Source organism: Pipra filicauda, unplaced genomic scaffold (assembly GCF_003945595.2).
Source record: "Pipra filicauda isolate LSUMZ 115617 unplaced genomic scaffold, ASM394559v2 scaffold83_size3615187_pilon, whole genome shotgun sequence".
NCBI classification, from domain to species: Eukaryota; Metazoa; Chordata; class Aves; order Passeriformes; family Pipridae; genus Pipra; species Pipra filicauda.
The window spans coordinates 1,827,198-2,115,555 of record NW_024105020.1 but is presented as its reverse complement, the minus strand read 5'-3'; the positions used below and the strand labels follow the sequence as shown (position 1 = coordinate 2,115,555).

General features: G+C 41.3%; 7 protein-coding genes, 2 long non-coding RNA genes and 1 other non-coding gene across 18 annotated transcripts; 4 read left to right on the top strand and 6 right to left on the bottom strand.

Annotated features, from left to right (window-relative positions):
* The first annotated feature begins 39,480 nt into the window (after positions 1-39,480).
* NPAS2 (neuronal PAS domain protein 2) lies at positions 39,481-91,636 on the top strand. 4 transcript variants are annotated; one of them, XM_039390545.1, is made up of 21 exons: positions 39,481-39,537; positions 41,685-41,806; positions 44,345-44,493; positions 47,746-47,837; positions 51,158-51,247; positions 54,780-54,900; positions 55,917-56,030; positions 65,030-65,148; positions 67,477-67,559; positions 68,463-68,569; positions 69,711-69,858; positions 70,397-70,478; positions 71,173-71,314; positions 72,039-72,145; positions 72,317-72,409; positions 78,300-78,446; positions 84,326-84,520; positions 85,835-86,001; positions 86,697-86,789; positions 88,772-88,958; positions 90,137-91,636. In XM_039390545.1, exons 3-21 carry the CDS (start codon positions 44,415-44,417, stop codon positions 90,320-90,322), a joined length of 2,352 nt encoding a protein of 783 aa, XP_039246479.1. In that variant the 5' UTR covers positions 39,481-39,537; positions 41,685-41,806; positions 44,345-44,414; the 3' UTR covers positions 90,323-91,636. The 4 variants fall into 4 exon arrangements, with proteins under 4 accessions (XP_039246479.1, XP_039246477.1, XP_027573858.1 ...); XM_039390543.1 differs by lacking the exon at positions 41,685-41,806 and having other exon boundaries at positions 39,487-39,537; positions 72,335-72,409; XM_027718057.2 differs by lacking the exon at positions 41,685-41,806 and having other exon boundaries at positions 39,487-39,537.
* A 2,145-nt stretch (positions 91,637-93,781) lies between these two features.
* RPL31 (ribosomal protein L31) lies at positions 93,782-98,937 on the top strand. Its single transcript, XM_027718059.2, has 5 exons — positions 93,782-93,871; positions 94,521-94,637; positions 96,171-96,296; positions 98,218-98,330; positions 98,856-98,937. Exons 2-5 carry the CDS (start codon positions 94,531-94,533, stop codon positions 98,885-98,887), a joined length of 378 nt encoding a protein of 125 aa, XP_027573860.1. The 5' UTR covers positions 93,782-93,871; positions 94,521-94,530; the 3' UTR covers positions 98,888-98,937.
* Positions 98,938-99,495: 558 nt separating this feature from the next.
* Positions 99,496-150,220, bottom strand: TBC1D8 (TBC1 domain family member 8). 3 transcript variants are annotated; one of them, XM_027718053.2, is made up of 20 exons: positions 149,976-150,220; positions 136,264-136,419; positions 130,452-130,570; positions 128,459-128,687; positions 124,497-124,737; positions 117,022-117,229; positions 115,671-115,865; positions 114,247-114,429; positions 113,708-113,858; positions 112,455-112,669; positions 111,514-111,631; positions 107,031-107,316; positions 106,445-106,574; positions 106,049-106,147; positions 105,422-105,490; positions 103,850-104,090; positions 102,560-102,625; positions 101,876-101,965; positions 101,618-101,718; positions 99,496-100,455 (listed from the first exon to the last, which is right to left on the bottom strand). In XM_027718053.2, exons 1-20 carry the CDS (start codon positions 150,100-150,102, stop codon positions 99,997-99,999), a joined length of 3,483 nt encoding a protein of 1,160 aa, XP_027573854.1. In that variant the 5' UTR covers positions 150,103-150,220; the 3' UTR covers positions 99,496-99,996. The 3 variants fall into 3 exon arrangements, with proteins under 3 accessions (XP_027573854.1, XP_027573855.1, XP_027573857.1); XM_027718054.2 differs by having other exon boundaries at positions 136,309-136,419; XM_027718056.2 differs by lacking the exons at positions 99,496-100,455; positions 101,618-101,718 and having other exon boundaries at positions 101,892-101,965; positions 103,824-104,090.
* An 8,514-nt stretch (positions 150,221-158,734) lies between these two features.
* On the bottom strand, positions 158,735-162,871 carry LOC120325130. The gene is made up of 3 exons (XR_005566992.1): positions 162,764-162,871; positions 161,679-161,729; positions 158,735-159,563 (listed from the first exon to the last, which is right to left on the bottom strand). It is a non-coding gene; the product is annotated as an uncharacterized LOC120325130 (long non-coding RNA).
* A 9,823-nt stretch (positions 162,872-172,694) lies between these two features.
* Positions 172,695-186,697, top strand: CNOT11 (CCR4-NOT transcription complex subunit 11). The gene is made up of 7 exons (XM_027718081.2): positions 172,695-173,226; positions 174,604-174,768; positions 179,126-179,278; positions 179,816-180,018; positions 180,799-181,001; positions 183,822-183,918; positions 186,481-186,697. Exons 1-7 carry the CDS (start codon positions 172,821-172,823, stop codon positions 186,676-186,678), a joined length of 1,425 nt encoding a protein of 474 aa, XP_027573882.1. The 5' UTR covers positions 172,695-172,820; the 3' UTR covers positions 186,679-186,697.
* A 1,916-nt stretch (positions 186,698-188,613) lies between these two features.
* RNF149 (ring finger protein 149) lies at positions 188,614-213,005 on the bottom strand. 2 transcript variants are annotated; one of them, XM_027718083.2, is made up of 9 exons: positions 212,410-213,005; positions 204,726-204,976; positions 201,750-201,818; positions 198,810-198,892; positions 198,249-198,345; positions 197,716-197,745; positions 194,757-194,952; positions 192,311-194,389; positions 188,614-189,220 (listed from the first exon to the last, which is right to left on the bottom strand). In XM_027718083.2, exons 1-8 carry the CDS (start codon positions 212,873-212,875, stop codon positions 194,331-194,333), a joined length of 1,251 nt encoding a protein of 416 aa, XP_027573884.1. In that variant the 5' UTR covers positions 212,876-213,005; the 3' UTR covers positions 188,614-189,220; positions 192,311-194,330. The 2 variants fall into 2 exon arrangements, with proteins under 2 accessions (XP_027573884.1, XP_027573885.1); XM_027718084.2 differs by lacking the exon at positions 197,716-197,745 and having other exon boundaries at positions 212,410-213,002.
* On the bottom strand, positions 191,885-192,000 carry LOC113986447. Its single transcript, XR_003540197.1, has one exon. It is a non-coding gene; the product is annotated as a small nucleolar RNA SNORD89 (small nucleolar RNA).
* Positions 213,006-217,270: 4,265 nt separating the features above from the next.
* On the bottom strand, positions 217,271-235,418 carry CREG2 (cellular repressor of E1A stimulated genes 2). The gene is made up of 4 exons (XM_027718111.2): positions 235,002-235,418; positions 232,658-232,827; positions 221,072-221,185; positions 217,271-219,605 (listed from the first exon to the last, which is right to left on the bottom strand). Exons 1-4 carry the CDS (start codon positions 235,407-235,409, stop codon positions 219,458-219,460), a joined length of 840 nt encoding a protein of 279 aa, XP_027573912.1. The 5' UTR covers positions 235,410-235,418; the 3' UTR covers positions 217,271-219,457.
* Positions 235,419-239,043: 3,625 nt separating this feature from the next.
* On the bottom strand, positions 239,044-272,407 carry RFX8 (regulatory factor X8). 3 transcript variants are annotated; one of them, XM_027718107.2, is made up of 16 exons: positions 272,289-272,407; positions 269,026-269,149; positions 265,854-265,915; positions 264,299-264,385; positions 259,911-259,973; positions 258,292-258,355; positions 257,152-257,286; positions 256,995-257,072; positions 256,358-256,471; positions 255,559-255,709; positions 253,962-254,020; positions 249,705-249,861; positions 248,093-248,187; positions 246,875-246,989; positions 242,783-243,070; positions 239,044-239,387 (listed from the first exon to the last, which is right to left on the bottom strand). In XM_027718107.2, exons 1-16 carry the CDS (start codon positions 272,378-272,380, stop codon positions 239,341-239,343), a joined length of 1,731 nt encoding a protein of 576 aa, XP_027573908.1. In that variant the 5' UTR covers positions 272,381-272,407; the 3' UTR covers positions 239,044-239,340. The 3 variants fall into 3 exon arrangements, with proteins under 3 accessions (XP_027573908.1, XP_027573909.1, XP_027573911.2); XM_027718110.2 differs by lacking the exon at positions 239,044-239,387 and having other exon boundaries at positions 239,484-243,070; XM_027718108.2 differs by lacking the exons at positions 253,962-254,020; positions 255,559-255,709.
* Positions 272,408-272,412: 5 nt separating this feature from the next.
* Positions 272,413-288,124, top strand: LOC113986412. The gene is made up of 3 exons (XR_003540175.2): positions 272,413-272,603; positions 275,794-275,914; positions 287,576-288,124. It is a non-coding gene; the product is annotated as an uncharacterized LOC113986412 (long non-coding RNA).
* Positions 288,125-288,358: the final 234 nt, after the last annotated feature.

Genomic DNA, 288,358 nt, shown 5'->3' with positions numbered 1-288,358 from the left:
ATATTTAGAGGCTGAATAGGTCTCCAGTCTGACTCATGTGTAGAGTGAGGATGGGTTGGAAGGAAAGGAAGCAATCATCATGGTAGCACAGCAGCTGTGAAACTGAAAATCAACATGCTGCAAAAGGACCTTGTTCTTCTGGGAGACAGTTTTTTGTCTATATGGTCTCAAGAAGAGGAACAGGCCTAGACTTTTTACTTTCATCCACGCATTTGTCCTCCTGTTTCTCCTTATTTTGAATTACTCTGCATATGGCTTGGATGATCTGAAGTAGGTTTATAATTAAAATTAGTTTGGTTACTCTGCGGCCTCACGTTTGGCAGTTTTATGATTCACCCATCTGGCACTGCAAAAAGAGGACAGTGTTCTTTTGCAGAATACTTTTGGCTGTCTGTAAGTGAAGATGGTGCTGTATGCTAAGTTCTCTGAGGATTTCTCACATCACATTAGCCACTGAAGGTTTCTGAAATTAATAAAAGTATTTGTCAGCAGTGAACACACACCCAAACCTTTTGGCTCCTTCTAGCTACTTCATTCATGAAAAAATGTTGGTTCACGATTCTATGTGCAAAACTTATTCAGGCACTGATGTAACCTTTTTTCTTCTTTTGAGTATCTGTATTATGAATCTAGATCAATATTTTGCAACACAGAGAAGGAAAAAGAAAGGCACTGCAGAGCGAACTCACAAATGACAGGAAGGTCATTTTGGTGAGCCAGGTCTTTTCTGTGCTTAAAGGTCTTTGCTGACAAAAGCACATGTAAGGGCATGGTGGTAACTTTAACAGATGTGTGACGTGTGCAGTTACTTTACTGGCAGAACTAAACTGTTTCCCTGAAAAGAATAAGCCATCCCAGCAAAAAGACTTTTCAGGGCCATCTTGTAGAGTTGGCAGAAAGATGTTTCCAACATAGGGTTCATTGAAGGTTCTTCCACATTCCATACTGACAATGTCACCCAAAATTTGAAATACAGGCTACACCTAAATAGAATACGGATAATGGGTTCCAGAACCTCATCTGATGAATAGCCTTAATTGTTGCATTGCTTCTTGCACTTGACCAGGAGCGTGACTACTGTGGAAGTCGCGTGTTTTTCAGGTATTATAACATAGGAAGTTCTCACTTCAGGCTAGCATTTTTTCCTGCCTGTTATTCTGAAGTTAATAACTTTTTAGGTGTTTCTCCCTAGTCTTGTTTCCCAGGTAATCTACAGGTTTCTTTTGGAGAAGTTTGTTTGATGTGAAACTCCTCTCACTCTGCCAAAGCATGGCACCTCTTGCAAGACAACTGTCTTAAAGAACAAAGCAAAAACTGGGGAGTAGTGAGATGGTCCTGGCATGAGCTCAGGCAGCCCTGCCCCCACAGTGTATTCTTCCATTTAAGACTGATTCCTCATCACTTCCTCAAATCTTACCCATTTTTGCTAAAGCCATAGTTGCAAGACTGCTTTAGTGCACTGTATTGGGTTTGTCTGTCGTGGTTCTGGTAAGAGTGGGGGCTATAGAAGTGGCTTCTCTCAGAAGTTGCCAGAAGCTTCCCCCATATCTGACAGAGCCAATGCCAGCCAGCTCCAGGACAGACCCACCGCCAGCCAAGACTGAGCCCATCAGCAACAGTAGTAATGACTCTGGTATAACACATTTAAGAAGGTAAAAAAAATTATGGGCCAAAATAATTGTGGCCAGGGAAGAGAGGAGTGAAAATACATGACAGAAAAAACCGTGCAAACACCAAAGTCAGTGGAGAAGGAGGAGGAGGAAGGGCTTCAGGCACCCGAGCTAAGATTCCTCTGCAGCCTGTCGTGAAAACTGTGGTGAGGCAGCTGGGCCCCTGCAGCCCATGGAGGTCAGTAGGGGAGTAGATATTCACCTGCATCCTGTGGAGGACCCCACGCTGGAGCAGATGGATGCCTAAAGAAGGCTGTGACCCCTGTGGGAAACCTGCACTGGAGCAGGCTTCTGGCAGGACCCATGGAGAGAGGAGCCCACACTGGAGCAGGTTTGCTAGCAGGACTTGTGACCCTACAGGGGACCCACACTGGAGCAGTGTGATCCTGAGGGACTTCACTCTGTGGAAAAAGAACCTATGTTGGAGTGGTTTGTGAAGAACTGTAGCCCATGGAAAGGGCTCACATTAGAGTCCTCCACAAACTGTCTCCTGTGGAAGGAACCCATGCTGGAGCAGGGGAAGGACTCTTCTCCCTGAGGAAGAAGCAGTGGAAGAAACAACATGTGATGAACTTACCACAGCCCCCATTCCCTGTCTCCCTGCACCACTGGCGGGTAGAAGGTAGAGAATTTGGAATAAAGTTTAGCCCAGGAAGGAGGGAGGAGCATGGGGAAGGTGTTTTTAAGATTTGTTTTGCTTATTAGTATCCTACTCTGATTTGACTACCAGTGAGTTCAATTAATTTCCCCAAGTCTAATCTGTTTTGCCTGTGACAGCAAATGGGGAGTCATCTCTCCTCGCTCTTAACTCATGAGCCTTTTGTTATATTTTCTCTCCACTGTCCAGCTGAGGAAGGGAGTGATAGAGTGGCTTTTGTGGGCATCTGGCATCCAGGTCAAACCACGACATCCATGTAAGTCTTTGCTGCTGGTGCAAAGGATGATTTTGCCTTAGTCCCGACTCTGGACTTTCATCAAGATGCCAGAGCAGGAAGCCAATCGTGCTGAAATTTAACCTTTTCTTTGTGTTGATTTTCAGTTGTTGCATTTTCCTAAGCTCGGTTACTGTGCAGCCACATAGGTTTCAGGGGTGAGAGGGAGTTGAAGGAGGAAAACAGGATATCCTTTGGAACCAGTGTGAGTTTAAGCCACTTTACAGTGACTGATAAACTTTCCGTTTCTGGATGAGAAGTGGCACTGGGGGTTTTATTGAGGGGAACCGGTGAGTGAAGAAATAGAAGCAAGGCTGAGACTGACTGAAGGAAGTTGTACAGGTCAGGCAAGGAGATAGTGCGTGGGGTGAAAAATGGGGCAGCAGGAGAGTGAACACCGAGAGTGGGTGGAGTCAGAAATGATGACCAGTATATGAGGAGCAAAGGAGACAAGGAAATTTGAACTGTAATCCATGGCAATGAGAAAAAGAAGAGATGGAAAAGAAACTCCTAGTACAAGCTATGATAAGGAGGGGGTGATGTGGAGAACTGGAAAAAGAAGGTGTCATGAAGGGAGTGGGCATGAAGCTGAGCCTGGAACAGGGAGATCAGGATGACAACATGGGAGAAAGAGAATGGAGGAGAAGCCAGGCAGGTCTTCAGGCTGTAAAAAGTCTGCAAGTGGGGTTGGAAAATGGGGTGATGCTCAGAGTTTCTTGGGAAGTAGCTGCGACTTGTAAAGCCAGAAATAGAGGTGAGCACATGCTCGTCTGAAGTGTGGAACTGGAGTGAGGAGTCTGAGGTACAGAAAGAGGCACCAAGCTGGAGGTCAGGGGGGACAGGCAGGGACAGCTGGTTCATGTGAGCATCTGGGAGGGCATCCTGGTGCTTGCAAACTTGGTGCTCCTCTGCTGCCTCAAAGCCCAACAGGAGAGCATCTTATCCCTACTTCTCACTGCTGCCCATTGTCCCTGCCTACAGCAGGACCCTGTGACCACTCCAGCTGACACAGCTTGTTAGCTGAAGTGACTAGAAGGCTGCTGATATTTTGGAGATGTCACAACAATGCTAAGTAGTGAGGTTTTCAGTTTTTTGAAATATCTTGCAAAGTCACACGCTCACAGAAACTGCATTAAATGCTAACTGCTATGGATGAAAAGTTGAGCACTCAAAAATGAGGAAATGATATGATTAAATCTGCCTGTGTAATTTTGATTTACTCACTTCCTGCATATTCATTATTGTTCAGTACTTAATGGTTTAGTACTCACACTATGATCAGATGCGACCACTACTGTGCCAGCAATGCTTAGCTTATCCTGGTCCAAACTAATTCTGAAATGACAACATTACTCTCCATGTAGTAGGGTAAAAGCTTCAGTTTTATTAAAACATTGGCAAATCCAGGAAGATTTTAAATGGGGACATCCTTGTTGCAAGAAGCCCACATACCTGCAAAGCAAAGACTAACTTTTCTCAGGAATGTATCTTCTCTACTTCTTAAATCTTTTGGCTGAAAACAGGAATAATTAAAATTTCCAGGCAGACACCAGACTGCAAAATTTCAACCCAAGTGGTTTGATCATGGAAATGTTCTGTGTAACTAAGAAAGGTTCTTGAAATTGGAAAACCAAGCAAGGCTTCCTGGCAGGTGCTGTCCCCAGACCACTCCCTAGAAAAGGCAAGAGCTGAGGGAGCTCCTGATGAGGCTAGCCTTGAGTAAAATCCATATTTCCTGCAAACTTCCTTGTTTGTTTTCATGTCTTTCTGCTGATATGGCATTTGTTTTGGTATGATTAAATCAGTTTTTTGAGATTTTAAATTAAAAATTCTATTTGGTTTAAATACATTATTAAAGAATTTTTTTTACTAATAGCTATTCATTTTTATGACTATTTTAGTGATAAAATTTTCATTTTAAAGAACTATGCACCATTTTTATATCTTGGAAAATACCTGTTGTATAACTATATAAAGCTTCAACTGTTCTTTCTGATACAGATTATTTCAAAATTGTCAGTATGTAAACAAGCTCTTGAGATCAAACAGACTTTCTAACTAGTTTTTTTATCTTCTAATTACATCTTTTAGAAGCACATTGACAAGCATTAGTGAAATTTTTAATGTATATTTATAATTTACTCTCTCTACAAAACCTTGTGCAAAAGTGCTTTCATTGTCTCTTTGGGTACTCCTTAAGCTAAAGAAACACAGACTTTAAGAATCTTGCTGTAATCTTGCTTGCTGAGCTGGAATTGCATGTGCTGTTTTGTATTATACCTTTGATTCAACAAGATATTAACACTTGTGCTTAAGTTTGAAGTTATATTTATTGTTGAAGTGACTTGATTATTCTCATGCATCAATGTCTTCAGGACAGTAATAGGTCTTTTTTCTATTAAATATTTTTATGCTTCAAGCCTATAAGTATGCAAAATAGCATCCTTTAGTTGTGAGCTGTTTAAGAACAAAGCTTTACACATTTCTCTTCTGCTGTGCAAGGCTGAAAAGCTCTGAAAAGTAGAATAATATAAACAGTAAAAGTAATAATATAAACAGTAACAATAAAAGCCTTTGTGGTGTCCATACGTCACATCCTGTCAGATTGATGCATTAGCTTGCCAGATTACCGGCTTCAGTCAGCAAAAAGCAAGGCAAAGTGGTGAATAAAAGTTTGACCTGGTTTTCCGTATAATTAAAATAGTAGATTTAAACTGATGGAAGGCAGTGGCCTTGGCTGAAACAGCAGGCAGACATTGAAAGCAAATGTAAGTTACCTGTTAGGTAGCTCTTCAGAAGAGAGTCATTCTTTCATTTATCCTGGTATATGGAGACCAAAAGCTCCCCCATGGACTTCTGAGGGATCCAGTTAACATCTGAAGTCCGTCTATTACAGCTACAGTAAATACATTGTTGTCATAGTAATGCAGTGCTCAAAATCTGAGAGAAAAACTCCAGCATTTCTTTGGTTCATAGCATGAGGTGAAAGGAAGACTTGACAAGAAATAAAAGAAGATTTGACAAGAAATAAAATTGATTTTATTTTTGTTTTGATAGGTAATTAGTTTAAGTTGATTTTGCAACCTAGAATCATAGTATCACAGAACGTTTTGAGTTGAAAGGGACCTTAAAGGTCATCTAGTGTTAACCTCTTTGTCATGGGCAGAGACACCTTCCACTAGACGAGGCTGAGCAAAGCCCCATCCAGCCTGGCCTTTAACAGTTACAGGGACAGGGCAGCCACAGCTTCTCTGGACAACCTGTTCCAGGTCTGGGAGCGTTTGGGACCCCTTCTTCATCTTCATCTTCTTCACAGCATGTACAGTCCTTGGAGTTCCTCCAAAGATATGGGCTTGAAGGTCGCTGTGTCTGTGTGGTATCTTCTGATCCAGGCCTTAAGGTGTTTTTCTACAATGCTACCTTGAAAAGAAGACTAAACACGCTAATGGAATTTTGAGGGATTGATATTGAGATGGGGTAGTAAGGTTGGGTATGTGTAAACATTATGCTCCAGGGTAAGTGATATAATACAGCTGCATTAAAATGTACATTCACTACACATCTACTTCTAAAATCTATAAGAATTTAAAAATCAGAAAAAAGCTCTGAGGCATCACCTGGGAAGGGTGATGGTTTTCTTCTCGAGTTCAGTTTCTAATTTTTCATGGCAAAATTGGCACAAATTGACCCGATTGAATCATAGAATCATCAGGGTTGGAAGAGACCTTTAAGACCATCAAGTTCAACTGTCAACCCAGCATTATCACTGTAACCCCTAAACCACTAAACCATCCAGGTCAGACACCTCTCGAACACCTCCAGGGATGGTGACTCCACCATCTCCCTGGGCAACCTATTCCAATGCCTGACCACCCTAACTGCAAAAAACTTTTTTCTAATGTCTAATCTGAATCTCCCTTGTCTCAGCCTAAGGCCGTTTCCCCTGGTCCTTTCAGTAAAGGCACAGTACCAGAGACCAGCCCCTACACTACAGCCTCTTTTCAGGTCGTTGTATAGATCTCAGAGACCTCCCTGAGCGTCCTCTTCTCAAGACTAAACAAACCCAAATTGGGCCCCCTGCAAGACTATGCAGGGAAGTTCCTATGATCAACTGAGAGGATTCACTGTCAGGTCTACTGAAGCTTGAAAGATGAGGTTTCACAACAGACTGCAACTTAAATAAGTTCACCCTACCACCAAGTGCACTTTAGTGGTGGATGACCGGTCCCATTTACGAATGCCAGCTCTCCAGCCGTTGTTCCCTGCCCGTAGCTGTGCACTTCTGCCAGTTGCCTTTTGCTATCCAACCTCGTGAGGCTTCTGCTGAAGTCCTGTCAGTTCTCTACATCAGAAAATAAAAGAAAAAAAGGAAAGGATGGCTGTGTTTTTTGCCAGATTACAGAATTGAGCCAGCTCACACAAGGAGCACAGTCCAGCAGTAAGGATAAACGGCACAGGAAAAGCTGGATGATCGACCTCCTCTGTTTGGTGGCCATAAGCCACTTGCTGGCCCACTCTTCACGGCCTTGAGCATTCAAGATGCAGAGCCTGAACTGCTTGTTCACCAAGAAGGTGAAATCCACATCCCCAAGGAAGTGCAGGGTAGAAGGGAGGCTTGAAACCCTACCTTCCTCTGCTACTTTAGTGCCTTACTGTGAGCCATGCTTAAGGCCATCTCTAAGACAGGAATATAAAGTCCAAGTCCCTTGTGGATTTATGCAACAGGTCTTTTCCTCTGGGTTGTAACTTCTAGAGAAAATTACCCACCTCAGATTACTTTTCAGAGAATTGTCTCCTTTGCCAGCATGCTCGCAGTGTGTTTCTAGCCCCAGTCTCACATTCCTTGCTTACAGTGAATACCTCATTATTCCAAAGCAGTGTCCTTCACTTCAGTGGTGTAGCCTAATGGGGTATACATATGCATGGACATAAATCCTAAAAGATCAGTCTGTGGAAGATTAGTCCCAGTGAAAGGGGATGACTCACCTGATGAAGTGCTCACTAGTCAAAGCAAAAGCAGCACAAAGGAAACCTTAAGTGTTAAAATAATCTTTTGTCGACAGGGACAGATTCTGACGTCTTTAATCACAGTGATTGCATATTACAAGTAGACCCAAGGAATGAACTGAAACTATGTGCAGAGTAATAAAGTAGCTCTCCTAGGAGAAAGGGCACTGAATTCCAACTCTAGGTCATCAAACTTGTGTTAAACTCTCAGTCTATTTTGTTGATGTCTCATGGTTAATGTTCTGTGACTGCTCTTTAATACAAAAGAAAACAGCTTAATTTGAGAGTGCCCTCCTGGCATGTTATAGATTTCATCAGTATTTACAGGACCATTGAAATTACAATTAGAAAAAAAGATGTGAAATGTCACAGGGCATGGTGATGATCAAATGATGAACAGTTCCCCAGCTTATTTCCTGGACACTGGAGTAGGCCAGCAGCCCATTGCCCAAGATCCTGAGACGAAGGCATAAATATGGAGGGAAAGGCAAACACAAGGGGAAATTCAAAGGAAAAAGTGCAAAAAGGAAAATAATAAATGAAAATGTCACTTCCAAAGTGCTTGATTGTCTGAACAGAATTGATGAGAATGTGGAAACCACAAGGGTGGTCTTCATGCAGGATTGAGACTGTATTTTTTAAACACAAGCAGTACAAAAAATGGAGTGCATGCGAGCCATCATTCATAAAATCTGTAAACACTGTGACAACTAATCTGGAGCCATCCATTGATTTTTAAGAAAATCCTTGCCAGAAAAGGACTGGTGACCTTAATATTATTTTATTCAATAGTTACTGTGTCAAAAAACAATTTAACTTTGCTGACCTAAATAATGAGAAAATACTTGTCTTGAGGATCTTACTGCCTCATGCAGTTTTCAACCTAAACGAAGTAAATAGAAAAGTAGTTTTGTCTGAGTAAGGACTTTATGATACACCCCAGCGGAATTAAAACTCCTGGAAAGGAAACAGAAAAATCTAGCAAATTGAGGGAAAAAAGCACTACGGTCTAATAGCATATACTTATTTTAGAACATCGCCTCAACATCTTTCCTTACTGGGTTTTTTAAATGTACAAGTAAGTACCAGATGATGCACGTTATTAAATCACAATGCAAAAATCAATAAACATATCTGCAAAACTTTCATTTTTCCTGGACTCCAGCCTGGATATGAAAAAAAATTAGAATAGGACAAGGAAATGAAAGTATTAAATGCACTTTTTTACCTCCAGATAGACTGTAAATCACCCTACATAGTTTTCATTGGTCTTAAGGCAGCACTTAGCTGTATAGAATATCAACTCTCTAAAGAAAGACCACCACTTCTGAGATGCACTCACTGTTCTCATTTGTAGTTTATACTGTAAATACACAGCAGTAGAATGCTAAAGCTCTTTGGTTAGGTTTTTAAAATGCAAGAAAAGTCAAAGGGACATGCTCAGTCTGACAGTCTGATAATTTTTGAAGAGTGAACTCAAAGTGATTTCAGACACTTCCTTACTCCTGAGTCCCCCCCCATCTTGTGCTTTTGTAGTTCTGGTCCTGAGTGTTTAATGCATTATTTTTCTCCCTGTGTCTGATAGGGCCATCCAAGCAGAGGACAAGCTAAATGCCAGGCCATATGTCTGAAAGAATAATAAAATAATGGGTTATTGTATAAACAAATTAAGGGTTTTTTAAACAAGACAAAGTCTTCTTTTTTTTCCTTCAGATCATAGCATCATAGAGTGGTTTCAGCTGGAATGGACCTTCAGGATCATCTAGTTCCAACCCCCCCCCATGAGCAGGGACACCTTCCACTAGACCAGGCTGCTCAAAATACCATCCAAGTTGACCTTGAACACTTCCAGAAATGGGGTATCGACAGCTTCTCTGGGCAACCTGTTCCAGTGCCTCACCACCTTCATAGTAAAGAATTTCTTTTGAATATCTGATCTAAACCTGCCCTCTTTCAGTTTAAAGCCATTTCTGCTCGTACCATCACTTCATGCCCTTGTGAAAAGTCGTACCCTCTTGTCACTGGAAGGTGCTATAAGGTCTCCCTGGAGCCTTCTAGAGGCTGAACAACCCCAGCTCTCTAAACCTTCATCACTCTGATCATCTTCATGGCTTCCTCTTGACTCGCTCCAACAGGTCCATATCCTTCTTATGTTGGGGGCCCCAGGCCTTGACACAGTACTTCTCTCTGGTGGGGTTTCACTAGAGTGGAGTAGAAGGACAGACTCACCTCTCTTGAACTGCTGATCAGAGATGGTTGTCCTGGTACAGTTTTGAAGGGGAAGAGAAGACTTGCTAGCCCAGGTGAAGAGTCTGAGGCCTGAAAAAGGAAAGAAGAGAAATTTGATTTGTTTAGGAAGGCAATGAAAAGTGAATGTGAACAGGAGTAATGGGGCCTTCTGAGATCCTGGGGAACTAGAGAAAGGAAGAGGGGGGCTAGCCTGAAGCTTTACTGTCAGCCGGCACATCTCAAGCAAAAAGTATTTGTTTACTTTTGATAACTCTTAAAATGAGGTTACTTGTGTTCTAAGAGTTCCTCTTACTCTACAAAGGCAGTTCTGACAGTTCCCATGGCTGCCAGCATCGGTATGGTAAAGACTTGACATTAGGTGAGATGAATCACAATCCAGATTGTGATTAAGAAAAGTTATGAGTTAGACACTATTATCTCTACCTTACTGTTTTGTTAATCCTTACAGGATACAGTCCTTGCAACCTGGCCGGTTTGGGTATTGACATAGCAACGATTTTCTTGGGGAAATAAGGATTATTTGGTCATGTTGTCTATGTGTCTGTGTGTCTGTGTGGTGGTGTGTGCAGACCTGTCTGTCTTTTGAACCTGCTGACCAATCTGTCAAGTTTGAGAGAAAGGTAAAGATCTCAAAATTGCTGAATTTCTTCAACTTTTGTGACAATAGATACCTGTTCCTGCAGACACCAGATAACCTACACAAGAGCTTTCTTACAGAAACCAGTAGGACATCAGCTGGTATTGGTTTCACTGCTCACAAAATTTCTTTTATTATCTGCAAATGCTTCCTTTTGAATCTGGATGCAGTGGAGGATTAAATGGCTCACATCCGAAGTGAGCTGGTTTTGGTTTTAAAAAATAAACATTTTAAAAAGAAAAAGTCAGCAACCAATAAAGGAGAAAAGTAGGAACTACTCATAAATTGGGAAAGGTGGAGGGGCTAAGGGCCAAGGTTCTTGAATTCATCATGGTAGCAGTTTTGACAGGCGATATTGTAGTAGTGGTTGTTCTGGAGAGGTTTTCGTGCAGTGACTGCACACTTTGTCTCCTCTGGCCACAAAAAGAGAAATCACAAGTCAGAAGGAAATGCTGTAGTATTTTCATAGGTCTAATAGATGATGTGAAAAAGCGAATTGTCAGGGAAAACCAAAATCACTCTGAACACTGCAGCATTTAGACCAGCTCTTGGCTAATTGCTATTCTAGAGAGGTACAAAATAAAAAAGCTAGAAGGCATGGTGCTGTTGATTACATCCGTAGGATCTACTGGTCTAAGTATTCTCACACAGCCAGTTGGCTCCTCTTTGAAATTTCTGAGGCCAGCCTTGCCTGTGGCACGTGAGCTTGGTGCAACAGGAGAGAAAGGCAATCGCCATGGAAAGTGAGGGGATAAAGAAACTGCCCACTGAGCACCGAGCTTGCTGCTCACAGAGCTGCTGATAAATATCGCAGGTTTTATCTGGAAGGTCTGAGGTCCTCCTCATCGTGAATTTGTAATTTTTCTCCTCCTCCGCTCCTTAACATTTCAGAGCAAGGAGGAGCAGGCTACTCTGCTTGCCCTAGATGAGTCACTCCTCCAGATAAGCCTGACTGACTTCAAAACTCAAGTTACTCTGCATCAAGTCGAGAGAGAAAAAAGCAGACTGCAAATGTGGGAATGCTCCTGCCAAATTCCAGTCCCCGTCACATAAAGTAATGCTATTTCATGTGTGAGGTGATGTGCTGTTTTGAACTGTCTTCAGCTGATTATAAAACAAAAATGATGTTGCAATTGTCACACAAAGGCTCTTGACATAGCAGGGGAGAAGACTTCAATCTGTCACAGCCTGTTCTTTTTGAGGGAGAAAAGGTGACTGAGAAAGTGTTATTTGGCACAGTGAATCAGAAGCAGAAATATAGTCTTCCTTCATTTTTTTGGATGCGTTTACACTTGCTAATATGCCACTCAGTACTCTTAAAAATTCAAATATTCGTTCCTACCTGGCAGCAAACTGAGAATCTACTTTCCTAGGTACGTGCCAGAAAAATACAGCTTCTTCAAAACCAGAAGCTTCAGTCAAATGTGCAATACAACAGTTAGAGAATGTTTCACTGACCTGCAGACAGGCTGCTCTCTGTTTCGGATGTCTCAGCCGGGGAATTCCGGCACAGCCCCAAGGCAGGAAGATTGCCTTTGTGCTTTCCCATCTTCTGAAAGTACCCAGCTCACTTCTAGAAAACTTGTTAGTGTGGAGACAGAGCTCAAGCAAGTTATAAAAGTGGCTATTCAGACCCTCAGACTTTGGTTGGAACACCTTCTTTATCACAAAAGAGGCTGAGGGAACTGGGGGAATGTCAGTGTATGACTGACAGTGAACCTGCCTCCATATGAGCCTCCTGAAGCAGAGCAGTAGTGCTTTATGGCAGTGCAGTCGGGCAGCCACCTTGCCATAAAGAATATGAGCCAGGGCTTTTTCAAAGGAATTCTCCAATGAGTCAAAAACTATCAAAAAACATTTACTTGATATTTTTGTAGAGAAGGGAGAGAAAGGTTCTGTATAAAAGTGTTGAAAAAGTCCTTAATATTCTGATAAGCTTAGCCATGTCCAGATAACAGTCTGTCATCCTGGAACAGAACAACTTGCAGGGCATAGTAGTAAATTTAGCTCTTCAGTCTTTGCTTTTCCTAATCCTGACCATGGGCACACCTGATTGATGCACTAAATGGCCCCCATACAGCTGAGGCTGTAATACCCTCATCATGCGTGTCTTACAGAACCCATCAGTGAACATAACCCCCCGGACCCAAACAGTAATGGTAAGATAGACCCAAGTCAGTAAGAAATACCATGCTCAGAGCTACTCTCGGGCCTTTACTCAATGTAGATCAGCTGCTTCTGCTTGGCCTTGAGGTAGAGAAAATTAAGATTAACATTCAGGTTATTGCTAGCAATCACAGGGGCAGGAGAATTCAGTTTATTACTACAAGAGATCACTGGGATCACTTCAATACTAGATGATGAGGGGAAAACCTGGGTTATTGCCGGCTGAAGTCCAGCTCTCAGAGCTGTAGTTGCAGAGACTGACAACCAGCTGTGGAGGAAAGGAGGAGATATTGGGCAACTATTACACAGTGTTAGAGATAAGAGATACGGTTACATTTTAGATGTGGAAATACTGAACAAGGAGAAATAATCCTGGATTGCACAAGACCAGAAAGCTGGTATGAAGTGACAGCTGACAGGACCAAATGCTCTAAGTTAAATTTTGGCCCCATGAGGGTTCATGCAGGACAGGTAAGGGGGGTATACGTGAAGTGGGGCTTTAGGGGTGGGCTATTGAGTTTGCTGCTGGATCCTGCAACATCTGTGGGGGGAGCAGCAGGTAAGTCAAGAGTCAAACAGCTTAAATTTACTTTTTTAACTGTTAGGACCTGTCTCAAGTGATAGTTAAAAATAGAATTTGGCTTAGGGTGGTGATTACAGTCAAAATCAGGCAGGAGTGAGCTACTCAGTCTTCTGGGCTAGCAGGAACTGTTGGGCTGTAGTGAGGGTTTGGGACCTCTGCTGAGAGGCTCATGCTTTGCCAAGTTTACTGGCTTAATTTTGGTTTGGGTTAGGGGAAAGAGGATCTGAAAAGTTTAATTTTTGGATTGTCTAAGGCCCAGGGAAGTATGATGGCAGCAGGTTCTCCCAAGGAGCTTAGGGAAGATGAGTTTTCATCTTGGGTTAGGAGGGACTGCATAAACTAAAGCACCCCAGATTTAGAGCCACAATTAATCCTCAGTCATTGGCTCATTCTTCTCCAGGTCTTGTCCCAGCCCTACAGAGCCAGGGAGATATGAAACTCTCTCAGTCTCATCCCTAAACCCAACTGGCACATCAAAAGAATTTCACATGCCTTTACTCACAGAACAAATAAGTAACTGCTCTTCAGCCCCCACACCAGCTGCCCTCATCCAGACACACTAAATTTGCAGGGTCAATGCACTTAACGCTCCTGAAACCAATGCTACCCAGTACCCTATCCTTTAAACCTAGCTCTAACACTAACCCTCATTCTTTGCTATACTCGAACAGCCCATATCTGAGTTATACACAAGCCAATTGCTCTGCTGGCATTTGTGCTCAGTCCATCTCAGTGGGTCTTCGACACTGTCTAACATTGCTCAAAGTCATTCTTACTGCAACATGGAGACTTGTGCATGACCCAAGACAAGAAAGGGTTTTTCCTAGCATTGTGATGTTCCAGCCAGAGGGTTTGTTTATAGTGGAATTAAAACAATGGCAGAAGACAGGCAAGAACCCTAAAAATCTTTGCTGATGACCATGTCACATATAAACATAGCAAAGCATACAAAGCTGTAAGCTGCTTGATTCTCAAATCACTGATTGATGATCCTGCTTTCTCATTTACTCAGAAGGAACAAGTCACTGACCAGATACTTCTTCTCAGCAACAGAGACAGGGTCTCAAGAAGTGGGTCCTCTTTAAGCTTTCTTAAGGTGGGCCTGCTGCCTTTAATGGTATTATTTGCAAGCTACCTGCATGTGATTCCTCATTAGCTTCTACATGCACACAGCCGGTGCATGATAGACCTTGACAGAATGTGTATATTTGGCAAGATCGTGAAACCATACTTATGTCCAGGTCACTTTGTCCTGGTTTTATATCAAAGCTTTTCATATCAACAGCAGTTTCATTTCGGTAAGCTAATAATAGCCCTCAAAAAATTCAATGTATCAGCATAAAGGCTTCTCACGGCTGAAAATTTAATTTGGAAGTTTATGGTGCACAAAGGTGGAGCAATGAGGAAGCTGACATGTTAGCTTAGGCTAAGGCACAGCCTTGCGTTTGCATAGGGAGGCCTGTGGCAAGGTTTTGCTGTTGTCTTTAGCTGGATCATCAGTTAAGCCCTGTGAGATCCAGTAATTATAACTCGGTTCTTTGGGTCCAAACTTTAGTTCTACTCCAAGCCATTAAACCCCAGACCAACATAAACTAAAGTATATTATCCCTACCCAGCCCTACAGCTGGTCATGCTTTACTGCATTTATGCTCTTCTGAGCTTTTATTAGCTTTGGTCTTCCCAGCAATAGCACCTGTTTTTTGTCTCCGTCAGTCCTTAGCCCCAACCTCAGCTCTAGCCAGACCAGTAAGAAACTTGAGCAACTCAAATCTCCAGAATTAATAAATATCAATATAGATCAAAACACAGCCTTGCAGTCTGGAGGAGCCAGCCAGAAATACTCAGCTCCAGCTTTTCCAGAGCCAGACACCAGCTGATGCCATTCCTAAACCTGTATTAGTGGCCATGCAGAACAGCCTGTGCCGTCTTTGAGCTATTAACCCCTAAGCAGAACGATGCTCTGGAAAGCAGCTCAGCAGCAGAAACAAGCTTTGTTATGGTATCAGACTTGTCCTTTGAAAATGCCAGTGTGAAGTGCGTTTTAGTTTTCCTTTTAACTATAGCCCAAGCACAGGCCCTGAACAGTGTTATTTTCTGTTTTTCTTTACGCAGAAGTACAGCAGTAACTGCACATATGAGTGAAGAAATATTTGTAGATAAAGATTGCTTTTCTCAATGCCTCATTGTAAAATGAACACCTCAAAAAACAGTCATCTATGTCATGCTATTGTTGCTATTTTGGCACTGCTTTTGAGAAAGCCGTAGTGCAGTTAGTTTAGTCAAGGTCATGAGAGCAGTTCCACCAGGATGATGCACATTTTCCTGGATGAATAATCATAGTACTTATGATTATCTCCAAGCTATGTTTTCATAATAGAGTGGAATCGATGTATCTGATTCCAGTTCACATACATTCATTTTGCTTACCAGTGAAAACTGGTATTACCAGTCTTTGATAAGCACTTAAATTAATTCCTTCTAGACATTTCATTTAATGCCTTTCAGCCTGATGGAGTTAAATTAGCAGAACTAACTACTTAGGAGTACTGAGAAAGAAAGTAAAACATTTTTAGGATTAGATATTTGAGACAGGTTTACACATTAGCATATTAAATCCATACAGTGCAGGTGTTAAAGAGGGCTTTAATTACTCCCTAATTAGAAGCAAACCTTTGATAAAAGCAGTGTGTGTGTATCTGAAGACATGGGCTTCCCTGTGGGTGGGAGAACAGCATCGCTATGCAGCTGCGCACTACACTGCCACTATGTGTTTTAAACAGCACTGTGATATCACTTCTTTAGAGAAGGTTGCATTCTCAATGTAAGTGGTAATGTAAAGGTATTATTTTCCTCAGTTTGTTTAAGAGTAGTATTCAGATCTGCAGTGCTGCTTTCACTTGGGAGAACCAGATTCTTGCCAGAAACCTGGGGTCGAGCACTCGCAGGTCTCCAGTCGTGCCGGGGAGGTCAGGTGTGAAGCTGCACCACTATATGGCTTTATCTTGTCTCTCTTACTGGAAATTACAGATCTGTTGGCACCTTGGCATCTGCTACTACTTTGAGGGAGAAGGCCCACAAATGCTTTCTAATGGAAAGGCATGAACCACCATCCTTTGCTGGTCTGACAGAATGGGAAACCTGTGTGGGCAGTTCATGTTATGCCCACATGGTCTTGTGGATCAGAGTCTCCCGGTGATGATCACCCAGTGTGGAAGGGAGAAAGCAATAGGTCATTTCAGAGTTTTTATTGTGAAAAACACGTACACCTGTGGACGCTGCCTGCATATGAGTTAATGTGCAGATGAGACACTTCTAATAAGAAATTCTGGAATATATAAGTATCTTCCTGGTAGTTACTTTTTACTGAAAAGGTCTGAAAATCTGGATTATTACAGTAAAGAGAAGATGTATGCCAGCTTGCCATATAACCAGTGTCCCAAGTGTGGTTTATTTCATTAAAACATGCCATTTTTCAGATAGAAAGTGCTATCACTTGTTTGGCAGTCTTCTCCTTGATTCTTATTTCATAAATAACACTTTACACTCACCTTTAAATGTGTAAGGCATAGATATGTGGGGATCTGGCAATAGTTATTGAAACCTTCAATAAAAACATTCATCTCTACTCTCCATTCTCTCCTCCTCTTTCTTTCTTTTGCCCCAGTACAAAGCAGGAAAGAAAAGATTGGAAAATATGGACGAAGCTTGAATTGAATGTGTTTGAGAAATACCGCTTGTCAGAATAAGCAGAGAAATGCACTGTTTAAAATAAGTTCTGAAATGTCACCCTTCAGAATATGGATGTTTATTTTCTAAATATTTCTTCTAGGAATATGAGTTTGTGCTGTATGGCTTTGTGCGTTATAGCCTTAAGTCTGCTTACATCGCATCTCTGAGTCTTATGGAACCCTCTTGTTAATGGCTCAGTAATCGTGGAACTCTGAATTTCCATCTTTCTCGTTATTTACTTAGTCATTTTACTGCTTGAGAGATATGTCAACTGGCAAAAAATGTCAATAAGTACTTTGTGTGCATTACATCTCTGTCTGTTATATTGGGCATTTTTGGTGGCTTTCACAAGCCGGGATTTTTTTCCTTTTTCTCAGAGATAAATTTGGCAGAAGTCCATACGTGCTAACAAAATTTGGCATAATAGAGTTTTTATTCATAAACAAGTAAATAAAAATTAGTTCTCAAGTGAAACTGCAGATATTTGAGTTTTCCCCCAATGGGAAAAAAAAAAGGCAAAATCTGTTACGTTTTATATTTACAGAACATTACCAGAACATTTAAATCTCTGGTTAGGCTACACTATTAGCAGAAGTCAGTGAGATATCCTTGACTCAGGACCACAGGTGTAAAGTAAGTGTGAAATAAGGAAGGGAAGTTTGTGAACGCAGTGTTGCTTCTGTCTTTCACTTGTTTTACTCCTTGTGCCAAGAGCCAAAAAAATGAGGGTAAAAAATGAGGGTATGGAAGGTCAGAGGGAGGAGACTGAGAAAGTGAGTTTCAAGGTTTCTTTAGCTTTTTCTGTTGCTCTAGAAAAACCTTTTGCAATTCAAAGAGCACACATTCAAGCAAAGAGGCAGACCACCACTTGCCCAAGCTCATTTCTCAGCTCTAAAAGGTGCTGCCATAGGTGTGTGCCATCATGTAACTGTCCTCGTTTTAGTAATGCCAATGTGAAAGTTCCTATATGGGATCAAAGGCCAACCTCTTTGTGTGCATGTGAAGAGCTGGATGGTGACAATAAGGCTGGACGTAGCTGGTGTGGGAGCGCTCATTTGGACTGGGCAGTGGCGGACGCCATGGTGGATAGAGAAGAAGGAAATGAAGCACTTCTGGAAACATTTTGGTTTGGAAGCATTTGTTTGGTTTGGAAGCATTTTGGCCAGTTGTTCAAGATAACATTATTTCTTTTAAAAAAACCCACAAAACCAAACAGAAGACCTTTGCATTTGTGTGACTTGAGTTAGGTCTTAATACAATACTGTGTTCCCGTAAGTATGTATCTCTGCTACCCTGCAGAAACAAAATGTATGTATTTGAGCTCTTTGTTGTGTTCTCTCTTTCTTGACATGTCTGTTGAGAGTAATTCTCCCTAATCTTCTAAAGTGTGATGAATGCACGTTAGCATTGCCATAGCAGGCTAAGGGAAATTTAGGGGTAAAGGGAAAATAATTGCTTCTGTGACACCTTTGTCGTGCAGGAACCCGAAATTAAACAAATGTAAAATCCAGGGGAGGTGTGGGGAAGTGGTACAATGTCAAAGCACTTAGTTTCCTATTCCTTCTTGAGCTTTTTACTCTTCTGCTCTTTCTGTTAAGAACAAGTCATCTCTCAGATTTGTTTCTTTCTGAGAAGAGTCACATCTGCATTTATTTGTAGCTAAGGAGCATCCGTCTTGGCTTAATCAGAGGATCTTAGAGTAATTCAAGTGTTACTTGGTCTCTGGTGCACAGATCACCTGTTTCAAATAGGCTTTTACCCCAGAGACAGACATCCAGAAGGAACTCAGGCCATGCTGCTTCTACCCTGGCTTTGTTGTCTTTGTGTGCCCTTGGTGGCTGGCACAGAAGCCACAGGCTGCTCTGAAATCCAAGGGCTTCCTTGCTCACCCTGCTGTGACACAGCCTTGTGATGGCAAGCAGGAGCAACATCTCCATAAGGTCCACACCCATGAATCACAGGCCTCTGAAAGCAGGACAGGCAAAGGGGGCTCACTCTTTCTTGTTTTGCTGTTTTCCTTAAAACTTCACAGTCCTCCAAAATGGGACAAAATACCTCATAATTCCGCAGCTCTCCTGAGGTTGCATGTTCCAGTGATGGATGGCATTTGCCACCCGTGACAGAGAAGATACAGGCAAGGGATGCAGTGCTTGGATTAGCTATTGCAGCAACCAAAGTGCGGAAGTTGCTTGTGCATGCTTAAATAATGACAATGCTGAGGATAGTGGAGAAGAGTCCCCCAGGAACAGAGCATGAACATTAATTATAGGGGGGAAAATATATTATTAACATCAGACAGCACACTACAGGAGATCCCAGTGTGACTATTAAAGGAAATTAATTACCACCTCTCTTTACCTTTCAGATCACCGCTTCTTTATAATGAGAATAATTCCTTCATGTTACCACTAGTATTATCAACTGTAAGAGAATAATTTTTCCTGGTATTCCATTCACTGCTATTGTGCATCTGTATGTTTTGAAAATAAATACCTCCAATGGATGCATTGCATCCCCTTCAGGGGGAAGTTCTTCAGACTAGGCTCAGGCTCTGTAAAACAGAGAGATATGCTAAAACACTCATTCTTCTGCACTGATAAATGTGAAATAGCATTTTCTGTTTAAATTATTTTCCACGTAACCCACTCTTCTAAAATAGAGCATAAGGAGATACTCCTTTTTAGACTTCACAATCACTGTTTCCATATCCCAGCGTATTTTCCAAATATGTATTGCGTGAACTCGCATGAGAAATTTTTGCTGGTAAAGTCAGAATTGAGGTCAAAACTGGACTCAAAGAAAGCTCATTACAACTTTAACATCTGTAATCCACCCTGAGGAGAGAAATGAATGCAGCGAGCAGGCTATGGATGCATTGTTTCCATTGTACTCTTGATTAACTTATAATTCACAAGTGAGGGAGTGTGAAGGAGACTACTGACTGATGGAAGGTCACCAATTCCAAGAGGAAATAAATGATATATAGGCATCCCATTCATCACTTTATTTGTGTAACAACATTTGGGATTCTGTCTCTCTAGAGTAAAGTCTATTTAAAATCTTTTAATATTTTTGCAAAGGCAAGTCTGGGGAGTTTGTGTAATCTTAGTAACAAAAGAACCGTATATAAAATCCACGTCATCCCAGGGCAACTAGTGACTTTTTCCTTGAAGAGGGTGCTAATTCCCCAAATTCCTCATGATTGTCCTTGGATAGAGGCCAGTAATTATCATGATTCTTTCATTCCCGTATGAAGATCTGCCATCACCCTATTATTTCTAGTGTAATAACAATCCTAAGCTTTGCTGTAAGGTTCACCTTTGCATTACAAGCAATACCTGCTTCTTGGAAAATCCTTTATTACAGCTATGGATATAATTACTGTCAGGTTCCCAAATTCTGGTATACAGTGAAGATACGGCATCCATTGCTCCCTTTCTTTGTAGAAAAGCAGATAGCCAAATATCTGCAAACATGCATCAGGCTCCAGAACCACTATCTCAGTTTACCACATTGAAATGGATGCAGTGAAACAGTAGCCAGTCTAAGCCTGGAAGCAGTAGGAAGAAATCAACATACTCCCCTTGTAAAGACCGTAGAGAGTTTGATTTAAATAAGACTCAAAACTAGGAAGTGGTGGCTAATAAAGACATCAGGACTAGATGGAGAAAAGCCCTCTGCATATATCCCTATTTGTACATCAGCTAAGTAATACCGTGGCAATAAGGCAGCCAGATATGAATGAAATGGCACTTCATTTTCTTCTACAGTTTATTGCAGAAATAATAAATACTGTGTTGCCCAGAGTCAAATTGATGTGTGTGATCTTCTGTGTTTTTGGTGGCTAATAAGATTGCTTTGGAGCAGGTCAGTGCACATTCATACTTTCAATTGCTTGGGACAAAAGCAAACTAAGTGTACCATGAAAAATGTCATCATATAACATGGCATCCAAAAGATGATGTATGTCATTACTGTGATATTTTTATTATGCCTCAGAGAAAACCCATTTTAATGCACAGTTGCAAAAAGAACCACAGTTCTTAGGGCAAAAAAGACACACTAAACAGTGTGGACTAGTATTTTCTATCACATAAACTGGCAGAACTGCAAAAATGCAGGAGATGGGACATAAGCTGCATCTTTCTGAGTGTTTTGGGTTGTTTGTTTGTTTGTTTTTTAGTGGTAAATTTGAATTGAATTAAGTCCTAATGCTGGATTTTGTAATAATGCATATTTAGAAAGACTGAATTACTAGATAAGGAAACAAGAGAAAGCTATGTCATGTCTGCAGAAGGAGTGTGGAGGAATCAAGACACAATATTAAAATAAATTCTTAAACTGCAGAGATTTCCTTTGTTCATCCTACTACACAACAAATATGACGCTCAGTATGACAGAAAAATGTCTTTGGCCAAATTCTGTCCTACAGCATGCAGTGTGACTGGAGCTGTGCTGAGTGGGCAGACTCCACATTAGCAGGAAACTTTTTTATAAAAAAAGCAACTGCTGTGCTTCGTCATTACAGCTCCACTTCGTTGACTGTGTGTAGTGCTGGATCACAATTCCAGGTCAGTTTTACAGAGTTTTAGCTCCACAGATTTCTAAGATCTTACTGTCGTTTCTCACCGATGTGAGTGAGAACAGAGCCTGGCCTCATTAACCATTCCAGCTGACATACTGGAGGATACCATAGGAAAGTGGTATTTCCCCCATACCACACCTGGATGGGGCAATGCTGCTGGAGGAGGTGGAATACAGCAGGTGTCTTTGAACGCATGTTAAGAACAACGGGTCAAAGATTTGGTTTGTGGTGATTAGGTTTTGAGAGAGAAGGAGAAGCAGCCTGTCTTCTGAAACATGACACAAATCTTCAGTCTTTATTTGAACATCTCTTTGGGATGACAACCTATGATCCTGCTTTCTGTTTTTTAGGGTTGCTTTTTTTTTCCTTCCTATGGTTTCCGCATGACAGCATCTGCTTCAGTCTGTGGTTTAATTCCTCGGGAGTAGACTAGTGAAGCAAAAGTGCCTGCATCTGTGAAAAGGATAATAGAGGAGAAGGGGTCAGAGAACCTCTGTTTCCCAGGGAGCTTTCTTAATGTACCTCACCACTGACTCAAAGATACATTGCGATCCATGGCATAATCAGGGCAATTCCTAGCACCACCTGGATTTTCTTTCAAGGTTTCTTATCCAAGCTTTACCCAGTCTACTATTGCTTATCTGTACAATTGAAAATCATCCTAGCAGCCAGGGTATTTGAATGCAACACAAAATAGTTGAAAGCTAGCTATGAATTTAGAAGCTGTGCTAGCTGTTGAGAGATTTATTAACTTTTTTTTCTGGGTAATGGGCAAGTTAGAACCTTTCAATATTTCAGAAAGAGAGCAGAAAATACCCCTGAGGACAGGCTGCCTAAGCTCTGATCCTGTATCTGAAGTCCAGTATCAATGTTTCTTCTCAAGAACAAAGTAATTCATTCAGCTAAAAGAGAGTGTTTGACTTTGAAAATTAAAATCAATGCTTTAATTCAATACACATACAATTACCAGCTGTCAAATGGCATGTAATGCACTTTTACTGAAAAAAACAACAGCACAAAAGACCAGAAAGGAGGCTTTGACAAATGTTAGGATTCTCATAATGATTTTTTGTGTTTGTTTTTGAAAGCAAGACTGCAAAGTTAAGCGCTGTAGATGATAGGGCATTACACAGAGGATGTAAAAGGACCAATGGTGTTTTTCAGAACACATATCACTGCTGTCTGTAATGCTCTGTGTCACAAATATATGGTGATTAGCTATTTATCAGTATGAAAGCACATCATAAAACATTCTACATATCATTGAGTTTCTAATAGTCTGTGTCACTGTGAAGATTAATACATTAAGTCAGTCCACACAAATTCATGAAATACATTTCTTAGCCAAGATTTGTGTTGGGTTTGGCAAATGGAGGATGAAACACTGATGAAACGGGAATATCTACTTTTGTTGACTAGTCTGTGGAATAACACATTTGTTTTTCCACTCAGGGGGTAATAAGAATGCCCCTGGTACTGCTGTCAGCTTCCAAAATACCTCACCGTCCTGTTCTACTACTACAGCCCTCCTTAGTCTATATTTTGGGCCATGGCTTACCTATATTGAACCCCTCCAGATCTTTATGCCATGTGAAGGCATGCTAAAGACCAGCACTGCATATTAAGGTCAGTATTTTCAATTTTGGATGTCAAGTTAAATCTATATTTACCCATCTGACTAACTACCCTTCCAAGCATCCTTCAATTCCAGTGATTTATCACTACCTGTGTTTCTACTTGTACTTCTCCAGAGCTCCACTGTGTCTAAGGATACCCTGAAAATCCTATTTTATCTAAAAGATAACGAATGCGATTGTTTCTGAAAACAAAGAAACAAATCAACCTTAACATTACAAAAGGAGAATTGTTTGAAATCACATAAGACCTCTGAAAATCCATCCACATAATAAGACATCTTAATATACTGCCGTCGCTAGTTCAAAACCCTGTGTTTGAAAATGTTGCCCTGAACCCACTCAGAAATACATGTTTTAGAATTAGACGAATGATGAATCCAAGGGAAATATAACCTTCTCAGGATAGAAAGTGACTGATGACACCCATCCCCAGTTTAGGGGGGAAGGTGGAAGTTCATTTAGATTGATTTATTAATGTTTTGTCCGGAATCAGTAAGATACTTGATAATTAATGGCACAGAAATATGAGTTCAGCTGAAATCCTTCATAAATTAAAAGTATTTAATTTAATAGTAATTTAGAGGATTTTGCAAAGTGCCGGAGCAAGACAACTGCATTTGCAGAGGAAGCAAGATTGAGAGAACTGTCTCCTGGACTGATGCAAGTAATGTATCTTTATAGCCATGCGGATCAGAATTCAGTACAAGTATTACTATCCTTCACACCAATATTTCCATGAACAGAGAGAAAAAAAATATATCAGGAAAACTGTTCTCTCACACTTTACTCCTCGCTCTTTAGCTGCCTAAAAATTTACTGCGTGCTTCAGATTATAGTTTAAGACTTCTCATTTTTTCAGGAAAATGTCCATTTTAAAATAGCTTAGAACAAGACAGTGGACCGACTGAAGCACAGCTGCAACGGTGTTGCAGTTAATTCCTGTAAAATATTTCTGAGTGATAAAGAGATAAGAGCAAATCTAAGGAACGCCAGCTTTTTATGGCTTTCAGTTCCAGCTTACCGCGACTGACAGTAGCTTAAACCCTTTTGGATACCCAAGCAGTGGCAGTCAGATGCCAATTCCTCATGGCCAACGCGTACATCAGGCTTTAGCTCTTGTAGCAGCACTCACATGCTTCCAGATATCCAGCTCCAAAGCACAAGACATTATTTAAGGCAATACAGAGCCTCTGACTGAGGCACTGGATCCAGTACAACAGAGGGGAGTGGGAATGGTGTATGCTTGTGTGGGAGGAAGGCAGCAGAGTGCCATGATCCCCAGAGTGGTTTCACTTGAGAGGAGAAGGTACCGGCCGAGAGTGCCATGAACAGAGGGGGAAGCAGGACAGGGAGAGGCTATTCCTGCCCAAGGGACAGAAAACCTATAACTGGGTCCCCAAAATGTACCTCTTAGCCCTATCGCCTTCCAGATTTTGGACCAAGATAGCTTTTTTCAAAAAAAACAGGTCAGTTGGACATTAATGGAGCAACATTGAAAAGGGTGGGTGACCTAGACAGACCCCACTGTGCACTGCAAAAGTGCTTTTTGAATTTTCTGTGCAATTTTCCCAGGTAATAATTTTTTTCGGTAATATGGAGCATTTCACTTAGGAAAGGTAGATTTTATTTTTTCGTACCCCATGTCCTTGAGAGTGAGGTGGTTAGAAACAGCAAGGTGATAATTTTCAAAGAGAGAGCTAAAGGGCTGGGGCTGAGATTTGGATGAGGATCTCCCTTTTTTCTCATGCCCATTTGAAAAGTCCTTCTCTGCTTTGGGGGATTTGAGCGACTCCCTGCTGCAGAGTTTAGGACTGGAACATGTTCAGTCGTGGTCAGAGGGGATAAAGTGTACTTAACTCTCTGCTCTTTAGGTGTTTTAGATTGGCACAGGCTGAAAGGTTTAGAATTCTGAAGTTTACACATTCACAAAGTCTTGGTGTTCCAATTTAACATTATGTACTTTTTTCACTTCAAGTAGGAAACAATAGGAACAAGTAGAATAGTTTTCTCAGGATCTTGCCTTTTGAAGTATCCAGAGGGAGTAGGATGGGGGGGGAATCACCCACAGGGAACCTAATATTTTTCTGTTTAAAAGCAAAAATTTCCAGATGCGAATGTCCCCAAAATAGTGTGGCAGTAGGATAAGGTATAAATTTTTCAAAGTGAAGTGCCACGACATCAAATTTTTTACTACCTTTGGCACAGTTTCTATAAATTAATGCCTTTCTGTGGACACTAAATTTGCTACAATTTCTATAGCCACCCTTGAGACTGCTTTAAACCCACTGAACAAGGAGCAGCAATAGCATTTCTGCAACCAAACATCCCAATCCATCCAGTGACAACAGAATTTTTCCTAGGGTCCCCAAAACTGCATTTGGGATCCCTCTTTTTGTGTGGATACTAGAAATAGGGCATGAGGCTTTCCCTTTTCTCCTCGTCTCAAGCCATAGCCCTGCGATTTACCTCTCCCAGCTGCTTCACATGAGGCTGTGAGCCAGAGGACCCCGCCCGACCCCAGTCTCAGCTCCCTGCGAATTGCTTCTATTTCTTTCCTCTTTCACTTTTTCCTTTCCCCCCGCCTAAATTGAGCTGCCCTACATAAACTTTTTTTGGTGACACTGGGTAAATATGTAAACCAGCAGACCTATAGTGAGCTGCATTGATGCTTAGCTACTTCTCTACGGTCAGATTAGATAATACTTAAAGAGCTGCAGTCACAGTACTGGCTACAGAATAGATAGGATGTAAAATACCTTACTTTCTGCAGGATGGTTAATCCAAATTTTTTAGATTAACTTCAAAATTCATGGTGCATTGAGGGTTCAAGTCCTGTTTTTCCATATGTGGTGCTCCAGTAATGGCCATGGCACTGTGAAATAAAATGTGATTCAGCATGAGTTGAGGTCTAGAATTATGTCAGGTTTCTTCCTCTCCTAGGGTTTTACACTGGTAATTACGAAAGATAGGTAACAGTGCGCCACAACTGATGCCCTTTGGAACACAGACACACACTTAGTGTGCGTGTATGAATATTTGACACAGATGGCAAATAAAATAGCAAGTTAACTTGACATTCTGACAGCAAATTTTCTTTCAAGTGGAAAAGGAAAATGCACATTCAGAATGGAAAGCAGCACCCATCACAACCAAAAGGTGCTTTCCTACCAATATCATTTGGCACAGAAGAGAGATTATTTTGCAGTCCTAACTCGTGCAGTACATAACCACAGAGTGAATCAGCACATCAGTATTTCACTGTGGTTTTCAGACTGTCTCTATTCCTTTTCAAAGTTAATATCTGGCAGAGGCATAATTTCATCTTTCGCTGTGGGGCTTTTAGTGACTTCTCTGTTTCTAAAATGCCACAGTTGAGTGAATATGCTAAAATCTCAGTGCACTTTATACTCTGTGGACTGTATCCTTCATTTAGCCCGTGTTCAAGAGGACATTAGCCTGACACTTCGTAAAATCTCTGCTTCTTTTCGGTCAATAGGGAGAGTTTAATGTACAATATGAAATAGAAAGATGTTGGTGTATGAATAAAAATATAAACAAAAGCAGTTATAGTTCTCTCATTCCCCCATTTCATCAGTTTAAAGCTGTCTTTATGCTAGTCAGAGACGGATCACTGGAATGCACTATGGATTAAAAAATGGAGTTTTTCAATTTATTTCCTTGTGTATCATCCTTAGGAGGATATCTGAATTTTGGAGCAAGATCAGTTCTAATTGATTTGAAATAATCGAATTCCAGACCGACTGTGTATTGATTAATTATTTCAGACTGCATTTAAATTGAACGTACAGCTTACACTGTAAACTTGTGTTCTTCGGGATCCCACTTTTCAAGTCACAGCTACATAAAGGGATGGCTGAATTGGGGTTTATACCCAGAGGACCCAGGGAGAGCAAGGCTAGCTGCCTCGCAAGCTCGCCACGCAGCACCGCCACACACGTCATGTAAGACAGCAGTGTTTCACCACAAAAATAGAACATCTATCAATTACGGTTGAGGAGGCAAAAACCTCCCTATAAAATTCAGACAAAATCCCCTGAGAATGTTGAAGCCAATAGCAGAAAAGGGGACATGAGGTATAGTAAGAACTGACGAGTTAAAGAATTTCCCATGCAGGAAAGTGATATCGCCCCTTAAAGCTGGCCTTCTACTGGAGAACGACTATGCAGAGATTTTTCTTGCTTTGGTACTGGTTTGGGGTTTGTTGCTCCATATCTTATTTTTTAGTCATGCTGACTCATAATAGTTACCATTACCTAAAATAAAGAACAGGAAATGCTATTGGCTCGGTACAGTACATGTTTGAACTTCCATAACATTTTGTTTCTCAAATCACTGTATTCCCAGTAGCACAGCAAAAATCATTTGCTTTAATGCAATTGCTAATAATGATGATATCAACACAAACCTCTGTTTGTTCATGTGTTAAGCTCATTGAATAAAGAAGCTTATCATTTATCTGTGTAGAAGCTTTTAATTAGTTTTCTGAATTTACTCCAGAGATTAATGGGTAGATGATATTCAATATATGCTTTATTGTTTTAATTTCTTTATTGAGATATCTGAATTTGTATGCTCTTCTCTCTTTGATCCTTTCTCTCTCTCTCTCTCTCTCTCTCTCTCTCTCTGTTAGTAACTGTAAAATATTTGGCTGCAAACAGACTCATAAAAAAAATTCCACTAGGCCATTGCGTCTGGGTGGTGGTGGGTGATTTATAATTTAGGACGCAGCAGCAAAATCCACTCTATCAAGGATTATAAACTGTACTCAGAAAACACCATTTATACTGGTGTCACTTGCTGGCACTTTTCAAGATTTCCAGTAGTCATTTGGGGAGGTGCCTTTTCCTGCTCAGATGGGATTAATAGTTTGTGAACTCAGGCGTATCTTTTTTATTGAGATTTCTTTTGACCTTTTCCCCCAGCTACCACCTTTTCCCCTGGCCCTAGCCATCAACCACTGTTGGCCACCACAGCATGGCTCCTGCCACCCCTCAGTCTCCTGCTCGCCCGTGGACTGCTCTAGTATGACAGAGCCATCCTGTACAACTACCTGGTCTCCTCCATCTGACAGGTCTCTGTTTCATGTGGGTCTCATCCTCTGCCTCTTTGCAAGGTCACATGGTCTTGTTGAAGTCCACATGGGGACCTAGAATGGATAAAGCTAAGCCCTTGAGCTGTTTAGGAAAAGAACTTTAAATCTGTACTTCCAAGGGAGCAGTGGTGTCAGTGACTTCCCTGATGGCAGCCAATATCCACAGACAACTGCCATTCTGGTGCAGGGTCTGTGCCCTCTTGTTGCCAAGAAGGGAAATTGAGCCCAAGCTGCATCATTCATCTTTGCTCTTCCTAATTTCCTGTGTCTTGGGAGAAGGTGCACCTTCAAAGTGCAGTAAAAGGGAATGGAAACCCTAAGTAAACAGTGTGTCATTTTTATTAAAAATAGTGCCCTGTGTAAATATAAAGTTCAACATTATGGTTTTGTTGGCCCAGTAGGAGAAGGATTAAAAATGCTCATTAATGGGATTTAAAAGTAGGAGTTCAGTTATATTAGCTACAAAAATATAATTGTCATAATTAAGATTGCAAAGCACTAACGAAGCTCTTTAATAATTATCCTTTTTCCTTAGAGATTCATTTTGTAAAACCTGATTTGAATTTTACATTGCGCTGGAGGAACTTTGTCATTGTAAAAATGGGAACCACTGGTAGCATGGAGGGGCTGAGAACAGCAGTACTTTGCACATGGGTGGGGATGTGCCAGCACCACAGCTGGGGCATGGCTGCTCACTCTGAGACAGGAGGGACTCAAGGACATGAACATTCTAGATGGCGCAAAATACAGGTGCAGCCTTGGTCTGATGCTGTCTGAACTCTTAGCAGGTTTATGGACTCAGACACGAAACTAGGGGGCGGCAAGAGTATTCGTCCCCAAAGTGTCATGCAACCAGGCAGGTTGGGTGTCTCTAGCCTTACTATGTCTTTAGCCTTAGTGATGTCCAGGCAGACCCTGATCTGACTGCAGCCTCCTGCCTTGTTCTGGTGAGAAACAACCTTAAAACTCCATAGGCTACATTACCTGCAAGGGAGTCAGAAAGCCATACAGAGCAATAGTCTGTAGGGTTACAGGCTTGCAGGGTCCTTTCTGAGAAGAGAGAGACAGCAAGTTCTCAAAACTAAATGACAACAAATTGTCCATTTAAAAATATCTCCCCCAAACAGCTTTTCATGATTCATCTCCCCAGATGATTAAATATTTAGTTCTGCTGACAGGGGTATGGTAGTTACTATAGAACAGAAAATTTAGTGCGATGTGTGAGTTATAAGCAGATATGTTATCAAGCTGTTAACACAAAAGTGATGGGATTATTGGTGTTGATATTCTGTAATATTGTATAGGGATTTTTTTTCCTGTACAGCAGCAGATTTAGGCCACAGCTTTGTTTCTTGCACGGGGCAGGGAAGTTGTTGCTTCTTGCAGTCTCTCTGCAGGGACATTTTCTCCCACGACTCCCATCTCCAGCCCCCATTAATGGCAGAGTAGCTGAGCACGCATGGGTGTCACCATGCTGCGATGGTCATGAGGATGAGGAAGGCCAAGGAGAGCACTCACTGCCTGGCTCAAGTTGTGATCTGCTCCTTGGAGCTTGGCACTCCAGTTCTTGTTCGTTAAAGAAGCAAACAAATCCCACCCAGTCAGGGAGAAGGCAAGGACTCTGAGAGAGGACGGTCCTTCACCCTAAGTCCTGTTTAATGGAGAAGGAGATGCCACATCAGGATAGGAGCCTAAAACTAGAAGGAAATTTGGCTTCATGTTTAGTTTCTGCTTTCCTGCTGAAATCTTCCCAGAAGCATGTAGCCTCTTATTTCAGCATCTTATGTATGGAGGGGATGATCCAGCTGGTGTAAAATTATGACAGTTAATTGACTTGTATTGTCAAAAATTTAGAATTTCTTTCTGGAGCAAAATTTTCTGCTGTTAACAAAATTACTCCCAGACCCAGAGCTTTTAAAAAAAAGAGTAATTTGGTTATTTGAGAGCCGAGCATAAACACTTAACAAACAAACAAGTGGGGGGAATGAGACCAACCTATGTCAGCTCCTGGACATCTTGCTTTACATTCCAGTGCGACCACAGCCTGTTTAATTGTATGGAAAGAATTAAAACGATCTTGTCAAGACTGTTGCTGCCAGAAAACAAAGAGAACGACTGACAACAGTCCCATTGAAAAAGACTGATTTTCTGCTTGTGTTGATGATTCCCAGGTAGTTCATGCCAAACAAAATAACAATCCTGTGGTTTTGACAAATAAATCTTTATAGTATTATACTTGCATATTCTGCCAGTTTTCCTGTATCAGCTGAACATTTGACCATTAGAAGATCATAGGTCAGATGTTATGTTATTCTACTTATTTGTAGAAGCAAATTAACAGATTCTTACAGCTGAGAATACTTTATAACTGAGACCCTTTTCAAAGGAAGATTTCAGAGCTAATATTTGCAAAATAATCTGTGCAGCTCTACCTCCACATTTAGACCTGGATTTTGCAAAGATATACATACATGAGGGGCTTTTTATAGCAGCATAGAGTTAAGCACATGTTAAAGTCTTTGTAGATTCAGGACTTCTGATACTATGAGGATTAAAGTTTTATAAATACCTAAAACAGATTAAGAACATGAGAAGTAAAGAGAGAAGAAAAACAGGTTTAACAGTCAAGGGCTGTTCTGATGAGAGGCATTTTTCTTCCTTTTTTTTTTTTTTTTTTCTAATTCTATCATAAAGTGAGTATTTTTTAAAATCAATATCTATAAATGGTGTGACAAACACCTGACATCCAGACAAAGTTAAGATATGTGTCTCACATTCTTTTTTCCTAGAGAGCAAGTTTATAAAGTAGGAGGGATGTCAGTGTAGGGGAGACAGTGCACAAGCTATTTCCAGCATAGAGACGAAAAGCGTAACAAAGTAGATTTCAAGAACATATATCATTTAGGAGCTAATTCAGGGGCACTGATTTGTTTAGGATATTTCCAGTGGTAGCCAGCTCAGTAGATCTAGAATCACAGTACAATTCAGGTTGGAAAGGACTTCAGAGGTTTCTAGTCCAACCTCCTGCTCAAAGCAGGGCCAGCTTTGAGGTTAGACCAGGCTGCTCAGGGTTTTGCCAAGTCAGGTCTTGAAAGCCTGCAAGGATGGGGATGGCACAGCCCCTCCAGGCAGCCTGCTCCACTGCCTTGCTGTCCACATGGAGGAAAGTTTCTCCCTCTTCTTTAAACATATGGCCATTATTTCTGACCCTCCCATCCTGTACCACTATGAGAAGTCTGGCTCTGGTTCCTCATTGACCCCTTCTAGGCAATGAGGGGGCCATTAGGTGTCCCCAAAGCCATTTCTTGTCCAAACTAAGCCGTCCCAGCTTCACCAGCCCCTTCGCATGAGGCAAGTTCTCCAGCCTCCACCACACTGCAGAGCTTTCTTCTGTTAATCTATCTCTTCTGTCCTAGAAAACCCCAAACCAGTCACATTACTCTACATGTGGTATAACAAGTGCTGAGTGAAGGAACGTAATCCCTTCCCTTGATCAGGGTCTGTTCCTCTCCATGCAGCCAGGGTGCTGTTGGCCATCCTTGTCCCCAAGGCACACCACTGGCTCACGTACAACATGCTGCTTGCTGCCTGCCAGGACTCTCAGAGCCTTTCCTGCTCCCTGGTCAGTCCATCCTTAGCGTGTATCAGAGTGCAAGGCTCTTCATTCCCAGGTGCAGGACTGGGCAGTTGTCCCCATTGAATTTCATGAGGATTCTTGTCTGTCCTTTACTCCAGCCTCTTAGTCTCCCCCATGATGACAGCCTTGCCTTTGAGCATGAAGCCAGGGTGAATGTTATCCACTGCTCTCTCCCCATCCACAGATCCTGTCATTTCATCATAGTAGGCAGTCAGGTTACTTTTGGTAAATCCACGTTGGCTGTTTCTGATCACCTTCTCCTCCATGTGCCCAGAGATGTGCTCTAACTGGACTCGCTCCATGACTTGTTAGGGACTAAAGTGAGGCTGGCTGGCCTGTTGCTCCCCACAACACTCTTATGGCCTTTTTTGAAGGCCAGAATTTACCTTTCTCCAGGCATAAGGGACCTCCCGCATCTCCACAACCTCTCAAAGATGAGAGAGATCAGCCTAGCAAGGACACCAGCAAGTCCCCCAGCACCCAAAGAGGCAGGTAGTCAATCCCCATTGACTTATATGGGTCATCTTCCCTCAAGCTTCCTCAAGTTCCCTGAGTTGATCCTCACCTGTTGCTGCTGCTTCTGCTCCTCCCTGCCCCTGCCTCCAACACAGAGGTCTGGGAGACCTTGCTGGTGAAGACTGCTGCAAAGAAGGCATCAGTACGTCAGCCTTCTCTGTTTTTCTGTCACTAATTTACCTCCCCATGCACCCCCAGTACTGCAGCAGTCCCACAGTGTCCTTATTCAACCTTTTCCTACTGATGTAGCAGCAGAAGCTCTTCTTGTTGCCCTTGACATGCCTTGCAGGCGTCAACTTTAGGTGAGCTTTGGCTTTCCTGCCACCATCTCTACATACCCTGTAAAGTCAATACAGAAAGACAATACCTCCGCCAGGTGATCTACCATCCCTTGCCACTTTGCTTATGCATAAGCTTTGACAAATGTTTGCTGTGCACAAGCTAGTAATAACTAAGCATTTAGCTGCCCTGTGCCTCAGTTTTGTTGACAAATGTCAGGTGCTGTCATGCAGGGATGCAGGGGTCTGAGCCACCTCGTGCACTCCATGACAAGCCCAGATGCTTCGTCTCCATGGCTCATACAGAAGGCGAGAGGACTGCCAGCAGACCACTGCAGTCACATCCTCCTCTGTTCATCACACGCAGAGATGTTACCAAACTGACCTACTTTCCCCATCCGCCCACGGAAGGCTAATCCTGTTTAGCATTGCTGGAAGGGGACGGGCACGCGGAGAAGGGCTCTGAGTTATACAGATGGCAGTCTTTGCTGATTAATGTTAGTTTAATTTGTTTGCCTTTCTGTTTCCAGCCGTGCGAGGGGAGAGCAGAGCAGCGGTTGAACACGGGGATTCACTTAACCTGTTCACTGAAGTCTGAATAGCTTTAGTCATTCAGTAGTAATAGTAGCAATAAGGGGGATAATGAGCATTCATATACTGGTCTTCATCAGAGATCCCAAGCACTGCACAAACTTTACATGTTGCTCACAAGAAAGAGGCCTCTCACTTAGCCCAGTTGCTCTCCAGCATGGTGCTGCCAACGTCAGCCGTCTCGCTCCTCACTTAAACTGATGTGAACTACAGCACTTCTACACAGGGATTGCAGGCTGCACACCCCAAAATTCAGCCAGCACCAGGGGGAAGCTGAGGGGGAAAGCTGTCTAATACCACAGGCCATAGGTGCAAGGTTTCTGACATGCAGAAAATAATGCCTCTTCCCACTAAACAGAAATACTGTAAAGAATAAAACCAGAATATGCTCTGAGCCCGTACTTCTATTCATCATAATCTCGTAATACTCAGCTCCATTACCTGTGAGCGTCTTCCTGTCATCCCCAGTTCAGAAGAATGGAGCATTAATTTATGTCAAATTCCATTATTTTCATTGTCCGCATGTGGATTATTTTTAATGTCTGTTTTGCTTTAAGCCTGTTACTATCTAAAGATTCATTGTACACATGTGTACATATGTAAAACATGGAGCAGTCCATGAGGTTCATGAAGTCCAATATTTTCTCAAAAAGTTTTCTTCTTTTTTTTTTTGGGAAGCCTCTAAACAACGTCTTCCTTAGTGTAAACAAATGTAGTAACCTATTAAATGCAGGAAGACTGCACTACACACTGTCAGGCCAGAATAGGTAAGTCTAAAGGTATATAGGTAGCTCTAAAGCTGAAGACTTACGATGCTACTGGATTTTTCCTTTACTCCTAAACCCAGTAATTCCCATAACAATCTCAGCATTACATGACCCATGGTAACTTCAGACTGTCATTTCCCCACTGAAAAGTCACATAACTTTCTGAAATAACAATGTTTATCATCAGGAAAGTGATTTTTCACTATCTTTCTGAAGTTTTCTTAAGGCTACTCTGTTTACATTTTGATAAATTATTTTTATTGATATGGGTGGGGATGCGCTGTACTATGGACTCCAGCATGTTCTTGTAACAGTTGGTAGGAATCTGTTGATTCGTTCTGATTTGTGTTTATACAGATTCTTCTGCTGTGTGTTCATGCCATGGCCTTCATGGTGGGATATCCAAGTGCTTCATCCACATCACAGAAACTTGGAACAAGGCATTTAAAATGGTCAGCTAGTCACTTCTTGCCTGTCACCATATGACCTTTCCTACAGCTTCCCATTTGCTAATCTTTCTCTTTGCCTCCCAACAAGGCTTGGAAGGGAAATACTTTACTTGCTAGCATGGTTCATTTCAGAGCTCTGCTTAGCTGAGACAAAGCAGGTAGAGCTGCTGTCCACAGAGGTGCTTCCCAGCATGAACACCCATGGGACACCACCACTGACCAACCACGGTGCCTATCAGACCTTGTTCATCGTGCCAGGCTGGCAGTGGTGCCAGCACAGTGACCAAGCCACATTGTCCCCTATGCTACTGTGTGTCCAGAAACTGTGCCCCTGGCTCATGTCCAGAGACTGTACTCCCTTTTGGTGCCTTCTTACTATGTCTTGGAACCTATTCACTATACACAGGATGCCATGCATGGCTGCATCTGGCCTTTAACTCCTGAACCCCACCAAACATACCCATGTGTCTCCTTTATAATGCTGAGCTCTTCGCTGGCCTCATTCCTCGCCTTCGAAGAGGGGACAGGAGTAGTTCCCTGTTGAGGCAGCACAGAAGCAACACTGAGCAGAGATGGGCCCTGGCAGCTGAGCAATGTGTCTGGAAGGTATGGGAGCATGTCTGCCCTACACTCTGTTGCTCTTTTCCTTCAGCTTTTACAAGGGCGACAGTTGTTGCGAAGGTCAGAAGGTAATTCAAGATGTTTCATGCCAGTTTTTCATCCAATTTTCCATACAACCCTTGCCCATCCTCTGTATTTGAGAGGGTTGTTCTCCAAGAGCAATATTATCGTCTTCACTTAGGATGGTTGTATTGTACCAGCATCCTAAGTGGTCTAAGGGTGAGGCCTAAGGTCTAAAGCTCAGGTACATCTGTAGTGGGTGGGAAGCAGCAGCAGGGTATGGTGGGAACCCCCCTTCTCCCCAGGGCTGAGCATACCCTGTACAGGACAAGTGGTTGAATACCCAAGCAGGCCGATGGTGTGATGGAGGCAAACACCCCACCCTGCCAGAGAGGGAAGGGGACAAAAAGCCTATTTTTTTGTTTGGGCTGCCTGACATAAGGGCCAGAGGAGCACAAGCACTGTGATTTCTCACCAGGCTTCCCCAGGCACATCCCAGGACCTCTGAGAGAAATTTACATCTCTGATTTAATTCAGCTGAGTTGAACAACTATGATTAAAAATTCTCATTAAATATCAGGTTGATTTGTAGGAACTATTAGTTGGCCTTGTGGCAAGTTAGTGGGAAATCAACAGCTGATTACTTACATTTGAGTGTGTATAGCATATCCTTATGAGCAGTAGGACAGAAAGGAGAGAAACCAACCTCACCAGCACAGAAGAGTAGTAGTTTAGCTCACTAAAATAAATGTTTGTAGCACAGGATAAGGTGATCAGTGCTAGATGAATTTTTATAGTGCAAGCCCTGTGTCCACTGGGAATAGACTGTATCAAAATAAACATGTGCAACCTTTCTTCTGAAGCAGGCTGGTGCTCTGCCTGAACTACTTTTTTCCCAAGCAACTATTCATTGTATGAATGTGGTGGGGATGTTTGTGCTATAATTCTCCTTCTAATAACTAAGCCAGAGGTACATGGTTAACAGTTTTAGCCAGTCTTTTGTTTCCAGAATGCCACTCTTCCCCACTTGTAGGTATGCATCTTTCTGTATGTTTGTCTGAGTACCCCCCTGATGGGAGTATGTGAGCTTTCTCCTCCTTTTTCCAGGTGGTTTCCATCTTTTTGAGCTATCGTCACTCCTTGACGATAACGATGTTACAGTGAAGCTCCAATATAACTGTCACTGTTAAATACTCTGTCAGCAGGAGTTGCATCATGTGATGTTGTTACCCATAGGTTTACAAATTGTCTTTGTTAGCATGAAAGAATTATTCAAATTTTGAGAAATCCTTAGGCCACTTGTTTTTTTTATGTCACCTCTCTGAAGGGGAGCTCTGGCACAGAGCCATGGTGTTTACTGCCTGCCTCCATCATTGCCGTGAGGTGGAATTTCCTCCTAAACCAGGCACTGACAGGGATGAGACAGTAGATTTCTGGTTTGCAATTAGGGACCTTCCCAGCTGAGGGACTAGGAGGATAACATAAAGCAAGCAGGTTCCACTAAGCACATATTTAAGCTCTGTGCCATGGGTTTCTCCATCAAGGTGTAAGCCAGCTTCTGGTGGGGCTCAGGAGAAGGATGGCAATATCAGTTCACAACACTAGTATACTCTGATGTATCTATTTTATTGAGAACAGTTTTAATCTCATATGGTAAATATGTACTGGCAAACCCTGTTAGCAATGCTTATGATGCTCTTGAAATTTTGCCATGTGAGCAAACAGAAGCAAAATGACAATTAGAAATTGTCTCACACTAGCAACAGCACAGCAGGTCCAGAATTTCATGTCAGTCAGTGAGAAACCTTGTTTAATGGAAGCTGGCCATGAGTTACTTTACAGATCTAGCCATATCCTTGGCAGAACAGACCACTTAGATCTGTTGCTCTCTCTCAAGAGAAGAGGCTTCCTGGCAGTGTAATTTCTTGATGGTTTACAGGGTACAGCTGTAGGAAGACCCTTTCCATTAGGTACATTGTGCTTCTCCTAAACAGCCAGAGCTGAGCAACACTGATGCTGACTGCCTCACCCATTCCCATCCTTCCTCACAGCCACTCAGGGCTCTTGTCCCCGTATTTCTGCTTTCTGTTGGGAAACCAGAGGAGGCCGCAGCGCAGCAGAGGAAGACCTTTAAGGACTCAGGGAGAGCAACTTCTTTTGCTGGCACTGCCCATTTTGCTTGTAATACCCTAGATTCAACAGGGGTGCATGCTACAGGACATTTTGTGCTGTGCTGTGAGGGTGGTGAGGCACTGAAACAGGTTGCCCAGTGAGGTTGTGGACGCCCCAGCCCTGGCAGTGTTCAAGGCCAGATGGTAAGACCTTGAGCAACCTGGTCTAGTGCGAGGTGTACCCCCCCACCCCGTTGGAACTAGGGGATCTTTAAGGTCCCTTCCTTTAAAGAAGTGACCGTAACATTCTATGATCTTGAGCGAAGGTTTAGCAATGAAAGACTGCAAAATCCTAAATGCTAACCCTTGCCATATTAGCGATGCCTTCTGTATTCTTGAATAGTGTGTGTGAACATTTCAGTTGCAATAAACGATCAAATAACAACAAAACTGAATATTGTTGCTACATTTTAGCCTGAATTAGTTGAAAACACACTTGTTGGGATAGCAGTCATTACGGAACTGAACAAATAAGCACCTAAAGTATTTGTTAAACACTGATAAATAAAATTTAGCTGGGCCTATAATTTTTCCTGTTCCAAAATATAGATTATGACATGGCTGACTTGGCTGTTTTGCAAGTCCAAATAAATAGCTGAAAAAAAAAAAATCTAAAAACTACATGATATTTGTTATTTTGTTCTGTATAACAGAATTCAGCAACTTAAATTTGCCAGTTATTACTAAAAAAACTAGTCCTTTGGCCTTCATATTTCCTCTTTATGCTTGTCCATCAATGAGCTGAATGTCGTGAAGTAGTAGCTTTATCCTCCAATCAGTGACCCCCAGCTTTAATTCCTCATAACTCATTTGATAAAAAGTTACAGGGTAGTTTTGTTTTCTTAGCTAACTCTTGAGTAACGACCAGGCAGAATATTGCTTTAAGAGAACTAGTAGCAGAAGGAAGGAATTTATCCACTATTCTTGCTATCAATAAGTTTTCACTCCTGTTTCTTCATAAAATATTCTTTAAACAGGCAAATTTATCTGTGACTCATATGTGGAAAATAACATGGGCTTAAATAAAGCCAAGCAATTAAATTCCCTCCTCCCCCCTCCAGTTTTATTCATGTCTTATGTGTTGAGGACTCATTAAATGAGAAACATTGATTGCTGAAAAGGAGTGTTATCATTGCCTGTCATTACGCTGCTGCTTTGAAAATGACGCTTTGACAATATCCAGGGTTTGTACCAGCATTTTGCTGCTGTTACAGAAAATATTTTTGTGGGATGCAGCACCATGTGGCTTTTGTACCCAACATGGGTGCCATGAGAGGCTGCAGCAGCAGAGAGCTTCTTTCTCAACCTGAAGTGGTTACAGCTGAAGCATCACTTTTTTTATAAGGCCCTGGAGCAAAGGAGAGTGGGCAGTGTACTGGTGACAAGTGTTTCTGAGGCACTCAGCCTTTAGCAGGACCACTCTTGTATTTTTCCCTTTGCCTTGCCTACACAAATTTACTTAATTTACCATTTTTTACTCTGTGGCTTTATGGACATACCTTGTGCTCAGAGTACTTTCTCTTTACAGCTCAAACTGGTGGAGCAATTGGACTACAAAACTGACCGCAGGTCACCACATTCTGGTGGGATTTATGAGGAGACTTTGAATTTTGGGTGTAATTCAGTAGAGTTACTACCATCCCTTTTGGCTTTGGTAAAGGGCCCGCAGAGGAGGACGAAGAGCCTCCCAGTAGGAAGATCTCCCTTGACAGTCAAAGGCATCAGTGATGCTGACTCTTGCAGTGGAGATTGTTTTGGGGGGAATGTGGGAACACTGAAAATGCCTTTTCAATTTGGACAGGCCCCAGGGTTCATTCAGCCTACAGGTTTGCAGAGAGTTACCTCCATATGAAAAAATCCCAAAGAAGTGGCTGGTTTTGTACTGTGCTGATGCACTCTGTGGTGCCTGGGAGCCTTGATCCCTGACTAAAGCCCCTAAGGCAAGCGTAATGCTCAGGAATAACATTACCCACAATGGATGTTTCCTAAAATCAGGGACTGTGGCATAAAGCACTGCTGACACATTTATCTGACCTGGATATCATCACTCTGTTATTAAAATGAAATAGAGCGACTGTGAGATTAACCTGCAAGTAGAGCTAACAAAATGACAATTCATAATGATTCTCACATTCCTTCAACAGAAAAAACTGCTTAGACAATCTAATGGATGAAGATGAGAAGGACAGAGCAAAGAGGTGAGCACCTTTTCTTTTATAATTCTCTGTGATGAGCTTTATACTATTTGTTGCTGCAGAAGCTGTTTTATCCATAATCAATTAATCAAAGAGAGAGAGAGTAAAATACAGTCAAGCACAACTTGAAAAACTGCCATCTCACAGACTCCTACTCTTGGCTGCCCTGTAAGAAGAAAATAATGTAGCAGTGTTTCCTGTGGAAAATTTAAAAAAGCCAAGGCATTGATCGTTTTCTTCACATTACTGCAGAACATCAGAACTGAAGCACCAACAACGTACTCCTGCCTCTATAATACATCATCTGAGCTTTCCAAGTGTAAAAAAATGTGTTGGGTTTTTTTTAATACATTTTGCAAAAGAAAAAGAACTGAAAGAGTGGGGGTTTTTTTTCCTATTAGGATGGTCCTTTATTCATCAGTGCCTATCTCACAGTAATGAAAACACCCAGAAGTTACCTTCAGAGCAGAAAAAGACCATGAAAAGTCAGCCCTAAACTGGCACAAACCTATATTCACACACATCCTGCACTCAGTCAAGTCCTGGTTGGCGGGAATTTGTTGTAAACCCTTTGTGGGGAGAGAAAAGGGGTGTTTCAAGGCAGAAGACCTGTGGCAATAAAACTCTTAATAACTGTCAGAGCTGACTGACATCTGCAGAAAAGCGGTTTGGAAGCATTCGAGGTTATCAATGCCGCAGCCTGCAGTTTAATTACTTTAGAGAGGGCTGTGGGTTGCCCACATTTTTCCCCTTGGTTCCCTCTAATGAGAGTATTTCCAGTCCAGGCACAAGCAGTTGATCCAGTTTCATCTCTTTTGATTCCTTCTCCGCTTCTTTCCCTCCCTGCAGCTTTTTCTCACCAATATAGGTCAGCACGGGCTGCAGCCAAGCTCAGCTGTTCCCCTTTGCTCCCATTTGGAGAGGGTGCAGAAGGGAGCCCACCTTGCAGCACCGCTTCACCTGCTTAAGGCCTGATTATCTTCAAGATATTGTGTGTTAATTGTTTAATAAAAAAAAAAATGCATTAAACGAGTGAATATATGAAAAAAATAGGATAACACGTATCCTCACTATCAGTGATTGTCATCACCATCTGGTATGGTTTTCATGCTGTTTGTTTCCAGAGGGAAATTTTTGTCATACCTTGGGGCAGGCCTCTATCAGGGTGCATAAAACAAATGATAACTTTGAAAACGAAGAAAGGAAATTGCTTCTTTAAAATGTAATTTAAGTACATGTAGCTTTTTAGAAATAAAGCTAGATTTGAAATGAAATTTGAAATCATAAGAGGCTTCATGAAGGTCTAAAGTTAATACATTATATTAAAACCGTTCAGATTCATTTAAAAGCTACAGGTTTTCTTCCAAAGCTTTAAAGAAAGTCAAACTCTGGAGAAGCCATTTGATGGGCATTTTGCTGCCATGTGTTGAAAACTGAGGACTCTCACCTGTCCCATGCCATAGGAGAAATGCTTTTTTGTTTTCTTCTATTCAGTGTAAGGACTGGGTGTCTCAGTGTTGAGAAACACGAGAGAGGATAAAAAAAGCCAAGAAAATTGTTCTCTCCTTTCATTTTCTCAGTTAAAAGTAGGTGAGACTGAAAATTTTTGAATCTTATGTCTATGGGGGTGGACTCAAGCCAGGAGCTGGGTTTCTCAGGTTAGAAATACACAGACACACCATTTATATCTGCTGCAATGTATTAGGCACATACGGTTTGTATTATACAGACATGAGAAGAGGATCCATCCTCTCCTGAGAAGAGGCACTTGCACTCCCACCCTTGTGCCAACTGTTAGTATTTGGCCAAGATATATAGCTCTTCCTTTAGGACACTGGTTAAATTGAGACCTATTGTGCATCATCTGACTCCCGAAGGCAGAACTCCACTCCAAAGACTTGAGAACTAAAATGTGGATATGTGGCACCACACTTGGGAGCACTGAAGACCTATGTGAGGTCTTCTGAGCTTCTGGAGATCAGAAACCATAATTTCATTTTCAGTTCTTTGATGTTAGGTGAGGTTTATTTTATTTTATGGATTTATTAATTCTAAACAAAAAGCGTGCTTTGTGCACTTTTTTCTCTATTTGCTTTTCTTTCGGTTTGCTTTAATAGTAAATAATTTTAAATACTTTTTTTGCAATTCAGTTGAATTCCAAATTCCAACCAAAACCAGCTTGAAGTGAACCATGAGAAAGTGCTTAATCATGAAGACTACCACCTGCCATTTTCCACTGAAATAAAAAGTAAATTTAAGAATCTGAATGAAGGTATGTGGTACAGTTACTTGCATTAATGCATATATAACATACTACACTGGACAGTAAAAAGAAATACAAAATTTAATGTACAGTCACATTTCATTGTAAATCAGCAAAATGTAGTGGCTCCTAGTCAGTCATATCCGTCTCTCTTTAAGAGAACAAGTAGCAAATATGTAAGAGAACAAAAATGGCTGTTTATAACACATGTTAAATTGGTGATTTTGACCATTCTGAATTCAGGCTGTCCTGTATTGCCTTTAGCTGTATTACTGAAAGTCCTGATTTTATTCATACTGTGGCTCCTTCTTCCTCTTGAATATGCTGTAATCTTTTTGGAGTAGCAAGGAAGAAGGAAAACTGGGACAAATAGTATGGAATTAAGACAGAGGTTGTTTGAGCTTACTGTAATTGTATGCCCTAGCAGTGAAGTAAGCAAGTCTAGGAAATAATCTTCAAAGGGAAGTGATGAAAATGGTCTTATTTAATACATTTATAACTATACTAAACAAAATATTTTCAACTGTGCAGGGATAGTTTTTATCTTTTTTTTCCCCAATTTTTATTTTTTTTTTCTTTTCAAAATTTTACTGTAATCATCGATTCAGATCTTGGTAGAGTTATTTCCACTAGAGAAGTTTTTATATTTCCTTTGTGAATAAAATGTCAAGTCTTAAAAATAGATACTTTATATTTTTGTCAAGGCATTTTTTATTTTTTTTAAAGCACCACTTTCCCTATCGAGAGTTGGTGGTTTATTTTATTTTCAGGGAAATCTGGACTCTTTAAGCTTAAAATGAACTGGGGATTGAATTATGAGGAACTAAAGTGTTGATATTCTTAACGTCCTCTTGAACTGTAGAGAAATAGGATAAGACTGGAGGTTTTCACATCTTGTTCTGACAGCCTTTTGCACTGTAATAAGAACAGGCTGAAATCAGTCAGGCAGTATCCACCCAATCTCTTGTGTTCAAAGCTGTAAAATAATCAAGCGTTGGCTTCTATCCAGTGTATCTCCGAGTGTGTTCAGGGTTGAGAGCAAGACAAACAAAAATTACCCTTCTGTCAGTAGTAACATCCAGAAGCCTCTGTAGTGATTTCTCTGTAGAAAATGTTTATTGCCATTCTGGTCCTTGGAGGGGATGTAGATGCTGGGCTAAATTCTTCTCTGATTTTCAGCAGTGTGCATCCAGAGCTGCTTATGAGGCACAGCAGAGTTAGCTGGGACCGAGAAATCCAGAGAACCAGCCTCTTGGCTTTTCTTTCCTGTCTACATGTAACCAGATTTTTAGATCTTTACGTAATTGACAAGGCAAATCTTGTCTGCTTGAGGACCTTTCAGAAAAACAAACAAACCTTCTGGGTTATATTTATTTCTATTTTCACATGGTCAGAGAAGTCCAGGTGATAACCTCCAAGTCAGACTATTGTGGTATTCATGGGAACAATTCAGAAAACACTTGTTTGTGTATAGAGTGACATGTAATTAAAAAAAACCCCTAAGTGTACATGCTGAAAAGATTATCAACGGCCTTAATGATAGTATTATGATGGTGCCAAAACACCTCAAATGAAATCAGATCCTTTTTTTCCTGTGAGCTTTTCAAATGCAGCAGTAGAAACAGGCTCTCTTTGAGGAGTCTGTGAGTTAAACAGACAAGACTGGTGAAGAAAGCTGTAGAGTCTTTGTTTTACACCTAAAGACTGAGGGCACCATGGTATTAAGTGATTTTCCTAGTGGCACACAGAGATTAAGAGCAAGCACTTCTGGCACTTCTGAGACCCCAGGTCTGGGAAGACATCCTAGCCTCAGCTCTAGTCCTTGCTGGGATGAGCCATGCTGATGCTCTCTGTCCTGCTTACCCATATGACCTTGGAAAGGAGAATGAACAAGGTGGCATATGAACTAGATGGGAGCTGCAGCAACTTCTAGTCAGGTCCTTGATCTTAATGACTGGAACACAACAACCTGATTCTTCTCTGTCAGCCTGGAGGTAGGCAGACCACCTGTGACCGAAGCGGGAGGTCCCTCTAGGTGAATCCAGCTCCAGTGCAATGACTGCAGGACTGGGGTCCCTCTCTTCGGTTAAGACTGCACAGATGGCTATGATCCAGTCCCCAGTCTTCTTTATGAACAAGTTTACTGTTGTTACAGTATTCTTATTTCTTCTCATTCTGAGTGCCTCTTCAGAGGCTGCGTGAACTTTCAAGATCCTACATATATCTAGGAGATGTGCAGAGCTCCTTCAACTACAGGCTCAATGCTAATCTGACAGGCTCAACCAGAGTGTCCAGAGGCAGCACAGAAGGGTGAGCAGAGCCTCCATCTCCCCAGTGGATACCAAAGGTGGCTCAAAGGCAAGAACAGGAGGTGGGAACTTCCGTTTCCTACTTTCCTCTGCAATTTTGCTGGAATCCAGTGTCAGTCTTCACATGCTGAGGGATGCAGCAAGCTAATTTCTTTGTGTCTACATTACAAAGAGCAGGTACATGATCATTTTTCCTCTTGGTCTGCTCATCCTTTTTTTTCTTTTCCCCTGTCTACAGGGCTTCACGTAACAAGTCTGAGAAGAAGAGGCGCGATCAGTTCAATGTTCTCATCAAAGAACTCAGCTCCATGCTTCCAGGCAACACTCGCAAAATGGACAAAACTACTGTGCTGGAAAAAGTCATTGGCTTTCTGCAGAAACACAATGGTAAGGTTTACTGCAGCTCTTCATGCATTTGCTAGACAGTTACTATAATATCCTGTTTCCTTCAGTGATTATCAGAATGGCTTGAGTGACCTAAAAGTGCCAACATAAGGTGTTTGGGTTTTTTTCTGTCGCATCAAGAAAGATAATTTCTAAACACTGTGCTGCCCAAATCCATCTTCTTGTTTGCTCTTTAGTTGAAGATGATTCTCAACCTGCTAGAGAAGGGGGTGAATGGCAGGCACCGAGGGGAAGAGGGTAGCAGTGCCCTGCAGCACATATGAAGAAGAGAGATGCTTTGAGCAAGAGAGATTTGAGGTCAGAGGGAAGATTCTCTTCCTTGAAATTTGCAATATTCTGAGCAGAAGAACAAAGCATTCACCCCAGCTTCTCTGCCGACAAATGCAGGGAAGCAATCTGTTCAGCACCCCTGCTCCTCAGTGGACTGTGTAGGACTCAATTTTCCACATTGAGCAGAAAACTCAGAACAGAAAGCACCTCAGTTTTTGAAGTTGGCTTCAGCAAATTGCATCCACAGACAGCTGACGTGCTTCACCCTGTTTGCACAAGCAGAAGCTACATCACATTTGCACAGCATCCAGTTGCAGCAGTAAAGCTCAGCCTCGGAAAGCCAGGAGTTTACTTTTTAAATTGCTCCAGCATTGACAGGTCCCTTAGAAATGTACCTTCACAGAGGGCAGAGGAGATTTCTGACCTTGCTGATCTAGTCTGTTTGGTCCATTTTCTACTCAGTGAGAGGAATGTGCACTGTGGCCTTCCAGATGTATGGACATCCACCAGCAGCAGTCAGTTGAAACAGTTCTCCCTTATAAATCAGGGCACTGGTTTAAAACGGGGCTCTCTTGCTATGCCCCTGTGAGGAAGAGTCTTCAATGTGTGACTGTGAGGAATGGCCTGGGCCCCACAAAGCAGAAAGGGCTCTCACGAGCTGATGCACCACATCACCTGACTCACCTTTGCTCATGCAGCACCTCCCTCCTGCACTCCCTGGAGAACTCTGGGTGAAACAGAAAACACTATAAAAACTCCTATAATCATGACTCCCAACATAATGAAGTCACAAATGTCAATATTACTGAGGAAATAATTATAATGATTCTGTTGTTAGAGTGCAGTTTGTCCTGAAATGAATTTTTGCCACAGACAAGATAAAATTTTTTTGAGGTTGGAAAAGACCTTTAAGACCATTGAGTCCAACCATTACCCTATGGTTTTATACAGGAAGGGCCAACTAGGACAAAGTTTAATAATTGTATATAATTTTTTTTAAATGACAGTAATAATATATCTTCTCTTTTTAGCTGCCGAAGGCAGAGTAAAGGAGGATGTGCATATGTCCAAATATAAAGCCAAGCAAAGAACAATCACACAAGGTTTGAATAAGTGTAGATAGATGTAGCTGATAGCCCAAATAATTTACTCCAAAAGGCACTTCTTCTTGAAGAACAACTAGGTAAAAGAAAGCTAACAGTCACAAATCCTTCCACAGCAATTGGGTCAAAATGTGACTGTTTTTTGTGCACTTGCTAAAAAAAGCAAATGTTATCTATTTTTAAACCAGATTAGTAGTCACACAATATAATACAAAGCATCAGCATTTAAAAATGTTGATTATCTTCCATGTACTTTGGATCTGGTTTATTCAATCGTATTTCCCTTTCATTTAGTGGGCTAAACCAAGATTTTAGTCATAATGGAGGAGGAGGTCAATTTTCAGATTTTTCCCTTCATAAACAGTCTCCTTCTTCATAATCCACAGAATCTCCCAAATCTCAAGTAATTCTTCCAACAGTCGCCGTTTCATGTACATTAGCTTTTCCAAGCTACAGATCTGCTGAAAGTATCCTATATTCTGAAACTATCTAATAAAAATCTGATGGACTCTTTTTCCTTCGTCTGGTTTTCAAACCTCTGTGTAAAACCGTGGGAGCTGTGGAGAGCTGCTGTGCTACCAGTGACAGCCCCCAGCAGTGCAGAAAGTGAGTCAAACGAGCTGGTAAAAGCAGGCGTCTGCATCTCCACTAATACAGCCTGAACGGAGGTTTTGATTTCTTTCGAGGTGACAAAATGCACAGGCACTCATATAAATGTACTGTCTTTAGTATCATTTATCCATTTGCATTTCTCTGGCCAGTTTGCCTATGTGCTCTGAATATGGAGCATTGGGTGTTACATGCTCTGGAAGTGTTAATCAGTGGGATTAATTAGCAGGCAGTGCTGAAAGGAGAAGACAGTCTGTGCTCACTGTTCCCTCACTACTAGAGCTGAGTGAGGAAGCACTCTTAGAGAAGCAGAGCAAGCAGCTAACTAAACCAGCTCTAGTCCCTCTAAATTCTAAGATCTGTCCCCCATAACCCTGTCTTACTAAGGCAGAGCTAACATGAGTGACTGTTTTCCAAAGGAAACAGCTACCCCCAGTATGGTCTCCAGTTTCAGCGCTAAGTTGTGACTTGTTACCCCAGTGTGCCTGCACCCCTTCACAGAAAGCCCTCAGGGAGCGAGCCCTCTGCAGGCTGCTGTGGGGTCAGGATTGGCCAACAATGGGGCAGACCACCCTTTGGTGTCTCACGGGCTGACAGCACAGGAGACCCTGCCCTCCAGACAGGATTTGGGATGAGAGGCTGGTGCTCCGTTCCCTCTCCTGGGCTGCCCTGCACAGTGGGGCTGGAGGTAGCACAAGAGGCAGTGGTGGCAGTAGCAACAGTGTAAAGCTGCTGCAAATGCTTATGTTTCTCTCACATTTTGGAAAACAAAGTAAGAGCTCTGCTGTTTGGGGTCATCCCCCTTTGGGGCTCCTCTGAAGAAGTTTTCTTGCTGCTCCCTCTTTGTCACAGAAGCTGTAGGCTGAACCCTCTCCAGAATCCTAATTTTGAAACTGGAAAATTGTAAATAGCAATTTGACACGTGTTAATACTTGCCTTGATTTTAATTTCATGCAAAGTGGTTTTATCTTTTGATTAATACCCCAGTAATGATGCTTGAGGCCAATGGCCTTGTGAATACAGACTCCCACTGAAGTCAGTAGAAGTTGACCTGAGTAAAAAATGAGGAAAACATTTCAAGATTTGGGCCAGTTTAGATAGTCATTACTGTCTCCGTATGCAAAACCCATGCTTGAAAACTGCAATTTTTGAATGTAAAGGTGATTTCTCTCTTTTCATAGCAATTCATATTTGTTATTGCAAGATAGAAGTTAATTTAAATTTTAAAGATGTAAATGTTTTATTTGTCTAGAAGTCTCAGCACAGACGGAGATTTCTGAAATTCAGCAGGACTGGAAGCCTTCATTTCTCAGCAATGAAGAATTCACCCAGCTGATGTTGGAGGTGAACATGAATATATACCTTTCCTAATTTTGTCTAACAGTCATGGAAACACCCATGCATCTAGAATAAACTGTCATCTGCAGTTCCAAAAGAGGAGGTTTCAGGTACTGCTGTATTTGACCATCAAGCAGAGCTATCACCAGGACAAGGGATTAAAGTCCTCACTTGTTGCTCTTCACTCTCAGCGGTGCCATTGCACTGCACTGCCACAGCCTGCTAAGCTGTGTAGCAACTCTCAAGAAGTGCAATCCAGGGGAAAGATTCAAATTACAGCTTATATTTTATTTTTACAAGCAGAGGTGAGGTGAAGAGCATGTGGCAATTTTTCTCCTGTTCTTGGAAGGCATTATTATTACCTAATATTTATGCAAGGCTAGCACCTAAAAAGCAACAGTGCCACATCCCCCTAGTGCTAGATGCTATACTAGCAGATAAAGCCCAACAGCTACTCTTGGTTTGATACAGTTGATGCTTCCACTCTGATTTGCAACGCCCTTATCAAACAATTTTTATTCTAACAGTTTGCAATGATAGTTTTTAAATTATACCATAGGTCCTTTTAATGCTAGCTGGGATTTGAAGGGACATAACCGAATGGTGATTATGTAGGTTCAAAATGAAATGCAAATGAGCTGCTAAAATGTATTTTTCTCTCTCAGTAACAGCTAGAATCATCTTTAGCGAGGATCTTTTCCTGTACTAAACACCTGGAGGTTTCATGGCCCCACGGTGTCCTTTGAGAACAAGCTTTTCTTCTTCCCACAAATGATATGAATATGGGACATGATCCAGGCTCTGGCAGTGGGGAGGGAAGGATATTGGGAAGCATCTTCACCCACCCAGGGGTTGCATAAAGCTGGGGCACATTGCTGCTCCCGGGGGCTGGAAGTCCCTTGGCCATTGCAGTTTGTTGTGATGAGACTCCCCTGGTCTAGTTTTATAAGGCACTTTGCTCCCCTTGCTCTGACAACCACCCATTCCCATCTCAGTGCACAGGAACTTAACATACATTCCTTCAGTCTGCACTGAAATATGTCCCTCAGATAGCAATAAATTGGCAGTTGTTTTGACGGGCAGGGCCTTTGTTGATTCTACTTGTATGCTACGAAATTTTAGATTAAACAATCACTTTTGGTTTCCCAGCTTATAAATCACCTTCTTGCTACTGTGATTTTCCATGCCCTTCAAGATAACATTGGGTGTTGGGATGTCCTGTTGTGCCAGATGTTCATCATTCCCTGCTATTTTGTCTTTCTACTAATCTAATTTTATTAGCTTTTGGACAAGACTTCTTGAAGTTTTTCCCATCCTGTTATTAAAAGATGGGAAGGGTTTTTTCCAAGCACTAATTCAAAATAATCAGAGCATAATTGACTGCAGTAATACACCAGCTTTCCTGAAAGTGGCTTTTTCTTACCCCATTGAAAAGGCTGTCATCAAATTACAGAAGAGTGGGCACTGGGCTCTGTTTGTCCATCTAGGACTATTGCAGCAGTGAAATCTTTGAAGAGGGATATGCTCTCGTAATGTTGGAAGATCCAGTCGTGAATAAATAAAAATAGAATTATGTATGCATACACTAAGTTGATTTTACCACAAAATTCTGATATGAGTCACTGTGTATAATTTGCATTGGATATGAAATAAAGACTTGACTTTTTAAAAACTAACAACCTTCACCATAGTAACATGCACAATCCAACTGTCGTGTAAAATCATTGCTCTCTTCTACAGGTTAACACCTATCATGCTTTTTTAGAAAACAGCTTGAATGTACCACACTAAAGAAAAACATATTCTCTGTACTTAGATTAACAAAATGAAACTAACTATAGCAGCTGGAGGGTTTTCAGAGATGCTAAACACACACTCTTCTACTGGGGTATAAGTTATTGACTTGCTTTTCAAAGGATTGAAGCACCAGCAGATTCCCATTGACTTAAATAGTTGTGGGTGCTCAGCATTCTCTGGAAAAAGGAACATATGTTTGTGTGTCTATTCAAGGCTTTGTGTTTTCTTTTTTTTTTTTTTTAAACAATTAGCATTTTCCAGTGTTCTCAGAATTCTTTCCCTTATTGAAGTCAGCAGGGAGGAGGGGAGAAAGGAAGGATGTGCTGCAGCTTTACAAGATCAACTGCTAGTCTGGCTCGGGGTCAGGCCTGGATTTGCAGTATGGTTTTGTAATGCTGTGGCACCCTGATCAGGCTGTTTGCAGTACACCTGTCTCCAGAGCAGATATTGCTACTGGAGTACAGCTGAACTCTGCTCTGATTCAGTCATGCTTGCAGTGCCTTTGCTGCTCAAGTACTGTTGGCAGCACCGACTCCAGAACACCAGGGAACTGACAGAAAGGCCCCAGACTTGCTCCACTTGAACGATTGGAAGCCTCATCAGTGACTCCCTAATGACAATGGGAAGGTTTTAATATATTCTCTGAACACCTATTATGGAGTCTTAATTTTTTGGGGTGTCCTCCTCCGAGTGATCTAGAGCTCATCTTGCTTTAGTTCACTCTGAGGAGAATCCCCCTCCCAAAATTAAGTTAATCTTGCTTTAGATCTCAAAATGTACATGAATTTAACTTTGAACAACACCGAGCTCAAAACTTAGCAGCTCAGACTAAAGAAAAGCCTAATTTTGAAAGTGAAATTGCTGCTGTACAGAGGGTGGGGATAAGGCTGACATTTCCCTTCAGTCCTAGGAATGAAGGGGCTTACTGCAAGGTGGGACTGAAGTGAGGAAGAAACTCTGCAGAAGGGTGAATTTCTCTTGGAACGAGTAATCTAATACCATGACCTTTAAAATAAATCACTCAATTAAAACTCAGGCTAAGGATTATTTGATCATTTGCATTGCTTTTACTTACATGAAAGCCCAGTAATATACAACATTACATTAATACAAACCAAGATTTATGGGGTTTGCAGAGAAGTACCATTTTGAGATAGGACTGCATCCTTTCATCGTCCTTTGATATTTACACAGAGCTCAAATGTTCATTTTAATAACTTCCAAGGGATCCAGTCTTAGTCATTTTGCATTATTAAAATGTGTGATTAATTTAAAAACTGAGACATGAAATGTTCCTGTGAGCCCTTTGTTACTTCAATAGTAGGTTTTACTAGACTACAAAGAACCTTGTAAAAGTTAAATCAGACTGTAAAATCAGAGAATTACTGTTCTGCAACTTGAGATAACGTTCCTACAACTTGATAACAATATGGTGCTGAAATGAAACTGTTTTGATCAACACACGGTGAGATGTCTGTTTATACCAGTCATTCCTGTTAAAGCACTCTCCACTTGTCTGTTTTCCTTAGGCATTAGATGGCTTCATTATAGCAGTAACTACAGGTGGAAGCATCATCTATGTGTCTGACAGCATCACACCTCTTCTAGGGCATTTACCGGTGAGTAATTCTGGCATTGTTTTTTCTACTACACATCATAGAATCAGGCCCTGCATTTTTAGAAACAGATGCAAAAGGGTGCTGGGGGTGGAGTTTTCCTGGAAATGCGGTGAGGGAGTTTTTCCCTGTGGCTGCTGCTGTTGCTCAGCTCTACTCTCTGATTCATATCCTTCAGGTTTTTGTTGCTATGAGGCACTTCAGCTTGAATGGAAAAAGCTCTGCAGGAATAGTTTTGCCAGGGGAGGGACAGGGTGACCTGGCTGATCTTTTCCATCTCTGATTTCTAAACTAGGAGAGAATAGCACCAGTGGTGCTGGCAGCCCAGCAAGGAGCTTGTTAAGGGCCTTATTCTGCTCCCAGGGAGGTAAAGGACAAAAACCCCGTTGAATTCAGAGTTATCTGGAGGCTGCTGACAAGCTCTCCCTGCAGCTCAGCTGTGCTTTCCCAAGGGGAACACACCCTGCTCCCAGGAGGTGCTGGTGGAGCCAATGCTGAGTGCATGGTGCACCTATACCTTGGTTAAACTGGTGCTCAGTCCAACATGAGCAGCTTGTTTTATCCGTGGGCTGCTGGGTGCTGCTGTGGGAGACACTTGCATGCACTGGCTTGGGCTGGAGGAGCAGATGAGAGGGACTGCTCCCTGTTGCTAAGACTGCTCTAGGAGAAATGACATAATAATTATGGATTAATCTTCATGCTCATTTTTTATATCCTAGTCTCAAATAAATACATGCCCAGAAGAAAAAAAATAGCTGCCAAATTATTGTTGTACTACCCCCTGCCATGTTCTTAAGAAAATTAGAATTTTTTCTCTTGTTTATTTTTCACCAAATATGTGTTACGTTTTCCACCCAGACAAATGTATTTCACACACACTACCTTGCTGTAATATGAACAAAAATTACTTTCTTCTGAGACAAAAGGAACTTGATGAAAGGCAACAGCTCCTGGTAAATGTAAGAATATTGCTATGCAACAACATGTTGAACTGAATCTATCTATTTCAGTTTTCTTTCATCCTCAGCAGTTGAGAAGACCAGTAGTTGACTATTTTCTGACATTTGCCTTCACTTCAAAGGTGGGGAGAGCTCTGTCCTGCATACAGGCTGCGGGGTCTTCATGCACTTACTGATTTCCATGAAATGTGCTTGTCTTTCATCATTTGGTGGTTTCATTGGTATCCCTTCCAAATACTGATTCTTACAGGAGACGATAGATCTGCTGTGGGAAAGCATTCCTCTTTAGGAAGATGCATTTCCAACCCTGTGCCTAAAATCTTAAGCCCTGACTGAAAATGGATAGATTCAGGTTCATAATTCCTGAGTTGGACCATCAGAAACTATATCAATTTTCTCTCCCAAAGACATGCCTTGTGTGATAACCTTACATGGTATCCAGCCAAAAATAAGGATGAAGATGGACATTACTTTTTATTTGCCTAAAAGCAGCACATGGCAGCCCAAGTCAGGAACCAACCTGACAGACTGCAACTGAAGAAGCAAGAAAGGCTTCTGCCTGCCTCAGGTCTGCAGATCACCATGGCCATGGGCAGGTGCCCAGCTGAGGGTGCAGTTAGGTGCACACTGGATATTTGAATCCTCTGTTGCCCTTTCCATATGTTTTTTTTTTTAAGTTTTATAACTGATACGAGTGCTATCTGGAAAATCTATGTGGCTTATTTTGTTTACCTCCAGGATCTGTTTGTAAGCTAAATTCAGTCACTGTTTGAGGAACAAAATACCAATTCTTCTCTGTGACAACAGGGAAAAAAATACTCTGCAAATCTTCTACTTTAAGCAATAAAAAAAAAAAAAAAGCAAAACTGGACAGTATGCAAAGCAGGGCTCTCTGAGGGCCCCTATCAAGAAATCTGATGTATCTCCTTTCATTAAAATCATATAAGTCTCTGATGCTGACAGCAAATATATCCAATTCTCTTTAATACAGCTTCCATAAGTTCCATGGAGCATTTTCAAACACAAACTTTCCCTGTTGTAATTCTAAATAATTTGTTTCAACAAGATCTGGTATTACTCCTAGTGCTGGTTGAGGTAGAGAGATGTAGCTCACATGGTAAGGTTGACTCTAGTTGAAGTGTACTCTTGGAAATATAGTCACAACTCATAGCATTCGCCAGCCAGAGGGTACCCTGTGACTCCAAAAATACGCAGTTTCTTGAGAAGAGTCCTCCCTGTCCCTTCTTGCCTGCTTTACCAGGACATCCCTGACAGGGTTTCTTCACTAAAGGAATATTCAAGTAATGAGCACATGTAATAAATACTTAATACTGAATCATCTAAAGTGAAATACTGTCACATCAAGGTAAGTATATAAATCGTAGCACTCTAATTTTTAAAGCACACTTGATGAATTTCACTACACTAAATGGGAATTCTACCCAGAACAGCAGTTATGGATAGAAAGCAGAGGGAAACCGAAGTGCAATCTTACATAAATAAATGATGATGATTAATAACTTGCCAGTCTCATACAGAGCTTACATGTTTTCAGTATGACTATACAGTCTGATATCAACTGCTCTGATGACACACGAAGCTGTGTCAGTGTGCCAGCTCAGCCTGAGGTGGTCTCAAGTGGGATGAATTTAAGTCAATGTTATTAGAGGGTCACTTCATCTCAGGCTTCCTTTCAGATACACTTTTCTAGTGTTAGGTTAGTCACCATGTTGAGCGCAGTGAGACCCTCCTCTTGGCAGCCCTGTGACAGACTCTTTGTCTTCTCCAGCGTGGGCCTTTTGCACAAATCCATTTCCTCTTTCCATTCTCAAATCTCAGCAGCTAGGTTTTGAAGGAATTTCAGGTTCATGCCAGATGATAGTGGGGCTGGAGACACATGGACATTCAGCCCATGGCTGTCCAGAGGGCTTGTCCCAGTGGCACCGTGAATTCCCCCTCTCTGGGGACTAACTGCTGCTGCTGTAAAGTGATGTCCAGACTGGGGGGTCCCCTTCTCCCTGCTCCCACCTGCCAGGATGCAGGAAGTGGGGAGCAAGGCCTGTCACCCCAAGGGCACCTCCCAGGAGCTGAGGAGATACCCCAAGGAAGGGGCTGGATCTAGGACCGACCCAGCTCATGGAACCGGTGGCTCAGGATGACTCCCAGCCTCACTGCTTCTGCCAGTCAGGGTCTGGCAGGGAGAGAACAAGCTCCAATGATCCACAGCAGGCCTGTGCATGGAGTTGGTGAGCAGTATGGGGAGCCAGGCAGCCATTTTCCAACTCACTCTCAGGTCTCATCATTTAATGGCATGGACATACCTGACGCATCTCATGGTCTCTGAGAAACATTAAATATCGCTCAGTGCTGAGAATTAACCTGACAACCAGCCTACAGAGAAGTGGCCACTCGGTTTGCCCAGCAGTTTTCCTCATTTTAGACTTTGTCAGGAGTCCCTGGAAATCAGTGGGGAAACTCCCATTGAATGCCACAGGCGTTGTATCCACCTTGTTGCGCATCTCTGCAAGTGTTGCTTGTGATATTTCTGTTTGTCTCAAAAGTTCTTTTCCTTGCAGTGTGATGTCTTGGATCAGAATTTGTTGAATTTCCTCCCAGAACAAGAACATTCAGAAATTTATAAGATGTTATCTTCTTGTATGCTTATGACAGATTCTGCCTCACCGGATTACCTAAAAAGTAAGTTTTATTTTATCTTCTCTAGTAAATGAAAAAGCATGGGCAGGATAAAAATTTTCTCTCAGAAAGAATTTTTTATGTGATGTGCAATAAAAAAATTAGGTTCATAGCCTTTTAAAAAGATCTTGCCACCTGGAATGACCCTTTGGTTCTATTTTTAAATGAAACTCATTGCCTTTATTTTACTGGGCTAAGACTACTTGCAGTTATGTTAATTATTAAATATCATATCTTTTGAGACAGCTAAGGAAAATAGGTTAGCCCATGGAAAGTGAGAGTTCGCATGAGACAAATCACATCTTAATTGATATTTCAGCCTGTTCAAATGAGATGCTGTTCAGAGATATGCTAATGTTGCATACCTTTGTTTTGCCTTATAGTTGAAACATATTTCTAAAATAATTGTAATTCCTTTTCAATTTGAATTTTTTTTTCTTAAAAATGTTTTTACTGCCTCATCCTTATTCACTCTGGGAGGTAAGATGTAGGAAACCAAAAAACACACAATAATGTAAGATGTACAGCTGCTTAATCTACTGTATTGTACAAAACCTACAGCTGATAGCTAATACACCGAAGTTAATGTAATAGATATTTTGAGGTAATTAGGTGTAGTTTTCCAACACAAGATGTAGAACAGCTGCGAATTGTGAAAAGCCTAAGCAGAAAAAAAGCAGTAAGTGAAGGATCCAGTTCTCTCTTTTGCTACACTGATGCTATGGCTGTGTAACTCCTGTGATGAAGGTAGTGTCAGAGAAGGGCAAGTTAATCTCCAGAGCTGTCCCTGAGCTGCAGGCAGGCCCATGCACAGTGCTGAACAACCTGCATCCCTGCAAGGCGCTTCCTTGCAGAGGCTCTGATCCTGCAATGTATAGCACATTGGTGTTTAGGACTCCTGAGTGGTAACAAGCTGCTCTTGTGCTGCCAGTTGCAAGATTGGGGTTGGAAGACACCATTGGTTGTGTTTAGCTTAATTAGTATATTTATTTCTTCTTCTTCTTCTTTTAACAATCCAGCTGACAATGAACTAGAGTTTTATTGTCATCTTCTGAGAGGAAGTTTGAACCCAAAGGAATTTCCAACATATGAATACATAAAATTTGTAGGAAATTTTCGGTCTTACAGCAATGGTAAGCTTTAATTGTTGTATAAATGTTACTGTAGCTGTGTAAAATAAAATATAAGTATTGCTCCATTGAACAAGACAGGCTTTTAACTGAAAGAACTATTTTTAATATTGGGGTAAATTTTGCTTCACACGGATCTCATGGCTGAGTTGCAATAGCTGGATGAATACATGTGACGATTGAAACTGTGTTAGTTGCTTTTGTTATTGCCCTTCACTTGCAGTGATCCTGGTGTCTGGGTAAGTTTGCAAATAATGACAGGTTTAGAGAAGGATTTGTTTGTGCTCGCTAAGACTGTGTGCTAAGACCCCACCTATTAGCAAAATAATAAGCTTGCTACCTAGCATCTGCTGGTTTGCATTAAGCACAGAATCTGTGCCAGAACTGATAATCTGCCAAACCTGCCCTCTCACCCTTCTCTGCAAAACCTTGGAGAAAGGCGGTGGTGCCATGTGGCATTGGAACAGCTGAGGATACTGCCATCCATCCACTGCCCTCCCCAGCTGCCATTTTATATTCCTCTTGAGCACTGCAGAACCCAACACTCTCCACAAAAAGGAAAAAAGTACAGTCAGCATAGTTGCTAATGCACCACAGTCAGTCTAGGGAAACCATCTTTCAAGGGATGAAGAGCAGATTTCCACCTTACCATTCCCTAACAAAGAGATTGCTGCATGGCCATTAGTATCAGAAATTAAATACTCTTTTATTGCTTTCCCTTCTCTTGCCTGCCCAAGTTTGCTTTAGTTACTTGCCTGACTGAACTCCAGAGTGGCATGTCCAGCGTTGCTGGTATTGTTCCAAATAGGTCATCCTCTGCAAAAAAATTCCCCACCGTGCTTTCCAAAAACTGCACGCCACACTGCGAAAAAAATGTCCCTGTCCCCATTTAACTTTCTGCTCTTGCTCCACATGACTAGAATAGAAACCTACATGCAGGATGGAGATATGTGTTTCTTGTTTTGTGCCATCTGATTCGAGGCTCTATTTGTATAAAAAATTGTAACTGCCTGTATGCTTTCTAGTTTGAATGAAGTGAAATGCGCCTGCCTGACAGACGCACACAGCAAGCTGTTCTGTTTTCTAGAGCAGAAACCAGATTTCAGGTGCTGACTCATAAGGATACATTTTTACCAGGGGAATTTCTGATCCATTTTCTTCAAGGATTTTTAGCCTTTTATTTTGGCATGACCTTAATATTGCCCCCTTACCCATTAGGATTTCATATCCCAACATTTGTATAGTGGCTTTTTCTCAGAAGAAAGATAAAACTTGCAATATAGATATCTTCCCTAGCTTAATGCATATAAACTAAATGGGAACATAATGATTTCAGAAGGCACCAAGTCATTTTCCAAAGATCCCATCTTCTAGCTTTCAAATAAGATATGTGCTTTCTGCCTCAAATTCTTTTTTTCCCCTTTGTGCCACTTTTTCTAAAACTTCCATTTTTTTTGTCTCTTCCACTTTCTTTCCATCTTTGCTGCAGCCTGACTCTCCAGCTGACAGGGAGGGGACAGCCCTCACCCTGGCTCTGTGAGATGGTGCCTCCTGGCTCCCTTGCCATCTGACTTCAGTTTTGCCAGTTCAGTGCAGAGCCTGATGAAAATGCTTGCTTCACCAGTGTGTCCGCAGCACTGCTCCCCCTAGACTGGGAGTTGCCCCTGTGGCTGCCTCTGTGTTGTCCCCTCTTAGCTCCTAATCCAGCCACAAAACCACCCCTCAGCAAAGGTGGAAGCAAGGGCACCAGACTCATGATGTAGCAGCAGCAAACTCTCTTTGCTTGGGAGCTGATAACCCTGGGCCAAGGACAGAGTGAGCAGCCAGAGGAGGGTGCAAACCTCCGAGGCAGTTGTCAATGGATCCACTGGGCTCCTTGCATCAGCCAGATGCACCTGAGCAAGACATGGAAGACGTCAGCTCAAGCGAGCACCGTATGAACGCAGCTGTGCATTGGGCAGCTTTCCAGCCCCAGGGCTGGAGGCAAGCACCTCTTTTGATACAGGGGCTTTGGCACAGGAACCTGTGGTACAGGCACCTTTGAGCATCTGGTGGGTGCACTGGTGGGCTGGGTTCCTACCCCTGCTTGGCCCACACACACCCCAGGATGCCCCACTATCAGGCACTATCTCACCCAGCCCATGCACCTCAGGGGTGTCACCTGCTGGACCTGACAGAGATTGCCCTCTTCTTCCTCCTGTTAAATAAATACCCATTCTCCAGTCATCCCTCCTCCTGCTGTGAACCAAGTGGGTGAGAAAGACAGTGGTGGGAAGGGTGGTAGGAGAGAGACATATCACTCAGGGCAGCACTCATCCTATGTGCACAGGATCAGCTGGCCCCAAATCCTGCTTTTTGGAGGTGTTTGTGAAGGAAGGAGGCTAAGCTAAAGATAAGAAAAGAGTTAGCTGGGGGAGAATGAAGGAAATTGCAAATTAAGATTAATTAGCAGGAGACATTCCTTATGAATGTATTCAAGAATGTTTTTCCCTATAGCTTTTCAGAGCAGTGGAAGTGTGAGCATGTTTTTACACATGGGAGACTGATACAGAATGTTCTCTAAACACAAATCTCTGCTGTTCCTTTTTAGCCGCCCAATGCCAAATCCCACCTTTGTTTTCAATGGTTTGCTGAGCATGCTCTGAGTCCACCCTGCCTGCATGTTCCTGCTGCAGGGACACCAGAGACTCTGTGGCCAGGGAAGTTCTTTTATCCCTGGGCAGGCTGTATCCCATCAGGATACTTAGCTATTCCATTGTCATTAATGTAGGGTCGTGGCAGTAACAGCCCTAGCAAATCTTTCACCTTTCCTTCTCACTTAACCTTTGCTAATGTTTTTAAGAACTGTAGGTCCTCTTTTGCCCTCTTTAACAGAAATGTCACTAGCTTTATTCCACTTCCACATAACCTTTTATATAACCTCCCTTGAATTATCATCTTCTTAGGCTCATTATATTATTGTTCATTGCTCATATAGTGGTGGTGCTTGGGGGAAAGGGGTCATGCTCATGGGTTCCCAGTCACCTTTCCCCCTCCTTCCTCCCTCATACCTTCTCCTTTAATCGCATTGTGACTTATGGCTGAGAACATCATATAGGGATGGGTTTGAATGGATTAATTTGAAGGACTGCGGCTTAGAAAGCCAGTTAGGGGCTTAGCTGCTCTCACTAACTTTAATGGGAGCTCTGGGGCTTTAAAGGCCATTGTACTGAGATGCCAAAGATAATTTTTTTCATGCTGAACTAGAACAAATACCTGATATCTGCCAAGGTGACTTGTTACCAGAATTGCTGTCAGGGAGCCAGAGCACACACAGCCTAGATCGAACTCATGCTACTCCCACAGAGGAGCAGTCACTGGCATCTTCCCTGATCCTGGAAGAACCAGAGACATGCATGTAGAGACCCTAGAAATTGCCCAGGAAAGTTCACATAGTTCACAGCATGTTTTCAGTCTTTCAGAAGATCACTATTCCCAGAGCTCCAGGTCTCAGCTGTAGCTGGGAGCTAGAGGAGGTGCACAGTCCAGTGCCAGGGTTAGCAAGAAGGTCCACACTTGGCCTAGTCCTGGGGAAGCTGTACTCTGTAACCCCTGCTGCAGAACACCAGGGATGTGACATGAGCTGCCTGCACGAGTGAATCCCCCTTGAATTAGCTGTGCCCGAGCGAGAGCAGCCGACCAACGAAACAGCAATGCGAGCTGAGCAGAGTGACTGCATGAGTCACTGGCTGCGCTAAATCAAATACAAGAGATTTGATTTTCCATTTGGGAGGATTATATAACCATCATTAATTAAGCTTCAATGAGAAAAGCAGGACTGTAACCTGATGTGAAGATTCAGGAGTCCCTTGAGAAGAGAGGAGGTGGTCCATGGGCCAGTGGAGTTCCTTCTTGCTTCTGTGCTTGCTCTCAGATCATAGGGGTTGCTTTTGTTTTATTTGCAAATAGAAACTCTTTCCAATATTTTTATATATTTCAGGTACTGGTTCTGTAGCCTACATTTTAACAAGAGACATGAATGTATGCAAACATCTGAGGAGCCAAGTGCCATCACTGTACCTATTGACTAGTAGTACCTGATACGGGAGAGAGTCATATCAGCATCACCAGTGAATAATGCAGTGGCTCATATCCAGTTTTGCCTGAGGGCTGAGGGGGAAGGCAAGTAAAAAAGATAACCCTCCCCAAAAATCCAAGGAAATGCTTAGCTTCCGGTATAAGATGTCAGATTTAGTGAGAATAAATTTTACAAAGCCGCTTAATAGCTTACTCTGATAAGAAATGATAAAACGGGCTGGATTTATCCCTCCTGTGAAAATTGTTTATACGTTTGTAAACAGACAAAGATCTTTCATAATTATATATCCAAATATTGGCATTAGTATCCTATTTCTGAGGTGACATACTTGCTTCAAAATTCCTGAAAGGGACAAAGATGGAGTCCTTCCTTTCAAGGAGTTCACTAATACAAAAAAGGACCACCAGCATCTTTAAAGTGATGGATCTGTCCTTTTGTCCAAAATGCTTGAAGTTTTTCTCTTGAAGGAGGAGATAACCATTATGTAAAAAAGGTTCCTAATAAGTAATATAATTAAATATTATAGTGGAATTTAAAATTGTGCATTTTTGTTCCCAGTTACATGGAAACTCAAGACGTATCTGGTACTGAATGCTAATAATAGCAGATACTCTACTGTGAGCTGATATATTTCTCAGATATAAGAATAAACATCAAGATAATTATTATGCGGAGGAGAAAAGAAATCTTGTAAGTCCCAGAACAATTAATTCAATCTGAATTCCTTTTTAAAAGAAATAAACAGATTTATACAGGAGATACATTGATCTTGAACCCTCAAAGTATGTGCAGAAACATCTAAAACAAGAATAGCTCAATCTAAAATGAATGTTTTGATCAGAACCGACAGCTGCGTATTTGCTATTAATGATATCATAGAAGCTGCAACTAACAATATGCAGCACTCATGCTGGAGTCTCTGTGGGTATTTAAGAAAAAGACACCATTCCTGTCCTAAAGAATTTACTTGGGATTCATATCAACACACAATGGCAAGGGGAGAAACAGGAGGAGGAAAGTGGAGAGAGGAGATCAAAGTAGACAGGTGATGTATGGACACTGTCACTGTTATTCATCCAAAGCTACTGTGGGCAATCTGGCTTGCCACCAGCACTTTAGATTTCTTCATTATATATATTAATTGATGGATATTCTGTTTATATGTGGTCTGAATTTATTTATATGAAACAATCTTGATTTCTGGTCTGTTTGGCTTGAATTTTTTGAAATCGCTGTTGAGTTTGTTTGATAGTCACTAAAACTGGTTCTTTAAAGATTAACATCTACTGACAAAAATAGGAAGGAGGGATTTCTTCTTTCAAATGGCAAAAATGGGAGGCTTGCTATCTTAGGAAGAATTATGTTTTACACATTCTATGTTAAAATAAGATGACCAAGCAACTGACTGCTGCACCATTATTAACTGAATAAAGTGGCATGTGGGGTTTTCTAAACATGTTTTCATTCATTTCAGGTGGCATGATTTGTATCCCTAAGGATAAAAATCTTTTTGTCTGTGCTAGTTAAGGGTTTGGTTCCTTGTATATCTTATTTATTTTTAACATTCTGTCCTCAGTGTCCCGGTCTTTAAAAACAAAACAGCAACAATTAAAAACAAATTATATAGGCATATCAGCTTCTTTCTATCTTATGAGATATTTGTGGATATTTAATACTTCTATGAAAGATTCTGTAGTAGCTCTAGGAGCAGCGGGTGTGATAGGTAACGGCAAAAACTATTAAAATTCATGCTAAGGAGCATCAGCTAACTGATATATTTGAGACAACTGTTTCACCTTTTTGATAATGTATTTAGCTTTGTCACACTACCTACTAATTCTCTACTCAAGATATTTTCTCCAGATCATTTAATTGTGAAACACATATGCCCTCATTTACCCAAGCCAACCTGCTTATAGCCAGTTTAACATCTTCATCAGGCATCTTCTGACGGAAGCACTCCAAGCCCTATATTGGACTTAAAAATGTTAATATCATCATAGTCTCAGGCTTGATCGTGTACTTTTCACTCCACTCTTTTTCTGTGGTGCTCTCAGAAAGTTTGCTACTGAACTTCGCTACCTCAAGATGTTGTGTTTCTTTTAAAGAGACTTGGAGAATTATAAAGTATGATTTTTCAGAAGGCATGCTTAAAAGGTTTATATTTTTATTATGATATTATTTTATTATTGTTAGTTATCAATATATTATTGTTATTATAATATTCGTTACTAATATTTTATTATTATTAGGATTATAATTTTTAATTATTGCAATTATCTCTTTTTTTAACTACACTTCAAAACTTATCAACAAAAAAAAGTTGAAATTTGCTGACCAGCTGCAAAAGCAGAGCAAAACAGGCTGTGCAGATAGAGCTGAGGAAAGAACAGATACAAAAAAAAATAATCAGAAGCAAACATGAATGGGTTTTTTTCTTTCGGTTATTGTAGTTGTCATTTTCAGATGGAGATGTACTTTGCAAGGTGGTGGCTACCTGCCTGCATCATTGAGGCTTTTAATGCTCTGGGTTTTGTCAAAGGCAGCTGAGTATGGAGATGGCACAGGAGCTGTTCAAACACAGGATGACTTCCAACCAGGCCAGCTCTGTCTCATCTCCTTGGGCTTATTAATTCACTGCTGCTTAAGTTCACCATTCTCAAAAGTTGTGATGAAATCCCAAATTCACTACCTAGCTGTCCTACACAATAATTATTACCCTTTTAGTACTGCATTTACCTGTTGGAAATATAATCCTATTTTTTAAATGCCACAGTCAAGGATGTATTCTGCTTGTCTCAGGCTCCTGGCTGTTTACATCCAACAGCTGACATTAAAAATTATCTGCTCTCTTTGGTGACTTAGTTTCCACTCAGTCTCCACTTTCTCCTACAGCTGGTGTCATTTGCAAGCCCATGGTTTGCTAACTGGTTTAACTTATCATACCCGTGCTTCAGAGGCTGAATGTGCTTATCTTATTTTCATATTTAAGAGCCCAGCCTGCAAGCATTTGGTACTGAACTTGGCTGTTACAGAGAGAAACAACCCCCTTGACTTCAGATGTGACAACATCCTACATAGTAAGCTCGGAAGTAACTTTTTACAATGCCCATAGTGTGGGTTTATAGCATTCCCATTTATTATTAAAGAGGACCGACTACAGAAATGAACAGACTTGCACAAAATGATAATATCAGAGATGGACCAATAGCTCTTTACTCAGGCTTCTCCTGTTTCCTGCAGCTCCTAACTCTTCCTTTTATCCACCTCTTGTATTAATAATCCCATAGAAATCCACATATATACACATAACCCCAGGATCAAAATGGGAATACATATTCCTAGGAAGTCCCCAGAGCAAGTGTGCTTTGCTGGTGAAAAGAGGAGAATTTTGCCCATGTTTTTTATCTCAATATCCAGTCAGCCATGCCCTCCAGACTCAACTACAAGAGAGGGCTATAATCTCTGTGGATGTTCACATCTGTGCTGTCTTCTCAGATAAGGAATCTTTCTTTCCCTTTTTGGTGCACTATATGTTGTGCACACAGTGGCCTAAATCCGTTAATCATAGGTGTGAATTCGCCTTAGAGTACTTATTTTTCCATCTCCTACCCTGTTATCCTTGTTACCAGTAATGTATCAGTATTCCAAGGCTTTTAATAGGTTGAACTGGGTTCCAAAAACAAATGTGATAAATTGAGACTTCTTCCATCTCTACAGTTTATGCTCGTGAACTAAAGCCCAGTGCAGAAGCACCCCAGGATAAAAGTTGCTATTTATATCCTCCCCAGATAGCTACAGAACTCTTCAGTTTCACAGTAATGCTTTGTCCTGTGCAGAAGAGACAAACTGTAGGAAACTTCATAAAGTTGGATAAAGGGGCCTAATAGTAAGGAAAGATAATTTCATATTAGCATTAATTTCTATTAGCATTAGATTAACTTACATTGGTGAACTCTGGTTGCTAGATAGGACCTTCTCTGCCCCCATGGGAGATAGTTGGCTGAGCAGGGCAAGAGCCATTTCCCATTGCAGCTTGGCACACAGTTTTCTTTCACAGCTGTGGGAGTGGGATTACCATCTCTAAACAGCTTGAATTTGGAGGAATAATTTGCTTTATGTCATTCTAATATGGGACTGTGGGCTGGCTTAAGGCAACACGTTCTTTTGGCAGCACATCTCTGTGGCAGGAGGAGCCATGCAATCATGAAATACACAAATAAAAAAACATACACAAAGTGTGTAGCCACATCACGTCCACCTTTTCCTTCCACCCATTGTCTCAGGAGACAGCAGGCCACCTGCAGACTTGCCAAATATGCCCATCTCTGGAAGCCATGCACAGGGTCCCTTTTCGTCTTCTTTAAAACAAGTAGAACTTGAGCACTCTGGGGACAGTTCTTCTTAGATTCAGGAGGGGAAGGCACTCTTCAGCAGCCAAGAATCACAAGCAACCTCTTACTAGCTCGATGAAGCCTTGCTGGCTGTGGGCCCTAGTGTTTTGCCACTGATGACTTGATGAACTCTCTTCAGCTACCTCCCTTGCCAGCACATTTTTTCACTGCCTTGTGGAAGTTATGGTGCTAGGCATCCTGCAGCATATATTTTTTTCTTGTGAGTGGTGAAAAAGAGCAATTGGATGCATGGGGTTTCTTTCCAGAAAACTGCTTTGTGCTCTGTAATAAGGTTTGGCCTTATTTTTATCAGGATTAACCTGTAAAATTCATACTTGAAGTTAAGCTCTGATGTCTTGCTGACTAACATGACTGACTTGGATTTAAATATATGCATATCAGCTTTAAAAGCTTTTAGAACACTTCTCTGAATAAAAATAGTATTAGTAGGCTTCAAGCGTGCAAAATATTCAGGGAGAGAAAATCTTATATGAGGCATGATTCCTGGTCCCATTTTTTCCCCTACCTAGTGCCTAACTCCACTTGCAATGGCTTTGACGAGGCTGTCCCGAGGGCTTACAGAACGTCCCTGGGAAAGCAGATCTGCTTCGTTGCGACTGTTCGTTTGGCAACGCCTCAGTTTTTAAAGGTAAGTCCGTGCCCTCGGTCCCATTCGTTTCAGAACTTCTCGTAACACTTTCAGATGAGGTGACATAGAAGGTTCTTAGTTTTGCTAATTGAATGGATTACAGATATCACATTTCATGCATAAAAATCCAGTGAAGCGGATTATCAGTGCAAGCCAGGATCTGCGGAAGCAGTGTCACTTCTGCCCCTATCACATGGTAAATGGAAACCCTCCTTGCATTAGGAATTACAAAGTCACTTTGAAATTGGGTTCTTCCTTGCTGCTTTCTGTTCCTGCAGTGGGACAATGTACAGGTGGCCACCAACACTTTAATTTGTGCCCTCAGTGTCTTTGGTTGACTGCTGCTAGTTTCCCTCCTCCCAAATCCTGGTAGTAAGATACATGATTGTGGTTATAAGGATAGACAATCCAACCTTGTGCCTGACACTGCTGTTCCCTAATTAACAGCTGTGAACTACTGCATCAGATGCCCCATCCTCAGGGGTTAAGAGATTTTTTTAATGTAATTTAGACCTGGCCAATATGAAATCACTGCTTCCTTGGCCTGGCTCTGTTACTGCTCTGGGATTTGCAGGGCACTCTTGACTGATTCATGGCCCTGGCAGGCAAGTAGAGTCCTTTCTGGGTAAGTGAGGACACTTCCCATAAATCTTAACCACAGTAATCATAGTAAGAGTAGGGTTGGAGTTAAGGTACTCTGGGAAACCTAAAAGCAAATTCCCTTGTCTTTGGATAGCTAACACCTCAAAATAAACAGGGAAACTAAATGGGCTGCACATGGCAATGAGCTGCGTGGTACTAGGGAGGAAGCAGCTGCTGAAGAGCCCAGAAAAGCTTTTAACTGCCACAAAGTCCTAAACACTCATCTCTTTGGTTCTCCTTTGGGTGACTCAACCCCCAGTCTTCCTCCTCTAAAAAGAAGGTAAAAATGTTTATGTGACTAGCTAAGGAAGGCAGAATCAGCAATTTGGTTGCACACAGCAATGTTTGTATGTTGCACCTTGAATTTTAGTGTATGTTCTTGGCATCAGCATGGATTTTGGCCTAAACTGGAAAGAGGGGGAGAGAGGAATTTAAAGTGTTCATGAAGCCTTTTGCCTCTGCACAGCCAGAGACTTTAAACAACTTTGTCAGCATTGATATGTATGACAGAAATGCTTGATGACAGTGCACCTCAACTTGTCCTCTGGTCCCAGGAGTGTTTAAAACATTAGTGGTCTTGAAAGTCTTCTCTCCCCAAGAAGGACAGCAGAGAGAGAAGCAGCAATGGAGATGATGGGAGAGTGTCACTGAGCCCACAGCACAGGGGGATGTGCCATCAGGGAGCTGGAGAATAGCAGCATTGGGAACTAGTGGACAGGCTGTCCTTATCAGCGATGATGGAGACCTTCCTGCAGGAGAGACATGAAGGACACAGTAACCCTGGATGCCACCAAATCTGAAGTGCTGACACTGGCAAGACCCAGCCCAGTTGCCCCTCCTCTAGTGGGAGAGGAGAGGTTGGCAGAGAAGAGCCATGAGCAGGAGGCAAGTTGGCCGTGGGACATGCAGCCAGCCCTGGCCCATGCACAAGTGTGCACCATGGTGCCATCCTTCCCTCTGCCTCCCACCTCTCCACAACAAATAATCACTGCCTCCTGATCCTCATCCCTCTGGGGATGTCCTGCCTCACAGACAGCCCTGTACCCTGCCTCCTGTAATTCGCTCATTAGTTATCAGTCTTGTGAGCACTGAGGGCTGCTGTGAGTCTTCAGAGCCAGCTTCTTCGCTGCAGCAGTGAAGTACAATGCAAAACTGCTGCCTTTTACCTACCTGACAGGTCCCATGCATGGAAAGGCATTTACTCCTTTGCAGCTATTGAGTGAGGAGAGTATTCCCCTTTCTCAAAAAGAGCTTGGGGGGCAGATGTCCAAAAGGACCAGGCAAGCGTGGTGGGTATCTTTAGTAACATAAGGAGAGTGAAGCAAGACATGACAAACCCTAGTGGGATCAGGCATAGGCTGGATGCTGGAAAAGGGCATTGCTCCTTGGGGCTGTGGACAGCACAGCCATTACACCGCCGGCACTGCTTCAAAGCCATAAAAGTTTTGGCACCCTGAGGCAGTGTCTCAGCTCTTAAGTTCATGCGCATCACCAGTTCTTCTCCCCAGCTCCTGCAAAAATGTTGGCATTGCTAAATACAATAGATCCCTCTCTGGAATTGCCAGAAAATAGGTGAATCCTCTGTTTTCTCCCTTTATGCACCATGTATTTATAGCTAACAAAAGCTAGATGAAGCAGAGGGGTGAAGCTGCAACTCTCAGTAAGTCAGTTTTCTCCATTGGACAGGAGATGTGCATTGTGGAAGAACATCTAGAGGAATTCACATCAAGACACAGTCTGGAGTGGAAATTTTTATTCCTGGATCACAGGTTGGTGGCAAGAAAAGCTGGTTGTGTTTGGTGCTTGTGTACTGCTATTTCGTTAAGTACAATTATCTCAAATAGTGTTCCATTTCACATCTAAATCTCCTGAACAGGAGGGCTGCACTGAAATTCCTACAAAAGTTTACTATTTTACATTTATTTTTGCATTTATTTTTAATGGGCTTTTAAAACAAAAGTACTCTGTTTGTCAGGCCAAATTTCTGATTAGCTTGTTCTTCTTTCCTTTAAAATTATCAACAGACCAAAGTCGGTCACATTGCAAAATTATCTAATTATTATACAGCTGCAGAAATCCTTCTTTCCAAATCCAATCACTGATTGTGTGTGTGCAATTCCCACCGAGTTATGGAGTGAAAGTCTGTGCTGGCCTGAGGCATCTGTGCTGGCAAAGGTACAAAGCAAGTGCTTCAACACACCACAGATGAGCTCTCCAGGCACCCAGAGGGAAGCAGCACAGACAATTTCCCCTCCTATCCCCCTAGTCCCAGCAAATGATGGTTTCCTTTCACCTTGCTATGCATTTTCCCCTGCAAGGACTGCAGGAGCTGCCACAGAGCCCCTGACCAAGGAACAGCCAGGGAATGGCTCCTCACCACAGGTTCCTGTGTGAAGGTCCCTGAGAAGCTGAATTGCTTTCCATAGCCACATTTTCCCTGGAAAAAAGGGGTTGTCATAGCCTTGTCCTAGTTGGATGGTGCTGCCAGTATTGCTCTGCTCAGCTGGGCATCCCAGGCAAAAGGTGGGGGAAAGTCAGGATCCAGTCCCCTAGGATGAACAACTGTACACCGAGGAGTGAAAGCAGATCTGGGCTTTTTGCATATCCATGTCAACATGCAGAACTGCTTGTTTTATGGTTTATGAACTCTCTTATGTTGTGCCTAACCACAGAGCACCGCCAATTATAGGATACTTGCCTTTTGAAGTGCTGGGTACTTCTGGCTATGACTATTACCACATAGATGACCTGGAGCTGCTAGCAAGGTGCCATGAACACTGTAAGTATCTCATGGCCCAGGTTCCTGGGAAGTCACTGGGACACCTCTTTTCAGTGGAATGTTGTTGCAGTTAAACTTGGAAGGGGAAGTTTGACTCTTGCCTCAGCCTGTGTACCTTAGAAGAGTTGTAGCAGGTTGGAGGCCTTGCAGCTGATTGGCATCTGGGACAAACTTACCAAGCTTTGGAAAATACAGTTTTACCTTCTGTATCCCCAAAAGTAGTCAACAAGACTAACTGAATGGATAAAATGTGCTAGTGAAGACTATGCAGGAATAGTTCAAGAAATTCTTGTAGATTATTTCCCCACTGTGTATTTGGGATTACCTGTGATTATTTAAATAGTGTCTGTTAAAGTTTAATTGGAAAACTTTTTAAGTAAAGGAAATGAGGCAATGCTTTTCAAATATTTGCTTACAGAACTGTCTGTAGCATCTCAGCTTACCACTTCTGCCTGTTCTGGAAGTATGCTGTCAACAGTAGTTTTTATATGTTGACATTCAAAATATAGAAAGGCTAAAAATGGGGGTGCTTGGGAACCCCTTGAAATCACCAGGGAAAAAACGCAGAGGTGAATTTTTTTTGTGAATCTTTCAAACCTTCAATACATCCCTATTTAGTGTAGTTTGAATTCCTGTTGGTCTAAAAACTTCCTTTCAGTTCCTTTTGTTGTCTTTGCACAGTGTTATCTCTTATGCTCACTTCATTCTGAGTCCATCAGCACACAATACTCATCTTTACAAGCATTTTTATCCTGTATTTTCTGCTTTAGAACTTAAGATGATCACTCTTAGAAATTAATCCCAGATGCCTAATTAAGCAGTATGTGATCAGTACATAAAGCAGGGCAAGGTCTCTGTTTAAATTGTAGCAGACACTAATGCATTAGTGTCCAAACTTAAGGTTAATAGTACTGTGTAGGAACGTACCATTTAAAGTGTCAGAAGAAGATACCTGCTCATCTTTGTGATTTTTGCTCTATCATAAGGCTGAGGGAGCACTTACTCAAAATTGGTGCTTAGACTCCTGTCTGCCTTGGGAATCGTCGGGGAGACACAGATATTTTTGTGACTTTTATGCACATTTCATGTCATTTTCACATGGGAAATTGTGTTACAAGCTGCATGTGTTTTCTGCTGACAGTGATGCAGTTCGGCAAGGGGAAGTCGTGCTGCTATCGGTTTCTGACCAAAGGACAGCAGTGGATCTGGCTCCAGACCCATTACTATATCACCTACCACCAGTGGAACTCCAAGCCAGAGTTTATTGTGTGCACACACATGGTGGTAAGGTATGGAAAATAATATCAACCAGCAGGGACATAAAGGACAGTAAGATAAGGGCATCCTCATGTCTGCCAACATATTCTCCTAAAAACATAATGTCTTTTAAATAAGAAAAAGTTAAGCCTGAATTCTCTGAAGGAAATACATTAATTATAGAAAAATTGTCAGACTAAATCTTAGTATATAAAATAGAGAATAGACAGATCTCTTAAATGTTCACTTCCTCTAATCCTTATGTTGTTTTTAAAGAGCTGTGTGGAAGCTTTCCAGTGAAGTCATAAAGAAGTTGTAGGATGTGAACTTGACCTTTATATATTCTTCCTTAATATGCTTCTTGACTTCAAGAAGATAGGAATAGACCAAAACCTGAAAATTAAAACAGTTTCTCACGTTATTCAGTAGCATTTGACTTAAATGATTTTTCAGCTGTTCATTTAACCTGTAAAACGGTACAGTAATTTAATGTTCCTCTACTTTCTTAAAGCACATTTAATGAAACATAAGAATTCCATGTTGATACATAGAATTATATTTTCCATTCAGTTATGCAGATGTTCGGGTGGAGAGGAGACAGGAGATGGGCTTGGAAGAAGTGTCCTCAGAGGTTGTGTCCTCAGCACTTAAGGTACAACGAGAAAAGCTTTTTTTCATGAATTTATGTAGTAATCACAACTCGTTCCTATGTTAATGTCACCGGAGACCCCGGCATTGTCTTTCTGGGTGGATTCACTCAACTTCAGAATTCATTGCTCACTTGAATAATTTTAACGCAAATTGGGTTATGAGTACGAAAGGATAAACCTGGAGATCAGTAACAGCCAGAAATAAAGTAGAACATGGGCAGGGGCAGTGTGAGATATCTCCACTTTTCCTTGGCAAAATACTACAGTTTAAAGATGAATTTGGACAAGTTCTGGCAATCAGCCCTCTTGGCTATATCTCAGTGATCTGATGAGGGAACACAGCAAAGCTCCTCCTCAATGCATGGCTGAGTGTCTCACAGAGGTTGCAGTTGCTGTCACATCCAACTGAACATGAAAGGTTCAGAAAAACATCTGAAGGCACAAAATGAGTATGGCATAGCTTGCTATTTATTTCTAACTCAGTGACAGTTGTTTGTAAAATGCATTACTTAGATGCTATTTGGAAGGGACATTGACGCCTGTGTCCAGGTCTTCTGCTGGTCTACCTGGGATTAGTTCTGCTCAAGTCATTTTAGGCCTGCCAAAGAACTGGTGTGCAACCATTACTAAATGCATTTCAAAATGCTTTAACCTTGACAGATGCAATAGCTATTCCCTTTTTCTGGTTTGTTTTAGGACAATGGTGCCAGCTTGGATCCTGAACAGCACTTTAATGTACTTGATGTTGGTGCCTCAATCCTCAGCGCCAGTCGGACACCCTCAGTATCATCTAGAAGCTCACCAAAATCTTCCCACACACCCAAGTCAGACCCAGCATGTGAGTGGCATTCCTAGGTTACTGCATTATTTTTAATTTAACAAAGTTACAGAATGTGTGCCTATATACCACTGCTGATAATTTAACAGTTATTTATGAGTTATCAATGATATGCACTGACCATGAAGTGCATAATCTGAAATGGTAACATACAAGAGGGAAGGCTGTAGTGCAGCCACCTAAGTTCTGGGAAATGAGTAGTGGGATTAGCAGTGAGACCTGCTGCTTCAATCTGTTACAAAAATGAGGACTTCTGTCTTCAGATTTGAGGGCATGAGTATGAACAATATGAGACCTCTCTAGACTTACATGAGTAATAACGGCCTGTGGGTGATTCTTTTCTGACCAAGATTCAGGATGCTTCAGTGTTGACTTGGGTATACTCTTTCTGCTCCCTGGTCTGAAAGAAAAGCCAGTGAGCTAACCTAAATTTGCAGTTCTTTGGCCCATATAAAGGGAGTTCCAGCTGTTTTAGAACAGTTCCTGGGTCCTTTTGCTCTGTTCATTGGAGCACAAAATCATAATCTGTCTCATTTACTTTTATCTTTGCCGAGACCCTCCTTATCAGTTTAATTTTACTGCCATTTAAGTCAACAAGAACGGCCTTGACTCCCACTGAAATTTAGTGAGGCTGTAATAATTTCTGCCTAGGTCTTGTCGTAATAACCACTTCAAAGAGGGTTGATTTCCAGCATGTGAGAACTCACCAGTACTTTTCTTGCAGCTACACCAACAAAGCTGATTGCAGAGTCTAACACTCCCTTGCCAAGAACACCAAGCGCGCAGCAGGATCTATCTCTGCATAGACTCAGTCAACCTACTGCTCTTCAGGTAACTTCCCAAGGAATGATAGAAATAGGCAGAGGGTATACAGCATGTGCCACATATGCAGCTTAGCAATTAAAAATTACTTACACAAAAGCCATGGCATTAGAAGAAACCTAACATTTAAAGGAGCCAAACTTATAAATAAAGTTTTGGTTTGTTTTGTTTTTAATCTAGGTTTCTTTGCCTTCTCAGCCTCCATGTGAGCTTCTCCCACAGCAGTTGCTGCCTCAAGCAACTCTGCAAAATCAGCCTGCACCTCTGGCACAGGTTAGTTGGGGATTTGGAAGTGGAATAGGTCACTTGCTTATCTCCTGATATTTTCTCATTTTGGGGCTTTTCGGTTACCTCTCTAGGAACTAAAATCCCCAAATCCACCAGCTCTCAAACACGTAAAATATTGTGGGAAAGTGATCTGAGTTGTACACTTGCATGTTTAAACATATAACTGCGTGCAGGTGTTCAGAAGCCCAGGTGCACGTAGATTCAGGTGCACACATACATCTATTTCACAGGAGGACGAAAAACAGATGGAAAAAGAGTTTTCAGCTTTGCTTTTACAGAACCAGGTCCCATCAAGATCAAAACTACAGTGAGAATTAAAACTAAAAAAGACACACAATCCTCCTAAAAACACCTATTTGGCTGTGCTGATGCAGAACTAACAAGCAGTAAAGGATACGCAAGTTCAACAACACCCATTTTGTGAGTGTGCCAGTAATGGTGAGGATGGAGATAAAGTTCAAATTCCTTCAATCTATTAATCCATATCTCAAAAGTGGTTGATTGCCCAAAAAGTCACCTCAGTATTTCATTTGCAAAGGATATTGAAGCAAATTTGAGTACCATGTTCTCCACACATTGTTTTTCTCCTGTGCTGCTGCTGTGATGGTATACCCCATCATTCTCTGATTTTAGGAATGGCAGAGTATTCCTGGACCTAGACTGCTTCTACCACTGGCACCCTGTACTCCCTCACAAGATCCCAGAGTTTCTTCCTGTAGCATATAAAACATATAAAGTCCTGAGGATCCTGGCTTTAAAATAACAAATTCTCATTTATCTTCTATGTTTAGTATTCTTTTCACGACTCCATACTAGCGTGCAGCAAAGAAACAGCATATCAATTATCTGCTCTGAGCATTCATTTTCTTTTACAGATACTTCTCTCCGTTATTTATTAATGCACTTTCAAACATCAATTAGTTTATGGATTATAAACCTGTATGTGAATTGTTTGACTTTTTTCTACCCCCCTTTCTTCCTCATCAAAGCTCTTTGTGAAAAGGAGCTTTCCAGTCGTTTTACCAAGACATTCACTGACCTGTTTCTTCCCTGTAAAATGCTCTTACTGGCACACCAGCTCCATTTCTTTTCCGCCAAATTGGAGCACCATCCGGTCACTGGTTAAGTCTCTTTGAGCCAGCTAAATCTTGGTGAAAGGAAGAGGGCTGATCAAGTCTGCCTACACAGGCAGCCCTCTGGCAGCCTTCTTTTCAATTGTCAGCAAAGTCACAGCAGTGCTCCTGGCGAAGCTCAAAATGAAGCTTGATGTGGAGCAGGGAAATAACACCAGGACATTGCAGCTCGGGTTGCTAATGCTCACACACTCCATAGTGATACTCCTGCGAAGAGTACCAGATCTCCACACACTTGGGAGATTTTCATAAACTATCATGAAAATTATGAGAGTACTCTGTACTTCACACTTTAAAATAATTAACATGTCAGCCTGCAGCAAGATAATTAATTATTTAAAAGACAAGGTGCCTGCAGCACTAGACGAGTGAGGGACGAAACACCGGTACACATGCTTCTCGCCGTGAACATTTCCTCGGCTTCCTAGTTGACCATTTCACAGCAGTTTAAACGCCTCAACAGGCTCATTGCCTGTAGAAGTAGCATGGCCAGGTGCCCCACTGCCAGCCCACAAGGAGGAGCTGCGCAGGTTGCTCCCTGGTGCCTTTCTGCCTCTTGCCTTTAGCTAAGGGTGACTCATGGCAGGAGCTGAAAGGCAGCGTGCCCAGCCTGGCCACACAGGGAGCCAGGTGTCCTTGCAGCTAACATTTGACTACAGAGTGGCAGCAGCGAGGACAAACATTTTAAGTGGCCACAACTGCATCTGCAGCAAGCAGCTAGCTGCTGCCTCAGGCAACATCTGCTTGAACTTTGATTAGTTTTATTTCGAGCAAAGGCTGTGATGGTTTTGTCTCCAATGAAATGCCATTTTAGCTTCTGCCTTGCTTGTGTGAATGAACAGACAGCACAGTGCTAGATGTCACCTGAATGTGAATGGTTTACTTTAAACCAAGTGCTCCCTATTAGAATATCTGTTTGTTTGCCTTTCTCATTGTCATAAATTAAAATCCCCTACAACACAGCGGATGTTGATGACTGAATAATAATTAACACTAATAATCCATTTGGGATTGAGCAGGTGTTATTCAGATGACAGAAAGAACGAACAAGTTGTTCAGTGAGCTGCAAAACTAATGAAACCCAGTTTCCCAGGGGTTGTGCATTGCAAGGCTGGTGCATGGAGCCAGCCTTTCCAGCAGGAGGAGGGGACAAGTGGATCCCTCTCTCCCTTGCTTAGCTAAAGCTTTCATGAAGTCTAGTATTTTTGATACTATAGCAGCTCTGTTGCATGTCTCTGGCAAGAAATACGGCTCATCTCCTGGGCCAGAAGGATTGAAACAAAGTTGGAAGGTAGGCAGAAAAGAAAGATTTAAAGGAAACTGAGCTAAAAAATAAATAGGGTCTCTTTTCTTTACCCAACTACCTATTGTCATGAAACTTGTGGGAACAGAATGTCTTTGAGGTGTCCATCTTCCTGTTCATCACATCTGAAATGGGGGACCATCCTGACAGACACTGGGGCCATAGTTCCCCTTCCCTGGCTGCAGTTTCCCAGCACCTAGAGAGAGGGAGTAACCCTGGCAGCCTGGGGTGGCACTCAATGGAGAGAAACACCTCTCCTCGGGCATGGTCCAGCTGGTATCTTTCAGATGCCCATGCTGGAGGAGAGGAGTCACAGCCCAGAAGTGCCAGTCCCTTTCCCCAGCCTGTACAGCCTGTCTGGACCATCAGCAGCACGAGTGCATCAAGCCCATTCCTATCAGAACATCTGCTGATAGGATCCCAAATGCATGGCTTTATTTCTTTTTTTTTCTAAGAAATCACACTAAAATTACTGCTGTGGCTTTTGGTTGGTGGGTTTTTTGGTTTTTTTTTTCTGCATTAACAAACCTTGATTAAACTGTTGCAATTATAGACATCTCAGAGGTTTAGTCTTCCATGTTTGACTTTATCTGGAAAGATGGCACTTTTCTGTGTATTACATGCACTTTTCTGAGGATTCTGTAAACATTTGTAAATACCTAAGTGAGACGAAGAGCAACTTCATCTGATGCCAATGGCAGAGTTAAAGCTGGGCAGTGTTTTCTGTGGAACATTTTGAGTTAAGCTCTTTTAATTTATTATACAATTACAGATTCTTCCCTTAATTAGTAGAGCAGTTAATGATCTTGAGATAAATACTCTCTGGTGCAGGTCAATTGCTGTTAGTGTCTCATTGTACAAAAACAGTAGAAGCTCTGTAAGCACAAGGGGTCATGGCTAGAGTTATCAACAGTTTGGGGGTTGGAGTGGGAAAGGGAAAAAAGCAAAAGAGAAAGTTCCTTGTCTTCTTCTGTAATGGCTTTCACTCCAGTATACCAGCTAATTGTTGTTGTTAAGTGTATTAGTACAAAAAGCATGTGAAAAAGAGAACAAAAAGACCGTATAAGATGAATATGCTAAATATAAGAACCTGACCCCAAAAATGAAGGAATAATAACTTAAAATCAGCAGCAATATATTCTTGTGTGCAACTTTGCAAAGCAAATTCAAATTTAAAAGTAAGGCCTGGAAATGGATTTCGTTTCTTGTTGAAGTATAAAATGATTATAAAATTACCTGTTACAAAATTCCTTAATGTTTATCAATTGAAGAAAATCAGGTTCCTTTCCCAAAGTGTCTTCAAGGAGTTTGCACATTAATGAAAAGACTGTCATCAGCAAGCCAGGCAGTTAAAATGAAGTTTTTGGCTGCAACTGTTTTTAATTCCTTTCTGATAAGCATCCTTTTAAAAAATTGTGAGTAGTCAGTCCTCACTAAAAGAGTTCATATAGAGATAGTTAGATTATGAGACTTGTCTCTTTAAAAAATCCTTCTGTACAGACCCAGGTTAAAGCAGCAATTAGCTGCATCTCATCTAAGCAAGTCATTGCTACATAGCATCATTCCACTCCTAAAATCAGAGTACCTGGGACTTTTCAGAAACATGGGGTCGGGCTGCAAGAAGCAGCACCAGATGCCCCTTTTAGTCACTTTTCCTTATTCCCAAACATCTGAGGTTTTGCCTCAACCATTCCTTGGGTTAATAGTTTATACATAGACTAGAGAGACCCTGCTATGGCTTCTCCCCTTTAACTCCAATTAGAAGTAACGTAAACTTCCCTTTGTGAGCTTTGACTCTGTTTTTCTGCCCTGGGAGAGGACTGGGTTGCACATGATGGCACTGCTGTTTGAAGGCAAAAGCATCGTGAATCACAGCACAGGCCCAGGGCTCACGTCCCTCCTTGGGCAGACAGTGCAAGCTGCGAGTACTCACAGGTACCTCTGGCAGCAAAGTGGGCTCTGAAGGCCTCTGCCACCAGCAACTGCAGGGGCCACCATAGCAGCCCTCATTCCCCCTATACAGGGTTGGCCGTGAAACTCACCTCCACCTTGACACCTCACAGATTGTGTGGAAAAGCTACTCTCTGCCTAGTAAATAGAAGTAAACTCTCTGAAATTCTCATTCTTTCTCTCCTAAGGGCCATTTACTTGGAGATTTCAGCTTTGCTAGAGGGAATATAAAGGTACTTTCACATATTTTACTGGTTTAAGGTGAAGTAGTTAGCTAATACAAATCTGACCTGTCACATTTAGATTTCTCTCAGTAGCCAAAAATTTCGTTTAACTGTATAGTGTTGCTATCACCAAAGTACTCCTTAATTCCCATCTTGTTTCCATTTTTGTTTTCCTGTTAAAAAGCCAGAAACAGTGTAAGCCAATGCATCGTGGAGCAGAAAGGTTCCAGCAGCATGCATCAGTTCACCAACTAGCACAGAGCCAGTGGAACAACTACAGGAACAGGGCACCATTTTCAAGTCACATCAAAATTATTATATTTCTTTTGCCTGGACACTCCCAGCATCACATGCTTTCAGATAGATTTTGGATGTCTTGATTACGGAAAAGCTTACAGATTTTTTGAAGTTGTTTTTTTTTTATTTTTTTCAAAGACTGTTTTTTTTTTCTTTTGGAATTATGAGCTCATGCAAAGCAAGTATTCCAAAGCCTCTTAAGGTTATAATTAACTTTGGTGAACTTTGAGTTATACCTGAAAACACCAAATAAAATAGGAATTTATTGCTGTGTTAGTCCCCTCCACAGTTCTTGAATAATTCCAGTTTGTGCCAGGTATTGCTGCTATTGGGAGTTGCACGTCCTTCTTGACCTTGATTAGCGATCTCTATTTTATACTATTACTTAGAACAGCCTTTCTCCCACTGAGCTGAGCTATTCAGTTTACATCACATATAAAAATAACGAGTATTTCTTGTAGCTTGAGTACTACTCAGCTGTACAAATGTAGAAAATGCTTATTGTGGTCTGTTATGTGATGCCTTACTAAGTCATCAGCAGAATAAACCATTGAAGAACTACTATTTCTGTGCAGAAAAAGAAAAGCATTAGTGAAACACATCTGGAATAAACAGTTATGCCAAACTAAGGGCTCCAGACTACAAGCTAATAAAAATAATGCACTAACTTACCATCTAGTTAAGATGCTCTTGATATTTTAAAGTAGCGTAGTCTCAAAAGCAGTTCTTGTAACAGAACAGGGTCAGTTGTAAGCAGATCATTCTAACTGAGGCAATATAATATATGTGCATAAAATTGAAAATAGACAAGATTTATCTCTGCTTAGATGTTAGTATATCACAAACAGTTTTTTTATTCTGTGGCTGTGCTTTACAATCAAGAAACCAATACCTTCATAGAGAACAGTGTTCTGTTGAGGCCTGTTTGTGTTATAATGACTGATTTTTCCCCCTTTTTTTTCTTTCAGTTCTCAGCACAGTTCAGCATGTTCCAGACAATCAAGGACCAGCTAGAGCAGCGGACACGGATCCTGCAGGCCAACATCCGGTGGCAGCAGGAGGAGCTCCAGAAGATACAGGAGCAGCTCTGCCTGGTCCAAGACTCCAGCGTACAGGTGTGTAACTGCTGGAAGGGGCAGAGTCAAGCATCCTCTCTCACATGGCCATTGATACAGTTGGCAACTTATAATTGCTCCAGAGTCCAGGAAATCTGGACAAGTAGAAACCAGCTCATCTGAATGAGGATGTTGCCCTCGGAAAGCCTCTTGAATAACCTATGTCAAGAAAGATTTAAGAGCTCTCTGGAAGAAGAGAAGGAAGAAAGACCTCAACCATAAGAGGAGGAGAATAATTTGGGTCACTTACAGTAGCATTTTATTACTTTATCTATTGAGTCTTCAGATCAAGCAGCTGTAGTAGAAAAATGTTCAGTTTCAGACTTGCCAATGATCGTGTCTCTGATTCATTAGCTTCCATCCAGTCACTGCTTGCTTCATGTTGACATCACTTATGCTCAGTATCTTCCCTGTCCAGCTATTCCTCCAAATAGTGTTCATCTCTTACAGTCGCTCCCTGTTTTCCTGACCCAGCCTGGCTCAGATAGAGAGCACAAGAGATTAATTTCCTTGTCATGTTAAAACCCCTGAACCTCTGCTGATGTTCATTTGTTCACACCTGGGAGATGTCGGAGTTTGTTCTTCACTGGACCAGCTTAAGCCTTTAGGGCAAATCTGACTGAGGCTGCTCTTCTTCTGGCTTTGATACCTCCTACACAGAGCTAGAATTCTCTAGTACAGTATCTGCTTTTTACTACCCCTTATGTCTACCAAACCTCAGAAATAATAGCAAATGCAGTTTAGTACATCACAAATTTCCCTTAACAACAAATAGACCAATCATGCAATTTTATGGAAGTTTTCTGAATGTGGGGTGATTACTGCTGTGTTCCTCATAATTTAACTATAAATGCCAGATTAAATGACCCTTGTTAGAAATGTTGCATTGGGCACCCTCTGTGAGTATTATACTAGCAAGATTATTTTAGAAGACAAGCTCTGTCACAGAAACGAACATCTCAAAGAACGTTTTAAGCACAGGATGAAAACCTGGGAACTACTGAAGTCAGCAGGAATTTTGCTTGTGACTTCCACACAGAAATAGACTCTCACCCATCATCAGCATCTGTGAAATGCAGTTTCACATATTAAAACAAATTGGGATTGTATGTTTAGGCAATTAAGGGATCCGTGAAGCCAAATTAGAAACCTTGCCACCTAAGTTGCTGCATGTGCACTGTTGTAAGACGGTGCAACTGTGGGTCCCAAACCCAGGATTCCCTGTTCCTGGTGCCATATAAGCATATAGGTAGACCAGGTTTAGCTTCAGTGCATTTCTTCTATTGATTCTCTACTGACTTTGATTAATGGGAAGGGAAAGTCTCTCTGCAATTAAGTGGCCTTCAGTTCAGAATTATGTCATATGTCTGAAAGCTATTACTGCTATTATGAGTATCAAGAGATGTGATATTCTCACTTCCTCTCTTTTTAATTGGGTGACAACCATTACTGTCTCCTGGTGAAGTCTTCAATAGTCATATACACTCTTTTTTTTTTTTTTATAACTGAGGCAAAAGTAGAAGTTTAGAGCACATCCTTATATGCAGGAAACAGATTTTATTTTTAGAAAACTGTCTCCTATATGCACTAGGGGGCATTTAACAACCCAAAGACCATGGGACAGATTCTCAGATGTGCTCAGAGGAAGCTCAAGCAAAGAGAAGAGGAGGCACAGTGGGTAAATGGTGGGTAGTTCTGTCCTGCCCACCCCATACCAATTTGTTGCTCTGAGTGATACCATTTTGGTGATCCCTTCTCTCATGAAGACTGTTGGACCAAGTATTTTCAGACCATTGCAAGTTCTCTGGTGTCAGTACCAACCATTTCTCAGCTTACTGCAGATGCAGAAGTGAGAAGCAGGGAGAACAGATGGCAGCTTGGAAATGCAGGGGCTGCATATCTGCTTGAAGGGGCAGTGCTGGATGGGGAGGGTCATCCTCTGTGTTTTAGGTGCCTTTTGGTCTCCTTAGAGCAAACAAATAAGGCAATGAGATGCGAGCAGTCACACTGACTCCTGGCCAGGCCTTTTTCTTCTCCCACTTTCTCTAAGTAAAAAAACAAAAAACATACAAAGAAATTACTGTGCTGTTGCAGGGATAGATTGAGACCAGGAATTAGTTTTGTTTTACTTGCCTGTTACCTTGTGATTTCAAAGAAAGCCTTATACTTCTGCATGCAGCTCTTTTGTGACTCATAAGCAGCAAGGAGTAAACTGTTAAATCAGAAATTCAGCCATGTGCTTTGCCACAGATTTCATCATTCAGGGAGCTGGATGTCTGCAGACATTGATCTGTGTCTATTATCAGAGCTACAAAGCGTAGTAGCAAACAGGTGAGCGTTACTATCAAGCACGTTTCTGGTCTCTTTAATACTCTGTGAAGAACAGCTGTAAGCATGGGGGAGTGCCGAAGGCTGTCTGAAAAGGGGGAAGTGTTCCCTGCTTTTCCCTCATTAGCTGATTTATTAGCATATCATCCCCACCGGTTCATTCCATTCCTCACAGAAGTGTATAGGTAGCTCTGTGGAGAATTAAGCCCGATTTTCATTTCCTTCAAAGATCTTCAAAACTGCAGTACAGCAGTCCACCAGGAAATGCTTTCCCAGATGGACAGATGTTAAGCACGGTAGTCTGCATTAGAAACTATTTGCAAGAGCCTGGTGCAGTGAAAGATTAAACCATTGGGAGGGTTACAGGCCCTGAATAAAGGTGTTCAAAACCCCATTAAATCCTTGTTACTGCTTTTCCTGACTAACGGGACAAGAGCAGCAAGAGTAACCTCAGAAGTCTGAAGGATGCTGTGTCTGCTCCAGAACTGAACAGTCTAGCTAATGATTTGTAGATAGGGAGGAAGGCAGAAGGGCTGAGCCTCACCAGCTTGCAAGAACTACAGTCGAGACTATCCACAGCTACCCGTCATTTGCAAATCGGGCTCCCTTCGAAGTCAGTGAATCTCAGCTTCCCAGTGCTGTGCTTCTCATCTTTACATATTTTACATAAAGAGTCTTGATGCCTGTAATGATGAGCCCAAAAGCTATAATCCCCTGATTATTCAAACGACAGGTAGAGTCAAAGAGATGTCTTCCTCATGATTCTTGTCAGTGTGATTCACCCATTAGCTGTAGGGACCATCTGTCCTGGAATGAAGGGGCAGCAGTGTCAGAGGGTCTCTCCCTTCCCTCGCTGCTTTGCTGTGTATGTTAACAATCTGGCCAATTAAAAAATATTTGTAAGATGCTTCACTGACCTTGCAGTCTACAAAATCACCAACAAGACATGTCATTAGCAGCAGTACAGTTAGGAGGCTGCTAATTTATATACTTAGACTGGGAAAGAATTCATTTTTTATTAGGAGGTTTCTGCTGTTATTTAAAGCTGCCATATTTCAGTGTTTCAGGGGAATTCAGGCAGGACTATCATAAAAGAGGCACATTATGAAAAAACACCATTAGGTTTTGTACAAATTAAGCTTTTAGGTTTAACTAGCAGGTAGGAATTCCACGCTTTGATCCTCTCTCAGATTAACTCTTGTTTTGATAAGGCATCTTGAGTCTTCAGTTCTGCAGGGACACAGTCACCATTGCTTCCTGCTCTGAGCTTAATTTTTTCCAGGCCATTTATGTTCAGAGGGTAACAATGCTGCTTTGGCCATTATAATGGCAACAGAGAGTCCCTAGGTATGAACTACTAGGAGCCCTCTCAAGGTACGAACACGTGAACAAATGAAATGGGTTTAGTGGGATAAACTTGATTCTAAATTTATAGCGCGTTAGCTGCCAACCATTTACTGTGCACATTCCTACCCAGTGGCAAACTCTGGTAATTGCAAAGTAGGTTACTCTGCTTTCTTTCGAGGATAAGCTCCTTGGCCTTCATCTTGAAGTGAGGCATGCACACAGGGAGGCCCCTGCTAAGTAAGTAGTTTGCTGCAAGTTCACAGCCTGCCTGACATTCACCTTGATAGATGTTGACTTTATATTGGGTGAACTTAGTATTCTTCTGGTGTTGTGTGCCACGAACAGGGAAGACACTAAACTAATCCTCCTAAAGGTCTTAATTTGCAGTGATCTGTCCAGTACCACTGGGCCCACAGTCCCTCTGACATTTTTGAAATGCACTATTTGCTTCACCTGTTCTGAATTTTATGTCAAATTCTTTATATCAAATTTTGTATCAGTGGTGACCAATTTCATTGCTAGAGCTAATCAAGTGACTTCATTTACTAAACACGTCTAAAGCTTAGCTTCTATGTACAGAAAATAAACAAGAAAATGAATTTTCATAATTTCTGTCTTTGATTTATTCATAATAAGACCTGTTTACTTGGCAGAACTTGTGAGGCCATCTGTCTTTCTGATATGTAATGGCTCCAAACTCAGTGAACAGTGTTTTTTAAAATAAAACACTCAGAGGTAGTTTCAGACCTGCTTTGAGCAGCCTCAGCTCTGTCACTTGACCCATTTATTTCTATCAGACATCTTTGAGATGTGGTTAGCCTACAGCACCTGAAACAAGCTGTTGCTTTTCCTTAATTGCCCCCCCTCTCCCAGCTGATTAATGTAAGTTTGTACCTTTTTTCTGAGTAAAATCTTGGCACACAGAAATTCATTAAAAATTTATCATATTTAAATAAAAATTGTGTTCTAAAAGCTAGATAAATAAGTACAAACATGATGGGTCAAGCCACACTTCCGCAGAGAAAAGCAGTGCATTGTGCCAGGCCTTTGGAGAAAGGTATGGGCTTTTTCCAAGAAAAATTAGAGGGACGTGATAGTTTAGGGAATTGTTAATACAGCAATAAGCTGCAGAAAGGTGTACTAATTACTGTGTGTACCTCAGACATACTGCTACGCATGAGACTGATGGATGAATAATGAAGAGAGTAATTGTGATTCTCATTTCATTTAAAACCTAAGTAGCTCCACTTAAATTAATGGAGTTCCATGAATGTAACAGTTGCATGGAATCAGAGTCAGCTCCAAAAATGACTTCAACTGCATGGGAACTTCAACTGTATCTCCATACAGTCCTTGGTGGCAGGAGGCTAGGTTTAAAATACTGCAAAGAGGGCTTGTAGCATTAATAATGCGTAGTTTTAAAAGATTACTTTTTCCTCTTTGCAGTTATAATAAAAGAAGTAGCCTCTAGAAAAGCAAAAATTCCCAAGTCCTATAACTTTTAAAGAAGAAAGCCCCATCTTGCATTGCAGGAAAAAAGAGAACATCATTTACAGAAACTCTAACAGAGGAAGGGCTAGCTCTTTTGCACAAGTCAAATGCATGGCACAGTTAGGAAGAACACCAGGCGACAGTTACCTGATGGGAAATCAGATAAATGACAGCGATTGTCTGTTTACACATCCTCTCAATGATAAGGACACAGCCATTCAGCATGGAGAGCTCTGGCTTGACTGTGGCCTCATTAAAAACATTTGAAGACTCAGCTGGATGTCAGGTGTTGAATTTCCAGAGACAAATTCAAAAGCAGTCCTGTCTGAAAGGCAGGCAGATTATTGTTGAAAGGAAAAAGAAAAGGACTGAAAAGACATGGAGTTACTCTTTGGTCAGGATGCCCCAGAACACAGTGAATGTACTGGGAACTGCTCTTACGAGGGCTGTGCCTGCCCCACGGAGAGAGAACTTTTACCTTCAGGACACATTTCACTAGTAATGGGTGCACTTGCAGAAGAAGAAATGAAGAAACTAGACAGCAAAACTGCTAATGTAGGAATGAGAGGTGATTTCCAACTAACAGTAAATGCATAATGAATCCAGAAATGTGCTAACTTTATTTTATAATATATTTCTGGATTTAATTCTGTCACTTTCGTTATTCAAGACAGCTGGGATATGTAAAAAAACCCTCCCCTCTTCTTTTCCAGATGTTCTTACAGCAGCCAACGGTGTCCCTGAGCTTTAGCAATACTCAGCAGCTGGACCCACAACAGCTACAGCAGAGGTCAGAGGCCATTTCTCAGCAGCAGCTTGTATCCAGTCCTCAACTCCAAGGGCAAATCACATCTTCACAAACAACAAACCAGCAGGCACTGAGAGAAGCAAGCGTGATATTGAGTCAGGTAATAATTTCTTTGAATAGAGAAGTGTTTAGGTGGAAAGAAGACACCAAGCTGTTATTAAGCAAGGAAGTAAAATCATGTCAATCCTGTAAGTATGCCTTTGCCTTCCCTTCCTTATTCTTCTCTATAAGGGAGTCTATATAAAGGGTTTCCCTATAGCATTTACTTTAGCTTAAATCTCTTTTTTAAGACCTCAGCCAGGAGGATTACTTGAGCAGCTGTTTCAACTCGAAAACAGAGCAAGGGGAGCATGCAAAAGGTGTGGGTAACTTTAACTTAATTGTTCTTTGGGTGGTCCTGAAAGAAACCTGGAAACTGCTAGCTTCCAGTCCCCAAGTGGACTGGAAACTAGCAGTAGTGGTGCCAGCAGTGAGACCTCGCAGAATACTTGCTCCCCAAGTCCAGTGGGACACAACTAACACAACAAAGCCTGTGTCTGCTGTGATGGCACACAGAATATACATTGAGATTTGTGTGAGACCCTCAGGTTATGAGCGTTAACAGGTTCCTGCACAGCAATATAAAGTTCAACCTGAGTAGTAACTGAGATCTGTGAAAGCTAGTAGGTCTGGCATGGTATTTTTTTCTCACTGCCGTTTTCTCAGCATTTCCAGTGTTTGCTCTTCCACCCACCTGTTCTACCTGCCTTCATAGAAAACCGAGCTATTTCAGTGTGTGGGAAACATAGCTGCATTATTATCTTCAGAGCCCTCAGCTTTTCACTTCCAACATACCTGTATTATCATGATTCTATTAAAATAAAGAGTGTATCTGTATTGTAAATACAGATTTCTGCTGGTGGGCAGAAACCAATGCACAGGAAGTTCCACCTGAATATGGGGAAGAACTTCTTTACTGTGTGGGTGACTGAACACTGGAACAGGTTGTCTGTCCAGAGGCGTTGTGGAGTCTCGCTCAATGGAGATATCCCAGAACCGTCTGGATGCAGTCCTGTGTCATGTGCTCTGGGATGCTTGAGCAGGGAGGTTGGACCAGGTCCCTTCCAACCTGTGGTCCCTTCCAACCTGACCCATTCTGTGATTCTGTGAAATAGGAAAAAAAAAAAACAAACACCACAAATTTTAGCTTTAATAAGGTTTGTTCCCATCATGGCCCTTGGCGGCAGCTCCTCACACCTAACTTTGCTCGTGTCTTCATGGGGGGGTCGCTTGGGCGTTGCTTTCCCAGCGCCGCCGGGCGTGGGGCAGCAGCGGGTGTCACAGTCGTTCCGCGTATCGCGAGAGCAGCCGGGTGGCGGCATCGCCGGGTGCTATTGCTGGCGTCTGGCTCTCTCACCTTCCTCTTCTCCTCCAGGGCCCGAAGGCAGCGCGGAGCTCGGAGCTGGCGCCGGGCGGCCGCGCCCCCCCCCGCGCCGCGCCCCCGCCCTTCGCCGCAGCCCCCGCCGGCGGCGGCCCCGCCGCGCCCCCTGGCGGCACCCCCGGCGCGCCCGCCCCCGGCTGCAACCACGACCAGCAGCTCAGGTACGGCCCGGCCGTGTGTCCGACCTGCCCCCGCCGCCTCGGGACCCCCCGCCCTTGGTACCCAGCTAGGCACTGAACCAAAACAGCTGCGCTCCGACACCCTGAAGGCTCAACGACAAGCCATCCCCACTAGCAGGAGCAAAAGTAATGTCGCTGCCCTGAAACCCCACGCTCGTGGGGAAATTATAAATGTGGGTTGTATTACTGTACTAATCAGATCATAAATTTGGAAATAGTTAATGCTTTAGTTTTGCTGAGTGAAAATAGCAGTCAAATCGCAGATCAGATCTTGTAACTGGAGTAATGCAGTGGTGAATTAAAACCTCCTGAGTATAGGTGTCTGATCCCTTAGCATTATGAAAAATGGAAATCTTGCTACTGGCTTTAAAGAGCACAAGGTGAATTTAACCGAAGTTGTAAAATATTACTCAAGCAGCCAGATACTTGGCAGATAATAATAAAAAAACATGATTTATTAGTCGTGTGCCAGGCACCCACATCATCCCAGAGGGCAAGCACTGCCCCAGCCTCCTCCTCCAAGTGTCCAGGATGTGCCTGCCACAGCTAGAAGCTGAGGTCAGACCTCCTAACACTCAGCCTAGTGCCATGCCTGTGAAAATGTCCTGTTTCTGTTTGCAAAATGTGTGGTCCTTCTGTTCTCGCAATGTCATTCTTTCTTTTTTCCCATGCATCAGACTGTTGCTCAGCCAGCCTATTCAGCCCATGATGCCTGGGTCCTGTAATGCAAGACACTCTTCAGACCTCAGCATGGCAGGATCCCAGGCTAAGTATGTGACTTGTCAAAGATAAAACATCAAAGTTGCTTTTGAGGGGAAATGGCCTTCTTTCGTAAGATGACAAAGTAGTTATAAATATCATGAATGTGTTACTGTGCCAAGCCTGCCTTCCAGTGTCAGGCTCAGCCTTACTCTGCCTGGTTACATCAGGAAGGATGACAGAGAGAAATACAATGTGCCAGTGGCATCTTAACAAGCCATGGCTGGGGAAATTTTTGCCCCTCACATGCTGCTTGCTTCAGCACTGGAACTTCTGACCCATCACAATAAATGTGAGAGAGAAAGTCAGCACTGACCTGGTTGAAATGACTGGTGCCATGAAAACCCCTGCTCTCTAGGCACTGAGCCACTGGTGTTATGCCAGTGGAGCTGTGCCTGATCTACAACAGCAGAACTGAAGAACCAACAGGCCCCTGCCCTCGTAAAAGGTGCTGAACAAACCACTTCAGTTGTTTGTCTCCTCAAAACTTAGAGGAAGGAAGCAGAACACCAGTCAGACTCTGACTTTTTTTTTTTTAGCTGTGTTTTGTCACTGAACTGTACTTAATTGGGAATTGCGAGAATAATAGGCAGCTCTTTGTACCTCATTACTTTAAAAGTAATTCTGTATGTTACCTCAGGAATGTAGGTATTCAGTACTTCTTTTTTTTAAACATTGATTATTGCTGTTTAAGATTGTCTTGAGTTATATTTGTCAAATTTAAATATTGTAAATCTGCTTTTATGCCTCTGAATAAAAGAGGCCTTATTTGCAAAGATGGATCTCCCAGTTCACATAGACTTCCTGACTCATGGGACTCTTTTATAGGAGCTCACAAGTACCCAGACTGTAGCATTCCTGACTAACCCCTAATGTTGAACAGCTGTTGAGTGAACACAAGCCACACTATGATCTCATCACCCATTACAGGATAAACAGAATTAGGCTGGGTTGGCAATAATTCCATTGTGGTTTTGCCCACAGCCTTCCACTAAAAAACACATATTAAAGCTTTGCTATGCAAAAACAGAATGGCAAGAGGAGGTGACTATTTTGTTTCTGTCCCATCCCTCACTCCAGAGGGTTTCTAGAGGCTTCTTCTATTCCTACAATGGGGCTCATGGTGATGGGAACTGCTGACCGTACTTGGCAATATGTGTATGAGCAGCTTAAGAAGTAATCAACCCCAGCCATGTTTCTGCAGGAGATCACCACCCCACAGGCAGTCACAGGGGAGCACAGGCAGCAGGACAGGAGGTGCATTTACTTCTCTCTTGCTGCAGTTCAGAGCTCAGCATATTAAAACAGAATCAAAGGCCATTTGGTTTAATGAACTTGGAATGTGAATGCTGTGGCTGAAGAGAAGACATACATAAACCAGAATCTTTAATGAACCTAAAATGTGATCTGGATTTTGAGGTGAGATACATTCTTCCCTCCAAGCCCAGCTCATGCACACAGTAAGGGAAAACAGTGCTGCCAATGGTGCTGTCATTCATATTAGCAGGTCCCATGCATGAGAATCCTTTATTGGGAATTATTTGGGGTTTTTCAGCCTGGAGAAGAGAAGGTCAGGGTAGATCTGACAGCAGCTTTCCAGTACCTAAAATGGGCTACAAGAGAGCTGGGGAGAAACTTTGTACAAGTGTACGTAGTGATAAGACAAAATGGGTTTAAACTGAGAGTCGGTTTAGATCATATATTATGAAGAAATTCCTACTGTGAGCATGGGAGGCACTGGAACAGGTTGCCCAGAGAGGCTGTGGATACCCTATCCCTGGAAGTGTTCAAAGCTAGGTTGGATGGGGCTTTGAGCAACCTGGTCCAGTGGAAAGTGTCCCTGTCCATGGCGTGGGGGCTTGGCACTAGATGATCTATAGGTTTCCTTCCAACCCAAACCATTCTGTGATTCAATGAATTATTAAGACTAGGGACTGCCATCCCTATCCTAAGAGAACACCTTTGCTTCCAACAGTTTGTTCTTGATTGGTAGGTATTCTCAAACCCAACAAATGTTTCAAAGTTTGGAAGTGCAGACTTCCAGCAGCAGCTCTCCAATCATACTGATGGGACAAGCAGTGTTAAACCAAGGGTTCACCACTACACCTCCTTCCCAGCCATCTTCTCTGCCACCTATGCAACTCCAGCACCAACAGCATCAGCAACAACGCTACCTGCAGGTAGGACAATGAGGGTGATGTATAAAATGTACATGCAGAGTAATAATGTGAATGGGCTGTGCAAATGGGGCTCCATGTGTCTACTGGAACGTGATCCTGGCAGAAATGTCCATTTTAGAGATAGCAACATATATGAGACACTGATACAGTGTCATGTAGCACTATAGCAAGGGAGCAGTGAGAACAGTCAGAATATTTAAAAGGAAATTACTAATTCTGTACATTGGAAGCATAATCAGATTATCCTGGATATATTTAAAGTTTATTTCTAGCTGGAGAAAATTGCTGCCTTAGGATTTATTCTGTACTCTTTATTCAGTATAAAATTTGCTTATTTTACAAGTCAAAAGATGATTTTTAATTACTAGCATCAACATAAAATGAGATCTGGATCAGATATCTGGATCCCTTCAGTAAATTAACATACTTTCTCAACTCCACAAGGCAAAGAAGATAAAGTGGAGCTCATTGCCTGGAAGAACCAGGTGATTTGAAGATGTAAAAATATTTATTTTTTGACCCAATTCAACACATACTACAGTAAAGGGGAAGGGGGGAAAGGAGGTGTCTGTTCGTTAACTCAACAGGCACTGAACTGAGTCTATAAAAGCTGGTCATGTATCCACTGGCATCACTGAAAGAGTATCACCAACCTCAAATGATTAAGCTGTTGTTATTGAAATTAAATCCTTATCATAGCTGAGAATTAATGAAAAAAAGTATGACAGATACTGTTTCCAGTAAAAGCATCTGCAAAATTCACATTGACTTTACCACTGCAAGGTCACACCCTACTGTAAACTCACAAAAAGGAAGAGCTAGAAGGGACAGCATGAAGCACATTGGGATCCCTGTTTCATTTTTGTTTCATTTCTGTCATCCATCTGTATCATTTCTGACGTTTGCCCACCCTGCTCCTAAACAGGCTTTTCAGAATAACCTGCAAATCTCAGGCAGTGCAATCCTAAGAGAAAACTTTTCTCAGTGCCTAGTTGGAATGTTGTTTGTTGCAATCTATGTCCATTCCTTCTAGCGTTGGTTAAGCTAACCTCATGCCAAACAGCTCCAGAAATTAAAGCCAACACCCTAGTAGTATTTTTAAGCATCCTGTACATTGAGGATGTACATTAAACATGGGAAAGAATCAAACACCACAATAAATTTTATTTTATCTGTAGGTGCAAACACCAAGTTCTTTGCACAATGAACAACCCGATTCTTTGCTCCTGCCATCTTACTCACCACAGCAAGGAAATATGGGGTATCATCAGACACAACAGCAGCAGCAGCAACAGCAACAACTAACATCAAGAAGAAGGAATAGCTTATCAGAATCATCAAATTTACCACAGCCACTGCGATAGAGTCCCACCAGCACAATCAATGCACGATTAGCTTTAACCAATGGGCACATGGGGCAGAAGAGAATGACTTTGTACTTACTGTTCTGGCTTTTGCACAAGCATTTCTTTCAAAGCTCTGTGACAGAAGTACGCCACAGAGTGCAGACTGCAACTGACAGCGCATTTACAGCACGCTGGATTCAGTTTGCACTATCTCGTGAGCACAGTATGTACTGACAGAGTAAAACAAAGAGGAACCCTACCCTGTGCAGCCTCTATCACCAATGAGTGCACAGGAGAAGGCGTTCAATCTCAGCATGTCATTCTGAAAGCTATCTGGCAATTCCAAAAGACTGTTGGCAGACTCGTGAGGTATTTGGCCTTCACTGTTTCAGTTCTTCTTTTGTGTATGAAAAGCACTGCGTCAAAGGTCTATTGAGGAGAGAACAAGAGATTATTTTTATTATGATTATTGTTATTATTTTGCACAACTGCACAGAGGACAAAACCTAGGCACTTTCTGTAAAGAGAAGTTTGTTTCTTCATTCTTGTGGCCAAACTAGCACATCCAATGGAGGAGAAAGCCCAGCCATTGGTGAAGATGGTCTACAGCTCATAACCCTTGATTTAGAATCTGAAAAGTATTATGCAGCTTACCCTAACTGTTCTTCATTATGAAACAACCAACCAAAAAAACAAACCCACAACCCACTCTAGACTGTTTCCTACATGAATTGTGATTGCAAAAGAGAACTCAAATTGTAAGCACAATCATGCAGCTCTCCAGTAGTACAACATGAATCCTTCTTCAACCTAACTCGCCCACTCCAAGTCTCTGAGAAATATGCACTGTGTTTTGGCCCAGTGACTCGGGATGCTGCAGACTATTACATATCTCTTTCATTGTAACATTTAGGATTAAATTTTCCTTTGGAGGAAAAAAAAAAGAAATGCACTTTTCGCTTTTTTTGTATGTTTTCCGTTGATATGTTTCTAAGAAAGATTTTATGTAATTATTAAATAAAAAGTAGTGTATTGTACAGCTGTTGTAATAATGACCTATTTCTATATAAAATAAAATTATATGGAATTATGTGGAAATTATTTTGTATATGAAATATCAACTCATTTCACAAGTATAAAGATTGTGCTTGTGCTTTTTTGTGAGTGGGTATTTTGTAATAAACTAATTAATTAGAAATGTTTTTGTGAAGGGAACTGCTGTTTCATGCTATATACAACTCAAACTATTATTTTTTCCATTTAATGATGGACAGTTGTCTTTATTTGTAGAATAAAATAAAATAGCCAAAAGGCTTTATTGCAGGACTTGCACACATTTTCCTGTGACTGTTCAACTATGTGATTCAGTTTAGACTTTTTATCTTAGCCATAGCCTTGCATGGTGTTTGGCACGTGGTTAGCAAAAACAAGTATTATCCTATGGGATTTTTGTCATGGCATAGACTCTGAGAATGATACCTCAGGAAGTTATATTAGCTGCTAGCGAAGACAGTTCATTTTAAGCACCTTTAAAACTTTAAAGACCTCAGGCAGCTCTGTACTTCCAACCAAACAGTTTTATATTAAGACAAAACGGATGATTTAAAGAACAGTTTGACCCAGCACACACAAGGGCTTTGAATCATGTCCAGCTTTAGTGTTTTAAGATATTGCTGTCCTGAGTTTTGTGACACATCTCTTCTGGAATGTTCACGCTGTAGACAGTCTGGTTTCCACTTTAGCATCCTTGTGCAGACTCTTTTTAATGTTAAATTCAAATTGACTACAGGATGGAGCAGATAGGGTATAGGTCTGCTTTCCCTCTGCTGACTCTGCTGCAGGAGCAGCAGCCTCCAACACAGATTGAGGTGGATAACTGAGCATAGTAATGTCTTCATTTGCCACAGCAGGACTGAAAGGGGATGGCCCTCAGGGCAGCTTGCAGCCACTGGAGCCAGCATTAGCTTCAAGAAAGTGCAGTCATGCCCTTCCCACCCTTCAGTACCAGCGATCACATCACCAGAGACCAGCGTGTTCTGGTTTCTGTGCCATAGAGGAACAATGGAGGTAATCGGACTGGCAACTGGAAATAGTGAAAGAAAACTTTTCAAGAAATGAAAATGTTCATTTGCCCTGAGTTCTGAAAAAGTTAAAAATCTCCTGAAGAAAACCCACTGGCAAAATGACCTTGTTGCTTTGACAGAAAACTGGGTGGTAGCACTGATCAGTGCATATGTATTTCAGTCCATACAACTCCGCAGGTTTATTTCATTGAAAGAAGATAAGGGAATCAAGTCTAGTCTCTAGGAAGTGTTTAGCTAATAGATCTGGTCTGTAAGAAAGTGTTTTTACTGCCATCTTTAGGTACCTGTGTGAGTTAGCCGACTCATCTCTTTAAATTCTTGTGTTCAGTGAAGCAAGAGTGACCCCACCAGATGAAGATTAGAAAGCTAAATCCAGAGGTTTCACTTAATGTCTGAAGGAACCTCCCTCTTTCCATAAACTATAGACAAACCTAAGTGAAGCCCAGTTGGCTAAGTTGGAGGCTAACTTTATAAATTCCAGCCGCTCCTGTAAGGCCTTATCCTGGGAAAGGGGAGGAGAAATCTGTAAGTTCAGGCAGGAAGAGGTAACAAAGGAACATGTACCTCGTAAGAAAAACGTGGAAGCAGCAGTTGATGGATCTCAACCAGTGACAGAAGTCCCAGAAAGGGAACATTCCTTTGTTTTACTCTCAGAGATAATACACCCACATCTCTCTCTCCCAACTGCCAGTGGTATGTCCAAACCATGCTCAGCCTTGAAGCACTTATCTTTTCTAAAACTAGCAGCACTGTAAGCTGTTAACAGAGAGAAGCTGCAAATACTGTTGGGTTGCCTTCTTTTAAGTTGGCTTATTACACTGTTTGGAAGGATACAAAGTGGTTGCAAGAGCAGATTTATGTCAAGACCCAGTTTTTCATGATCTGTCTCATTTCTTCCCTGTACACACACATTCTGGTTTGGGATTACTGTACTTGTTCCCTGTTGCACACACAAAGCAATGCTAGTTCTCTTCACAGAGCTGGGCTGTTGTTTTAGTTCATTATAGCCGAGATCCAGCTTGTTCCAATATAATCCCTCAGTTTGGGCCGGTTTTCCGGGCAGGTGGCCAAGCGGGGTGCTTACAGCAGGCCACTGCTCCATGCCGAGATGCTTCGCTTCTGTCTCGGGAACAGGAGCTACAGATCTGAAAGGGGAAAAACGTTTGCTAGAAGCACAACTGCGCCAAGCTGAGCCCACCACACAACTCACATGAGAGAGGCTAAAGAGGGCGCGGGCACCAAACACCGCCGTTACCGGCACACAGACTGAACATCCCCGGTACGGACACACACAGACACACACGGACAGACGGCCCCACCGAACCCCCCCAGCACCGGCACACGCAGCCCCCGCCCCCTCAGGCCAGCCCCGCCCCGCCGAGCCGCTCCCGGCGCCGGCGCAGTTTGTTCCACCCTCGTCCCGGAAGGGCTCCTGTTTCCCGGAGTGCCTCGCGCGCTCCTTTCCGGCCTGTGCCCGGGCAGGGTGAGTGCTGGTGGGGCTCCGTCCCGCCGAATCCGCCTCCATCCTCCCCGCAGACCCCGCGGCGCGGGGGGTCCCTGACCCGGCTCGGCGCGGGGGGCGGTCCGGTGCGAGGGGCACTGGCTGGGAGCTCCCGGCGGGCCCCCGTTCGACGGGAATGGGGCCCATCTCCTACCCTCCCCCCCCGTCTCTCAGGCCCGGGGAGGCCTGCGGGACAGATGGGAGGTGGATACGGCCCGTGCTGTCAGTCCCTGGAAGGAACCGCTTAGGCATCGTCATGTTCATTCCGGGCCGGGCTGAGCTGCCCTGCCGGGTCTCCTTGAGGAAAGAGGGCTTTGGACACACAGAATCAGGATGGGGCCATCGTAGGAGCGCTTGGGGCTGGCCGGGAGCCCGCTCTTCATGTGAGGTGGTCATAGTATCGGGTGTGCTTCCTGCGCCTCTCAGGCAGATAGAAGTAAAACACTTGTGATACTGGAAAGCTGCTGCGTGTAGCCTGCGACTGGTGCGACCCGGGGGTTAATTAGGTTTAGGTTTACAGTTCCGAATGTGGGAGTTGTGTGGTTCGTAAGGGTCTGGGGAGGACGGGAGGGAAGGGGACGGGAAAAGTCCCGAGGGAAGTTGGTTTGACGCGTGTACGGATGTTTTTCAGCGTTGCTCAGATGGCTCCTGCAAAGAAAGGCGGCGAGAAGAAGAAGGGGCGCTCTGCCATCAACGAGGTGGTAACGAGGGAATACACCATCAACATTCACAAGCGGATCCATGGCGTGTAAGTTGTTGTTATCCCTTATGTTAAGTGGCATTTGGATGCGGCTTCGATAGGTTTTAAAGGGCAAAGGAGGACTGTCCTTATTGCATGTTGTTTGCGGTCTCTTGTGCCTCGGTTGTGTCCCGAGGAAGTAGCTCTGTACCTGTGCAGCGCCACACTTTGTATGTGGCTTTCTTTGCTGGTGAGTGTTCCAGGACTTGAATTTGAAGTTAGATCTATTTACTTCTGTGCACAGGTTGTCATTCTTTCCCAGGCAAATGTTTAAAGTTTAGCCCACTGATTAAGTTTTAGAAATTATATAGTGCTGTAGTCAAATGATTGGCTTTGTGCTTGTCGTGAAGTCATGTGAGGTGTAAATTCGGGTATGATTTGAGTTAAAAGGATATTTGTTGTACGTAGATGGAATTTTACCTGATAAAATGTTGAACCTCATAAAACCGTGTAGTAGTGAAGTATTTGAGAGGAAACTGCATCACCCTTACATTCTGTGTATGGCTGCAGTCATGTGGAAGACACAAGCTGAATCAAAATGATTGGGGAAATGGCTGAAGTTAACTTGGAGAGAAATGAGGCAGTGAAATATTGTAAAACCATGGGTGAGAAGGGGAGGCAGTGGTATTTTTTAATTGGCGGTAAGATGTTCTGGCCTTGCCTGTTGATTGGCAGTTCAGTCTGTTTTAAGGCAGATGATCCTGCTATCCACTTTTCTTTTTGTGTTATCCACTTTTTGTGCATGGTGTGTGCTAGGGCTGCAATGCTTTTTGTTTAATGCTTGTCTCACTTGTAATCATGCACCCACTTCCCATTTCTAACACTAAATATCAACAGCGATGTGCAAATAATACTAAATATAACCCACTGTGGGACCTCAGGCACTACTGATACAGCTTCATGTCACAGTGTGAGTATAACATATATGGCAAAACACTCACAGTGCAGCTCTAACTTCTGTTGTGAATGCCCAGTCCTGCAGGATCTATCCATAATGGGCATGAGACAAGCTATACTGGTAAAAAAAAACCAGTTCTGATGGTGGTACTGGTGCCATCCTGCTAGCATGAGAGAAAGTAAGTACTTTGTAGGAGAAGCTGTTATTCAGAATAATGTCAGTTTTATTCTTCTGCAGTTTATTTTAATACTGTTACAGTTCTGTCAAGTTTGTATTACTGTTGTTGCACTGCTTTTCTCATAGGCCTTCTATTCAGTGTCTGAAACCTCTGATCTCTCCAGTAATGTTGTGATCTTCCAGCACACTGACATTAAAACTGAAGGCTTAAGATTCAGGAGATCTTGGGGTTGCATAGTTTTACTGAAATTATTCTCCCTAAGTATACGAGGTTTCTGTTAGGCACAAGGTTAGTAGCTGCCTACCAGGGTAAAAGTGTAGTCATGCTGTGATGCAGCTGTTTGTCTGCTGTTGAACACAATTCTTTAGGTTGTATGTTTAGAGAACACCAGCAAATGCTGCAACATGCAACATTGAATGCTGACAGTGTCCTGAAGTTAAAGAAATGGCTCTTGTGTTTGTCCTAGGGGCTTCAAGAAACGGGCACCACGCGCTCTCAAGGAAATCCGTAAGTTTGCGATGAAAGAGATGGGTACTCCCGACGTTCGCATTGACACCAGACTGAACAAAGCAGTCTGGGCTAAAGGAATAAGGTGGGTTTCTGCAGCTTTCCTTACTGGGTATGGAAGGACTTGGAGGGGTAGAAACATTTGTATGCTTCTTGCAGTGTTTGCATTTTCTTTGCAGATGTGTTTTTTCTTACAGCATACATACCAAGCTAATCTTTCTGTCAGCTCTGTATTCTGGTCAGTTCTCCCAGCATATATGTAGCAAAGCTTTGGCAAACTCTGGGACTGAAAGAGCTTCCTTCTACTTCTAATAAGAATAAAGTGAAGAAAAGAAGGAATGTGGGTTTAGGGGTGGAGGGTGGGGGAAGAGAAAGGATTGGGGTATTGTAATACTGAAGTACCCTGACCCCTATCACAGCAGACACTTTTTATGGCCTTTTAGTGATACCTTTGGTCCCAAGATAGGTGCCTGGGATTTGTGTAGTGTGTCTGAACAGGATTAGATTTTAAAGCCTGCTGAAATGATAAGTGCTATGCGACGTGGTAAGTAGGTGTGTTTTAGATAGGGCCATTAATCTTTTCTTCAAAGGACAAATGATAAGTAGTTTGAGGGTCAAAAACTCCAGCTTCCATTAAATCACTGCTACAGAGGCAGCTGATTTGGCATTTGACACGTGTAAAGATGGTCCGAAAGAACTGCTGTGAGGAGTGGAACTTCTTAAACCATAATAAAAGGTTAATTGGGATTGATGTTTTGAGTGATGCACTGGATACACAGAGTTTTAAACCATGTCTTTTGGGAGTTGGATTCCTGAGTCATATTTACAGTGGTTTACCTGGTATTGTGTGACCAAACCTTCCTTCAAAAACAGCGTGGGACTAAGTTATTGGGTCTTGTGGACAGGGGTTTTCTGTCTTTCCTGTTAAACTTTACAGTTCATACCAATGAAGAAGTAGCAGTGGAAGCAGGACACAGCATAACTTCAGAGGTTTGTAGTGAGGCTACTAACCAAGACTTCCTTATATTAACTGGTAGCAGTGTGGCCTGTGGAGCAAGAAGTCACCATATCTGTCTTTCCAGTTTGAGCTTGCAGTTTTTACTGATTAGAATACATAATGTATGCAAAGTAAGATATCATGCTCTGGAAGGATCAGGAGTGGCTAAAATCACCCATGTCAGCTCCTATGATAGTGAGTGACTTACATAAAGTATGAAAATGCTTTTGACTTGTGTCAGGAAGGGAGTAAAGCAAAGCAAGTTCCTGTGTCTTGATTACTGTGTACTGCTACACTGTGACTTCCTTGTTACAAACAAAATCATCTGTGTAATTTAGTTTTGATTTCAGGGGCTTAGTGAGGAAGCAATGTTGATCAGTTGTGTGCCTCTAAGTAAGATCTTCGTTCAGGTTAGACGCTCACTAGAATTTCCACGTGACTTCTGGCATACAGATTGGGCAGTACTTTAACTCTGGACAGGGGCCTTGGGCTTTCACAGCAGATTGGTGGGTTTTTCCTCACCATTTTCTATTGTGGTAAGAAATGCTTGTTAGTAACAGCTGCTTGCTGATCATGTTCATGGGCGTTCATGTTCACATTCATGATGATCGTGTTCACTTCATGATCACCTTCGCAGCTGATGATGAAGTGACAATTTCCTGGATCGGTAGTGGACAGATGATGCACTTCTGACTTAATGCACCTACTGGATTATGGATTCATCTTATTCAAGGCTCGCTTCAATCCTACCTCCTCCCTTTATTAAAACTAAACAAAAAAAACCCTAAAAATCTCTTTTAAGGCAAACGGTACAATCTCTTAAAGGTACAGGATTTTTCTCTTACTATGAGGGTGAGATAGAAAGAGAATTGACTCATCATGTCTTTGCACAAATAGGCAGACCTTAAGAATTTGGGGGGGGAGTAATTATGGAAAAAAGAACTTTTCAATGAATTCACAGGTTTCAGTACATAGTTTACTAAAAATTAATCTGCCATCTTCATTTTAGGAACGTTCCTTACCGTATCCGTGTACGTTTGTCCAGAAAGCGCAATGAGGATGAAGATTCACCAAACAAACTGTACACACTGGTCACCTATGTACCAGTGACAACATTCAAAGGTGAGGAAGGTTGCATGCCACCTCTCATGCCATGTTTCTCTGCACAAGTAGCAAAGCAGGACAGCTCCTCCTGCAGTACAAAATTCAGATGAAAAGCATGCTGAAGGGCCAAAATGCTTGCTTAAACTATGTCTGCTGTAGAAACCAGGGCTGCTAGCTTGCCTGATCTGCATTAAAATGAATACAGAATTTTGTGAAATAGTCATGTAAATTTTGAGAGATCAAGAAACACTGGCCAGAGTTGTTAGGGTAGTTTTAAGGTTTGTTTTCCCATATAAAGCCCATCCTCTGATGTCAAAAGCTCAGGCAGGTTGAGCCCTTTCTGCTTGTCATCTGAGAAAAATCAATTCTGCATATAAAAAAACCAACTTCATGTTGTATCGTACTTGCCTATATAGTTTGCTCTTCCAGAAGTAGATCAACTAACTAGCTTTGAAACAGCTTCACATTTTCTCGTGAAGACTTCCATATACTTTAAGGGAACTGTCTTAGTAACATGTGGTGATACAATTTCTTGTTTTGCAGGTCTACAGACAGTCAATGTGGATGAAAATTAATCAGATTTGTATTACAATAAAAGGATAAAAAGAAAGTTTATCCCTAAGTTGTTGTTTTTATTGTCCAGTCTCTTCAAGCTGTCAGCTGTGAAACATTGAGTTGAACAGGTACCAACATATTAAAGTATCTTGTTTTCTTTAGACTTGTACATAATGGTGTAATTTGCTTAATTAAAGATACTGTAGACTTCTGTTACATGTGAATGGAATAAGGAGAAGATGTGAATGTTCTTTGTGGATGGCAAAGTCCTAGTGCTTTTGTTCTGTTCCTGGGGCAGTAAAGAGACACTACACAGGTATTTTAAGTTAAGGCCAAGTTTGTTTAAAAAACCGAAAACAAGGAAAACCCAACCAAAACTGATGTCTCATATATTTCATACATGTAATCTCTTGTGGATGACATAAATTCCCTGTATTTAGTCCCCTGCTGGCCTCGTAGGCAGACTCAGTAGGCTTCTCCCAAAGCAGCTCTGTATGCTACATGGAAACAGCTTTCTGACTAGTGAAGTAACTGTGATCATGCTAGCTCAGGGAATCTGTGTAATGAAGTAAGGATTAAAAGTACTTACCTTCCATAAATCAGTAAATACTGTCAATGCCAGTCTTGTACAAAAAGGGTTTATTGAAAAGTGCATGTTTTTACAGACAAACATCAGAAGCACAGTCCATGTACATTTATCATTTGAGCAAGACATACAAATTGGAATACAATCAAATATATTAAAATAGTTTCAATTACCAGCATTGAAACAGGTTTCAGTATTAGTGCAAAAAAAGGCAACCCAAACTGCAGACAGCAGATGAGAAGTGTTTTCCCCTGTTTAAAAAAAAAAAAAAAAAAAGGACAACTGGAGCCAGCCTCTGGTCTCCCAGCACGGAAGAGGGCTTCAGTGTCTTCACACTGTAGACAGATGTTTCCTTTTACATTCAAAACAAGAACATAATAAATCAATGGCACAAAACAAACCTACGCACCCTTTAGCTTTTAAAGCTCTTAAACTGAAAACCACAGACCAACAAATTATCAGAAGTCCACTGCTAACTGAAAGCCTTTTACAGTATGTGCTTTGGCATAATTTCAGTGCATTTCAATTTTTACATGTTTGCTGCTACTGCGTGTTTGGTTTTGTATGTTCATTCCGTGGTGAGCAGCTCACTCCATTTGTTTTGAGACTATATTGATTTAGCTTTGCATTCTCAAGTTTTGGTTTCAGTTCTAAGGGTTTTTCAAAGAAGTTAACTAATGATTGTTCAGTCAGGAGGGATGCTAAAATATGTTCAAAAGAGACAGTCCAGTCCCCTTCAGTCACAGGAGAAGGTTGAGAGTCTTTGTGAGGGGTCTTCACAGTGTCAGTAAAAACAGCATCCTGGTCTGAAGCAGAGGCCTCGGGCTGTAAGTCCTCAGTGAACTCATCTGATCCACTCCCCAGGCTGATGCTTCTTTGTCCTACTTCTCCAATCTGAAGTAACAGTGTGGTCACAGTGGCAATGGCTTGATACAAATCATTCTCCTCTGGATCTTCATGAAACATGCTGTACAACGTCTTGCAGAACTGAATAAACTCTCTCTGTAAAGGATGAAAAACCAACATCAAAGCACTGAACAGCCATGTTATGGGATCAGTGCAGGAGTCAGGGGAGGGCACGGTACTGCAAAGGCAGGCAGAATGCTGTGTACATTTATATGCTCATTTATAGCTTCTGCCTGCTTTTAAAAAATGCTAGTGAAGGGATTTCAACCCCCACTGGTGCTAGGAATCCTTGTGCTGAAATCAAAGAGGGTACAGAGCAGTGAAGTATTTTGATGCTTTGATGAAGATCTGGACCCGCCAGGTGGCCAGAGGGCAAGTGAGATATAAGGCAAGGGATAGTCCCTTACTGGTGGCTGTTACACAGAGTGAGTTATAACCAGTCATCCACAGGCCTGCAAGCCACCTCCCTTCTGTTTCTCTCCCATCTTTCCCCAGATCTTTTTCTTCTGCCAGCAAAATTCAGACATCTTCCCAGCCTCTTTCCCTCCCTCACTCACCCATCACAGGTGATTATCAGACTAGAGAGGATGTTTCCATATCCTCAGTGTGATGCCTTTAGGAGAGCTCATGTGTCCCTGCTGAGCTGACAGGTGAGATACATGCCACCCATTTAAAACTTTATGTACCAACACCAGTTTGTTTGACTAATATGGGACCCTTTTCCCTCCAGTAGATTTCCTTATGCCAGCAACATAATAAAAAGCTACTGGCATTAGGGAGGAGATAGTAAGATGACAACAGCCTTCAGCTGTTTTACTTCATGCAGTTTTAGTCAGTGTTTGGCTATGACAGGGCAAGTCCCAGTTGGTGGTGGACTAAGAAGTCACTGGTTTGGTGCAGAGGAGGTATGGGAAGACAGAACAGCGATATGCGTTCCCGGGAATTCTTGGGCTTAGGAGGAGGGCTTTATCCTGCCTGCATAAGCCTGTTTGCTTGCCTGTTCTGCTGCAGGTGAGTGTAAATCTGAAATTCTATTCACCAGACAGTCTGAGTAGAGGGAACTGCTAAAAAGGTAGCTGAGAGTTTTTAAACACATGCTCCATGGATCAGAGGACCCCAGTCCTTGATGCATGAAGGACTGAATCTAAGTACAGGCTGAAGTCACACTTTCTCAGAAAGAGGCAAACTGTTGTATTCAGTCGTTGCATTTTAAGTACACTTACACTTAAAAACAGATTACAATCTCTAAGGTACATACCTGGCTCATTTTTGGCAATTCTTTTTCAGTTTTAGTATCTTTTTCTTTGGCTAGATCCTTCAGCATCTGCTTCAATTGCTTTTGGTAATCTACTGCATCACCTTTTTTTGGAGCAGACATAAAAAGGAGAATTAATTTTCAAGTCACTGGAGTAAGTTTACATTTCAAAATAAACCCCAGAGAGCAGAGGTAACATGGTAGGGATCACAAGTGGGTTATCTCATATGCACACGCATTAGAGAACCATTTTGGACATACCATTTGATTTTCCAATCACTAGTGGTCTTGATGTTGACAGCAAAGGATTCTTTAATGGTGACTGGCTGTCTCGCTCATTTTCTGTGAGAGCTATCCAAAAAAAAGTGACAAATGTAATCCTTCGAATTCTGCATAATGGTTATTTATGTTTCTAGAACTTAGATATTTGAAGAAAGCAAAATAATGGGGCAAATAAGTTTTTTAATACTTTTAAGTATTTAAAATTATGTTACTGTAAGTAAGACTTATTCCGCAGCTGGAAGTTTGCCAAGAATGGCACATTTAATTAAAATCTCTGAACAGAGGAACTACCACAGAATTTTGTCACCTGATCAAAACTGGATCAAGATATGATAAGGAGATCTCTACTGTACATGGCGTACAAGCCATTCAAAAATGTTATTTCAGTTCATATTTTGTCTGGAAGTAACCATGTAATTGGTTGCAAAAGATCTCTGAATGCAGCAGATGTGTGAGCTTTGACATTGTAATCTATAAATTTCATCCAAAAAAGGTTTGACTGGAGTAATTTGTAAAATGTGGTGAGCGTAACTACAAATGTACATCCTATACGCTCCCAGTTGGAAGGAAGCAAGATTAAGATTTTTATTAAGCAGCTTTTTCCCAAAAGCAAGAGATTTTTTTTTGGAAACAGAGGTATTCATTCTCTTTCAGATTTCTTACCTGGTGGGATATGCAGCTTATATAGTAACTTTATCTTTTCATTCATTTCTCCATTATACATAATATCTGCAAGGCAAAAAAAGAACAAGAAGGAAGTGAACCAAAGCACAACACTTCCACAGTTTAAAATAAATCAGGCTTCTCTCTGTGCACAGAGGATAATTGTTTACATGGACAATAAACATATGGCCAGTGTATTACTTTAAGTTGTGCCTGTCAATGAGGAACAGCAGGTGACAGCCATCTGTTTGGTCTTTGTTCTTGTAAAGTAGATTGGGAGTACCTAAGCCTATGGAGCTTCAGCATTGTTTAAAAATATCATGGAGGATGGCAGGGAATCTAGCAAAGGCTGTTTGCTGCCACAGATTAACAGGAATGTGAGGGGGGAGAGACAGAAAACTCTGGGGACACGATATTCTTAGTATTTCTCCCCTTCAGTTCTTACTGCTGTTCTATAGAGTAAGCCCAAAGGAGATACCTATTTAACGTGTAATATAATTCACACTTTCAATGACCACTAAAAATAAGATTCTAAACTTTCAAATGCACTGAAATACTGTGAAGAACTTTTTTAATTTAAAGTTATATCCATCTAAGAATCAAATAACAATATAATACAGAATGCCTTAAGGTTCACATAAAAAAATTCTAAAAATCTTAAGTGGCAAGAACAAAAATTTATGGATTTTTACTGAAGCTCTGAATGTTGATTCAGTTTTTCCCGCTTGAGATCAGGCAACAGTTGAGATATGGCACTTTCTCTTCAGCCAGATTTTGGGACAGGCAGCTTCATCTCATTAGGACAGCTGGTGGCCTCAAGACCAACCCAAGCACAGCCCTCAGTCCCTGCTGGCCAGATTTTTTTTGTTCTGCTTGAAGTCAACATGTAAGGCAAGCAGCAGTGTTTAAGTCTTTAACAAGTGGTTACAAAGAGATATACTGAGATTTCAAAGATATACTGACAGCAGCCATCGAGTAGAGAGGATTTCCTAGCATTCCATACAGACCCAAGTACAATTTTAATTCATACAAGATTTTAAACAAAATTACTATTGTCTAAGATATCAATTTTTTAATACAAGATTCAGTCATCTCCTTAGGCTGTCTTTTAAATCAAATTGACTTTGGGTGATTGGAACACAAAAAATCAGTAAAGGTCACTGATTAGGATAATGACAAGCCCTAAAAAAACGTCCTCCCCTGCCAGTCATACGGCATTTTAACATTCACATCTCTCACACATGCCATCCCCTTCTCTGCCCACCTTCCACCCTGCAGGTGAGCTGATACCTAAGCAGCTGGCGAGCCCCTTAAATTCGATGAGCCGGTCCATGTTCTCATCCAGGAGCCGGAAGGTCCTTTGGGCGAGGATATCAGTGTGCTCCCCGCAGGTCCAGGGCGACACCAGCCTGTACAGGTTGGTGAACTGCTGGGCATCGATGCGGTACTGCTCAGCGTACGGCCGGCTGGGGTCGTGCCGCTCTGCCACCGGGCTCGTCATTTCCCAGTAACACCTTATCAAATGTTCCCTCTAGGAGAAAGCGGAGGCGGGAGAGGGGTTATTGCACTGCACAGTGTCAGAGAGCACCACCAGCAGTAAAAGGCATTCACATCAGACTGCTGTAAAATGCTCGAAATTCTCTTTGCGTGAGGTGTCACACTGACCATTTCTGCGTGAAAAAGCAAATCTTCAATCAGAGCAGCCAACCGCTCTCACAATTTGTAATGGATAATTAATACATTTGAAGGGAGACCGTGCAAATTCTTGGAATAAATTCACTGTGGGCTACTGAAACTCTATTAGCCACATCTGGCCCAGGATGTTCCTAACCAGCCAAAGGTACAGAGGGTCACAAAAAACACAGAGTAAGCATTATACAGGCTTGACCTGCTCATTTATTCTCTCTCAGACATCTCCATTTGGATACTGTACCTATTAGTCTTCCCTTAGGGAGAGGCAAAACAAAGAGTCCTAACGAAGCAAGCTGTCCTCAGGGAAGCAAGGAAAATAAAGAAAAAGGAACTGCCACCAAGAAATTAAATAAGAGGAGTGTGAGCCAGTTAAAGCTCAAAACCTGCGCAGTGAGCAGCAGGGGCGAAGCACTGAAAAACAAGCTCCAGCAGCATCATCTTACAACCACTAATGGAAGGAGGAGCTGCTCTTAGTGACAAAACTGTGTAAAACTAACAACATACCACAGTCATATTCTCAGTATTTATGGCTGTGGACAATACACAAAAGAAATAGCCCATTAAGGACACTGATTACAAGCTTGGGCCTCTAAATCAAGTACAGTTATCTAAGCTTAGATGTCCCTGTCTCCAAATAACTTTACTACCAAGTTTTGTCAAATATCAGCTTGACAGAAAGGAACCGAAGTAGAAACTCCTTTCAGTTTAAAAAAAAAATAAAAAAATAAAACTGTTAGAAATTAGGAACAAATAGCAAGGACACATGTTTGTGGAGTTTTCTTTCCCTTATGGAAAATAGTCTGCCTTTAAACAGCATTAAGAAAGCAGGACTCAAAAGCACTGCCAAGATCACAGTGAGCAGAGCTACATATTATTTAATTTATTCTGCATGTGAAAGTTACCAGAACCTCACTTGTCAGGGACCACTTCCAAGCAGCAAGTTATAAAGGAAACTCTGGAGCAGTCCTCCTCTGAAGGATCTGTGCATTACTTACTACTCCTCTTTAACAACTGCGCAACCACGGAAAGCACAAAATGGCATGATCCCATCCAAACAGCACCGCCCAGGCACAGGACATGAGGTCCAGGGCAGCAATGCAAAGTAACAGCTGGAAGTTACACCCAAAGAAGCCTCAAATAGTGCACTGCCCGCTTTTAAGGGAGACTGACCTTGAACAAGTCATACAATTCCTCTAAATCTTCAGGAAGAATTGAAACATCTGGGATGACAACTCTGAGCTTAAAAAGAAAGAAAATCATGTTAGTGACAGTCTCTACTGCCTTCATCGCTGACAGGGGCAGGCCCACGAGCCCTGCAGGGACTGTACTGACATGCTACAGCTGAAACCACAGTATTGAAAAATCTTTGCAATGTTTCCCCCTTCTTTAGGTTCGCCAGTTGGACAGGTCCATTGAAAGAGAAATCCCTCAAGGGCTATTACAAACAAAGACAGGAAGTCCCTAAGCTACAGGTCACAGGAGGCCAGGGAAGCATCGCATCGTGCTCTGTCTCTTCTTACACTCTTCCCCAGGCATCTGCCCGGGGCCAGCCATGGTCAGAGACAAGGCACTGGGCTGGTTGGCCCTGCAGTTGTTCTTAACTGTAAAGCCACCCTAGAAAATAATGCACACGGCTGCAAAAGAAAAATCCTCAGCATCCTAGGAAAAAACTTTTTCCAGAAACAGTAATGATTCTCCCTTGTTTCAAGGCCTGATGGCACCTTTTTAAAAACTAAACCGGTGTGCCCCCAGAGAGGCAATGTTAAGCTACCTCGGTCAAAGTAATACCCTACTTACCACATTTTGCTTGGTTGTATCTTCGTGGCTCTGCAGGACACGGATTCGGTGTTTGTAGCGCATGTGCTCTATCTGTGCCACAGAGTGGTCTCCAAATTTCTACAAAAGAGGAAAAAATGTTTATTATTTGTGTAGTATTTTGTGATATTTGTATTTCTCATTTACTGGAAATAAAACTTTTAAAGTACAGCAGGACCTTGAAGAAAAAGCATACCCAGTCTCTAACTGATCTCTCAGTGTAGGTATTCATAATACACCTAGTCTTGTGCATTTGAGCACTTTAGCTAAGGAATCTGTAAACGTGTATTAACTTCCAGAGCATCCATGTTAAATTTAACCTTTTTCTTCTTTAAAATTCTAACTTAACTGACCAGTAGATACAGAGCAGTATTTTACCTCATAGGAGTCGTGAATCAGGTTTGCTATTTCAGTCACTGGAGAGGCTTCCTGGTCATCACTAAAGAATGCATGGTGATTACCAATAGGTGGTAGAGGGCTTTCCTCATTTTTGACATGCTCTAAAAACCTGAAGAGGAGAAATACATAAGAACACAGATCACACTGCACTATGCTCTTCTCAATTCAAATAAGCAAACAAGTCTTATAGCTCAGACTTAGAAATAAATTGGGTTTTGGGCAAGCTTAGCTTTTTAGAAGTGGCTTTGTGATTACTCATCTGAGGAACAGCAAGCCAGCCAAATGACTAAATGCTGCCCAAGGAAGAAAACTCCTGTCTCCTTGAAGTCTGGAGCAGGAAGCCTGTCACTCCAGGGAAGGCACGAAGAGCAGCAGTAAATATTGCACGTTGACGCAGTCAATGCATGTCTCAGCGCTGCCAGGAAATTTCACAGGACATCTCGTCCCATGTACAAAGCCCATTGTTTAAGGCAGACACTGCAAAAGCAGCAACAGCAGCAAGGCAACATGGAGGGTCCTGCTGGTGCCTACCTAGATGGAAGGAGCACTCCTGCATGGCCCATACCTGCTCAGGATCATCAAGGCCTGCCCATCGTCCTTGCTGTTACACAGATCCACAGCGTTGGCCTCCAGGATGGCCAAGCCCAGCTGGAAAATGGCTTTGATGCCATCATAGAAGAAGCAGTCTACAACATTCACAGCACTTTCCAGGGGCATGATACTAAGGAAAAGGGTAAGGAACCAGGAAAGAGAGATGGAAGCTAAGGCTGTCAGATCCTTCATATGTTCAGCCAGCTCCGGAAGTTGCTCTTTTATAAGCTCTTCAAACACCGATTGGTCTACCTGAGCACCTGCAAGTCACAAAAAAACAGTATTAGCCAGGACTGATAAAGAAAAAAATATTCTTTGAAGGTAATCATTGCTGTCAACTATCAACTGCAAGAGTTTCTTAAAATTTAAACTGACAAGATACACATGCAGGTACAAAGAAAAATCCCATCATCCTCCAGCTGTGAGCTCAGCCCAACCCTCATGTCCATAATCCTTACTGTACAACTTTCTGCAGAAAGAGTGTGTTGATTCTCCTAAGTGTCTTTAGGGTGCAATGAAATAGTAATAGCAGCAGCTGTTGGTTTTGGCTACCAGAGCAAATAGAAATTAAGTGCTAGCAAAAGCAATCTTAAAGCATTTTACTGTTCGATTTGGGATCTATGCAGTGAAAATAAGACCGTACACATTCCTCTCCAGTGTATGTACTCAAGCAAGTGGGCAGTAAAGCTTTCATTCTAAGTGAGGAAATGTAAGATGGAAATCCAGATATGGCTTACACACACTAAGCAGGAAAAAAGTATTTATACATAAATACATGCACAGATATAAATATATACTTACATGCATAATTATATATATATAAAGAACAAAGGATTTCTGTAATGCCCAGATAAAAGCTTTCCTAACTGTCCCAACCAGTCTTTCCAAAAGAGCAGATCCAGGCTATGCTTTAGCTACTAGCTCAGTTCTGCCTTGTCAGCAGCTATTGTAGAATCAATATAGTTTCTTATCACTGAAGTGGCCTGTGTCTACAAACCAGATCTGCCACATCAGGGCTTTAACCAAAGACACTACAAGTTAAAAATATTCCTGAGTACAAAATGCAGTTGGCTTTTCAAGTATTTTCTCTTTCCTTTCAAGTTATTTCATTTCTTTCTCATAGTCCATATTCTGTTAATATTAGCAGACTATTTTAATTGCTATGAAATTTCTGAGACATATATATCCCTAGCACTCAAAACTTCTGTTATTCAAAAGCAGAATATAACCTGGACAATCTGTGGCAGAGCGGCAGCATCTTTTGGCTTTGCATCCAAATCATGGAGAAAACAAAACCAGCTCTGACATTTTGCTGTCTTAGAACTTTTCACATCAAGCCACAGAGAGCTTCTAATGGTGACTGAACAAACATTACAGGACCACAAATCAAAAGTAAGTGCCCAGGGGCATGCAAAGAGCTTTTGAGAAACACATCAAGCATGGTGCTTTGAAGAGAAAGCCTTCTCACATCAGATGGTCATAAGCAAGAAGGGTAAAGAAAACAGGAGAAAACAGACTGGGGTTACTCAATAGAGGGCAATTTTTGTGTTTTGTTTTGTTTTTTTAATAAGCTTAATGCAAACAATTTAATAGCCATAGTTAACACACACACAAAAATTGACTTGGTTTTAGAGGTTTTTTAAGGAAGCCAGAGACTGATAGGCAGATACATATAAAAAGATCATTCCAGACTCACTGGCAAAAGTGAATGTTTAAAAGGAACATGCAATGCTGCCTAGATATTTCACAGATCTTTTTATAAAAAGTGTTGACATTACAAATGAAAGTCGAGTAGATGTATTCAAAGGGACTTTTCTGCCCACCTATTCATTGGGCTCCCAGAAATCATGAAATCTGAGCAACTGAATCTCTAATGTACTACAGCATGAGACCATGATGAGGTGGGAAAATACCAGGGCATCCATTTAAAAAATGATGACCCGAGATGCAAGCTAAATGATATCTCCAGGACTGAAAAGGCAAATCAGAGAAATGAAATAAGGTTTTCAGTGTTTCAATAGTTACAGTATCAAGATGATGACAGCCTAACTAAGATAAAGCAGGGTAAGATGGCCTGCTGGTTTATGCAGAGGATAGAAAAGTCATGGTAATACGAGAATAGGATATTCATGACCCTTGCCATCACTCTTGACCCAAGAACAACTTGTTTCTATCTTGCAGCTATCTGCTTATAATTTCCTCTATGCATTGCAGAGGGGAGAAGGAGAGAGGGAATTCCTGAAGGAGGAGCCCTGCCTGCAGGCCTTTCACATTTGCAAGCAGTGAAATGAAAATGCTTGTGAAAGGACAGAGTGGTCACAGATGGAAAGGCTGAAGGAGGGAGCTGGTCATGTTATGCAAGTAAAAAGGTCGAGTAAGACTGAATTGCCTAAGCAATTTTGAAAACAAAAATTATAAATAAATAAACACACAGATAAATAAATAGAAGATTTTGAAAGTCATAAAGAAAAGGCCCAAGAGAAGGCCTGCTATAACCAAGGTCATTAATTCAGTAGCTGTTTTGACTGTAGAGATTACTGGCTGACACTGAAGAGGAAAAGCACAGTGACAGGTAGCAAGGTCAGAGGTCATCAAAGTTACAGAGAGATCAAAATTTGGACAACAGTGTTGGCAGTACAGACAGAGGAAAAGTTGGGTCTTGGAAGTGCTATACAGGAAGAAACAATACAAAGTTTAGACAAGGGCTGGTTGCAAATCAAAAAAGAAGGTCGACTGAAATGCGAAGCCAAGAACACTAACTCGGGCAACAGGAACCAGAGGTGGGGCAGGGTGGAGAAGATCAGTAGCACCGATTTGGGCACATTAAGTTCTAGGGTAAACCAAAGTTGCAGAAGTAACTGCTCAGTGAAGCAACCATGCTGAAAAACTAGACCTCTGCCATTCAGAGGGAGCAGGGGAACTTCCGAGCTGAAGCTCCCGGCTCTGCACCGTAGTGAGCCATGGCAGTATATCTTCTAGAGTCACAGCACTCTTTCCTTGGGGTACAGAGGACAGGAAAACAGAGAGACAGGACAATTAAGACTCTCAGCAGTCAAACAATGTACACTGCAGCCGTGGCAACTGACAGGCAAGATACAAACCCAAATTAAGCATAACTCAAGGCAGCGATATGGCTGGCCAAGTGACACAACTCATTAGTTTGGTTGTGGAGAATGCTACTTAGGGGCAATAACCCAGCAAGCATCAAAGTTATCAGTAACTCAAGGCACGCTGATGATACCTAGAAATGCACAAGGACAGATAAAGCTGTTTCTCTTTTAATCAAGGAAGGAGGCAGACAAACATGGAAGTCAGTCATCAAAATAGCAGTTTAAAGTCACGTGGGAGACAAGAACCAAAATTCTGACAAGTGGGACAGTTACAATGCCCAGTCCACTAGTTGAAAATATCAGTGGCATTCAAAGCACCACAAAACATCCTAAGCATCCAGCTAACTTTGGAATAACTCTGCTTGAACTTACTTCCTGCCAGTTCAGTGACAAGACAATAACTGTCCAGCAAGACAGTATCAGAAGGGAGGTATGACAATCCCATCCTTCAAGGAAAAGACTGGAAATACTCTCAAATATCTCCTTCCACTCCCCAGACATCATAAGAGTGCCCAGACCATTTCTACCTCCCAGAACCACTACCACCAGGGATTTCCTCCTATCCCCATTTGCTCCCAAGTGACCCTGATCCCTCCCTTTGCCACAGCAATGGTGTAACACCAGACGGTGTAGCTAACGACTAAGGTTAGCATAAAAGAGGAAAAAACTATCAAACATTTCTGCAAGGGGAGGAATTCACTGCAAAGAACAAATACTCTTCTTGTATGCATTCCTGCACTTACTGTGTGGAGCTGCTCAGCCCCTCTCTGTGCTTGAGGCAGATGTTTGCACAACAGTTTTAAAAATAATTGCACTGCAAAGAGCAGGAGACACAGCACACGCAGTGCATGGCATGCTCTGCAGAGTGACAGGGCTTACTTCCTAAATGCATCTCACATTCAGAGGGTTTTGTATAAGCCCTCATTACAAATAGCTAATTTAGGTGCAAACCTGCATTGCTCCAGCAGCCAGGCAATTCAGACAGCTCAGATCACAAATACCTACTCTAGCAGATCTTTCCTAGGTTCAACTTAAACAGCTCAAGTCTCTAACCAAGACCTGTAAGCTTTTTTATTTTTACCTAACAGGCAAAAGTGTCACCGCCTTCTGATCAACAGGAAAGAAAAAGACAAGCCGTAAAGTTGAGCATATATTTATAGATCTTGCAATTCAAACCCTTCAAACCAAAACCAACTCTGGCTGGAACTGCTGTCCCTGCACACCACACAAGTAGATGGACCACCTCATCTGTGGGGTCTGGATCTCAGCAGACCCTGAGCATTTTACTCACCCCTGTGCAGTGTGGCTGCCCCTTCCCTGTCTGCAAGAAGACAGACACGAACTCACCTATCACTCGGTGGTTGAAGTAATCCGGCAGCATTCGCTCACACACAGCAACCAGCAGCCAAAAGGCTTCCTCCTCTTTGGCATACAACAGCAACACGGAGGTCAAAATATTCATAGACTTACAAGGGCAAAGAAGAAAAAGGGATTTGTTAGTGACAAAAGCTCAATTGTGGTAACTTTTATAGAAAAAAAAGTAGCGCAACATGATGTAAACAACTAAAAAAAAAAAAAAAACAGGAAGAAAAAGAGACATAGACAGCAAATACATAATTGCAACCCAAAGGCGTAACAAGTTTTTCAAGCCTTTGTATACTGTTTTTCATAAGAGCAACAGGAAACAATGGAGAAAAGCAGAGTACAGGATTTGCCTAAATAAAAAGCAGGTAACTGACAGTGCAAGATGTTTTGGGGCTGCTTTTGCCCCCCCACTTTCTGTATCAGGACTGGTCGGATGTTAATGAGAATTCAGGGAGCTGCACAGAAATTAAAGTTATTTTAGCTGGCCAGCTGGACAAAGTATTTTCACCATTTATCATCAGTTTTGAAAGACAGTGGCAGAAAGGTTCATGAAGCCTCTGCCCCAGTGTACTACATGAACCTCACCTCTGCAGGCCAATTTGCTCTGTACTGCCTCCAAGTGCAAGAAATGCACTTTTGAACAAACAAAAGCATCAGAAACATTTTTTCCCTCCTGTAACTCTAAATGCAGTTTGCAAGACACTGAAGGAGTATTTTTATAAAGGCAAAGCCTTTTGTAAAGCCTACTTGTTTTCTGGGGTGAATGACATTTAATAACTAAAATTGTGCATTGTTACTAACTAAAGGGACCTTATTTACCAAAAGCACCATTAAAAATACTCCCGGCAGAACAATAAAGCAGAGAGTGGAGAGAAGGAGAAAAAAAAAAAGCAGTGAGTGTTATACCCCTGGGAATTTCTCACCTGGCAGTATCCTATTTTGGGGTTCCTGTGTGCGTATGCCGTGAGCACCCTTCTGAGGGCAGCGATCCCCGTCTCGCTCTGGAAGGCGGGGTGCTCCGGCAGCGAGCGGTAGAGGTCACGCTCGATCTCCTCTGTCGCCATACAGCACTTGCCCATGGATGCCTCCACCAAATGTATGTAGTACCCAGGATGGGAGGCAAGATCCGTCTCGGCATCTGAGAGCAGCGGGGAGAGAGACAGAGGAAGACAGGAGTGGATTAGGACAATGCTAAACTTAGTGTTGTGGGAATTATTGCTCAAAAGGATCTAAGTAAGATGGTTTTCCCCAAGGCGAATTTACTGAAATTTCCAGGGGGTAAAATCCTAGCAGAATACATGTCTTGAAAACAAAATAAGCATTAGCAAACCTTACATGACAAAACATCATACAAAACACCTTGAAGTGAGCAAGAGTTGTCCAGCAGAAAGTATTACAGAATCAAAGAATGGTTTGCATTGGAAGGGACCTTAAAGATCATGTTCCAACCCCTCTGATGTGGGCAGGGACACCTTCCACAAGACAAGGCTGCTTAAAGCCCCATCCAGCCTTGCCCTGAACAATTCCAGGGACAGGGCATCCACAATTTCCCTGGACAACCTGTTCCAGTGCCTCACCAGACACACATATTACTGGGAGAAATGTATTCAGCAGTGTTCACATCCTCCAAGGAGGAAAAGCTCCACTTTTTACAAATGTCTGAACATGTCATATGACTAAACTTGAGATCATATTGTAAGCACATTCTGGCTCTGCCAGATCTGTCAATGAAATGAGTTGTTTTTTCCATCTCCAGTTTCTGTAAGCCCTGCCAACATTCAACAAGAAGCAGGAGCAGGACTGTCAACTTAAAGATGTCGTTATTTTGCAGTAATTTGATTTCTCTAGGGTTAAATCAATATTTATACTACAATCTAATTACTGCTTGAAGATGAACACTGTTTTATGAAAAAATTTTAAATTACATAGATTACAAAGATGTTATTTTGATTCTTCTGCACATCATATGATGTCATCCTGAGACAAAATTTTTACATATTTACCTAGGTACTTCCTTGCATTTATTACTTCAGTTCAGATCATCTCTCTTCTGTAAGTAGTATCACAAGATCCATGTAAAGGACATTTAACTGCCCTTGGGAGATTTCCTGCCTAAATGTTTTGCCATGTCCAGAATCAGATGATGCCTACAGCCAACATATCTAAGCATGCCCACCTGAGAAAAGCAGCCAGAGTTTGCCTCTTAAGGATTCAGGAATTCCCATAGCAACAAGTTTTCTGATCTTCTCTGTGCGAAACATGCACACAGTTCTGCCGTATTCTACAAAATGATCATCCCACAGGCTTTCTTTGATTTGCTCCCTAGACTGGGAACAAGAAGATATATTTTAAAAGAACAAATTGTGCATGTGAGAACTGGTAAACAAAAACATTTTACGTATTAGAAATTCTGCAAGGTATTTCCATTACCAATGGAAATGGGAAGGCTGCCCTAGGGACTACAACTTTCCCCATTTTGCATATCCAATTCACCACACAGAGAGAAAAATTATAAATATTCACCAGAACAAAATGGGGGCGGAGTGAGAAGAAAAAAATTCAAGCAAATAAAAAGCTGTTATCTCATATCTAACTTCTCCAACCAATACAGAGTGCATTTTACTAAAAATGTGTATATTTCTGAACATAACCTCAGCTTTTTTAAAAACAAAAAACTCCCTAAGACACCTACAGCTTCCCCCAAATGTTACATACCTTTCCAAAATCAAGGCCTGATATTCCTGACTGATGAAAGTCTGACCTTAGTGCTTCTGCATTGAGCAAGTAACTGTTCTCCTTTTCACATTCACTTCTCTCCTTCATTTGTGAAGCCTCTGTTCCCAGATGTGCAGGCTCACCATCCCTCAGCACACACATGGATCCAAAAGCAAGACTGTTCTGCAATGTAGAATCAAAGCGGTAATGACTGAAAAGAGGCTAAGAACTACATCCTCAACTGTCCTCAAGACACAGAGCTGGGTTACTCTTCGCCTTTTGCATTAAAACCTTTCACACCTTTTAGGAGGAAAGGTCTTACTCAAGACTTTATACAAATTATTGTTCATTTGCATGTTAGGAAAAGGGTTGGTACTTTAAACCAAAAGTTGTTAGCAAATGTTAAATGTCCTTCATGACAAGCTACCAAACAGTCTTTTACTATTAGGATTTGAAAGACAGAATCAGAGAACAATTTAGGTTGGAGAGGACCATCTTTTTCAATCCCCGGCTCAAAGCAGGAGCTCTCAGACCTGATTGCTGGGGTCTGTGCTCAGTCAAGGTGAGTAGCTCCAAGAAAGTAGAGTCCACAGCCCTCTGGGCAGCCTGGTCCAACTCTGTCCACCCCTGAGGGGAAATCTTTCTCTTTTTATCTATTTAGATTTTCCCTTGCTGCATCTTGAGGCTGTGGCTGTTCATCTTTCAGCTGGTGCATCCAAGATGAGTCTGCCTCCATCTTCTAATTCCCCACTATCTAGCGGTAGACTGGCTGAAGAAGTCCTGCTCCCTCGACCTCTCCTAGTAAAGCATGTACTCCATCCTGTCTTGTAGCCCTTCACTATACTCCAATTTGTCAGTGCTTTTCTTGTGCAGTGGACACAGTACTCCAGATCAGCTTCAGAAGTGCTGAATAAAAGGGAATAGTGACATCCTGTGACCTTCTGGTTACAACCCTCCTAGTACAACCTGATATAGTGCTGACCCTCAGTACTGTAAGAGCACACTGCTGACTTATAAGCTCAACTTGTTGTCCACCATGAGCCCCTCACCTTTTCCACATGGCTGTTCTCCAGCCAGCCAGTCCCCAGCCCCTCCTGTCACATAGGGCTACTTTGTCAAGTTTCACATCTGCTTCTGTTGAACTTCACAAGGTCTCTATCAGCCCATTCCTCCCTATTGCTGAGGTCTCTGTGAAGGGCAGCCCTGCTGCCCACCATATTCACTGCTTGTGTGTCAATCACAACCTTGCTGAGGGTGTGCTCCATCCCATCAGACAGGTCTTTAAAGAAGGCATCAGATATCACTGGCTCAAGATCAATCCCCCAAGGAAGGCAGGATAATGAACTAATGGAAAGGAGAAAAAGGGGGAAAGGGATGAGAGGGGGGAGAGGTGGGAGAGGAAAAGGAAGAGGAAAGATCAGTACCTGATTGTTATTTTGCAAGTTGTTGCAGTGCACTGGGTTGATGGAATTCACTTCTTTTAGCCTCTGCAGCAGGTTCTCCACCAAAGTATCCCGGTCCTTCAGCTCAATGAACTGAAATGCTGTCTTGCTCCTTATGCTAACAATGATGGGGTTAGGGAGAAGGCTTGTGTCCTCCATCTTCTCTATACTGATTACCTTTTCCAGAAACATTATAGAAAAAACACATTTGGCACCACATCCACAGAAACACCTTCAAATATTCTACATGTACCAAAACGTACAAACACAGCATTCATAAGCATGTATGCTTTAAATGTGGTTATTCATACTGGTTTTCCTTGATCAAACACATCCTACCACCTGAAGTTCATGGTCTCTTTAGATGCTCAAAGCAGATACCAAAAAGTATCCCAGATGCCTTTTTTTAATAAATGACTTTGCAGCCCAATTCTGGACAGTAGACTGAGGGGAAAGATAAGAAAGAGGGGTATGATTAAAAAAAGATCTATAAAAGGATCAACTTGATCAAATTCTGGGGGATGAAGGAAGAAATTTACTTTCACACTTTTGAAGATAGGGAGAAACAGCTGTTTTATTATTTCTGATTAAGTATATAACACTGTTCTCTTATTGTTTTCTGTTTTTATAACAGAAGGTAAGTTGCTACAACTAGGATATGATTTGGATGTTACTCTGTTATTACTCGAGAATGAAAGGAAAGCTTTAATTAGGAGATCATAACAACATTGTATCCACAGCAGATCAGGCAGATGTTAGCCAACAGCTTCTGTCTTCTCTTCTACTCCCACCACCTTCCCATGCGCTCTCCCCTCCACTTAAATACATCTTTGATTTCATGTAAATTTGTTAGCTCATTACTGCATCCAGAACGTCCCCTTTTTCTCTCTGGCCTACAGCTTTGAAAAGTTTGTTAGAGGTTGTCTATGGAAGGAGAGTTTCAACACTTTTAAGTGTTGAACCCAGGCAAGGATGCTTTTACATTGCTGGAATGGTCCAAGCTGGTCTCCATCAACATCAAGCTGGACATATGTGTTTGTGGAGCTGGGAGGGGGAGCCCTGTCCAAGTCCTGGGCCGAGCAGACTCTGCTTTTGCAAGTCCTCTGTCCTGCTGCATGACCCGTCCATACTTCACTTTGAGGATCGTGTTGAATCACCCGTATTTCTAATGAGACACAGAACAAGCTGTACCACAATCCTGTAGGCATGATACACACAAGCATCCTACTCTTTTTCATCAAACAATACTTTGCAGATAAGTCAAGTGACAGTGGAGGCCTAGGGAAGAAAAAGGGAGATAAAGACCCAAAATGAAACAAACAAATAACTCTACCTCTCTAAGTGGGATGATAACAGTGCAGCAGCCATTTTCTTTGCTAGCAAAACAGATATAACTGTCGGAAGTGTACATCCTTCCCGCTGTGTGACAGCGACTAAACGGCGTCCAGAGAGAACAGTCTACAACTTCATGCAGCTTCTCCTTCCTGGGTAATCTGAAGAAGGCCCGAAAGAATTCATTCTGTGCTCTGGCTTCAAGATCCCTGAAGAAAAAGCAGTAAGAATGAATCACAAGATCTTGAAAGGCAGAACATACAGTGCAAAGTTCGCTTTTCTTGTTGGCCTCATCAAGAGCGAGGGATACAGAATAAAAACACTGTGCACAGCAATCTTCAGTGCCTATGTGAACAGACTGCTAAAAGACCAACTTTGAAATACTAAAGAAAAACATTATCAGTAATTGCTTGTTTAACAATAAGGTCAAAACCAACTAGTGTAGTAACTAGGAAAGGACATTAATTTAAATCAGTTGTTTTGTTCGTTTGGGGTTTTTTTTTAAATTATTATTTAACCATGCATTTTCTGTGGCTGCTGTATGACTTTCCAGGCTCAAAGAGTTACAAATTTCAATGCCCAGGAGATAATTAAATCTTTCATCTGATGAGCATACATCAAGCAAGGGAGATTAGCCTAATGTTCCTTGTTTCCCTTCCCAGTAGCATCACCAACATCACCCCAGGGACTTGCACCTGCACCCAAAAGTAATACATTTGCTCTGTGAGTACTTCCAAAGTGGTCAATAATAGAAGAAGTAATGGTGGTGGCAGTTACATCATGGAAACCTTGACTTGCAGAGGTATCAGCCTCTGAGAGCCCTCAGAACAGTTGCAAAATGGAAAACAGTTTCAGGTCACTTACAGACTCTGTTGTGAATAACAGCACCAACCACACTCCATTTGAATGTGACTTCCTTCCACTCACCCATCCACATTTATTTGGGAAAAAAAGTTTACGTAACTGAAAGTTTCATTACTGAGCTATAGTTATACAGATTTGGGTTTGGAGATTTTTTTTTCTTCTCCTTTTTTAAGGAAGAAGCCTGCAGTAATTTACAGAGCTATGCAATTGCATTATAAACAGGCCATGGCTATTAGCTCACCACCAGCAGCTCCAGAAACGTTAGGGCTTAAATTTTATCATTTTCTTTACTACATTTTTTCCAAACATGATTCACCTTAGGGAAAAGAAAAGGGAAAAAAAAAAAAAGCTTGACTTTGTGCCATTGAAAGAATTTAAAACATGGGCTGAAGCATAACAGGGAGTGGTACCTTAGTGCTGTAAATCCCCTCTCCACTCTTTCCTTCACCCTCCTCTTCTGCAGACACCTTCCCCCTACCCCAACCCTGGTGTTAAAAAATGAGCTGAGACAAATGAAGCCTCTGCTTCAGGAAGTAAATCAATTGTTTGTTTGGTTTTTTTTTTCATTTTAGTTTAATCCACAGAAAAAAACAAAGCCATGTGAATCAGGGAGGAAGACAACCCAGAACAAACTGAGACCTGAGAAGGGAGGATCTGTATCTACAAGCAACAGAAAAGACAGAATGAGCTCAACCAGTGTTCAGCTGCTGTTTCCTTCTCAAGCATTATCTTCCTTAATAATATTATCCAAAGAAAACAGACAAACAGTCTCCTGTTTTTTCACAGAGAACAAAGAGAAACTCTCTTTGTGAAGGAAGACAAAAAGGTTGCTCCTGAGTTAAAATTCCACAGCAAGAGCAACTCTGATAAGTGCCCGCAGCGATCTGCTATTGTGACAAAGCTGGATCAGGATATGCCTCCTAGTTAACTCACCACTAAAATATTTTCCATTTCTGCACCGCACAGATGAATGCTGCTGATAGCATCTGCAGTCAGGTCTGGGTAGAGCTGTGCTCTCCTGCTATTGTGCTGAGAAGGTAAGACCCTCCCTGCATCTACTTGGCTGTGAAGATTTCTAGACTTCTATATGAAAAGAGGCATTATACAGAAGAGTGAGACTTCTGCTGAGGCACAGGTTGTCTGCTATTTAAGAGATGACTGTTTCTAATGCTCCAAAATCTGAACCTTCTGAGTTTTCAAGACTTTGCTGCATCTCTCGGGGATGCAGGCTCCACGTGCAATGCCTTTCACACAACGAGCCAGAGGATTTTAAGTTGAAGAAGAATGACATTCCCCACATCTACATCAAAGTAAATTCACCAGGACTGCATCCACCCCCTACTCACCCTGTACCAGGGTAAGGCTGCCAACCTCAGTATCCCTGGAACTGCCTGTCCCCCCACAACTCAGACACTGGCCTACAGAGGGTCAGCACCCAGAAACAAGTGCTAAAACAGGGGCCAGCCTGTCCTCCAGAGGAGGGATCCTGGATTGAAAAATGGTAGCACAGGAATGACATGCTGTCAGCACCTACCACTGTGGGCTCAAGCAAGACGTTTTATTGGAAAGTTGCACACTGCGATATATTTCCTGTTAGGCAGGCAAATTCTAGGGCTTAAAGGCTTCCCTTTGTAAACACAGCCAAACAAAATTAGAGTTGGTTAAAAAAATCCCAAAAACCCACAAACAAAATTAGCTCCTAAAATGCAACAGGCAATTGTTTAAATATGATGCAGTGGCTGGCCCACATTACCAGGTCCCACAGCTTCCATTTTGAGTTTCACAACACCTCCCACACCAAACGGAAATGCAACTCTCTACTTGCACCCCATCTGTTTGAAAATTTCTACTCTCACTTAACAATTTCCATGTTGATTTGGTTTTTAAGCAAATGCAGCATACTGAGCAGTACCTAAGAAAAAAAAAAAGGAAAGCTATCGTTTTGTAAAAATAATGTTTACCAAGTATTTACACAAGCATCAGGAGAATAAAAGGTGAGAAGATGCAACTGCCTTGTTCCCTACTTTTCAGAAAACTCAGCAGTTCTTTCCAAGTGCAGCTCCCAGCTTGCATGTTATGTGATCCTGGACTGCCTCCAACTCCAGCACTTCAAAGTGAACGGCAAGCCTGAACTGTGATAACTGTGCATGACCCCTAGGTTACCTTCCAAGAGTTTTAAATTAAAGGAAATAACACACAAGACTAACAAAATGCCTAAAAGTATCAGGACACTTAAAATGCTGTCCTCACTGTCAAATGTTTTTCTGTGCTTTAAATTCAGCAGAAGCCAACTTGGCAAGATTTCAGCTCTGCTGAGTCAGTTGCTGCCTATCTAAAATCTAAACGGGTTGACCTCCTGCTTTTAGAGACCAATTACTAGATTCTTCATACCATTCAGACTCCAGAAAGTTAGATATTTTGGAAATAACACATCCAATGATATACGTCTTGTTTATTGGAAGAACTGCTTCTTATAAGCAAGCCAGGAGAAGTTATCTGAGAAGAGCCAACATGGATTTGTCAGGACACATGTAAACTAAATATCATTCCCTTACACAGCAGGAACACTAGACTTGTAGATGGAGGAGACGCAATGAATGTTTTAGCCAGAATTTATAAAAGTCTTGATATATCCTCTCATGGAACTAATAAAACTAGAAGTGAAAAACTGTTGTACCAAGCCAGTTGAAAAAAAGAGTACCCCAAAAAGCAACCCCGGATTGTATTAAGAGGAATTCCTTGGGAATCCGTCCTGGACTAGCTTCTGTTCAACATCTTCATCAGCAATCTGCATGATGGATCAAGAACTTGTTGTTACTAAACTTGCACACAATGTGAGGCTGGTAGAGGCTAATGAATGAAAGAACAGGATCATATTCAGATTGATACTCATAAATTTAAGGGATGTTGTGGAAAAAAGTATTACAAGTATTTTCAGCTGTACATCATAAGCTGCACAAACGCAGGATGGAGATCAACTCTACAGGGAGCCATTCAGCAAAAAGAACAGACCTTGGGGTTACATGGGATCACAAGATGAACAAGACCGAACAGCCTCGCACTCACAGGACGAAGAGGAGCGCTGGGCTGGGCTGCAGAAGTGCACAGCCACCAGGGTGTAGCACGGCAGTCCCAGAGCTGTTGCAGAGAGTCACGCTGCTCCTGCCCTGGTCAGCACTGGTGGGGTTTCTTGGGCAATTCTGTACCCTGCCATCCCACACCCGCCACCTCATGGCATAAGTGACGAATGTCCAGAGAAGAGTGACCACAATGGTTAAAATCTGGACTGACAGGGTAGTGCAGTTTAAAGAAAAAAAAGAGAAAGGAGATGCACATCAACCTCCAAATACACAAGCGATTGCTCCAAAGAAAGAAAGCACATCTGTTCTCTTCAACAGTACTGGGTAGAATAAGAAGTGACAGACTCAAAAAGCAACGCTAAAGATTCAAGTTAGACCTCAGACTGTTAAATGACAGAACAGTAGAGTACCAGTATGGATCCTAATACTCTCATTACTGCAAATCCTTAAAAAACACATTATTCTCTATCATGACTGACACACAGAAATAACCCAAACCCCACCTTTTGCCAGGAGATGCAACAAAAACATGTTCTTTCTAGTCACATTCTCCTTGTTGCTCAAGATTTAGAGCATTCTCAGACTCCTTCTCTGAAGGAATTAATGCAGACTGAAGTGACATTTACAACTCAGGGTACTTCAACCAGTTTCTGTTCAGCTTAGATCAGCGTTAACAACCTTCTCTGCCTTTCTCACTGGTAATTCAGAGTTAGACAGAAGAAAAGAAACTGATGTGGTTAGAGCCTGGAGAAATATATCATACTTTTGAAACCTTACTGACACAAGCAGTAAAGCTTTTAAATTGCAGGTTCTGCTCTGCAGAATTTCCTCACTACGTTTGAGGAATGCAATGGATATTCTTGCATGCTGAAAGAGATGGAAATTAGAAGTACAAGAAATCTATACCAGAGATTTTAGCAACTTTCCTATTAAAAAAGAAAAAATAGTTACCATATGTTCCAGTAAAATTGTATGGCACATAACTGTGGCTGCAAGACACGGCATTTGTAGTTATCAGACACCTGACCTTTACTTTGCTTTTTATGGCAATTATCTTAATTGCCATTAATCCCTTCGTAATCCATTGTTCTGAGTCTTATTTCATAAAACAGCAAGGAAAATTGCATACTAACTTGTTTGACTCTGGCCATAATATAATTTGTGTCACAGACTGTGGGCCTAATCACACAGCCTCTCTGAGTCCCATCTCTCCACTGCTCAGCAAGATGACCCCAGGAGCCTCAGGAACGGCAACAAAGGTTTCTGGGTTTCAGAATGTAGAATGTACAGACCCTGATGACATTAAAAATGGATTTTTTTAAAATAAAGATATTGAGACAAGCCTCTCACAAAAGAAAGCCAAGCAACTTCATTGATTTGACAGAGCTGGAATAGTTCTAATGACGTGTGGATTATTGCTTTCATTTTCATAGACTATTATTTGCTTCCAAATCATGCACAAGAATTAACAATGACAATTATTAAGGGGAAAGTGTTGAGAGGAGTCGTTCTTGTAGTACTACAATGATTTCAAGAAAAAAAGCAGCAACAAAAACTTCACACACCAAAAAAAGTAAAACCCCCCAAAACATGTCAGCACAAAAACCAGTTTATCCACTATTCAAAAGCTAGGTCTTGCTTAATCACCCTATATTAAAGCAGTTGCAAAAGTGTGACAAAGGGCACCAGAAGCAGCAACTTATCCAACCACTACCTAATTCATGCAGAGGAAATGGGATTTCAGAATCTTCCATGTTTCCCTTTCTGCCACCCCAAGTCACAGAACAGGTTAGAGAACAATCTTGCCCAGGAACTCTCCATTAAATGTATTTTTGTCCTTCCTTCTCCTTTGTCCCTCAACTTTTTTTTTCTTCTTGGGTTGGAAGGAATGAGAGGAGAAAACCTGTTTGAATAAATTTGTGGGATGGTTTCTGTCACTTGATTGCAACACACTACTTTTCAAAAATGCCACAAGGTACTTACAAGTTGATTTCCTGAAAGCCCCTTATTATAGCATATTACTAAGCTTATACTTTTCTTTGCAACTGTAATTTTACTTTGTTTGTAGTCTTCCACTCAGTTAGTACCCTTGATTCAAAGACTCTTTTGGGAAGTGACAACAACGACTTAAAAATCAGTAGATGCTGAAAATACCTCACCCCAGGTTTTTGTCACATCTCCTCTATATTTCCTTTCTTTGCTTCATGCATCTGACTTTTCAGTCCAAAAGCAGTAGAAGGGTGGAACGGTAAAGCATGGAAAGGGGCTGAAATACAACTTATTACAGCCATATCCTACATCAGCTAAAGTACATACCCTACACTTCTTGGGCCAAAAGCCTACAATGTTAACAAGATCCAGTTACACGTATAGTGTAAAAACAACGGTAGCCCTTGTATTCCAAGGAACCGTGGCTATTAGAAATAAGGGCTGCAAAGATGTTCATGGCTGCTCACCACTGTGTTACCTCAAGTTAATTCCTTCATGACATCATGGATGAAATCTTGGTGTCAGTGATTTTCCTTACTGAGTGTACATATGAAATTGTAAAGAAAGTCCATTTTTTCAAACTTCATTAGGAAATTTGGTAGAAGTGTTCAGCTGAGATGTATACCCAGCACCACCGTAAAACTGCCCCTCAGAAACAATAAAAAGTGCTACTGGACATGTGACTCTTTTTTGGGAAATGATACCATGCATTCCTTATATTTTAGCTGGGAAGCAATACTTGGGTGATTCCCTTCATACCTCTGGCAGAGGGAGAGGAAGGAAGAGCAGGAAAGGGCATGACTCAAGAGGAGATAAGCGCTCACATCCCATTCAGAAAAGAAGTATTTTAAATCAGCACCTTAACCTTGATGCCTCAGGCAAATTCCAGTTTGCCTATTCCATCCTGCCCACCAAAAACTCCTCTGGGCACTTTCCCTTCCCCTTTCTTACAGCAACAAATAAAACACAGAGTTGTGCATTGCACTACTGGTAGAAAAATAGCTATCAATCTTTTCCAGAGAGCCCAATGCATTCTGTAGTGGGAGAGGAATGCAGAGGTGCATTTCAGGGATGCATGGAGTAGAGCTGACAATAGCACATTAATCTGTTGCAATTGCCTGGGGGTTTTTTAAGTCCTATAACTGCTCGCTAAATTAGCTATGGCAACCAACTAGTGAGAATTCCATATTTCAGATATGATCAAAAGCAGTAATTCTAGAGAACTGATGAGACTAGGAAAGCCTACACACTGCCCAAATTGTAAGCATAATAATGTTGTTCTTCAGGGAAGACGGAAAATACCCCTTGCTGCAATCTCGCATTCTAGAGGGAATGGTACTTTTAAAACAAACAAAAAACTATGTGCTGTTTAGGGGAAGAATATAAAATGGAAAAAGGTGTCTTGCACACAAGTTGAAATGCACCTATTGGATACACCATAATACATTATAAAATCTCTTTTGCGTCCAATCAACCCAGCTAACACACTAAACCGTGAAGCCCACTATCAAACCTCTGCTCATATAACAACTTAGCTTTTTACCTCTTGGTTATCTGAGTAGGATCCTGTAGACCTGGATCCAGTTCAAAGATCTCATTATCCAGTAGCCTTCGGAGCGTCACATCTGCCAGTTGCTCCATGATCCTGAAAGCCTCCGCGATGTTGAGGAACGTGGAGAAGTCACGCTCCTTATTTGCAGTAGTGACACGGACTGTGTCCGTCATGAAGACATTAGAGGTTCTTTCCAGTTTCTGGACCTCAACCCAAGGAATGATAAGTTTCACTGCAATCAGAGAGAAAAGCAAAAGTGGGTTGAAAACTCTGCTTACATTTTTCAGATTTGGGAAATAAGCAAATTCAGAATGAAATGCATACAACCAAAGAGGAGAGAGAGAGGCATTTTGGCAAGACCAAGCACATGCTGAAATGCCTGTTATGACCCTACATTCAATCTCCCCCACTCTAAAAGTCTTTTTCAGATCTCTCCCTCAAAATTTTAACTATTTTCATAAGAAATGCTGGACTGGGGAGTTGTGCCTTTGCAGAACACCTGCCATACACAGGTGCTCCTAACTCGTTCACAAGTCATTTCTGCAGCCTGCTTCCTTACTACCAGAAGAAACAGTTCAAGAGTACAAAAATAATAGGAAAAGGCTTAGTAATCTCCCAGAAACAAAATCACAGGCAGGTGGAAAACCAACTACATGCACAGTTACTTTAGCTTTTAAAATAAAGCTAACCCCCCCATCCAAAGGGAAGCTTTGGCACATGGAGATTTCTATAAAGTGTAATTACTACTATAAACAGGACATTTTTAAAAAAGCTGCCTAGGCATTGGGATCTTGCCATTTTGGTTACTTTATACTGAAAAGGTGCACAAGCAAATCTTGCCCTAAACATTAACTGCAGTCAGACTTATTTACAGAAAACAAAAAGTGCAGGACTCTGTTTTCTATACTTAAACACTGCCAAATCATATAAATACAAGTGGTAAACAGAATCAGCTTATTTTAGATAACTGCTGAGGGATGTTACTTGCCTCTCATACAAATCTCTGGGTAGAAATTAGGCTGAAAAGGACTTTAAAATAGATTAAATTTGTTCTTAACAACTGTTGGAAGCTTCCCAGGATTCTCAGTGCCAATAACACCAAGACTACACCCCCTAACATCCCCAGCTGGTCTCCTGATGCCAATAAAGCAATAAAAAGGCAGTAGTAACAAACATTGTCATATATATATATATGACACTTATCTGTGATCATTAATTACCTAAGGAGCTACCTTCAGCAACTTTTCTGTACTACATGAACCACAGCTGTCGAGATTATTTGCAGATTACATTTTTTCTTACTTAAATAAAGCACAGCTGCGTCAACACACACAGATTGTTGTGAATGGTCATAAAATCATCTGTATCGGCACAGCCAAGGGAAGAAAGATTAAATAACGCTGCAGCAATAGCACTGTTGTTCAGGCAGGTCAGAATCACACAGGCTCTACAGTGTTGGTTGTAGACACAGCACAGCAGACTGTAAGGGGCCCAGACTACTGATAAAGGGTACTAAGTCTTCAAAGTTTTAGAAAAAACACAAGTTTAATTAAAAAATGTGAAGAAACCTTGGCACACCCTTTCAAGATATCTGACCATCTTAGCCTCCGAAATCCTGCAAATACTTTGAGGCTTAGATAAAAGGGTACTTGTCCTGGAAGAAATGTTTCATAGAGTTCATAGTCACATAAGCCATAAGTTAATTTTATGAGAAGCTGAAAACAGGCTCTGATATTGCATTCCAGGTCCTTTCAACACCAAATAAAACAAGAAGGGAACAGACTTGCCAGAAGCAGATGATTTAACACTTTGTAAAGAGATTTCAGTCTACAATTTGGGGGGACTTTTACAGAGGTAAAAACACAATTGAGAACCATTTTTATTGCAACTCATATATTGTTTTTTCCCTGTGCTGTCCTGAAGAACACAATAATTGTGATTTCTTGGCAATATTTTCAAGACCAGATTTGACCAGATTTGTGATTTCTACCTGAAAAAAAAGACAATTAATCACTTGTCCTACATGTAATCACTGTCAGCTTCTCAAATAGTAACAACCAGAACTATAATGAATCTGGATTACACCATGCAACACAAAGATTTCAAAAACATGACAAAACACTAGCCTAGAAACAGAACTAATCTGCTTTAACAGAATCAAGGAAGTGGGAATCATTTCAGCATATATAATGCTTCCCACTGAGTTAGGGAAGTTTGTTTAGCCAAAAGAAAATTCAGGTTTTTATTTCACATTTCCATGCAAATGCATGGGAACACAAAGGCAATGCAACAGACTACAACAGTGAACGAAGAGTGTATTTTCCGTGGTCAAAATAAAAAGTGAAAACATGTAATTGTTTGTAGTTTTCTTCTATATTTTCATAATGAATATTATTAGAGATATGAGAAGAAATCTCTTCTTAAACAATACAGCGTGATGTGGTACTTCCAGTATCACTTTATTATCTGTGGTATTGCATAAAAAAATTTTTGGAACAATATAAAGGGTTTTTCTCTCTCCCTCCTTCTTCCTCTATTATCTATCATTAATAAGTACCATTTTTGCTTTGTGTGCTTTGGCAGACTGGCTATCTCAGATTTAATGACAGAATGCTCACCATCATAGCAGGAAGAAATGACTGCCAAAGGATATTATTTAATACTTATTTTAAACAGAAATATATATATAATACTAATTTTAAACAGAAATATACTTATATATATATAATACTTATTTTAAACAGAAAACAACGAGATTAAACAAGAATTCAGATATTTAGTATGTATCAAGAGACTCCATTCTACTCTTCCCAGCAAAAATTGACTTTTGTTTTTATAATGAATAACAAACTTACCCACATTTTAAATCTAACTCTTCCACCTTTTGCTGATATGACAAAATAATTGGCCTGAAATAATATAAGGGAAGAAAGGACTTCCAACTCTAAGCATGTCTTTGTATGTTTTAAGTCCTGGAAATTACCATATACTATCTTTCTTATCTTTACATTAACACTTCATCTACAGCTACATCACAATATCAAATCCAGATGGAATATGGCAAAGTTTTCCTAATTGTTATAACTGAAAATTGTTGCTATATTTATAGCAGTATAGGTTTCTATTGCTGTCCTTGCTGAAGTTTCCAGCAGGATAAACAGGATTTAAAATGTTAGCAGTTCATGCACATTCTTACTAAACAGACAAATGCTATAGAGTTTATATGGCTACATTCATTTTTACTATCTTATGTCCATTACTTTCATTTTTACCTTCTAATACCTATTCTGACAGACTTTTCATAATCACACAACCCTTCCTCTGTAGCAGAACACCATGACCAAATTCTTACAACTTGTTGAACCATCTGAAAGTCTAAAAACCGCAAGACACATTTACTGTGACCCTTCTGCACTTCAGAAACACAAATCCCTAAATTGCTGTTGTTTTTCCTTAAAAGCTCTGAATTTTCACCTGGTTCTCCATGGCACAGCCCTTTTATGTTTCCTGGGCTATTTTCAGGCAGGCAGCTGGACTCGGGCATCCCTGGCCCCACCAACCCCTTCCCCTGCTGGCCTGCAGCAATGCAATGATTCTGCTTCCTCACATGCAGGAGGGACCTAACCTTACTCACCCTTTTCAGCACTGAAAGTCTCTATTTCAGAACCCGTAGGAGGTCTGTTGCTACTTTGCCATGGCATTAAAAATAAAAAAGAAAGAATCAGATAGCAACTATGTGTGCTCTTACAGTGTCATTTTTATTACTGGATTCAAAATATAAAGACTGAAGTAAAAACTTAAACAGGATCTTTCAGCTGAACAAGAAAAAATTCAGAAACTAAACTTCAGAGGTGAAGTAGGCTTTTCATAACAATTCTGGCCATTCTTGTTTTTAAATGTAGTTATATTTATATCTCTCCCCAACATTAGGTGTCTTACGCATTTACACTTACATTCTTTGCCCAGGAAGAAGGAATAAAAACAGAGATGATTGATGCTCAAATAAAGCCAGCCTTGCCGAGGAACTTTTCCTTTCCAACAGCAACAGGAATAATAGGTGATCAACTTCTCTGCTTCAGGAAAATTAAATCTGGATTCAAATTTCACCAGGGCTTCTCGGAACTTCTCAGGGTCTTCCTCCTGCTCAGCGAGCTTGCTGCTTGTTTCCTCTGCAATCAGTGCCTGAGTCCATAGCAAGACAATGTATTAGGATAAAGCTATAGCATTCACCATCAGGCAAGTTGCTACAAGCTACCCATTCAAATTTTAATAATGCAAACCTTTCTCACAAAGAAATTCAAGTTAATTTGCAATTTTCACATATGGAGAAATTTCTGGTGCTTGCATCTCATACATTTTTAATGCTTCCAAAGCAAGACTTCTGGGGCCATTTTTAGATATAACATTTTTTTCAATGAGTCTAGCAGAACCATATATTTATACTTCTACTATGGCTTACGATTGCTCTTATTTGGTATATACAGAGCAGAAGTAGAGTAACAGTTGTGTACACCGACCAGTACTATATACATATGAAGAAGCAATGCAGTCATATCTGTCATTAACTTGAGAGATGCTTGGAACCATTAAAAATACGGTTTCAAGAACACCTACATAAATATAATTAAGATTTCAGATTTTTAATAGTGGTATTACAACAAAGGAGTTGCGATTACCAAGCAGTCCTAATACACCAAAAGACTACAGCAGGTACAAGGGTCCAAAACCTGGACTTAATATTAACTAATGAAACCTTAAGAATTTTAAACACGTGCTATGTTAGGTAACAGGCTGCCACAGTGTTATGAAGAGAGATTAATTGTACTTGGTCCTTTCAGTGTGTCTAAGACAAAATGCCTTTTTTTAAAGAAAACAGGATAAAAACTAGGATTTGTACAGTGATGTTTTGCCTCTGTACCCTTCTTCCCCAGATTCTGAGCCCACTGAGATCACAGCAGCAGGGTTGAAATTCACCAAAAGCATTATCTTCCTACGAAGTTCCAAACCAGAAAAGGGGCTATGGGGGGAAGAGCACCCCACTAAAAACTCTTAGCGAGGAAACGCTAGCAGCGGGACCTGAGGCACAGCAGTCACCAGTGAATCCATAACCCCACCAGCCATCACCATGCTGCTCTTGGAGCTCATATTTCACTAAAAGCAGAGCTCAGAACACCAGGCTAAGTTTTACCCACATGTTGTTATTATTTTAAATCTGGTCTACGATCACAAAATTCCTTTACTTTTAAAATTCTTTAGCCGTCCAAATGAATGCTCATTTCTCCAACCCTGGGGCCAGCCAGCAGCTTCATGTGCCTGGCCACGACCTCAGCATTCTGCAAAGCCAGTGGCAGTTTCTGTGCCAGATCCTGACGATGCAGGTGCTGTTGTGCAAGGGCCTTTTCTCCTGTCCCTGTGCTGCAGGGACTGAGGTGGCACCCACACGAGGGTGCAGATTCAGGCCCCGTGGCTATCACCTGATGTCACCATTGAGCCCCATCAAGAGGGACAGATGTGTGTAAACAGGCAGGAGAAACTGATGGGTTAAAGTGAGGAAAAACACGTGGGATAGGAGGAGAAACACAGTAAGGAGGAAAAGCTGAGATACAGGAAGGGAAAGTATTTAACATAATGTTTTGGAGAGATGGAGGAACTGAAAACAGATGCTGAAGACAGCTCGGCTGCATATCACAGGGGAGAGAACAGTGAAGCTGGAAAGGGACAAGTGGGATAAAGATTAAATTAGATACTTTGGTTTTGAGCTGTGTCCAAAAAAACACGAGTACAGATTCACAGACACTGGCCACATCAGTTGCAAGAGCCACACAGAAAACTAATAATGTTTAGATGGTCAAAATCAATTATGAATGGCAACAACTTCATGACATTACTTCTAATAGACGATATGTAATTGGGCAGGGAATGGTGAAAGTGAGACAGTTTCCTTACCTTCACCTTCCCTTTGACAAAACTAACAATATCTTCTTTATTGTCAAACACAGACAAAGTATGGAGCAAGTTTTGTTCCAGCCATTCCCAGTGCTGGTTTATTTCCTCTGCAGTGGCACCTAGAAAAGAGAAAAATAGTGTACTGAAACTAATCCTACAAAATAAAATTGCAAGGAAGAAAAAAAATAATAAAATGCACTATTTCATAAATTCATTACAAGAAACTGAACTTTCAACCTCAGAATTCTTAGTAGCAAACAGGTCAAAAAGGCCTCACTCATGGCAATATAGTTAGAGAAAAAACAAAACCCTCTTTGTTTTAGAGAATTAGTTTTAGTACTTTAAGTTTTATCTTCTCAAATGCTCTCAGCCAGCAAATGCTGCATTAAAAGTCAGAGCAGAAAAAACAGCAGAACTTCATCCTGAGCTGCTAAACTGCAGCTTATTCTGACACGATGTTCCTTAAGCGGCCACTGGAAACCTTTGATTTATGCCCTGTTCCCAAAAGTTCCTGATCTTCCTGTCTCCCTCCCTCAATATGCACATGCATATACGCATCCCACACAGACATGCACACCCTTTGAGAGGAACACATATAATCTACATTTTATTTCAAAAGCTCTCTATAATCAATAAAGTACTTTTAAATAAAAGAGTTTGGTTCAGCAACACCTAATAAAGGTTCTACAAGAGCACATTTCTGCCGCTTGGGGAAGAAATAAAGCAAATAGAAATCTTTGAAAAATACAGATTTTCAAATCTTTAAAGCTTCTTTCTCTAAAGATTTATGTGAGAGTTTTGTTGTTCTTTTAAATGTAATGTGTTCACACTAACTCCAGAAATAATATTTCACTCACTAACTATTCGCTTTGGCTCTTTCCACTTGAAACAGAATTGTCTATGCATGACACAATGACAGAAAACTTAGAACAAGACAGGCAACACACAGGGCCATCAGGGGAAAAGCTGGCCCCTCCAGATCTTACTGGTCAGTGACTAAACGTTACAGGTAAAAAAGTAAAGGCAGCAATAGTTTCCTCTCCTAGTGCCTTGCTAGTGGAAGAAAGAAGAGAAGTTGTTGGATGTAAGAGACACACAAATTACAGATGAATATAATAATAATATTAATTTCAAATAGAAGACCCATTTTCTCAATATTTGTTTTGTGTATAAATCAGAGATACATCACATTGCCTCACAACAACAACAATAAAAAAGACAAATCTAAGTAAGGATTTTCCAGTTTCCTCTGCTCTGTTTTCCATGCAGAATGCCAACTGGCAGGGAAACTTTCCAAGTTTTAACGTCCCTGGCAGGAAGGTCTTGTAATGGAACTTCATAAATATCATTAATCAAGGTCAAATTAAAAAAAAACAATCATGAAAGAAAAGACACTTAAATGTCCTTTAGGTAAAGAAAACAAATTATATCTATAACAGTAATTTTATACTGAAATGGCTGCAAAAAGCAAATACTGAGTCGAATTTTTATTTCTGAGCAATCTAAAAGATACCAACTCTATGGGAGAGCTGTCAGGCTGCCTCTGGTGAAATAAGCCGTGAGCAAGACGCCTTTCAGAGCAGCATCCACACTGCTGGGACTGCTCTGAACCTGGGTGCTGGCAGTGGTTATATCCTGTGGGGGCTACTGCAATCTTTCCTTCCTGCCTCCAGGGATTCCGCTCAAATACACAAAGATCTTTTTGCCCCTTTCATTTGGTCAGGCCAGCTCCTCAGCTTCTTGGGTCCTTTCTTCATTTCTGATTTCCATTTCATGCTTTAAAGTTGTCCTGTGATTAGACCCAAGCATTGCCAATATCTTCCTTATTTCTCTTCCTTATTCCTCTTCCTGTGCTGCTCCTCAGTATTTTATTCCACCTTTTACCCACCTTCTTCATCTGCCTGTGCCAAGTGTTTTGTCTAACCACTGCCTCATTCCTCATAATCTCTTCTTTAAACCCACTTCTCACCAATCCCTTTGCTTTCCCTCTCCTAAAACCTACTTCACTTGACTGAGACTGGAGTTTCTGTTTTGCCCATGAGCCTCCTGAAAGGAATATTGTAACTGGCTCTACATTAGGGCCGAGGTCAGCATTTTTTTTTCTTGTTCTGGTATAACATGACTAACCATATGGATTGAAACATCTCTGCCAGAACAGTCATGCTTGGATTAGACTTCCTAGCAGCCCTCCGAGATTTGCAAAAGTCTGTAACACAGATCTGACCATTATGTATATATTATCATTTAAGCCCACAGCTCCTGCAATAGAGGACTGCCAACACACGATTAAAAAAGGTCATTTTATTTAACTGCCTACTGACATGATGGCTATCTGTAATGAAGTTACAGTGGGAGACTGGAAAGAGTTGCTGGAGCTGCTCCTTGCCCGTTCTATAGAGCACCAGGAACCTTAATTTGACTCACTGCTCCCTCCAAAGCCTGTAGCAGACTCTTAACTTCATGTTTGCATGAAGCACCTCGCTCAGACAGGGCAGAGCCAGGTGAGCAGTGACAGCCTCTCCTGTGTGGGGAAGGTCCTCCTCCAGCTTCCCAAGAAAGGGATTGGGTGATATTCCTCTGACTCCTATTGCCAGCACCAGCTCTCCCTTGGACACTCATATCAGGGTTTCACAGCAGCAATATTATTCAGAAACAAATTCTGCTTCCAAGGTTCTTCATTTCTGTGCAACTCTAGCAACCATGCATGTCCTACCCACACAGCATACAAAACAGACCTCTCTGCTTTCCCTCTGTAACTGTAAATCTCATTTTCTCAAGGATGAGCATCCATTCATAAGAGCCAAAGAGAATTTTAAAAAACATTAATCGAATAAGTTTATCTCAGCAAAGTCATTCCAACCAAGCTAGTTTTTGATTTGTAGGTTTTTTTAATGTGAAAAAAAATAAACCAAATTCTGTGTACAGTAAAAGTGCCGATAGGGCAAGATAAGCCCCAGAAAGGAGTACTGCATATGTTCAAATAATCAAGAAGCCCCATGACAGCAACACTGAGCTTACTTTTCCAATGAAAGCTACCTGCCTTCATCAGAGGACTGTAACAGCATGAAGCTCTTAAATTTCTCCATGAGATGGCATTATTTAAATATAAAAAGGAGGGAGGTAGGGATAGAAAGCACAGAGAAATTGCAAAACAAAGAAAACGCAGCCAAAACAAAAATAGCATAAATAGACTTTACACAAGCTTCTTCACACACATCTGGGCCAGGGAAAAATTCCCAATATTAATGGAGAACATGCAGAGGGCTCACTGCTGAAGTAAGGAAAAATTGCTGAACGAGCTTGTACAGAGGAAAAGGATGAATATATAGACTGCCTTTTCCATTTAAAGGACTACTATGTCAAATGCCATCAACAACATGCCAACATTTACATTAGCTAACTATTTCATGGCTTGATTGGTATAAGAAAGAATAGAATAGAATAGAATAGAATAGAATAGAATAGAATAGAATAGAATAGAATAGAATAGAATAGAATAGAATAGAATAGAATAGTTTTCAGTTGGAAGGGACCTACAACAATCACTGAATGGGTCAGGTTGGAAGAGATCACAGTGGGTCATCTGGTCCAACCTCCCTGCTCGACAGTTCTTGAATATTTCCAGTGAGGGAGACTCCACAGCCTCTCTGGGCAATCTCTTCCAGTGCTCAGTCACCTCCACAGCAAAGACGCACCTCAGGATACCATCGCCCTTCTTGGCCCCAAGGGCACATTGCTTGCTCATAAACAGCTAGTTGTCCACGAGGATCTCCAGGTCCTTCTCCAAAGAGCTGATTTCCAGCAGGTCAGCCCCCAAGCCTGGAGTTATTCCTCCCCAGGTGCAGACCCTGCACTTGCTTTTGTTGTATTTTAGACAGTTCTTCTCTGCTCATCTCTCCAACCTGTCGAGGTCCTTCTGAACGGCTGTAGAGCCCTCTGGGTATCAGCCACTCCTCCCAGCTTTGTGTCATCAGTGAACCTGTTGAGGAGGTATCTGCCCCTCCACAACCAAATCACTGATGAATAAGGTAAACACTGGGCCCAGTATTGAACCCCGGGGGACACCACTAGTGACAGGCCTCTAACTAGATCCTGTGCCACTGATTACAACCTTTTAGGACCTGCCATTAAACCAGTTCTCAACCCAGCTCACTGTCCACTCATCCTGCCCACACCTCCAGAGTTTGCCTATGAGGATGTTGTGAGAGACAAGGTCAAAAACCTTGCTGAAGTACAGGCAGACAATATCCACTGCTCTCCCCTCATCCATCCAGGAAGGATTTTCATCGTAGAAGGCAATTAGGTCTGTGACACATTATTTTCCTCTAGTGAATCCATGCTGACTACTTCTGATCACCTTCTTGTCTTCCATGTGGACAGCGATGGCCTCCAGAATGAGGTGCTCCATCACCTTTCCAGGGATTGAGCTGAGGCTGACTGGCTGGTAGTTCCCTGGGTCCTCCTTCTTGCTCTTTTTGAAGACCGGGGTCTCTTCCAATCCTCAGGGACCTCTCCTGATCACCACAACCTTCCAAAGTTGATCATGAGTAGCCTCGCTATGATGTTCACCAGCTCTCTCAGCACTCATGGATGCATCCTGTCAGGACCCATGGATCTGTGAATGTCAGGTTTGCCAAGGTGTTCTCTAACCCAATCCTCCTTGACTGAGGGAAGTCTTCCCTCCAACACTCCTCTACCCCGGTCATCTGGGTCAGAGATTCCCAAGAGCTGGACTGGTCAGCAAAGACTGATACAAAGAAGATGTTCAGTACCTCTGCCTCCTCTGCATCCTCTATTACTATTACTAGTATCTTACTAGGGTCTCCCCTCCATTTAGTAACGGGCCCACATTATACTTTGTTTTCATTTTGTTATTGATTTATTTGAAGAAGCTCTTCTTGTTGTCCTTGAAATTCTGGGACTCATCTAGTCCAACTGCCTGACCACTTCAGGGCTGACCAAAAGTTAGTTAAAGCCTGTTATTACCAACATTGTCCAAATGCCTCTTAAACACTGAGAGATTCAGTGGGACATCAACCACGGCTCAGAAGGAAGCCTGTTCCAAATTTAACCACTTCCTCAGTAAAGAAATGCTTCCTAATGTCAAGTCTAAAGCTCACTGGTCGCAGCTTTGAACCATTCCCAAAGAAAAACTGCTGTAAATTTCAGTGCGAGGATTTTATAGATAGGAACAGAAGGGATAAGAACAGCCCTGCAGATTGGCCTAGCAAGAACAGGATGAATGGAACAAATGCATTCAGATGGCCTTTACTGTGCCATGGCAAGGTTGCTGCCACTCATGTCGACATCACTTTCCTGAAGATGAGCTCCACCTTCAGAGGTTGCAGAAACACTGCAAAAGGGATTAGTGCACAACAGACCAGGCAATTAGACACTCCTCACTGCAACAACCTCCTAAGTCACTACCATCTTCCAAATGTTCCAGTTATGTTTCATTATATCCAAGTGTGCTAAGACATTTCACAGTGAGCAAGCAGAACACTTTAGCAGTGAAAGCCTAAACTAAGTTTCTTGCTGTAAGGGACTATTACTGCTCTGCAAGAGATAAAAACTTAACACAGCAAAACATTCTTAGCTACACAAGTTTTCTATAGAAATTTAATGTTCCTAGGAAACACCTTTTCATAAGTCCTATCTGGGTTTTTAACCAGAAGTTAATTTGGTTGTTAAACAAGCTATAGGCAATAGCTTTCCACACACACACAACTAGCTGGGGTTACCTCGAGCATCCTGGACATGCAGACACTGACCATGCTCAGAACCAGTTTGGGGTTTTCTGTCTTTGACTCACCAATAGCTATGGCCCAGTAAACTTCTGATCCGTTCAATAACTCACCACATGCAATGGCAGAGTAAACCTGTGAGCCTGGAACTTGCAGTAAAATTCGAAATGGAGCGACGCGTGCGTTAGAGTCTAACACGGCGTCCAGGGCACCAACCAAGCGACCTGCAGAGAAAGAGGGGGGAAAAGAGGATTACCACTAGTTTTCACTTCCGTAGCCTACAAGTCATTTCACATCTGAAGACGTAAAATTAAAACACAGAACGTAACGATAACGATTCCTCCCCAATTTTATGCTGTGATTTATAGGTGCTCAGAATGCAAAAGGCAAAGCAGATTAGAAGATCAAAAGCATACAGAGTTATTTCCACTTCAGGTTTTGCCTCATATATATGTATATAACCACAGAATCAAAGTGGAAAGACCTGAGGGCACCTTAAGAAGTTACCATTCCAGCCCCACTCTGAAGTTGGATAAATACACCTATGCCATAAGCGGTGTTTGTCTAACCCGTTCTTCAAAACCTCCAACAACCAAGATGCAACAACTTCCCCAGCTAGCCTCTTCCGCTGTTTTCATTAAGTATTCTTACCAAAGAAAAAACCAAACCAAACGAAAACTACCCCAAACAAACAAGCCACCCACCAAAATCTTAAACTTTCCTGCTAAAAACTAATCTTCCCCTGGAACATGGAGAGTAGTTGGCCACAGGCACTTCTGATGTTAATGCCTGACATAATGAAAAAGTATCATCATAGTTTCCTATCCTTTAATGATTTCTCTTTTTCTAAAGAAACCCCAATCAGCTCATCTCTTCCTTATGGGTCATATTTTTCAAAAAGTTCATTGTTCTTAAGCTTAAACTGGAATCTCTCCAGCTTATCTTTAAGCATGACACTCTACACTGGACCTGATGCTCACTGCTACTGAAGTCTCAGCCACAAGCAGAATGGGAGGTCACTTCCTGGACTTTGCATACATGCCACTGTATCCAAGAGAGCTTGGGGCAGTATCCCACTGTAAATCAGCACTTGATATCAATACAGGCAAACTCATTTTGAAGAACTGGAGCAATTGCTGCCTCCAAAAAAGACTTTCCAGTCTGGAGGTCACCCGGAGTTGCTGGCCTTTCTTGCTACCCATTCCCTCAAGCAAGCAAAATCAAGCTATCCATGAAAGTTATCTGAATGCCATGATTTGCATATTAAAGTAACTCAGATTTGGTTTATGGTGCTTACAGATAGCAATTCAGGAGTAACTTTATATTCAGTTCCCCTGTGCATCCTGCAGAGACACAACCTCTTAGCAAGTAATGGCTTTACCATGTGTGCTTATGTCACTAGGGTATCCAGGAAGTTCTCTGCAATATTATGTTTTCCCTTAGCACATGTAATCTTTCCAACCTGTTGTATTTTTGTTCCTTCAACATTAACCCAACACAAAAGGAACTACTCTCAGCCTCCAAAACGTTTGCCAGCCCTTAGCACCACATGCCATTTTAAAAATGGCATTCTCCAGTCCATCACCCAAGTGATTAATGGAAACCATGGAGACCTACAAAGTCCTCATCCTAATTGCCTTCCTACTTGGACCACAAACCATGGCTAATTAATTTGAGTATAGTACAACAAAACAGCATTGTAACCGCTTTCTGGCCTAAAGGTGTAAGAAGCTCACATGGAACAGCATCAAAAACCCTCTGAGAGCGACCTTGCATCCACACTCACTGTTGATGATGTTTTCAAAGCCAAGCAGAAATTGGGCAAAATATGTCTTAAAACTGTACAGGGAAATATACTTCACCAGCAGTTTTCTTGTCAGCTAAATATGTGACTAGATGTTACACCCATCTATTTAAAATGGAGATCTGAATTTGGAGACCAATAATACATAAAATAGCTGAAATTGCTAAATGCTGTCCTGTAATTAAAAGAAAAAGACATAAAAATTCATCCTAGTATAAAAGGTAGTAAATTACCTGTGCTGACAGAAATCAAAACACCAACTTCGGCGTGCAGTCTTAAAAACAGCTGGACTAAAGCCAGTAAGAGAGCATCAAATGATGTAGAGACAAAAATACGGTTTAACTTTCAAAAGACTTGATCCACCACAAGAAAGAAAAAGAAGAAGAAACTTATGAAGCCCTGTGCACGTTTCTTCCTGATGACAGACCTAGGAGAAAGATTTCCTTTCATTTCACTGAAGCCAGAAAAAAGCCAATGAACAGCAAGTGCTACCAAAATTCCTAGAGAACACTTAAAGAACATCTAATTTGTGAAATACCTTTTTTTTTTTCAGAAACCATGGAAAAACATATGAAAGCACAGAAGTAGCTGCAAAATTTTGGTTTACTTCTTAGCCTGTGCAAAATTAATTCCTTTTTCTCTTCCTGAATAACAGACCAGAAATACCAATTCCTCTTCTCACTGTTTACTTCTGCTTACAATTTCCATTTTGCTTACAAACTATCAAAAAGAAACCCATTCCTCCTTTGACTGTACAAAGAAATAACCACCTCCCTTGTCTAAACTACCCATAGCTAAAATATTAACTAAAGATGACAAAGAGGAGCCAGAACTAAGAATCAAAGAGAAAAAAAAAAGAAAAGAGTATGGGCTGGCTCCACTACAAAGGCTTTGCAAGGGCTCAGGAACCCCACACCTAAATCAATCTAAGCCATCGCTGTGGCTGACAGGGGGTCCTGTCACATCTCACCTCTGCCAGAAAGTTCTGTGGTGGGGTTGCTCCAGAGGGAACATAAGGGGCGGTAGGGGAAAATAAAAGCAAGCACTGCTGAAGTTGAGCAAGCACAAAGAGTGGGTCCCATCCCCATGTTTTGGTCTCATCCAAAAATAAAGAAGAGACTGACAGAGGCAGAGAACGGAGGAAAAGGGAATTACTAAGAGTGCATTTGCAGGAGCATGAAAAGGAGTCAACATTAATATATACACTCAAGCCTAACACGATCATTTAGTTGAAACTGTCGTAGCATGAAAATCACAAAAACTAGAGGCAAAATTTTTCCAGTGCAAGTTGCCTCATACTCATTTGGGGTAACATAACATCAGAAAATAAACAACCTAAAAATCCCTAAACAAACAAAAAACCAAGAAACTTTATGCAGTATGCTGATTTTGAAATCTGCTTTGAAAAATACCGAGCTTGTGAGCAAGCACCGTTGTAATAATATGTCCTAACAGTTTGTTCCATGTAAGGGTCTTCTATAAAATGAATCTGTTTATAAAATAAAAGGGTCTCTGTCTTGCAAGTACATATAAATGATATAAAGGGTCCTCTGGCTCACATGTTCATGCATCAGCTTGCCTTCGGTCAGGATGATGCAGACCTCTTCTGCATCACAGGCAACAGCAAAACCCTTTATACTACAGGACAGTAAAAAGTGAAAGGAAACAGAAGAAGAAGGGGAAAAGGCAGAAGAATTGCTACACAGGTTTTCTTCCCAAAACTCCCACTGCTTTTTTATTTTTACTCTATATGGGACAAGACTTTTGGGAGGAACGTAAAATTCAGAGTACCTCTTCCCCTTTTACGAGCCACTTCACCAACTTCTTGTCCGCTTTTTGACCTCCCAAGACTCAGAAGTATTTCAGGAAAAGCAATTAACCATACAGTAACTGTACTAAGGAAAGCTGCAGACGTAGGTTTAGATAGCCTTCTACTACAGACCACTGACAGAACATTGCAGGTTCCTCAAAAGGTACAAGTTTCTTCATGCAAAAAGACTATTTCCAGGATAAAGGTCACATGCAAATGTCCAGTGTAGTATGTACACTTTTGACAAATATGGAGGAAAAGACAGGAGAAGTGGAAAAAGACCCTTTTCTACTGAAATTATATGCTTTTCCTCAACAAATCTGATCACTTTAGCTGGAACCTGGGTTTCAGGTAGGGCAACACCTACCTGTACTTTTTTAGAAAGTTTATAAAACACATCTGGAAAACTCACTACAAATCCCACACTTTACTTGGTAGTTCTTATTTCACTGAAACATCTACTTTCATGCATACTTTGTTGTTTGAATACTGGAAACTGGATACCTCCAAGTAAAACAAGACTGTTGTACTTCCAATTGCAAATCCATTTCTATCAAGTGTACATGCACACTGTGGATAAAATACAGCAAATAAACTGGAGTATAAAAATTACCAAGGAACGATTTCAAATTCTACAACAGGTAGGGACTGTCTTTCCTTTACAGAGATCAACCTGTAACCAAGTACGACACAAACAGGACATTGTGCAGCATGAACTTGTTGAGAATTTCTTCACACACATACACACAAAGCAAGGATTATAAGGATCAGGTTCTCAAATGAACTATCACAAGTGCACCACTCTTCATCTTTGAAGACATGGTTCCTTATACCCCACAGAAAGATAAAAAATCCCATTACAACTTATCTTGTGTCATGTTCATAACTAATCCAGGAACAGGAACATGTTTACAGTAAGTTAACTTAACACCAAGTTAAGTTAACATACCATATCTTTCAAACTAAAGAATGCAGGCTCCTTTTCCAAATCGTTGTTAATTATCTACATGGTATTTCAAAAATCCTTTCAAACTTCCAAGATTCTGGGCAGAGGGTGATTAAAGCTGAACTCAAACTAAAAACTTGGGCCGAAAAACTATCTATCATTTCCATCTTTTAGGATAACATTCAAGAGGCAGTCTAAGATACCCTCTACATACAGCAAGATGATTTCTACTTACCTCCATCATATTCTAAAGGCCTTAAAGGGAAGTTTTTGAGAACTACTCAAATGCCTTCCCATAAAAGGGGTGGTCACTTTGGCAGCTGTAAGGCAGAGGAACTTGAACTGATCACTTAGAAGTCTGGGACCAATAAGTTAATAAAATCCTACCAAAAAATAAAATGAAAAGGCAAAAGGTCAAAGCTGCCATTGCCTTTTTTTTTTTTTTCTGGGAGGGCCGGTGGGGGAAGAAAAAAATAAAAAAAAAAAGAAGAGTTAAATCTAAGCCTAAGTGACAAGGAAGCCTGAAGTACGACAACACTCAGCAATGCTACCCTTTCAGTTTTACTTTGTTTTTAAATAAGACATCTGGTCACCACAGCCAGGATCTTTTGTTTAACATGAACTCATAAATTCATTACAAAGCGGAGAGTGAAAGCAAATGTAGTTCAAAGAAGCAATTATATGTGGTATCTGCAATTAGTTAATAAGAAATTCTGATGGCACTTTTAAAATCTGAGGAACAGCAGGTCAGATGCACACACAGGGGCACCTCTTCCCACCCATCTGCCATAGCCCTGAACCCCCCAAATGAAGCACTTACACCCCCTCTTCCAAAATCAAAGGGGTGACATAGAAGACAGAGTCCAGCCTGTGTCTCCAGCATCCTAGGCAACAGCTTTAGTCACTGTACAAGCAAATTGACCGCTGCAGAAATTTGAAGAAGAGAGAAAATTGTCCTTTCACTTCTCTTAAGTCTACTTGGAAAAAAAAAAAAAGACTTGAGATTTCCATTGCACCTGAGACCAGCATGGCAGGACAGATGTGCAACAAGGCCCGACTTAAAAGTATTTCCCAATTCCAGTCCTTCCAAGAAAACAGGCAGAGGACCACCACCGTACAAGGACGCAAACCAGATTGCCAAGATGCTTAGTGACTCCAAGGCTGAGGCTTCTCTCAGCCACAGGCACCTGGTACTTCCAAAATAGGAAAGTGATGGCACCACGCGGCTGCTCCGCAGGGACGTGGAAAAGAGCAATTGGTGGTTACACTCACTCATATTGTGCCAAAGCCATGTTTTAAATAGTCATACCCCTCTTTCTTTTTTTCAATCAGACTAGGTTACTTTTGTGAGACAAAACCACCAAATTGAGGCATTTACGATTACAGTCACAGCACAGCATCCTTCCATGCTATCGCTCCAGTACAAAGTCATGAAGTGGAAAGTATGTCTTCCATTTCATCCTTGGGAGCTTACTGTGGCTTGCTACATCTGCCCCACCACAGAAAGCTGGGGGCAGAAAGAAAAATAAGCCCAGCTGTCTGACAAAAGCTATACTTTATCCAAAACGAGAAAGTTCTTCCCAGGAAGAGGAAGAAGCTAACAGCACAGGTTGCTTCCCAGTGGTTGCAGTTTTGTAAGGAGAGTTAATCGCTGCAAGAAGCACTCTAAGCTGTTCAAGCACATGAATTGGGAGAAAAGAGCAAATCAAACAATTCAGACAATCATAAAAATAAAGTTGGGTTTTTTTTAAGGACAGTGAAATTGAACTAACAGCTTCAATAAAGCAGAATTAATCTCGGCTTTCTGAGGTAGAAAGCACTCCATACCCTGAATCCTAATTACACTTCTTCACATAGCTTCCTCTATCCCGCAATGATTTGCAAACAACTAGTCTCACAATAGCCATGGTGGGCAGCAATTAGCCACGCTAGAGGAGGTAAGCAAACTGGAAGAGCCCACCATCAGGCAGAACACAGGGAGGAAAACATGGATGTACCCATTCCCTAGTCCCTGCCATCCCTGTGCTCCAGCTGATGGAGCAGAAAGCTGCTTTTCACACCAACCAGGATAAGCTCAGCCTGACAAAAGGGCATTCCTGGGACAGCACCAAAGAGCAGGGACTGATGCCTGGCTCTGCAATGCATCTTAGAAGCTCTCTCTAGGACCAATGTCCTTGCTGCAAGAGAGATGGGGGGGGGTTATGAAGCTGACTCCCACTGGGCCTCAACCACCTTAACATGCAGGAGCCCTAACCAGTGACCACAACCCCATGGGTGGTCCAAGGCAAGACCCATAGCTGAGATGCACTGAGGATCCACTGCTGCCTCCTCTTACAGCCCAGCCAGAGAGTGCCACACATCCCAAAGGCACTAAGCATTATAGGCTAAGGTGGAGATTTTTGAGCTGCACCCCAGGACATGGCCCAGGACAGTGGGCACAAAGCTACTGTTGGCCAGTGGTGGCCCCCAGCATAAATATTTGGGGACACCTTTCATACTACCTTGATTTGATTTCTCTAAAAGTTCCAAACTCAGATGTCAAGCAGGTTGTTACTTTCACTCAGGCCTCCCTAAAATATATGTTTTTTATGGACAGGAACACCATCTTGGCTTTACAACAGCCACGCTGTCTTCATTTGCAAAATTATATCAAAAGGTTTTGATACAATACAGCACCCATTAGAAAGTATTTCTTATTATGCTTCTAACACCAGAAAAAAAGTTGCAGAACATATTTGAGTAAGTAATACAAAAAAAGACGAAGAAGGACTCCTCCAACAGCTGTAGGAAGGCTGTGTTTCCTTTGTAATGATAAGGGCTCACCACACTCAAAGATAAGCACAGACAACATTAGATTTCAGCATAAAGACCTAATGCTCCAAGCATTTATTCACCCAGGGAAATACTCAACATCCAAACTCTTACAATACTTCCAAGGCAGGCTTTGCTAGATCAAACACTGCCACTAGGTAAATTGCTTTCTGCTGAGCTGGGACTTCTTTAAATCTGGCAAATAACGGTAACAAATTACTTAATTATTATTCCTAGGTCCCAGTGCTCCAGGGAAGGTGGACATGTTCCTGGATGTGACGCTGAGCTCTTGCACTGGACCACCACCTAGAGAGGGAAAGACCATGCACCCTCTCTCCTGGCATGGTGGAAATGGCATCACTGCCCTGGGGCACTGGTTATTTCTCCTCAGCCCTGCTTCCCCGTGGGCTGCTTCCCCAGGCAGGAATGCTGCCATGGCAGAGCACTCACAGCTGCTTATCTCAGTCCTCTGCCATCAGTCCAGGTCACGCCAAGCCTATTTTTATAGCCCTGAAGGCCACTGAGCCAAATGCTTTGATTCTCACATTACAAGTGAAAATACCTGAAACTGTTTTCCACCTGAAAATGGACAAGAAGATGGGATATACAAGCTGCTGCTGCAGCCCTGTACATTATTCAAACACAGGGTACTAATTGGGGCAATATAAAAAAGTCTTTCGCTTTTTCTGGTGTGTGCTGTAAATAACACTGAACAGACCGAACTAGTGCTACCTAAACTCTGCCACCACAGACATTCTTAATTATTTTACAGAGAAGACATTTTTTCCTATGAGGGGAGTGAGACACTGAAATACATTGCCCAGAAGTTGGGGATGCCCCATCTCTTGAAGTGTTGAAGGCAAGGCTGGATGGGGCTTTAAGCATCCTGGTCTAGTGGAAGATGACCCTGCCACATGGCAGGGGAGTTGGAACTAGATGGTCCTCTAAGGTCCCTTCCAGTCCCCATGTTCTATGATTCTCCTGCCTTTTCCTGCGCCACTTGGCCTCCACAGCATGAAAATAAAAAGACACCATAGCTGTTTACTGGATTAGTCTTGCACAAGTTGGTGGTCAATCGCTAAGCAGACACAACCCCACAGTCCCTCCTTTCGAACCAAAGGTACTTCCTCACCTTTAATATTAGCATTTAACACAATGGTAATATTTCAACACAACCATCTGCATTTCACCTTACACATCTGTGCCTTAGGATTAGGAAATACCCCAGAAAGCCAAGCAGAGGGGGCCAGAGAAGCACACAGAGATCAAGGAGGCACAGGGATCAGGAATCTGAGTGCCCAGTTTTGCAGGTAGTAGCCTGGCCCCCTGCTCCTATCCTTCCTTCCAGCTCAAACACTGTAGCAAAGAAGCCATCCTCTTAGGAAAGAGTTCACAAGTATGCACGCTCCTTAAAAAAATGTTTCAGTAAAATAGAGAGATTAAAAAGGGGGAAAAAAACCTGCCCATCTGAATTCCAGTTGTGGGCAAGGCTAGATAACATTTTGACAAGAGTCCAAGCATTTAATAAAGTATGCAGATTTCTCTCTCTCCTGTGCAAGGCTTCAGAGAGCTGTTCTTTAAGAAAACAAAACACGAATGCAGACAGTGAGCATACCAATATCCTTTATTAATATCAGCATTGTGGCATCTTCCTCTCCTCAAACTGCTGCATTTGAAATAAAAGTGTTTTGTTTGGGTGGTTTTTTTCCCATCAGCACTCAGGTTGAGCATTTATCCATCCGTAACTTGTTTTGGTATCCTGAACATATTCTAAGACAAAAAGACAAGCTGTTTTGAAGACTGTATTGGGATGCATCTTTTAATATGATTCTAAGAATATGCTATTCATTTTGCCTTCCCACTCTCCAGAAGGAAAAAAAATTTATTTGCTTTCTTTAGTAAAAATCCAAGTCTTCATGGTATTTTTGCCCCTCTCCCTGTAATGAACAGGGGCCATCTAAATGGATTCCCTGTCTGAGTTGAAAGAATCCTCAACCACTGTGGTCCCCTTGCTTCCCTTCCCTGAAATTGACTCTATTATAAAAATTATTTACTTCAGGCCTTGGGAGGTGCCCAGGGCTACTAAAAGCTGAGGTATTAACAATGGTTACAGGACCGCTTGAACAGAACAGTATGAAAGAGCAGCAAAAGATATTTTGCTTTTTTAATATCCAGGAAAAAGACACAGAGCTTACCAACAGCCCATTTTCTGTATGCATTAAAAAAATTAAAATCCAGGCAAACGGAAAATAAGAAAGAAAGGTCTTATCACATAACTAGTCAAATCTCCATTCACAACCAAGAGGTACTCTGTAGATCAGTTGAAAGCTATCACCCTGTAAGAATTTTATTTAAAAGAAAAAATTAAATCCTAAAATGGGACTTTATTTCAGTTGCTGGCATATAGCTCATGGAAGTCTATTTCTCATTCCCACCACATTTGTTTTTACTAAAGTAATAATAAGGTTCAGATTCACATACAGAAGATGCTTCTTTTTTCCAGTGTATTATCTTATATTTAGAGTTGTGAACCGTAAAGGTTTATATGAGCGGAAGAAGAAATGAATTTCCTTTCAAAATGTTCATCCTCTGCGATTTGCAAACAATGTAAGACCATATCCAGTTTGGAAAGTGCCCTGAGCTGAAAATGGAGGCTGGAAAAATAGTAGGGCAAGATATCATAACTAAATTAAAAACATGGATAAAACGGGAACAAAACATAATCTTTTACTGATCTACTTCAAGCATGAAGTTTAAGCAGCACTGTATCTCAACAAGACAAAAAGCTACTTGAAATAAGAGTTCATACTAAAGTCTTACTTAATCTCATTTATAAAAGGGAGGATTCACAAGTGTTTAAAAGAATCCTGAGAGGGGTTTTATATGCTAAGAGTGTGCAATATGAAGCACTGTATAAACAGCAACTGCAACACTAGCTGCTTGGTAAGAATGAAAAACTTCTCTCAGTCCAGCACTCTTGATGAAATTGTTCCCAACACCTCCCAGAACAAGCAGTTTTACTGTCAAAATGCACAAAACTAATCTAATCAAACAGAAAAGTGCATGAAGCTTTCAACATCATCTAATAAAAATGAAAGTAGTGGTTCACTTAAAGACTAAATCATCTTGTAGTATTTACCATAAGGCATTTGACAGTATTTTTGACTAATGGCATCTCAAGCTTATCCTTAATATGTAACTCCAGAACCAAAGATATTAGCAAGTATGAAATCCAACTAACTTTGACCTGTCAGTCATAGCTACATCACAAGCCTTTTTTGTAGGGATCACTAAAAGGCTCTCCAATTAGGCTAAGAAAACCCCAGAACAAACAGAAACTGATGAGCTAAATAATTTTTTTTAAATCTATAACTTAAAAATAGTTTTTAAATTAGTTATTAGTTAAAAAATAATTCATGTTTTGTAAAGTATTTCTAAAACATTATCATTTTCCTTCCTAACAGAGCTGTCAAGTAGAGATCCAGGTGAAGTGGCAAGCTAAACATTTATGAGCAAAAGAATCTCTCTTGGGAAGACAGAACACAAAATGTCACTGGTCAGGTAAGGAAGAGTTAAATACAGCCTCCATCATTTTTTGTGCCAACTGCTTGCAAGCCCAGTGCGCATTTGGTAACTGCCCTAGGACACAAATTAAATAACAGTAGGAAATACAGTCTCTCACTTACAAACATCTGCTCAGAGGCTGACTAAAACACAGTACATGAAGAGACACAGATACAGAAGAAACGCATTTGTGCAAGAGATCTTCTCTAGTCCGTCCTTCAGAAATTAAATCCACATAAAATATACCCTCCAGCTGTGCTAACCTACTCCCTAAAAGACAAAATGCCTTGGTAAGGAAGAAGTGGTGTCCTAGAAGAAAAAGAGACATGTAAATATGAGAATTGGGCCATAAAACAGATGTCCCTTCATAGGTTCAGTGCAAATAGCATTTTGCAGCAACACGCACAAGGACAGCTCAGGTGTTGCACCCTTCCACCTTGTTTAAAGCAAATTACATCTCGAGTGGTCTGCTGCCCCGTCTACACTCTTATGAAATCTAGTCTTCTGGGGATTTTGTTCTTCTGATCCCACATGGGTCTAACATGGCCTGAGGATACACAGCCTCCTCCTCACCGTAGGAGTTATAAAATTCTCTTTTACCATGGCACCTGCCTTCACGTACAGGATCTTCACATCTTTGAAACTTTCACCTTTTCATCAAATTTAACTGCAACTGGTCAGGGTTTATGTTATTAAAGGGAAGAGAAAACAGACATGGATACTGCTCTCATTTAAGTTTTGTTTCCCCAGTGAAACAAACATAACTTTTGGCTCCACTGCTTGGTAGACCATCCTCTGAAATACAGCAGTGCTTTACTGCCCTTTGTATCTGCCAGTTTGGAAATGCCAGGTACTAACAAAGTGTCTCTATAGTCATGTAAAGCAAGAATCGGGAGGTAAGCTTTGCATTGAAAGCAAACAGTTACCAGCAAAGCCCAGCTGTTTCTCAGTACAGGTCTCCATTTTGTTCATTCCAAGTGAAAACTGTGAAAAAAAATTACACTATCTGTCTAACTCCAGCTAGGCTTAATGCTCCATAACTCTTGCATTTTGGTTGTAGGACTCAAATTTCTAAGCCCTTTTAAATACAAACATTTCCAAATGGTTTAAGAGACTGTCAGAATCTACAGTTCCCTTGCAAAATGTGTGAGACCGGAGCAGCTTTCCCTTGCCAGTCAAAAGAGATTTGAGCAAGCCTATGCAATGTAGATTCAGTAAGATGATTCACATAAAACTTAACCAGAGAGAAAAGCAGTTTGTTTGGTTTAAGCTTGCAAATTTCTATAGTGAAAAGCTCAGGCACGAGGCATTAACATTTGTGAAACTGAACCTCATGATTGTCCTGGACATAGATCAAGCAGCTGTAAATAGCTATTTTTAACTCCGAAAATTAATCCACATCGTCCCTACTGTCACAGAAGAGTGGTTTGACTTCCATACAGGGGGCAGGGGAAAACACTGAGGGTAAGCATTTAACGCGCTGGGAAAACTTCCATTTCATTAGTAATACATGGATAGCATGGGACCTACCAAGCCACAGTTAACTTTTGTGCACTTTATGCACAGACAGGAGGATAAGTTCTGATTTAAAAAAAATAAAAAAATTGCAGAAAGCAGTATTATGCAATGGCAAGGGTCAAGGGTTCAGGAACAAAAGGTTTTAATAAAATAAATATCAAACGTGGTAATGCAGTTTCTTAAACACCGTAGAAAACACTGACTCTGAAAATACCAGACCATCCTTTCAAATATATAAGCCACCATTAAAAATTCTCATTTTGGTAAGGTACAAAACAGCCTCAACTGCTTTTAAGTAAGAGCTAAATTGTTAAACTATATTGTTTCTCCAAACCACTGTTTGTTTGAATTCAGCTGCTGATGTCTTTGAATCAAAAGTTTGGCCCGAATTCCTCACTCTACAACGTCAGTGCAGCCTAACGCAGCGTTCTCGCCGGAATTATTCACGGATCCATACTGTTGCGAGAGTACAGCGTGATCCTTCTTCTCCGAATATATCCTTCACTACACGTACCTGGAGTGCCACATGGATACAACGTGCCTGCTTTACAGCCACATAAGCCGTAGTATAATTAACGCCAAAAAAAAGTGGCAATCCACTTTTCCACAACACTGAATTAACAACCCCTTCCCCCTAATGTCATGTACCGTCCAAAAGCCAAGTCCTATACGTATTTATACAGCTCTCGTTATCGAAAGGGTAGGTGAGCCGCAGGTCGCGGCCGGTCCGGGGGGGGAGCACGGGTGGCACAGCCGAACGCGGTGCCACCGACAGCCGCCGGCATCCCTCCACTCCCGCCGCCGTCCCCCGGGAGCCCCCCGATAGCGCTCCCCAGCCGTCTGCTGCGGCCGCAGGCACCGCCGCGGCTCCTCCTGACTCGCTCCGCGGCCGCCCTTAGTCACGCTGAAGAAACCGTCGGGAGAGGAGCGCGGGGAAGTAACAATAAAAGTGGCTTCAGCGCCGCTCAAGGCTACGAAAGGGCGAAGCTGCTCCCCAGGCAACTCGGGGAGAGCCGGGGCCGCCCATACCGCCCGGCCGGCGGCAGCCTGCGCACCGCCCGCGGCCGGGGACCCGCGGCGCCCCCGCCCTCTCCGCGCTATCGCCGAGCGGAGCCGAGGCCAGCCGTGCCGTGCCGTGCCGTGCCGTGCCGTGCCGTGCCGTGCCGTGCCGTGCCGTGCCGAGCCGAACAAAGAGGCCGCTCCTGGCTCCCCCAGCCCGACCCGCCGGCGGCTCCCCCGCGCGGCCGAGCTCCGGAGGGGCAGATGCGGGGGGGACCCGCCTCCCGGCCCGGCCGGGCGCCCCGCCGACCCCCGCGCCACCAGGTACCCGTGAAGCGGCCACCGCCGTCTCCGTGGCCCCGACGCCGCTGCAGGATGAAGTAGCCGCTGCTCTTCTGAGTGACCCACAGCTTGAGGGCGTTCTTCAGCAGCACCTCCTCGGGCTTCAGCCACATCTTTCCCCGGCTCGGCGTCTCGCTCTCCGTCCCCTCCGAGCCCGCGCCGCACCCCAGCCGCCCGAGTCACATCGCCCCCCGCGGGCTGCGCGGCGCCGGCTCCGGCTCCCTCGGCGCGGACCCAGCCGCCGGGGAGGAGCCGAAGGCGGAGCCCTAGAACGGACCGCCCTTCCCGCGGAGTTCGGGGCTTTGTGCCGCAGCCGAGCGGGTCCGCGCCGCCGGGTAGATGCGGCTGGGGGCTCCGGCTGCAATTGAGGGGAGCAGGAGGGAGGTCCAGGCTCTTCCTCTCGGGGGTCTCATGGCGCCCCGAGCCCCACACAGAGCACAGTGGGGTTCCTGCGGCACCCCGGGGTCCCGGAGGATCCCCGGCGGTGACTCCCGCCGTGCATTTTACGGAGGTTGGTGTCCTGTCCCCGCACCCCCAGTATGTGTCCACCAGCTCCTGCACCTGCGAGCCTGTCCCACGGTCCCCGCCGTGGGAACCGCCAGGACTGCGGGAAGGAAAGGGTGCCCTGGCCTTGGGAAGAGGTGGGGAGGGTTGGGGGACTCTGCTTTCCTGTTTCCTTCTATATCTCAGCCTAAAGTGTGAGCCTGCAGCTGCTTACTTTGATGTTTGAAGGCCAATGCTTGAAGCCTCGCCCCTCAACTGAAAAGTCTGAATCTAAATTTTACAGGGTTGGTTTTTTCTCTCATTTTAGGAAATAATCTGGCACAGCTTGCGATTAAGTTGTTAGCAGGATCGTTTGTGAACCTGCACAAGTGGTTACTGCTGCAGCACCTTATGTTGGTAATCCTCTGACACTGTATTTTACAATTTTATTAACACAGATGGCCATTAATGAGGGTGGTGAGGCACTGGAACAGGTTGCCCAGAGAAGCTGAAGATGCTGCATCTCTGGAAGTGTTCAAGGCCGGGTTGGATGGACCTCTGAGCAACCTGGTCTAGTGGAAGGTGTCCCTGCCCATGGCAGGGCGGTTGGAAATAGATGATCTTTAAGGTCCCTCCGAACCCAACCCTTTCTATGATTGAAACATGACCAATGTACTTTCAGTCACAGTCCATTTCCAGGTAACATAAAATAATAAATAAGTAGCCAGCTGCTAAACCTCACTCAATCACTCTTCTAGATTAAAGACCCCAGTCACTGTGGGTTAAATCATATATAAATTTCAGTAAAGATCCCTCTAAATAGAGAATTCTGACTAGGGAAAAAGATCTGAGCTTTGCTTTACCAACCTCAGCCTATTGTTACATGAGTTGTGAACTTCCTAACTCTTTGAAAGGGACCAGTGCTGCAGTGTGCTACTTAGCAAAGCCAGCAGTAATTCTCAGTAATTAACTGGGAATTGGAAGATGCCCATGTGGACTGGTTTCCATGTGCCAGTCAAAATTCTGTATTCAGCTGCAGTCTGCTAAACACTGTGTGATCTGTGTTCTTTACAATTTCTGTGTGCAGCAATGATTTCATTTCCATACATAGAATTGCAAGCAAGCACTTTGAACATACTACTTGTCTGATATAAAAATAAAAGCTGTTAAAAGGAGAAGAGGAACATACACATAATAATGTATTAAAAATTAATGAGCGTAAGGAGAAGTTGCTTTAAATGCTCTTGCAGGATAAGAATAGCTCAGAGGTTTTCCCTGCCCCCTAGAACTATCCTGAAGATATGTAAGTCTTGAAAGTTTAAATGCTTGGTGAAGTGTGATGGTGAATATTCACTGTGCAGATATTTGAATATTCATTTCTGTTATTGTTTTGAGAGTGTTTTTTACATTCAACCTTGGGGTTTAGGCAAGCTGATCTGAGACATAATTGAGAAGAGGACCAAGCAAGTTGTTGACCTTTGATGTGCTTTTGAGCTTGAGAATTAGCAAAAGAGTAAAGCAGTTGGTTTCAGGATCCAGCATCATGCACACCTGCTCTGGTAATTACATCCTGAGACAGGCTTCTGTTGAACCTCACCAACAGTACTCCTTCAGAGTCACCACATCCAAGTTATCCCAACAACCATTCAATCAAAATGGGATTCTTCATGTTTTTTGAGTAGCTTTTCCAACACATGGAACTGGTTGAAGGTAATTAAAAAAGAAGCTCTAAGAAATGGCTTCAGAGGGGCAAGAGGGGGATGGATGAGATGAGGAAAGTCTCAACCAGGATGACAGAGTAAACCAAAACACTTTCTAGTATATATTGTAATAAACACATCTACTGAAAGCAGGAGCATCCTTCTTTCTCAATGTGGCATTGCATGCACATCTGACATCCTGAGGCACCGCTTCTGCCTGAAAACTAGATAGTCTTTGGCAACAGCTAACAAGAGGTTTATGTAGGACTGGTTATTTTCACAGCAGGTATTTGAACAGGATTTCGATGATGTGAGAATCTTCTGAAGTCTCCTGTGAGGCAATAGTTTTAAAATGCTTGTGTCTGAAGAGGTAAATAAAACCAGGGAGGATGACAATCTAGTAGATTATTAAATGAAAAACAGAGTGCTGTGAGAAGTTACACATCTTTTTATTTATTCTCTGATGTAGTCTAGAAAAGATGGGACTATCTTACTCAATCGCTTGAAGGTACTTAAGGTTAGTAGGCCAGAGAAAAATAGCTTTAAAAAATGAAGATGTATTTGAAAGCAAAGAACTGAAAAATAATGTTTCTGGCCTTATGCCACCCTTAGCATGTACTCTGAAATGACTGTGTTTGTGTTATTTATGATGCTATGTATCTTTTCTGAATTTCAGTATCAATAGCACATGGCAAGGAGTCTGTCATTCAGCCTACATTAGAGCATCAGTCATACCCAGAACAAATTGCAGAGATAGTGAGCATCCATGAAATAGAGTACAGATGGCACAGGGAACAATCACAAGGAAAACTTTGCTTTCCCTTATTGCCTTTGTAACTGACTGCCTTCCCAGCCCTAGTCAGGCCCTTTAACTTCACACAACTTCATCTTTTTTCATCCATCAAACTGATATATAATTTTTATTCTGGATGTCACTGAGGTGCTCGGGGAAGGCAGATTCCTCCTGTGCATAAAATGAATAATGCTTTCATTGACAGGAAAGAGGCAGCCATGGTGCTCTGGGCCTCCTGCCTGGGTCAGCCTACATCAGAGGGGAGCTGGCAATACTTGAACAAACTTAGGGGAGTGTGATTGTGCTCTAGAATAGGCTCCAGGACTTGAAGGTGCATCGTTGAAGCTGATGCACGTATCGGCTGCCACAAAAAGAGGTTGTCTATGCTCCCTCCCTGCCCCTGTCAGACCTTCTGTAGTGAATTGCATTAACTAAACTAGTTGAAAACTGACTGAAATCAGCCTGAAAACAGGCTGATTTTTCAGGCAGGAGACTGTAGGGAGATTCATTTGCATTTATCATGAAATGAAAGCCTAAAGATGGAGATTATTTATACTTTAAAAAAAAATGAGCTGGAATTTGGCTAGCATTCTGTAGGTGCACAGTCCAATCATCTCCATGTTTCCAGTTTTGATTTTTTACCTTGTGTCTTTATTAGTGTCTGAAAAAGCCCGTATCAGTGAGCTGATTCAATTCCTGACACACAGTTGCTGAAACTCTCAGATGATCCTGAGTTTGGACTTACTGGATGCTGCAGTGAGTGCAGTGTAGGGTGGTAGGGAAATAATTCAGTGAATATAACATTGGAAATTCAAACTGCTAGCTAATACATCTAGGGAAAAATAACTAAAACATACTTATTCTAGGACACACACACACACAAAAAACCCTCACAGAGATTAATCAACAGCTGCTGTTTTCAACCCTTTATTTTCTGCAGCCCCAAATTTTTCCACTATGGCTTCAGCCTCCTGTAGACCAGTTGCCAGCAGGCATCGATACATTTACTTTTCTTAGTGGCATGTCCCCTTCAAGTCTGGCATGTCACCCTAAAGCCATCCAGCAATGCAGAGGTCCACAGCCCCCTGGCAGGAAACCATTGAGCACTCTGAGAGCAGGGAAGGGATTTTTCTGAGGAGATGAAGCCACAGATCTTCAGATTCACCATATTGATATGTGGCTTGATTTTGAAAAGACCTTATCTCCTACCTACACTGAACTAAGGAGCAGATATAGTGACACACGTTGTCAGCACCCAGCAGCAGCCTTAAGCCCTCAGGACACTGCTCCAAGCACTGGGTCACCCTTGAAAGAACTCTCAAGATCCAAAATCCCCCACTGCTAAGACTGCCAGGCTTTTCCATGTAACGTAGGATTATATTTCTTGCATTGTGGAGACAATCCCCAACACAGACGAGGTAGATAACAGTCCTCTCCAGAAGACTGAGGGGATATATCATATCATTCTTGATATATCATATTAATTTCAGAGTACTTCAGTATTTGAGCAATGTAGATCTAGCGGAGACAGTTTAAGAAAAGATCAACAGAAATTATTAAGGGTTTTAAGTTGATTTGTGAGCTCACATTGAATGGATCTGATATACGTGTAGCTCGTCTGAAAGTGATAACTGAAGTAGAACACAAAATAGCTGCCTACAAGGATCAGTGTTAAACAAAACATAATGTATTTATTGCATTAAAAAAAAGTAATTCACTAAATGCAATAAGATATTAAAAAAAAGAGGAAAGTTTATTAAATACTAAGCCTACTAAGCAAATCAAATTGTTCAGAGAAGTTTTTACCATGAATAGTGCACCAAGGGACTAGACACATTTTGAAAATAGTATAAGATAAATAATTTCATTTAAGATGGAATTACTTTCTAATGTAACTCTGCGATCACAAAGATAAGGCAACCAAGCAAGATACCCTCTGCTTCCTATGACCAGGTAATGACTTTTTTTCACTATAAGAAATCCCCTACAAGAGGGGATTTTTTAAGATGCTTTGAAAGGCTCCTCTGCAAGGTTTTTTCCTGTCAGACACCCTCACAGACATTGTGCTGTTGGAAAGGGGCCACGTTTCCTTCTCACTCACAGAAAGTCCACTTCAAATTTGGCAGAAACAAGACGGGCCAAAGGGAAATCACGGGAATTCACACGCAGATCCCAACTGCTGGCAACATGCCTCCATTGAAACAACACTGCAAAGACCCCTCCTTCCAGATAGATCAGATCCCAGGAATCTGCAAAAGCAGTTCTTAAATTTAGATCTGTGAAATAGATTCAAACGCAAGATACATTTGAGCTTGAAAGGATCCCAGAAATGTAGTAGTCAAGGTCATCCCACCGAGAACTGCTGAGTTTCAGAAACACCAAAAACTGCCTGAGCATTCTCAGCTACATCTCCAAGTAATTTAATCTTCATTGTCTTTCTCCTGTAATGGCTGGATTGCAAAAGCTAGTTAATGTTTATGGGTCCATATGTTTTTGTCTTCCTGCCTGTTCTAGTAAAGTAACAAAACTGTTACGACCTGTAATTAATTCCAGAGGTTTCATTCATTATCTCTGATTAAATTAATGCCTGTGCAATAATGAAGATGTAAGAAGATATAATACACTGTCAGGAGCAAGTGTAATTAAGGTATAGGCAACACCGTAAAAACACATTAGAGGTCCTGACTCACAGTTTTATGCAATAACATTTCATGGCTTTTTCCCTGTCAACAACATTATAGTGTGCATTTTTATATTTAAAGTACCAGGTCTTTTGATGAAGTATTTAGAAAAGCAATATCCAAAATGATTGTACTGCTGATTCCACTTCTTATTTTACTTGCAGCATCACTCCCTCGCTTCCAGTTGCAAAACCCACTTCTGCAATTTAGGACTGTAAAACCTCTTCTGGGAACCACACAGTTACTGTGACACTGGAAAGGTTATCACATTTCAAGGTGTTTAACAAACATTTCCTAAGAAAACAGCCTCTCTTGGGACATGTGATTAAAATAATGTATACAGTGGTTTAAGGCAGTAAACTCCAGCTTTTTTCTTGTCTCACTAAACTTCCAGTTCTCCAAAACGCTGGAGGAAAAACCCCAGTCCCTTAGCTCTTAACGCACATACAGCAGATCCCTGCAGAGCACACAGGTGATAGAGAGGAAACCCAGACGGGGCCTTCATGGTCACTGTTTCTGCAAAGAACAGCAGAGGAGCGTGACCACAACTTGCCCTGTTCACTTGACACCCTCCCCACCAGTGCTTAATGATGCTTCTGCACTTTGCCAGAGCTGAATTACACCGGCTTTCCTCTCCATCTTCAGTAGGTGCAGAAGACTCCTGTTCACGGCAGCTTGCTCAATCCCATTAGTACTGACCCTGGGAAGCTGAGAGAAGATGCTGTTGATTGCTTCTGTTAGGATGGAAGGAAGACATTACTCATGTCAACACCCAGGATACCCTCCCTGTCCATCCTCTAGGGATCTGACCCCTCACCTAAGATGTATTTTCATTCTCAAAGACATAACTATGGGTAGACCACAACTTCTTGGGATTTTTATACATTACCCAGTCTGACATTGAGATAAGACACTAAAATCATTCTGATACAAAACAAGAGGAATTCCCCACCTTCTATAAGAAACTGCATTCCAAAAATATCATTTATTTTTGGCTTGGCATAGTTGCTATATTGTAGTGGGAATGGAAGAGTTGGCATCCCAAAATACATTGGCACTCTTTAAGGAGAATGAATCAAACAGTGATTTTTATACCTTTTGGAATGTAATGAATTCTTGTATCTTGGTGATACAAGATCTTGAACAACAGAGCAAATTAGTGGGGCCAAGAACAAAAGGGGCAGAGTCAGAAGTAAAGGTGCAAAAGCCCCATAACCTGTGACAAGGTGAAAAGCCCAGAGCAGAAAAGACAAAACTTCCTAAACAGAGGTTGTGACCTGCCCATTTTCTAATTGTAATTTTCTGTAGAGCAGTGGTGTTTCAGCAGGAAAAGCAAATGACCTTGATAGGAAAAAGGTATTGCTGCACTACACGCTACTGAAAATAGAGCTGCTGGCATTGACTTGTCCTAGGCAGTCTCAAAGGAAGCCTGAAGTGGAGTGGCCACTGTTAGCTGCTGTTAGCAGCGGCTTCCTCCGGGGCTATTTCCTGATCCAAAATCCCCATCCTAATTCATCTTCCAAGATCAAAAAGCCTTCATGAGTTCGGCAATACTTAGGTGATTTGGGAAAAAAAAAAAACAAACCAAACCCAAACCACCTCCAAATGTATGCCAGTATTGTTTATAGCGGCCCATCTTGTTTCTGTATGAAGATGAGCAGTGGTATTTCTACCATCTGCCTTAGCTAAAAATATGTCCTAGGAAGCAGGAAGAATTTCCATTTTGCTTTGCTGCACTTGGAGCCAGAGGTTCTTGTTGTTTTAAAAATTTTTTTAGGTGCTTACCCTGTTTTTCCTTTGAGCAACCGTTCCCTGGAATATCATCTCATGTAGACAGTAAGACCTTTTAAAACTGTGAATTAACCATGCCTTTTGCTCAGTCAGAGATGACTCAGGGCACATGAGGGTTGCAGAACAGAAACACGTGAAAGTATGTTATGTTCCCTTTAAGTTGTTATGGTCTGCATCCTGCCTGTATACCACAGGGTCTGATGCTGTTCCATGGGATTTGTCATAACCCTGTGCGCTCGGGGATCCTACCACCAGCTTGAAGCCACATAAAACTCTATTCTCTCCCATTTTTGCGAATCCTGCCCACCTGTTTGGCAGCTGCAGAGAGTCGGCATCTCCCACCACAGGGCTCAGCACCATGTTACCACCCAAGTGGCACCAGAGTGACCACGCTGGGACTGCCGGTGCTGCCGGTGCCGCCAGTGGTGCCGCCAGTGGTGCCAGGGTGCATCAGAATGTGTAAGGAGGAACCACACTCCTGCTTACCTCCTGAGGATTTCAAACTGCCTGTGGGGAGCTGCAGCTGTAAGAGTGGCAAAACTGTGTCACAGCACAAGCCTGGTTGTCACAGAATTGTCAGCGTTTTGAGACAAGTTTTAAAATGTGTGAGTGCCTTTGAGGGACTCTTTTAAGATATTTTTTTCTGGCAACTTTTTACTCTTTTTTATGCACTGGGGATCCCCAAAGGAGCATTTCTGTTGTGATTCTTACATCTTCCCACTGATCTGATATGACACTTATGGTTATGCTGAGACTGTGCTTGACACATTGCTGATATTGCTGGGTAGGAGTTGTGCTGCAGATGCCTAGGACTGGGTTTGAACCTGCTCCCTCTGATCAGCACTACATTTCTGCTTCTAGCTGACTGCTATATTCTCTCCTATGATCCTCATAAGCTCTGTGATCTCCTCCTGTTTTGGCTGCTGGCTAATTTAAATGTGACACCTGCCATTTCAACAGAATTTGAAGGCTTTTTCTGCACCTATGTTTCTGCAGCTAGGCAAACAAGATGTCCATCTTTTCACGGCCACAGAACAATTAAAATTAGAAGGCATAATTCCAAAGAAAATATCTATAACTGTCTCTTCTCTTTTTTTTTTTATTATACTACCATAAAATTATTTTTTTTTCTTTTCTGGACTACCAATTCACATGGTTTCTAATGAAGTCCTGTGTTGTTTCTCCCTCACTTCAGTGAAGCTGGTGACTACATACACATTCATGTTTTGTATTCCTTTCAGGAATAAAATATTCATCAGACACTTACAGAAATGCACCTAAACCATCTGCCTAGTCTTTATGGGAGATGTAGAAAGATTTGGAAACATGCTCTGCTTCCCTTCCCATTTGCACAGATGAATGGGTGTACTTGGAAGTCTTTTTTTAAAATCTTTGTTTTACTTTGCCCTTTCTGTAAGTGTTTTAAGCCCGCAAAGTCTTTGTTTCCATTCTTGTCATGGTCCAGTAGTAAAAAATGTAAATGTTTTTACATATCTATTTCTCTCATAAACTAGTTTCTCTTATATACTTTGGGAAAACAACAAGGCAACAGAGCCTGAATTTCCAGAAGCTAATGCTCCTTTTGAGTGTGCATGTTTAGACTTAGCTTTGCAGAAGTAATCAGGATACAGCTGACAGTGATGGCAACTGTGAAATCAATCCTTTTGGAGTTCTGGTGCTGAATGTCAAGGGGAGCTCTTAAAAGTAGTTTCTGCTTTTGAAAACTTTGGACTTGAGCCAGAGCTTTCATCTCCTTATCTGTGAAAATGGAATACGGCTTAAATACCTCTCTAACAGCTCATGAAGGTTCATTAACGTTTATAAAACCCTTGGAATTGAAAAGCACTGATTATTTATTAATTCCTGTTGTCTTGCACCTTCGCATTCCTTTCACATGTCAAATAAGGATGTAGCAGGCAGCAAAACCAGCAAAACCTGTAACAGCCTCCGCTCTCCTCTCTGCATTCCCTTACTATAATAGTCTCCCTGTACCCTCTCTCCATGTCCCCTATTGCCTTTATATCTTCAAACCCTTCTTCCTTCAATGCCTGCTGTCCCCCCTCCTTCCAGTGTAGCTTGGACTCCCTTCCAAGGCCTCCCTGCTGGGGCCTGCTTGTCTGACACAGCTGCAGAGTGGCCAAGAAGTGAGAACATGAAACTTGGTTAGAGTTGAGAGACCCAGGAGTGAAAATGAGGCCAGACTTCACAGCAAAGCCCTTCTGCTCTGCCAGGCCTCCAGCTGATGGAGATTGTACTGCTCCATCTCTACTAGGTCTCTGGATGAAAATAGCCATTGGTTTGAGAATTACTGGGAAAGGGGAGGTTGGTACAAGACCGTGCAAATACAGAGTGGTTTCTTCTTTTGTTGATCAAGTAGACGCTTGTAATGCTCTCAAATGTTCAGATCGTAAATAAACCGCACTGAGCAAACTTACTTTTTCTAGTTGAAACCACTTATCTAAACACACTCTTGACATTTCTCCATGCTCCTTTTTACAAGGTTATACTCACAGTAGTACATGTATAAGAGTTGCTCTGTTCATGGTACAGATTAAGTCTTCTGAGGGACACACTGGCTTGCCTCATAAGTGTCTATGTTGTCCAGCAACAAGACTCAGGACCTTAACAAAATAGCATTTTCAGAAGCATTGCCATGCTTTCAGACTATCCTAGAGTGGCTTTCAGCCCATCTTCCTTATGCCAATGGGACATAAAGTTTACTCTGCCCTGGCATGGCCTGTGGAAGCTGCAGCAACTCCTTCTGGCCAGATGAAGGACATTGTAAACCGAAGACATGCCATCTTGGGCATGCCATCTTTTAAAGAAAAAACCCATACCTACAAAAATACGGGAACGTGTACATCCATACAGGCACTTTGTATACCTACAAGGCAAAAGCAGCGGGCTAATGGGGAAACTGAAATCAAGCTAGTGGTGTTATTACTTTGCCCTTTTCTGACTGCAAAGCAGCTCTGGGACTCGGGAAACCTGCTGCTTTGCTTTCAGTTCTGCCACACATTTGCAGCTCTGCCAAGTTATACTTCTGCCCATTTCTCACTGTAGGATTTACCCTGGCTTACATAATGTGGGTGTGGATACCCAGACAAACCAAACTTGCCCAAAAGCACACATTTGATTCACAGTTCTAGATGCAAGTCCACATGAGGAGTTTTGGGAAAGTGGCTAGGACTTCAAAGCATCATCAGTATGAAGTACCTAAGGAACTGTTTCACTGTGTGCTGTGGAAAGACATGTTTGTCTGTCCTCAACTCTAGCTCACAGACATTCCTAGTCCATTATTAAACTACCAAAAATAAAATGCTTCTGATTCAGCTCTGTCCTCAACTCTAGCTCACAGACATTCCTAGTCCATTATTAAACTACCAAAAATAAAATGCTTCTGATTCAGCTTTTTCTCTCGTGTCCTCTCCAGCTGCTACCCAAGGATCCTGCACCAGTGAATGAGCTGTTCCTGTTTTGGACTGTGATGTTATTTCAGAAGGATGCACGCAGAAGGCTCTGGCCATGAAGGGCATTTCAGTAGAGGTCTTTTTTAACCCTTACTTGACGGTGATAGGTCCTGGGAAAGAAATGTTGCTGCTGACATAGCTGAATGGAGACAGCTGTTGTTTGCCTCAGCCCTTGCCAGTTGAAGTCTCTGGTGCCACAGGGTTGTGAAATTGCATCAAGATCTAGAGTAGAGGTGATGAGCAGCTACAGAGTTATTGCATAGGGAATGAGGCCTGCATGGAGCCCACTGAAGAGCTTGCTCTGACCAATAATGTATAGTAAACCAGAGAGGGGCCCAGTGCATGAACTGGCCCTGTGCCAAGCTTAGGTAACCATTTTCATGTTGATTAGACAACTGCTAATGCTGTGTATAGGAGGAAGTTTGTGCTGTGGCTGCTGATGCCAAACCACAGGCTCCGGTGGCTAATACATGTGAAATAGTAGCTGGCTGAGGGAAAGTGCACTTTTCCAACTACACTTACTGCATGTGCCTGTCCTTGGTGTGATCTCCGCAAGAAATGCAGGAATGACTGGCAGTCAGGGACACAGATCTGCAAATGGTGGCTGATCACAAGGAAACATTTATGGACACAAGTGTGAGATGCAGAGTGCGTGAAACAAGGATCCCGAAGAAAGCTAGGGTTTCCCCTTTGGAGAAGGGACTCAGTTTTTTTTTTACAGTATACTTACAATTAGAATGTTTCTGACCATTATTACATTACTTGACCCACCTCACCATCTTCAGTCCTGGCATGTAAAGTCATATTCTGAGGTCAGATCACCTGATGGGAAAAGAAGGTTTAATTATATATTAAATACTTGCAAAATGGTTTCAGTGTCTGAAGGCAAAGCGGCTCAGCCTCCAGACTTATTTGGATGTTGGTGTGCTCCATGTCATTTCTGTTAACAGCACTCTGCACCTTCACACCTTCTGTGAGGGTGTCAGTTAAGAATGTCAGTCTGATGATAGGCAGGGACAGCAAGAGAAATTAGGGATGCCACAGGGTCTCATATCCCTGCACTGATTGTGTGCATCACACTTTGTGTACGTGAGAGGTTCATGCTGTAGGTATATCTTGGGTCTTCTTTGCCATGCACTCCCAGGCTAACTGCATTTTAAAAAATTTGGACCTGTGTCCAAAATCAGTAAGCACTTGCAGGAGAACCAGAAAGCTTTGTCCCCTCCCTTTCTCCCCCTCTTTCCCACCCTGCTGCAACAGACTCACCTTGTCATCTTACTTAAGAAGACTATAGTATTTTCCTTTTTTTTTTTAGTGAGTGGGGGAGGGGAGAAGAGTATTTTCTTATTTACATTGTTCATCAGAACAGGGACACTGCTTTTTTTATCTCTTTTATCTCATCTTTACCCATTAGCATGTTCTGAATCCCTTGCAAGACAGTAGTTTCCAGACACTCAGACACTTCAGATTTAAGCTTGAAAGAATTTGGGAAACAAGTAGCTTGGGTTTAGTGAGGAACGTTAGGATGCCTGAAGAAAAGGCATGTTACCAACACTGGTTTAAATGCATTTTTAGGGTATTGATTTGTTGGAATTCCCTATCAGAAGAAGCTGCTTCCCAGATCTGTGACAAGAGACCTTATCTCTTTGCTAAAAAGATGTTTAAACCTCATCTGCTGACCAGCATATTAGCAAATAGGGAGGAAGTTAAGGAAGCTTAGTCTCTTAAATGATATTACCAATTTCTCCATTGAAAAAAACTCTCAAACATCACATTCAGGATGTTAGGAAGGCATTAGCAGATGTCAGACTACGTTGGAGAAGTGGTCTGAAAACCAAAAACGCTTTTCCTTTTACCTGTGTCCCCTTCTCCCATAATGTGGCATCATGTTGCATATCTCCAAGGTGTTTACACACTTCCATTCCCACTTAGACTTAAAATATAGGTCACTGGGGACAATGTTGTGATGCTGAAATATAAGAGAATATATGTCAAAATGGAAATATGAACTCACGTTTGCTAGGGTTATAATCTTAGCCTTATCTTGAGACTTCTTGCAGGCATATGGACTATCTTCCAGACATCTCTGGAAACACAGTCGAGTAAATAAATAATTCTGCTACATACTTCCCTCCAACACAGAAACATACATGCACTGCTCAGAACTATATCTTACAGTGGAACAGGCAGCTGGTCAGGCAGCAAGGGGACAGGCTGGCCTTCTGCTTTGGTCTGAATATACTTGGTATGTTTGGTAGGTAAAAGTATCTCAACAGTGACACTGGAAAAAGCCAGAGACTGGCCACAACTTAATCTGCACTCTTTGTTTGAGGCAGCACATGCACTTGCAATAGGGTTATCAACTGACCGATTAGATGTGAACCTTTCCCCATTTCACCAGTGAGTTTGATTTTCCATTATAAGAATTACCTGGGAAATACTTGAACACTTGTCAGGTAATGGCAAAGACAGTGATGACCACTTCTCTAGCACTGGCTTTGCATTTATTTTCTACCATGTTCCTTGAGCCACCACTGAGAAGCTCCCCAGAATGACCTTAACATTCAGCCCCTTTGCGATATAAAGAAAAACCCCAAGAGTGCTCTGACTTCTGCATCCCACATGTCCCACAACGCCACTACTTCCCTTCCCTGTGCCACCACCTCTCTCTCCCCACCCCTGAAATACTGGCAAGTACACAGGAGAGCCTTTCCAGAAGTACCTGTGAACTCCCCCAGTGCCTCTTGTTCTTCCACCTTCAGGAGACCACATGCATCACAGCAGTACTGCAGCTATGCCCAGGGTGACAGGCAAGCCTGTGGCTGCCCACCTGCTGAGTTCAACCAGTACTGACTTACTCCTATGAGGGAACCGATCAGATCTCTCCTCTGGCCCAGACACTGATTTCATAAAACTAATGTGCATTTAACACTTTTGAGAGAATTTTGCCTTTCTTTCAGATCTGGGTGGAAAGGATTAAAGGTTGATGGGGGGAGGGAAGAGGGGAAGGGGGCTGATTTGATAGACAGACAAATAGACAATGTGATTGCATCAGTGTCATTTCCTTAGGAAACTGAGCTAAAAATAAATGGCTTTATTCACCTCTGGGAATAAAGCAGAATGTCTCTCACATCTTTACAAAACATTTGTTTCTATGTATACTTATAAATAGTCATGATGAGAGAGGAAGTTTGCACTGGATTTTGAGCAAAGAATTAAAAGGAAGAGCAGGAGGTGCATGAATTTCCAAATCTGGGATCCTTTTAGGAATATGGAGGAATGAATGCAGGGCCTTGTACACCAATGCCCCATTACCCATGTGTATATGTTGCTGCCCTGCAAACCAGCTGCCCATTGGGCAATTTTTCACACCCTCACAGAATGAATGCCCTTTTACTGCACCGGTGGTGAATGATGTGCTTTAGACCAAAACCTTCCAGCACTTTGAGGTCAGCATGCTCTCTCAGGTGTAAGTGAGCAACATGGAAATTGCTGTATTTGTTCAGGTTTATCATCTAGAAATTCCTGTCCGATGGTGACCAAGACAAGATACGACAGAGGAAATAATCCCCAAAATGGTCTCATCTATCATTAAGAGATTGTATAAGCCTTCTAAATTTTACTTTCCTGCATTTACTTTAGATATTTCGTTATCTTTGGAAATGTCACAGGCCTCCTTACAACCTTGGCCTTGATGACAGCCTGTAGCAGTAAGTTCATTTTATGCACACTGTATATAAAATGCTTTTTGTTTATGATATTTAAATTTACTACCCTTCGTTGAACCAGTAGCACTGGGAATTTGGACTTTTATTGTCATGCTAAACAGATAGGGAACAAACTAGTTCCACATCCTCTAGAAACTTCTGATTATTGTAAGACACAAGTGATGACGTAACATCAAAAGAACAGTTTTTACAGCAGGGAATTCCCTCGTGGCAGATGGGCAGAACAGAAGCAGTTGTATTGTACATCTCCTTTGCTTGTGCACTACCTGTTAGCTTTTGTTTCAATCACCTATGCACAGAAGCCCCTTCTTCTGGAGACATACTAGAATATCCATTACAGGAATATTTCCCAGTCCCAGAAAACGCTGTACTGAGGACTGTCACTAGAGGCAGTCCTTGTCCTGAAGAATTTAAGTTTAAAATATGAAAGACCAGCACAGTATGGGAAAAAGGGTTGCAACACACCACTGGAAGATTAGAAAAAGAACAAATATCTTGCCTGCAGGTATGACTGGGGCTCTTACCAGGAGTTAACCTTAACTCAATGTCAAACTTGATCTTGTTTCCCCAGGGGATGGGATTGATCCATCCTAACTTAAAAGTCAAAAATGAGATGTCTGAGCTCATGATTCTACAATCCCTACACAATCACCAAAAGAATTAGGCACTTCCAGGAGACCATTCATGGGACCTATCTTAAACAAAAAGTAACAGTAATTTCTTCTGTTTTCGACTATATGCATTTGAGATTTCTTCTCAGACTGGTTTAATATCCATGCCCTGCTCTACTGCTTTTATCAGAGTTACTCTTACTATCACCATCTATTCAAGATAGACTAAGACAGTCTTCTTGCTCATCTCTGATAGATGTGTCTCTGGTATGAGCAGAAATAGACCTTTACTTACATTTTAATAACAAAACATATGCCTATGCCTGCCTTAGGTACCTTATTTGATAAACAGTTTTGAACTTCTCAGGTAACCTCTGAAAGTTGTGTGAAAATTTAAGCCTAAATACTGGGAACTAATAATAATTCAAAAAGCATCTCAGACTTCACAATCATTTGCATATTCTCAGAAATTTTGCTCCTGACCTTACTTGTATAATGTTCTTGAAAGAAAACCACAGAGGTTGAAAAAACATCTGAACAAAATGGCAATGAAAGCAGCTGGGTTTTTTTAAGCTCGGTAGCAAACACCCTGTCTAATTATATGCAACTGCAATGAAGTCTGAGTCATGACTTGTCAGATGATCCTCTTGATGTGGCTACAAACTAACAGCTCTACACCGGGAAAGCAAGTGAACTGAAGACCTTACAAAAGCACAAGTCTTCCTTGTTTCCCTGGTCCCTTGCTTTTCTCTCTTTTTCTATGTATTACCTGATGTTCAATCAACCCATAGGGCAGAAAATGTATTTCCTAATATCTCGATAGTGTCACGCACATTTATGTTGCTGTACAGATGATTGATGTGCAAAGAATATGAGTGATGCTGTGAAAAGACAGAAGGGCAAAGTTAATATCCCATGTAAACTTGACTTGTATTCACTTTTTATAAACACTCTCTGAAAAAACATGTTGCAGCACATGTTGAAAAAGCAGGTCTTTGCTCATAACACTAGCAAAATATATGGCTGGTACAGCCTGGCAATTCTGCTGATAGTTTTATGTCCAAGTAGCCACACAGGCAGGCCAGTCAGGGCACTGTATGGCTGCTTCACATCTTGCTCATTGACTTCTCAGAAACCTCCCTTGAAAACAAAATTCTCCATAGGATGCAACTACTGAGTTATTCATCGAAAGGGATGTGTATGTTTGCTGATGTGATTTTATTTTTTGTATTTCTTTGTCCATCCACTTAGCCTGAATAAGGCTGTCCCATAACTCAGGTATCTCCTGTCTAGAGGGCATCCTTGGGCAGTTTACTTCACTTCGGAGCTAACATGTTCTATTCTCTGACAGCACTGACTGCATGGGGATCATTAAAATCTTTACTGGGACCAGAGCAGATAAGCAAAGCTGTATCTGGATACTGTGATTTTGTGTTTTTCCCTTGTATTTCCTTGTACAAAGTATTATGGTATTATGGCTTGCTGTTTTTAAGAGATAGAAAATTATATACTTCCAATGCGGCTGCTTGCAACAAACAGATTGTGGGCCAGGGGGAGAGACATTCAGTAGATAGAGGCTGTGAACTTTTTTTAGTAGAGAGACATTGGGTTGCATTTGCCTTGTCTTTGAGTCACATTAAATATACACACTCTTAAAAGGCTATTGAAATGTTCAAATGTCAGTGTTTCAAATGAAAATCAATAGCGTGCTATTAGGCTAATTATATTGCTGTTATGCATCATTAAAATGTATTTAAAAGCTTTCAGCAGAAATCGAGAGATGGGATGAATAACAAGACAGTTTGAGGACGTGCAGCATACTTAGAAGGCAATAAAGAGTCAGGCACAAAAGAAACTTTGTAGGCAATTGGAAAGAAAGCCCTGCAAAAAGCTCACTGGGTGTTTCAAATGTATGGGAACATGAGAAAACAAATGATACAGAACTCAGCTTACAGAGAAATGAGTGGAGCTGAACCACTGCTAGAGGGAAAAAAAATTGTCAAATATTTTTAAAGATACTTTTATAAATGGGTCCTTGTGGTTTGAGGTTTTCTCTTTGCCTGGTCTATATAGATTGCTGTACCACAATGCTCAGTGATGTCCCTAAAAATACTGCTGACATTTTGCCTTCTTACACAAAAGGATTATATTAGGTCCTAAAAGCACATTTATAAATTTAGCTTTTTCAAGCATCTTTCAGGTCAAATGTCATGTCAAAAAGTGTCACATCATCAGATACTCTAACATACGTCTTTTCTATCTGATATAGATTTCTAATGAGAAAATTTTTATTCACTATTTAAATATGGAGGGGGTGTTTATACATGAGTAACTACTTACATACACATACATACATATATATATATAAGACTAAGAGAGATTTCTTACTAAGTTTATGAAATTTTCTTTCTAAAGGGAAAGAATGGGAAGAAGTGACCCTCCCAGTGGCTGGGAGTTCAAATGGGTAAGAAGGACAACAAATTTCTAGCACTACACAGATGTAGTCCTATCCTTTTATACCTGATTGCCATTGAGCACATGTTTGCATTGTTCCTGGAGCAGAACACAGACCACCCACCACGCTGCATGTCACCAAACACACAATCACTGAAACCATCAGGCCTCGCTTTTGCTTCCTTCCCCTTGCAGTGAATCTTCAATCTCTGTAATTACACAAGGTAACGTCAGCCAGAGGAGATGAAGAGTCCCCTCTGCTCCCAATAGCCATAGCCTGTGCTGGTGTTTAAAACCCTGTAGGCAGAGGAAGAAGGAGAACCTGAATCTCCCACTTCCTCGACAAGAGTTCCGTAATCAACTCAGAATTACTGAATATTCTTTCAGAAGGTGGATTTCAAATTTGCAGCTTAAACATAAAGTACTTCCTCCTGCAATGTTGTCTGCATAGCTAAAGATTCAACTGAAATTGATTTCGGATTAAAACAGAACCATAAAGCACAAATCAAGTCATGGAGCCAGGGAACGGAAATAGTTCCATTTGAGTCAGATGTGCAATTGCACAGCTCAAATTAAAAACGCTGAGTGCTCAAATTAAAGTTCACGGTGAAGAGCTCCCGAGTGATGCACAGACTGAATGTTTTCACACAAAACATATGCTCAGTTATTTTAAAATTACAAATGGATTAAAAAAAAAAATCCCGTCTGAATAAAGAGCCACAAAAGAAAGGACAAATGAAAATATTATTTTGCTTCAAATAGTTTTTGGAGGAAAAAGTGTTTCTGAGTTATCAAGGAAGGGTTTCCTCATCACAAGAAGAGTCTATGCAAAGATACATGTGCAAATAGCCATACCTTATGCTGCTTTTATGTGCCAATACGACCCTGCTGGAGTTTCACCATTATTTAAATCAGGCCAATTCCATCTCTTCTGGAAGTGTCCAACACTCAAGAAAACATTAATTTACATGTGTGAGCATCTGCCATGTGAATACTGGCTTAAAAAAAACAGAATTACCACTAAACTCACAGTAGTTAAAGGAATTCAGCAACAAACATATTTATTTCAAGTGTTCAGCACTTATGAAGCCATTCATGCAAGTGATATTTTTGGTGTTTCTTAAGTACTTTTCAAGCTGTATCCAAGATGCCTTGGCAGCTTTGAGGGCTGACTAATAAGTGAAGATGTGTTCTCATGCAGTTATTCAGGAAGACTTTTAGGCATTGTTAGCATGCCAATACTGTTGATTACTCTAGGAATAACAAAATCTGTTTCTGCATTGGTGGTCCTATCTTGTGTTTTGAGTTGAAGAGATGAACTAGTAAGAAAAACATGCAATTGTCACTAGAAAGACACACATGAAGAAATGCATACAAAATGCTTCTATTCCTTCCTCTCTCTGATATGTTGCTACTTAAAATACACTGTAGACAGGATGGGTCACTTAAACTCCTATGGAAAGGAATTTGTGTACAAGAGAGAATTCTCATGAGAATAAACAGAACAATCTGGAAGTGCTTTAATTTACCCTTTGAGGTGTGATTTAATTCCTTCCTACTGTGTCCTTCCCAAATGAAAGGTGGAATAAAAGATACGCTGGTGGGAGTTGTTTCCTAGGTATTCAGCCTCTTTGCTAGAAGAAACTCAAATACTTGCTGCACAGCAAGTCAATACGTCTTTTTAACACGTTTTTTTCTCCTTTTAAATGTTGTCTTTTTGTATTGATCCTTCATTAGTAGTTTTTTTTCCTATTGCCTGCAATGCAGTTTGTGTTCCTTATGCATCATCTAAAATACAATAACAAACAATAATATAATCAATTTTAACAAAGAAAGAAGGAAAAACAACTTCTATGGTCAAATGACACAGCCTCTCCCTTAGCTCAGGAAATCTCAATGTTCTCCCTTGGTTGTGAATCTAATTTTCCAGTAGCAATTACTATTTATCAGAGGCTGATGTTCTTTTAAATACTAAAGCAATAGCATACTAACGGTCAAATAATTAGTAAAGCTGTATTTGTACTTGGAAAGGCTTACCTTCCAAACTAGATTGTCTGTCATTTTTCATCTGGAATCTCTGCATTTCTATCAACATTTATGAGCCAACAGGACAGAGTTACACAAGTAAACTCAGAGTCAGTAATTTAAGTATAACCCCAATCCCTTCAACCCTCTTTAGGAACTCAAAACCATGATTTTACTGAGGTTCTTATTCAAACCCAAACGTAAAGAATGACAGGTATATTTTATGCTTGTATTGACTATTTAATAGCCATTTTATAAGCCATCTAAAAGAAATGGAATAGCTCAGCCTGCTCCCAGAGGAGTCATTCTGCAAAGGGATAAAAATGAACTGTTCCCTTTACAACGTGAGACTGTGCTGCAGTGAGGTATCTCCTCCAGAATCCGACCCCCCTGACCCACTGAGGTAGCAGGGGGCCCCAAGCCTCCTCCTTGAGTGCAATGTGATCCATTTCAGAAAACAAATCTGGCTGAGAACTCATTTTATTTGAGTCTGCACTAGTATCACATACTCTTGCTTCTTCATTACACGTTTTGAGCCTAAGAATATCCAACACACTCACGTGTCCAAAAAATACAGTGCCCTGCGCAGTCACAGAAACATTCTTCTGCAGTACGCTTCATACCCCAAGAGTATTTTACCCCCATCTTTTCCTTAGATTAAGGATTTTCCTGCCCTGAAATGGTAATCTATTTTAAAATCATTCTGACTTCAAAATTGCCTTTGTCAATTAATGCTTGTATCCATCCCACTTCCTATAAAGTATTCCCTCTTCTAAACTGTTAGCTTTCCTGCTCTGACCAGAAACCTTTTAATTTGGATAGAATAATTTTAGATGGCTGCATTAGTGAGCACATGAGTCACACAACTTCTTTGCTATCTTAGTCATTGGGGAAACTTTCTATTGCTCCAAAGTCCATTTCTGCAGTTCTGCTTACATTATTCCAGTAAGCACAACATCAGAGTGGCTTATGTTTCTGAAATTTACAGGAAAAGAAGAGGCAGCTTTCACTTTCCAAACATGTTTCTTCTTTTTGCTCTGATGTCTTCAGCAGAGCTTGTTATTGGGAGCAGGCTGTACAAAAAAGACAACCCGGACAGAAGCGCCACAGGTTTGTTCAGGCGGATTGCTGGGTGATTAGCACCCAGCAAACTGTCCTCAATTTAAGGCACAATTTTAGACGTGATCATTTCTAACCATAAACTTCATCCCCAAAATGAATAAATACAACTTTTGCCAGCACATCGGAAACAGAAAATCTGCTGGTCAGTCTGAGGTCCATGCTTTCCCAAGTTCTCCAGCTCACCCTAGCACACACATACACAGTTTACTTCCTCAGCAATTTGCAATACTTTGATCTTCTTCCCAAATCTTACAATTGAAGTCCTTGCTGCAGTGTTGTAAATTCTAAATTGGCCTAAACTTCCAAGTAATCCTTTGTGTCCTTGAATATGCTGGCCATGTAAGGCAGCTCACTGGCATCCTCTTCCATCTACTTTACTATTCTAGCAGTGTATCTTGCAAGCAGACCTCTCAGTGTGATCCAGTCCACTAGTGAGTAGCTGCTTTATCAACAAGGCTTTCAGCTCATGCCTCACCTGGCTGTAGACCCTGTTTTTTCTCCCCAAACCATAATTTTTTTAACAGCTGTATATGTACCCTTTACACCTTTGGTATCTGGGTTTCCTTCCCATCAGTAATGTGAATCAGGGATCACCTCTGTTATTTGATCTATATGAAGAACATGAGCTTTCAATTTATTTTAGAAACTGAATCCCACCTCTTACATCAGTATGGCTAACTGGAAAGCCAAGGTCTTCTGGGCTGGGTGACTTGGGTGGAGTACTGATACTACAAGAATCAGTGCCTGCTCTCAGAACTTCTCAAGCCCTTCTCCTCTCAGCACATTCCACAGAAAGCCCTTTGTCCAGGCCATGACCTCAGCACTTATTCAGGCTGCGCCTGTGAGTTGCTGTCCTGTCAGATGACCTTCCACAGGATAAACCAGTGAAAGAGATCATCCCACTTAACAGAGATGGGATTCCATCCCCAGCTCCCAGACACTGATGCTCACCATCCTTCAGCTCCACTGAGAGCCCCACTAGCAAAGTGGATATTCTCAACTGAACTGGACCATGGAAGAAACGGATGAACACCAGCCCTCCAGGATGCACTTTGGGCAAGACGGAGATGGGCAGCAGGAGCAGGTTAACACAGCCTTCCCTTTGAACACCAGAGGCAAGGCAAGGCAAGACTGCCACGGCTGCTGGCTGGAACACAGCCCTGGCGTCTCTTTCCTGTCCCTCTCCCAGGGACACACAGAGCCTCTGAGTGTATGGAACGTGCCTTCACGCCCATTCAGCGTGGTGACAGGGGAAGGTGCCAGCGGTGAGGCTTCCCTTCCTACAGTGGGATATCGCACAGCGCTCCACCACCTCCTTGGGCAGCCCATTCCAATGTCACATCACCCTTTCTGTGAAGAAATTCCTCCTAATGTCCAACCTAAACCACCCCTAGCGCAGCTTGAGCCTATGTCCTCTTGTCCTGTCACTGGTTGCCCGGGAGAAGGAGCCGATCCCCACATGGCTACAACCTCCTGCCAGGGTACCCCGAGCCTCCTCTTCTCCAGACTCAACAGCCGCAGCTCTCTCAGCCGCTCCTCGTGGGAGTTGTGCTCCAGACCCTTCAGTGGACCCAATCCATGGTGTAACCGTTCCGCCGTTAAACGGCACGGTCACGAGGTGTTCCTCGGCCAGCGAAAACCCCCGGACGCACAGCCGGGCAGGGCGAGGGAAGCAGCGACGGCGGCTCGAGGAGGCGGGGCCCCGCTGCAGCCCGGGAGCATCCCCACAGCGCCCCTCCCGCCCGGCCCCGCCGCTGACACGCGCCCCCTGCCGGCGCCCCCTGCCGGCTCCCCGCGGGACCGCGCGGGCCAACGCCCCGCCCCCGTGGGGCCGCCCGGGCCAATCCCGGTGCGACCCGGCCGCGCGCGCCGCCCCGCCGCCGCCACCGGAACGCCCCGATAGCCTTTACGGCAGCGCCGTAAAGCGCAGGTAGTGGGGCGGGTGGTGCAGTCGGGGCGGCGGTCGGGGTCGGATGCCCGGGGGCGGCGGGAGCCCCGCGCTCGGCACGCAGGTGGGAGCGGAGGCGGGCGAGGCGGCGGCGGGCGGCAGGATGAGCCTGTCGCCGAAGGAGCTGTCGAGCCTGCTGAGCATCGTGTCGGAGGAGGCGGGCGGCAGCACCTTCGAGGGGCTCTCCAGCGCCTTCCACCACTATTTCGGGAAGGCCGAGCACTTCCGGCTGGGCTCGGTGCTCGTCCTGCTGCTGCAGCAGCCCGACCTGCTGCCCAGCCCCGCGCAGCGGCTCACCGCGCTGTACCTGCTGTGGGAGATGTACCGCACCGAGCCCCTCGCCGCCAACCCCTTCGCCGCCGTCTTCGCGCACCTGCTCAACCCCGCGCCCGAGCGCGGCGGCGACGAGGCGGAGCGCACCCCGCTCTCAGGTGTGTCCCATCGCCGGGGCCGCGGGCGGCACGGGGGCCCTCCCGGGAAAAGCCGTGGGAGTTCTGCATGGCCGGCGGCTCCAGGCTCGGTGTCAGACAGGCCGCCTACAGGGACCTCGCCGCGCTCTGCATCTGTCTGAGGGAGCTGGAGCTGTTTGGCCTGGAGAGGAGGAGGATCAGGGGAGACCTTATTCCTCTCTACCTGAAAGGAGGTTGTAGCCAGGTGGGGGTTGGTGATGTGACATTGGAACAGACTTTCCAGGGAAGTGGTAGAGTCGCCGTCCCTGGAGGTGTTTAAGGAATGACTGGACATGGCACTTGGTGCCATGGTCTAATTGTCGTGGTGGTGTTTGGTCGTTGTTTGGACTTGATGATCTCAGAGGTCTTTTCTAACTTAACTGATTCTGTGATAACACAGAATTTTTTTGAAGAAAGCCATTACAAAAACCTGGAGGTGATAAGAGGCTTCTGACAGCTTTGAAGCTGTGAAACAAACCTCTTAGAGACAAGTACGTGAAACACTTTCCCCCTCTTCAGTAAATACAAGTATGACAGCATTGTGTAAATCGGTTTCTAAAAAAAATATCCTGTTGGAGGGAGTTCTGAGGAGGGCCACCAAGTTAATTAGGAGAATGGAGCACCTCTCAGCACCAGGAAATGCTGAGAGAATTGGATTTGTTCAGCCTGGAGAAGAGAAGACTTCAGGGTGACCTTATTGCAGCCTTCCAGTCCCTGAAGGGAGACTATAAGAAAAACGGAGATGGACCTTTTTACAAGGACCTGTAGTGACAGAACAAGGGGGAATGGCTTCAAACTGAGACTAGGTTTAGATTAGATATTAGTAAAAAGTTCTTTACTGTGCAGGTGGTGAGACAGTGGAACAGGTTGCCCAGAGAAGCTGTGGATGCCCCATCCCTGGAAGTGTTCAAGACCAGGCTAGATGGAGTTCTGAGCAACCCGGTCTAATGGAAGGTATTCCTGCCTGTGGCAGAGGGATTGGAACAAGATGGTCTTTAAGGTTCCTTCCGACCCAAACCATTCTCTGATTCTGTGAATTGCAATGTAAGGTCATACTTAGTAGCTCACTGGTTGTCTGGATTGTAAAGTGTGTGAATAAACCACTGTGAGTGACTTAGCCTCAGATTTGGATGTCAAGATGCATAACAGTGATCAGTGTAGTGCTGCATTTTGCATTGCTTTAGGAACTGAGTAGGTAACAATTTTCTGTGTGCACACAGACTCTCCAGCTGCACTGACCTTGCCATAAATAATACATCAGTTTGCATTTTAGTTTTGCTTGTTATACAAGAAGCACATGGAAACTGTTAATGCTCCTGCATTAAAAACCAGGAATTGTTTTTCACTGTGTGTCCACAGGCTTCTTACCTCCCATAACTCCTCCAGAAAAATTCTTTCTTTCTCAACTGATGTTGGCCCCTCCTAGAGAGCTGTTCAAGAAGACTCCTCGGCAGATTGCTGCAATGGATGTGGGGAACATGGCCCAGTCAGTGGATATAAGCGGGCTTCAGCTGGCATTAGCAGGTAAGGAAGGTTTGTGGCTGTGGTTCTCTTATGAATGGAAACTGTGATCGTACCATGACTGTGAGTTACCTGAGAAACACTCTCATCTGTCCTATATATGGAAAAGTTTGAACTGTGCTGTAGTGTCTTCAAGCCCTTGTTCCAGCACATGGAGAAACTTCAAGCAGATGTTACACCTTAGCTCTTATCCTCCTTAACAGTAGCTTTTTAAGCATGTTTGCCACTGCCTTAAATATGAGAGCATTTTGCAAGTATAGGAAGGTGTTAATCTAAAGCTTTGTGGTTTGTTGGGTTTTTTTAAGGGTGGAAGTTTTTTGTTTTAATTTGTGGGTGTTTTTTCTGTATTTTTATCCCTTTTCACCCTTTGCAATATTTCTAGTGTGAGAGAAAAAGCATAGCTGTCACACTGCTGTCTTGTACCAGTACTTCAGCTGTACCTGGCAAATTGACTATTACTTATTACAATTATATTAGCAGTTTATTATAAAGTTACATCTTGCAGCATTAGCTCAAGAGTGGGAAAGTGATCCACTTTTGCTAGATTGAAAAGAAAAGCAATGTGATGCTTATCCTTTGACAGGAGAACATGAGGAGGAATGTGATTGTTCAGGTCACATTGACTGATGAGTCACATCTGGAGCTAATCTGAAATATATTGTTGGGAAGAAGGTGCCGGTTTGAACACCAAAAAATACTGGGTTTTTTTCTCTAGGTATGTGCAAATAGATCTGCTTGCTTGAAAACTGACCATCCCACTTCTGTATCAGTACAGTGTGGTTTATTGCACTATTTAGACTTTCTCTGTCCTGCAGTAGTATCTCGGTATTGTAATTTTTTTCTCTAGACTCTGACATTGACTTGTGATGCTGTGGTACACTGTCCCTCATTGACAGCATACAAATGTCCTCTGGTGTCCTCCTTAGCTGCTATTTCCAGACTGTGGGATCTTTTGAAAATGCAGATTCAACACCCTAACATACCATCATGGGCAAGACAAACCCTTCTGGTTCTTGTTCTGTTCATCCTGTCTGTATTTTCCAGAATACTTTTGCAAATTCAGATTTTGTGAAACTTCAGGTAACTTGATTTTTACCATAAGACAGATGTGATGCCTTAAGTAGCCTGGAGGTGATTTTTTCCTTTGTTTTTATTTGTTTTGCCCTTGGTATTGTGTTTGCCTTCTGAAGAGTTTGTTCATATTACAAATGAAATCATAGGATAAGAGAATGGTTTGGGTTGGGAGGGACCTTAAAGATCATCTAGTTCCAACCGCCCTGCCATGGGTAGAGAGAGCTTCCACTAGACCAGGTTGTTCAAAGCCCTGTCCAACGTGGTCTTGAACACTTCCCAGGGATGGGGCATCCACAGCTTCTCTGGGCAACCTCAAAATGGTAGTTGGATGAAGGGGTACTCCAGGCCACATATTTTAATTTGCTCTTTTTTAAAATACAAGTCAATGGTGGCTGAAAGTACAATACAAAGTCGTTGATGGTGCCTTGCAAAATTAAACCCTGTGAGATGTGCATGTATAATTGTTTAAATAATCCAGTAAACATGCACAACTAATTGCTTATGAGCAGTAGTAGGAGTTATGTAAAAAATCAGCTGCATCTGAAAAAGTTTATGCTGTTTTACTCAGGCTTCTTGCTGGAGCTCCCTAGAACTGCCTAGAACTCCCTAGAGTCTGCTCTCTAGTCACTTTCTTAGAAGATAAATATTTTGCTTGTTTTGGAAAGTGTGATTTCTTTCACAAGTGCTCAGTATATTTCTCCTAATGACTGAGTATGCAGGATGAAGCTGGTGTAGGATGATGGCACAGTAGATGCAATGTTTGTGGTGTTGTGTTTACACTTCCCCCCTCCATATTTCACAGAATGTAACAACTGGAAGACTTGGTAGCCCTTCAAAATTGTGGTCCCTGAGATGAATTGAGGGGTATTTAGAGCAGGATGATTTTGACTTGCTTTAGCATATACCTGCAAAATCAACTGAAATAACTTAAAAAGCATTAACTTTTTTCAATCGGTTTATCTTTTCCAATCCTTGTGTTTTTTAAAGGGAGGAAAAACGCTTGTCTTCTGAACTTGAACTCACTGTGACAATTGTAGCTGTATGGTAGTATTTCTATTTTTGATTTTCTTTTTTATTTCTAGTGTTTATCTGCCTCCCATCTCCCCTTCCCAGGAAAAAAAATTAGAATGCTGGATAGAGCATTTTGGGAATGAGTATTAAGACTTGCTCTGTTCTCTTCTCCCTTTGATCTACGGAGAACTAATTCAAGCTTTGGTATTGCCCTATAATGATGTGGTGTGTTATCCTATCAAAAATGTAATATTCTCCTAGTTGAAGGGATGGGTCTTCTGGCAAAGTACTCCTAAGTGACTGCTAACCCTTGTTTGATCTGGGAGTAACTGACCTGTATTAAAGTTTTTAATACATTGTAGAGCTTTCTTTAAGAATCAAAGGAAATTTCTTTTTACCTGTAAAAAGAACAAGAAAAAGCTCCATAGAGGAACCTCAGGGTTTGTTTTCAGTTTAAATTTTTAAAATTTAAATGTCTTAGTTATATTATTTTCTGTTAAATACCTTGTTCTAATTCTTACTTCTGCTTACCTGAAACTATTGATTCAGCCCTAATTCTCAAAGCAGTGAGAGTGAACTGAGCTTCAATGCAAATAACTAAGGGCTTGGGCAGACTTCTGAAATCTGTGAATTGAAATATTTCTAGTTAAGCATCAGTAATAATTTCAGATTATGAGGTTACAAACAAATTAGTGACTTACTGACTGGCGAATTTAAGTTCTAGAGTACAAATGAAAAAACAGAAAAAACCCACCCAATGTCTCCCCTTCACTCCTGCACTTCATTTGTTAAATCAGCCCTTCTGTCCAGTGGCTAAGTGAAAGTACTCAGGAGATGGAGTTTGAAACAATTTATTAAGTAGAAGACATGTTTTATTAACCAGCTCATTTGGACTTTGCCTTTAAAATGGTTTTTTGTTTAAATAACTGAAAAGTATGCTAGTTGTTGCCTTTAACAGAAAAACATACCCTAGTGTGCTGCTTTGGTGAGTATATATGCAAATATTTGCATTATCTGAAATAGTTGGGTAAAGTAGGACAGAAAGGCACTGGGTGGTACTTTGTTTTGATGATCCTTTTGTTACTCACAGTTTTGGCATCTCTTGCAGATTTGGTTGGAGTCATATGAAATAGTTCATGTGCGTGGGAAGCTGGGAAGCATCAACATGGTTGCACAGAAAGAAGCAAGCACACTTTGCTTAGAAGTGTTAGGGCACACAAAATATGACAGCACTACACTCAATTAGCTAGGAAAAGGAGTGGTGTTTAGTTTCATGTAGAACTTCTTCAAGGGATTTCTTGTGTAGTACCAACAATTTTGGACTTCAGATTGCTTAAGGCTTAATCTGCTTCCTGGTGTTCTGTGTTAATGGGCTGGGAGGGAGGAGTGTCAGGTAGTGTTTCTGTAGTGGGGATTTTTCTGGTTTTTGTTCTTTGGAGTTTTTTTGCCAAAGCAATGGAAAACATGATCTCTCCAAATAGTACATAGAAGATTAGCCATCAAGTCTTCAGATACAGAAGAGTGATAGATTGTGACAGAAGAGCACGTAAAAATCTGACAATGCGAGCGAGTATTGAGCCTCCATATTTTCTTTATGGCCACTTTTTCTTCAAGTCTTTGGCTGTATATACTAACCTTAATATTATTTTTATGTAACTTGTTTATGTTCCATGGTTTGGCCTTCAAAGGGACATTTTCAGCTCCTTTCAGGTTTGCTTTGATGACAATCTCTCTAGAGTCACATAACAGTTAAAACTCCATTGTTTTCCATAGGAGCATTGACTGTGGCTTGACAGTGAATGCACCAGTAGGTTAGGCAATGCCACGGAAATGCATTGGGTGAATTTGAATAGCTGACTTCAGGTCTAGTATGACCATTGTCTTCTGTGAATGGATCCATGTAGATTTCTCACTTTCCTGCTCTGAGAGTAAGTGATTACAAAATTAGATACACCATGTGAACTCTTTCAGGAGTAGCATGGGAACCTAATAATGTGCTTTTGGATGCACATTACATCAGTTACCTACCTTTTCTAGAGCAAAGACTAAGTTTAAGATTAATTTCTGTTTCTTCTTTATCCTTGCTGCATACTTCAGTCCTTGCCTGTCAGCTGGCACTCTCACTACTAGCTGCCTGATGCTGTACTAAATTGCATGTTGATGTTATCTGGTTTTTTTTTTAACCTTGTTTTTTTTTTTTAAAGCTGCTTGTTTTTCTCTACCTTTAGTATTCAAGGCACCTCTGTTTCAATTTTATGCTTTAATATTCTTTCAGAACGCCAGTCCGAGTTGCCAACACAGAGCAAGGCCAGCTTCCCCAGCATTCTCAGTGATCCTGACCCAGATTCTTCCAACTCTGGTTTTGACAGCTCTGTTGCTTCCCAGATCACAGAAGCCTTAGTGAGTGGACCAAAACCTCCTATAGAAAGTATGTGCATTTTCACATCTTTGTTTCTGTAACGTAACATGCTGTGTTATTCCACTTCTTCAGATAAAATATAATGGAATTGAAAAGTATGAAATGGGAGTTAAGATGAAGGAAACAGCACAAAACTGCACTGTCAGGCTATCTGTAGATCAGATTCCACAGCGTTCACATTTTCAGACTTTGAAAAATCTGGAGTCTGTCTTCAAGCTCTTCCCCACGTCGTCTGTTGGCTAACAGATCTTAGACCCTGCACTAAGATCTGCATTGGCTGGTAACACCTCCCAAGGAAGCATGAGGGGGAAAAGACCATGGGATCAGTAACTTAGTGATCTGAATCAAGAGGAAAAACAGACTGATGTGTAATGGTATCACTAAAAATCATAAATAAATGTTTTTCTGGGAGGCAAATAGGATTGTAATGCTGTTCTCAGTGTTATAGTGGCTTAAAGACATAGGGGCTTTGGGCATTCTTTTTGTACTGATGTAAAACCAAACACCCACAGCCCAAGAAAACATTTCACTTTGTTGCCATTTTAGGTCACTTCCGACCAGAGTTTATTCGACCACCGCCTCCACTCCATATATGTGAGGATGAATTGGCATGGTTAAATCCCATCGAGCCAGATCACACAATTCAGTGGGATAAATCAATGTGTGTTAAGAACAGCACTGGAGTGGAGATAAAAAGAATCATGGCAAAAGCTTTTAAAAGTCCTTTGACTTCCCCACAGCAAACACAGGTAAGTATGATGCACTTTGCTGTCTAAAATGATTCCCTAACAAGCTGTCTAACTCATGTATTTTAGAAAACTTTGAGCACTTTAAATGATCTATGTTTGGATTCAGGAAACTCCAAGTACTTCAAATTGTAAAAACCCAAGAATTTTGACTTGGGTTTGTATTATTTAAGAAGAAATCCTTAAACTCCTAGCAGTGACTGGATGTAGTTACAGTTGATCAATAAGTGACACTGATATTTTTCTGCATGGAAAAATCTTCATATAACTCAGTTATTCATGCTTCTGTGGAAGCTGTTGATAAATAATTATTTCAGAAATACCAACACCAAATTATTTATTTTTTCTCAATTTGATAATATTACCCCTGATTTCAGTGGGCTTTTCTTCATAATCATTATGCTAACACTATAAAATAACCCTTATTTGCAGAACTCTTTCTGACAACAGTGAACCTGAAATTGAGATTTTCTTCTGCTGGACAGGAAACTAAAGAAGGCTGAAACTTTTCATGTGGTTTTTTTCTCTCTTCTTTACCACCCACTGCTGAAAGACTGCTAAATGCCTTATTAAAGGTTTTATGGCCACCGTTGTCTGTACATGGAAATTTTAAAGTAGACCTCCGGTGTTCTTTCAATTGAGAAGCCTCTATCTAAAGGGTTATCATTCTCCTGTATCTTAGATGTATTATAGTAGTTTCTTCAAACAGTAACATGAACAGTTGAGGAAAAACAAACCGAGAGTTTTTGGGTTTTTTTGTTTGTTTTTTTTTTTTCTTCGCAGCTCCTTGGAGAATTGGAAAAGGATCCCAAGCTTGTTTACCATATTGGTCTCACTCCTGCCAAATTGCCAGACCTGGTTGAAAACAATCCTTTAGTAGCTATAGAAATGTTGCTGAAACTAATGCAATCTAGTCAAATAACAGAGTATTTTTCTGTCTTGGTCAACATGGACATGTCCTTACATTCAATGGAAGTTGTAAATCGGTGAGTATGATCTTAAATATACCAAGGTTTTGCTAAGTATGTAAAACAAATAAATGAACAGTTACTAAGTGATTGTGAGGCTGGCCACAGGGCTATATTTAGATGCATTCCAAACACTACCAAAAGTAACAGGAACGGAAGAAATAGCTAGTCAGATTACAGTGTAGGAAAAGAGTATCAACCTGTCATTCTCTTTTCAATTCCTTTATGGTGTTTTTGTTGGATTTTTTTTTCATACGGTTTTAATAATAAGTCTCAGCGTTCTCCAATTAATCCTGAAAGGAAGAGTGTGCTGTGGATTTGTTGCTTTTTATGACTACTGGACTGTCTAATGCTGTTTCTTTCATAAAGGCTTTACTTCCTTTCCTGTAGTTCCTTATTGGTGGTGCCTGTAGTTTAAGGAAAAAAACCTCTTATTTTAGTCCAGACTAAGTTTATAAAGTTAGTTGAGGGTGGGTATTAAAGAATTGGACCTCTCAAACATCTTCAGTGCTGAGTTGAGAGAACACTGCCAGTTTTTAAGTTCCTTTTTACAGCCTTGCTATTTTAAAATATAACTGTAATGTTAACAGCTTCCTATTAGCAGCAGCAAAATTGCAACAGGAAAAAACCCTCACAATTTCCCAGGAGAAAGATGTGATATTGGAGGTATATATTACACTTTATTTTAATTATAATTTTATATAATTGTTTAAATTAAAATAATTTTATATTAATTATTCATAACATACCATATTAGGTATGGTAAAAAGCTAATTTCTTGCACAGGTGCTTTGCTAGTTAATCTTTCAGTCCCTGCTCCAAGAATGGAGAGTCTTATTTTCTTTAGAAAACACTGTATTACTCTCTAATATTAGCAAAGTGTTTCTCCTTTGAAAAGAATAGGGAAATACATGTCCTGTTGTACATAACTTCAGCTGGAGTTGATGTCTGCTAGAAGATTATTTTATCAAACTGATACATTGAGCTCAAAACAGTATTTAAAATGGTGTCACTTAAGAGAGTCTGTCACTGCAATCTATAATATGTCTGAATGTTTCCTTCAGACCTCAGGTTCTGGTTAATATATAAATTTCCCTAGCAAGTAGATATCCTATGTCCCAGGAAGCTGCAGGTTTAGTTCCTGCCTTGCAAAATGACCAGTTACCGAATGCGTTTGTTTTTGAACTGTAGTGATTGACACCTCCTCTAATGGGTCACAAGAATTCATGTTCTTTTTCTCATACCTAAAAGTTTAGCCTCACCTCTAGCTTCCGTCTTTTCTTCCGACTGAGGGAGCATTGTGTTTAATTAGGACATCTGGAAATGTTCATTTTGATCCTTCTTGAGGCATGCCTGTGTAGGAGATAGAGGAGTACAGTGGGACAAAGGGCAGCTATTGCGAGAATCCTCCACAAACAGTTAATTCCACGTGGCTAATCTGCCTAATCCCAATTTGCATTCTTGATGCAGTTTAAGTGAACAAAAGGTGTTATTGTTAAATGGTGGCCCTGCTTTAGGTTCATGCCCTGTTTTCATTGAGAACTTTTGCATATTGATACAACCCCTTTTCTTAACAGAATGCTAGCCCCTTAAATAGGAAAACTTCTCAGACAGCTAATCCCCACAAACTACAGAAGTACATCTGTCTTACATTCTTCCATTTCTGAATGGCAATTACTGAATGTGAACTACCAAGTCAGCCTTCTTCAACAGTCTTTTTGCAGCAGGGTCAAATTGCACTTAAATATCATTTGAGGAAAGAAACATACCTGAAACAAATCCCTCCCTACTGGTGCAGACTGACAGCAGTTACTGCCCTGAATGCCCAGGATAGCTACACCGCCAGGCATGCTGGTTCTCCCACAGCACAGCTACCATAGGAACAGCTATCAAGCTGACAAATGACTGTCAGTGCAAACAGTGAAATAAGTGAAATAAGACAAAAAATTGAAACTGCACTTGAAACTAAAACATGCACCTTTTTCTCTATTGCCCCCTCTTCACTACTTGAGATAGGACTGATTGGATTTACTTGGGTCAAAATCTGTTGTGACCTTATGGCAGTTCTACATTTAGCGTATGTTGTTATCTTAAAAGAGCTGTACTGCTCTTTCAGTTAAGAAACAGTGGCAACTCAAATACATTGGTAGTCAGTATTGTTAAAACACAAATAGGTGTGCTTTGCTGTTAACCCTTAAAAATACACCAGTACCATTCTTTGATGCAATAGTTCTCCAATTCTTCTGTAGTAAGAAGCTTCTGAGATTGTCGTGCATCATCAATCTTTAGTTAACTTTTTCATCTAGTCAGGGTCTCTTATTTTAACTGTAGAGATTCATACTGCTCCAGATACTAGGACTGAAACTTACAACTGAAGGAACTAAAGAACTGATATTTTGCAGTAACAAAGGAGTTATTCCAGTTGTATACATAAGGAAGGATTTCAGCATCTAGAATCAGTACATGAAATTCAAATATGAATAAGCAAAACGGTATTGCAGTGCTTATTGCAAAGAGCCTTGGTACTCAAGACAGCTAGAGGGCCTCGTTGTAAATTGGAAAGTAGTGTCACTGACTCATTTGTGTAATGTTTGTAGCTGTGTCAGATATACTAGAAACCAATCTAACTCAGCTTCTGTGTCAGAGTTAAAATAAAATATTTTGGACTCTTAATGAAGAAATTTAAATATGTAAAAATGTCTGTGGAAGCTGTCAAAAATCAGCTCTGTATGACAGGACTGGGAATAAACTAATATCACAGGTCTAACTTACTTGTTTTGCAAGAGAATCACTAGAATTATGGTTTCATAAACCACTGGATATTTTTTATTTGAACAGACTTACTACTGCAGTTGATCTCCCACCTGAATTTATTCATCTTTATATCTCCAATTGTATCTCCACCTGTGAACAGATTAAAGACAAATATATGCAGGTGAGTACTTGAATAAATTGGTTTGGAAAAAGTGTCCCATATATTGCTCTGTTTAATATGTGCTGTGATTTTATAAGGCTGATAAGCACCAAGTTATTCTGTCTTACTGTTTCTTTATTTCAAAGGCACATTTTCTTTCCTAACACAGTTAACATAGTGTTTAACAGATGGTTCTTCACTTTTTTATAAGACTTCACAGGTAATTACTGTTCCCTGTTTTTCTGTAGACATCGTACATTTCTTCCTGGCAAAACTGCAGTTTTATGTGACTGGGGTTCTTACATCCAAAAGGTTTATCTGTTACTCACCCTTTTTTTTTCTCCCCCAGTATTAGTTTGCCTTCTGCTTAGTTTTAAGCTTCAAGCTTGTTTTCTATACAAGTGTGCCCAACACTTCAGACCTCTGAGATGATGTTACAAAACTCACATGGAAGTCTCGCTTTTCAATAGTGACCTGTAACAGCTTGCAAGTCTTTTGTCTTCCTAAGACCATACTCTACTTCACAAGCCTGTCATACTCCTTCAGTACCAGCATGCAAGTCGTAGCCATTTTAAGGATCCCTGACTGGGGAGGATCAGGGGTAACCTGGGGAGGTTTCCACACCTTCAGCATGCAGGGTTGTCTGTGTGCTGTGTGAGGTACTTCCTTCTCTCCTGATCTGTTGGTTTCACCAAGTGACCAGTAGAACTTGTTTTCTTGGGTACGTCATTGGAGAAAAATAGTTCCATGTTTAGTTTATCCAAGGCTTTGTGAATCTTGACCAAATCCTGCCTCAGATTTTTCCTCTCAATACTGAAGAACTGCAGCCTCGTTATTCTCTTGCAACAAGGCAGCTGTTCCTTAAGCTTTTTTGGTGTCCTTCCCTAGTGCTTTCTCCAGCTCTGCTATACCCTTAAGCTACAGAGATGAAAAGTGTGCGTGGTACAGAGAGTGGGGTTGCAGTGGGGCTTGAGATAGCAGCAACCCTCCTTCTGTCTTGTTCTTGGCACCCTTCCAGATGGTGACTAACCATTTGTTATCTTCTGGTGGTTTCTGATGCTTCTCTGCTTTGAGACTCGGCCAAACACACGAGTGACTTGACCTGTGACCTGCTGAGTAGCAGCTGTGCCTATTACATTTGGTAGTGGAACAGGAAAATAGCAGCAGACCTGGACTGCAGCTGAGAATACGCCCAGAGTGGGACACTGTGCTCAAAGGGGCTCGTGCTCAAAGAGACCATGTAGGAGCTGTGCTTCAGGCACACATGGGACAAAAGAATAGAGGGTCAAGGAACACATACTGATCCCTAAGCAGCATGCAGAGCTTGGGAGATCTAACACTTTCTTAATGTGTATCAGGCCTCACAGACATAAGATGTTTTGTTTGAAAAGTATGGTACAAAACTACTATTGGAAATGATCCTCAAAGACTGGGAGTCAGCCAGTATCTTGCATTTGTTCTTTTGCTCTGAGTTTCATGTTCCTCAATTATTAAAGTTACTCTTGTAACTAACTTGTATTGCAGAGAAAGCATGATGCCTTTTGATTGCAGTGAAGGAAATCGGTTGTTCAGTTTCTGAATTCTCTTGTTACAGGTAGCAAATTTTGCAGTAGTAAACTCAGTTCCTGAAAAAAAAAAAGCTGATATCTTATAGTGTCAAATAATCTTAAATGCTGTGGACACTTAATCTATCAAGCCCTTCAGTTCTGTCTGATAAACATCATGCATGTATACAGTTGCTTTTAGAGAAAGGTTTGGGTTCAGCTTTCTCGTAATATGAAGTAGTATGAGACCACTTAACGATAAAGATCTGCTTTTGTCCTCGGGGAAGAATGTGCTCTGTGTAAAGCAGAGAGTAGTGACTGGATCTGTGTATGACAAATTGTAGGTGCTAGTTCCTGGGCCTTCACTTCCCAGCTCCTAGCATGCTCTTCAAGGTGTTACCTAAGCAGCTCTTAAGGAGGAACACTTCCAAGATCCCCTCTTTTCATTGGATCAGGCAGGAAGTGAGCCATAAATTCTGAGGCATATTCTTGGATTAGGTGTCCCTGGAACTGTCTTTCCTTCTAAGATAGAGCAAGAGGGTCATCTGCTAATTCAGTAGCAGAGCACTTTCCATGAAGGAAGTTTGGAATCAGTTCCGTTTCTGTCACTTCCCATCTGGAGTGCCTTGATAATGTGATGGGAATTTTGAGATAGAAGCTTGTTCATTTTTTTTTTTTATAGTGTTATTGTAGAAAGTAAAACTAAGCAAGACCCAAATGATGACATCATCTTCAACTATTATGCTTTCTTTCTGCCTTTATTCAGAGATTACATAACAAATTAAGTGCAGTGCATAGGTGGGTCTGGTGCTTCATATATACATGGGATTAATCTTGAGAAAGCTCCTGTATCCAGAAGTACAGAACTATAAAGCAGAGGATTCAATTTTTTCATTGAAAAAGCTGAAGCAGCAGATAGCTGATGAAGCTAAACTGCTCCTGAAATGCCTCACTTGCACTGCTGAGGGCCAACAGTCCTTTATCTGACTAGGCTGCAGACATTTATTTGGATTATGAAACTATGTCTCTTTTGTTTCAGAACCGCCTGGTACGTCTTGTTTGTGTCTTTCTTCAGTCTTTAATCAGAAACAAAATTATTAATGTACAGGACTTGTTTATAGAAGTGCAAGCATTCTGTATTGAGTTCAGTCGGATACGAGAAGCAGCTGGCCTCTTCAGATTGCTGAAGACACTAGACACGGGGGAAAATCCATCAGAAATGAAAACGTCAAAATAAAGTGGCAAAAAACCCCTTGTGCCAGCGTTCTATACTAATTGTCTATTTTAAACTTAAATCTCTGGATTATGTAATACATTATAAATAGCATTTTATGCATTTAAACAATAAATAAGGATTTTTCTGATACACGTGTTGAAGTTTGTGAAATGTGTTACATGTTACACTATTTATGACTATGGTTAAACTTTGTATGTTTTATGTATGTCCTGAGATTCAGGCTCTAATTCCAGAGAGAATATAAATAATACCTAGCATTTCACAGCAAATTTAAGTATTAATCTGCCACTCGCAGTTTTGTGCCCAAAACTTTTTGTGTATAACTCAAGTGAACTTGTATCAAGGTAAGTAACTTCCTTGTTTTGCCCTTTGTTCACTGTGTAAGACCTCCTAGGAGCTGGATACAACTCCTAAAAACGCATGGCAGTTTTAGTGAGTAAGAAAAAGTCTGTCTTGATGTCTAGAAACTGCTAAAGGCTTATCGTTACATGGCAGAAATGAAGTGTTGGGTGCTGTAGGCTCAGAGTGGTACTCTCTCTTTTCAAGATCACTGAATATTTCCAGAATCATGCCATCAGTAGCTGAAATACCACACCTATTTCATGCTTGTGAGAAAATTTCACAGAGGAAAGATGGTGCCATTGCTTCCATAAAAATCCAAGGCATGAGCCTCTAACTACTTCCAAACTTGCATAGGCAGTTGCTCTGTGGCTGCCAAAGTTAAAATAGTGTCTTCCTTCTAAAGCATAGAGGGGTAGTACCATTCACATGGTTAAATGCCTGGTGCTGGGGAAACTGGGGAAGGAGTCCACATAACTATTATTTTAAGCTGATAGCAGAATAGCTGCTCTCAGCCTTGAGACTGAAAAGGAAAGTAACTGGAAAACTGACTAGTTCCAATTTAATGCTGATTGATAAATTAAAGCTGTTTTAAATCTGCTTCTCAAATTTTTAGGAAGTACAAGATCAGTAATGCAAGGTTAAGACTGTCTTTTGGCTCTTTCCAACTGATTTAAATTGCAGAATTGCTTGGATTGAAAATCCCATCGATTACTCATCTCACACAGCATAATCTTTTGGTAAGAAGTCCTGTGAGAAGTGTTCTCTCCTCACTAGGGGTTAGACTTGTGTAGCTTCCCAGAGTTAGGATGTATCAAGTCAACTAATGTAACACTTATTTAAGGTCTGTCCAATTGCAGACATTCCTTCTAAAACCCAAGACATTTGCTATGTTTTTAGCAGCAACAGTTAACTGAGCTTGTATCTTAATGTTTTAAGAGAGGCCAAGGCTGGCCTGTGCGAGAAGCGGGTCCGACAAGCTGGCACAGCCAAGCCCCTCAGCCAAGCTGGTGGCAGCTCTGTGATAACCCAGCAGTGGTCTATACCTAATGGAGAGGATCCACATTGGAGCAATTGTTTAAGAAATGCAGCCCCTATGAGGGAGGTCATGATGGAGCAGGGGAAAAGGGTGACCAGGGGACAGCAGAGACCAACTGTTACAGGCTGACCACACCCTTTCTTCACCATCCCCCTGCCACCATGCACATGAAAGGGAGAAGAGTGAGGGGGGAGTCAAGTTGAGCCTAGCAAGAAGGGTAGTTTTAGTTTTCTATTTCTCACTATCTTACTCTAAAATTAATTTATTGCCATTTAAAAGTAATCTTTGTCTACTCAAGTCTGTTTTGCCTGTGATGGTAACTTGTAACTTTCTTATCTTGACCCATGAGTTCTTCCATCTTACTTTCCCCCTCTTCAACAGGACAGCGGCCAGCCAAGGTTAACACACCCCCCCAGGTATTGGTTACAGGGGTAAAGTGGCACAGGCTGAAGGGATGTCCCCCTTAGATACCTACCATGAAGTTAAGCTTGTTTTGTGCTGTGCTAGTGCTGAATCTCTCAGTGTATCAAAGAAAAACCCCTCAAGCTTCTCAGACATTGCTTTTTAAAAGGTCTGTATAATTTATTAAGGAATTTCAGCTTTTAGCCATTAAGTTACAACAACAATGCATAACTTGACATTCTTACAATTGTACATACACAATGGAAAAGACACAAGTGCTTAATCCAAACAATGCAACCGAGTCAGTACAAGGTTACAATAAAAGACAGTCGGTTGTGAATAGTTGTTGACAGACTAGCAAATTCAAATGGTTCTCTGCAGGTATGTTTATAATAGAAGTGACTTCAAAGTTTTGGACCTAAGCTTCTGACTAACAAAATTATGAAAAGTCAAATTATTTTCCTCTTCTGAATTAAGGATATGCTAATTTTAAAATGCAGTATCATTACCATGTTTGACAGTGAAAAGTAGCTTCAGGTCCAATGGAAGTATAATGGACAGTCCCAGGCAATGCACTCTTCACACAAACACATGCAATTATAGAGACATTCTACTTTGAAAACTTTCTCAAATCAAGTTTTGCAATACAGCAGGATAGCTGAGGAGAGAGATCAGGACCCATACTGAAAAAACCCAAAAGCCTTCAGCTTGATTTGTGCATGTTTAATCTACAATTCCAATTCCCAAATCTTCACATATCACCTGTGAGAGAAAAGAATACACCCGGTAAAGAACAGTCTCATATATGTGTTACAATTTTTTACAAGCATTTCCATTTAAAAAATTGGAGTTGCCATATTCGACTAATTTACTACGGCCCTATTACAAAATTGCATCTCTTCAACTTAACCAAGGGGAGCCCTTCTCTCCCCTCTTCCACCCCAACTCCTCCTCCCTTTAGCCCTGCTCTAAAACTCATATAAGTGCACAGTAAGGATATTCAGTTTTTTACAGCCTTGACAGATTTAATTTTCTGCCAGTTAAAGAGTATGTGATAAACTAATTCAGCTTTATCTAAATGTGAGACACAGCAAAGTTAAAAGCAGAAAAGGAAAACCAGAAAGGACCACTCTTATCTCTTCTTGCAACAGCAAGCTACTAAATCAGTCCAAGCCTTTGTGTGAAGTCTCACCCAGCCTGGTGACTGAATGGAGACACACACAACAGAACAGTCAAGCTGCCAGCACAATCTGGCACCCACCAGTCAACACCAACAACTCCATTCCCTCCATGTTAACCTCAGGAGATACTTCCAGCTGACTCCTCTACTAGATTTCAGTTCCAGCTCTCTTTGTAAAGCTGCAGAGTCAGTACGTTCTTACTGATCTCAGTATCCTCATCCAGCACAGAAACACTACATTCAGTGCCAAGGGCTGTAAACCAAACCAATGAAAACTGTATATGAAACCTCTCCACTCAAAAAAACCCCAAACAAACAAAACCCCCCAGGCCTTACCCCCACAAAAATCCCAAACAAACTAAACTCCAAAGAGCTAATCCCCCCCTCCCTCCCCAAACCCAACCTATCACATTATCAATATTACTCGGTCATGGTGCTAAAGGCTCTGCTGAGCAACAGTTCCCGGTTCAACATGCCTGATACTGATGTGTAACAAAACACATGGTTTTATTACATGTTATGGCAACAACTAAAAAATGTTCCACAAATTCAGAATGCAGTCTTTAACCTAGTGGTGTGTACTTCAAAGTACAGTTGGTGTTGCTAAGAGTACTTGAACGTCTACACTTGTCTAGACAGAAGTCTGCTTTTATGACACAGCTAAATTATCAGTCCAACCTACTGTGTTCTATCTGTTGTCACTGGAATGTGAAACCAACACCTTTCACTTCTCATTGACCTCATGAAAACCTGCAAGTGCCACTGCCTCTGTCTCATCCCCAGGGCTTAGGACGTGGGGAACCAGCACTGCACACTTGTTGGACTCCTCTCTGCACAACTACAACTGGCTGGTCTTAGAGAAAGCTTAGAGGATAGGCTGAAAACCTGAATGACCATTCCCAAACCAGTTAGTAATTAAAAAACCAGCTTGCACATTTGACAAGCTGTTGCAATGGCATTTCTCTGTGCCAGTTACACCCTGCACAGGACTGGAATTCCCAAAGTGTAACAGCCCAGCTTTGGCAGGAATAGACTGGACTACATTCAGATCCAAAGTGGGGTTGAGGGGCAGAGGAAAGGAGTTACTGATATCCTATCAAACTTCTCCAGTACCTGCAAAGCATCTCCTCTAAGCATTGCTTAGAGCCAAAGAAGAATCCACTCGAGGGGTCATTAGAAAAACAAAATCCGAATTTTCTAGTTAAATTGGTACTGTAAGCAATAAAAATCACTACTAACACACTTTTAGATCTGAAATGTCTATGGTTCATTTTTGCTTGCTGAAAGCCAGTTTAAATGGTTGTTTACTGTATTTTTTTTATAATTTGTCAATTGTAGACTATAATTAATAAACTAAAATTTCTGAACAAAGAGGGGCCTCTAGTTTTGCTTTAAGACACCAGCTTATTTTGACATGTTCATAGCTCCTTAAAAAAAAAAACAAACAACAAAACCAATCACTTAACAAATTTTCTCCCTAACAGAGACACCAGAACTAACAAAGCCATATCAATTAACACAACACTAATAAAACTTATCCCCAAACAAATAGCATCACCTAGTCCTGCTAGGGGTTTTTCCCCAATGATTTATTCAGCATCGCCATTGAGGGGCTTCAGACCTCATGTGGGTACTGGGCTTTAGCTTTTTGTATAATCATACCACATGAATACCTCTAGTAAGAAATCCTCTGCCCGATTACAGCAAAGTCTGACAAAGGGACAGATGTCTCCAAGACAAGTTCCTGCATGTTTTATGAAAAATGTGCAGCTAGGAAGAGAAAGAGATCAGGGCACAGGAAGGCAGCAGGAACCCACAACACACACACAGCTCCCACACCAGGCAGGACACAGCCTAAGCCAAAGAGGCAGAATATAGATTCCCCAAATGGTAAAGAAGGGAGTCAGAAAGCACCTGGTCTACAAAAAGCATTCATGGGGGGATGAAAAAAAGACTCTAGTTCTGACCTGCATATAAGCTTTTGGTAGGTAAAGTGCTAGAAACTAGAAACATCAATTTGATCCAACACAGTGGAGGTCCAGATAGCAAAGTCTGTGAACCTGTACTTACCTACAGCTGCCTACACCTGTTTACTTTAAAAGTTTCAGATGAGCTGTAACAGCAGCTCACATGGTTCACGCTTCTAATCCTATCTTGCTACTGTTTTAAACTCCCTAGATTGTCTCTTTCCTGCCCTGTACTTTTTATCCTACCTCTCTTTTTGCTAATGGATGTCAGCTTTTTGAACTGAGGTCAGACTAATGATTCGCTTCAGGTGATTTTTGTCATCGTGCTTCCAAGGAGAGCAAACTGCTTGCTGGAGGCACTGCAATTCGGCCTTTTATTGTCATCATTCCTCAGCAGCACAGCTGGCCTCATAAGACCTAACTGTATCGAAGATCAACTGTGCACAAACCAATTTGATAGAAACAACTGTAACTACTCTCCTGAAAGGCTGAAGTGAAACAGGTGCAGTTCCGGCATCAGAAACAGACCCCAGGACTCTCCGTACTTGGGTATTTTTCCAAATCAGCACACTTCAGATTTTATAAGCACTCTTTTCAGTTTGCAGGTCCTTTAGCTTTTCTCCCAGCTTTCTGTCAGATCTCAGATTTGATTCTTAAGAAAAGCTTTTGGTTTTATAGGTATTACATAAAGGCTCAAGTACTTACCACATTTCTTCTCTCCAGAATGAATACTGTGCAGTAGTTATCAGCAAGACACAATCCACAGACTGACAACACTTCTCTTGATAACTTCTCTTTTGGTTCCTCCTTGAGCTAGAGTTTAAACCCTCTCAACATACACTATATCAATGTTCAGTTTTGTGTTTAAGAAGAGGGAGAAGACTTAAGTTTTTAAAAGTGAAGAGACAGTTAAAAAGGCAGTTCTGGAAATGTTGATAAAATTCTTTTGGAGACATAAACGTCCTTATACATTGCTTGGTTTAGTTATGGGCTGGTTTTTTATTTGTTCAGTTTTGGAGATGGTGGGTAAGTCATATTCCATTCTCATGTGCTTCTCATAAGATAAAGGCATCACAAAAACTTGCACCTGCTGGTGACATCAGAACTACAACCTGACAGTTTTCCAGTAAACCTAAAAGTTACACTCCTACAAGGAAGAGGCAAATTTTTTTTTAAGTAGGCATTAAGAGGAATTTTTTGAAGGAAATTTAGGGTGAAATATCTGCTCTGCAAAGTAGAAGTTCAGATTATATTTCCCCATCTGAAGCCTCTGTCATTTCTGGAACATTCATTCTAAAATTAAAAAAAGTTATTGCTTCTACTGAAGCTCAATATAAGTTAGAAAAAGAATTGCATATTTTCTTAAAAACATTCCAAATATACATTTTAAAAACAAAATGCACTCTAAAACAAATGTCTGGTGAAAGACACTGTTTTAAGCAACCTGTAGCAAGAGCTTTACAAAAGAAAATCGAGGAATGTAGCATATTATAACATGACAATGCTAAAATCCTAAACAACTCACTTAACACTCTTAAGTAGTGTTTTAAATATACATATTTCTTTACAAAACAGTTTAGCAATTCCTTATACCACTTACAGTATATAAATATTTGGATAAGAGGTCATAATGGGAGATGCCAGGGTTTATATTTATTCTCAGATGCTTCAGATTTCTTAAGTGTTTTACTATAAGGCACAATACTGCTAATCTAACAGAAAGGAATAAAAGCTAATGGCAAACCCAGTCAAAACTCCTAATGTGGAATATCCAAGAGAAGAATTCCAGCATCTCTATGCAAAGGAAAAGAAAAAACAAAACAAAACAAAACCAAACTTTGTATTTCTTAAGAAACAGTTTCAATTTGTACATAAAGTGGATCAGGATGGGAACAGGAGCAAGAAGGAATTAAGTAAATTCTTATAAATAGACTAATAAATATATCTTAGCCATAATTAGCCCTTTACCTCTGTTCTACTGAGTTTAAGACTGAAAGAGGTAACCAATGTGCATATACCTAAATAAGTCTACATGCTCAGCACGTGAAGACCACCTAGCACAACTTATTACTGCCAAATTCAGTATAAAAAGCTTGCAAGATGGAGAAAGTCTCCTTTTCTTAGCATCCACTCCGAGTAGAACACCTTACAAGATCAAATTAGTATTTGTTACATGTAACAAAAGTTGCAACTAGCAATTTTTCCATCACAAAAAAAAGAATACACAACATATCCATGAAGTTATTTGATTCCTTCAAGGTTAGATCGCTTTTTTTCCTAAGAATATCCATCTCCAATTACAACAGATCAGAACTTTCAGAACATTTTAACAGTTGTAGTCTTGTAAGTGTTCTCCATGTGTACATACTGAATGTAAATAGTGCATCCAATGTATTTCACTGTTACATATTGTACATTGTTTTCACTGCCTAGTCTTCATCTTTGTTACAGCCCTCTGGAACACAATGACATTGCAACAATGCTTACAGAAAAAGGGTTATTGCATCTTTTTTTTAGGATGAGACATCCAGAGGAGATTTTATAAAATCCTCCTGTGTACAAAATTCTTAGTTATTAGCCCTTTTGGAACACCAGCTAGAAAAGTTTGAAAGGTAAAATAATTTACATTGTTATTTTTTCTGTTCACTAGACAAGAGTCCATACTAATTAAATAAAAAATAATAGTTCTTCAACAGTCCATTCAAGATATCTTCCATGACGCAGTTCAGTGGGAATTTCCATTAGATAGATGTTCTCCATGCCGGTTACTACTGACATCCACATCTAAAAATTAGGAATTAAAAGGAAAATTGTTTGTTGATTTACCATTTTAATATGTCTTCTCTGTTACCTTAATGCAGACTCTGGCAACAAATTTCATATTCATATATACTTAAAGTTCTCAACATTCTCTGGGTAAGTAATCCTTCTATGACACTTTACATCTTTTTTTTGCCCCCCCTCATGTCCAGTTTTCTCCAGCTTGATCAAATTCTATGAAAATCTACCTGCCTTTATTTTTTGAACGCCAGTAGTAACTGGCACCACTCAGTCTGGGCTGCACCATAATACTAACACCAGCTGGAGAAGAGCTTCTTCTAATGCAATGCATGGTGTTAAGGACTGTCCAACAATAAACTAAGTGACTTACCAAGCAATGCTGTGGTTTCACCCGCGTCCTCTTTTAAACTGGTACACTGCAATACAGATTCATTCGTGGAGGAAGCTGACAATTCGCTGACCTCATTTCTATCATCATCTTGCAAAGCAATACTCAGACTTCCAACTGAAACACTGCCACTTATGGATTCAGGTATTGGAACTTCAAGTACATCTTCAGGGTCCCCCTTCAAAATTAAACATATTTAACTGACACTTTAGTCTCCCATCAGGTATCAACATTCCTCCATGTTACCACTTTGTAATCTCACATTATTGGAAAAAAAAATCATTTTTTTAGCTATTATCTGTGCACTCCTGGAAACAGTGTTGAACATTGTCCACTTGCAATGTTGTTGTCTGAACGTAAAGAAACAAAGCCAACCAAAAGAAAAGCCATTTTCAAAGCCACCTCAAAGCCAAGAGCAGCAACAGGAGTCCACCCAGTCAGCCTTTTGGATGGAATATTTTAACACTGTAGCAACAGTATTGCTGCAGTCTAGTTAGGAGCAGGCTCCACTGAGGAAATTTATTGATCCTTTGAATTTGCAGAAACCTCTATTTTTCATGACAGTAGTTGGGCAAGCTAAGACTTTTTTTTACTGGGGTGAGCAAACATTTGACATCAGAACAAACTTCTCTCCTTGTCTACCTCCAGCCTAACTTTAAGTCCGTTCCAAAAATGCAAATATGCTGGCTTGTCACTTTGCAGGAACAAAACATCTACAGCACATGCAAAGGGATTTATTTTGCCTACTGTATAGCATGGCTATTTCTGATCCATTCTGAAACTTAACTCAAAGTCCTACATGTACATTTCTGTTCCTAAAATTAAGCAGACTACCCTCATTGCCATAGCTATACTGATATTATTTATACATAAGCAAGTATATTGCAGTATAAGTAGCTATTCTGTGAGTCTCCTAACAAGTATTTTTCCCTTCCTCAAACAACTAGCAAGGGCCCATCTTAAGATTTAAGAAATTCTAGTCTGATTCTTTATCATCAAATCATCACATTTTAAAATGTACTGAATTTTAATAAGCTACAGAACTGCTACAATTGAACACAAGACACATATGATGCTAATCTTTACGTACGTGGGTGGGGGACATTAATGATTTTCCAAAACTTAGACAGTTAAATAAGCTGAAACTACAAAATTCAGCAATGCTCTACAAAATCAGTCAGACATGCTGAACTGCAGTTCTTTCTCTCTTAAGAAATAGTATAATGAAGAACTAAACCACTTAAGTCCGTCCTTTAAAAAAGCCAGGTAATAGGACTTAGTACCTTCTTTCTACTTTGAGCCTTTAAAATTTTTGAAGTATCTCAAGTACTTGTCTATAGAACTGAACTGATCCTTGAACCTCTTTGCAGAAGGTTTAATATATTTCTATAATAAGGCTGCACATTCTTTTCTGCAGGTATGTCACTCAGCAAGTGCACTGCTAAGAGAAGCTGCTTTGCTTTTTGCACTTTTTTTCTTCGTATCAGTAAAAAAATTCAAGTAATCACTCTACAGACTAGATTGGGCAACCTGGATCAGGCTGAAAACTAAGATAGTTGTGGTGGGGGAAAAACGTTTTCCCCCAGGAGTTATAAAATGGTAACCCCCCAAGGGGGTGGTGACCCTGGGGATTGACCCAATCAGCGCTCCTGCAAAATATAAACATATGACAAGCAGACCGGAAAAGAAGGTGATGTGGTTGTTGTTGTTGGAGAGGTGGCCATGTTCTGAGGCCACGAGGAAAGAGGGGCCTGGAGCCCCACTGGGGGCTGGGCCCTCCCCAGCTGGGGGGCTACAGGGACTTGGAACAGTGTTAGATTGGGCTAAGTATCTGTAGCTAAGAGCTGGGGGATGTTTCTCCACTGTAAGCAGCAGCAGAAGCAGCGACAGAAACAGCAGTGAACGGAGGCTATGGCTGAAAGCCAAGAGATAAGAACTGAAGAAGCAGCAAAGCCGGCATTGCAGCTAAGGAAGAGAGATACAGAGAAATGTCTGATGGAGACAGAGCAGGACTAAGCTCTACAGAGAGAGAGAGTTTGGGTAAGAACTGAAACAAACTCCCCAAACTCCTTGGAGACCTCTCCTAGAGAGGAGGGGTGGTGGACTCCCAAATGAGAGGAGTCCTAAAATGCAGCACCAGAGAGACAGAGAAGAGCTAAGAAGCTCAGGCGTCCTGGAAAGCTGGACCGGGACCACCAGAAGAAAAAAAATCCTGAATGATTTTCCACATTATTAGTGTCAGTAAGACTTGAATGATTGATGACTAAGCAGGATATATTTGCTCTATTTCATTAGAAAAATGAACTGGGCTTCTCTAATTAATATAATCCCATTCCATCTGCTTTCCAAAAGTCATTTTGGCCAACAAGCAGAGGAGGTATTACTCCTCCTGGTTGGGCTTGGTATCAGTATCCACTGCAACAGCATGAATTCAGCAAATATAACTATTCTGAAGGTTTAAGTATTTTGGTTTTCAGCCTGTATTCAAAAGGGTAAGTCCTTCTGCATATAACACAAGATACATCACCTCCAAGCATTGCAAGTGAGAAAAAACAAGCTGCTAACACAACAATATTAAAGTAACAATGGCTCTTTCACATGACAAACATATTGCAACTCTTAGGTAAAGCCTGACTTAATACGCTGAAGCACCAAAATCTGGTATATACATATTACATAGCAAGAGTATTGCCACCTTTGACAAAACAAAACAGTAATTCACAAAGCTCTTCCACAGATCTGCTAAGTCTCTGCAACGAAATAAGAGAAAAGGTAGTCAAAATGCAGACCTAGTCTGTGAAAGGAAAGTCCCTGAAACCAAAGAACACCCCTATTTTTTAAAGATCTCTGTAGATCAGTAGGAGATGAGAGAGGTACATTCATGTCTATGGCATTTTAGTGGAACTCAAGACTATTTATCAACAGTGATCAAGTAACCTACCGCATGTGTCTTCATCTCTCTTTTCTGGTGCTGTCAGAAAGAAATGAGAGCACATCATTTTCTCTACTTAACCGATTTCTGGTGAATGAATTTAGGAAGGTTTTAAGTACCAGCTCATTTACAGGGATGAAAGGCAGGGCATGTGTGAAAGTACACAAACACTATGTAGAAAAACTGGTTCTTTTTCCTTTGAATCGCAGTTCTCAACATCAAATATATGCTCTAGATTTACTGAATTCAGTTATATGTTTGTAGCTTGGACAAACTATCTCACCTCTGATTCAATTTCCTTACTATCACCAGCTGGAGACAGAAAAAATTGGTTATCACAGATTCATAAGATGCTTGATACACTATTTAAGCTCTTACCCATAAAATTCCCTTATTTTTCTGTTTCTCAATTAGTCTTGTATCTTTGCTTAGCTTCTTGAGTCTTGTCAAGTTACAGCTGTTCTCATTCTGAACAGTTACATGAAGTCTTGCCTCCTACAGTGTACTTCTACCTTGAAGATTAAAGTAAGTGTGCAACATACCCAGTATCCCAAAGCTTTGATAACGTCTAGTTTACACATTGGACAAGTTCGGTGGTCCAAAAGCCAAGGATCAATGCACGTTCTATGGAAGATGTGCCTAAAGAAAAGAAATGCCCTTTAGAACTTATCATGAAAGCCACACACTACTCCTTCACACAGTGTGCAAGTTAACAACACATTAGACATAAACTCTTCCTTGGTAACACTGACAATTAGATGTTGCTCAATTTACTAGTACAAACAGTTCTAGAAGCCTTGTCTTTCATGTTTTCTGATGTAAGAGATGTTACTAACCACAAAGACACCCCAGAGTTACCAGTTCAAGAGTGTACCATTCTAATTTAAGCAAGCTCTATTTCACTCCTGCAGTCCTCCCAATTGCTCCCTTGCACCTGCATAGGTGTGAAGCACTACGTGGTCTCGCAGTGCCCTTCAACATCTAACAGGCCAACAAATGGCAGCTTCAGCTCTGCCCCAGAGGTTAAGAAGGGTTTACAGAAAACTCACTCTATTTCTTCAGAAAAACATGCTAAAGAGTAAAGAAGAATTACAGCAACTTACTTGCATGGCAGAATTCGGACAGTGTCTTTCAGTTTGTAGTTCTCGATGCACACAGCACAGTTTTCCACATCAACATCTAAACCCTAAATGTGATAACATGTTTAAGTGTATTACGTCTATATTCCATTACAGAACAACCTTTGTGTAATAGCTTCACAGAGTGCAAAATGTATTAAATGGTATAGCAAATAAAAATATCTCCCTCACTTAATTCAAGATTCTATCAACAGGTGATTTGATCAAGTGTTACCAAACGCTAAAAGCAGCCAAACCTGGATTTCCTACTTTAAATAGCTATACATGGTATCTTAGGTAATATGTTACATCTCGAACATTGGTTTTTATCATGGGAGCTTAGGAACATGTCAGTTTAAAGTAACTATCCAATGAAATAATTTTAAGAGCTCAGCACAGATCAAAGTGCACAATCTAATTCTGAACTAGCAGTCCCAAAGATTTTCAAGTGCTTGAGCAGGAAAAGATTCTCAGGGTAGAATACTGCAAACATCTTGTCCACTTTTTTCTACCACATCCTAACAGATATTCCTTTATAGCTTCATAGTAAAGTATGCAACTTGGGATGGTTTAAAACTTTTCTCCAAGCTCACACTAGGCAGAACACCAAATGCAGTGTTTCTCCACCTCTATTTCTTTCTAAAGGTTAGTATCTTTTCTAACAGGTCTTACTGTCTTTTTGATGCCATGCTTATAGCTGCAGTGCAAATATGATGGGTATCTCCAAATGCAAGAAAAATAATCCAACATTAACTGGGCTGTATAAAACCTAAGTATTAGAATAACAGACAGTGGACAAACTTCTTTATTTTTATCCCCATAAAATAAGTATTTTTGGTGTACCACTTACTGAAGCACTTCAATTTCATTACCACAGACACTCGAATTAGTTCTGCAAGCAAACTTTCAAGTTCAAGGCAACTATTTCCTTCCTCTGCATGCTATCAATTTACATAATTAATGCCTTAAATTCCTAAATAAATCACATTAAGACTGTTTTTTTTTTACATAAGCAAAGTTAAGACAAGTACTTATTGTGTAACAAGTTATTTTTCATTCAGTACAAGAGGCAAAATCCAAGCACACCATATGTAGCACATACTCAAATGAGTGTCCATTTTACAATAATCCCATAAGCTCCTCAGGAAAAATCTACATGATAGCAAAACCACTTTTAATATATTGACCTATTTTTAGTTAAATACCTCAACCTCAAAAAAAGGGATAACGAAAGACTGTACTGTGTCACAACAAAAGAAACAGACTCTTTTTAAATGGCTGAAAATACATGAAGAAAAAAATGTACATTTACAGAGTAGACAGGACTATATTTCCAGACAAATTTACATTAGTTCATGAAAATACCTCTACATCAATAATTTAAATACATTTGCTGATAGCAGGCTAATTCAAATCAAATTAGAAGTGATTTACTAAGCAGAAAGACTATTTTAATAGAGAGATTTTAACTTCTTCTTCTACTGCGCTTATCTAACATGGCATTCATAGGTACCACCAGCACACTGTATAACAACTTAAACTCCTCCATTTTATTTCGTCAAGGGTCTATCTATGGGAAGGAACTCCCTGGTACACTGCAAGAATCACATGATACAAATTATTTTTAGAAGTTTACTGAAAATATTTAAAAGCCGTTAACATATTGCATGTGATTTTCACCATGAGTTTCATCCTGAACCTTTTACATCCTTTTTTTCCTATGCTGATGTTATGCTTTGATATTGCTTTACACATGTTTTGGTTCAATTCCTTCTTTCTTGATCTTGTATGAACAGAAGTATGAATATCTCTCTGTTCACAGCTTGAAATATATGCTAAATTCCATCAAAAAGGAATCTAAATAAAAGTAAGAAACACTCGTAAAACACTACTTAAACATGCTGAATGCATAAAAGGAAAAAGGCAAGGAAGTTCAAAGACAGCTTTGGGTTTAAGTTTCAAAACCGATTTACTAAATGAAGGATATTCTGTGTAGCACAAGATCTTCGCTGAACAGCTTCTGCTGAACCACAGCTTTTAAAGTTTTTACACATCAATGTCCTTTCTCACTTCAATTTTATTACAGGTTTAAAAACAACCTAATCCTTGTTTTTCATCTCTGAGCAAAAGTAAAAAGTAATCAAATAATAAATACTTTCATTTAAGTAAAAAGTAATCAAATAAGACAAGAGTTGGGGGAAAAAGTGTCTATGTAGTAGCAAGAATCTAGTCAGAAGCTAATTTTGCATCTAGCATCAGTGCTGCCTGAAACTCCAACTAAAATATTTTCTTTCAAAACCTTGGCTTTTTCTACATTGCTTATTCTAATACAGCTTAGTTTTTGGCTGTATGCTGTCAAAGCCAACTTTCTGAAAGCTGCTTTACTTTTTAGAACAGATTTCATAACATAAGAAAGGTACTTCAAAAAATTTACATTTCAAGGTAAGTCTACACAGCTCCTTAATGTATTGTATGTCAAAAGACAAAACAAGTGTTTTATTTTTCAAATATATTTATATTTTAAGGCCTTCTGATCAATAAAAAGATTAATGTTCTTTGAAGAAAACAGAACATTACATCACTTAAGAACTGTGCAATCAGTAGATCCCAGGAAGTATTTTGCAATCCACTTGTTGATGTTTTCAAGTGTTGAAAACATAACAATGTTTTCCCATCTTTACAGTACCAGCCTTGTATACATTCTGTATAATCAGATATTATTTGCAACAAAACAGCCTTACATTTCATAAGTAGTTCAAATTTGACTCTTCAGTTTTAAATTCTGCCTTTTAAACAAAGGCCCTAAAATAAGCCTAAAATTGTATGTCACACTGCAATTACGTTGCGAGAGGTTAAGTTTAAATTCTATGAAGACTTTACAACCATTTTTAAAACTTATAACAATAACCAGAGACACTGAATTACCTTTTCTCCACGTCTCACAGTATGCAGCTGAAGCTGGCTGATCGCTCTCTTGGTTTCTTTCCTATGTCCCTTGAAAAAAGATTTTAAGTATTAGTACAGACATTAGTTTCAGGACATTATATTTCAAAGTTTTTAAATACTTTTCATGCAGATTACTAAGTCTTCTGAATGCATCTAAAAAAAAAAAATCTCTGGCTAATTAATTTGTTTACAAATTATTTCCAGCCAGTAGATGTTCAAGAAGAGCAGGTTTTGCACTCCTGGGGCCCGGCAGCACACGTTATCTGTACAATGACCCCAAGCAGTACCAAAGTGAGCAGACCACACCGACACATCCAGCCTTGCATCCTCACTGCTGGCATTAAGGGTCTTTCCGCACATGAAAACTGAAACCTGTGTAGGCTTTAGACGCAATCAGAGCTGAAACAGCACCCGCATAACCAGACCTTCCAGTTAGTCAAGCCCATGAGCAAGCAGACCGTACGTTTTGCACCAGCCTGAGAGCAGGTGGAATCCTGCCAGGCAGCCTACAGCTGGCCACCAGGTCAAAAGGCTGCTTGTAGCTATTAATACTTCCCCTCAGTTAAACACTGTCTCCTACGTTAGACAAAGCTTTGCACTGAAAGGACACATTATGCGAAGGAGATGACAAGAAAGGCTTTACAGACATGATGCACCATACTGGACTTCTGTACAGGAACTCCTAATTATGCTTAGAGGGGAAGCAAGAAAAGAAAGCAGTACTGTATTCCAAGACAAAGTGCCAGCTACTGCAAGAAACTGAGAAACTCAACACTCCCAATTAACAGATGCTGACTTGTCTAGCAGCAACACTCACTAAAGAAATGCCATAAAGGAATAAAAAAAACCCCTATAATGGCAGCTTTTCTCTGTAATAATTACAATTATGTATATAATTTTACAAATGTATAGTGTTGAAAACTGTGATTTTTAAATTTTTATGGTGTTAAAAATAATTAGTCTGAAAGTTCTCCCAGAAATGGACAGACAACCAGCAGCAGAAGCCTATTCCACCTTCTGCAGCACTGCAGGGTTTTCTGCACAGTCTTGTTTCATATTCAGTAGCAAGGAGGTCTTCCAAAGTTTTACTGCTGAACTGGTGTTAGAATAAACCTGAAGATAACCATCCTCACCTTCACTTAGCAGCTACACAGCACCTTGCTTTAAAGCATAACATATTTAACTCCTGAATTTTAATTGTATTGGAGTCCATAAGCCAACAAAAATAAGATTTGGGTTAGAAAAGTGGCTTTTTGTCTCAAAAATTCTTTTAAGATTCCTAACCATATATCTTGACAAATATCTTCACAACATTTTCCGACCTTGCATTGGTTTTGTTTTCAACGGCCATTTAGAAGAGAGAGAATTGAGAAAATGGTATAACCTTTTATTGCTAGACAGTTTCATTTAATTAAGAAGTATTTGGATGACAAGACCAATGACATAATCTATTAAGACTGTGGTACATATTTCTGAGAAACATCACATTCACACTAAAGAAACCCAAAACACCTTAAAACTAAAGCACGTTATATGATATGATGCTTAATAAAGCATGTGAACTTTCCTTAGTGTGAACTACCCAAAAGGCAACAGGAAGAAGCAACTTTCTTCAACAAACAACTGTTGCAACACAGAAATACATCCCTTTTTCTACAACATTTCTTAAACATTTTGTTTTCTTGAAAGTATTCTCATAATATAAGTTCTAAGACTTAAAGCTTAGCAAAAAAGACTCTACGGAACCAACATTTCAGGGAGACCACAAGTTCAACCAATACAGAAGTCCTGTGTGTTATCCTCAGTTATTAAAAAGAGAAATTAAATATCTTCCTAGAAGAGTCCTCTAAGTCCCATACAGAGCTCAGACTCCTGAAGGCAAACAAAAATCCATTCCCTCCTCCCCCAAAATCTACATCTTCAAACAGAAGGAAGGGGAAGTCCACATACAAAGTAGTGACTGAAACAACATTCTTTCCTGGACTGAGGATAAAACAAGAACCATTTGCAAATATAAATAAATGCAACTTTATTTTTCACTATTAGTAGAAAACTATGGTAGAGCTACTGATGACCACAGTAAGAACCTAACCTATTTACAGGAGTTGAAAAGCAGAGGGAAGTGCTATTCTAAGGTATTTTCAAAACTCAGCTGGACTTAGGTCCTCAGTAATTCCATGGAAGTTGCTCTCTTGGTCACAGGAGTCCAGAGGTCCCTTCCAACCTAAATTGTTCTATGATGTAGCACTTCCTTCAGGGAAAAAAAGTAAAGCTGACTTTTTTTTATTCTATCAAAGTACAGGAATATGAAAAGAGCACATGTGGAGCAAAGTTATTCTTTCTTAACCTTCCCAGAACTCTCAGTGCCCTCAACATTTCAGGCAGCCTAAGAGAGGTGAATCTCACCACACATGCACCTTCTAGTCTGCTGCAATTCAGTAACTCTACAGTGGAGTGGTGCAATTACAAGTATCAAAAGCAGTTTTCATAAAGCTTTAGAACCAAAAATTTTACCTTGAACAACTTGTGGGTTTTATTAAGGAAAGAAAAAAACTTACCGTGGTGTCTTTCTGTTAAAAAAAGTCTGGGATGGGAAGTTAATACTTTCAGAATGAAAATTACTGAAGAATGAAAATAACTTCTAATGCCAAAAGGAAGGAAGTTCAGTTAGGTGACAAATCACACAAGAAGCTGCCCTTACTCTGTTGTTGACAAGTGGCTAAATGTATTTCTCACTACTTCATATGAGCATCTAATAATTATAACTAGTCAAACTTCCGATGCCAATCAGCACACTGCTTATTAGCCTCACTAACTACTACTGAGCAGCTTTCACAGTTAGCAAAATAGGAAGGCACAGATCTTCAAGAATGCATCAATAAACAATCAAAGTTAGGCAACTGATTTGACAAAAGGAGGAGGTAAATACTCTTATGCATCATCAGATCCATTTACCTGGTTTCCAAACTGTGATCCTGTATACAGGAAACGTTGTATATAGTAAAATATGAGCCAAGCAAGCGATATAATCATCATGGTGATGAAGGCGATGGCTACAAACACAACTGATTGACCACTAATATATTCCTGCACATGTCGTGTGCCAACAACAATAGTCATTTTTACTGGAATCCCTCTTCGTACTGGCTCCAATATCTCTATGCCTTTTGGATAGCCAACCATTATCACCACTGTATTTCCTGTTCCTGTTGGAGGGGGAAAATAAAGAAAAAAAGTCAGTCATCACAGTAAAACTGTAGGCATTCTTGCTTGATGGTAATTTGGCCTCTTCAGTTTAAGATCAGGAAACAAAGTTACAGGAAAACCTCCAATGCTTTTTTCCCAGGCATAGCAGACTTGATAGAAAGTTTACTAGTAAAGAATCCCTTATTTATTTTCAGAAACTCTCAAACATGACATAAACTACAACAGATGCATCTCTACTGTTCAAGGCCCTATATAGTCATCCTTCCACACACTGAGGTGAAATGTGGATGCCATGCAAAAAAGCTAGACAAGTTATACACATCTCATCTTGAAGCTGCTTAAGTTCTAACTTGCAACTCAGGAACAGCTGGTTTTTTATTTGTCAGCATGGGAATTTTAGCTGCAGATGGAGACAGTATGTGAATATCACAAAAAGAGACACATTCAATTTAGTTTGAATCTGAATCCATAGCACAATGACACTGGATATGTAAACAAAAAGAAAAGATGATTCAGATATTTAATAATAAATTACATTAAACACTGAAATACTTAAAAATTCTTTAATACTAAATATGCAAAATGTAATGAGACTTCACAACAAGGACTTGTCAAGAAATACTCTGGGACTCTTTTGGGAGCATTGGACCAAAGGATTTTTCTTATACATTAGAACTCTAAAGCACTCAATCTGTATGAAAAAAACACCTAATTTCAAAAAACCCCAAAACCTTTAGGCATCATGTTGCCACCAAAACCAGTAAGGATACTGTCAAGACCAACTAGCCAAAACTAAAGACTCTCTGTGACTAGAGTTTTACTCTGTTTTTTTCTGGAAGCATCTCCAGTATTGTCTCAGAAACATCTAACCTAAGTATTAAAAAAAATTACAAACAAATGTACCTGTTAAAAATGTCACATTTTCACCGGTCTATGTTATTTTTATTTGAATGGCTCTTACTTTGTAGGTACCAACACTGCTACAACCCTTGGTAAGTCATGGCTTTATAGTTTACTTTGCTCTCCTACCTCTGAGAAAAAGTGAAACTAATCTTAATTCAGAGAGAAAGGAAGAAAAAGAGGGATTTTCCTAGCTGAAAAACTACAGCTGTAATGTCACAGTTACCTTTTTAGATTCACAAGATTACCTACCTGCAGCAAGACCTTCCACTGAAGGCTTAAAGCCTTTTTCCCCTCCCAGCTGCGTTAGATTCCCTACTGAGAAGCTATGTCAAAAGAAAGTGTTTCCTAATTTATAACATTACATCAAATGGGGACTTTCAAAATCCAAAGCTGCATTCTGGACTCACATACCTCTCTGCCTACTAAGACAAAGAGTTATTTGCCTAAACTATTTACCCCAAATCCCTTTAGTTGAGACAGCTGTGGCTGTGACACCTTGTCAACCTGGCCACTCTGCTAACAAGCCAAGGGGAATTTGCAGAAGTTTCACTTCTGTATGTAGCAGCTCCTCCCTCCATAAGGTGCAGACGGCTTGCTTTGGATGAAACACTAAAGATGAGTAACCCTCCTATCTCAATGCCAGTTACCCTTTCTCAGCTTCACCTTGTGCACCTCTGATTCAACCTCTGATCACCTACTATAAGAATTGTTATACCCCTGTCTGCCAGATCCAGACCCAGCAAAAGAGCAGATTTTCTGAAGAGAGTTATGTTTCTGGAAGTTGTGAGGATGGTGCAGAGATACACACACAAAAAGAAAATATGCTAATGGAGAAAGGCCCAACTTGTGCCTCCCCTCAGGCACCCCACTCTGCTGACCAGAGCTCCTGCTGCCTTGCCTGGTGGGTATGCTTGGAGACACAAAGCAGAAAAGCTGAAGACAAACAGGACAGGCTCCACTAATGAGTTCTGCTCACCAACAACATGCCAATCCAAGTTATCACCTGTTATCACAAGTCCAAGCATATTAAGAATTGGTTAATCAATATTGTTCTCCTCTCTGAATCAGCATGAAAGCATTACCAGAGAGAATCATGAATTTCAGAGAAGACTGTGTGAAGCACTCTTTGCTCTCTGACCCTGCACAGGGAGTTAACAAGAAAAGAACACCTAAAAGTAAGAATTTATTTCACATTGCTGAGAACTGCTATCCCCATACCTAAATCAAGAGATTAGGTCCAATGTCCTTACTCAACTGTAAGAGTTACAAGTAATGGCAGAGGTGCCTAAGGATGGCCAGGGAAGGGTACAGACGTGTTGGAAAGATTTATGTGGTTTCATTCAAGCTTGGAGAAGAAAAGGAAGTTTCAAGATTAGAGACAGCCTGGATTTTTCAATCAATAAACATTTCCACCTCAGTCCTGAAATCTCAAGTCAGTTTAATCTTGCTATCTAATCCTCCATGCGATTTCTAACAAAGAATTATTCTAAACCCCCACAACAATAAGTAATGCCTTTCTCTGTTTTGCCACTAGCATGCCCAACTACCAGGCAGTTTTTTCCTTGAAATCAGGCTACTTTTACATAATGGTTGCTAGATACTGTGGCACCTTCCACTTTTAGAATTAACACAAGCATGCCATAGATTTTTAAATAAATGTCCATTAACAGTTTTAAAGACTTGGTGATGAACCTGCCATTAAAAATACATGCAACTGAACACAGTGGCCTTGAAGGTCATGAGACAGAAGGGGGGAAAGAAAAAAATAATTGCAATCAACGATTACAAAAGGAACAAGAGCAGTCTCAGAGAAGCAGTTGCCCTGAGCAGCATGTAAGACTAAGGGCTTTAACTCATTCCTTACTAATTTTAGCCTTCTGTTCTGAAACACGTTATTCAAAGACTGAAATGATGTTGAATCATTCCATCAGCTTCTTCAACTGCAACAAAACCCAGAGATCTCAATTCACATTTATAAAGAAAACTCCAAGTGTCACATATATGTACCTACTGAAAGTAAGTTTTGTTGGCTTTGCCTTTCTACGACTTTCTAATTTTACAATAAATAATCTACGTTTTTACTCTGCTAGAGTAAACTTGTTTTCTCATCTAGGTTTGATTGATGCTTCAGTGAAACTGGGTAGATTTAAAATTTGGTCTGTGCTTTTTAACATTATCATGGCTGGCAGATCCTTAGGATACTTGCAAAAAAAGGCAAATCTGGAACTCTGAAGATGAAGGCATGTTTCCTGCCAGCGCACAAAGGTCAGTTTTACTGCTAGCATTGCTAGTCTTTTCTTGGAAGAGGAAACCAGCACTCACCTGATGAGGAAAAAGTAGGACAGATACAGATTCCAGGCATCCCAAATTACAACATTTATTCCCATTCATGCACTTAGAGACAAAAAAGATAATTTTCTGTCATCTGGAAAACGATGGCAGAAACACTCTAGTTTTTGTCCTCCTGAGAAACATCAGAAAGCTCCCAGAGTTTGACCATGTTAGTAAAAATGTTTAAGGTCAGTCCATTGATTTATTTAAGCGTAAGCATCCTACTAATACTGCCACAATTAACACCGAATGTTCTCTTGAGCTCCTGGTCCAAACAAATGGCTGTTACCAGCACACTAACAATCCACTGACAACCATCTACCCCAACCTCATCTCATCAAATCCCTGGTGCATGTTGTGTTTTCACCTGATGCAAGAAGCAGGATGCATAACCACTGGTACACATACTTTTTTCCACATGAGTTTCCAACACATATGCACTTTTAAGTATAACACAGATTATACACAACATATACTCCTGCTTCTTCAGAACAACATTAGCAGCTCAACATCATACAGTCACTAAGTTAAGCAAGCCACTAATTTCAGTTCTGTCCTTTCAGTATTTACAGTACCACAAACTTTCAGTAGAAAACAGCAGTAATACAGAAATCATGCACCACTTGAGAATCCTGAGTGGTGCTGCAAGCAATGTAGCAAACAGTTGAACTACATGCCAAAATAACCCTAACTGCTGCTTTGGAGATGGCAAGAGCTTATAGAATTATGAGTACAAAGTAATTTGCATCTGTTTTGTTCAATATACATCCATAAAAAAAAAATGACAATGAAGTAAAGAACTAGTTGGATGTATTTTGGTAAATCAAAGACCCTTTTCTTTATGTAGCTAGAGTCATAATCTCAAATTAAGTCTCAAGCTTCCCTTAAATCCACAGGCCATGAACCAAAGCCCTACCTCAGACTATGAAAGACCTACCTCAAACTATGAAAGCCAGTCCCTCCCACTCCTGTGTGTCAAGCACAATCATATTTTAATTCCACCAGTCTTCAAGGTAACTTATGTTCTAATTAGAATCACCAAATCCTAGTTTGAGGGGGGATTCAGAGATGGCTGGATGTGTGAACTACAATAGAAAAAAATATAGAACCAGAAGACCCTGTTTTCTTTCCACTGCAATACACCTCTGCCTCCCCCTAATTTCTCAACCAGAACTGAGCCTCTGACTCTCCTTAGTCTGGTCTCCACAATACCTCACACCTTGTCTCTCCAGACTCTTCTCCAGCCTGCTTCCAGCTAATATTTACATGCAATACTTGTTTTGGTTTTGGAAATTAATTTGAAGCTTTTGTTTAAAGTTTGCCACCATCACAAAAATGAACAGATTTAAGATTGCCTGCAAAGTCTGTAAAACTGAAGTTTATGTTATTGAGATACAATAAGTGAAAAATACCTTGAGTCATTTGGGTAAAATGAGTGTTTTCCATTAGAAAAAATGTCCTCAACCACACATGAAGTTGTGTCACTATTACTTTGCTAGAGGAGGGAAGTCATTCAGCATTTTGAACAATGTAATTCAGACAGAGAGCAAAGGCCTGAAACACATGAGACACACCAGTTAAGTCACAATTGAAGAATCTTCTTTTAGAAGGAGGGACAGGATTGCAAGGCTACATATTTAAATTCTCGACTCCCTTGTTTCAAAACCGTAATTAAGGGCCCTACTCACTGCACTCATGAAGCTTACAAGGTATCCAAGAAAAATACAGACTATTTAGAATATTTGCCCTTTATCAAATGCTTTGACATCAGCTACAACAAATGATTTCTTCACCTACTCAAGAACTTCTCTTTCTATTCAAGCTGAAAGGTGTCAAAAACCACCAAAAATCCTACAACAACAATAGCACACATGCATCACACACATCCCAGAAAATTCAAAGGCCGGGTTTTTCAGAAGGAGAATGAAAAGATGACACTGGAATCAGAAAAGCCACCTGTTTATCATCTTCACATAATTTAGGCTGCACCTCTACCAGCCATAAGCACTGTTCCACCTCACACCATTTTCAGGGCCACTAATTGCAAACTCATTAAGTGGATTTTACTCATGCATATAACTCCACTCCTTAGTTACTGCACTGTAGATTTCCCAGAGTATATATCCTCAGCACCTTCCCAGAAGCAAAGTTTGCTTCCTCATGTATCAATTCACAAATCCCTTCACAGGAATGGAAAACCTTAATTGTGTAAAATACAGCTTTACCTTCCACGTTCTTCCCTGCCATTCTTCCACAGACTCTTTTTTCTCACTTCAAAAAGCCTAATATTTAAAATACCAGCAGTAGTTCTTCCATATATTCCCAAAGTACACTAAAAATATTTGAACATTTACATGTCTGAAAGTTTCGACCATGAAACAAACATCTATGACTGCATCAGAGCTTGTATATATTGGGATATATTATTATATTCCCATTCAAACCATTCTAAAGTCCAACCTGCACTTGTGAAATCAGTATAAGTACAAGTACACTATTGTATATATGCACTATACTAAATCATACTCTTTATATAGGCAGAACTTTTATCAGCAACATTCTGCCAGCTTAAGACAAAAAACCCCAAACAGCAGTCAGAGAACACTTCTCTTTATGCCACTGACAGATAACAAGTCCAAACCTGAGCAGTAAGCTCAAGAAGGTCTTCTGTAGCCAGAGACAACAGCAGAAAAGAGGAAACTTAAAAAAAAAAAATAAAATAAGCAAGATGAGAAAAGGAGGAAAAGATTCAACAAGAGAGCAAACAGTATTTGTGAGAGAATTCCATGCTACAATGGGCAATGGAGAAGAATGCGGAAAAAAAATTTGTACTGATTGGCCAATACAGAGCGACAGCAAGAAATAGAAGCTGGTAAAGAGGAAAGAATTATTACACAACAACGCATCTTAATTGCCACATGGGATCAAAATCATAGGTCTATTGTACCTGCATCTCATCTCCACTTTCACAGTAGATTAAGAACATGAGATGGGCCAGGCTGATCCCAAGCAACCAGCAGGCTAAGAGTAACAGTAATCAATCCCCAAATTGGTGCCCCTTGATATTCCAAGGAGGGACTTGTTTTCCAAATGATAAATGACATGTGTGATAGAGCAACAGCTCCCTAACTTAGTTTTTCAGCTCACTACACTAGGAAAATACGTTTGTTTCCTTTAGAAAGGCATTATGGTTCTATTTCAACCAGGTCCCTGGTCTTTCCCTTCCTCATGACCGAGGATGAGGATGAAACCGTGAGCATTACCAAACTCATTCTATCAAAAAGCCATGTGAAGCACACATCTGCAGAATTTTTTACTTAGTTTGCTTTGTCTTTGCATCCTCCTTTGAGGACCTCCCAGTTTCTCAAAAATCTACAAAAGCAAACATGGATTTTATTACTGAATTTCGAGGCTCTTTTCCCCCTTTGATTTAAGCATTTGATGTCGTCATGACCATAAAAATTCAGCAAGGCTTTAGTGTCATAGCCCAAGCCGGGACTGCGGTGACAGAACACGTGGATTCCTATCTTGGCAAAAATCACAGAACCCTTCACAGAACCCAGGCTACATAGCAGCAGCATGCTCAAACAAGCCAACATCCTTCTTCAGGATTCAGTTTTCCTACTCCATTCGCAAGCGTTTAAGGATTACCTGATGCTTACACCCCTCTCCCACCCTTCACAGACCTGCGCAGGAAGGACGATGAAGCTATTACAACAAAGCCTGTACCAAAAGCTATCTCTAATAGCTACGGCTATGCCTTCAAAGACACCTGAAGGCATCTTCGGGATACCTGGTGTGTTTCCACACGGTCTGCAGAAAGCGGCCTACCTGCGACCGCTGCAGCCACTCTGCCAGAGGGTGCCAGGCAAAAAGGTATCCCTAAAGAAAACCCAAGGCTCCCACCGCAGTCTGTCACACGCTGCCCAACCTGAAGGCTCCGCCGCATCTCCCCCTCGACACCTGGGCCGTAACTTGGGAGACAGAACACGGTCCCGGCATTTTCCCTAGCGTGGCTTACAGAAAGATAAAACAAACCCCCCCCTGTACCATTTTTACAGGGATTTCTGCCTTCCCGCATCCCCATCCCTCACCGCGCAGAGCCGCAGCACCGATGCGGACCGGCGCTAGACAAAGCCATCCTCCCAGAAACATCCCCCCGAACCCTCGGCGAGCGCCCGGCGCCCTCCCCGCTCACCCAGGTGGGACATGGACACGGTGCTGTTGCCGAAACGGGCCTCGTTGTAGATGACCACGGCGGCCGCCCGCTTCCGCGCCGCGTTGGTGACCTTGTCCTTGAAGGTGCAGCCGCCGCGGGCCACCAGGGCGATCCAGGGCTGCGGGTCGACCTCGGGGGGCCCGCGGCCGCCGGGCGGCAGCGGCACGTCGTAGTCGGTGTCGGCGGCGCAGCCCTCCATGTGACGGGGCGAGGCGCCGCGGGGGATGCCCACCAGGCCCTGGGCGCTCTCCTTGGGCGAGCTGTCCCCGTAGCGGCCGCTCTCCGTGTTGCCGCGCACGGTGCGGTTGCTGAGCGGCTCCACGTAGGCCGTGCTCACCCACGCCGTGTACCACTCCAGCGCCCGGGCGCCCGCGCACGGCGGCGGCGGCACCCCCAGCGCCACCAGCGCCGCCGCCACCAGCGCCAGCCGGGCGCGCCGCACCATGGCCCGGCCGCCCCCGCCACGGACACGAGGAGTGTGAGGAGGTCGCTCCGCCGCCGCCGCCGCCGCGCTCTGCCCCGAGGCCGCCCCGCGCCGCGCAGGTACCAGCAGTGCCGCCCCAGGCGGAGCCCGCCCGCCACCGCGGCTGATGGCGAGCAGGGGGCCGGGCCGCCCCGCCCCGCGGCATGACGGGAGAGCGGGGGGGGCCGGGCCGGGCGGGCGAGCGCGGCGTGGGGACTGAGGCGGCCGGGGCGTTGCGACACCCAGAGAGTCGATTACCTTGGAAAAGACCTTCGAGATCATCGACTCCAATCTATGACCGAACCACCCTGTCAACCAGACCATGGCACTAAGTGCCACGTCCATTCTTTCCCTAAACAACTCCAGAGACGGTGACTCCACCGGTTCCCTGGGTAGCCCATTCTGATGCTTAATCACGCTTTCTGTGGAGCAATTACTCCTATCCTCCTATTGTCCAACCTAAACCTCGCCTGGCACAGCTTGAGGCCATGTTCCTCTTGTCCTGTCACTGGTTGCCTCGTAGAAGAGGCTGCCCCCCACCTGGCTGTAGAGATAAGTGATAAGGTCTCCCCTGAGCCTCCTTTTCTCCAGGCTAAACAACCCCAGCTCCCTCAGCCACTCCTCATAAGACTTGTGTTCCAAACCCTTCACCAGCTTTGTTGCCCTTCTTTGGACACTCTCCAGCCACCTTCAATGTCCCTCCTGAATAGAGGAGCCTGGAACCGTACACAGTACTTGAGACGCAGTCTCATCAGTGCCGAGTACAGGGGGAGAATCACTTTCCTGGTCCTGCTGGCCACACTGGTCCTGATACAAGAAGATGCCATTGCTCCCGGTCAGACTGGGGCTGGTCTGGGGGCGCAGCTCAGCCCCCTGCGCGAAACCAGTGCCTGAAGCGCCTCCTGCACAGAGAGTGTCCGCTGCAGCCAACTTGGGGCTGCTTGGCCTTGGACCCTGGGATGGGCGTCAGTCCCGAGTCCTGTCTATCAGCCTGAGCAGTGACATATGTGTGAAGTTAAATGAGTCACTACTGAACACTCCAGGGCACACCTCGCCCTCATTTGAGGGTGAAGTATGACCTCCTGAGGAGTGGAAGGAGGCTGAAGCGCCAGAAGCAAGGACAGACAGAAAGAAGGAGTGGTCAGAAGCCAGGAACAGAGCGGTGCACAGCCATGCAGGGGAAAGGGGTCGGAGCTATGCACATTCAGATATAAATGGTACCTGTGCTGTTGTGCTGAGGGGAGCTCACTTCAGAAGGATGAAAATGGTGAAAGAGTCAGTACTGTGTCTGGAGGAAAACGTATTTAAATAAAAAATGAAGGTACTGAAAAAACATGATCATTCTATGGATTCATTTTCCATTAGAAGTATTTGACATATATCTCTTCTTAAATAAATACATTTAAAGTCTTACCTATTCTTTCACAGAAGACATCTGCACCTTTTCCCAGCTTCTGAAATAAATTGCTTGTTTTCATGAGCCTTTTTTAAATAGTCTCATATACGCGTTTTCCTTCGGAAGTCAACAACTGTGTGATTCTATACTGTTACCTATGCTGTCAAACAACATTGTCAAACTTTGTCAATGTCCTTCCTAATCATGATTATATGTTGGGGCTGCTGAGGCAGATAGGGTCTAGTAGAGCCTGGAATAGTTTGTGCAGAAGATATTGTCAGCAAAAGCCATGAGCTCAGTGAACTGCCCTATTCTGTGTCAACATCAAGAACAATATGTTCCCATTTCTGTTCCAGAGTAAGTGTTTAAACAAACAAACTAACAAACACCTTCAAACTCAATGTATTCCTTAAAGCAACTCTTTAGCGTTCTACCAAAATAACACTTGGCAATGTTAGGACTCTCTCCAAAGGCACTGAGCATTGTGAAAACAAGTTTAAAGTGGCAAAATCAAGACAACAGACAAGACTGAGCAGACAGAGTAATGTGGAAGGAGCTGTGGAGAAGTTGGAAGTTGAAGGAAGAACACAGTAAAACTAGAGTTAACAAAAAAAATAGGGAAAAGAGGATAAGGAAACTGAGGAGCATATAACAGAATGTTAGAAGGGAGAGGGTGTGTGGAGGTGGTAGCAGAGAAGAGGCAAGTAAAAGGTGAGCTGCACTGAAGTACTACAAGTAACAGGCAATTCAGAAGAAGCACAAATTCAAATTTTGCTTGGCAAAAAAAAACAGATTAAAAAAAAAGTAACAGTACTTTAGTGATTCCAAAAATGTTCAAATTAGATTTTTTTGTAAGTAAGTGAAAGACACTTGGTATAATCAGAACAGACTTCACTCTGGAAATGACACAAAAGTGAAAAGAGTAATTAAAAAGGAAAAGAACAGCTGCAGGAAATGATCTTTTAAAAATATGAGTTACTGGAAATAGGAATTTGATGTTGACTGTGATTTGTACAGGTTAGGGAACTGTTGTCATGGTTCTCACAGTGAATGTAGTCCAACCAGGAGCAAGAGAAAGTCTTAAGGTGTGAATAGGTAACACAGGCTGTTATTCTATTCTAACATATGTTGCTATTCTATTTTATTCTGTTCTATAACCTTTATTGGATATTAAATGGGAATTTTAGTATGAGAGGCTGAATTTTGTTGGAAGGAGATGGTGCAGAAAAGCAAGATGAAAAGGTAAATTGTCATCCTTGGCTTTGAGAAAATATGGGCAGAGGAAATTGGATGGCAGAGAGCAAGCTGTAACAAGAACTTGTAAGAGCAAGGCTGGCAAGGGAAGAAATAGCACTGAGGAAACTTCCAAAACACCATTAATGCACACCCGAGAGATGAGAGCTCAGTCCCTACATGCAGAAAAGAAGAGAGAACTTCAAAAGTTACATTTAACTGTCACAGTGAAAGCTCACGGTAAAGAGATGATGAAGGAATGATAAAAGGTGCTTGGCTAGGCTTTTTTCACTAGAGAAAAGGCAGATCTGAGTCTCAGTTCCCATAAATATTTTGAGAGAAATTAGCTTGGTTCAGGAAAACTTGGGGGAAAAAAGTAGATGTTCAGGTCAGATAGAAATTATAACGGTTGTTAGCAGAAGGTCAGTTACTCTGGCTAATGATGTACTGAAAAATATTCTAATACAGTTTCCACTTTTAAATTTGTTTTATTTGTATTTTTTCTCCATGGGCATTTTGTTAACAACTTTCAATATTTTTAGAAATCAAAATACATTGCAAATGACAATACATATCCAGAAATGAGACAGGTTGCATTTCATCCACTGAAGTGATGAAAATTTCATCAGAAACGGAGCATTCTTTGGTTAAATAAGAACAGCAGTTCAAACTAGCTGTACTTAAATGCTGTACATGCATTACTTTTGCACAAATTAGCAAAAAGTGAGAACCCAACTTTTCAACTTTGTTTTCCTTTTTTCAGCAAGTATACAGAAATGACTAAATACATCTCTTAAATATTGCAAAACCACAGTTAGAGTTTTAAACATGTTGCACAACAAGGTTTTTTGGGGAAGCTACAGAAATAACTAAAAAAGAGAACACTTAGAAATTACACATCAGCTAGTTGAAATGCTTAATGAATTCATAAGAGCTTATCAAGACCTTCTATGAAATGCTTGTTTGATGTAATGATTAAAGCACAACAAATAAATGGTATTTTTATTTTTTGCTTGATCTGAAGCAAGATCAGACTCCACAGTCTTAAGGAACTATGATTTTATTATATTTCAAATAACACTCTTTGGGTTAAAAGCTTTCACAAATAACACCATGTGATGACCAATATCACTTGAGACATTCGTCAGTTTAAAGAAAAACTGGTATTCGCATATAAATAATAATGTAAATCCCAATTAAGCAAACTACTATCACCTCCCCTTTTTTTGGTCTGGAAAATTCCATTCAAAAATCTGCAGGTCATATTTTTGATAAATTTCTACACACTTTCAAGGACTTCTATGGTAGCTATTCCTTGGGTGAAGGAAGCATGAAATGAGAACAGGTGATTTAAGACAGCATTTCTTCACGAAGCTCCTTTTGTCACTTTACATGCCATCACCATTTCATGTTTTGAGGTTCTCTCAAGAGCCTCATGGCTGGTTCATATAGAAAAACTTCTTGATGAATGTGTCACTTTACAATACAGAAGTTACTCCAATTAATCTATGTATCCAGGGAGACAGCGTAAGCAGGTAGGGTGTTGTAAATTCAAAACCTTTTTCAGTACACACTAACTTCTTAAACCATTAAAGCTCTACTGGACATCATTGACACAATGCCTTACTGCTTCAAGGCAAGTTAATAAGTTAATGAATACGACACAAGACTATGTTACTGTTGCCAGGGGACGTAAGTGAAATTGAGAGTATAGTAACAGCAGCATTTCTAAAATTCTTCCTCTCTTCTTCAACTTGTTTAAACATTAACTTTTTACTCTGAATTTGTGTGTATGTGTTTAGGGGTGGGGCACAGAAGAGGCATTTCAGGCTCTGGAAATAGTAGTGAACTGGGATAATGAAACATGTAATTATAGTTTCACGGAAATGTTACACCTGCAGAAATTCCCTTACAAGGTTTAGTACTCTTCCTGTTGAACTCAGATTTAGAAGTCCCATTAATCCTAATGGGTAAAGTTATCAAATCCATAGTGGACAAAGATCTCCGTGGCAAAATGATATGAATCAAGGAGGATTTCACTTGATGATATTCTATACTTGTATAGGATGGGCCATTTTGCTTCAGTACTACACAGTGCAAGATTCAGGGGCAAACTCAAATGGGAAAATGCTACTTATCTGCCAAGAAAAAAAAAAGAAGGAAATAGATTGAGGCAGGATGCTTCCTCCTTTTGTGTAATTACCTCTGCAAAAGATCTGCACTGCCAACAGAGTCTCTGGCAATAAGACAAGGGAAAAAAAAAAGCTTAGTGAGTATCTAAACAATGTTTTCCCCTCTCCTTTGCATTTGATTCTTACAGAATATCAGGAATGATAGTGATGTGTGGAGTCCTGAACTTACCCAAGGGCTAAGTGGCCCCTGGTAGTTAAACCAGCATAGTGCCCAGCACTGTTGTGGGAACGACTCCCTCTCTCTCTGCCCGAACCAAAATAAGCTCAGCTACACTTAATTGGCTTCCAGCTGATCATGGCTCACACAGCTGCCTCTGAGCTCTGCCCAGGGATTAACCTGTACAAGCTCGGGCCACTCGCCCAGGCACCCAAGTTCCTCCCCAGCCCAGATGTGGTGTGGACTGATGTCTAGAGCTCAGGTGCACTCCCAGGGATGCTGGAAGACCTTCCCCACAGGCACAGATACCCCATCTCAATGTATTTCTTTCTTATATGTAACAGGGAGAACAGCTGTATCATTTTCAAACTGTGTAGTGACTTGGCTGGTTAGCCACGGGAACTTTCTGTGATATCCTTAGGAACTGCAGAGTAAATTTTCCAGGAGGACATCTAGAGAAAGGGCTGAAGGTGATTAAAATACCTTTTAACTCTTCTGGTATTATCACATGAGATGCCTATTAATAATGTGTTGCAACAAAGTTTTCACCTTCCACACTAGGAAAATGAGTTTTTTGTGGCCTGAAATACCTAATATATTTTTTAAAAAATAAATTCTTTAAAAATATAAATGCATGAACAAGCCCTTTAAATCTTGGTAAGGAAACAGAGTTAAGGGACTGCTCCACCCCTCAGTGAGTTAGTGAGGGTTTACAGAAAATCAGTTGCACAAACGAGTTAAAAATAAAGCAGTAGCTGGAGAAGGGAGGCAAAAGAAATTGGGACTACAGGCTATTAAAAATACTTTTCCTGCCTCAACAGGAATAGGCTAGCTGGGAACATTTACTTAAATTCTTCTTATGACAGTGTTTATACTTGTATTGAGATAATCCTCGTAGGGCTGATTTGATTTGGCCCTTAATGTGTTTAACCAGCTTTGTGTCAGTGAGAAACGAGTTATGTTGGAGCTGCGTTCTTTGAACTGTTTGCATTTTTTCTACTAAAATGGAGAAGTTCTACTCAATTTCCAAGTGAAATATCAAATTATCTAACTAGGGAAAAGCACACGTAGAAAATACAAGTTAGCAAAAGAGGACAGCTTTAGCATAACATTTTTTAAGAACTTAAATACCTAAATTTGCAGCTATTCAGTTTCTCTTAGAGTATGTACAAATCAAAGGAGACCAAACAGCAGTAATATCTCCACAATGCATAGATGGTTCTGAGTAGGCAATTTGCTTTTTCAGAATATTATATTTAGCACATACTGTAGTTTCCCTGTGGGTGCACAGCAATAGAAGTCAAAACAAACAGATATGAAGCATTTTTAAACAGCATTTAAGATGACGCGTTGCCTGCTTGAAATGACAAGTTTGTACATTGCAGGGTAGGGCTAGTATCCGCCACTCCTTTATAATTTGAAAGTCTGTGTTGATTTATTTTCACTCTGCTCTATGTCAGACAGGGCTATTTTGAAGCCTTTTGGGAAAAGAAAAGAAATATCACTGTAAAGTAACCATCCAGCATGAAATTTTAAAAGTGTTTGGAAAGGAAATTCAGGAGATTTCTATCTCAAAGCACATTCAATCACCCTTTACTTGGAACCGCTTTTAAATACTCTTCTACTGCAATGGCAGAACCTTCTCCATACCAGCTTTGAAGCCAGATGTGCTCAATGTTCATTTTCATGAAGAACCACTCATAGCTACGAGGCCACTTTCTTACCACTGGGTGCCTGGAAAGACAAAGAAAAGGGAAAAAAAATTAAAAGATGTGCCAAAGCATATGCATAGTCTCCTTTTTTCTTCAGTTCAGTGTGTTCAGCCAGAGGGAAACCTGAGATCCGAGAACCACCACTATTCATCTTTTTGGCCCTCCCTTGCTGTAAGGTTTATGATCTTCCACACCCCAGTCCGGGGAGAACTGCAACACAGGCAGCCAGCAAACACCACCTTCCCCATTGCAGAACCCCATCTCTAAAGGCAGATGTTGTTGGTCTCTAACTAAGTGAAAAATAGTTAGAGGAGACTGAATGTGTGTCAGGCTTGTGCTTGTACCTGTTCAAAGGAAACAGTGTTCTGAAAATACTACACCTTTGGTAGCAGTTGTGGTGTGGCGGGAGAGCTAATAAAACTGGGTAGCAGGTAGAGCACAGACTCTGAGCTGTCAGCTCCTACAGCTCCTGCAGTCCCTTGGAGCACCTATGACTGTGGCATTGACAAGTGGTTCCAGATGCTGCTGGCACCGGATAGGGTGTGCCCAGCAGCCCTCACCCTGTTGTTCTGGCTTTTGCACCCCGACAATGGAGCATTCTCTGCGGAGGTGCTGCTGGACTGTGGCACACATAGAAATCTAATTTCTACAAAGTTTGTAAAAAAATGCTCCTGTGCCAAGATGGCCCCGCCTGTCCGCGGCCTCGGTTTTGCTACTGATGGCACCCACTGACAGAGTCCCACCCTAACCCCTTCCCATGGGTCAGAGAGAGTATTGCCTCTGGGCTGTTTTGGATCACAGCTCATCCCAGTTTCCCAGCAATGTTTGATTGACCAGGCAAGGTGTGCCTGGAGGACCATCTCTGGCAGCCTGTGTGGGAGGTGCATGCCCTAGCTAAGGTTCAGGCTTTTCGTGCCTGTAATTCTGGAGACCCACTGGAGGGCATGGAGGCACACCCTCTTTGTGTGTGTACACCTCTGGGTTGTGCTCGCATCTTTCAAAGGAGACTGTTCGGTAAGTACTGTGGCTTTGCAGCAGCTGGTATGTCAGAAGAGGCAATAAAACCCATAAGCTCCACCCTGAAAATATTTGTAAGCCCAAAGGCAGCAGAGCTCTGCTCTGTCCCTGAGTAGGAGGCTGTAGCTGAAGAGCAATACCTGTCCTAAAGTGGGGTAGAATCATTAAAGATAACAAATACACCCTGGATTTATGGAATGTCTCCTTGCAACCAGATGAAATATTTTCATAATCTCCAGATTATAAACTACATGCCTTATGAGAGTCCAATACTAACTAATTGCATTTCCATATTTCGTTTCCTCAAGAGTTAAAAGGAAGTCTGTCATTCCAAACCACACAGGAGCCAACATGCTTCATGGCCCCAAAGTAAAGATCAGGCTTGTTACTTCTCAGATTTTCTGTACCACATTTGTATATTTGTCTCAAACCTGTGGGTTGCACTCTACTGTGTGCCTGTTAGATACAGACCTGGAAAACACTGCTTGCTTGGCAAATTCCACTTCCTCCGGAGGCACCATGACCATCTGTCCCATGAGAGTCAGCCTGGCGCACCTCAGATCCTCTGGATCAATTACATTTTTTCTGTGCACAGAGAAAAATGCTTATGAGTAATAGCTTGATTTCTTTCTTAAGGGTTTTGGAGAAATGTGAACTCCTGCTCACATATAGAAAGCCTTGCAAGTCTTTTCTACACCCAGCTATACCATCTGGTGGAGGGGGGAGATCTTGAAGGAATAGTTGCCTGACACATAGATCTGTGTAGTGTTTGCTTAATCTTAATTTATGCTTACAAAACCTGGATTAATATATGTTGGCTTGTAAAAAGTATGAAAATGGCAGTTTTCCCAGACAGATGTACGGATCTGTATTCAGGATTCTGAGAACTGAGAGATGGTTACTGTGTGCCTATGCCTACAAAAAAAAGTATGAATACATGTATTTGTATGTAAAACATAAGGTCTTTTCCTTATCCTAGAAACTCAATCTTTTTTCATTTTTTATCCATTTTTCAACTACTTTACACCAAATAGACAAGATCTGTTAAAACAAATTCTCCAATTGCCTTCAGATCAAGACAGAGAAGGTACCTGTTGCTTTTTGGCTCTTCGTAAACAGTAATAATAAATAACTCCCATTAGTAGCTGCAGGGCAATTGCTGACTCTGATATATACAATACAAGCATATAAATCATAAGTAAATTGACCAATAGCAAAAACATGTTGTATGCAATGACTGCAAAGACTTGATTCTTGTGAGTGCTGAGTAGCCCCAAGTCCTGTTGCCAGTAGTTTGAGACCGCTCAGCATCTCAGGGAACCATCTCCCCATGTAAGCCCAAAAAGCTGCATTAGGAAATGAAGGCTGCGTTTCTTCTTCTCTGTGTTTAGTCAGAAGCAGCAAATCACAGTAAATTGCATCTCATCTGTGTGCAGTTTTACTTAAAGATCTTGGCTTGAGCCCTTTAGCCTTAACTGTGTGCAATCTGCAATGGCTTCATTTTTGGTTATAATTCTCAATGCGTGTTTAGTGCATGCAGGAAACATATGGACATCCCCCTGCAGCTAATTTAACACCTGCAGATTCTCTACAGATGGTTAGTAAACACTGTGTAGCTCACTGGATAAAGTACTTACTCTTCTAGAGAGGGCCATGAACAGAGATACACAAGGAAGTATAGCAGGCTGGTTGATACTTGGCTATGCCCAGTGAGCACTTGGCACCACCTGTAGCCTGACCTCCAAAAGGCCATTTGCTGTCACATGATCTCTGGGAAGTTTTTTCAGCATCCTGTTCAGTTGTCTGAAGGGGATGTTCAGCTTAACAACCTCCAGACAAACTCCACTTGTACTCTTTTTCCTCTCCCAGATTTACTGTGCAGGAGGAAGGGCAGTGGCCAAAGATCAAGCTCAAACTTTCTGTTCACATCAATGACCATTATAATGGTCTAATTTTCTCTAATAAAATTTTTTTAAACTATTATGAAATAATACACAAGTGGTGTTCTGAGTGTCTGAAAATCTGCATTCCCTACCCTGGCACTGGGTTTATTTCTGTCAGTGTGTATCTGGAACACAAATTTGTCTACATGATCACCTTGGCACTCTGTAGAACCTCAGCACTAACTCACACTGACTGCTGAAGATGTCATTTCACATCTGGCTTTCAGTGGCCTGAGAGCACCCTGTCCCTAAGGAACACAGCTCCATGCCCTAGGGACACCTCTGGCTCCTTGCATTTTTTTTGTGTAGGCTTTGGGTGTTGTGTGGCTGTTCAGCACACGTGGTCCAATGAGACTCATCCACCAAAACATGAATAAATATAGCAATACAGTATATAGAGCTGAAGAAAGAGGAGCCAAGTTCCACATACACAGGGTGTCAGCTGAGGGTCTCTGTGTCCAGCAGCCAGGGCAGTGGAGATTCACACTCTTGGAACTACGGGCCCTGGATAATGGAGTCTAAAAGTCCATTTGAGGTGATCTCCTGATCTATTGTTATCTTTTGTTCTTAACCTTAATACTGTATCAAAACCCTCCACATATGTTTATATATTCAACATATTTTTAACACATATATTGATGACAGAAGGGACTTCGCACTAGCAAAAATTCAGTTCAAAAGATTGCTTTAAAATAACTGTGTGTCCAAAAATATGATACATTTTCCTCTACAGCCTAACAGTATCATAAAACAACTGAAGAGCAAGGAAAAGTAGGAATATTTGCAAGTGTCTCTCTTTGCATAGCTCCTGGGTAAGATGCAGTTATTACTTTCAGAGAGGAATTCAAAAGGATTGCTATTAAAGAATGTCTGCATTTCACAGACTGGATCAAGGTGATGCATTTTGGATGTGATCAGGAACAGCGAGAGGTTTTGGTCTGACCTTCTCAGATTACAATTATGTGGTGGTTTTGTGCAAGTACATGTTTATTCTGAAAGCGTGCTCATTGATTTTGAGTAGGCAATAGACCTGACATTGCTGTGGTTAAGCAGTGAACCCTGCCTGCCTATGCTGAGAAAGTTTTGCCTGATAGGACTAGTGGCAGATGTGACTACTTCCCAATTTACATAAGAAGCTGCTCTCCACGCATTTGGCTGACAATGAAACCCGCACACTATGCATCCATACCTGGAATGGTTTTATTTATGTTTTTTTTACCTCTGGCTTTTTCTTCTGTTTACAGTTTTCTGTACATTACTGTGAGGCAGGGCGCTACACTGACTGACACACACAATACTATATTCAAACTGAATTTTGCACATTGCAATAATATTCTGGAGGGTCAGTTTGTTTTTCTGGGAAATGAGGCAAACAAGTTCTTTGTTGAGATTATGTTAGGTGAAGTTTTGGAAGAGCTGAACAGGACAATGATACATTTCAGTTCAGCACATGTTACTGCTTTGTTGGCTTTGCATTCAGGGCTGCCTCTTATCATAGGTTTTCTGTTTCAGAATAGGAACCTTGTATTCTAACCTTACATTAGCATTAGTATTTTCTTTTTCAAAAGAACCCTTCATATTCTGAAGTAAATCTGTTTCTGCATCTTTTTTTTGGCATAGTATTTCCCTAATGATGTGTGATTATTCATACTTCTTAAACCACCCAAAATCACTAAACTTACAGTTACTACTTCTAAATGTTGTAAACAGGTCTTGAGTTTCCAGTGCTGTTCCCAGCACAACCAACGTAAATGCAGGATTTGCTTCCTAGTAATAAATAAGGAATATATCTCATATTTTTACTAAAGATAATAAAAGGATACCAGGAATAAATAGGTATATTTCATAAAGTATTCCTCCCTTATATCTGTAGAGGTCTATTCAGGCATTCACTAGTCACTTGTTGCCTTCTATCTAAGCGCATATTCAGCTCTCAGTCCTTGGGTTTCTTTTATCTTTGCTGGCACAAGAACAAGTAGATGCGGAGGAGCGGCTTTACATAACATTTATGTGCTGCTGGCTGGGGTTGAGGGGGAGGCAGAGCCAGAGGCAGAGGTGGTGATACTGTTGCTCTGTTGAGGAAACCCAAGGTGGTTTCTCAGGCCCTGTCTTTACCAGATTCAGGTCCTCTGTCTCCCTGGAGAGGATAAAATATGAACTGAGGGGAAGAGAAAGAAGGTAACTGGAAGGAGACCAAGCAGCAGAGGAACACACTTTTCCATGCTTATTTAAAATACATACACTTTGTTGCAGAAAACTAGGAAAACCAGACTAAAAGGGAAAAAGATTCAGTTTATGCATTTTATAAGAAGACAGTGCATTAAGAAGAAGCATCTTAATTATTCATCTGATTTGTGAAGAGAGGAGAATTCATTGTTCCTGTTTCTCTGCTTATAGTGAGAAAACTAGGTACGCAGAGTTTGACCCAGTCCAGCCAGTTCTTTTCCAAGCATGTGAGATGACAACATGAGCCACATTTAGTTACAAAGGTGCCAGCTTTACTGAGAGGTCTGTATACAAGTGCAATATGTTTCCCAACAGAGATGCAATGCTGTGAAGTGCACTGCCAATGAACATGTCCCACTTATTTTACTACGTAACGCTTCCACGCTTTTTGGGTCACAGTTCAAGAGTGGTTCAGAGTAAAGAGTGCCACCTACTCATTAAATTGTTTATTACACTAGCCATCTCTTGTTTAATTAGAGGGTTCTTATACAACAACTATCCAAGTCCAAATGTGATGAACCCATAGTTCAGGCTGCTGTGGTTATATTGGCACATAATGTAATGATGTTGGCTCTTGGTTAGGACTCCCTTTCACAGTTGAGATCTCTGCTTTGACCGACTCTTTTCTGTCTCCTGGTTTCTGACCAAAGGTATCCCTAAGTATTATCTTCATTCTCAGTCTCTGCAATCCGTTAGTGAGGTGAAACAAAAATAAGAGTTTGGGAGGCACTTGGGAAGGAATGCCAGGTGTCCCCAAGAAGGAACTGGTATGAGAAATGTTCAGTAATGTTCTGGGGTCGGGGGGCAGAAGCAGGCGTCTATGGAGAGGAATATCTCTCTTTTTCTTCTTCTCCAGCCTTCTTTTCCCACAGAGCAGCTGACGTCATTCTCCTCCACCCCCCTGAAGAAACAAGACCTTCCATCTTCCCAGTCATGGTATACAAATCCTTCCCATATCCCTTGAACACAGTTCTCCTTGCCCTGTGAGAAAGCACTACTCTTATCCCTCTACTTCTTGAGCAGAATGGAAGAGGAAGTTTGGAAAGAGCTTTCTCCTATTGCAGAAAAGAAGAGACAGAGGGCCAAGAAGAAAGGCCCAGAGAACAGTTTTCCTACATTTTTTTTCTACTTTAAAGCATACAGCTCACATGTGGCATAAGGGCAGTGACTGCCTCCACACATCCTAACCTCTCCTATAGTGACAGCAGTGGTGCAAAACCGTGTCATTAGGAGGTGGGGATGGGATGCTGACACAGCTCATCCCTGTCCCCTCCCACAGATGCAAGGTAGGCATCCCGTCACACCCTGCACAAGGCTCCTCTTACATAGCCCCAAACTGGGCACAAGGTGAAAAAGCAGAGTTCTTTTCTAGTATATACAATGCATCATAGGATTTTTGTCCTCTAAAATCTACAGAAAGGAAGGAAGGGAATGCTATGTTCTTAGAGAGTTACTGTAAAGTGCATATAATTTTGATTAATAGATGTGATTAATTTTGAAAAGTAAGTTATCCTTCTCATACAAATTATTTGCTCACCACTCACTAACTGCCAGTGTCTCTGAAACAGAAATAATGTATTGGTGCTGCTAATCTGCGTGGCATGAACGTCAAACAAAATCTCTGCTGAAAGCAATTTCATAATCTGAAAAGCTGTTGCTGGCCTTCCACTGGATATGGCTGGGCAGTTCTGCCCTGCTCTGATTTTGACAGGAGTTTCTTTATCAGCCATGTTTAGGAGCTAGCACTTAGACGTCTTTGCTTTTGGAAGATGTCTTCTGGTCTGAATCTGAAGTCAGGCTTGGGAGCTAAACAGTATTGATACTTTTCAGCTATTCTGCATCTAAGTGAGCCTGTATTCATGGTATATCTGTTTTCATGTTTTAAATAATTTCACTCTTTCTAGAAGATAATCCTTCCCAGCATGTTTTAATTACAATGTGAAGCCAGTCTGTGTGCCTGTCCTCATTGACAATAACAGCTCATTTCTTCAGCTGAACTCCATGTTTCAGACAGGAAACTTTTATATAGTTTAACCATAGACAATTCACGGAGAAAAAAAAAGAATCACAGCATCAACTATTTTTGTAAACAGAGTCAGAAGAACACATACTACTTCACTAGAAAGGGATTTTAGGAAATTGGTTATTTAAGAATACAGGAAAAAAATAGTAATTTAGAGCTGTGTTGTGTGCATTGAGTCATGATGATAGTAGGTTTCATGTTTGACTTTCTAATTTGATATCTTCATGATTTTTTTAAATACAGATTTTTCAGGAACAGCTACTGACATCATTATTTGTATATGACTAAAAATGGCCAATATAAATACCAGTACTAGAAATGTGTCAGTGCCACTGAATCAGGAGGTGGATCTCAAAAATTGATGGATATCTGAATTCAGCCTTTGTCTTCTGCATACATCATTTCTCTTTGTGAGAAGGTGCAGTACCAAATTTGTTGTATCAATCCATCCATTAACAAGCATAGACTCCACAAACCCAGGGGTAGCTATATGTTAGCTGGCCATCTCACATCTCAGAGGCTGTGCCTGCCACCCATGGCAGGCTTATTGTCTCAGGATTGCCCAGGGAATGAAGTCAGATGTTTGCATATGCTGCTGATCCACCATGCAGCCAGGACCTTATCCCACCAAATTCCTCTTCTCTCCTCATGACCTGCTGGTATCCAGAAGCACTGGGGTTACTCAGCACCTCCTGTCAGCATTTTCAATGCAGAGTTTAGGAAACCTTACAGAGTTTAGGAGCCAGCTTTTATACACTGAACACATTTGCCTGATTGTGCTGATCTGCTACCTTCAAGCACCAGATGAGCATGGTGGGTAAAATGGCCCTCATGGAGTCACCCCTGATAGAGGTCACAAATAAGGACGGGAATCCGAATTTGAAATACTATCCTCCAAACTAATAGCAAAAGAAAACCAATGGTGGACTGACCCCAAAGCTCACTGCTTTTCTCTTGTGCCAGTTCACAGCAGCTATGTAATGGCTCCTTCTCTAAGGAAGCTGCCGTGAGTCTCTATGAATGTGCTGAACCTGATGTCAAGGAAGTGACACACGTATAAAATTAATTGCCTGTTTTCCAGACTGCAGCTGTAATGAGGCAGACCCAGGAGCCTGCTTGGAAAGAGGGATCCTCGGAGCAGCCTGTGTGTTGGGAAATGTGTTTAGAACAATAGCTGCTCTATTCTTTAATGCTGGGCTTGGTCTTGCTCCCACTGAAAACTGCAAGAATGGGACTCAATCTTTTCAGCTTGTCTGTGGCATAGACATACCAGCTTAGTCTATTTATATCCCTGAACTATTTAATTTCTTTTGCCTCTATTATCCATTTATCAGCCTTCAGATAGGATGCTGTGTAGTTGCTAACAAATGCTGTCTCTATCCTGGCCATCAGAGAGTCTTCTCAGAGAGGGGCAGCCCATATCCCCCTGGGAAATGGTAATCTCTAGGTCAGAGATGAGGAATCCAGACTGTAGCTGCAACACTAAAATGTCTTGCAATTAGTGCTAGTCAGATGCATCACAGATGTCTTTCTTTTATTATTAAATGTTATTTCTCTTATTAGTTTAGGGTTTTCAAATTTTCTCTCCAGCTGATTAAATATTAAGGCTGGAGCACCAAAAAGGCCAGTCTGTACTCCTCACAACCTTGAAAATGAAAATATTTATTGTCAAGGTTTGGAACTTGAGTCTGTTCTAAAACAAAACAAATGAAATTTGCTACTAAATAAATTTAATATCAAATTGGTGTGCACAAGTCACTTGAAACTCATTAGATAGAAGAAGACTATCGAAATGTCAGCTATGTTTTCTTTCTAAAGGCCAGAGATTTCTTTTGCGTTCAGTAAGTCAGAAGCATGTTTCAGGAGAGTGCCAAATACTCCCAGGAGCATTGACTACAGGCACTGATTATTAGCTTTCACATTTATTTTCATTCTTGCAAGTCATAGTGGGTTAATAATGGAATTCTAATAAAGTTCCACATGAAAACAAGCTATAAATGCATTGCTGGCATACAAGGACATGAACTTTCTCACGTAGAACATGATTCATTCAGATATTTTACATAATTATTTTGAAACCTAAACAATAAATAATGCACTTGAGGAAGAGAACATCTGACACTTTCCTTTGCAAAGAAAACCTCACAAATACCATTTTAATACTGACCAGAGGTCTCTCAGAGTAAAAGGTCTTGCCTCTAATATAGTGTGGGTAAAGACGACTTTTGCTATACAAAACTTGAGCCACCACATAAAGCTCTGGACTAAGGATGCTGTGTGCCTGTTTGCAACCTGGCTATCTCAGCAGGTCAAGTGCACCCTGAAGCTGGGGACAGGTCACCCCAAGCACTGGGCAGCAGGGCCCAGATACACTTGTTGTTTCCTTCACTGTTGTGCTGCTGGCAGAAGCCTTTTCTGTGGGGTAACAGTAGGATGGTGTGCAGGGCTGGAATTTTAGATGTTGCTGCTTTTAAGTGTAAAAATCACTCACAGATTGATAGTTTAAAAATAAAAATTAATTTCTGACCCTAGTTATAGGTGGAAGGAAGAGAAGAAAGTTAAAATCCCAGTGACCACATGCTTCCTGAGTGTGAGACAGCCTCAAAGCTTGCTCACATTTTTGTATCATCAAAATCACAAACTGCACATCACAAATGTCCCAACTTTTCATTGGCCATATTGTTTGTTCTTTGCACTAATGCCAAACAATATCTGTTCCAGATGAGAAGTCCAGAAATAATGAAAAACAAACTGGTTTTGTTTTTGTAAGAACAAAAAAAATAATGCAAGGAGCTCTGATCAAACTCTGAATCTGTGCACTCAATTCAATAGTCAGCTCAATATTTAGAGTATGGTTACATGTTAAAATGAGGATATCTATTTTCCTCCACCTTCTTTTTTCTTTTCCCCTCTCCTTTGCTCTCCTCTGGCTCTTGGGGAGCTGATTCAAGTTACTAAGCCAGTAGAAATCTCATCCAGAAAAAAAAAAAAAGAAGAGGTTTCCGCTGGGTTACTGAGCTAAAATAGGCCCACCATATGGTCAGCTGGAAGGAGGGGGTGGGATTGCATGGCCAGGAGCAGCAGTGGCCGCAGGAGGAAAGGAAGAAGGATCGGCAGAAAACCTTAGTCTCACTGTCAGGTTAATGTTCTTCAGATTTATGTTTCAGCTCAGGGTGAGGCACAGACCAGAACCGATGGGGGCCAGGGTGGCACGTCACCGGTGGTAGGGAGGGAGAGTCAGGACGTGGCAACTGGTAATTAGTTTGGCCCAAGCTGTTTTGGAAATCCAGATTTAGCTTCTTGATGGTGCCCAGAAAGCTCTTCTCACCAGAGGGCACAGGCTCTGGCTGCAGAGGGACTAGAGAGCCAGGTGACAGAATCCACGTTGCCCTGGCTGCAAAACAAACAGCAGCAAATATCTGGCATACTGAACAAAGGGGCAGTGGTTTGAAAATTAATAGTCACTTAACAAAAAGACATTGAATAAATATTCTCAAAGGTTTGCGATGTATATGGATTTCATATTTCTATAAATCATGCAGCTTTCTCTTTTGTTGGTAAACTGGACTTCCCAAACTGGTAAATTGGGCAGTGATGTTGCTAAACCATAAAAGACAAAGACTTTCAAGTGTGGCTGTTTAAAGGCAGGGATTAAAGGCCACACTTAAGTGCCTAAATGGGTGTGTAGTTTTCAGAAGTGCTCAGCACCACCACTTATCATCGATGGAAGCTGCTATGAGTCTTGAGCCTCTGAAAATAGGGCACTGGGTAGTAGGACATAGGACTTCAAATACCGTTTTTAAGCCCTTGGTCTAGATATTCAGCTCACTATCTGACTGAATGGGAAAGCTTAGAAAGCAGGATAAATGCCATTAGCATGTAATGAAAGAAGAGATGTATTTATTTTTTTAAATGATAAATCCAAAATATTTAATTAAATAATTAAAAAAGATATTTAAGGAACAAGCAGAACCATTCCAGTGTTAAGTTCACCAGTCTGTTGACCTCCTCAAGCATTCAAAGCTGAATTGCCTTAAGAAATGTGGTGATGGGACAGCATCAGAGGAAGCCATAATTTCTATTCCTTGGGAATAGGATGTCAGCCTGAAATTATCTGTACTGCTTAGGACTAAGAAATATTTCATTTTTCCACTATATAACTCTTCAGAAAACAGCATATTCTGGAGACAAATACAGACAAGTGTTACAGTAATGTTTTATATTTGCCATTCACTGCTTTTCCCAGTGCTGTTCTCAGCTAGCAGGCTTGAGAAGTGGGGTGATACACAAGGCAATCTCCAGATGGGGAAACCTGTTCTTAAGACAAAATCTCTTCTTCCCCGAAGAGGACCTTAAGTTGGGATAAAAACTGTTAGTGCCATTTCTTTCTGAAGGAGCCAGTTCTCTATCTCTCTTTGGAACATCAGTTAAGATCTGCTTTGGTAACAGAGTCCTGTCTGACACAATTTCAGTGTCATGTACCTCGTCACATAAAGAGGCCTTTGTAAATAACACTTCACACAAGGTTGACCCAGCCAAGATTGCCACATGTTTGACTGTAAAAAAACATATGGTAGAGATAAGTCTTTTTCAAGGAGATAAGAATGGAGGGGAAAATTGAATCATCTTTGAGTTTACATACATACATTTTACACAGGTAAAGCTTTGGTGAGCTGACGTTATTCATTATACATACAGAAAGACATGGACCTGCTGGAGCGAGTCCAGAGGAGGCCACAAAGATGAGCATAGGGCTGGAGCACCTCTCCTGTGAAAACAGGCTGAGAAAGTTGGGGTTGTTCAGCCTGGAGAAGGCTCCAGGGAGATCTTACAGCAGACTTCCAGTACCTAAAGGGGCTGACGAGAGCTGGAGAGGGGCTTTTCACAAGGTTGTGTAGTGATAGAACAAGGAGGAATGGCTTTAAACAGAAAAAAGGTAGGTTTAGATTAGATGTTAGAAAGAAATTCTTAACTGTGAGGGTTGTGAGACACTGAAAGAGGTTGCACAGAGAAGCTGTGGATGCTTCATCCCTGGACGTGTTCAAGGTCAGGCTGGATGGGGTTTTGAGCAACCTGATCTAGTGGAAGGTGTCCCTTCCCATGGCAGAGGGGCTGGACTTAGATGGCATTCAAGGTCCCTTCCAACACGAATAATTCTCTGATTCTAAGATTGTATGATATGATTGGAAAGAAGTCAATTCATTGCTATCTCTGGAGAGAAGAACCTGGGACGGGATGTAGATGGGTAAACCTAAGACCTGGCTTTCTTTATTTGTGGAGTCATTTATTGACTGTTTAAGAAATACAGGGTATAAAAAAAAATTTTAAAGATATTCAGTCATATCCTCTGAAGAGGTGGAAATTAGACTGAGTGTCACAGTCCTGGGTGTATAACTTCTGAACTGAGAGATCCCCTTACAGAACCCAGAGAGCTAGATCCCCATGAAGGCAATCAGCAGGGCCTCCAGAGTTGTTCAGCAGAGCAACGGTGCCTGCTTTACCATGAATTAGATAGCCCTTGAAACTCCACGGATCTTATTGACTAGATCACTATAAACTAGAATAGGATCTTGAACACCTAGATTTTATGTAGGCACCTCCAAGAAGAGATTAAAATTTAGGTGTGTTAGTGTGCAAGCTGAAAGCCACTCTAGCTGTTGATGCTACAATATACTTCAGTGACATCTCTGTTTTTCTCTACTCTGCTTTACCAGGGCAATTTACTGCAAAACAAACCTAGGAAGGAGCATGTAGCTGATGGTGAGAGCCAAAAATAAAAGCAGGACATTGAAGGTCGGGATCCACCATTTTGTTCTGAGGTCTCTGTTCTCACTAAAGGTGGTAGTAGGCAGATAAAATTATTACCTGCAGAAATTTCCATCTGTTTCTGGCAGGGTCAGAGAAGCCATGGGATTCTTCAGGAGATCTGTCACAGTGTTATCCTTCGGTGTTACGTAAAAGAAAGGGATTCCAGTGCTGTTATTGATGGGACCATCGCTGAGAAGTAAACAGTTCCCATAGGGCATACCTTGGATCTGCAAAATCCAAATAAGCAACTGGTTATATCTTTGCACACAGAGGGTTTACAATGTGGGGCATTCCCTCAAGGGCTCTAGCAGAAAGGACAGCCAGCCCCATTGCTCCCACTCTCAGTTGTCATGAGACAGCACTTCTAAATTAATCTATCTCCTCTAAATTAGTTCTATCATGCTTTTATGAAAACGGATCTCTCCTCTATTTTTTCTTTCCAGCCCTGTCCATGGCACTATAGAGTACATTTTCTCTTCCACGACCTTAAAGGCACTACCAAATTAAAAATGTTTAAGTGCATTAAAAGCAATGCCATCAGTATCAAGAAATGTTTACTTTAAACCAGCGCTGATACCTTTCCTCAAACCCAAAGGAATACAGAGCCTAATTTAGCCTTGATTCAGCCTGCTTTTTACACTAATTTTGCCTGCCCTTTTGGCTTTGACTTGCAATGTCATTGCATCGGTTTGCCAAGACAGAGAAAAAAGCATTTTAGCGAGAATTGTTTGAAGACAAACTGGACATCAGCTCAACTTCCTAGGTAGGAACATCAGGTCTGGAGGGGTCTCAGCCACCAAGCCAGCCAGAGTAAAACCTCCTCCCATGGCAGAGGAGGGACGCCAAAGAGCCAAGTTTTCAAAACGTTTTCTCCCATACACTGACCTGTGTATACACAAAGGATATAACACATACAAAAATGTCCTTGCCCAGTAGTGACACCCATTAATATTCTCCATAATAATTTATATTCCTACTTTGCTTTTCATGCCATTATAAATAGCAGGGACAGATACTTAATGAGCTACTGGGGGTTTTTCATGTTTTCAGATCCTTCTTTCCTCATGGTCTATTAGACATTAAATAGTAAAATTATCAGTCAATATATTAATTCAATGTAAGTGGTAAATCTTTTCCAGCAAAATCAAATTAAATATTAATAGTTAATAAGAAAACCCTGGATAATGTTGTTACCTGGGTTGCATGCTTTCTGATTTTGAATGTTTATATGCCTTTAAAATTTTAATGCTTATAGTGCTTATAAGTGGTATTTGTTGGTATTCCTTAGAAGTAATACTTTAATGATGCTACATAACTTACAAGCTAAAGATACTTGTTTATTATTAAGAGTTATAATGAAAAAAAAAATAGCTGTCAGTAACATTGCAGGACATGTTCCCATTGCTTAAAATGCTCAGTCTGTCATGCAAGGTTAATGTTACACTGGATTCTCAAAAAGAATTGTGATCACAGGCAGCATAGCTTAGCATTCACAGCAGCAATCACCACCCCATGAATTCCAAATTTTATTATGAATCACATTTTTCTATATTACTTCTGTGTTCTAACTAGAGGCAGCTAACTGCAGACTACATTATGTCTGTAATTCCACTGAGGGTTTCTGGCAGGAGCATAAACCAGAAGAGTTAAGATCATACTATTTGATAGGATTTCCAACAAGCTGATGTAGAATTACAGGTCTCTTGTGACCATGTATAGATTTGTTTAATGGTATCTTTTTTCAACTTGTTACTTTGTATTTCAGAATAACATAAACTGCCACTAACTCTGCCAAGCTTTCTGAAGATTTATGTGCTTCTAATTTTGTCTATTTTTTAAATTGTAAATTAATTAATCTGTGAATACTTTCAACAGAAAGTTATGGATGTCTTTTTTTTTTTTTTAATTTCTTTCCCCCCCCCCCCTTTTATCTGAGTTGTATTGGATGCTGTGTCTGTCTCATCCAAACCTTTCACTTTAAAAAGGGAAATATTTTAAAGCTGGAAAAAATAATGACCCCGACTCTCTGGTGCAGCCCAGCTATTTTGTTTAATGCTCCTGACAGGGAAATCGTCCTTCAAGCTTGACGGGCGGACAGATTTTGTGGTAGCCCAGCGGGGTCTCCTCCTCCTTTTCCTCCTCCTCCTGAAACAGGCCCTCTCCAAACCCAACGTTGCAGCTCTGCTTTCTAGCCTAGAGATTTTGGGTTTTTGGTGCCCCTCTGGTGCGATTTTTAGCGTGCCTCCTCCCTCGCCGTGCTCCAAGCACGATTTCTCTTCCAGAAAGAGTTTCCGCTGTCACCTCCGCGACGCGGGCGCTGCCGGCGGCGGGACGGCGCGGCCGCGGGGGCTGGCGCTCGTCCGGCAGGAACCGCGTGGCGTGGGCACCGTGGGCACCGTACCTTTCCTCGGGCGGCCCGCGTCGCCACGAAGCCCCAGGTGTTGTGGCGGGCGAGGAAGCGGGCGGTCCCGGCGCGTCCCGGCGCCCCGCCGCCCTCCCGCCGGTAGGAGAACATCCTGGAGGGGGCGGCCCCCGGCCCCGGGCGCCGCGCCGCCGGCCCGGAGCCCAGCGCCGCATCCTCCCGGTACGCTGAGGCCGGGTAGCTCTGCTTCCAGAGGCCGCCCGCCTCCTCCAGCAGCGCGGGCAGCGCTTCCTCGGTGGAGGAGCTGTGCAGCTCGTCCGCCGCCGCCCCCGCCTCGGGCAGCGGCCACGACACCGAGCTGACCACCACGTACCCCCCCGCGCCGCCCCACAGCAGCGCCGGCAGCAGCCACCACGGCCACCACGGCCACCGCCGCCCCGCCGACATCTTCTGCGGCAGCTCCGGCCGCGCCGCTCCCGCCGCGCCCTCCTGCGGCCGACGCCTGCCCCGCACCGCCCCCTCCCCGGTGCCGAATGTTCGCAGCAGCCCCCGGTCGATCGGGCGGCAGGTCGCGCCTCGGCGGCCTGCCCCCGCCCCAGCCCCGTACGGTGCGGGAGCCGCTGCCCGCACCTGCCCGGGACGCCCGTGGGACACCCGCCTGCGGCGTGTGGGGGCCCCTCGGGGGGCTCCGTGCTGGGTTACCTGTCGTTTGTGGGGCGCCTGTGACACTTGGAGCCCCTGGGTCAGGTGCGCAGCCCAGTAGGTATCTCACGAAAATAAGTTCTCTACATGCACCACAAACCTCGGATGGACAGGTGGAGCTGTCCAGGCAGAGGCAGTGCGACCTCTCCGTTTATTAGAAAAGAGAGAATCCACGAGGCAGCGTGTTCATATGAATATTCCCGTTGCAGGGAAAGCTTCATTTGGGGTTAAGTAACAGCAAGACCCCAAGTCCGAGATGTCAGGCAGCACTAGTTTGGTGTTTGCAGGATGTGTATTGATACATAAGTACATGGAGTTGCTATTAAATGATATGTTTCCCAGGTGAGGTTTTAATTAGGCAAAGATTCGGATGTATATTTGTGTTTATATTAGCGGCCCGATTTAGTAAAGGCACTTTTTCATCCAGCTCCTTTTCTATTCTTGGCAGTAGACCCCTTCAATATGACAATGCAAACTTGTAATTCTTTGAAACGTATGCTTGTAAACTTTCGTTGTGTTCGTGCAAATTACCTAAGGAGCACAGGTTCAATAGGAGACAGGGAGCAATGAATCTCACAGGAGCCTTTGCCTGTCTGAAGGTTCTCAGGTACATCTCACAGATCTTACCTTTCCATAGCTGCGAAGAACATATTGCAATGTCAGTCTATTCACACAACTTCTGCTTAATTGTACCACAAGAACATGTTGTATATCTAATCTAGAATCTAAACTCTTATAAATATAAATTGACTGGAAAATATTGAGTATTTTTAGCTTATATTTTTCCTAGACCCCCTATTCTGTTTTTTTATCTTCACCATAAAAACCTGAAGGATAGTGGAAATGGGTACAACAGGTCTTAAAGCCCAAATGAATTTTTCTGACTGTGAAGATACTTCCTGAGTATGTAATTTTGGCACCAAACTCTTAATCTTATCTGCAGAATACACTATTTCCTTTCCCTTTAGCACATGGGCCTGTCTGCATCTGCTGTAATACCACACTTTTGAATATTGATTCCCACTTCATTGCTTGAGCTGAGACAGAGGGATAGAGATGCAAGTAGAAAATAAATGTAGATTTACAAACCCAAAATAAGTGAAAGCTTCCTAAGCTCCTGACAAGTGCTTTTCTCTGATTCAGGATATGTCCTTTCTCAAAATAATGAAGCGGTTGTCGCTTCTTGAAATAGCAACCAGGCCCAGACAACTCACTGCAGGCATGCTCTTAAAAAATATTTAACCCTCCCATTTCCCTGGTGTTTCAGGGAATTTCCTCACATAATCTGATGCATGCAAGATACAAATTTCATAGTCATATTTACTATTTCATACAAATTTATGCCAGGGTTTCTCTTTATAAACTTCTTTACTTGTACTTTGCTTACAGAACAAGTCCAAACAAACTAGTTTCTAACATAAACAAGTCAATAACATTATATACAACTTATTTCGGTTGACATAATTATATGTGAGATATTGATTCCTGTATCCTGCAGAAATGGGAAACAAAGCAGGAATTTCTAAAGACATGAGTGCTAAGTTCTATATGCAATAAATATAAATTTTAAATTATGCACGGTAGACACAAAAAAGCATTGACGCAGAGCACAGAGTCATTAATTGCTTCTGTCTTCAACACAGATGACCAAGGGGGTCTCAGTGCCCTGAGCTGGAGGACCACGACTGAGAGAATGATGAACTCCCAGTCAACCCTGAAACTGTACAGGATCTGCTGCTCCAGCTGAATCCCTACAAATCTGATGGGATTCCCCCAAGAATCCTCAAAGAGCTGGTTGATGTCATCACAAAACCTCTCTTGATGATTTTTGAGCAGTCTTGAGAATATAGAGAGGTCCCAGCCGACTGGAAGCTGGTGGACATTGTCCTGATTTTCAAGACGGGCAAGAAGGAGGACCTGGAAACGACAAGCCTGTCAGTCTCACTTCAACGCCTGGTAAAATTACGGAGAAAATTATTCTATGAAGTATTTAAAAACATCTGAAAGACAACACTGTCATTGTTGACAGCCAGCACAGCTTTATGAGAGGAAAGTCCTGCTTATCAAACCTGATTTCCTTCTATGAGAAGGTAACCCACCTAGCTGATCAAGGGAAGCCAGTTGATGTAACTTTTTTTGCATTTCAGAAAAGCTTTCAATATTGTCTCTCACAGTATCCTTCTGAACAAACTGTCCAGCGTACAGCTGGATGAACACATAATGCCATGGATAAGCAATTGGCTAAGGAGTTGAGCACGGAGGGTAATAGTGAATGGGGTGACATCAGACTGGTGATCTGTCACTAGTGGGGTTACAAAGGACTCCATCTTAGGCCCTGTGCTCTTCAACGTCTTCAGAAATGACTTGGATGCAGGACTGGTAGGGATACTAAGCAAGTTTGCAGATGACACAAAACTCAGAGGAGCTGTTGGCTCCCTCTCTGCAGGGAGGCCCAACTAATTAGAGGACTGGGCAATCACCAACCATATGAAGTTCAACAAGGGGAAGTGTTGGATTCTGCACCTGGGATGGGGCAACCCCGGATGTACAGACAGACTGAGGAATGAGATGCTGGAAAGCAGTGCTGCGGAAAGGGAGCTGGGGGTGATGGTTGATGGCAAGCTGGATATGAGTCAGCAGTGCCCTGGCAGCCAGGAGGGCCAACCGTGTCCGGAGGGGCATCAGGCAAAGCATCGCCAGCCAGTCGAGGAGGTGATTGTCCTGCTCTGCTCCATGCTGGTGCCGCCTCACCTTGAATATTGTGGCAGTTTTGGGCATCATGATATAAGAAAGATATTAAGCTATTAGAGAGTGTCCAAAGGAGGGCAACGAAGGTGGTGAAGGGCCTTGAGGGGAAGCCGTATGAGGAACAGCTGAGGCCACTTGGGCTGTTCACACTGGAGAAGAGGAAACTGAGGGGAGACCTCTTTGCAGTTACAACTTCCTTGTGAGGGGAAGATGAGGGGCAGGCACTGATCTCTTCTCTGTGGTGACCAGTGACAGAATCCGAGGGAATGGCTTGAAGTTGTGTCAGGGGAGGTTTAGGTTGGATATTAGAAATAGGTTCTTCACCCAGAGGGTGGTCGGGCACTGGAACAGGCTCCCCAGGGAAGTGGTCACAGCACCAAGGCTGACAGAGTTCAAGAAGCATTTGGACAATGCTCTCAGGCACATGGTGTGACTCTTGGTGATGATCCTGTGCAGGGCCAGGAGATGGACTTGATGATCCTTGTGGATCCCTTCCAACTTGGTATATTCTGTGATTCTATGATCTATGCTGTAGCTTCCAGATAAATTTACCACAGTTACCTCAGGTAGGTCTTCAGCTTTACTGACAACAGAAAAATACAGGAAATACATAAAAGCAAGCCACAAATAGTTCACCTTTTTTTTCTGAAGATTTATTCAAATAATACAAATCACATAACAACTTAAAATAACTGCATTCCTAGCCCAGTTTTGCGTTTAGTATTTCCAGGGAAAAAAAAAAATCTTAAATTTAAGAGAATGAAAACAATATGCCTTAAAGTTGTATCAAAAAGTAAGAATGGTGGAGCATAAAGAATTTTCAAGTTTGGATGGTTTTCTCTGAAGATTTGCTGTTCATTGGAGGCAAAGAAGTGTCTGTCCATCTTTTTGAGTAAGAAGTGTTTCCCTTCCAACTTGAAGATCCAATTTAATACACATTATAATAAATCTCTCTTCCAAAATTACTTGGATGCGCTAAAAATTAGAAAAGAAACATGGAAATGTTTTGGCAATAGGAACTGTAAATCGTAAGTTTCTCCCTTCATCAAATAAAAAACAACTTCTCTATTCTTTCCAGTTTAACCCAAGGGATTTTATAGATGCCAAGCCTTATTTTACATCAATAAATCCAACAAGAGAAGGCGCACATTGGGGTTCCTCATAGGTAGGCAAAGGTCTGACAGGAGGCCACATTCACTTCTAATATGTCATTCACACTTTGCTTTTCTGCTATGAGCCCTTCTATTCACTTTCAAAACAAATAGTTTCAGCCTGTCTCTGTCCTGACAGGACCTGCTTTTTCATGCTGAAATTCTGGCTTTCTTAAAATCTGCGGAAGTTTTGACACTGAATTCAATTAGGGTCATGTTTTTGCCCTAGTTTTTTGATCATTTTAGTTAATGATTTCGCTTGATCTCTGTATCCTGGCTTATACAGACCACTCAGATGAACACTTACCGTTCCTATATGTCAAATAGTTAACTATGTCCTATTTTTTCTCCCTTTTTAACAAATCAAAGTGTTTGATTTGCTCTCTGCTAACAGAGCTAGGAATAGCATACCCTCGGTCTCCTCGTGCCCTGATTTGCAGTATATTGTATGTTACGAAGGTGTGGAATTGGATTAAAAGCTACAGCACAGTGCTCTGCAGATAAACCCGCTGCAGGTGTGAAGTTTAATAGGATTTTAATTTGGTAACAAGTGAACAAAGTGCAGAAACCTAGAATGGGATTTTCTAGATGAAAAAATGTTATTCGTGCTGAAAGAAAGCAACTGCAAGCTCTGTGATAAGGAATAAAGATCAGGCCAATGCTCTCTGAGCTGCAGTTTTATAGATTATGGCTCGCTCAAAACATCTTCGTTACTGCCACTGGTTTCATCAATTCTTAGTTCATACTATGTGTGTTTGGCTATATAGCATTTCATCTGCCACACTTCCCTCTAAGCCAGTGTGTACAAATCTTCTGTTGTCTCACTCCCTGCCCTCTACATTTTTTCATATAAACCCAATGTTTTCGTTGGGAGATGCCACCAACTTCGAATGTATTCTCTCTTCAAAATTATTAACAATTATTTTCATGCTTCAAACTATATTTAAAAATAAGATTCAGAAATGTGCTGCACTATTCAAAATAAATGGAAAAATATAGTCTCTCTGCTGAGGAGTGCAATTTATATTCAGCATGAACTAGGAAAGGAAAACCAAAAACAGATGGGGAAGGAAGAAAAGAATTAAGGTGACAAGTAAAAGATCATGAAGTGAGCTGCTAATCCACAGACACATATTGGTGCTGCTGATAACAGGGTAAGGTTGGGAGATTCTTTTCTGATTTCTGTAACCAGTCCTCCCTCTTGTTTTTCCAGGGTTTTATAGCACAACTAAGTGGTTAGCACTAATTTCAATGAGGTGAGGGTGGAGGTGCAATGAGCAGACTGGTTTTTTTCCCCCAGCACGACAGACTGTAGAGATGGCATAGAAATGCCTTGTGGGACAAGATTAAAATGCTATGGAGGTTGGTGTTGTTGGCAGTGAATGGAGTAGAGGATGGGAACTGACCAGTGGGTCACAGAGAGCTGCTGAGGCTGTATGAGGTGAAGGAAAAATTATGAAGTAAACCCACGATGCACAGAGCAATATGTTAGGCAGCAGAAATGCAGTCCAGGAAACAACAGTGTGTCTAGTGGATGCTGCTAAGGCTGCTGAGGCTTTAGATACCCAACAGAATGGGCTGTGGCCGAAGGGAGCAGGGATGCTTGGGAGATGGTTGCTTGGGAGCATGATGATGATAGTGATCAAAAGTCACAGAACAAAAATTCTCGTGTAATGGGAATCTACTCAGAGGATCTACAGAGGTGGCCATGCAAATAAAGTGGTGGGTGATGGAGATGCTTTTGGCAGCTGTGTTTTTTATCAACCTATAGAATTAGTATTGACACACAAAAAGAAGGAATCTGCAATGGTTGAGGTGGGAGCTACACCTGTCTGAAGAACCCAAGTGGGCAGAAATGCTCACTCACTCTATCACAGACCCTGAAGCTCTTTTGAACTGCAGCTTGAAGTTTTTCAGCTCCCTCAAAAAGTTGAACCACAACATCAACAAGCTCTTACCAGAATCTCTTTTTCATCCCACCATTATCAGCATCTTGCATGTGGACTGGTAGAATGCATCATCTGTTGGCTTCTTTAATCTCTAAACATTTTTTACACTCAATCCTTCACTGTGTCCTTTCCTCATCCATAACTTCTCTCAAGTTGTCCTACTCCTCATTTCACATTTTATACCCTTCCTCTCTTATTCTGACACCTCTCATCCCTCATTCTAATCAACCTCGCTCTGTTCTTGCAATCAGCTATGAAACATGCAAAGCTGATAGGCATATTTATAGGCACATCACTTACACAGACCAAACCTGGGTCAAACCTTTGTCTGTGTCTTGGTCAAATACCTGCAAAAAGCATTGAAATGGCCATAGGAGGCCATACAAAAGCCCATGTGGGCAGCACAGTGAAGAGCATAGGAAGCAGGGCAGATATTGAATGAGATTTCTAGTGGTTTATTTCCTCATTTCTGATCATCAGTGATTTAGAGCTCTCCTGCTAATAGCTGGCACTCAGCTCAGTTTGGTTTTTGACTATAAGGTGGTATGACAGGATGGGTTATTATTTTACATTTGAAAAATAACAAAATCTGTCAAACATGCCCATCACATGTATAAATCATTCTTAGTTTGTCCCCTTCGTACCTGCTTTCTCCCCTCCAACTTTTATTGCTGAGCTAGTCTTAGCATATCCTATGTTTAAGAAATTAGGGTCCCCTAAGGGTTGTTATAACTAATAAAGATGTTTTTAAAACAGTCAGTTTCCACTCCTGGTCCTAGTATATGGAAACTGAATACCTCTTAGGATTAAAATAACTGTAGCAGGGTCGCCCCAAAAATGTAATTTTCTTTGTGAGTCTTGGTGCCATTAACATTTGTCCTTCACAGTTTTCTGGAAAACACAGTGTTCTCTGAGATTTAAGATAGTGTCTTAAATTTAATTTCTCTTCCATGTTACTGCATGGAAGACAAATCTGAAAACCTGGAAACCTAAGGAGAGATCAGGGAACTGTGGTACTGAAGAGGTGGGTGGTGTGGAGATTACAATCCCTTGATAGGATTGTGGGATGGGTGTGAGGTGTGAAGGATGCTTTATGACTACAGTTTTCAGTGACATTGGACACAGCTCCATGAAAACCTGGATTTCATTAGTTCTACTTTACACAGATAAAACCCCCCAACCAAACACAGCCCTCCCAATCTCTCCTAATCTACCCAATTTATAATTGGGTTTTTGTCATAGTTTTCTTTTAAGTTAATGTTAATTTCACCTTGCTGACAGTGGCTGTGTTCACCAAACAACTCAGAACTCTGGAAAATATTGCTTAATCCAAAGTTATTCTGGTTCTGCATCACGAGAGCTGTCTGTGGAGCATTGGCTTGAGGCTGATCCTCTGCAAAACAGGCTGAGAGATGGCTGGGCTCATAAACACACAGAACAGGGACCTCATTTTGCTTTGCAACCAAGGAATTTCCATCTTCTTTCTCCTCCTCTATATAGGTCTGGAAAACGTGAGCCGCAAAATCAACGAGTAGCAAATTCAACAAAAGCCAGGATCCTAGTTTTAAAGAAAAATAAAGATAATTATGACAACCTTTTAATTTGCTTATCTTTACGACATGTTCTTTTTTTAAGGGCTTTGTTATAGTAATGGGCTAGATAAAGTAGCAGATCAGCACTCATTTAACAGGACTTACAAAATTACGTACTTTCAGATATCACGGCAAAAGAGGCACCAAGTGCAGATTTTAAACATGAGCAAAAGCTTTTTCCCTTATTTAACTTAGCGAGGAAAGTGTATTTGTGTTCATTTACTTTCCCGTTCAAGTTTTTCCCCCACATTCACTTCTATTACAAGGCTTATCAATAACAAGGTATCATTCCCATTCTTCCCTCAGACAGATAAATCATTCCACCTCTTCCCAAGCAAAACCTCCTACAGACATTTGTATGTCTTGTATTTATGACATTAAATGGCCTACGCCTACCTTGCAGCCTGAGCCATAACTGCTAAAAACCAAGAGAGACTCACTGAGGCCATTGACATTTGAATCATACCTTGACTGGAAGCCCTTACAGTAAAAATTAGATCTTCTTCCATGCCATAAATCTGTGTAGGAATTCATGAAGTAATTCATAACCTCTGCATCCCACAAACAAGTTTATATGGACATCAACAAGGAAGTACCACAATATATATGAACAACCAAGGTTTATAGAGCTTTAAAAATGAAAAATTTGAAATATGTGTCTGAGAAGCTGCTGCTTCTGCTGTTCATCCTTTTGGGGGTCTTTAAACTATAGCAAAGTAGGTGGAAGCACTTGTTTACCTATGGAAAGGGATTTTTATAGTTGGAGTTGAAAGTATACAGACCTGACACTAGTAGTCCAAGAGTGTTTCTATCAGTCTTTCAGGTGTTTTCAACATATTCAATAAGAGTAAGCATGAAACCAAAGCTACCGCTCCAGTTGTCCCTTGGGATAATACAGAGGGACACAGTTTTCAAGAGGGACTAGGTTGAAGCAGCTTGCTGCAAAGGAGGAATGCATAGGTCACTACCCAGACCTCGTGGCTTGGAATGCCTTGGAAGGTAGACCAGTAAGGAAACAGAGGTGTGTGAGCTGACATGAAACTCTGAGAGGGAAGTATGTAGAGGCACAATTGTTGGAGAGGAGGTGGAGCTGAAGAAGCTGTAGAGGTCCCAGTATCCCTGACTGCGGCTCCACACTTGCTCTGTGCTGCCTTTCAGCAGGGGTAAGTGCACAGTTCCTCCAACTGAGCTTAGGCATCACCCATGTGGAGGCTGGGCTGGGCTGGAAAAGGGTAAAAGTCAATTCTAAATTCTGAGGTGTAAGTATGTCAGTATATTATGTGTGCTGGATGTGGCAAACTCCAAGGCAAGAGGTTGAGTCAGAAGTAAGTTTGGTTTTGGTTACTAGTATGTGGTTTATTTTGGGTGTGAGACACACTGCATTTGGCCAGACACACTGGCACTCACACATTTCCCTAAATAATTGTGTGTCCTCAGTGTGGATGCTACATAGTTTGACTTGCAGGATGCCCACCATTCCTGCAAGAAATGCTGAGATTTAAGAAATTTTTGAAAAGCAATGACCCTGAGAACTTTTACACCAGATGGCTTGTTAACAGAACTGCTTCAGCCTGTCTGCTAAAACTCAATATCCTAATGGAATAGAAACATGTGAAAGAAGGGACATCATTATATCAAATAACCCAACATCTTAAAGAACTGGGGTTATTAAGAAAGAGGATAATAATGACCAAATTATTGGAGCATCACAGCGAAAGATTAAAAAACATTTTTAACTCTCTCTTATATGAGAATAAATTATATCTTAGTGTTATTTAAGTATAGTAGGAAGACTGTTGTAAGTGAGGTGAAAATATAAATTGTAACTACTTCAAGAAAGGCTCTGCAGAGGAAGACATGCACTTCATCTGTTGCATCCCATCCTTTGACAACGGTAGAACAAGGAGCCAATTCATGAAACTCTTCTTGCAGTGGAAGGAGGGAAGAGGATGTCATCATCATGGGGAATTTCAATAAATATTATGCTTCCAGTACAGCTCTTGGAATTAATTCCCAGCTTCCTCATTGCCAAGAATATTGCATGTAACATCAGAGAGTTTTGTGCAGAACTCCTCTGGAGATGAAGAAATGACTCATTATTTTATTATTATTGTAATACAGCAGCTGATGGACAAGGGACCCTACTGTGCTCTGTGTTCCTTGCAGACACAGAACAAAACTCTGATCCTGCTCAAGACAGTTTATAATCTAAACATAAGGCAAAAGGTAGCAAGCAGCTTGATGCAGAAGAAGGGTGTGTTCATAGACGCACAAACACAGGCATTATTGGGGTAAGAATACCGAAGAACACATAATGCAACAACCTTAACAATACCCCTTTATTATGTCTTTGCAGGAAACACATGAAAGTACAGTGTTGAAGGGGCATTTCAAATAAGATAATGAGATTTTCTTTGGCTATTTATGTGAAGCCCCATCCAAAAGAAGAGTTAAAAATAGGAAGGTGCTGCTTTGAAATTCTAAATGGCGGTTCATAGAGCTTGGGATTAGATGCTTCTCGCAGGAGATGGTGCATTTCTGCAGAATGAATAATAGAGAGGAGCCTCTGAAAGGTGTTACAAATTACAGGAAAGGCAGTTAGGGTAGAGACTGAACTGATTTAAGACATGGTTGTATCACTTCAAATCACTTCAAGTGAACATGACTGCACAGTTCCTTCACTTCTCCTGCCTTGCACTGGTGTGTTATGGATTTGATGTTTGACAGCTCAGAGCCCTAAAACAGAGAGAAAACTAAGCCAGCTAAAGGAGTGACTATTTTCAGTCAATTTAACCTTCAATAGGTGTGCTGCTGGCTAGGCAAACATTCAGGTCAGTGTAAGGCATAAGGAAAAAGAGCATTTGGAAGGAGCTGTTGTCAGATGACCTAACTACCTTTTTGGCAAGTAGTTATCACAGTGACCTACTCTAGCAGAGCAGCTCTTTCTGTAATATATAGAAAGAACTCGAAGGACTTGGAGCTATCACTTGAGAGACCTGGCATGTTTATGGTTTTGGGATATTAGTGACCCCAGCTCTCCATCACACCCTTCTGCTGTGGTGTGCAGCTCTGGTATGGAGAGAGAGCAGAGGCTCTCACTTCAGGCTGCTGTTCTTCATTTCCCCACAGACAAACTATGACTTCTGCCAAAAGAGGGAGTCCTGCCCTTCCTGCCGTCTCCAGCTGCATGCTCCTACTCTCCTCCCTTCTGCTACTCCTAGAGTTTTGCTCAGACAACTGGTCTCGTTAAAAACTAATAATTTAATTTCCCTGACCTGTCTATAGCTACATCACCAGGAGAATGGGGATTGAAGGAAGGGAGTAGAAAGAAGGGATGACTTTATTAAGTAGCATGAATTTATGTCAGTTAAAATCATGGAGTCACAGAAACAGAGAATAGTTTGGGCTGGAAGGTATCTTAAAGACCATCTGGTGCCAACCCCTCTGCCCCACACCTTTCACTGGATCAGGTTGCTCAAACTCCCATCCAGCCTGGCCTTGAGCTTCCAGGGATGGAGTATCCACAGCTTCTCTGGGCAATCTGTTCCACTGTCTGACCACCCTAACAGTAAAGAATTTCTTCCTAATATCTAATTTAATACTACTCTCCATTTAAAGCCAATCCCCATTGTCCTGTCACTACATGCCCTTATGAAAAGGCCCTCTCCAGGTTTCTTGTCAGCCCCTTTAGGTACTTTTAGATCTATTGCCTCTGTTATCTCAGGTCAGAAAGGGGCATATGAAGTGAGACTCACAAAGATCCTACTTACCAAAACTGTCTGTCCTGTTGATGGTCAGAATCTTGCCTACAGTGCTCAGTAGGAGGTTCCATTTCAACATAAAATCTGATGCCTGCTTTTTAAATGTCTCTTTACTCCTGCTTGGCTGTAGATAAAGAAAATAATTGGTTTATGATAAAGTTGATTAAAAGAATTCCTTACTGTGTGGCAGACTGTACAAACTGGGAAATAGTTTCGGGTTTTTCAGGTTTTTTCAAGGTGGAAAAAGCAACAAATATTTCTTTCTGTTAGAATCCTAAAATAGCTGAGGTTGAAAGAGATCTTTGGATATTACCTAATCTGATCTCTTGTCCAAAGCATAGCCAGCTTAGTTCAGGACTTGTCCAACCAAATTCTAAATATTTCCTTTCCAGGCAATCTCTTCCTATGCTTAATTACTCTCATAGTACATTTTTTTCCTTTCTATTGCCTTATAACTTATAACTGTGAAACCCCAGGAAAAGTCCTGCTCTTTCTTCTCTATACCATCCCATGAGGTAGCTGAGGGTTCTATGAGATGAATGCACCACAGAACTGCAAAGTATCTTTCTTAATTTAAAAAAGAAAAAAAGTCAAATAAGTACAGTTTACTTTGTTTCTTCAGAAAGGGAAAAAAATTACCCCAACTCTAAGTGTCACCCAGACCCAAGTTAACTGGCCTGGCAACCAACCCAATGCAGCATACAAGCTACTACTAATTCTGAATCAGGGAAGGAAGAGGGATGGTAGAATGGGTAATCTATCAAAAGGTACATATGTGAGGATGTTCATATTTGAATATTTCACAAGAGCTAGAGACTTTGTACTAGAAGTTGTCACTCTCCTACTACCTGCTAAAAGCCAACAGTTTAGTGAATCAAGGATTTCAGGATTAGGAAGGATTCTTTTCAATTTTAATAACATATTACTTTTGAATTTTGGTTTATTAGCAACTGCAATAATACGTGTCTATGAAATGAGAGCAGATACTGAAACCACTTGAGTGGATATATGTGCAGAAATATGCTTGTAGTTGTTTGCACAGATGGAATTTTTGTATGCCAATTAATTTTCCATTTTCTGCAGCATGCATAAATTGTATCTATGCAAATCTGCAGTCTGTTCAGGCTGCTAGTGTGCAATGTAGCTCCTGCAGACTAGTGACAGTCAGCATGTAGCAAGATAAATGATGTGATCACTCTTTCTTTACTGAAATTATTAATTTTATACCTTAATGACAAAAGTCTGAAGATCTGAAGAGAAACAACTCAGGAGGTCTCGAATATCTGTGGAAGATGTCAGCGAAGAAATTAAGTTTTTCAAACCTGTGAAATATAGAAGAGAGATCATTACATGAAGTGATTGGCTTGCCTTTTGGTTTGTTTCTGCACTTTTTAGGTTTCTTTTTCTTTTATCTTTTCCTTAAAATAGATTAAGACATCTGTTTCTAGTATTTTGATTAATCTATAGTACCCTACTTGGACATGAATGTGAATTCTGACTGATTTCAATTTCCACCATAACTCCACTGACCTAGTCATCATGGCAAAGGTGACAAGAAAAAGCACTTCTAATGAAAAAGCTGGAATTTGGTTATAGGTAATACTAACATATGCATCTGAGACTTTTTGTGGTTGAGAAAAAAAAATAGTCTTGATTTATCTCTTGAAGGGAGAAAACAGTTTTAAAACAATAACATTAAGTGCAGAATATTCTATAGGCCAACAGAATTACAGATAATGTTGCCACATATCAGTGCAGCTGTTCCCTCAAAAGATTGGAACCTACTACCCAATGCCAAAAGGGAAACTGCATCTCTCTGAGCTTATACCCTTCTAACTGAGATATCTTCCTTCAAGAAATCACATGTATAGAGTCTGTGAAACCTTGCTTATTATAAATAACAGTTTGCAAAAGCAATGAAAACAGAGAATGCAATAAATCCACCTTGGAAAGAGTAAGATCATGATAATATAATGGAAAAATGTAATAAGAGTGTTCTGTGCAGTGGTTTTGATTTTAACATGTATACAAATATTATTGAAATGGTTCTGCTGATTGTTCTGTGAAGAAGGCAAATTATTATTCCTGCTGAAAGCAGTCACAGAAAGTCTGTGGCATATCCCTTGTCAGTGCACAAGTCAGTGACGGAGCAGGAACAAAGAGCTGAGGTTTCCCCCGTCAGTTCTGTACACAGCCTAGTCCAACTTGCTAACATTTTAAATGGTAGACCATTAATTAAAAATTAACTTGCCATTATGTTTCTCTTCCTTTTCATTAAGCTGGCAAATACATTATGTCACGGCTGCATATAAACTGAGTATTTTATTGTTTACAGCACAACGTTGATCCCACAGGCCACAATACAGCAAAATGACATGAAAGCTGAAAGGCTTTGTCCAGTTCAGCATACAGTATTTTAAAACCTAGCTATAAGAAATGATTTTATGTGTTTTGATTAATAACAGAGAAAAATGTAAAATGCGATGATTGAAAACATCTTTTCTGTCAAAGGAAAGAAAAAATTAATATCCCTCCTTGCCAACCTTCTTCTAGAAGATAAATAACTCAGTAACACAAATCCCACTCCTACTGCCACAAAAAGCTTTCAGAGAGAGTCAGAACGGACAGCCTTTAATTCTTAACCTTTAGAGTTAGGGGGATAACACCATGTGATCCATTCTCAATTTTATTGGCTTTTTTCCAGCTCTTTGGGTTACAGCAAGACAGTAATTCCCATTAGGGCAGATGCCATGAATGAGCAAGAGGAAATACTGGAGCTTTAACAATGGCAAACAAGGGCTTAAGTGGATAGACAAAATATACCCCCAAAAAATATTACATTTGAATTGTATGTTTTTCTGCCGCTTCTTTGGATTCCTAAACTTCTCTTGAAAGAGGTTTTTAGTCACATCCAGAGATCGCTCGTTGAAGACAGCGTGCAAGCCTGATCGCAGAACAGTGACTGTGCTGTTGTTGTTCAAGAGTGCTCTTACTGTCTGTAGAGAATAAAAAAACAGTTAGTGCCTTTCATTCTCTCAAGCCCTTAAGTCAGCCAAATAAGGAAATTGAAAAAGGGGAGCTTCCCTTACTCAACACTAGACTTCATATGAGCAGACTCCAAACTGGGAGTCAGGGGGTATAGGATCAAAGGAGATAAGAAGTTGTCTTCAAGAGATTTTTGTTCTTTCCAATGACACTCTGTGTTGTCTGCGATGAAGCAGACAAGGCTAACATGCTTGAATTATCTGGGCAATTGCCTGGGCAGTTGGTTTTGCCTAGAGTTACTATAATTACACCAAATAACAGTATTTTGTCTAAAGCATGGAATGGTGTATCAGGGACAGCTTTCCCTCGATGTTACCTGTCCTTAATACATGTTTCAATTAAATTCAAAGGCAAATTCAATTCAATTGTCCAGTTGTCCAAACCTTTGAGAGAGTAAAAATGACATTAGAAATATGTTTATTAGTTAAAATAGTATCAGTTGGGATTTTATCCCATTTATCTGCTTATGAGTCACTTGTGAATGAATCTGTCTTCATATTTGTCCCAAAAAGTATTATTCACATAGATATCACAAACAATTTTCAGACTAACATCTGATCCTCATCTCTTCATCTTTTTTTAGTTAATTGCTTACATCACATAGTATTCCTTAAAATTCTTGATGAAATGATGAAAACAGTCAAGGACACTAAATCCAAATCCATTAAATTTTGTTAACCCATACATTTGGTCTCTCACTTCCGTACTGAAATCAGTAAGATCCTAAAGCCTTTGTTGGATTTTGGGCTTTTATATGAATAATCCTTGTCCAGTTGTGCCTTCCAGAGGAAAAAAAAAAGTTTTGTAAAATTCAGGAAAACTTCACGATTCATAAACATTTTAACAAATCCCATTTACCAGGTGCTTACCATGACCCCACAAGCAGCAGTGAATGCAGTTTGTTTGCAAATACAATTTCCAATCTTGTCATTCTGCTAACTTTTTTGAAACACTAAAAATATTCTGATTCTCACTCAGTAATCCCCTTCATCTAAGTTAAAGACAAAGGCATTTTTCTTATTTGACTTGGAGTTTTCAGTGTCAGAAGAAGAGCCTGCAACAAGAACACATGATCCAAAGGCTGGGAACTACCAGGGGCAGCTTCTTCAGTACCCTGCTAGCACCTGACTCCATGCCCCAACACTGCAGACTTATCACTTTAGCCGTTGGACTATACTAGATATAATTTTCTAAATGACAGCACTTAAATACAGCTTACCAGAGGCAGGAATCAGCTCCAGGAAATGACAAGCATCTTATTCACATTCCTTTTTCAAAGGGAATTTACACCTTTTTATGCTCTAATTACTTTTGCATGTCCAGGTGGTAGCAGCTGTCAGCCTGTTTTATCTACACATGATGGGAAATTTACTTTTTTTCTTTTGAATGCTGACCCTGACAAAATTGTTCACATTTTCTCACCAGATGGCTAAATTATTGCAAAGTACTCTACAAGGGATGGCGTGGTTACACTGTTTGCAGGCTGCAGCTGCACTGTGCCTCTGTAGTACTTCTCACCACAAGCACTCTCACCTGCTTTGACCATAAGTCTCTAGCTGAAATCCCAGGTGCATTTTAGACAGGGTAATTAGAAATATCATATTACTCCTATGTGAGAAGAGGAGATAAACTTCAGATTTGGATAGAAATAACTGAGGAAGGATGTGATGGAGATTTGCAGAGAGAATTGCATGAAGAAGAGTAGAAATTTTTTAAATAATAAAGTATTTTTTCACACAACAAATAATCAAATCCTGGAACTCACTACCCCAAGATGTTGTGATGTCAAAAATCAAGCTATTTAATACTATGATGTGGATATTAGCTGTCATCTCAGATTGCTGGAAGCCAGGAGAGTACAGTGGAAGAGGAGGAAGTTATTGCTTGCTCTACTCACACCCACTTCACATGAGCATCTGAGGAGGGCAACAGTGTGAAACAGGATACGAGTCCACACAAGCCTAGGATGGGTCTGACTGACTAAACCACTCAGCAGTCTTTCTAAGGGACATCCACTTGCCCATGAACCACTTGCATATTTTTCACAAGCTGAAAAGTCTAAACACCTGTGGTGTTCATCTCACCATCTTGTGCCTTGGACAGGGTGACACAATTTGCAGGAGAATATTAACTGGTATTTCTTTCCTACCCTGTTTCACTGGAGCCCAGCACCCATGGCTTTGGCAAGATCTATAACAGAAATTATAATCAAGGCTATGTGACTGCTGAAGGACTACAGAGATGCTCATTTACAAGACTTACACAGTCTCACTTATTGAAATTACTGGTTTTAAATTGATGATGGAACTAATAATCAAGTACAGTGGAACTCCTTTGCTTTTCTCTTGTATTTTGAAGAAGCTCTAGAGAAGGTGATCAGCAGACCCTGATTCTTGGGTCTGCTGTGCTCACTTTGTGCTGATTAAACAGTGTAAAGGGGATGTAGAGCAGCCAGAAGCTGCTGCTAGAGAATTTCCCCAACTAGCTGCAATTCTCTTGCCCTAAATCTTGAGGGCATAAATCTAATTTTGGCTCTCTGCAGCTTTTCTGCACATTAGGAATAGGGAGGGAAGACTCAAAAGCTACAACCAGCCCCTTACCATTACAAGAAGGATGATGTGAATTCTGAGCATGCAAATCAAATGCAAATGGCTGGGAATAGTTGACACTTGTGATCTTGCTGGATCATGTTCTTCAATGCATAAGAATCCCTGTTTAGAAGCACATAAAGCTAAACTTTTTGGGTATTACTATCTCCAAGGGCTGCTGCAGTAGATGGAAACTCTGAGTGCTTAGCACTTTACAGAAGTCAACTTGTTGCCTGTGTTAGCACACCTATGCATATTTGTGCATTATTAATTTTTTTTTAAAGTAAGAGGGGTGTGTGTTTTCTATTCTGCTGGTGATGAAGCCTTCCTTCATTCCTTCATTCCTTCCTTCCTTCTTCCTTCCTACCTCCCTTCCCCCTTCCCCCTCCCCCCCCTTTCTCTCTCTCTCCTTCCCTCCTTCCCTCTGTTTATCGTGGGGAGACAACACAGTGATTCAAGTCAGGTGGCATGTTGGGGAAATCTTGTCCTTGTTGTTTGAAGGAGAGAATATACCACCTGTTCTCTTTTGCTTTCTTCCCTATTTCTGAACTACCTCTTCTGCCATGGCCTGGACCGCCTCAAAACCCAAGGGTTTGGAAGGATCCAAGGACACCAATGGAAGAAATATTGCAGAAAGGGTACAGGCCTGCATAATAATGCAGCACTGAATGAAACTATTTACTTTGCCATGTTCAGAGGTTTAAAAATGCAGCTTCTGAAGGCACCTCTGTAGCTGAGAAGAATGATACTGCAGAACAAAAAGCAGGCAGAAATATTAATTGTTAGAGAGGTTCTTCTCTTTTTCTTCACAAGGAAAAAAGCCAATCTGAGTGACCGGACCCTGAGGAGGAAAGGGTAGAGGAGGCTACTCTGCATCCCTCTTTTCTAACACTGTTAAAGCAGAGGATGGAAAAGATTTTTCCAGCTGAACGCTGGGATCCTGAGCCCTTAGACACTTCATGGCCTACTCCCTGACCACGCAGCTTCTCCACAGCCAGTGTGTTAGTGATCTCCCTTGTGCAGGCTGCTGCAGCACTTGTCAGAGAGAGTGGTCAGGATGTTGCACAAAACCAACTTTAGAATACCTCCAGCATGTGCTGTCTGACTGACTTTGTCATGGATGAGTGACAATTGTCATCATTTCCAGTCATCATTTCCAGTCACAATGAGTGACTGGAAATTGTCATCTGATCCTTCCAGCTACTGTGTTCTCCTCTCCATGGGGGACCACTGACCACATCTCAGAGGCTTTTGCAGAATCCAGAGGGAGGAAAAGGTCCTGTCAGCATATTCATCTCAGGGAAGAGATGAGTAGGAGGGTGAGCATGATTTAGACCATGGTCAGTTAAGAACACCCATGCTGCTGCTGCTATTGTCTTATAGTGGAGCATCTGAAAATTAGTCCAAACTGCTTGTGTGAATGAGATGCCCAGCTTTTTTGCTTCACGGGTTCTGCAACATACCTTGGCCATGTTACAAAGGTCTGTCTGTCTCCTGAGTCTTTTTACAAACTCTTTAACTTCTGTTAAAGAAGAAGAGGCATATGTTTCACATCATTAATATTTTACAGTCTAAAATACAATAATGAAGACAGATCTTTTAAGTTAGAAAGTAGATCCCTAGGGGAGCTTTGGAGGGTAACAGAGAGCACAGTGGGGGCTCTGAGCCAGCATTATAGGCTGGGCTGGGGACCCTTGCAGTCAAAGCTTGCAAGGAGAAGCTGCCTGGGTCACCATTCTTCCTTCACTGTGAATCTATTAACCCATGATGTACAGGAAAGATACTTTCAATATTTTTTTACATTTAATACTTCCTAATTAAGACTAATGCTCTTTTACCTGTATGGTTTCAAGTGAATGAAAGCAACTGTAAATCTAAACCTCCTGTGTTTTGTTTAGACAGTTTACATTTCCACCTTTATGCATCTATAATTCTGCAGCACTGTGAATAGGAGTTGGTTTTTTGGTTCTACTTTTGTCCTGTTTATGTGTTATATATTATGTATAATTATTATATATATATATAATATATATATTAATATATATATTATGTCATAATATAATTATGAAAAGGTCCAAGAATACACTTCTTAAGAATAAAATATAAAATAACTAATTTTCAGTTGCAGGGAAATCAAGTATAAAGCAACTTCTGTAGACAGACAATGATTTTCAGTGAAAATTTCTGTTTCTATGATGTTTGTACAAAGAAGAAAGACCAGGATGCATATACAAAGGGTCATAGGTGATTATTGACATATATGTCCATGCACACACATGTTAAAAATACATTACTAAGCTTGCTCTGTCAAGCATTCGAATGTAAGAAATGCCAGAATTAAGTTTGTCTGAAAGTCTTTGTTAGGCATACGAATCCTAATACAAACTTTTGTCTACACAGGAGCCCTGCTTTACCACTATGGAGCTGGTCTTCAGTCAAGGAACAACTGAGCAACATGATGTTTTAGTCAGAATCTTCAGCATCATATATATAAATATACACGTGTGTGTATGTACATATTTACAAATGTAAACATATACACACAGAGTATATATATGTATATATACTCTATATATGTAGAGTACAGACTTTTTCCAATCATCCTCAATTCCTCTAATGGAAGTCATAGTTTCCCTATAGGAGTGTGGCTTTTTTCCCCTCCCTTTATATTGAACTGTGCTATAGCCATTAATTAATTTATCGGCATAAAACCAATTGCAAGGTGAAGAAACAGAATAATATCTAAATTTCAGAGGGCAGGCTGCTTATTGTTTGGTTATCTATACAGCCAAAGCAATCATGACAAAAGACAGATCTTTAAAAAGGTTTAAGTACACTTCAATTTACCATAAATTGGGAATAATTTTGTTTTAAATTTGTTCTCACACATTATCTGAGACTATTTATTTTTAACTGTATCCCAGTTAACTCTAGTTGTTGCTACTATTGAAGTTACATTAGCTAAACAAGTTTTTAAAATAATTTAAGAGTCTTGTAATACAATCTTTTCTACAGTTTAATGAGGAGTTATTTTTGAAAATTTCTCTTACTCAAACCTACCATTAGATTTGGATGTCTGGAGCATTAGTGGAAATCCTCCCAAAGGACTAAGCATCCAACATTTAACATTTTCACTGAACAATCTGATTGAGTCGATGTGTTGTGCAGGCACCTCCTCTAGGAAATCAGGAAGTAGGATGTTCTCCAGTTCCTAGAATGCAAATTCATGGCGCTGCAACAGATGGGTGTACTACAGATATTTGCAGCATCACCAAATAAAATTGTATTGATAGTTTAAATGTAAAGAAGCCCATTTTTTTTCTTCCAATTAAGCAAGAGCTAAGCTACCTTTATTAGCAGAAGAAAAAGATTTTAAGACTAAATATTGTTTCCTGAATTAATTACTAGACACTACTTAATGACCTGTTGCAAGTAAGAAGTAAATTATTTTTATCAGAAAACTGCATATTTCTATGTGGAATGTCACTGACAAGTGCAGTAGTGTTCTCAAAGGAAGAGTAACTCTCATAATCTGGAAAACAGTTATCAGTTGAAATTTCAGTCACATAACCTCATGCCAGAACCATAGACCACATTAATAACAGCACATTCCATTGATATCGGGGACTTTCAAATTAATACATAGGAGGAAAATGGAAGCTATCTCAGATTCCACTGGCTCCTTTCAAAACACGTACTATTCTCTCTCAGAAGAAGCCAAAGAACAGAGATGAGTAAGAACGAAAATCCCATTTGTACAGCACACAAGAAACAGTCGATCTTTCTCCTTATATAGAATTACTGAAAAGACATAAACACGTAGTAGCATAATTACGACAAGCAAATGTGGCTACAATACCTTGAATAGATACCTATCATAGCTTTTTAACAGCTGGCACACATCTGGTAAGCACATCAGTTCTATTCTTTCAGGCTGCAGAGACCTCCAGAACGACATGATACAGTCTTCTACCTGTCACACAAAGCCCTTTATGAATTTTCACTGATTTTGCACTTGTGAAATCCGAAACGTATTTCAGTAAAACAACATACAAGCACAGAAGCAAAGGAATGACTGTGGAGATGGGTCTTTACCTGGGCCCATCCTGGCTGGGCTCCAGTGTAAGTGGAAGCGTCCTGGGGAGGTGGCAACAACCTGAACCTCATAAGGTAGTGTAGGAAAGAGGGGAGAAACAAAGAATTGTGCCATAGACATGAGGATATAATGAAAGATATGTGTCCGTGGCTGTGTGTTATGTGCTGGGCTCAGACCTTTTGATGTGCCAGGCGGGTTCAGGATGTGTTGCAAACTCAGATTCTTGGAGCATGTTGTGTTAATTCAGAATTTCAAAATAACTCGACTGAATGTTCCTTTAGTCCGTAAATGATCATCTACCGTAGATCAAATAATGAAGTAAATACACTACACAGACACAATTTTTTTCTTATAATTGTTTGCTGTTATCAGTATAAGTGTTATTAAAGCAAAGGCGTACCTTGTCAAGCTTGTTCTCTCTCACCATTTGTAAAATAACTTGACAATAGTTGTAGTAGTCATTGGCAAGCAGTGCAATCTGTGACCAAAAAGAGAGTACAAAATGATCTCACAGCAAAAGAGCTAACTTGCCTTATGATAAGATACTTTGAACGTACCATTTCGTAGGGGTCTGTCTCACTTTGCACTTGCTCTCCAAGGAAGAACTGGTTGAATTCAGGAAAAAGGTATTGAAATGTCTCTTTCTCAGCCTTTAGATAAATGACAGATGGATAATACTCCAAATTCTTACTCTTGATGCATCAGAATTTATTTTGAACAATAAAAAGAAAAAAGATTGCAATTATTTTGTCAGTTTGGTTAGAGGTATGAAGTATTTTCAGTATTTTCTTGAAATTGTAAAGCACGATTTTTTAATAAGATTTATTTCTTCAGAGAAATGCTTGTCCTTTTTTTTCCTTTTTTTTTTTTAGAAAATTGGGATGGATGAAAGAAACAAGCAGGGCTGCCTAAACATTTAAATCCTAAACCATACATGAATTTCTTTTTAAAACCAGTGAATATTTAATGCAATACATATCTTCCACATATATTTTCTATAGCACTCATGTCACACTTGTAACCTTCTGCATAAGGCTGAAGATAGTTGTCAGGGTGACAGCACACCTCTCATTGGCCACCATTACATCCATTTCAGAGCACTCATTATGGCACCCGAGCACTCCATAAAAGTAAGACAGACATCCAGTCTCTCATTTTTTCCTCACTTTGATTCACATAAGTTTGTTGCTCATGCTCTGCTGGCTGGTATTCAACAAGCCATTCCATGACAGCTCACTGAGGAGAGAACTGCCATAGGTTACCTGTACATTCATCCTTTTCAGTGAGCAGGGGTTATGCTCTTTTTTCTTAATTGTTTCCTAGTATTTAAACACTTATCATGCCATCTGAGTATGTTGAAAAGACACTGTCTCACCAGCATGAGGGCCTGGTACCATGGGCCTCAGGCAAGGAAGGCTGTACCCCACTAACTCCCCTAATATTCAAAACCTGGGCTGTCAGCCGCAATTTCCGCTCTCAGTACAGACAAAATTATTTGAGCTGACATTAAGACTACAAAAATATTTAGCTAATGGATGAGATAGGAGTGGGGGAAGTAAGCACGTAGTGAGATTACACAGACAAAGATTATTTTGAAGAAGATGGGCTAACTGTATTTCATCAGAACATATTAGATAGCAGTTCTAACTAAACACACAGATTGACATTTTGTTATGTCTAATGTATCTGAAACTCACTGTTCCTTTTTTTTGTCTGTTCTTCTTGTAATCATCTGCATTTTCAGAACTCCAGGAATTATTACTGTGATAAAATATACAACAGAAAAAACCAAACTTTTAAAAGCTCACCAATTTATTCTGTATTTAGTAAGAAAATGAGCTCAAACTGGATAGAGTACACTAGGCTGGAGCATTGTGTTTGGGAAACAAACCCTGCTCTCTTTCCTGTCATTCAGTGGTCCCATGATTTTCTAACAAATCTGAAGACGACTTTCTTAATTTTAAGATAAAGCTGAAGTATTCATTATAAAGACAACAAGGTATTGGTCATTTAGCAGTGCCATGACTTTAAACTTCTTGCACCAGAATCACGGGTTTGTATTTGTAGCTGCAGTTTGTTTGGAATTATATAGTAATTATTATAAACATGAACATAACAAAAGCATAATCATCCTTGTGCTTAGATTTCACAGTTATGACGTTTTCTGCACTGTACATCAGTTTAAATAGCATTTTGTTTCTGACTTTCACCCATCTACTCTGCAAAGCTGGCCATGATGTTCCATACAGTCAGAATTTACTTGGTCCTGCACAGGCTTGATCAGTGACTTTTAGCTGGAAAGCCAGGGATGAAGGCACAACAGGCTGCTTTATTGCTGGACTATACTATCTCCTACCTGCCTCCCTGCCTGTTTTGCTGAGGCTAAGGCTAGTGGAGGGAGAGACAATGTTGCTAGTAAAAGGGGAGCACTGTGAGAGTTGGATGCCTCCAGTCAAGCCTCCATTTGCTGCTGGCGTGCTCACTGTCTATGAAGGCATTTCAAACTCCAGGGACCTTTGGGACTCGGCTGTTTTGAAGGGTGACAGACAGGGGCATTGTAGAAAATGTGATTCCACTGGTGATTGCCAACATTCAGGTTATCTAATCAGAACTTGGCTGCTGGGTTTCACTGCTGTGATGTATTATAAACCAGGGTACCACCATATGTCCTGAAGGGGCATAGGATAAAATGAATTGCTGTCTGAAAATTGCTGCCTGAAAACTCTGGCCACTGAAAATGCTTCCTCTCACTTCTCTGCTCCTCACAGGACTGACTCTTGCCACCTTTCCCTCTGCCACTACTCTGTGCCATGAAGGCTGTGCTCCAAAGAAACAACCAAACTGGCTGCCAAGACAGGGAACAACATTTATGCTGGGCATGTTTGGTAGTGCTGGTGACTCTTTCTCCCAGACATTTTAGAGGTGGTGGCTGGACAAAGGGAAACACATGTAAGTAGAGACATTTTATAACGCTTCTTTCAAATGAATCCTTCCTGCAGATTTCTAAAGCCTGTGAAACAAAATTAATGAATATTTTCCAGCTCCTGCTCTCCCTGAGAAGGCGGCCAGCTGTATTTTTTTGCTGCCGCTACTATGGCAACGTGTATCAGCACTGCTCGCCTCCAGTGGGTTGGCTCCCACGGCAGGCTGGCTCCCGCTCCCCCCGCACAGGGACATCGAAGGGTGAGAAGGGGTGCTGCGTGCGTTCTTCTGTGCCCCGGCAGCTAGCCAGGAGCTCAGGGGACATTAAATGGAATATCTATGGAATGCTAACATCTATATGCCCCCACTGTCAGCAAAGGGGATTGGGATTCACCTGGTGCCTGCAGAGGTGCTTGGCTGTACGTCAGAGATGCTCACTTCCCCTGGCGAGCAGTGCCTGGGTAAAGACAAAACACACAAAAGAGGAGGTGGGTGGGAGAAGGGGAAAATGGGTGACAGCAAAATCACAAGGAGATTCACCATCTCTCTTGCAGAGTTTGGATGATGCTGTGGAGTGGGAACTAGAGCTAAAATGGGAAATACAAGATTGGGGAGGACAAAAATATTAACAGAGACAAATGGGAAGGACAAAAGAAAAATGAAAGGAGGAAAGGTGGTGAATGTGCATGCTGTTGACTGTTAGATTACACTGAGATTAGAAAGTTAATTTGCTAGAATCATATCAGATTTTTTTAATGAAAAAATCATGGGTTTGCTTCACTACACAGTCAGGAGCCCAAACCTTCCCTATAAAGCAACTCTTACAAAACCAAAATTCAATTACTTTTTTTTTTAACATTGCTGTAGTCTGAGCCACAGAAAGTACCATCTTAGGGAGTGCTTGTCCTCAAAGCTCCCATTCCTAGAGGGAACGTATTCCTATTATAATGAAAATTGGTAATTAACATATTCCTTTAATGTCTGTAATGCATTTGGAATCTTCATGGATTACAGTTGTGCTTATTTGCACTATTTTCATAACATCATCATCAAATCTGTGGTACACGGATCTTCAAAGATTCAAAGATTTCTAAACGAACCAGCTCACAGGTGGTTCTTATTGCTCCTTGTGTGAACATGTTCCAATCCTGACACATTCGAGGCCCCACTGACTATCAACATGCAAATGCCTTCTTTGTATTCAGAGGCACACCATCTTACTGCCATTTCTATGACATCAACAAGCATAGCTCCCAAGCTGCCAGATCCTTCAGAGGCCTAGTTCCTCACTACCAGCACCATATCAATTGCTGACTATTTCATCATGGTCAAGAAATATCCTTTTCAGTAATTAGAAAGAATGGTTCATAGTTTTGAAACAATCATTTTCTTCACCAACCCGCAGGGTGGATGGATGCCTTGATCTCTAAACTGGGCCCTGGGGTCCACCTTCCCCTGCAGTAGGTGCAGCAGAAAAAGGATGTGCATGTTGGACTTTATTTATGGATGGGAGGGCACAATAGTAATTTAGGACACATTGACTACTGAAACAGATATCTTCTGTCCCTTCTGGATGGAAGTGGCAACAAGCCAGAGAAATATATCCCATTACAGGAGTCTGGCCCACAGACCAGCATTTGAACTGCACTGAAATGGTATATTAAAAATCTTTTTCACTCTAATTTGGAAATTTCCACACCAACACACTCTCAAAAACTGAGATGTTATGTGTCAAATACCTGTGGCATGGGTATACATATGATTACCTATGTGAGAACAAAATTTCTTCTTGCAGGTAGAAAAGTCTACAAGTTTTAATTATTCTTTTTTTAAATTTCAATTTTAAAATTAAAAAACAATCTAGAATTTGCCATTGCTATTTTACCAGCTTTGTTGGATCATAAAAAATTAACTGTTATTTCAAAAAGTACTGAACTTGATGAGGTATTTCCTTGATGTATTCCTACTTAAATGCAAAGAATGTACAAAACTCCATACAAATGAAAACTGATTTATTTGGTTGAAGCTGATGCTTATTTTGTATGTGACCTAATTATTTCTTTCAAAGTTGTGCTACTCATGCTTCTCTGGCTGTGTCTTGTGCTTTTTTTACTGCTTTCTCTCTGTTTTTTCCTGCTATGCTCCATGAGACACTAAGAAGTAATTGTGACACCCGGCTGCCCAGGTTTTGTGGGGCTGTATGTTGGCTTGGGACAGAGACCTGTGGCTGCATTTAGAGTGGAAGCTGTTCTGATTTCAGCTGTCTGGCTTCACTCAACAGCTTAGTGTCTTCTTATTTCTGTCTGAAATGAAGGAAGCATCAGACAAGATAATTTTGTAGTTAAGGGACTTTTCTATTGCAACTAGAAAGATGGCCTTTATCTAAATAAAATCTGTATATTTTGATTTATTTTTTTTAATACGAAAAGTTATAGAATCATAGAACAGTTTGGTTTGGAAGCGACTTTCAAAGATTATCCAGTTCAACTCCTCTGCCATGGGTAGGGCACCTTTCCTTAGACCAGAGTGCTCAAAGCCTCATCCAACCCGGCCTTGAACACTTCTCGGGATGGGCATCCAAAATTTCTCTGGGCAACCTGTGCTAGTGCCTCACCACCTTCACAGTAAAGAATTTCTTCCTAACACCCAATCTAAACCGACCTTCTTTCTGCTTGAAGCCATTCCCCCTTCTTCTATCACCACATGCCCTGTATAAAATCCCTCTCCAGCTCTCTTGTAGGTCCCCTTTAGATGCTATAAGGTCTCCCTGAAGCCTTCTCTTCTCACGGCTGAAGAAACCCAACTCTCTCAGCCTTTCTACAATAGGACAGCTGTTTATGTTAAGAAACAGTATCAAGATCAGTAGCTAGCTAGTTTATTTTAGCCCTTTCCCTGGAATACCTTCCCTTTTCCTTTGTTTGACCAAATTAAATATAGGTTTTTAGGAGTAGGAGTCTGGGCAGGCACCTCTGCTGGTGGAGAAGGAGACGGAGGTCTGCAGCTAGTGCATCAGCTCCCCTGTGGTTAAGCATGGGCTGCAGCGTGTTCCCCAGCCCATTGGAGAAGATGGCTCATTTCCATGAGGAAGGCCAAGAACAGAAGCTATGCTGGCATATGTGATACATCTGTCTCCCAGTTGTAGCTAAAGTCCTTCTTTTTGCACCTGGCCCAAACTTAGTCAGCAGTGGTTCTTTGGTTCCTCCCGCTTTTTCTAATTTTTCCTCATGTTTTTATGCTGAGAGGAAAAAAGAGCAACAATTCAAATTGTTTTGTTCTCTCTCATCTCTCCTGTGACCAGAACGATCAGCTCCGACTTTACCCATCAAGATTGCTGTTTTCAAGTGATGCTGCAGGAAAACTTTCTTTCCCTGAAGAAGAAAGACCAGCATAGACTTAGCCAGAGACCTTTAATGTTTCTTGAACAGTGGACAAGACCTTTCCTAATTGTGGATATCAGTTCTTATATCAAATCTCAGGCTGGTTCTGGTCATACTGGGTGCAGCGGATACGAAGACTATCACTTCAGTAAAGGGTGTCATGAGAAACCAGCCTATGAATAATTTGTTTGGTCTCACAACAACTGACTGCCACTTGATTATCTGCAGAACCTGATCCTCTGCACTATCCCATCATTTACTGTTGTCCTTCTATGGACTTCTGCAACATTTCTCTGCTATAAAACCCGTAGAGAAAGCCAACAAACCTATGGGTATATTTTTTCACGCTCCTGCAGAGCATGCACTCAAGTAATTGAATATTATATAAAATATCACAGACACTGAGAGTTTCATCATTACCAGATATCTCGGTGCTTAATAGGCTGACTTGTATTACCCTAACATTCATGCTGTAGAATAATGCTATATCTGCATATTAAAGAATAGAAACCAAAGTACAGAATTTACCCATATACACACCAAAGTAGTGTACAATAATATAAGACAGTGAGGATACAAGACTGGTCTTCAAAGTCCAAGGCATATCATAATTTTCTTCTCCTGTGCATTAAAAAGAAGCGTAAAACTGTTACAGACTGGCAGCATTTTCCTTCCTTTTTTTCTGGGGAGAAAGGCAAGCCTGTGTTTTTTTTATTGGAACTATGAGCTTGACCATGAGAATTCATCCTCTCCTGCCTACAATTGGAGCATGCTCCTTCCTACACTCTAATCTGCCAAAGTATTTTACATTCATCAATTATTTTTAGGCTTTTAAGTTTTGCAATCAATTTATACTTGTCTTACACTGTCTTCTCTTACAAGAGGTGATTTTTAAAATCTGATCTTTTAAAATTAAGTAAAGGAAGCATTTTTGAAATAATATGCCTCAAGTAGTAAAAAAACCCAGATAAAATGACTGTGTGTAGGACTCTTCAAAACAGCGCAGTCATTTATACCTCAATACAGGTCTCTTCAGCCTACTATTCAATAAGGAAGGTGATACAATGTCATGAAGGCATTTCAATATGGTTTTTTTGACCTCCCATTTTGAGTCTCAATATATTAAGCTCTTCTTTTAGGTTTGGCACGAGTTCTTGCTCTTAAGATTTACATGGCTAAAATGTCCAATTCAAGGAAGTCCAGCTAGGCAAGGTCTGTTTCCAAAATGCAATTTCTCCATTAGGGTGCAGCACCTAATGGCACAGGACTTTTATAGTGTGCATAATGAGAAGAAAAATATAATGCTGTTGTCAATATTCAACAGATGATTTACAGACTTTTATGTACAGACTATATATATACTGTCATGTGACATTTTTTGATTAAAAAATTTTAAAAAACAAACCTGAGATAATTTTGTTCATACAGAAGACAGCAAAAACGTGCATAAAAGGAAGAGTTCTTCTTGATAGCTATTCCATCATAATGATATCTAGAAAATTAAAAAAAAATCAACTGACCATATGATTTTCATCGTCATTAAATAATTCATAATCCTCCTTTGAAAGCAGATCATTCTATTTAACCAAAGACAAAGTAAAAAAACCCTTATGTTTGTTTTTTAAATTATGTTGAATATTTATTTTCCCCACCAGAAAAAAAATTACGTAAACTATTTACAAACTCTTTTTAACAGTTTTTGCCCTGGAATGATACCTTCTTCTAAATGAAAAAAAAATAAGCCAGTGAATAGGGTGCAACAGATTTGTACAGGACAGTTGGTGAAGTCAGGGACCAGAGTCTCAGCAGACAGAGGTCTTCATATACTCATGGACGTTGAAGGACTTAGTGCAGCTGTTTCCTGGCTGTTCGCAGTAGTTTGAGGACTGGATGGCCCATCAGTGGTCATGGTGAGCTAAAACTCAATAAACCTGCCAGACCTTCTCTAAGGTTTATCCCGAGCTCAGTGAGCAATGCAGTCACCACCTCTGCTACCAAGGTGTCTTGAGCTGGCTCTTCCCAGATTGGGCCACGATGAAGCCAAGGGAGCGGTGACGTGGTTTGCGGCCACCAGCAGCCAGCAAAGGGTAACCTGCTGCTGATGGAGAGAGCATGGAGGCTGGGGGCTACCAAACACCATCCCAAATACTTCCTACTATGAGGAGAAGCCTGGGAGTGTCTGCAGGGAGGCACTCCCAAATTAAAGGATCTTGTGGTTCAAGCTGATAGCAAGTCCAGACTAGTGGAGAAAAGCCACAGATCAAGTAAGGGCATGTTGTTCTCAGAGCCCGTACTTGACAGCTTCACAAAATGCTTGTAAAATTTCTCTGTCTCACTGTCCTTAAAACATCCCCTTTCCCAGTCTGGATGTTCAGAATATGATTATAATTTTGGATACAAAAGAGCATCAAACTCTCTGTGCTCTAGAAGAAGAGAGGAAAGGGAAAAGAAAGGAGAGGTAGGAGGAGGGTCTGAAGTCTGATTTAAATGGTTTGAAACTGCTTACAGCATTTCCATTGACCATCAGTATGTGCTGGGTCACTCCATGGATATGTGCAAGGATGAAAAACACAAGACAGACATCAATCATGGCTTTTCTGGCCTTGAGACCCAGTGTCTCAGGAGCTCCGAGTAAGGTTGCGATGTCTAGCAGATACCTCATGCAAACCATGGTGTTAATAGCCAACACAAATCAGAGCAATAATTTTTTTCAAAGCAGTCTGACCTGGAATTCGTGCCCTACCAAAGCAGATCCAATATGGTGGTTTTCATGGAATTTACTCTATTTTAACATCCTTGGTGACACCATGAATCACTCTGGATATTGTGATGTGTTACAGACTTGCAACCAACAATTCAGCTGCTATATTGCAGTGCTGGGGCTGAAAAGTCAGCCACTTTAAAATTTTATTAGAATAGTTAGAAATAACATTTTCAAAGAAAGGACATAAAACCAATACCTGATACTCCCTGCTGTGGTCCGCTTTCTTGTCACCAGACCCGGGAAAACTAACTGAATAAGCTGTAAAGACAAACACAAAATTACAGATACTTCGCAAATTCATTCTAAAATGCAAAACTGTATCTGCCTCCATTTTTTGTCTTTATCACTTTGTTTGCCTTCCATCATTTGCAGGCTAATACCTGTTCTTACATACCTCTCAAATGGTAACTGTTGAACAGAACTCAATGAGGCTTTTGTGGATCAAAGGCTAAGTAATTTAAGGGATTACTTCCCTAAGGTAGGAAATTTTTTGTAGAGTAGTCTGTTTTACCTTGCACTGAAAAACAGTCAGTGCTCACACCAGTAGACCCCCCATGATCAGGGGGTCAATCAGCTGGGGGAACTTGAGGGCACTGTGATGCCCCCTTACTCTGCCAGACCTGCAAGCCTTATTCAATTAAGTAGGACTTACACAAGGGGCTTCACCAACCCACTTACACTTGCAAGGTTACTGACAGGATAGGGCCCGACTTATCTGTTTTAAAAGGACCTGAATCATCAAGCTGCAAAGCAACCTTTTGACCACCATGGTGGTAAGTGCAAACTGAGGTCATGCAGCATCTGTCAAGGTCAGGCTCTACAGTGTAATTAGTTATTGTCAGGTTAATAATCCACTCCACTATGATTGTTCTGCATGAGCTGTGTTGTGAAGACAGAAACTAACCCAGGACACCTGGAACTAACATTCTCTATATAGCAGCAACAGAGGATCGAGTACTCCATGTCAGTGAGGAGTAAGAAGTGTCCACTCAGCAGCACACAGCTTGGACTCTATGCAGAGTTGCTGGTCCAAAGGCCTGATAAAGAACAGATTTCTCAAACTCACACTAATATGCACCTCCAGTTTTAACAGTGGTCTTGTTCTCTGCTTGTTTCTGCATGCATCCACACCAGCTGCTCCCTTTCTCAAGCTGATAGTTTAGCATAATCTTATTTTCCTCAAAGGCAGCCAATGAAACTGGTGCTTCTGTGGTACAAGACACACACTTCCTCCCACTGTCTCTTCTACAGAGACAGCACTATATTTAAGTAGAGGGACAGGGCAGATGAGATTAGCAGTGTCTTCAATCACCACAGTTTGATTCACATGAGGCTTGACTGCAAAAGCCCTCACAGTCCACATATATGTAGTGCAGTCAGGTTACTACAGCTTGGTGAATTATTAATAGCTCAGCCCATTAGCAAGGCTGGAGTAACTATTACATGTGCACCTTCAGTTTAAATCAGGTCTGCTGCAGTTCCTGCCCTCCTCAGCTTCTTGCTGCATGGTCCTTTCTCCTGCTGCAGAAGGACAGCCTATTTCAAGCCACTAGGGAGATGCACCCCAGTTTGCTCATTTGGGTTGTGTTGACTTGCACCGCAATGCACTGGGCCAGGTAAGGCTGTGAGCAAACAGTTGCAAGTACCAACCCATAGCAGCTCTGGCTCATCAGCTAAGCTCTCCTGCGTGACCAGACTCATGCTTCATCTGTGCCTGTCCCAACTTAAAAATAAAATGCATTAATGTAAACCACAAGAAGGCTGGTAATCAGTCATGCCGGAATACCTGAAAGTGTATAGGCAGAATGAGATTAATCTTGCCTACGTGGCTACAAGGCAGAGATATCTAAGCTCGTCACTATAGACTTGGTAGTCAATGGAGAAAAACAGGCAGTTCTGAGGCACATTTCATCTGAGCGGACTGAGATGACTGCTTTTGTGTGAAAGGGAACATACGTAACTGCCGCGGCCCGAAGGGGGGATGGGACCTTGGCACCGCACGGGTCCGGGACACGAGGGAGGGTGCAAGTTGAATCCCTTATTCACGCGTGTACGCAGTCTTTTATCAGCTCGGGAGGGGAGAGGGCCAGAACACAGGGCGGAGCATGAGACAGACAAGCAGGGGGACAAACCAGGATAGGGACACGGGCAAAAGGGGGAGAAGTGAGGGAAGCAGGGAGCAGGCAAACTCGTGGCAAGCCTGGGCATGTCCAGGCTGTGCATTGTGTAGTGTGAATACAATGAAACCACATAATAACAGTAAAGTCCATATAATAACTGTAAGGTCCATATAATAAAATCCTGTCAATTGCTGTATGTTTTTCTCCACGCCTGGAACTGTTCCCATCACATGTAACTACTTTTTTCTCTCCATTGGCTACCAAGAGATTTTTAAGGTGACCAGCTTCATGGCAGATGTCTACACTGAGCCAGGCAAATTCTACCCATGGTCTTAGCTGATGATCCATTCAGCTATGGTAATAAATCACACTGGATCACTCACTCAAATCTTAATTTTCAGTAAAAGTGATTTAAATTATCCAGTAAAAAAATTAGATTCAACTGAATTGAGATAAATGATTCCTAAAATGAGGTTATCCACATAAATGAAATTGATTTCAGTTATAACTTGTACTTATGTTATTTTGGGCTTGTATTAAAACAGTGCTTAGTAGCTCAGTGTGGGAACTAATAGAATATTATCAGTTAAAAAGAAAGTACTGAACAAGAAGCCTTGAGCTTTTTGAGGTTTTCTATCTTCCTTACTTAGATAAAAAATGTTGAATAGCTACAGGTGTTTGTTGCAACTGAGATTTCTAACAGGTAATTGCTCTGTGGGTTGCATCAACCTCCATATAGTAGAAGAGTGGAACTGTTAGAAGGAAATTCAGTTTTACATCTGCATTTGTTTTGCTTGGATGTATCTGTGACAACTTTTTAGGGTATGTTTGGAGCAAAATCTCCGCAAGTATAATTTAGGGGGAAGTATAAAATTATGTAACAATGGAAGGTGTCTTTTAAAGAGAGAAGAATCAACTCCTTGGGATGAGTTGTTTAACCTTCTGTTAAAAGCAGAAAGCTGGTAAAACTTTCTAAAATACATTGGCAAAAGAAGTCTTTGCTAGTGTAACATATACCAGTTCCCGGAAGAAAATAAACTCCACCACAGACAACCCTCATTTCTCTAGTATAACTGCATCTACACGAGGGCTTACCAGAAATACATTAGAAAACACACAAGCATAATACGTTACATATTCATTCTTCTCTGTTACTTAATATCATTTGATATGCAGTGTGTATATTTGATGATCAAATTTTCTGTTTAGGCATCCCTGCTTATCTTATGTATCCTGTCTACGCTGTACCTTTCCAAAGGTGGATGGATGTATTTGAATCTTGAAATCTGGATTGCAGGTTTCAATATACAGTTCATGTAGTAGCCGACAGGGTACAGTGCATCCTCCACACAAGTAGAAATTATCAGCTAGCCTTTAAAACAAAAACATCAATTGGTTTGTATCAGAATTAGAAGAAAGAGTTGTTAGATTTTCAAGTTCTATTTTCCTTGTTTCCAAGGTATAAGAGAGGTCATGTGAGACTCTGCTATGAAATTAATTTGTTCTCATAATAACATTTCTCATATGCATATCTGAAGATCTAACTTTGGTCTTCTAAACAGAAAGGTCTCCGCTATACCAAAGACAAGAATAGGAGAATTTTTCCACCTGAAATGTGCGATATGGTGATTTGAAATAGAGAGTACACAAACTGTAAAGGACAAAATTCTGTTTTCATACAACCTCACTGATTTTAGGACAAGTTTATTAAGAGAACAGAATTTTAATTTACAGTTACTATGTAACAGAACTGTCAGGACTGAAACAGGTTTAGATGTTTAAATACTCATCCTTTAGCCAAAGCCCTGACTCATCTTACTTATCAGAATGGCCATAGTCAAGTAAATGCAACTACTTGTGTAAATAAGGTGAGGAAGACGTAAACTTGGTTACTTATTAGCCTAAGGTATTACCTTCACTGGGAAAAAAATGACTTTTAATTATGAGATAATGCCAATGGTTTTGATGTCAGAAGATAATAGCCTGCAGTACAAATACAGGAGCAAAGCTGAAAGGAGCAGAGAGATTAATTTTCAAAGCATAACACATTGCTCGTATGACAGTGGTTTCTTACTCTAACTGTGCTTCCATTCTACCAAGTGATTTATGCATATTTAATTAATTTATCAGCTGAATGCTAGTGCAGCACAGTGCCAGTTACTCACTGTGTCTTTACTGATAATCCAGTTGGTTGGGAAAGAAGACTTTTCATATTCACTGGGTGAGATAAGCCAGTTGGATTTTAAATCAGCATCCTCTGTTTTATCAGTAGCTTGACTTCAGACAACCTAGTGTTTATCTTTCTGAACTAGCTGTATTGGCAGTAGATAGCAGATAAGGTCTTCAGCAAACTGGCCTGAGCAAGAAGATGGTCACTGTGCTGCCTGACAATGTCTACCTCACCTTTTATTCACGTCTCCTGCCCTTCTTCCACTGAAGAAGGCTTTCTGTCTCCCCTAGACTTTCTTCTCCCCAGTAAAAGATCCCCAAATGCCTCACTTATACCTCCTTGGAAACCACCTTCTCACCCACCAACCCAGGAGCCTGGTACTGTTAAGCACCAGGGCTGAGCTGCACTGGGCTCCCTGCCAGCTCCCAACCACCTCCAGCCCCACCACCCAACAGAAAAGGTTTCACCAATAGACCTGAGCAGGAACCTGCATCCAAAGATAGGGGATCTGCTGCGTTACTGGGGTATTTCCCATCATCAGGCTCAAAGGTAAATGAAATTTATTCTAGATAAGAGTCCTGACTGAGCCCTGCCTCCCAGCAGGCAGAAATGTTGTTTCTTCTAAAGCAACCATCTAAAACCCTTCACAATTAAGCAGTCCCATGGGAGATTAAAGCTTAGTCCAAATTCATCCTTAATATAACACCAAAAGAGTCACTGGAAGTGCATCATAAATTAATTCATGCTTCAGTAGCTGGTTTGTGCCAATAGTTTTTCTTTAGCATTTAACTACTTAGCGACAAAATATTTTGGAATTTCCTTTTGTGAATTTATCATCTATTAAACTGCCAGTCTTTTTCAAATAATAAGTTAAACATGTTCTTAGTGCTGACACATAATACAAGAATACTGTCTATTAAAATCCACACAGAAAAGAGCATCGTGCTCATCTTCTTGCCTATTAGCCCTGAGGTTTTCAAAACTTGAGTTTTTATGACATCATCAAACCAAAACTGCTAATAGAGACAAAAAAAAATCAAAAGAAAAAAGTGATAAGGGAGAAAGACTGAGGTTAAACAAAAAGCACACAGCAAAAGACCTCCTCCATTTATCTACTATTTATCCACACTTCGTGTGTGATTTATTATCTGACTGATTTTAGGACCTCACATGGACTCCAGGTTTTTGGGGTTTGCCACCTGTTCTATTCGAACCCTTGGCAGTCAGGCCATTATACAGGTTGGCGAGTCTGCTGTTAAATCATTTCTGGACCAAAATCTAGTTTGCTGTTGACAATGCACCAACTGTAAAATGAAGCTGAGCATTTAAAATTTTTCAAAACATGAAAAGGGGATTCAGAAGGTTGTCATGATGAAAAAAAAATCATCAGTTCATCATTTCAAGGATTGTTTATGATTCAGTTTTATGCTGTGTCTCAAACCTGTTGGATGAATGACCTTGGATGAATCTCTTCCTTCTGTCCTTTTAAAATAGGAATGCTGGCATCTATATCACAGTAAAAACACAGATGAGCTCCCACTGCTCAGGTATTACTGAGAGGGAGAATAAAATGTTTTAGGATTACTCGCTGACAAGTTAAAAGTTTGTTTGTATTTGTTATTACTGTTTCACACAAAGCTTCAACACTACTAGCTGGACTCATCTGTGATTGGGGAAAGTAGGAAAGTATCCCTGGTTTCTCTTTGGCCATCACATGGCAGGTGATGCTCTTCTCAAAGCACAAGAAAATGATGATGACAACCTTACTCCACCACAGAAAGTGTCTCACTAAGGAGTTCAACCATTACCTTCGTCTCAAGAAAGCATAACCTCGGAGAATGTCTAATGCTCAGCATCACACTGAGTGAGTGCCAGTGTCCCACCAGCTGTGCAGCCTCGCAATCGCTCGTGGCACGCTGTAAGAGCCCACCAGTCAGGAGTGGTGCAGCCAGGGAGAGCTCTTGCCAGCTGCCCTGCAGCATCACACCAAGTGGGTGGCAGCCCCGGGGCCAGGTCCCGGCCAGTGGTCAGGCCGTTTCCCCCGTGTCAAACCACCTTTATATCAGAAAGGCTTGTGGCAGATGGGACTTTCAGGGAAGTTTCCTTGCTTTCTCGGCATCGCTTATGCACCACAGCGATGACGGGTCTTTGCAGCAAACCAGACTCTTGCCCCACGGAACCGCGAGAAACGCTAAAAGCAGGACTCCCGCGCTCCCCGTGGCAAGCCCACCCGGTGGGTCCTGCGAGCCCCCCGGTAAGGGGAGAGCCCAGTCGCGCCACCTCCCCACTCCATCCCCAGCCACGGCCCGCCCCCGGGAGCGGGGCAGGGGGCAACACCCACCACTGGAGGACGGGCAGGTACGTGAGGGAAGTGGGGCCGCAGTAAGCCATCTCGGCGGGCTCCGGGGCGGGCTGTGGCGGGGTATCGGCCATTGGTGCGGGGCCGGCGGGGCCGGCGGGTAACGGACGGCGGGTAACGCCCGGCCCGCGCCACCCCCGCGCCCGCCCCGCGCCCGCCCCGCCGGCAGCGCGGGCCCTCCGCGCATCCCCCCCGGGGAGGGCTGCCCTCAGTGCCACCGCCAGCATCCCCGGCATTCGCCGGCATTCCTGGCGCCCGCCCCTTTGCCGCCAAATGGGAATTACACAGGAACTGCAGGTGAGAAAAGGAATTATATGCAAATCGGAAAGAAGTGAGAACGGCCGGTTGTGCGGCTCTGCATCTGAATATCACGTAGTGACAGGAGAAGGGGTAATGGCTTCAAACTGACTACGTATTAGGAAAAAATATTAGGAAAAAAATATTTTTCCTTTCTTTACTATGAGGGTGGCAAAGCACTGAAACAGGTTGCACAGAGAAGTTGTGGATGCCCTATCCATGGAAGGGGCCAATGGATGCCCCATTGTTGGATGGGGCTCGTGTCAGGGGTGTTGGAACTACGTGATCTTTAGGATCCCTCCCAACTCCAGCCATTCTGTGATTCCATGATTCTGTGATCACAAGTGCCATCTTATAGGTTTTGCATGCCTTTAAAATGTTACTTTCAGAGTTTTCAACAAGAATACCATAACCTCCCATAATTCATAGAATCATAGAATCAACTGGGTTGGAAAAGACCTCCGAGATCACCAAGTCCAACCCTTGGATCCAACACCACTGTGGTTACTTGATCATGGCACTAGGTGCCACATCCAGTCTCACCTTAAAAATCTCCAGGGACCATGAATCCATCACCTCCTTAGGCAGCCCATTCCAATGTCTGATTACTGTAAAAATTTATTCCTGATATCCAACCTAAACCTCCCCTGGCAGAGCTTGAGACCGTGCCCTCTTGTCCTACTGCTGGTTGCCTGGGAGAAGAGACCAACACCCATCTGGCTACAACCTTCTTTCAGGTAGCTGTAGAGAGTGATGAGGTCTCCTCTGAGCCTCCTTTTCTCCAGGCTGAACAACCCCAGCTCCCTCAGCCTCTCCTCATAGGACTTGTGCTCAAGTCCCTTCACCAGCCTCGTTGCTCTTCTCTGGACCTGCTCCAGCCCCTCAATATCCTTTCTGAACTGAGGGGCCCAGAACTGGACACAGTACTTGAGGTGTGGCCTCACCAGGGCTGAGTACAGAGGAAGAATCACTTCCCCGGTCCTGCTGGCCACACTGTTCCTGATATAGGCCAGGATGCCGTTGGCCTTCTTGGCCACCTGGGCACACTGCTGGCTCATGTTCAGCTTCCTGTGTATCCAAACTCCCAGGTCCCTTTCTGCCTGGCTGCTCTCCAGCCACTCTGTGCCCAGCCTGTAGCACTGCAGGGGGTTGTTGTGGCCACAGTGCAGGACCCGGCACCTGGCCTTGTTGCACCTCATCCCGTTGGAATCAGACCATCTCTCCAGCTTGTCCAGGTCTCTCTGAAGAAAATAGTTTAATTTCTCTTTGATGCAGATAGATGAAAGGTCTGTCTGCTCTGCTGAAACCCTGTAAGCACTTTTCCATTGCAAGTATCCACTATGCAAAATGAGCTTTGCTGCCATGTGACTGATGAACATAAATTATGTATGGCTGGAGCATCTAAAAGCTTACTAGTGGATGGCTTTGGGTTACATCAGAGCTCAGCTTCTCAGAAACTCCCACGGCTCCCTCCTGTTAATTAACTTCCTGAAAGCCCGCATATGAGACAGACTGGCTTGCTTGCTTTGTAATGACGAGATGACCAAAGCCAACACGTCAGTAGGCAGCAGTATTAAAGCGGGAAGGAGGGGATGGACACGGACTTGGGGTCACAACACCAGGAAAGGGAATTTAGGGAAGAAGATTGCTGGTTTTCTAGTGCCTCAAAGTAGCTTGCTTTTGAGGAGCAGTGCACACAGATATCATGTATAATACATGTTGCTCTTAATCTGTGAAGCCTCATGCTGTGTTGAAAACCATATGGGAAGATGCTGTTCACTCAAGGGCCCCTGAACCAAAGCCTTTAAAATTATTTCTGCCCAAAGCACAGGTTAGTATACGCACTGTAACCAATACAATCTGTCACCAATAATTGTACTTAATAACCGATTGTGTAAGCTTCCCTCAGGAGATGCAGTTCTTGTTCTTTTATGTCCATGGTCTACTGATCCCCTCTGTGGGACATTTAACTTACACAGCAGATACTCCTGCAAATACTGTAAAGTGAAAGCTTTCTCAGGTTAAACTAGCTATTGTAAGAATGGGCAGCAGTGATATTGCAGCAACTGTAAGACTTGTGTGGTGTTGTCATCCAAGTACTCACAGAGCTTCTGTGCTAGGGCTTGCAGTAGATACTGCCTGACACGCTCATGTCCAATTCGGGTGTACCTGTCCATACTGCACTGAGAGCAGTCTCCTCCACTTAATCCACCTTAGGAACAGGAAAACTCAGCTCCAGTTTCCAATAACTGGATTGCTTATGTTTGCATGTGCTTCTGAGTCCTGGTCATAGTTCTCAGGGGTCATGACCAACAACTGACTTTTTGGGACTATCTGAAACTCTACAAAGTTAGTGAAGCTCCCTAGGCCTGATGCCTGAGCAGGAAAAAAAGACCCAAAAAACATTTACAACTTATCTAAAACTGAAAAATGATAAATGGACTATTTCTGTGGTAACAGATTAAAACAAAGGAAGTCACACAGATTAGAAATTCTCTGGACTACACCTAATACTCAGAAAGGTCTTGATGAGAGGAAGCAAAAGATGCACAAAAAACCTGTCCAGTTACTGTCGATGGCTTGAGAGATATAAGGTCACAGAACTTCTCTTGCCCAATTTCCGGATAATGAGATGGATAGATCTGTGTACCGTTCAAATCTTGACACTACTTCTATTTGATTAGGCTCTTCCCATTTTTTTCAGAAAATAACTCTTTAACCTTTCAGATAATTTTAACACTTGCTTTTTTGAGGGGGGTGGGGAGGGAAGAGGGCAGGGATGGAAGGGAGATTCTGACTTGAAATGCTAGACTGCTAGTAGAATTTGACTGAAAACCTGAAATCTGCTTCTTCAATTTAATCCAGTCAGATTGGGCTGGGTGGATGTACATTAGGTCAAGTTGTAGAAAGTCTTTATTCTTGCATAAGTTGAAAGTTGCAAAGCTCTTTATTGCTGTCAAGGACATACTCCTTGTGCAAAATTAAAGAGTATTTAATGAACATGCACTTTGACTGAAAAAAAGTTGGACCTAAAATTAGAAGTATGGTTGAACTGACTAAAGAGGTGCTAAAGAAGCTCCCTTCCTCTGACTTTTATCCATAACTAGCACAAATTTAAACCAAACTCTGAGGTAACAAACATCTCCAAAACATTGTAAGGAGTGTCTTTAGCATAAAATTGCCTCTTCAGATTACTGCCTCTGCTCAGCCCCCCATTCAAGAGAGGATTTGGATACCTTGTGAGAGTTGGATGGCTTGTGAGGTAAACAGATCATGTAAGAGCTTTTGCTGCTAACAGCTGTTCTGTAAAGGTAAGTGCTGATGTCTCTCAGATATTTACAGTTTTTTAAAATAAGTGCTTTGTAAGATTTTTAATGCTTAAGCTAAAGTATGTATAAAACAGTCACGAAGGCAAGTGAATCCACTACAGCTTCCACTACCAGCAGCAATGAAAATATGTGACTGTAGTAAATTGTATGTTCCTCTAGAGTTGAAAAGAACTCTGTGGTATTTATTTCATTTATTCTCATGTAGAAAGGAATGGGTAAAAGAGGTTGAAAAGTCAAATCAAAAAACCAAATCTTTCCCTGACACCACCAAACCAAGGTCCTGGAGAAGCATACCATTATATTTTCAATATGAAAAGTTAAAAGAATTGGGTCAGTGTTAGTTTAAGAGTCCTGGTGGACCAAGGTAAACACCCCTATTTGGGAAATGAACCAGTACATTTTGTTGGTTTGGCTTTTGTTTGGTTTTTTTTTGTCTCTACTAGTTGACCTACCAGGGACAAAATTGCATATGTGCAAAGGTTTACTCTTTTTTCTTTCTTCAAGATCTGAATAATGCCAATGACCAGGCATTACCTCAAACCAATCAGCTTACTGTGAGCAGAGATGTTCAGAGTCCTAGTTATCTTTCAAACTTTAGTTTAAAATATATCACTTGAAAGAATTAAAAAAATACGAAAGGTTATATACGGTTGTGTCACAACGTTTGAAGCAGCAGCAAAACCAAAACAGGATTGCAACCACCTTCTCCTTGAATATAGTGCTTTGACATTATAGGAAACTGTCTTTCACAAGCCACACTCTTTGACATGAATGCACATGAGGAAGAAGAAGGCTCCTCTCCTAAGTGCCTATGGCATGTGAACTCTTTTGCAGATGAAAATCCAGTTCAGCAAAGCTTGTCAGCATGTGTGTAAGACTGCTTCATTTCAGCAAAGCATTTATGAATGCACTTACATTTAAACATGTACTTAGCTGAATTGTTTTGGTGAGTGGCGATTGATGGCTGAATTGAGGCATTAAACATTAATGATGGAGCTGGAAACACAAAATAGTATGTAAATTGGGATGTGTCATGTTGGGACTAGAATAAACTGATTCAAACACTGCAATCATTGCATGATTAAGATCTCTTGAAAGATGTGAAGCCATTAGAAAGTCTTAGAACCTGGTGATTTGAGAAGGGGCACAATCACTGCCAATCATTCAGTCCTCACCTCATCTTATCTCAAATCACTTGGTTTTGGAGTGTTTGGTGGGGAGACTGGGTGGAAATCTCTTCCGCTTAGAAACTGAAACACTTAAATTTCTGTTGGTACAACATTAATTTTAGATGTTGCCCAGGACTCTGTCATCTATTGATCTCCTTTTAATCAGGATGAAAAATGAATTCTTTGACTTCTTTTGGTCCAGTCACAAGTGGTAGCAGGGTCTATCTGAGCAGCTCTGTCCCTCTAGTCTGTAGAGATTCTGATGTGAACACTTCCCATGGAGCCCTGCTGGTCACCCTTTGTGCTCCTGTACAGGCAGTGCCTCTAGGAAGGTGACCATGGAGCTGAGGACTGACCATATGCTGATGATACCTGCTCTTTATATTTCCCTCCCTTTAGACCTGCTCAGGGCATCCAAACACTTTAGACAGTGAGTTGTGAAGATGGAGATATGGATAAAAGCCTATCTGTCCAGAAGACACTGAGCTAATGCTTGCAGAAGAAAGAAACTGCTTTATTTCTGCTTGGCAGAAGATGCTGTATTTGCTCCTCCAAGTATAAGTAGTAATATATTAGGCTTCCCAGATACATTCTTTTTGTGGTTTTGTTTTCTAATTTTGGATGCACGCTTTCTGTTAAGTTATCTTTCTGTTTATTGGACAATCTGTTATTATAGCTGTGCTATAAACTCTGAAACACTGATGCTAGTTTTGCATGTTACAGCAATTTGAACAGAAACAAAATATTTTTTTCTGTACAATAAAAGCAGTGGTGCATCATAGAGAGAAGCTCTCCCTATCTCAGGAGCTAGTGGATCAAACAGCAGCTCTGACATGAGGTCCTGTGCCTGATTTGCAGACCACATGCAAATACCCCTGGACTGTATTTGAGCATCAGGAATGTTTTCACAGTGGATCAATTAGTTTTGTAGGAAGGAAAGGCACTAAGGGCAGCTTTGAAATACGCTCAAGGTAAAGTCCAGCCACAAAACTTTTGAAAAGAGAGAAAACATCTCCCTCTTCCACCAGCATAAATACAAACTTTACAGTGAAAAGAGATGCTTGCTTTTTGGGGCTTTTTTTAATTAAAATAACAGGTAAAAATGTTTCACTTAAATAGCTACATTAACCAATAATTTTCTTGAAATTATTTGTTGAAAGATTCAGCATAAGGTTGACATAAGTAAATGACAATGCAGTTAACAATCTCCTCTGAAAGTAACTTTTATTGTAACAAATAGAAATCCTGTCTCTATAGTTCTTTGAAGGTAAAGTGTGTGTTACATGAGTGATGTAGTTTTATTTATGTAGTTTTACTTTTTGTTTATTTCCAACCTTTTGAATATCTTAGACCAAAGCGGCACGTGAAAGAAATATTTTCTGCGTATACTGTCAGGGGTGAGATAATTAAAACTGTATACAGTCCTGTATTCCTATTATTCTTTTAAAAATCTTGTTTTATCCTTCAGTCTAGAAAATGAAGCAGGAGATAGCATGATTTATGCCTTGCTTATAGTTACATAACTGATATTCTCATATAATATTTTATCTCAGATTACCAATAGATTCAAGAGAGAGAGAAAACACCCTAACAGACTTAATAAGCCTTACCCTATAATCACTGTAGGAACAACGAAACCTGAAGTACCAGGACCCACCAGAGTTGTTCAGATCCACCAGGACCCTGCTTTGAGCAGGGAAGTGAACTAGACAACCTCCAGACATTTCTGACAACCTAATTTATTCCATGATTGCTGCATGGTCTCTTTCTTAATTGAATCTGAAGCATTTACGACTTGTCTATGTTTGGCTTTTGTTCAAATAAGTATAACATTCATTTATGTTGCTAACAGTAGCATTGCTCTAGCTGCAGCAGTGTAATATATAGCCAAGACAAAAATTTTATAAAAAATATTATCTTTTTCTTGGGCGAGTTGATGCAGCTAGATTACATATAGATACTGTGGGCCCACACAGATTGTGTTGGATCTGAAGCTAGCAGCAAACACGTGCCTGATAGAGGTTGGGAATGATTACTCTGGTAGAATGAAATTGTGTTTCTTTTTCCCAATTTAGCAAATTAGAGTAGACTGGTATGGTTTATAAGGACAAGATGTCTGCTATATCAATTGACACACCCTGTTTCCATTGGAATAAATTACAAAATCAACCTTTGTGAAACCTTGGATACAAATTTCCCCTCTGAGGCGCTTGAGTGTTTATACTCTGACCTCACATCTTTGCATTGACACGAAGGAACTCTGGGGTGGTTGGATTATGGGTTTCTGGACTGATCAACATCCTTGATTTATGGTCCTGATTTGCGATCCTGATTTTGAACTACACTCCATCATTTCTGACACTTACAAATACATTCCTTCCTGCTAAGTGCTCCTCAGATGGCTTACAGAAGTATTTCCACCACTGCATACTTCTTATTTTGACTCTGTGCTATTTGTAACATGGGACTGGCCCTCTGGTTGGTACTGTTGGGAGTTTTGCACGAGCGAGGACTAGAGCTGAGTGAATACATACCCTAAATATTTATTTGCATTCAAAAGGGAGCTTATATTTAACTGTGGTTGTAAGCCTTTCATATTTATTTTCTATGAATATGCGATCAAGCGACCTTTACTAGCATAATACTTGTCTGAGAATTTCTATGTGATTTACTCATGGGAGGCAAACATTTAATTCAAATGTTGGGTCACCAAAAGGCAGATCAGAATTTTCTATTGACATTGTTTTGATTACTTATTAAAATTAAATGTTATGATCCTTGTGGATAAAGGAAAGAAAAATTATGCAATATTATAGTCAGTGGCACAATAAACACATTCTACTTGTTAATTTAAAAAACTGTATCAATATAGGTCAAAAGATATATGGGGCATAAATTAATTTTGCTTGACTTATTGCAGAAGATACATTTGCAGTTGAAAATTTCAATCAGATCACAAAGTTCAGAAATGCGATGATCTGCAGACCTACAATTATTCACTGAAGTATTTCATTAACAATTTTATAACAAGCACATTTTAAATATGATCTGCAGATCTACAAGTGATTCAACGTAAAATATGCCAAAGAAAATCTTCTAGTAAGAACAGCATGTGTGAGTTAGAGATACAGGATGTGGTTGCTTAGTTACTAATCAGGAGTCCACCTGGAGAGCACAGAGCCTCTGCACTTCAGAGTATGGAGATAGGTTTTGCCCTTTGTTTTTGTCTGGCACTACTGCTGAATGTTAAAATCTAAAATGTGTAACCAGGCAACTTTAATGGACAGTGACTCCACTCTGGCGACCTCATTGCTACTGCAGCCAGTGGCAGTGTGACCTTCCTTCCATCAGGGAAGATAGAACCATGGCAAAAATTATAGCCAAAACTTCATTTTAAGAGACATTTTAGAGAATGTACCTTGGATATTTTTCTCTCAAATGCCATCCTACTGCACTCAGATAGACAAATCACAAAGCTTTGTTATCTGTTTTAGTATTTTCAATATATCCTTGGATTATTTTTAATAATAATAGGGTTCATAAAACCCTAAAAAATCATTAACCAATAGTATTTAAAATTATTTTTCCCTTGAATCTCATTCTTGACAGAAATGGTGTTTAACAAGATTCTGCAAGGTTTCTGCAGTTTGCCAAAATTTGTTTTTAAAAGAAAATATACTTTCTACTGCTGCTTTTGAGTTCAGACAAGCTTAGTAACTTCCAGAAGATATGAAAATGGAAAGCTGTCAGACTAATCATAATAAAATTTCTTTGTGAGTGGGGATGGTTCTTGAGAATTTCTTAGTCTACAATGTTCCTCATGCAAGTGACAGAGGTTCAGCTTTCTGCATGTTTCAAACTTGCAGTAATACTTACTGTCTCCCCAAAATGCAGTCTTATTTTGAAAATGTAACTGAATTATTTTTGCCAAAAATGTGGAGATAAATTATTAATAGCAAATGCATATTGCTGATTTTTTTTTCTGTTTAGCCAAAATGCATTTTTACACAACTACACTTATGACCAAATAATTTCTCTCATTACTTGTTGTAATATACCTTTTTGTGAATATAGAAATGTTGTAAAATTCAACCCGCACAAAATAATTTGGTTCTGAATTTAAAACTTTTTTAAACTTTTGGAACTGATTATAAGAAACTTTAAGAATTCAGTGCAAGACAAATCGTTCCTCTTCATCATCCTCATATTTGTCTGTTTAACAAGTTTAAAATTCCAAATGGGGATTCCTAACCTGCTGTACAAAAGAAACTTATTTTTCCAAACATGCTGTATAATAAGGAAAACCTAGGCAAAATTTAAAGATTTGCTCACTTTTAAGGTACAGTCCTGTATCTTGCAGGTATGTCTTACTATTTCAGTGCATTCAAATATGATAAAATAACATCTGTATTACAATTCTGAAATGTTTTTGACAGATGACAAAAATTAGTTGAAAAAGTTGAAGAATCAGTTGAAGAATTTCAGCTATACAGCTTTCAAGATTCTTAATTTTATCTGAGTTCTTCTTTATGTTATGCAATGAGCTGGGCAATTACTCATCCGTTAGAGTTCCTATTATTGAATAGCATAGCCTCAAAATTAAAATTCATAAATTATGCTATATTTTTAAAATTCAAATGTTCAATTTTACTGTATATTTTAAATTTTCAAATATTTATAATGTATTTTCACCGCTGTCTTGAAAATAATCAGGAATACAATAGATTATTCCCCTTTTCAACTGTGCAAGAATAATTTCCATGATTTGAAGCCTTAGGGGCCATAGGGAAAAATATTTTTAAATCAAATCTTTAATGGTTTTCATGATTGAAAGAAATGCTAACATATTGTTGGGAATGCATAAAATTTTTGTTTTGGAAGATACACAGTTTTGACTAAGAGTGTATCTTGGAAAACAGCATGATTTAATTTGCCATTACAGTCAAGTGATCTACATGAATGACTTAGATAATCTTATGATATACTTTTTTATGCTTCTGCAGCTGTCATCTTGTCTTTTTCCAATTTTCATATTTCTTAGCTACAAAGCAGATCTCAAACACTTTGTAGAAGTTACTGTGGAATTATTTTATCACTCGCACCATTTATATGCATTAGTGTACTGAAGGATGCAACTAGTTAACAAACCTGTGCACAAATTGCAGTAAGTGTTGTATCGAGCTATGTACAGTAATTTCTTAACAAATTCTAGAAAGTACAGAACATCTTTTTTGAGTTTGCATCTTAATGGCAGGTCACTGTCACAGTTACAGCCACAGTTTGTAGAAATGTAGCTTGATCAAGTAAAAATACATAAATAATACATAAAGCCCACCTTACTGTGGCATTACTTGCCTATGTAATACCAATTTTTCATGCCTAAAACTCAGATGCTGTTTTCCTTACAGTTAATATTTACCTATGTGAAAATGCACGGGAAGGACCTCTGGCCATAATCTGACTCCCTACTGACATGGGAGCTGGAGGTATGCATCTGCATCCCCTTGTTTTCTTCCCCATTGCGTGGAGGCACAGAAGGCAGACTGGCCAGGATAGGGTCACTCCAGCAGCTGAACAATTAAGGGACCATGAAGTACCTGGCAGGTGAGCCTCAGCTGCTCCAGAGAAGTGAATCTTCATAAGTCTTTCTTCTCTGACCTTTGGCTTACTCTCATGGGTTCTTTCATTTCAATTTTAATTAGAGCCTATGGTAAAGGGGCATATCCACCCCAGTTTTTCTGAAGGAATCTTCCAGTCTTGAAACCCTCAACCACCTGTTGCCATCCAAATTACTTTTCCCTCACCTCTCTCCTATTTCATCTTGGGGCTTCCTTCAGCTGCCCTCTTTCATTAGCAGTTCCTAGCATACAAGCAGCATAATACAACAAAACCATATCAAGATGAAACCTCCTTTCATGCAGGCTGCTGAATCCTGGCTGGGAATTAACAAGAACATACAGTAAGGGTTCTCCTGAGCAAAACCTGCAAACAGCGGGCTACCCTGATCAGTCGAAACACTGAAAAATTGGAGTGAAACACACCCGAAGCCATTGGCAGTAGTGTTATTTCTTGTACATCTTCACCTTAGCTGGGTTAAAAGAGTTCAAGCGATGGTCAGAGCAATGTCATATTTTAACAGTCAAAAAACAAAGCCACATTTACAGTTCTTACTTCAGGTGAGCACAGTCTTAGAATTACATAAAAAGACAAATGTTTGGAGTTTTTTAATGCTGTGATTAATTATTGTTGAAATGTTAATTTTCTTTTGGCCAAATTCTACTTTTAAAATGAGATTTAATCAAGAGTTACTGTGGTTAGTGTTACTCTGTACAGGTTTGGTTGATTGCTTCAGTTTTCTTCTTGCTCATGCAAAAATTAATGCAATAAGACATGACTCTTAAATTAAAGAGTGGATTATCACCTTCAGGGAGAAGTCAAAGGATTTAGGAAGAACTTCAAATAAGGAATGGATGAACACATTAATGACAAAGGGGTTAGCATTCACTGTCTGCTCGGTTGAAAGAGAGGAAGATCATTTGAGTGTGTGTACGACAAAGCTTTTTCGGTTTCCTGAAACCAAATTTATTAACTATTAGTCTATGCTAAAAACCCTTAACCCTTTGATAAAAGGTTGGGAAATAAAATGTGCATGTTAAATGTAAAGTAATTTTTCATTATTAGTAGTATTATTAAATGTGGTATTTTGCCCTGTTTGTTTTTGTTGGGTAGGTAGCTGCTCGTGTTCTGCCAGTTAATCCTGTTCTTTTGTGTATTTTAATTATAAAGCACCGAATAAGGTGGTGACTGCTTCTAATAAATTAAAAATACCTAAATAAATAGAGAGGTGGTGTTGTCTATTAGGCACAATATGCAGGTTTGGTTAAAAACAGTCAAGTCTGAGCTATCAAAGGAGCTTCTGCAGTTTAACAGAGATATAAGACATTTGCTTTCAGCTCTAGTAGAAATACCTGAAGCATACGGACCTGGGAAGTTCTGTTCATGGACAGAAATAATCACCTCACACAACATCAGATTTTGTCTGTTCAGCCAGCATAAATACTGTTGTGAATTCTACATGTGACAGTGAAAAGCATTTTGCAGACTTGTGAAATTTTTACCTTTTCAGCTCAGTGTGGTTTAACCACACTCGTCGTAGCTCGGAAAAGAACAAGCTACTTGGGCATTTCCCCAGAAGCAGTTGGTTCATATGCCTCTGAAACAGAGAGGATAAAATGCTGGGGCTGTGGCCAGTTTCAATGCTTGCCTCATCAGTGGTGCACCAGTCACCCTGCAAAGCCAATGCAATGTAGCTTTTAGTCACAGGTGCTTACACTAACTTCTGATAGTCTGAAACAGCTGGAACTTGCCCTGATTTTTTAAGCAGGCCCTTATAATAGTCCTTATGTTAGTACACAGAGCTCAGCAACTCTTAGAGGCTGGGTTTAACCAGCACTTCTGGGTAAGATCTCAGCAAAATTTGGATTGTTTCATGTATGAGCCCATATGGAAACTGAGATCTTTAGAAACACTTGTCATCATTATCTAAGTGGGACTTTATCATTCTACATCAGTGTAACCTTTCTGGGGACCTCATCATCGGTGAAAGTACTGAGCAGGGGAGAAAAAAAGGATCAGGAGATGTACTACAGTAACCCCTTACTAGTGAATGAATGCACACTCATGCATACTTCAGCTATCTGCTTTGATATCCAAATACAATAGAGCTATAGACTAGGCTCAGAATTTGACCTTCAATATCTTACTGCCACGGCATTTATTCGTCAACTGGTTTCTTTAGTCTTAGGCTCTTTTTGTGCTAAGTACTGAAGGAATCTGGTAACCCCTGCTGTGCCGGAGGAGATTGTCCCTGTAGAGTGACAATGGTGTAAAACTGGCAAACCTGAGCCTGACATGTAATGACATTGCCTGCTAATCCTTCTTCATCAACAGAATCCAAGCTTTACTAAACTGCTTTAGTGATGGGATAATGTTTACTTCTGTCTGTCAAGGCCTCCTTTTCAATGGAGGTATAAAAGGGATCTTATAAAATCTATTCCCTCTTGGTCATGAAATATTTTATTATGTTGTGGCGCACAGGTTGTACAGCTGAGAGCATAACAATTTGTGCACAGAACTACGTCAGAAAAAACATTTCTGCTGCTCTTCTGCACATTCCTATCTGCCTTTTATATCACTGTTTATATTTGATATTATGAAATACATCCTTCTGCATGCTGGTTGTAGTTCAAAGATTATTTGAAGGGAGTATCTCTTGAGGGTCATTTTGCTTGCTCAAGCCTTTGTAGTACTTGAAATGCAAAGATTTATGGTTTTTTTTGCTCTGTCCCTCACGTACATATATATACATATATGTATCTATTTCAAATTGGCTGACTAAAGTAACCAGTACAGAGGAATCCCCATCCTAAGAACAGTATCTTCAGCTGTATTCATAGCTTCAGTCAACACTTTTGTTTTGAGACCAGAATATAAACACAAAATTAAGGAGCAGGAAGTATTTTTTTTTCTTGCTTTCAAAAAACTATACTGACCTGTGTTCCTTTGCTGCATACTGAAAGCCCAGCCACCTATAGAACATGATACCACAGCTTTGAGCACAAGAAATTAATTCAGCAAAAACGAGGCCCTGATGACTCTATGATCAATTCTCTTGATCCCTTCCCCTTTAACAGTAGCGATAAAATGAGGATGTATTTTGGGAGCCTGCATAGAACTGGACCAGATACCCAGGGTTTTAAAAAGAGAAAAGAGCACTCCCCTTTTACGTAACAATCTAAAACTGTTTTAACATCTCTGAATGGTTTCTCCGTCCTCTGCCAAACGATTTTCAGATTGCAAGTGGTTACCTTTTCTTGTGCCTTTTGGTCACACCTGCATTGACATTATACAGCAGCACATGTGAAAAAAACTTTGTCACCATACCTTAACATTACATGTATTTGAGCACAGCACTGGCTGTGCTCTTTAGTGTGTTTTATTGAAATCCATGCACTGAACATCATGACAACTGTGCCATGAGTGATGTGCTTTCTCTCCCATCCCTTCCCCAAGCTGCAAGTCACACCTACAGTGTACTTCTTTGTTTTGGCAGAAGTTTCATTTTAAATGCACATGCTGCTATTTATATACAGTAGAAAAAGTGAGGGTTAAAGCAGAGGTCTTGGACGTGACACAAGAGATGCAGGCTTGTAATGTTCATAGTCTCTAGGGGAGTTCATTCCCCATAAGATGAGGTTTGCCACTATAAGAAGTTCTCTTCCAAGTGAGGAGCAAAGCTGGTCATCACAGTCTTTGCACAGGAACTTGAAATTAATTTGGGACCCACACCACTGCATTGGAGACAATAGACTTGGGCTGGACGCAACATTGTATGAAAACACTAAGAAGGTACTTGTCCTAATCTGTTCTGGTAAGAAGGAATGTTGCAGCCTTGTACTTGCTGGAATTTCCTACAGGCTCATGACTTCTTGCTCCTATACATGGCACTGTTTTAGTCTAGACAAGAGTTGACAAAAGCTTGTATAATGGGGAACAGGTCATCATCTGTTAGAATAGGGAGGAAGTGTCCTGGAACTGAAAATGGTGGGGTGTGGTAGGAAGCAAGAGCTTCTCATCTGTCAGGAGCCCTGGAGCTCTGCAAGTAGCTGACCCACTGTGCCAGTTGTGGTTTGGTAATTTCAACCAAAGTCTACAGGAAAGTCCCTGGAGCTCTTCCCTTCACACAATACTGTAACATCTTTCTATTATAGGTCTCACTTGTAACTAACTCCATTTGCTCTGCTCAAGACTTGGGAATAAGCTGATGGCAACGATACTGTTGTGGAGAACTATAATAATTTTATGTAAATGACATACTGCTGACATACAAGTCCAGTTTGGTAGTGTCCACATATGGAACTGGATAAAGCTGTAAAGTGCACTGGCTTTTGGGGGAACGCAAAAAAAAAAAAATAGGGCCAAATGACAGAGGTGCAGTTTCACACCAATACACAGATGACGCATCTTGCAGGGAACAGCTTATACTATTTTGGTGCAACCAGGACTCTTGTTACTTCCCTAAGTTAGAGTAACAGCATCTCATTGCTGACAGTATCAGCACAGACTCACAGAGGAGAGGAATGGTTGTCTGCTTAAAAGGTACTGATGGAAACCGGTTTAACTACACAAGGGTGGCCATTCTGTGACTCTTGTGAACAGCCTGACACTGTTCCTATGCTGGGTTATATCATATGACAGACTTCAAGGCTGTGCCAACATAAGGATGCTGAGTAATTGGCTTCTCGGTTGCAGGAGGAATGCTGCCAGCTGAGGTTCCCTAGGTTAGGCTGACTTAGAATCTAAACTGTTTCTATCCTATGTGTTGTCTTGAATCCAGACTAGGGCAAAGTTAGGACCCAATTTCTGTTAGATGAGCCTGTAGATGACTTCTGACTAACTTCTTTCATTTGTTTAGGTGTGAAAATCTTGATGCTCTGCATTAGCTGGATAGAAAGGATGTACCCGAATTGACTACATTACTCTGTGCTTGAAGAGCAAAGGCAAGATTTCTTCTTCAACACTGCATTGCCAGTCCTGGTTGCCAGTGGTGCCAGTTCTCCTTCACCCATGGGAAGAAGAGACAGGGAGAAGGACCAAAGTTTTGCAAAACTACAAGGATTCACTACTGCCTCCAGTGGGGATGGTGGTATGTAGGTTGGCCTGGCTAGAATCAATTACCGTAGCTCCAGTATCACAAGGAGCATGGGAAGAGAAAAACTGGCCTTAAAAACCAGTCGCACAAAGAAGCAAATCTGTAGAAGACACTGCTAAGGAGTGAAAGCAAACCTCAGCAGGCTTGTTGTGCCTGGGAGTTGTCCTTGAGGAAAAAAAATGTATTCATACATCATATTGGACATTTTCAAGCTGGATTTGTCATTGCCCCCATGAAGTGGCTCTACTTGTCAAATAGGTCCCTCCCCTTCCCCACTCATATGAAATATAATGGATAAGCAATCAAAACTCATGTGGCATACAGAGAAATGCATTAGTTAAGTTGTGCTTTCTGAAGGAATCAAATGACCATGTGGTCACGTCATGAGGGTGTAATCAAAGGGGTACAGTGATGGTACTGCTCCACAGCCATCTTCAAAGGGAGCTTTTTTGGCTGGGATTTCTACCTCAGTCTCAACTTACTTTTTCCTAAAAGGGATGACAGCTCTGCAGAATGCTGAGAGATTCCTATGACCATTAAATGACA

What these genes read in the sequence shown, in the direction of transcription:
- NPAS2 (XM_027718057.2), top strand. Translation starts at nt 39,506, where the DNA reads ATGGATGAAGATGAGAAGGACAGAGCAAAGAG. An exon ending in AGCAAGGTGCCATGAACACT is followed by an intron (nt 68,570 to 69,710) that starts GTAAGTATCTCA and finishes TTCTGCTGACAG; the next exon opens with TGATGCAGTTCGGCAAGGGG. An exon ending in GTCAACCTACTGCTCTTCAG is followed by an intron (nt 72,146 to 72,316) that starts GTAACTTCCCAA and finishes TTTTTAATCTAG; the next exon opens with GTTTCTTTGCCTTCTCAGCC.
- RPL31 (XM_027718059.2), top strand. Translation starts at nt 94,531, where the DNA reads ATGGCTCCTGCAAAGAAAGGCGGCGAGAAGAAGAAGGGGCGCTCTGCC. An exon ending in CACAAGCGGATCCATGGCGT is followed by an intron (nt 94,638 to 96,170) that starts GTAAGTTGTTGT and finishes TGTTTGTCCTAG; the next exon opens with GGGCTTCAAGAAACGGGCAC. An exon ending in GTCTGGGCTAAAGGAATAAG is followed by an intron (nt 96,297 to 98,217) that starts GTGGGTTTCTGC and finishes TCTTCATTTTAG; the next exon opens with GAACGTTCCTTACCGTATCC.
- TBC1D8 (XM_027718053.2), bottom strand. Translation starts at nt 150,102, where the DNA reads ATGTGGCTGAAGCCCGAGGAGGTGCTGCTGAAGAACGCCCTCAAGCTG. An exon ending in TTATCATCCCACTTAGAGAG is followed by an intron (nt 115,866 to 117,021) that starts GTAGAGTTATTT and finishes TTTCTGGAAAAG; the next exon opens with GTAATCAGTATAGAGAAGAT. An exon ending in CTTCAACCACCGAGTGATAG is followed by an intron (nt 107,317 to 111,513) that starts GTGAGTTCGTGT and finishes TGTGACTTGCAG; the next exon opens with GTGCTCAGGTAGACCAATCG.
- CNOT11 (XM_027718081.2), top strand. Translation starts at nt 172,821, where the DNA reads ATGCCCGGGGGCGGCGGGAGCCCCGCGCTCGGCACGCAGGTGGGAGCG. An exon ending in CTTCCCCACAGCAAACACAG is followed by an intron (nt 180,019 to 180,798) that starts GTAAGTATGATG and finishes TTTTCTTCGCAG; the next exon opens with CTCCTTGGAGAATTGGAAAA. An exon ending in TCAATGGAAGTTGTAAATCG is followed by an intron (nt 181,002 to 183,821) that starts GTGAGTATGATC and finishes TTATTTGAACAG; the next exon opens with ACTTACTACTGCAGTTGATC.
- RNF149 (XM_027718083.2), bottom strand. Translation starts at nt 212,875, where the DNA reads ATGGTGCGGCGCGCCCGGCTGGCGCTGGTGGCGGCGGCGCTGGTGGCG. An exon ending in CGTGTCCATGTCCCACCTGG is followed by an intron (nt 204,977 to 212,409) that starts GTGAGCGGGGAG and finishes CCCCTCCAACAG; the next exon opens with GAACAGGAAATACAGTGGTG. An exon ending in GATCACAGTTTGGAAACCAG is followed by an intron (nt 201,819 to 204,725) that starts GTAAATGGATCT and finishes TCTTTTTTCAAG; the next exon opens with GGACATAGGAAAGAAACCAA.
- CREG2 (XM_027718111.2), bottom strand. Translation starts at nt 235,409, where the DNA reads ATGTCGGCGGGGCGGCGGTGGCCGTGGTGGCCGTGGTGGCTGCTGCCG. An exon ending in CGCGGGCCGCCCGAGGAAAG is followed by an intron (nt 232,828 to 235,001) that starts GTACGGTGCCCA and finishes TGGATTTTGCAG; the next exon opens with ATCCAAGGTATGCCCTATGG. An exon ending in ACAGATGGAAATTTCTGCAG is followed by an intron (nt 221,186 to 232,657) that starts GTAATAATTTTA and finishes CTCTGTGCACAG; the next exon opens with AAAAAATGTAATTGATCCAG.
- RFX8 (XM_027718110.2), bottom strand. Translation starts at nt 272,380, where the DNA reads ATGGCCGATACCCCGCCACAGCCCGCCCCGGAGCCCGCCGAGATGGCT. An exon ending in TACCTGCCCGTCCTCCAGTG is followed by an intron (nt 269,150 to 272,288) that starts GTGGGTGTTGCC and finishes TTTGTTTTAAAG; the next exon opens with GCTAGCTGATAATTTCTACT. An exon ending in ACAGACAAAAAAAAGGAACA is followed by an intron (nt 257,287 to 258,291) that starts GTGAGTTTCAGA and finishes TGATGCATCAAG; the next exon opens with AGTAAGAATTTGGAGTATTA.